The 288,358-nt window shown below is 39.8% G+C and overlaps 7 protein-coding genes and 1 long non-coding RNA gene across 19 annotated transcripts; 4 read left to right on the top strand and 4 right to left on the bottom strand.

Annotated features, from left to right (window-relative positions):
• Positions 1-16,791: 16,791 nt before the first annotated feature.
• LOC119724843 lies at positions 16,792-53,502 on the top strand. The gene is made up of 4 exons (XR_005270679.1): positions 16,792-17,072; positions 33,491-33,711; positions 46,383-46,503; positions 51,608-53,502. It is a non-coding gene; the product is annotated as an uncharacterized LOC119724843 (long non-coding RNA).
• A 9,462-nt stretch (positions 53,503-62,964) lies between these two features.
• Positions 62,965-149,227, bottom strand: LOC119724842 (insulin receptor substrate 1-like). Of its 4 annotated transcripts, none has more exons than XM_038196103.1 (14): positions 149,000-149,227; positions 140,739-141,031; positions 130,996-131,299; positions 129,637-129,776; positions 121,180-121,322; positions 117,843-118,073; positions 101,621-101,728; positions 89,640-89,723; positions 87,363-87,491; positions 85,525-85,653; positions 84,278-84,396; positions 83,381-83,581; positions 81,493-81,693; positions 62,965-66,090 (listed from the first exon to the last, which is right to left on the bottom strand). In XM_038196103.1, the coding sequence occupies exons 2-14, from the start codon at positions 140,817-140,819 to the stop codon at positions 64,775-64,777; spliced, it is 3,186 nt and encodes a 1,061-aa protein (XP_038052031.1). In that variant the 5' UTR covers positions 140,820-141,031; positions 149,000-149,227; the 3' UTR covers positions 62,965-64,774. The 4 variants fall into 4 exon arrangements, with proteins under 4 accessions (XP_038052031.1, XP_038052032.1, XP_038052034.1 ...); XM_038196104.1 differs by having other exon boundaries at positions 62,965-66,087; XM_038196106.1 differs by lacking the exon at positions 83,381-83,581 and having other exon boundaries at positions 149,000-149,226.
• A 3,055-nt stretch (positions 149,228-152,282) lies between these two features.
• On the bottom strand, positions 152,283-155,975 carry LOC119724841. The gene is made up of 2 exons (XM_038196102.1): positions 155,625-155,975; positions 152,283-154,347 (listed from the first exon to the last, which is right to left on the bottom strand). The coding sequence occupies exons 1-2, from the start codon at positions 155,628-155,630 to the stop codon at positions 153,433-153,435; spliced, it is 921 nt and encodes a 306-aa protein (XP_038052030.1). The 5' UTR covers positions 155,631-155,975; the 3' UTR covers positions 152,283-153,432.
• Positions 155,976-157,011: 1,036 nt separating this feature from the next.
• LOC119724840 (quinone reductase-like) lies at positions 157,012-159,296 on the top strand. Its single transcript, XM_038196101.1, has 3 exons — positions 157,012-157,205; positions 157,774-158,010; positions 158,805-159,296. Exons 1-3 carry the CDS (start codon positions 157,079-157,081, stop codon positions 159,035-159,037), a joined length of 597 nt encoding a protein of 198 aa, XP_038052029.1. The 5' UTR covers positions 157,012-157,078; the 3' UTR covers positions 159,038-159,296.
• Positions 159,297-163,335: 4,039 nt separating this feature from the next.
• Positions 163,336-164,656, bottom strand: LOC119724839 (transmembrane protein 60-like). The gene has a single exon (XM_038196099.1). It carries the CDS (start codon positions 164,628-164,630, stop codon positions 164,238-164,240), a length of 393 nt encoding a protein of 130 aa, XP_038052027.1. The 5' UTR covers positions 164,631-164,656; the 3' UTR covers positions 163,336-164,237.
• On the top strand, positions 164,567-181,539 carry LOC119724838 (protein PHTF2-like). Of its 2 annotated transcripts, none has more exons than XM_038196098.1 (18): positions 164,567-164,680; positions 165,885-166,120; positions 167,469-167,531; positions 168,338-168,413; positions 169,511-169,607; positions 169,795-169,906; positions 170,283-170,410; positions 170,541-171,127; positions 171,315-171,547; positions 172,619-172,853; positions 173,541-173,709; positions 173,823-174,012; positions 174,879-175,010; positions 176,497-176,583; positions 177,774-177,929; positions 178,773-178,868; positions 179,834-179,959; positions 180,396-181,539. In XM_038196098.1, the coding sequence occupies exons 2-18, from the start codon at positions 166,004-166,006 to the stop codon at positions 180,417-180,419; spliced, it is 2,628 nt and encodes an 875-aa protein (XP_038052026.1). In that variant the 5' UTR covers positions 164,567-164,680; positions 165,885-166,003; the 3' UTR covers positions 180,420-181,539. The 2 variants fall into 2 exon arrangements, with proteins under 2 accessions (XP_038052026.1, XP_038052025.1); XM_038196097.1 differs by lacking the exon at positions 164,567-164,680 and adding an exon at positions 164,899-165,117.
• Positions 181,540-189,922: 8,383 nt separating this feature from the next.
• LOC119724836 (extracellular sulfatase Sulf-1-like) lies at positions 189,923-270,698 on the bottom strand. Of its 8 annotated transcripts, none has more exons than XM_038196090.1 (18): positions 270,574-270,698; positions 245,054-245,426; positions 223,077-223,558; positions 221,747-221,986; positions 216,151-216,301; positions 214,885-215,055; positions 209,212-209,362; positions 208,808-208,983; positions 208,062-208,178; positions 207,488-207,571; positions 206,992-207,115; positions 205,500-205,728; positions 204,863-205,026; positions 202,705-202,994; positions 201,559-201,776; positions 199,698-199,846; positions 198,279-198,414; positions 189,923-193,809 (listed from the first exon to the last, which is right to left on the bottom strand). In XM_038196090.1, exons 3-18 carry the CDS (start codon positions 223,279-223,281, stop codon positions 191,963-191,965), a joined length of 4,452 nt encoding a protein of 1,483 aa, XP_038052018.1. In that variant the 5' UTR covers positions 223,282-223,558; positions 245,054-245,426; positions 270,574-270,698; the 3' UTR covers positions 189,923-191,962. The 8 variants fall into 8 exon arrangements, with proteins under 8 accessions (XP_038052018.1, XP_038052019.1, XP_038052017.1 ...); XM_038196092.1 differs by lacking the exons at positions 245,054-245,426; positions 270,574-270,698 and adding exons at positions 196,400-196,439; positions 224,313-224,562 and having other exon boundaries at positions 193,582-193,809; XM_038196093.1 differs by lacking the exons at positions 245,054-245,426; positions 270,574-270,698 and adding exons at positions 197,651-197,703; positions 224,313-224,561 and having other exon boundaries at positions 193,659-193,809.
• Positions 270,699-276,441: 5,743 nt separating this feature from the next.
• Positions 276,442-279,089, top strand: LOC119725173. The gene is made up of 2 exons (XM_038196534.1): positions 276,442-276,516; positions 277,264-279,089. Exons 1-2 carry the CDS (start codon positions 276,462-276,464, stop codon positions 279,087-279,089), a joined length of 1,881 nt encoding a protein of 626 aa, XP_038052462.1. The 5' UTR covers positions 276,442-276,461.
• The last annotated feature ends 9,269 nt before the right edge of the window (positions 279,090-288,358 follow it).

Raw genomic sequence — 288,358 nt, 5'->3', positions numbered from 1 at the left:
TTCATGAATGTAAGGGGTTAGCCTTGCATTTTTATCAAAATTGGGCCAAATTTGGACTTTTTCAGAAAATTCATGAATGTAAGGGGTTAGCCTTGCATTTTTAATCAAATTTGAGCAAATTTGACTTTTTGTTGAAATTCATGAATGTAAGGGGTTAGCCTTGCATTTTTATCAAAATTGGGCCAAATTTGGACTTTTTCAGAAAATTCATGAATGTAAGGGGTTAGCCTTGCATTTTTAATCAAATTTGGGCAAATTTGACTTTTTGTTGCAATTCATGAATGTAAGGGGTTAGCCTTGCATTTTTCTCAAATTTGGGCAAATATGACTTTTTGTTGAATTTCATGAATGTAAGGGGTTAGCCTTGCATTTTTAATCAAATTTGGGCAAATTTGACTTTTTGTTGAAATTCATGAATGTAAGGGGTTAGCCTTGCATTTTTCTCAAATTTGGGCAAATATGACTTTTTTCTTGAAATTCATGAATGTAAGGGGTTAGCCTTGCATTTTAATCAAAATTTGGCAAAATTTGACTATTTCTTGAAATTCACAAATGTAAGGGGTTAGCCTTGCATTTTTATCAAAATTGGGCAAAATTTGATTTTTTCATGATATTCACAAATGTAAGGGGTTAGCCTTGCATTTTTATCAAAATTGGGCAAAATTAGATTTTTTCTTGAAATTCATGAATGTAAGGGGTTAGCCTTGCATTTTTATCAAAATTGGGCCAAATTTTGACTTTTTTAGGAAATTCATGAATGTAAGGGGTTAGCCTTGCATTTTTATCAAAATTGGGCCAAATTTGACTTTTTCTTGAAATTCATGAATGTAAGGGGTTAGCCTTGCATTTTTATCAAAATTGGGCCAAATTTGACTTATTCTTGAAATTCACAAATGTAAGGGGTTAGCCTTGCATTTTTATTAAAAATTGGGCCAAATTTGACTTTTTCTTGAAATTCATGAATATAAGGGGTTAGCCTTGCATTGTTATCAAAATTGGGTAAAATCTGACTTTTTCTTGGAATTCATCAATGTAAGGGGTTAGCCTTGCATTTTTATCAAGATTTAGACATAATCTGACTATTCCGAAAAAAACGAAAACTTTAAGGGGTTAGTCTTGCATTTTTATCAAAATTGGGCCAAATTTTGACTTTTTCAGAAAATTCATGAATGTAAGGGGTTAGCCTTGTATTTTAATTCAAATTTGGGCAAATTTGACTTTTTGTTGAATTTCATGAATGTTACGGGTTAGCCTTGCATTTTTATCAAATTTGGGCAAATTTGACTTTTTATTGAAATTCATGAATGTAAGGGGTTAGCCTTGCATTTTTATCAAAATTGGGCAAAATTTGACTTTTTCAGGAAATTCATGAATGTAAGGGGTTAGCCTTGCATTTTTATCAAAATTGGGCAAAATTTGATTTTTTCTTGATATTCACCAATGTAAGGGGTTAGCCTTGCATTTTTATTAAAATTGGGCAAAATTTGCCTTTTTCTTGAAATTCATGAGTGTAAGGGGTTAGCCTTGCATTTTTATCAAAATAGGGCAAAATTTGATTTTTTCTTGATATTCACCAATGTAAGGGGTTAGCCTTGCATTTTTATTAAAATTGGGCAAAATTTGCCTTTTTCTTGAAATTCATGAGTGTAAGGGGTTAGCCTTGCATTTTTATTAAAATTGGGCCAAATTTGGACTTTTTCAGAAAATTCATGAATGTAAGGGGTTAGCCTTGCATTTTTAATCAAATTTGGGCAAATTTGACTTTTTGTTGAAATTCATGAATGTAAGGGGTTAGCCTTGCATTTTTATCAAAATTGGGCAAAATTTGATTTTTTCTTGATATTCACCAATGTAAGGGGTTTGCCTTGTATTTTTATCAAAATTGGGCAAAATTTGACTTTTTCTTGAAATTCATGAGTGTAAGGGGTTAGCCTTGCATTTTTATCAAAATTGGGCCAAATTTTGACTTTTTCAGAAAATTCATGAATGTAAGGGGTTAGCTTTGCATTTTTAATCAAATTTGGGCAAATTTGACTTTTTGTTGAAATTCATGAATGTAAGGGGTTAGCCTTGCATTTTTCTCAAATTTGGGCAAATATGACTTTTTGTTGAATCTCATGAATGTAAGGGGTTAGCCTTGCATTTTTAATCAAATTTGGGCAAATTTGACTTTTTGTTGAAATTCATGAATGTAAGGGGTTAGCCTTGCATTTTTCTCAAATTTGTGCAAATTTGCCTTTTTTCTTGAAATTCATGAATGTAAGGGGTTAGCCTTGCATTTTTATCAAAATTTGGCAAAATTTGACTATTTCTTGAAATTCACAAATGTAAGGGGTTAGCCTTGCATTTTTATCAAAATTGGGCCAAATTTGGACTTTTTCAGAAAATTCATGAATGTAAGGGGTTAGCCTTGCATTTTTAATCAAATTTGGGCAAATTTGACTTTTTGTTGAAATTCATGAATGTAAGGGGTTAGCCTTGCATTTTTCTCAAATTTGGGCAAATATGACTTTTTGTTGAAATTCATGAATGTAGGGGGTTAGCCTTGCATTTTTATCAAAATTGGGCCGAATTTGACTTTTTCTTGAAATTCATGAGTGTAAGGGGTTAGCCTTGCATTTTTATCAAAATTGGGCCAAATTTTGACTTTTTCAGAAAATTCATGAATGTAAGGGGTTAGCTTTGCATTTTTAATCAAATTTGGGCAAATTTGACTTTTTGTTGAAATTCATGAATGTAAGGGGTTAGCCTTGCATTTTTCTCAAATTTGGGCAAATATGACTTTTTGTTGAATTTCATGAATGTAAGGGGTTAGCCTTGCATTTTTAATCAAATTTGGGCAAATTTGACTTTTTGTTGAAATTCATGAATGTAAGGGGTTAGCCTTGCATTTTTCTCAAATTTGGGCAAATATGACTTTTTTCTTGAAATTCATGAATGTAAGGGGTTAGCCTTGCATTTTTATCAAAATTTGGCAAAATTTGACTATTTCTTGAAATTCACAAATGTAAGGGGTTAGCCTTGCATTTTTATCAAAATTGGGCAAAATTTGACTTTTTCATGATATTCACAAATGTAAGGGGTTAGCCTTGCATTTTTATCAAAATTGGGCAAAATTTGATTTTTTTTCTTGAAATTCATGAATGTAAGGGGTTAGCCTTGCATTTTTATCAAAATTGGGCCAAATTTGGACTTTTTCAGAAAATTCATGAATGTAAGGGGTTAGCCTTGCATTTTTAATCAAATTTGGGCAAATTTGACTTTTTGTTGAAATTCATGAATGTAAGGGGTTAGCCTTGCATTTTTCTCAAATTTGGGCAAATATGACTTTTTGTTGAAATTCATGAATGTAGGGGGTTAGCCTTGCATTTTTATCAAAATTGGGCCGAATTTGACTTTTTCTTGAAATTCATGAGTGTAAGGGGTTAGCCTTGCATTTTTAATCAAAATTGGGCCAAATTTGGACTTTTTCAGAAAATTCATGAATGTAAGGGGTTAGCCTTGCATTTTTAATCAAATTTGGGCAAATTTGACTTTTTTTTTAAATTCATGAATGTAAGGGGTAAGCCTTGCATTTTTCTCAAATTTGGGCAAATTTGACTTTTTCTTGAAATTCATGAATGTAAGGGGTTAGCCTTGCATTTTTATCAAAATTGGGCAAAATTTGACTTTTTCATGATATTCACAAATGTAAGGGGTTAGCCTTGCATTTTTATCAAAATTGGGCAAAATTTGACATTTTCTTGAAATTCATTAATGTAAGGGGTTAACCTTGCATTTTTATCAAAATTGGGCCAAATTTGGACTTTTTTAGGAAATTCATGAATGTAAGGGGTTAGCCTTGCATTTTTATCAAAATTTAGCAAAATATGATTTTTTTCTTGATATTCACAAATGTAAGGGGTTAGCCTTGCATTTTTATCAAAATTAAGCAAAATTTGAATTTTCTTGAAATTCATGAATGTAATGGGTTAGCCTTCCATTTTTATCAAAAAATTGCCAAATTTGGACTTTTTCAGGAAATTCATGAATGTAAGGGGTTAGTCTTGCATTTTTCTCAAATTTGGACAAATTTGACTTTTTCTTGAAATTCACAAATGTAAGGGGTTAGCCTTGCATTTTTATCAAATTGGGCCAAATTTGACTTTTTTCTTGAAATTCACAAATGTAAGGGGTTAGCCTTGCATTTTTATCAAAATTGGGCCAAATTTGACTTTTTCTTGAAATTCACAAATGTAAGGGGTTAGCCTTGCATTTTTATCAAATTGGGCCAAATTTGACCTTTTCTTGAAATTCACAAATGTAAGGGGTTAGCCTTGCATTTTTATCAAATTGGGCCAAATTTGACTTTTTTCTTGAAATTCACAAATGTAAGGTGTTAGCCTTGCATTTTTATCAAAATTGGGCAAAATTTGACTTTTTCTTAAAATTCATGAATGTAAGGGGTTAGCCTTGCATTTTTATCAAAAAATTGCCAAATTTGGACTTTTTCAGGAAATTCATGAATGTAAGGTGTTAGCCTTGCATTTTTATCAAAATTGGGCCAAATTTGACTTTTTCTTGAAATTCACAAATGTAAGGGGTTAGCCTTGCATTTTTATCAAATTGGGCCAAATTTGACTTTTTTCTTGAAATTCACAAATGTAAGGGGTTAGCCTTGCATTTTTATCAAAATTGGGCCAAATTTGACTTTTTCTTGAAATTCACAAATGTAAGGGGTTAGCCTTGCATTTTTATCAAATTGGGCCAAATTTGACCTTTTCTTGAAATTCACAAATGTAAGGTGTTAGCCTTGCATTTTTATCAAAATTGGGCCAAATTTGACTTTTTCTTGAAATTCACAAATGTAAGGGGTTAGCCTTGCATTTTTATCAAATTGGGCCAAATTTGACTTTTTTCTTGAAATTCACAAATGTAAGGGGTTAGCCTTGCATTTTTATCAAAATTGGGCCAAATTTGACTTTTTCTTGAAATTCACAAATGTAAGGGGTTAGCCTTGCATTTTTATCAAATTGGGCCAAATTTGACCTTTTCTTGAAATTCACAAATGTAAGGGGTTAGCCTTGCATTTTTATCAAATTGGGCCAAATTTGACTTTTTTCTTGAAATTCACAAATGTAAGGTGTTAGCCTTGCATTTTTATCAAAATTGGGCCAAATTTGACTTTTTCTTAAAATTCATGAATGTAAGGGGTTAGCCTTGCATTTTTATCAAAATTGGGCAAAATTTGACTTTTTCAGGAAATTAATTAATGTAAGGGGTTAGCCTTGCATTTTTATCAAATTTGGGCAAATTTGACTTTTTGGTGAAATTCATGAGTGTAAGGGGTTAGCCTTGCATTTTTATCAAAATTGGGCCAAATTTGACTTTTTCTTGAAATTCATGAATGTAAGGGGTTAGCCTTGCATTTTTATCAAATTTGCGCAAAATTTGACTTTTTGTTGAAATTTAGGAATGTAAGGGGTTAGCCTTGCATTTTTATCAAAATTGGGACAAATTTGACTTTTTCTTGAAATTCATGAATGTAAAGGGTTAGCCCCCAATTTTATCAAAATTGGGCCAAATTTTGACTTTTTCAGGAAATTCATGAATGTAAGGGGTTAGCCTTGCATTTTTATCAAATTTGGGCAGAATTGTTATCAAAATTGGGACAAATTTGACTTATTCTTGAAATTCACAAATGTAAGGGGTTAGCCTTGCATATTTTTACCAAAACTGGGCCAAATTTGACTATTTTTTAAAAATCAAAAATATAAGGGGTTAGCCTTGCATTTTTATCAAAATTTGGCAAAATTTGATTTTTTTTCTTGATATTCACAAATGTAAGGGGTTAGCCGTGCATTTTTATCAAAATTGGGCAAAATTTGATTTTTTCTTGAAATTCATGAATGTAAGGGGTTAGCCCCGAATTTTATCAAAATTGGGCCAAATTTTGACTTTTTCAGGAAATTCATGAATGTAAGGGGTTAGCCTTGCATTTTTATCAAATTTGGGCAAATTTGACTTTTTGTTGAAATTCATGAATTTAAGGGGTTAGCCTTGTATTTTTATAAAAATTGGGCCAAAATTTTCTTAAAAATCACGAATGTAAGGTGTAAGCCTTGCATTTTAATCGAAATTTCGGCGAAAGTTGACATGTTTCTGGAAACTTCAAATTGTAAGGGGTTAGCCTTGTATTTTTGTCAAAATTTGTCAAAATTTGACGTTTTGTAAAAACCGAAAATGCAAGGACTTGCATTTTTATTCAAACTTGGAAATTTGATCTTGTGGGGGAATTTTAAAATGTCAGGCAAATTTACTTTTTTTGGAAAGAAAACAATGTAAGGGGTTAGCCTTTCAAGCTCGAAAATTGAAATTGTGCAATATTTTTTGTAAGAAAGTCGTTAGTGATTATGGAGAAGGAATATTTGACCTGTCTTCTGATGGACAACTCAAGGTCAACCCCTGGCTGTGTAATTAAATTTTGTTCCGAAAATTGCAAAATACGAGTTTCGTTGAAAATATGCATGAGGATCATCTCAGGGTTTACAAAGAACACAAATCGCGAACTTGACCTTATTTGTCCTGCCTGTGTAACGAAATGACATCAAAATTGTTGTGAACAGTCACGGTGAAGAGTAAAGTCCGTCGTGAGCTCATCAGGACGACGTCTTTATCTCCAGTTTCCTTGGCATGAAACGACTGAGAATATTTCCACACCCCCTGGATGGGATGCCAGTCCATCGCATGTTACTCCCCTAATGCCGGTACCCATTACTCCTGGGTGGAGAGAGGCAATTGCGGTGAAGTGGCTTGCCAAAGGACACAACACATGACCAGCAGCTGGATTCGAACCCCTGACCCTTTGATCATGAGTCACGAATCTTAACCACTAGGCCAAACTCCCCCACAGTTTCCGAGAGACCTCATAATAATTTGAAAGATCTTTTGTTTTCTCCAAATCTTCTCAATCGCAAGCAAATAATACTTACACAGTGTGTATCAACAAAAATTGCAAACAAAATACAACGTAATGTCAGACGTAGAGTTTGTAAAAACATGTTTACATGCTACACACTTTTGGCATGAGGCAAGACAAATATCCACACAGAGTCAATTATGATACCCTTGTCCCAGTGCCTAAAACGGAAAACTTGGTCCCATGGTGAACTTTTGAAGACGTTTGATGTCTCATTTTAAGTGGAAAGGCTTATCTTTCAAACCATATTATTTATGTTGGTTACTAATTCTACGTCTGGCATTCCGTTGTATTTTGTTTGCATTTTGTATTCACACTGTACACACCATAGCTTCGAGAGAGCGACAAAAAAATGCATAAAGTCTTGTGCTATTTCTAGATTCAGTACAGACATTATGCTGCAAGAATTTACAACACAATGATACACATTGATGACATTTGCATAATTCCAACTTTCCACATGTATTTTATTTCCAAAGCGAGAACTATGTCCGTTTCCGGACGACATCCACTTTTTTTCCTCCTTCGTCGTCAGCCAACACTTAATGGGCCAGAGACGACTTTCCCTTCCGCTTCAATTATTCGCCATTTCTCAAAAGCGTCATAATTTTCTGCCCCATATTTTCATGATGATAATCGAATTAGCGGGAAGAGGCAGCACTCTAAAAACGGACCGAGGTAGAAAAACAGAGGTTAACGGAATGACCTTGGCTCTGCCGTAGTCCGGCAAGAATTCCTGGGGAGTGATCTTCGTCTATGCGTCTTCCAAATACACGCCATGTTTTTTGTTCTACCAAAATCCAAGAGACGAAGCATGTCATACAAAGATCTGTTTTTCAAAGGGTTTGATTTCTTGATACATTTTCTTGCCTATAAAAGATCCATTTTGGAGGAGCGTGATTTTGTTCCACAACCATAAGCAAACCTCTTTTGCATTCATTGTTACTGCATTAAAATATTTCTTTTAAAAATCAAAGGTGGCTTGTGACTGCAAAGGGCTCAACGTGGTGTCCCAAAAAAAGTTGTGCAAGAAGATATCCTTTAATTTCTCAAAATCTACTTAACATGAGTATTTTATCTTGATGGCTCATGTTGATTATACTTTAGTGAAAATGCCATGGAAATCCGTTCATGCAAACCAGAGAAAACAGAAACCAAACAGATTGTAAAAGGCTATGGGTTTTTCACCCATTCCAATGGGATTTACAAAGTTAGCGATAACACAGTGCATCAGAATTTTCACTCTGATGTAAATTAAATTAACTGTGTAAATCCCATCCCATTGGAATGGGTGAAATTCCGTAGCCTTGTGTGTAATCCGTTAGATATCTGGTTTGCATAAACGGATTTCCATGGCATTTTTTACTGAATAAACAATATAGTATAATTCATATGCTCTATCACGATATCATGTTCTGTAGTTTCTGAGAAATTCAAGGATATCTGTTTGCACAACTTTTTTAAAAACACCCTGTATATTTGTAACTGAATTGAAATCTTAACCTTTCCATAACCAGTAAAATAATTCAGCACACTTTAAAAATGTCAGAAGCCACGGTCGCTGTCAATCTCGATTTGTTACAATTGTAATAAATTTGTGAATGGAAATTAATCCTGTACAGGGTGAGTAAAAAAACGAAACCCAAATGTTGGGACCATTGTTTTAGTGAAGTTCTGCATGTAGCACTTCCAAAATCTGGGATATAAAAGCCCGATTCATTTCATATTTTTTTCTAAGCTGTCTTGTTTTATTTTTCTACTATGCTCCTTTTGAATCAATTTGGCTTGGGGATCTGGAAATGTCGAACTACATGTTTGTCGTCTGTGGTGCCACAACATTTGCAAACATAACAAACAACTGAACAATCGTCACTCCAAAAAATTACATGATCTGCAAAAGTAGACAAATAAAAAACACCTGAACTTCGTCAGTCCGAAAAAAAGATGCATGAATGTGTTTTCAAAGAAACAAGCTCTGAAAATACCGTTTGATTGAAGGAAATTCTCCAGCCCCCAGACGCCGAGGGAGAAAACGAAAGAAAAGAGGAAAAAAGCTGGAGAAAAAAGTTGCAGCAAATCGATTTCTCCACATTGCAACAGTGGTAGCTGTCTGTTGCAAAACATGTCTTGAAGACCGTTTGACATCATGACGCTGTTTAGAAAACCGCTCGATATTGTCAGCAGTGGTTTTGCGCGCCCAGATAAAAAATCTCCATTCTTCGTGAACTTGTAAAGGTCTATCGTCTGCGCACGTCACTAGCACTGTGCCTTTGTGTGCGTGTAGGTTGCGAGTAAAGAAAGCGCGCCAATGTGGCTTGACAGCATGAAAAGATATAAATGTATTGTCTCATCTGGGCCTGACGACAACATATTCTTCGACCTGATTCCGTTTTCCGATTTCATTCAGCATTATTTTCCTGCTGTATTTTGTTGTTTCCTCTTGTTCCGAGCTTTCTGGAAACTCAATATTTTTCAGTCGTGAATAAAAGACTGGTAAATATAACGTCAGATACAAGAAAAAGTATTCCTAGAAATTAAATCCTAAATAGAATACCTGACATTAGCAGCACGATGCATTCATCTTAGATCATTTTAGTAACAAATTTCAAAAGCAAAATTTCAAAGTGAAAAGAGTAATAAAACGTACGGAACTAAATAACATCTACAGTCTACAAGATATTGCATAAAACTAATTCAAAAATTGTCTTTATCAAAACCAGGGACAGAACAAGTAATTTGCGAAAAATTTCAAAATCAAACGTCCTTTTAGGTAGTTAATAATTTAAATATACCACCCAATATATTTTTTAACACAACTTGCCCGTCCTTCTCGGCTTTTTATTTTTTCCTCAATAATTTTTCCTTAATTGAAGATAAAATTGTGGCATACGGCGAAAAACTGTTTGTACCTTGAAATTCATTAAGTCAAGATGGATTTCATCTTCAAAGATTCGAATATTCACAAGACAAATCGCAGAGATCCGTTGACTATTACGCAAGACGGCTTACAGCGGCTGAACAATTTTGTCCATAAATTACGATTTCGACACCAGATTTTGATTACCAAGACAGCGAGGCTTGCAATCTGATGCCCGCTGTCTAATACCTCATTAAAACTCGGCATTGTCTGAAGGATGCTGCTCGCTAAGAGACATGTAATCTTTTGGCGGGGTGTTACGTAATACTTGTGTCATTTCGTGAAAAGTGACACCATCTTGGGACAAGGGATAATCTTGGTTATCTACGTCCTGGCCTTGCGCTTTGATTGATCCATAATAAGTTCTGAGTTAAGCAATCAATCATGTACGTTATTTTGCAAAATATTGAAGTTGGCCCTCGAGGTTTTTAAAACATGAACACGCTACCTTTGTAAAAACAAAAACAAAACAGTTTCAGTTGAAATTATAAAACTGTAAACGATTTACCTTCAAACTCAATGACAATCATAAAACTGTTTTACTTTTATAACAAGGACCTTTTTCATCACAGTAATAACGTGATGCTTTATAGCGCTTCACATCTGAGATCAGTTTTGAGTTGTTTTTGCAGCAGTTTGATATCAGCGCATTCTGGCCTCTTCCTTCCAGGTAACCATACTTACGAGTGGACAGAGGCAATTGAAGTAAACTGTCTTGCCCAAGAACACATGCACCATGTTCCCGGTCGGGGACCGAACCCACGCACCTCGGCACATGAGTCCAACACCGTCTGATTATTGGACCATAGCGCAACAATGAATCAAATGCATGTTTAATGCACTGCATTATCGAGGTTCTGACTAAATCAAAATGTTCTATACGCTACACAAGCGGTGATATTTTACAACTCATAATTGATACCGACAGTTTTTAGAAACAATTTGAAGTAATATCCTCTCACTTTATACATGGTATACTGAAAGGTACCTAAGGTGTACATTTGTGTCATTGTAATCAAGTAAATCAGTAAGCAGCTCACCGGTAACAATTGAACAATGAGAACAGATTTGAAGGTTCACTTGGTGAAGGTAGCAGTAGGATAAAAGTTTACGGTAGCGCTATGTGACAAATCTTTTTGTGAGTTTATGAGGTTCCGAAAAGAACCGGGAAAAACTGAACATTTCGGACAGTATGTTCTACACGTCGTCAGCAGACTAACTCGGTATCCGTCTCATGACGACGGGCAGAGCATATATACCGTCCGAAATGTTCAGTCTCCCAAGGTTCTTTTCAGAATCTCACAAACTCACAATAGAGATTTATCACATGGTGTACAGTAAACCTTATCTTATGACAATGAGAAAGGAATGTCTTTGCCACGGCTTATACAGCTTGTGACTCGACTACTGACGCTTCGTGTTAACATGGATTAACATGTGTTACCATTGTGTTAACATTGTGTTACAATTGCGTTAACCGTGTGTTATCGTTATGTTAACATTGTGTTAACATTTTGTTAACATGTGTTAACATTCATGACTTACAGTTAACAAGGATCTGTGTCAAATTGCATTTCTGCGGGAGCTTCAAATGATGGTTGAAAGAAAGAAAAACGAACAACGTGATAGAGTTTTGCTTTTCGAGCTAAAACAGGTTATAAGGTAAACAGTAGAATGCACCCGAGGCAAAGTACTGCAGGAAGATCCGAGCAAACGCGGGTGTTTTTTCTGACTGGGGCGGAAACATGTCTCTTCCGTCGAATGATCTTGAAACATCGATCTTAATAGTTCTCTGACAAGCAGCTAGCCTCGGGTCAGTCTTCATCAGTCAGCCAGTGATGACATACTCATCTAGACTGAGGTCGCCTGTCGGACGAAGTTGGCCTTGCCCGGCATCCTTAGTTTTTTTTCTTCGGATACGGAATGAAGCTGCCAGTGTGCATCAATCACATTATTGATTCGTGGAAAGGATCATAAATCGGGCGGTCTGCATTCGATCGTGATCAAGTTGTCATTTTGTTGTCAGCCGAATCCTACTGAAATAAACCTTTAAAGGGCCCATTCAATGTATAAGTTTGTTTAATGCAATACGTGAAAATCCACCTTTGCGCCCCATTTAACCTTTTTTTCAATTTTTGTTTTGCCATTTTTAAGGTAAGTTTTGTGCCTTTTTGGTTTTTATGCAAATGAAATTTCCAATTTCATGAGCACAAGTGTGATGTCATTTCAGGCAGAAACCTCAACGGTACCTTTAATTCAGGACAAAAATTACCAGAATTTCTGACCAAAAATATTTGACCCAAAATGAACGCCATGCCATCGTCGGAAAATGCACTCTTTACGAAAGTTTACAGAACGCGGATTTTTTTTCGGTCGATGCGCGTGAATTTTGCATATGTCTGTCCCCGAAAATTGACCACATAAGTCCCCTTAGTTTCCGATTAACCATTATTACCAAATTGAAATTTCCAAAACAAAAGCACACAAATTAAAATTAATATATATACACTGTTAATATATATACAAATTTTGTAAATGGAGGCAAAATACGTGCAGTAATGCTACAGTCAAGTGGTATTTGTGTGTGTGTAGTGGTCGGACGGTATCCAGATGGAGGAAATTTTCCCAAAATTTACCAAAAGTATGGTGTTCCATATGTGCTCTCGGCGTTGCATTTTCGCCAGAGCCTATATTGTTTTTTTTTTTACACGTAGATCAGTGATTCGATCAGTTTTGACCAAGTCCGCCCCACACTGCATTGCGGCATAATGATGTCATACCAAGATGGCTGCATGCATAAAATAGCTCTATAAAGATACCAGCGAAACGCACAAAAGTACTCCAGTTGGATCTGAACCCCCGACCTTCTGCTTTCTAGTGCAAACATCCTCGCGTCTCGCCGTTGTGCTTTTTGCCGTACTCGACTGGCCGATTTCTATTCTGTTTACCAACGGAATCTCTGCTCAATCATCGTTGTTGAGTTAGATGTAAAGGTGTTTGCCTTGCCGCATTATAAAGCAAAACACTCCATCAAATTTAGAGTATATTTGAGCCAGATAAATAAGAATGTATAATACACATCAGCTAAATGGGGTTGAGCTGTTCAAAGTTCGAATTTCACATCAGGCAGCTTTTACAGTTTTCTTCCATGGACATTTCATTAGAATGAAATGCAACGTGAATCAAAAGCACATACAAATTTTCTAGGCACGGTAAAAATTGCGAACTCGTCGGTACTCGTCGGCATAGTTAAAGGTTGGCTAACAGTTTTTCATTGTTACCTTATACTTGCAGAAATGAGATAAATGAGCAAATCTCCATATAAGGAGATTTGTTAGCACAACGCACGCGAGGCAAATACCATAGACACGGCCAGCGAGGTACTTCACAAAACATGAGGTAAAATTGTTGAACAAAATCGTTGGAAATTAGTTGATTTTGTTACTTATTTTGACTTTTTGACCGAAAGGTATTTATAAATGGGGAAAAATATGTGCTTGGCCGGTATTAAACAAGTACGTTTAAAACCGGGTAGTAATGACACTCGCCGATATATATTAGTGACAGTCTTCGATTGATTCAGCTTTGAGATGCATGCAGTGGCGTATCCAGCTTTTGAGTGGGGGGAGGGGGCAACCGCATCGCACATAAATATAAAAAAGGCGGGGGAGGGGTTTGGCTGGTCCCCATTTTCCACATGGGGGTGCTCTTCAATGATCATTATGCATACTGGAAAATATATGCAGATTTTCACGGCGCATTGAAATGGTTTTGGAGCTTGGTTTTCTTTTCTTGTGCTCATCTCAGAGCTCTCTATAACAATTTATTAAAATAGTTAATGAAAACATATGTTTTAAATATCCGCCGGGGGCAAGGTGCCCCCCACCCCGCCCCCCTCTGGACACGCCACTGGATGCATGTCTTCAATGCGCTTTCACGAAAACTGCAACGTTGTTACTTTTGCAAAAGACGATTTCAGAGACTTGACATCATGACGCTCGTCATCCATGATTTCAGGAGTACAAAATATGGAAAACTGTTCAAAATGCTTTAAATTGCAATCATACTGGCAGTTCAAGTTTATAATTTCAAAATCCTCTATCATTTCTCGATTAGGCCTACCCTTTCAAGATAACCCAAGAACAATCCCATGTAGCCATGACTTGTCTTGACTATTCAACAGCAACAAAAGTCTTCTAATACCAGGGATTAAAAAGCTGCTCCGCAAATTAATTTCATTTCAAGCGGGATGAGCGGCCGACAGAAATGGAGGAATAAATAGCAAATTGCAATTTTGGTCCGGCCGAATTAGACCGGGGTTGATGATAAGGAAGTCCAGTCGCGCGATGCAGCTGGCCCAGCGCTGTCCCGTGTGTTGTCTTAGATGGGCCGCAGCCGCATACAGCGGGACCAAAAAGATCCGCTGATATTAAGGGATGATGACATGAAAGATGATCAAGGTCCATTTTTGTTTCTCACTTGGGAATTGGGACTTATTGGAAAACGAGCGGTGATACCCGAAATAGCAATAAAAATGTAAACGGGTGTTTCAAAACGTCGGATTTGTTTCAGCTACGGCATCAGGTTCTAGTTTTGCAGACCCTGCTTTCATAATGGCTGAATATGGGTGTATGGTCTGTTTGACGAACCTCGAATCCTGCGAGGCGAAAAATTAGAGCAAGTTTTTGTGTGTGAAAATAATAAGGCTTATAGATATGATTTTGTCGTCAGAGACAAAATCCGAAGCTAAAATTGAGCCAAAATTTAGATAATGGTTCCTAATATGGTTTTAAAAAAATTGAATACATGCTCAGAAAAAAAACTAGTAAAGATGAGAATAAAGGGGTCGCAATGGTCCTACACATTCTCATAATTATTAATATTTATGGGCTTTACTCTTTGCCAAAAAAATCTTCTTCACCCAAAAATAACCCCCCAAAACAAACGAACAAACAGGGTTAACATATAACCTTGCTTTCACCTTCAACTAAAATGGTTCATTATTCAGTTATTCATAATTATTCACTCTTCATTCTAGACTTTACATGGACACCAAACAATTAATATGAAGTCTTCGCAAAGACAATCTAATTTTAAAATGTTTATAGATTTTATTGGCGGGAAAGTCATCGACTGAATGTGTCCTTGTCTTGGCGGCTATTTATGGCATGACACTGTGTTATGAGGCTGCCGTCTCATTCAAAATTTAAACCATTGTACATCTTAAGTCCTATTTATGGATTATTTAACAATCACGGTACAGTGAGCATATTTAGATGAAATATTCAATATTTAGACGAAATAACATCATTGAAGTTCACATAAAGTTAACACCAATATTCTAAAATAAAAAAGATACCATTAACGATCAGTATTAAACGTAAAACCAAAGCAACATCAACGTGTAACCATGAAGTGGTTAAAATATTTTGAAAATATCTAATAAGAAGTTAATGAGACATTTTACAAAACATGTTCTCTTACCGTTTATTCTTGGACGTCTCCAACCTCCTGTCACGCTGACCGTAATTTCTTAAGATTGAGGGTGGGAGATACGCCCCAGTAATGGTTTGAAAAACGGTAGCATCCCACCAAAACGCACAATCCAAAATAACTCTGTTATCCTTTTGATGCAAAAACAGCACTAAATCCTACAAAACAAAAGAAAGAATAATTTCAAAGCAGCTGCAAAGAAAGACATCCTCAAAATCTCCAGACGAATTCTGAAATGCAAACACAAAATATGAAAAAGAGGCACAAGTGATGAAGAGGTGGCAGAACAGTGTAAAACCTGTTTTTATGTTTTGGAAGCTTCATCACCTAAAAGAAGATGCTTCCTATAGTAGAGGTGTTGCCAAAAAACATGTATCCCAAATTTACTTGTCTCCTCTTTTGCCTTTCGCTTTGCTCTTTGAGTATTGTTGCTCCATATTTTCCTCGTCTAAAACAATTACCGTGCGCTGTCTTTGCACAAACAGTTTTGGGAACCGCAAAACGAGTGGGAATTGCTTTTGTTAACTAAAGAGTTTCCTTCACTATCCTTTGAACTCCCAAATTTCTAAAACTCTTTTTGGGGGAAGGTGGGCACACCACATGCCCTCTCCCTGGCCTTTTAAAACATTTGAAAATCCGTCAAAATACGCCATATATTAATGGAGGGAAACTGTGGTCATACGAAACTTATCTACACCTACTGCAAAGTGGAAAGGTTTCGGTTTAACTGTTGATCAAATCGTAGCACGACCAAAATTTTGAAAGCAATGACGCATCTCTGAAACCACTGATCGCCTCACCTCTGCCCCACACAATTTTATTTCATAATTGAAGCCATAATGTCTTCACCTGTTGTGGGCTGTGTTTTACACAAACATGACAGGTTACTTTTTTAAATTTCCAGAATTGGTTTCGTTTTCTTTTAAAAAAGAAAAAGATATTTGTTTTGGGGCAAATCAATAACAGGTGGGCACGGACAAAAACCCTCCCCCATACCACCCCACAATTCATCGTTCAAGGGGCATTCAAAATATCATTTCTCAAACTCCGTTTGTTCAAAATACTGCTCCCGGTAAAACATTCCTAGAATAAGCTTCCAAGACGTCCGCTATCCGATACCCAGGAACACACACGCGCGCCCGGGCTATTCATCACTGTCCTTTTGTTATTCAAATAAAGTGCGCGTGACTTTTAACCCGAAGTTGGCAAGCAGCCAATGGGAGAGCGCGCACGGGCGTTGAACACGTGATATGCAAACCAAGTGGGTCCGCGAACAGGCTGAATCACGGGTGAGCTCCACTAGCTAACACGTCACAGGCTTCGCACTGTATACGTTCCGTTACGCCACTTTAACGAAACAATCCCATCTTCACTGCCATGCACTAGCATAGCCGATTACTTTGGAGCCAATCTGCTAGAATAATTACATCATTATCATCGACCTCCACGCGCGCGCGCGACAGCCCGCCCGCACAGTCCACCCGAACCTATAAAAAACGACCGTGTCACCACTGATAGGTTAAAAGTGTGTGAGCTTAACGAGAGACGACAGTAACGTCAAATTACAGGACTCACTTCTCGCTCAGGAACCGCGGGGGAAAGCAAGACAGATCGTGCAGCGAATGCTAGAGGAGTGGACACACTGTTACCAATTGATCAGGTAGTTTATCAACGGCGGATCAGCTGTAGTGGTACAAGTTTAGGGTAAGTACGATCTTATCTTTTTTTAGAAAGATGTCCTCAGTGTTATTGATTGTTGTTTGGTAAATTTCGGTTATTTTTTTCAGAGGATTGTAGGCAATTTCACAGACTGTCGGCTGTCCACATAACAGTGTCAGAAATTCGTTTTGGTAAAATAGTCGGTACGATGGTAGCGATTGCCATTGTTTCTGCAATTGAAATTACAGGCATGATGGAGATTACCCAAATTTATTAACTACTCAATAGTATGAAGTAGAACATTATCAACTTGTAAAAAAAAACTTTGATTTTAAGAAAATGTAGATAAATGTCATTATAAGAAATGTAGATGATTGTGCAAGTCTTTCTTCCGTTGAAAGTTTGAAGCTGTTGATCTGTCTTTGTAATGCCGTTCATTTTCGATCAACAAGACATTGGAAATAGGAAAATGAGAATACTTTGGTATTGTGGAAATGGTGCCGTTTCATGTATCCAGACCCATCACTTGCTGAGATTGTATTCTGGGAGTCGGGTGGCGGCTTAAATGTAATAATGTAATCCATATTGTGACACATTATGACATGAGTCATATGGGGTTGGTAACAATCGAGAATTGATACCTAATCGGAAGACACAAACCGCACGTAATCAAGTGCTTCCGGCTTAGTCTAAAATCAGACTTTTGAACTCATATCACGAGAGGAGGGCCACTCATCCCAGACAACTACTCGTGTGATCTCAAGGGCCGACTGCGAGGCAATAAGACCTAATTTTAGGCTCAGTTTCATTCAGACTTCAAATAGACATCTGCCAGACAGCAGGGCATGTTGTCCTCATTTTTCCCAAAGGAGACGGTGCAAAGGTGCCTTCTTGATAGCCAAGATTGTAAATAGTAACTATTTCCAGCAACCGGTGGGGACAAAGATGAAAAGACCGATTTATTAATTGAATTCGACCGCGGCAAAGCCGAGAGGTACCTACCGGAGCTGTGCTCCAAAAGACGGGCGAACATCGCCCCTTGATCCCACCTCGATCGCTGTAGTCGCGGTCTTTCTGTATATACATGCAGCTATCGGAGGGACAAAACAAAAAATCAATTTCGTTTACAGTAAGGCTCTTTTGGCTCGAGGCTGTTTCAGTCTACGATTATTTCAACGCCTGTGCTTTTGAAGACTTAGATCATGAGTGAAATTAGAAGACTGTTTCGGATCGAAGACTGCTCGGCAGGAGTGGTTTTCAACAACAGAGCAGTTGAATGGAAAATTGCATTCACTTGGTTAAAAACATGCTGCTGGTGTTATTGGACATAATTAAATCATCGACAATAACAGACTTGTCTTGACAAAGGCTGAAAAGATCTTCGTAGCATCTGGAAAGATGCGCACTTATGGTGCATGTTAAATCGTCTCTTTCTTATACACTAGGCAGGTAAAAGTAAGCGGTCTTCATAACATGAATAAAGCAATTTAAATGAACAATATCTGCAAGTGCATTCACTTCCAGTGCATGCGGTCAAAAAAGGCCTCAATGGGAATTTAACAAATTATTTGGAAAACACATTCAAATTTTTGTTTTGGTAAAGAAGAGCTACTAAGTATCAAAAACCTTATTTGACATTTTTCGTCGATATTTTTGCATCTGTTTTAGAATATTGGAAATTTTTAGAATTTTTGTTCAGGACCTTGCACTTCATACAGTTCAAGCATAACTCAGTTTTTCGACATTTCGATATGATTAAAAAATGAAATCGGTGATATCGATATCACACCAATATCGAATAATCGAGTAATATCGATGCATCGACGGTGCTTACTCAGTTTCTCTGAAAACGTCAATCTCAAATGAATTTACAGACTTTGTTTGATCGCCTCATCACACTGACATCTTTGCTGCGTTGTGTGCGTGTTATTTATAGGAGTGATGGTTTCATTCAACAATTATGTCTGTGTACGGAATACAAAATGAGATGTGAAAAGTCCAAACATCATCTCGCTTGTCCTGAGCCATTTTAATCATACTGATTATTGAGGTTTGTCTGGTTGAAGTGACATGTCGGATGAAGGCAGAGCCGAGAAGCAATTAGACTTGGGATCAGTCAGATATTAAGGTCAGTAACGTCACTGGCACGTCCACCGGCCGTCCGATAAGGACAACAATTCGGGGAAAAATTAATTGGGCCGGATCGAGTGAACCCGAGCATTGGTAATGTGTTGTTCATCGAAAGGCAAGGGCAACAGCAGTTCAGATCGGGATTGATTGGAGGTAGGAACACAACGTCAATCCAAACAGCTTTCCGATCAGCGGTACTGTACTGTTAATCTCGAACTCGCATTCAAAACAGGTCTACGATTCCAGATTTAGGGGTTAGTTTGAAATTGGTGGTGCTGTACTTTGAAACCTTGAAATCCCATGTTTGCGTGTCTTGTGAGAATGTTGCTCGTTTCAGGTCCTGTTTTCTGTGACCGCCTGTCAATTATTATTTGGCGGATTGTCTAAAGATGGAAACTGCTCCATCGTGTAGCCCTTGGATTTCTTGTTAAAAGAGTGGTAAACTCTACTTTTAAACTTGAAATGTGAATGTTTCTTTGTCTTGTGAGGATTTTGCTTGATTTGGTCCTGTGTTTTTTTTCATGACTACCTTTCAAATATCGGGTTGTATGTTTGGAGAATGGAATTGCTTAATCGTACAGCCGTTATACATTTCATGTTTTAGGGGATAGTTTAAAACTGGTGGTACTGTACTATTAAACAAGAAATGCAGTTTTGCTTGTCTTGTAAAGATCGTGGTTTTTTAGGACCTGTTTTGGGTGACTGACTTTTAAATATTTGACAACTTGTTTGAAGATACAAATCGCTCCTTCGTGTGGCCCACGGATTTCCTATTTTTTGTTATTCACATGTAGTCAGTGTTCAGAATCATGTGGAGGAATTTACAGCCTACTTACGAAACAACCGCCACAGACTGAGAACCATGAAAACGATATGTCTCCCAGCCTCAAAACATTATGTGACAGTCTTAATAACTGCCCGAGGAGTGCTTGTGCTCGAAACAACGCGAACAAAAGCTTGGGCGGTTACAGAGAGATTAAATCGTTCAAATTTCAAGCAATTTGCTTCGAACGAGGTCATCACATGCTATATGATACGCCAAATTATGCCCGAATCAATAAGGTTGTCCGTTCGACCGTCGTGGAAAATCAATCTTTTTTCTCCTTTTTGTTGTTGGAATGAGACATGAAGAGCGGGTCTGCGGTCAAGTCGATCAATCAGTGATGTACAATCGTGGACTGTTGAACTTGAATGCTTCGACCAAAAAGCTTCAAAATTAAGAGATCATGAAATGTGGCATTAGACATGTGCTTGTTGTTTTCATGTTCTGGCTCCATGTGAGCGGATCCTACCGAATGGATTTAAAGGATAATGTTTCACTTTTAGTTTTCACATACATTACGAAGCACAGTATGTGCTCTTTCTGCACTAAGTTTGGCATCTTAACATGCCATTTTTAATAATTGGTTACCGATCAGTATCACAGTTTGTGGTACACCTTATAAAAGGGGTCAAAATTCACTCAGTATGTGCTGTCAACAGTTCAACTCTGCTTAAAGGGGCTCTCACCACTTTATTTGGCTATAGGAATGAGCAACTTGCGAAATATGATTTTTCTTTTTACTCACAAAACACTGCAGTGAGGGGTTTTATCATTGGAAATATTCCTATTGAATTCCTTTGATTAAGGTTTTGTGAAAAGGCAAATTTATCGAAAAGTAGTTCTGGTTACTTATGATTCATTTTGTAGTGTTAGGTCCAAAAAGTGTCCGTTGTTTCGAATAGAATTCGAACTGCTGATTGCATTTGGTTCAGAAACACAGCTATTTTCCAGTTAAATTTTGAAAAGGGCAGACATTGTTTCATAGTAACTTAGCTTCCGCGCGACGTTGATGGCGCTTTTTAGAGGGGTAAAGAACGCCCTCTCCTGGCGAGCAAGAAGAGGGCGAGAGCAAATAGCTAATTAACCCAATATGGCGTCTTTGATCCATGTTATCATTTCTGTATAACCATTTTTACAACATTGTTTCATTGTAATTAGGTTAACACACGACGTTGGTGGCGCTTTTTAATGGGGTAAAGAACGCCCTCTTTTGGCGAGCAAGAAAAGGGCGAGAGCAAATCGCTAATTAACCCAATATGGCGTCTTTGATTCATGTTATAAACTCTGTATAACCATTTTACAGCAACTGCTTCCTGTTCCGGATGCAGTTGTGCAGGAAGAGATCACCGCTTACAAGGGTTGGTTTATTTCGTATTCTATCATGGGGAAAGGCGTATAAATAAATCATCGAGTGAAGCGCCGGCGCGCTATACTATAATGGATGCAATGAGACAATTAAATCTTACCCGCTCGTGCCTATAGCTCCTCTACCCTCCATTTGTCACACAAAAAAGAACGAATTTCGCCCGCAGGTCTATCCAATTTACATCGCTCCACATATCCATTGTGATGTCGTTGCCCATGTCTTACCGAATTAGGGCTGGCTGGGGCTTGAAATGCGCCGTTCGCCACTTAATAAAATCCAATTTTAAAATGTGGTAACTCGAAAACAAGCTCTGCTATTGTAGTTTTTCCTCGAAATATTTGCCACCAAATTGAATATGACGTCACGGTATAACTCCTGGTTATGATATGTGGGTACAGATAATTTTCGATCTACAATGCAATTTCGATCTTCGAATGCGTTTGAGGGAGGAAATGAAGCCATGGACGTTTAGGTAAACTTTGCGAAGTAAGTTTTAAAATTTGGAGTGAAATTATGTTCGTAAAAAAAGCAATTGGTAATCAAAAGTGTCTCCACCTTTGAAAGGCTTTCTTTGTTCAAAGCCTCAGCAAAGAATTTCTGTGTAAACTCTTCAAAACACATAATCTTGAGCTAACGCATGTACGCATGCGCTGAACCCAAAAAGTGTCTTCAATTTCTTGCTCGACCGTGATTATGTTGATGTTCGCGCAGACCACTTTCTGCTGTAGTTCGCTGAAATGGTGCACTCATGACAGAGTAATGGGATCGGCTTCCATTCATTAAATAAGGTGTTAAGGCGGAAATTGGTGACGTCACATTTTCAGTGGGGCGTTCAGCCAATGCCTGCGCACCAAATGTATACATTGTTGTTACTTGACATTCACGGCACTGCCATTCAGTAACAATAAAGATGCACTGATTGTAGACCTTTCTTTTGTTTGTCAACATTAAGCGCCATTTTGTATGAGCTGCCACCAGTGCATTATTAAGCTGTGGTTGGCAAGATATTTTTTCCACAAAATTGCATTTAAACGCCCCCGTTATGTAAGAAAAGGCATTTTTTAAAATTAAGTCTCTGGTAGCGATTGCTGGATATTTTGTATTTTGAACAATCCAAGATAGTTTGGAATCATTAATACCTGTTAATTGTGCCTATGAGAGACATTTCGTAGTCATTAAGTATACTTTAGGGAGACAACGGACATTAGTTAGGGAGACATTTTAATGTCACCCTTATGTCACAGCTCCTATTTAGAGGCAAGATTTTACCGTCGCAAATAGGCTAGATTGATTGCTCTTGGTCCAAAACATTAATATACCGAAATTAGTGGGGTAGGATAAAGGTAAAATTGGGGTTTAGGTGACATTAAAGATGGGGGAAAATATTTGCACAAGTCTATGGGAATGTCTGCCACATGACCACTTTCCCGTAATAAGAATAACTACATGTATTCTTTGCTTTGAAAACGTTTGCCTTACATAGTTTGGCAACCTGCCAACCACGGGTTTACAATGAAAGGTCTATATGGACCTTTTGCGTGGCAGCCATCTTGGTAGGCAATGCATTTGTTTTGCTGGGATATGCACGAGGAAACCCTCTGATGTATTCATTGATACTGAATGAAAATCACAAAAGATGCCTTCTAAGATGGCCGCTACACGCATACGGTCTATAAAGTTAGAAAAATTCCGTTTACAGATATGACCTTCTTGCGTGCATGTCTGTAACCTGTTAGCTGTGTAACTTATTCTGCAATTTCGAAACTTAAAGGGAATATACATCATTTGCTTTTGCTGTAATTTTTAGAAATGGATGGAATTGGGGGGTTGGAAATATATAGCAAATATAGTTACACTGACTTTTTTGAGGTTTTGGGTTCAAAAATGCTATAAAAACCAAGAAAAACAATCATTTTCCTGTAGTCTGGTTCCCTGACTCCATATAAGAAGAAACAGAGCAGTTTACATACATTGGGGAATTGTAAGGTCAGGGAACCAGTCTAGCTGGCTTGTACCCGTTCATAGGTGTGTAATCGATTGCAAACAAGTGCGATGGTCAATTGGGGCCAGTATTTGAAAAAAAGCCAGTTTTTTTCCAACGCTGGTTGGCCGACCAGCGTTGGAAATTGATACAAAAATACCACTTTTCTTGAAAATAACAGTATACCAGGTGCCATGATTTTACAGGATGCTTACACTGTCATTCACTAACAGTCCAGCAAGGTATTTCAAAATGATTTGGTAGTTTTATTTTTTGATGTTTGCAAATGTTGTATTTTCCCTTTAAAAGACAACGACACGAGAAAGGATATCCCAATTGAAACTCACCTGCCAAATCCAGCAAAATTCGGGCACGACTGAATTCGTCTGCTCTTGGCAAGTTGGCCACGCGCTGCGAGGACCCCAATTGGCTGATTAGAAATCGCGCGCGAAACGCCACAGAAAAAAAAAACAATGAATCACCCTGTATAGAAAAAAAGGTGTTGAAATACTCGGCCGAGTGTGTGAAAATAGACGATGGAGTCGTTGCTAATAAGTATCGGTGTCCATAATTTACGTCCCTGGGGAGGAGAATTATGCAAGGCCTTCGTGGCGGGATTCCCGCCAGATATATTTGTGGAGGGACAAAACAAGCAAAACACCCCGGGACTCAAAATGGCGCCTGTGCGAAATTCATCACTGAATAATAATCAATGTGTGGTCACTGAACACTTACGAAGGCCCCCTTGAATGGCGATAGCATTGTGATATAGATATTGTTCAGATAATCCGCCATTGAGCTGTTGTTTTTATAGCCGAATGCTTTCACCATTGGGGGAGGGGACTCCTTAAAATGTACAGTCACTTACCCGGAATGGTCTGTACGGAATGACCCCCAAAAAAGCAGCCCTGAAACATTTGCCTTTTTTCAAAAACGTGATCTGTGAATTGTTATGGTTTGGGTATCAGATTAAAGCTGGGAGCTTTTTCTTTAAAATACTGAACAAATCATGAAAACAGCACAGTTGGGTTGTTGAGAAAATGTTAATTATGTAACGCAACTCCTTTTTTGGTCCATTCCAATGGCATTAACAACAGTTACGGGATTTTAACACTGTACCTATTTGTACATAAAATGCATGTGCGCATTGGGTCCTAATCCCTAAAAACGACGCGGCACATAATATGACAAGAGTACAAATGAATTTAATGATAAAAATGTAAAAAATCACATGAAGAGATATCCTATCATGTTTTTAGTCCTATTTTAAACCTTTTCAGCATCATAAATAAGTCCAAATGTTAAAGATATTGCACAAATGAAAGACGATTGCACAGTGGGCTTACCTAGGACAGCAATCTCTCTTGTAACCAATCGAACACTTTCAAGGAGTCGATGGTTCTGCAATAATCATGTTTTTTTTAAACAAAGAGTTGACATGACTGATGTAATTAAGCGGGCGAAAATCAATTAAAGAAGGCGTGTCCTTGAATAAATTGGAGACATCTAATCGGGTGTTTAGCCTTGGTATAGCCAAAATCAATGAGTGGCAATGTTAAGTACATAACAAGGAAAGCAGCTATGAACATTCAATGTCATTGCAGCGGCAATTTTAAGGTGGCCACATTGTAAGGTGACCATCACGAAAAGGTTGCCAGTTTGGAGGCCATACCAAAGTGGCCTTATTAGAAAGATAGCCATAGGGATTAGGTTTTCGTTTTAGAACAGTGGCCAGCATGACTGAGCGTTGGTGCTCCGTAGTCAAGAAAAAGGTGGCCACAAAATAATTAAGACACAGCCACAAGTGGCCGCAATTTAACTTGGACCAGTGGGCACAATTATGCTATCAGCGTGCAGTCCCTCTGTGGACAGATGGCGACCAAAATGGCCAGCAAAGCAGTAGCACAGCGTGGGAACAGTGATACAATGAAATAAGTGGCAACCGTGGAATTTGTACAATTGCCGAGAGATACCACTTCCATAGTAAGCGACAGCAAACGTCAATACACGCCTTAGAACTGGCTTGTCGTGCCCAGAGCAGCTGTTTTAAACTATCCCTTTGCTTGCCTTTGACAACCTGTTATCTTAATTGTTCTTCGTCCGAGTCATCAATAGGCTGTACAGGATATCACATGTCTAACATTATAACATTCGCATCATGTTCAGAGTGCAGTCACCGCCTTTACCAATTGCTCTCCTTGACTGCCTGTTGAGAAGACATCGTATCAAACTATCGGTTATATGCACTTTCCAAAATGGGGCAATTATGAATGCATCAACTTGTCTTCGATGCCTTATGACTATACATTGCCTCGACTATTAAAGACCCAACACAAAGGCCACGTGATGCTCTTTAATTTCCTGAGGGACCACGCAACCATCAAACGTTCTCTTAATGAGCGCGATCTGTCAATTTGCGGCGCAGTTTGCAAGGTAATATACCTTTACCGTTCAGTGGGCGATTAGCGATGAACGATTGCCGCGATGCAACATCGTGACATCATTCCGAGTAGACAAGTCGGTGTTTATATTTCCGGCCATTCGTCTTGTGACCCCTTTTCGATTCCTTATATTGACCCGCAGTCACGTGACACCTCCTGACGCACGGACATAGTGCGTCATGCATGTGCCTTGCTGCATGTGTGAAAAGTTAGAGGAAAACAAATAGACTTTATTCGAGTCTTACATGTCCAAACTTTTGTGTCAGGCGTCAAGCAAGTCTCGGGTCTTAAAGATGTATTCCCGATTCGGGTCTTAAGTCTTCGACTCCAAGCCTCAATTAGGGTCTGGGAGAGAAATTGTAAATTCCAGTCCTTTTGACCTTCTTTTTAGCTGCTGGCATTTCAAAACATTAAGGCTGGAATCAAGGCTATCCCAAGAGGCGCAAACAAAGATCTCCTGATTGAGACAAACGGTACGAGAGGTCGTAATAAATTCATGCCTAGACGCGTGCTCGAGACACTTTTGAGCACTGATTGGTTCTAAACAACCGAGTCAACCAGTCAATATGCTTTTAGCCGTGAAACAGACTGTCTTTACCAGTCGTTTGATACGGAAATTTCCAAACGATATCCTTAATTGACATTGTTAGTTCCGTTTTTAATATTGCAACATTTTCAAGGCAAACTTATTGTACCTGTATTTTGTGCTACTCGTACCTTAGAGCAAAATAATATGAAAAAGATGTAGGCCTATAGGCATAAATAAAGTAAAACTTAAAATTGAAGAATAACACAAATTACTTCTATGTGTAGGCTAACAGGTGTATTTCTATTATCTCAGCGACTAAAGTAAGTCGAAATTGTATATCTAACACTTCGAAACAAGTACTTATATACGCCGTTCTTTCCCCCTTCAAGCCATGTCGTTGTAACGTGTGTTGATGTATATCCGAAGCAAGCCTCTCACGAGAGTGCGTGCGTTAACGGTGCTTATGCCAAGGCATAAATTGCAAAACCTGAGTGCCGTAACATACCAAAAAAAAAAATCTTCTCAATAAAAGATGAGGCGTTCCCGTTGAGATTTCTAACTCGACATGTTCATTCCAAACGAGAATGACAAATGGTGGCCCCGAGAAACAGTGTGATCGCTGAGCCTGCGGTGATGTTTTGCTAATTAAAGGGCAACTGTCTGTCAGTGGTATATATTCACTTTACCTTCTGCCCGTAGGGACGTCGGTTCGAATCCCAGTTTGTCTCGATTCGGAGGAATGTGCTTTCCCCTTGCGTCTTCCCGATCTGCCTGGAGAAGAAGCTTTCAGAGCTATTAGGCTTTCAGCAGTAACCACTAGGCTGGAAGCTTGAAGCGCACGGCAATTCTTGCATTGAGCGTATCATTAAGAACCAAAGCATTTTTGTGGAATGTCACACAGCAGGTGTCAAACAAAAGAAACTATTCGACCAGGTGGTTCAATCAATCAATCAATCAATAAAGAACATCCGGACTGGCGGAAATGCCATACACAAGTGGTCGCGCAGGTATGCAGCGTGATTACAGTGTTCCTTTCAATCTGTTTCAGTGAAGGACTTGGGTTTTGTTCTACACGGTGATGCGAAAATCCACTTTTGACAGCAATTTCACCTACTTAGTTAACTTATTTCAATCTTGTCTTCACATTGAAGTTAAATATAGCCCTTTAACCATGCATGATGAAAAAAAGATTAGTCGCAGGAATAGTGATAGTATGCTAATTTGAATGAAAGTCACCAAAATGTGTAGTCAACAAAAACAAGAAACCTTGCCAACAACTTTTTTGACTTGGTAACCTTTATTGAGGCTGTCCGATTATTCATTTCAGCGTTAAGATCATCTACTCAAGGAGCTGTAGGCTCTTTATTAAAGACAGGTGATCCAGACTAAGTGGTCTTTTGATGCTGGTTCTGGTTTCAATGACTTAAAGATAGGATCTTGAGTAGCACCCTGGTTCAATCCAGGTTCTCTGGCTACTGTCTGAGTACCGATTTGTGTCCTCTGTGATGAACTCCCGTTGCCTGATCGCCAAGACTGGGACATTGAGTGCTTAAAAACATGCAAAACGAAATCTGGCAAATTTTGCTCCCTCTTTAGCCGGCAAAATTCTCCAACATTTTCATTGGACAAAGAAAAGGTCCTCAGTACTTCACCAGCCAAGTTTGAAGACTCAACTTCATTATTAAGGATAATTTTCTTCAATATTTTGCACATGAGAGGGAAGTCAAATGATTTCAAAATGAGGCTAAAGACTGGACTGGACATGTACAACCCTGGCGCAACTTGTTGAAAAGACTGCCACATCATTCTTTGTCATTATTTTAGTCTTAGTCTGGTTGCTGATTATAGAGAAATGCGTAGAAATCGAGACTAGTATCAGACATCATGCCAGATGTTTCTTTTGGCACAGTTGATTGATGCAGTACTGATGGGTTGTTGGACTGGTTGTTTCAGGTGCCTATTCTATTTTCTTGTATTGTATGTTTTCAATAACTTATATACGTATTGAGAGTCCCAAATTTCCTGACTACTGCTCGCCTATAACTCCTTGTAATACGTTGCATATTGGTCTGTTGGGCTTGTTGAGAAAATATGAAGATGAACATAAAATTGTTATTCTGTGAATATCCAGAGATATTAACTCAACGTTTTGGCGACTATGCTTTGACCATCCACGGGGGAATGATTATGACGTTCCAAACAGACCGACCGAAACGTCGACATAATACCTCCGACTCTCCATTGATCCACATGTCTCTTTTTTATTTAAGAGCGTAGTCACTTTAAATAATGTATCCCCGAACTTGTTACGTATTGTATTTTCTGAGCTCTAGTTACATTCAGCAAAGCCCCAAATTCCTTGTAGCAACCACTTCTCGGGAGCAGCCGACAGACGCCAGAACAATGAAGCCATCCAGATAACATGTTTCCCGGCTTGTATCAGAATGCGAGTAAACGCTTGTAATTCTGAAAGTGATTTATTGGGTTACATCAGTTCGAGAGGCACAAGACGGATTAAGGAGAGGGCGTGGCCTACAATCGCCCCCATGTATAGCGTAGGCGGGACTGGTAAGACTCTCTTGGACTATGGAAGCTGAGTTGACGGTACGCCTACGACGTTAATTGGATCAGCAGAATTGGTTGGTGCTGAGATAGTTTGGACTGATTTCGAGAACCTTTTCAAAGTATATGGAGCACAGTTACCAGTTTCCATGCAGAGGACAGTTTTCGGTGCTCAGTGACGAAGATTAGAGCATTATTGGTTCGAGACATAAAAGTGGATCTCGTCCATTGCCACAATTAAGGAACGTTATACGCTTAGGTTGGGATACTGTCAAAGGCAAAAGACATTGGGGACGTATTTTTAGATTGTAACTGCCGGTTGCAATTAAAGCTTGTACGGGTTTCTGTTGGACAGTTCTCTACGTTTTGGTGTTACGTCGTTGACAGAAATCGTTCGGTGAAGACATGTATGCACAAGTGTTTCAAGAATCTATTTTTTCGGTTCAGAAATTGTACAGGGATTCCACAAATGCATGAGTTTGGTTCCTGAGATGACGTCAGAGCAATGCGCCCTCACTAGTCGGGAAGTAACATGGGCATTTAAAAAAAAAAGTGTATAGGTGATGAAAACATTCCACGAAAAGGATTTATTTTTATTTTCATAGAGTTCAGATGATGGACATTCACACAAAATGTTTCATTAAAAAAAAAAACATATTTCCATGGCCCCTTTAAGACCACAGTGCTGTATTATACAGCTTAACATTGGTGCACAAATGCCTCCGTCTAATTCAATGCGCTAGACATTATTTTCAGACCCAACCAATTATGTCCACGGCATATTTTGGAGACGTCTGGCACAGTCGGCAGCCCCAAGTTATTTGTCCAAGTGATATCGTTTCGGGGAAAGCAAACGAAAACGATGTGCTCATTTTCTCACTTCCAATTTCAATCAACATCGACAGTAAATCTGATCAATCTATGATGTAGCCAGGCCACGAAATTGGTTCCCCAACTCTCAGGGGAAAAAATGCAAATGTCTTCACCAATGTACACGTTTTTAAAATAGGTCACTTAAACTAAGTAAAAATTCAATTCATTGAAAATGGGTTACGTTAACACTGAAGTAGCAAAACAGCTAAAAACAAAAAAAGGTCTTTTTCGTGCAATCCCATTAAATGCAATACATTTTATTGTCGGTTTAGGGAAACAAAAGCGGGAAGGAGCTATACTTTTTAATTCTTTAGTTTGTAGTAATTTGTTTTGTTATGTTTGCTAGGTTTTTTTGGCTGTAAATTTTCGTAGCCAATTTCAGGGGCCAGCAGAGGCTCAAAGCAGTAATTGGGACCCAGTTACTTACAATGCTAGTTATAGGGCCGATCTACCGACCTCTCCAATCACAATGCCCTCAGAGGAAGTTGGCAAGAAAATGAAATTACTAGCGCAGATTTATTAAATTTCAATTTTATATGTTGTCAAGGTCTGACTCAGTTCTCGACGAAAAATTTTGGAAATTAAGAGCGACTTTTTTTTTTGGCAAACGCTACCACTGGATATTGATTTGTCATCGGAACATCTTCAAATAATAACGTTATTTGATTTGGAAACTGCACATTTTAACGTCGGATCTAATTTTCAACATCGCCAAGTACATGCTGCATATTGCAGATTTTTGCATTACCGACATAAGTATGCGGAAAACTGCAGACAAGTAATTGCTATTAACGCAACTTCAACGTTAGCTTTTCACCTTTTCACAAGCTTCAGCCTTAAAATAATGTGGAACCAACTTAACTGTTCAAGGTTTTTCAAAGAGTAAGAACATAAATATCAATACGAACTGATTTAGCGCGAAGAGCGGCGGAATATAAAACAACTTATAGGCAAGGCGACGAGTTTTACTAAGAGTCGTTGGGGAAACAAAAATATCTTTTCACTTCGTGATTGAAAAAAATTGCGATTGTCCGTAAACATCCCCAAACAATGCACACCACACTTCTTAAGACTCGAGTGAAATATTCCAAGGAACTGAAAATTCCGTGCAAATCTTCGGGACTTTCTATGCGGTAATTCGTTTAGCATTTTGCTAAATTTACTTACAGAATCGTCCGGTCGAGGTTGAATCAATAATAAAAAAGCGTTGCCAGGCAACCAATGCACGTCAATTATAATGCATAAAAAAAAATGGGAGTATCCTATTCAACATGATATTCTATTGGTTGAAATTATTTGCAAGTTTTATTAAAAAAAAAAAAAATCCGCAGAGTTAGAGAAACGTATAACTGCTATGTAACTTTCACCCTCCCTTCGAAATTCTACATGATTTGTTTTTAGCTGTGAACTCTTTGGTTACCAGCAGATCACAATCGTTGTCAGTAACTTGTCATTGTTGGCGTCATCCTCCGCCCACTTTGTTTTGCAGAAGTATCAACGTAAATAGCTTCCCGCCATAACAGTTTTCGATCGTCTGCTTTGGGTACATCAGTAAATCGGTGCAGGCTGCGTTTGGAAATAAACTGAATCAAAAGGTCATTTTTTTAATCAAACTGATCAGTAATTCTTCATTCTTTTTAACTAGCAACATTTTTTATCCGAACGAAGTACCCTCAACATAATTATCTCAAGAAAAACGTTTTCCCTGCAACTTTGCTGCACGCCGTCTTGGGAAAAATATAGGGGAAAACGACCGATGGTCCGTTGAAACGAAAGCCGCTGAAAACGGTCCTCCAATGGCGCTACGCCCACACGCTGCCGGCCTGCCGCATTGCCAATAACCCCCCCCCCCCCATCACGATTACAACCATAAGTTATTTTTTTGCTGAACGTTCCACTCTTATTAAAGTTTTCTTAGGCGCTTTTGCTAAGTTGCTGATACTTCAAAACTCCGCAGCAGCAAATCAAAATTGTTATGAATGAAAATATTTCAGATCGATCGCTCGCCTGTGGCTATGCTGCGACACACTCGCCACTCACTCGGAACAGATCGGCATACAGTCACGGTGTAGTGTTAAATTAGGACTCTTTGAAATACAGACTTGTCGTTGCATTGCGCATGCCTAAAAGTTAAAAAAAAAATGAGGAGAGTGACAGGTAACGTGTGAGGGTTGAATCCATACAAGGCAAAAGAGACCACATTTCGTAGGAGTCCATATTTCATATGACACCGGATTTGGCTATATATAAGCCCCGCCCCATTACTTTTGCCGTGCGTGCATTTCTCATGGTAACCGAGTCGACCGAGCTACGGTCACCTGACCAAACGTCGTGATCTGATTGGTCAACAACCTTTGTTGACCTTTGGCCTCCCTCTTACTGACTCCCTCGGATCAAATTTGTAATCATGACCCTTCTTCTGACTCCAAAAAAATCAAAGGAACCCTAAATTTAACCAAACACGGAATAAAAAAATCTTTACTTTCCAAACTTGTTTTCACCTAGGGTGGTACATTTTTCTTACAAGGAGACACTACGCATCTCATTCCATAACAGACATCGACAAGGATTTCACGTCAAGTTTGAAATGAACAGTTTTCTACTTTAATCTGAAGATGTCCCACCTTAAAACTTCCGGCAACCATTAAAACAAACGACCATAAAAATCGTTCCTAAAAAGGATTTTCTTGACAAAACCGTAACGATTTAGCGGGAACGAGCGTTCGTCTGCGCATCGATTGATTCCACATTTCTCTTAAATCTGTCTCACATATACCAACTTTTCAATATTTTGACTGATAGACAGCACGCAAAAAAGAAATCCAAAACAACAACCCAAGGTTAACATCTATAGCTCTTTCCTAAAAAAAAATGTAAATTGACAGTCGACAGTATTTCCGTGACATGTAGGCTTGCACTTCTGTCGATAACTTTCCGCTGTGATGCTGTTATAATTCCCCAGGGGCCAGTTGACAAAATGCCTTCAACGCCCGCGTCTAAAATACCTCTCAGAAATCGATGATGACTCTTTTTCGAAACGCGGCAGACGTTTCTTGAGCAGTTGTTTTTGGTTGCCCTCGGTCGTCGTGTTATATTTAGCTCGTCAGGGAAGCGTGCCCCACGAGAGATACTTTTAGGCTCAACAATTTTTGATACAGCGCTCCGCGGTTTAATATCGACGATGCTCGGGTCGCCTGTAAGTGACACTCGATGTACACGTTGATATGACAGTAATGGCAGTTCCTTTACACCCAATCTTACAATAATATGCAAATATACCTTTTTTTCTACGAGCATTTAGTAGAACGAGCGAGACGGGTGAATACATATGTTTCTCAATACCTATGTTCCCCATTTCATATGTTCCCCAACCCTAACCTAACTCTTACCCTAACCCAAATCCTAACACTAAAAGGACTTTGGGGAATATAGGTATGGGGGAACATAGGTATTAGGGAACATCGGGTAGACCCCAACGAGACACACTGTACTTTATGATCTACTTTTCTTTCTTTCTCTTGTTGATTTCATCTTTTGACTTTAGCTGGAAGTCTCGAAACGAACGACTCCCAAACAAAATAAGATAACTGACCTCTATACCCTAATCTTGGTAAATTTCGTTCCTTTTGAACAATTAATGTAATCGATTCCTGGGGCGACGTTTCTTCAACATTCCTTCCAAACCTCGACAGGACGCCCAGCTTTCTATCTCTACCCAATTATTGACATTTTCTTTTGCTTCTTGTCTTCCATTGCAGTGTATTGTGAGATAAACCGGTGGAAACAATGAATAGTCTTTGTCACGTGATCGTCCTGTCGGCCGCCTTTTGTTTACTCCTGGCGCTAGCGTCCGGGTACCCGCTCCAGGAACCAGGAAACGCGCTGACAGAAGACATGATGGAGCGCCGCAGCGCCGCACAGAGATTCACCGTCGATGAACTCCTAAATTTCCTAAACGAACGGTACCAGGAAACACCAGGTAGGTCCATCAGAACTAAGGGAATGAATGTGTGTTTGGGAGGTATTAAAACTCTGTTTAAGACCGGTCGGAGTCTGGATGGGTAATTATCAGCACTCCAGACTCCAACCGGTCTTAAACAGAGTGTATAATACCGACCAAGCACATGTTTATTCCCATTCATAAATACCTTTTCGGTTAAAAAAAAAATCTTTTCGGTCCAAAAGTCAAAAACTAGACTTTGCCAACCATTTTTGTTAAACAATTTTACTTTACGATTTATGAAACACCCCTTTGACTATAATATGGAGTGTTCCTCTACAACTCCTTACCTTATAAGGAGATTGACGTGCGCGTCGCGCGTACTGCGCGATGTCCCGCAAAACGCAGCTGGGCTGGTGTAGTGTGAATTTCGGACTTTGATAGTCTTATTCACTGGTAACATGCTCATGCCTACGTCAGGAATGTGAACGTTTAATCAATGAAACGTTAAAAGGCACCGGATTTCATGGGAGTCCAAATTTCATGTGACACTGGAAAAGTGTTCAAGACCAGACAGCCATGTCTTTAACATCCTTTGAAGACCGGCCACGTGATGGGCTGTCGACCAATAGGAATGGGTAAACTTTATACAGTAAAGTAAAAAAAAAAAATGCCGGACCTGTGTTAACAGGGAACGGAGTGCCCATCTCTCTTTCTTTAGCGATTGGGCCAGACTCAAATGCTGCTGTGGGGGGATCGCCACACCTCCTCCACAGCGAGTCTGTTACCTTCCCAGCATTGGTACCCATTTAACACCTGGGTTGAGAGAAGTAACAACCTCACGACCATGAATCATGTGCTCCACCACTAAACCGCAAGTGCCTAAACTGTATTAGGTATTTATGAATTTGTTTTGAAAGCCATACGGGATAAGATCATTCCCACGTTACCAATAATTACACTACTCGAAATCCAAAGAAGAATGTTCAAAACCTAACCTGTTGAGGTTTCTGCTCAGTGGACATTAGACACACACTTTGTCAAGTAAAGTTATACGAACTGGAGATCAGAATGAAGTTGAACATTTTGTGTTGATAATTGAGAAGAAAATGCATGAAGCGTTCTCCGGTAATTTTTGCCTTTAGCTCACTTTGGGAGCGCGTGAATTGGTTGCCCCTTGTTGACTATTAATTCAATCTTCTACAAATGTAATTGAAAGTTCCCATTTCTGGCTTTGAAGTTTCCGAAGTGAAAAAAAAAAACCCTAATTTTGACCTCGATTCCCTGAGGTCTCGCCCAATCTGTTTTGATCGTCGGACGGAGAAATGGATCCCTCTTCGCTTTCAGCAAGGTTTGTACAGCGTGAGTGGGAATGTTTTCGTTGAATAATAATGCCGGTTATGTTCGGCCCAAATGATTCAACAATCCCCAGCGGAAGCCGAGTCACAAAAGGGTGGGAAGCCTCCTTTCTGGTGGCCACAGTAAGTCATTCAGTCCTGTAGTCCCGTGAATTTCTCTTTCAATTTTAGCGAGGGATGTCTGATCAAACAGAGCGAACAACTGTATACCGATTGGATTGCTTTTGTCACGCCTACGACAGAGCTAAGGAAGAAAGAAAGCTATTGATTTTCTTGTGGGGAAACTTTTCAGCATTCATTGGATACCTTTGGTATAGGGGATCAATGCCGGCTTTGTGGCTTTGTAGTAGCCTTTGTATCCCTCGAGAGCAGAGGTGCGAATCAAATTACGTTCATTCATACATACACCTCATCGCCACTGAATGCAGTAGTAGTATACTGACCCTGTACACGCAAGTACAATATCTCGCAGGTAGTTCATCACTTATCTTCAGTAGATAGCACGGGTTATGTTATCGCAATGTTGTCAATGGCAGTGTTTGGATCAGAACCGGCACAAGACTAACATGCCCTCGGGCGCCATAAATCGCAATTACCGTTTGCATGGGGAGCATTTCTGAAATTAACAGCTGGAAAAAGATATTCACACTTTGAAGATATAGACAAAAATCATGTTTACATCTTGCGGTGTTTTGTACAAACAAGGGTACTTGTTTGTCAAAAAGTTTCATCGCATGTGGTGAAATTAATCGAATAATTTACGCCATAACAGTCACTTGTAAGAGTATACATGTGGCTAGTGTTGACAAAGAAATACTTGATCTTTCGGCGCTTATCCAGAGAGTTTATCTGCGAACAGAAATTTCTCCAGCAGTTTTCAATTTAGCTCAATAAATGACAATTTAGATGGTGGCATGCGTCAGCTCAGAGGCGTTTTCAGCGCACATTGTTATAGCCCTATAATTTAGCTGCAAGTTTCATCGACATGTGATAGTTTCATTGCTCTTTTGCCCAGTATGAAAAAAAACTGGCTTGCGCAAAACTAGATAAGCTCATTCTAGCTGGATGGATCCAAAGCAAACGACTCTCTTGCCAAAAGATTATAAGGTATATATTCTCCCAAGGGATTACGGTGTAAAAATAATTATCTAGGCCGACCTTGACCCTATTTTACACTCTCCAGGTAGCATGCACAGTCAGCTGTTAAATTCTTACGCGAATAGTGTCAATTATGATCCCATTATCCTTGGACTATAATCCAAAGAGAAGACACCTAAGGTATGTTGGTTTAACTCTATCGACTAAAATTTGCCCCGGGGCGGTCTTGTAAAGTGGCTGTGCTTTTCACCGGTGCCAGCGCACTATTTGAAACACTCAGGGCACAGGCCATCCAGAAGGACATCTACTTTAAAGTAGATTGGTGGCAAAAAGCGGAAAGTGCAAATAACAAAAATAGTGGAAGAAAACTTCACTTCGCTGTTATCCGTGTCTCGCACCCTAAACCAGCGTAGTCCTAAAACATTTATTTCTTAAATTAGGTTGTATTGACTACCATCGTGTGACGTATATGATCTTTTAGAGATTAAACAGGAATAAACTGAAACGCAATCAATGTGAAGCCTGCAATTTATGCCAATTATATATGTTCATAGCTCATTTGCATGCAATTTTGGCTAATTCAGTTTCTGTGAGATTAAATTTTAGATACGACCTTGTCCAATCTGAATTGTCATGTGACCATCTGTATGACATGGCATTTAATTATCCTCACTCGTTAATTTTGTAAATTACAGATGACCAACCAGCTTCCCTTTTTTAATTGAATTTACTCATCGTTTGAAACTTATCAAAGCAAAGAAAGATATCTTGTTTTAAAAGGGGGGAATTCTGACAGACTTCCCCGTATTTTCTCAGTCATCAGACATGTTATTCGAAACAGTCAACCCTTCAGTAACATTTTCCTACTTGTGTCCCACTCGGACAAAAAAAAATCGATATTAGTCTTGACGTTAGCGTTAAAATCCAATCGAAACGTCGAGATTGTGAAAATATTTGTCGTAGGAACGCGCCTACACCATTGCTTGATGGCGAGTGTGATTTCATAATCATTCAGTCGTGGCAGACTGAACAAACTTGTTCGGGGCGTATGACGTCATTTCAGGACAATACAAGTGATCGTGAACATTCCTTAAGCACAAGTGACGATCGCACACACACCCACCCGCTATTTAATGTAATAAAACACATGCGTTCGTCGCGTATTTATAGTAAAGACGGTCACAAACACGGCAGCCGCTAGCACAACACAGCGGGAAAAATGACGACATCGACGGTGTGGGAAGAATTGTTTCCCGCCAATTCTGGGCCCCCTGTTTCCACACACCTGTCCAGCTGAACCACACCTAGTGAGGATCATCATCATTCTAGTCATCACACCGCCCTTATCGTAATAAATAGAGGTGTTATGACACTTTCACAGGTGTCCCAAGCTTTTTTTTACCTCTTGAATATTAAAGAACTAATCAACATTGTCCGTCCATCTCGTCCTAATTCGTACACCTGGGGTCAGTTTCTTGAGGATGGGCCCAATTTCATAGAGCTGCTTAAGCAGAAAATCTGCTTAAGCACGAAAAAAAAGATTGCTTAGTAAAATCAGGTTACCAGCCAAAACTCCATGTGATGGGTACATTGCTTGTGACTGGTATTTAGCTGTTGTTTACTTAGCATAACAATTGCATTGAGTTTTGGCCGGTTGCCTGATTTTATTGAGCAAGACTTTTTTGTGCTTAAGCAAATCTTAAGCTTAAGCAGCTCTATGAAATTGGCCGGCACTGGTAAGCACAGACGATATCTCATCAGCAAAAAACAGTGTACCAGACAATTTGCCAAGTTTTACTATGTTTAACACATGCTTCTCTATCTATACCAATATTTTGCTTTCAACGCTATTAAGCAGCTTAGCCAAGAAATATTCCAAGCGTAGCAAATATTTTCTGAGCAAAAACAGGTTACCAGTCAAACTGTCAGGGGTTTTGTATTGTTAACACTGCTTCTCTTTTGTCTTTTGCTAAGCTGACTGTGTGCTCAACACTATTCCCTGGTTATCAAGTCTATCATTGGGTCTTAATGAGACATGTGCCATAAAAGTGCGACATTCAGAAAACAGATAATTAAAACTGTTTCATGCTTTTTTTTTCTTCAATGAAACTATATTTTACATTAAAGCCTGACTATTTCTCAATCCACTCCTTTTTACCCAATGCCATTTGGGCCCCTAGATCCAGACATACAATCAATTAAGTGAAAGGGTGTAAAGTTTACTGGGGCTGCTCTCACGTGGACATGCTGAATCTGGGTTAACCATTGAATAGGCATTCAATAGGCATTGAAGTTGGTGACATCATACATGCATGGTCCAAGTAAAATTTACACCCTTTCACTTAATTGGTTGTATTTCAGGATCCAGGGACCCAAATGGAATGGGGTAAAAAGGAGTGGATTGAGAAATCGTCACTTAGTCAGGTTTGAATATAATATAAAATTTCATTGAAGAAAAAACGTTAAATAGTTGTAATTATTTGTTTTCTAAATGTTGCACTTTCTTTGGCACACTCTGAATTCTCTTTAAGTAACCTTATTCAAACTATTTGGTGCAAATTCAAACCTTCACGATTGCTTCATTGTGTCCTTTTTTATCTCAAATTGGACAAACAGTTACTCAAAGACAATTTTATCTATAATTGCAAATCAATATTTCACTATTTACAACGGGCGGTAACGACTCAATTTCTGTCAAGGACGGGAAAACAGTGGTACTGGGAAATGAAAGTTGTAACAACAGAAGTTAACAAACAGCAGTTTTGATAAGGCATTCCCGTTACCAGAAAACTGTGTCAAGAACGGGAGAATGTCGTATAATGTATGGAAAATGGTAACCTTCAAAGTTTACCAACAATTCCTTTATAAACTTGCGCTCATTCGACGAATAACACCGCGATTGGGGTATCAAGTGTCTAGCATACTTCAGACCACCGTCCCAAGCAGGCTCCAGGTTTACGTCAACAGTTTTGCCGCTCTTGTTTGTCAAAGTTGTCATTAACCGAAAGCACACATTTCTGGCCCGGCTATAAGTATTGAAGGCTGGGCACTTCAAACATTAGTAACGCACTCTGATTTCTGACGTTCTCTCTTCGCTCAAAACAAAAATTCCAGAACCAAGAATCCAGAGGGAATTAAGAGACTAAATGGAAAGGGAAATTTTGGTAAGAAAAAAAATCTGATCGAAAAAAAAAACCCTAAAGGGGCTAAGGGATGTCAGGAAGCATATGTCTTGACGGTCGATAAACATAAACTACAATCGATTTTTTCTGATGCAAGATCGCTCCGGGCCGGTCACAACGACACGAGTCGTTCCCGCCTTTTTTTCCCTTCTTGTTCTTTCCCGCCGGATTTCAGCACGCGGCCCGACCTTAGCAACCGCCGAGGCGGCTGAAATTAAACGGTTGTGACTGATAAGACAAGTCGTTCTCGGTAGGTGGGCACAACAGTGGATGAATTATTACCGACTTAGCGCAGGTAAAACGCCGCAGAAAATGGATCGGGAGCGTGATTCTTGCTTGGTCTTTTTCCTGCGCTGTTCACGAATATTGTGAAGAAGAAATAAATCTGCTGCTTTTAACATAAGTCTTTCCTAACCCGATTTAATCACACTTAATGTTCTACTTTGTGCACATATTTCGCTTGAGCACATATTTCGCTGGAAGCTAAAATTGCAAATATTGTCTTATATTATGGCATGGTAAACAGAACGGGTCTACACAATATCGTCGGACGTAAGAGCATCTCAAGACTGACATGCTACAATAGATGACTTCGCCTTATTAAAAAAAAATTAATATAAATCGCTTTAGTAAATGAGGTTATTTTGGACCTGTTATTCTGCAAATCCATTAACGCCCTAAATCCATTGACACATAATAAAAATGCTACCGTTCGCAGGCGCGGCACTAAAGGTAGAATGTTACTTTATCAGTAAGTATCAAGTTTGAAAGAATTTAGTTTTTGTTGTTAAATCAGATAGGAACGCAGCGCGAAGAAACATGATTATTTAGTTGTACTATCACGATCTAATTTTTATTTTCTTGTTATTCCTGAAAAGTTCAAGAGCCTATTGCACGCATTGAAATGCCAGATGAATCAAAAATAATTCTGCCATCGAATCTGACATAAATGCGGCTTTAATATAATTGACACAAATCACAGCTGTCAATGCTATACGCATTGGCTACTTTTTATAATTATCACAGTATAAATAATTGGGCGCGACAGACACTTTTTATTCTACAAAAAAAAAAAAACCAAGACATGACGCGAAAATAAATTGATCGAAATATGCCGAGCCATATCCCAATATCCCTTACGATCAAATCAATCAAATTACTCCCCCGTCGTCCAAATTCAAAATAAATATTGCTTTTCACGTTTCGGGGTGCTAAGAACTACAGTATAGCCGGCGGCAGCAGGCGCGGTGTTTGTGTGCTTGCGCGTTCGCGCCATAAAAGGGGTGGGTTACGCGTGCGCGCCTGCAGCACACTTCCAGTCACCTACCCTGTTTTCATTTATCGGAACCGTTTTTGATGCCGATTTTTTTTCCCTTTTTATATTCCTTCCCTGTATCGTAGCTGGCTAAATGAAGGTGTCAGCTGTTCCAACCCCGGGTGTTATTTCGCGCCCAAATTTGAATAATTTCGCTCAAAATGCCTTCACTAGTTCCCGCCAAATTATACCCTTCGCGACTGACAATATAGTATATGATGGTCTTATCTCGTCAAAATTAATTTGGCCATTTTATTGTGTGTCAAATTAGTGGATTTGTTTCCCCTTCACTTGTCAATTTGAAGTCCTTGTTAATTTGTGGAGGGTGTTACGATTTGCATCAGAGTGGAATGATAACCACTTTTACATAGGATCGCAGAATCGATCGCAGTTGGACATAATCGATTCAATGATATGAACTGAAGTTTACATTGGCTTGAAAAGACAATAGAAAAGTAGTCAAAGTTATCACGAAGGCCAGTGCATTCTGGAATGTGGGCAATTATTTGATCTTGTCGAGCCGAATATAGCAACTAATTAAAACCGAACACTTTAATTATTATTGAACCCTAAAAGTCCCGATTCTTCCAATTTTAACATGATTTGTCACTCACCCTGGGGAGTTAGGAATACGAATGTGGTTTCTATATGTAGTCAAGGGATCCAAATAATTGCATGCAGGTTACTTCTGCCAAGTAGATTTTTTTCAGTTTATATTGTCTTGAACGGTAAGACATATTTGTTCTGATTAAGCTTATTTGGCATCGGTTGACTTTTTTTTTTAATAGATATTTCTCTTCATTGGAAGACAGTCGCTGTTCTGGTGATAAAACTATAACCAATCGTACAAAAAAAATAGTTTTTTGTTTGCCAAAAATAGATACTGGTTGATAAGGCCCCTATAATCTAATTTATCTTACAAATGGATGGGAATTTGATACGGAAGTAATTCTTCTTTAATGTAATCAGTAACTTCAGTAGCCGTTCTGATGAGTTCTTAATGACCCCGCTGATCTGTTTTTGAAGGCCGCTCTAATTCGGAATTCCGTTATCCGGATGACATGCTTTTCCAGTTTTTTGACTCGAGGGATTTCTGCTCTCATCCTCGATAACGACGGGCGTGCACCCGCCAGCCTCGATAATAACCTCATTTTCTCATCCAATCTGCGCCAGAATTAATCAGAAGTCTCGAGAGTTGAACTAGGTTTATTAGTCTTTCGTTTTTACTCTGGAGATATGCAGCGCCGCTAGGGTAGCTAATGGCATGATTTGCCTACTTTTGAGAGGAGTTTCAGTCGAGTGTGCAGCGCTCGTGCGAGGAGCGCGTGGAACGTGTGTAATGAGCGTAGCGCGAACAGCGCGTGAATCGCATGCAACGTGTTCATCGTGTTCATCACCTTCATCGCGTGCACGCGTGAACCGCGCGCATCGTGTGCACGCGCGAGTTGCGCGTAAAGCACACGCGGGCGATCGCGAGGGCCTCGCAACTCGCAACAGATGTAACGAGCGTAGCGCGAACTGTGCGTGAATCGCGTGCAACGTGTTCATCGTGTCGTCACCTTCATCGCGTGCATCGCGTGAACCGCGCGCGTAGTGTGCACGCCCGAGTATCGCGTATAGCACACGCGTGCGAGGGATTTACGACAACTATTGCCCTACTATGTGCCCTGCATTACAGTCTAGAAACACCCGCGGATTGCTCGCATAAGCATCTCCGTAAAGGTATCATTAGTGCGGGGTAGGGCTCCGCTCGAGGACCTTTGGACGTGCTCATGGCTGCCTGAATTTGGTCACAGATTAAGGCCACATGTTTAGTAGTTCTACGCGTTTGCCAAAGCTTGCTGTGATAACATTCGAAGGAAAAAACTTCAGATCCAAATACTCTTTAAAATGTCAAACGGTTGCATAGGACATGTAAGTAATTGCAGGAGATTTTAAATTTTAAGTGTATTTATTTTTATAAGTTTCAAAAAAACCTGCCGTTAAAATCATTTTAGTCTCTGGCATTTTTCTTTTACAAAGAATAGTCCGTGAGTGGTTTAAAATATGAACCCATTAGCTGTTCCATCATGTTCTATCACGAAAACGGCCCTGACATGATATCTTCCAAAGTCAGGTAATGTTTTATTTTAACCTCTCTGTAATTAGGCCATGTCTAAAATAGCCATATTTAGCTCACACGATATGTGCCTTAAAAAAGGAGGAGGCCCCTTTTTATTCGATAGTTCTGGATAGTTGTCTGCTAGTTGATGACCACAAAACCTCCTAAAAGTGCTTATTGAACATACGTGAAGCTGTAAGAAGCATCTGAACTTCTGAAATATTAAAACAAACAAAAAATGTCTGAAATAAAATAAAATTTAAAAAATTATGCAGCTTCTAAAAAGGACGCCAGTGGGGACGATCACTGGTATTTTTTTTTTTAACTTGGCCTTACCATGTTGTCAATTATTATGTTGATGGTTTAAAAGGGTATGGAAAAAACCAGAAAGTCACCAACAGATATTGCAGACCACACGAGACTTAGGGTCGTTCCCGGTCATTTCAAACTCATATGACCCGTATGGAAAACGGTGCTGTAATTTTCATACCGAATCCTCCTCTTTGTTCAACGGACAGGATGTTTTCGACTCAAAAGACATGCAAACAACTACAGGACAATGAAGACTTTTGGTAATCAATTTAGCGCGAAAAAGTCGATAATTTTGCATTTGCACCATTGACGATGGTCAACCACCTATTATTACAAAAACGGTGGAGGCGGCGTCTTTCCCGAAGAATTTTTTTTAATAATATAATAAAATATGAATCCACATTGAAAGTACACAGGGTCTGCCATGGCAATTATAAGAAATGGGCAAAAAGGACGATGTTTTTTTCGTCAGTTTTTGTTCTGATGGAGTCTTCACGCTATGCAAATTGACACGTGTGCTGTCTCTGCTGCTTCAAATCCACCGCCGCGTGTCTCATCTTTCCCGCCATAAAGAGATAGAATTGCGCGGCAAAAACAAGTGCCAAGATATGACTCGATATTCCAGTATCCTCAATTTCCATAAAAGTCAAGGAGTATTCTAGCGTATTTTCTGGAATTACCTTTACTTTCTGCGATGCAATTTCATCTGCTTGGGCTCACCAATCTTGTTTGCCTAGGTGTCCTCTTGTAAATTGCCCCACCTATCAGATGTCCGGCCGGAAGGCCCGTTTGAACATTGAGAAGGATATCTATAGAATGTCGGCCGCTTGTGTGATTTCTCTTTGTTTACTCGGAGCAAGACGATACACCAATGTCATCGGCAACCCTTGTGGCGGTTACCAGTTCCAATCAACCGCACGGGCACCAGTTTATTTCTGGAGACCGTGTTGACAAAACAAATGACGCCTAAAGTCCGAGTCTAAAAAGGTACAATACACGTCGACCGCCGCTTGAAATTAAGGAGATGAATAATTGAGGCTGTTGGTTAGATCTTAAAATAAGTGCCGTGGTTTTTATCCAGGGTTAGGGGCCATCATTCGATGGAGAAACATTAACCGCAAGTGCAAAATTGATGAATTTTCCACAAACCGCTTTGGGAAAGGGGGTTATAACAAGAAATAGTTCCCCACATGCACACCTCAGGATGTTTAGCTGCGTGCGTGGTAATATTTATACACCGTGGCGTCTATTAGTTAGGTTGTATTCATGCACACGCTTTATGTTAGGATCGTAGAGTGTAGGCCGAACTGTAATTCACCCCCTGGGGACGAGGTGGTGTTAAGCTGAATAGAATCTAGGATAATATAACACCCACCTTGTCGAGTTTCCTGCTTGCATTGCTGATATCAATTGGGTGTTGGACATTGCGCCTCGGGCGCCTGACTATTTTCATCGTGATGCCCATTGTGAACAGGATTCTCAATCAATTTTGACGTTGGATGATATAGTTTCATAAAATAATACCTATATTAAGAACCAATGTTATCCAGTCTTGAATTTAGTGCAACATGCATAGACCGTCGAGGTTAGATTGCTCTTGCCTTCGTATTTCTAGTTAAAAGAAAATCAAATAAGTGGTTTATCCACCCGAGTTAGGCATACATCGGGCAAACCACCTTCAAGTTGAGAATCCCGAATACGTATATGAATATATACATATCGGAATTAAATAACTACTTATTACATCGCGGATATCGCAGGGTTATAATATTACCTCTTTCTGTTAGCTGAAACTTTACCCTCCTGCACTAGCAAGAATTTCAATCAGCTCTCAAGATTGGCCACTGACCTCCAACAGACATGTAATCATCTGATCTATCATCTGTCAACTTTTCAAGTTATGTCTCCACACGCACCTGGTCTGTCATAAACACCTACGGGAGAACATACTGAGAGTAGTGTAACAGTGCTGCTCATTAGTTATGCATGACGTTTCTGACCCGATGTACTAGTGTGTGGCTTAACCTCCTATGCAAACATTCATTCTGTGCCAAGTTGTTCTTTCAGTCCCAATCAATAATGTGACTGTTTTAACAGTTAAGAGCTCCTAGCCTATAAATAAAGCAAGATTTACTGGCTGTGAATGTTTTTAATGTAACTTGATACAGTTATGCTTTGGCTGTGTTTACCACTTGCCGTGTTTTGTCTGTTGACTGAATTTGGCTAGTCACATGCTTGCTTGAAATTTGATCTGACTGTTGGTGACTAGCCTGTGTAAAAGACATGGCAGGGGAAGAGGATAATTTTTTTTCCACTGCCTGTGACTGTTCAGACAGCTGGAGGGTTATTGTGATCATAATGCTAATTATTAATATTTACTGACTTGTTTTGCAAATGTCGGCGTTGTCATCAGCTTCGGCTACAATTCTTACTCCGGAATCATTTCGAAGCGTTTTTATATTCATACCAAACAGAAATACTCGTAACTTTGGCCTCGCAAGATTTTTATGTTCCCGATGAACATCTTTGAACCATGTGTAGCCGGCGACTCCCCAAGTCAAGAGCCTGAAGCCGGAGCCGCTGACTTGGCCCAGGTTTGGCAAATGGTTGACCTCTTGACCTGAGCGTGTATCACTCTCTTGAACCGACACAGTGGGTTCCTCGAACGAAACAATCAAAAGGGGTGTAATTGAGAATCACTCGGCGCGGCGCGAGATTTTTTTTTTTTTTTTTTGATTACCCAATGAAAATCGGAAATAGAGAGTGACAATCGGCTCGGGCTGTTGCCTCTACGGGCGACTCTCTTGCAAAACACCCCGTCTGATGTTTCATCCACGCGTGATATGAATAGGGGGAGACCTTAATGGCGAACATATTTGAAACTTCTTGGGTTTCAAGATCAGGTTCGCCAAGGGTGTGTTGCCACGAGTAAAGGCGTCTAACAAGGGCTTCTATTAGATTACACTCTCTGCAGCTCTAGGTACTAGTGGTTCGTGGCCAGATATCAAGTTCGATATGAAGGGTTGCGTGTTTTCATACTGGACTGGAAAACACTTATAGATTTTGGTTAACGGTTTCCAGTTTTAGATCAAATGTAGTTTAAAGAGGCATCAAAGTCACACATGTATTGACATGAATGTGGCTTGGATTTAAGGTTGATTTCATGATAGATCGTGTTTCGGAGGGCGCCATTTTGGAATCATTCGATAGTCATGCGAGCTCTTTGCATTGACAAAAGCCTGCAGAGGTGACATCATTTAACCGTTTTGTGATTAGTTTTGGTGACTTTTTAGTAAGATTTTGGTCCCTCATTATCCCACAATTCTTTGCTTCTTCCGCCACAGATAAACGGCAGATGCGGCAAACAGGACTTAGTGCCATTGACAACGTGAAAGGGATGTACTACAATGACAAGATGAACAGAGTGTTGGCCGCCATCCAACGCCACATGAGCAGACGTTAAAGGTACGCATGCGTAGACTTCCCTCCTTCCTTCAAACTCTTGAGGGCGCTTTTGGTATTAACCTTGCCCTCTAAGCAGACGATGAAAATCGGGACAAAATATAAAAAAAAGGAAATGCAAAAATGAATTGTTAAAAAAAAACCCCATGAGTTTCAATTAGAATATCAAATTAGTTTTGAAGATTTTAGAGTAGAATTGATTTTGCTTTGCTTCCTGACACAAAACTGGATGCATCACAGCGCCCTCATGAGGGGAAAATCAAACTCTCCAGCCTTAGTTTTTTTTTTTGGTATGCGATGATTGTTTCCTTAAAATAAAATGTCCAAACATAGGCCCTTTACAAATTCCACCTCTCATGGTATTCTGTTACACCATTTTATTCGAAAAAACAATGAAGTTTCCAAGTTAAAGGATTCAGACCACCAAAAGCGGTAAATAACAGACATCACGCATGGGGGAAAATAAATCAAGTCAAAAACAGTGGAATTAAATCTTACAAACACTTGCTATTACTACTTCAATCGCGCAAATTGCCATCTCAAAACACTGCCAAAATGCACATGAATTCCAAAGCAGGGGCATTGTGGTTAAAGATTAACCATATTTGCCGTCCTTGAGTGCGGTTCCATGACCAGACGACGATTCCTAATTCATTTTGAATCCCAACCGGAAATTCCAGAGAGAATCGGAGTATAATGACAACAAATATGCTCATCACTTGACCTATTGACCTCAGAACCTCGCGAGACTTTACGAGACTTCATACAGAAACCTGGAAACCTGACAATTGATTCGCTTTTGATGAAATACTCGCATAATACAGCACATCACGTAGTGCTTATTCGTACACCTAGAGGATGTATCATGACGTGCAAACACACCTTTATGGCCCTTATTCACGAGTTGGCAATTCTTGTCGAGTTCCCTGAACGTATGTCATTAAGTGTTAACTGTTCAATGGATGGCGCCAGACTATTTATGCGGGCCCAATGCAGCCTTATTTTACTGTCTTTTTTTTTTAAATGTGGCTTTAAACATTAGGGAATTTTTAATTACAAATTTGAAATTATTCATTGAAGCAGACTGGAATTAATTAAGAATTAACTTGCTTTCATTTCTCTTCGCTAATTCAAAAAATTTAGATTTTACCTCACTCTCAATTCAATATGGCCGACTCGTGAATAAGGCCCATTCCCAAATATCATGTGGATGCATTGTTCAAAGTTATAATGATAAAATATTGACAAATAGTTCTCAGAATGCCCCAAAAATAAAGAGGAAACAAGTCAATTTATAAAAAGAAACACTGTGTACCAAGATACGTAATCTATGGTTGGGTCCTATTGTACCTCGTTATACTGCAAAACAGACTTTATTGCTTTGGCAATTATTTACATGTCAAACAGGCATCAAATATGACTGGATATTTGTTGAGGTTATTTTACTTCAAAAGTGAAAAATACTACGAGTCCGCCAAAATTTGTTGAAAAGTTTTTGGGACATACTGTAGAACAGTTGTATCCGTTCGCAGCTTACTTACAAAAAACAAAGTACTTTTACTTTATACACTCTAAAAAGTCCCGGGTCAGAATTGACCCGGAAAAGGGTCATGTGGGGCCTGGCCCTTTTCCTGGTCAAAAAATGACTCTTTTGTGGGTCAAAATTAGACTGTGTGACTCATCTTTCGGGTCATTTTGACCCGGGAAAGTGTCATTTTGACCCGAAAAAGGGTCATTTGTGACCCGGAAAAGGGTCATTTGTGACCCGGAAAAGGGTCAGGCCCCACAAGACCCTTTTCCGGGTCAAATCTGAGCGGGGAGTTTTTAGAGTGTAGGCAGCCATCTTTAGGGTCCAGATTCAAATTAAGGGTACCTGGGAAGGAGAGAGAAAGGATCTTGATTTTGTGGCTGAAATACGATAGGTCTTTTTTGGGGCGTTATTAGCCTATCATCGTTAGCAGCTTTTGTTATCCACTTTTCCCTAGGCAAAGAACATACAGTTGCCTCACTTCTACTTAACTCCTCTGTGAATAATAAACCCATGCATCAAATACACGTTTATACAAAAAATCAAACAGTGATACTTGAGAAGGGTAAAGGACATGATGTGGGTCATTAAGAGCGAAGCAACTGAACTAACAATTGATTTAAAAGCGAACCCGACTCCGCTCCGGCGAGGACATAAGCGGGTTTCTTTGCCCAATCGGCGCGGGGAAGCCGCCGCGCGAAGCCCCACGGTCGGTGTCATTAAGACTCGGTGCTCGCGAAGTTTTGCCTCTTGAGTATAATTCTCAAGAAAAAAAAAACATGTCTTCGTCTGAATAATCTTACTGTTCTACAATGATGAAGAGAACCTGTCTTTTCCCTTGTGTGTGCGGTTTCGGAGCGGCATCGCCGACTTCTTAGATGATTAATTACCATCGGTGCAAGGAGAGCAGTTAATTATTTAAACTGTTGCAATATTATAATCGCATTAATCATGACCGAGTCTCTTAATTCTGACTAAATAATTAATAATGTCATTAAGGATTATGATATACGTGTCCAATCTGGAATAACCTTGTGCAAAAGGAGTTCAGGGCAAATGGAGTTCATTACAGCGAACTTTCATATTAATCTTATATAGGGTGAGTCAGAACAAAAAGGAAACCCAAATGGCAGGACCATTTTGTTAATGAAGTTCTGCATGTATAGCACTATCAAAATCTAGGAAATAAAAGCCCAAATAATAAGCTTTCTTTTAGTACAAGAATCATTCAAATCATTAATGTACTTTTCAAGTTACATGTTTTTAAAAACAGCCACCCGTATTAAAGTTCTGTCCACGGATCGCAACAAAAGGAGCACCTTTCAGCACAATTCAGCAAAACGAAAACAATGTACGTGAATTGTTGTCGTTTTACTGAAAGAACGCTTACTTTTTTGTGATCCGTGGCCAGAACTTTCAAACATGTGATTAAAATTCCATAACTTGAAAAGTACATGGGTGATTTGAATGATTCTTGTACTAAAAGAAAGCTCATGAATTGGGTTTTCATATCCTATATTTTGAAGTGCTACATGCAGAACTAGTTAATATTCAAAACGTTTGTGTCGTAAAATTTTTTGATTCAAATGAACATAAATGTTTGTGAGGGCAACCTAACTGCACAAGAACACTAAGGTAAACGATTTCATTTACAGGGAACTATCAAATAACTTTTATAGTTCTTTTTCAAAACTTTGCGTCAATACTTTTAGCTTCAGAAGATCATAAATGTTTTGGAGGACAGGATTGGCGTAGCTGTACCTTCCTCGCCTTCCACCGCTGTGACCCGGGTTTGAATCCAGCCAGGGCCAATATGTGGATTGGGTTTTTAGGCCCTACCTGATTCCGTGGGTTTTCTTCAGAATATTCCTCTGGGGGCTTTCCTCCCACATCTAAAACTGGAATTTCGTCACATCATCTTCTCTTTACTGGGCCAGACCAGTGGGTTCCATTGGATGGGCTGCCCAGTTAAAATAAGAATAACATTAAATAACATGACATTTCTCTCTGAATTTACTCTAGTGTGATTTTAAGAATTTTTTGTTCTGTCCCAACGCGGGTTTTATATTGGGGTAGGGTTTAAAAGAAAAAACTATCATAAACAAAGTACTTTTTAACACAATAAATGAAAGGCAAAGACACAAAAGTGGTCTGGTAAATTATTGAAGCCTACATTATGAATGTTTAAATTTAATTTGGCTAGGCAGCCTAAAGCACATCAATGCACAATGACCAACACATTTATTTTCCTTTTTAAAAAACCATACACTCCCAGAAGAGTCTAACATCGAAAATTCATGCGAGTGTTCAGCACATACAAATGAGTCTGATGCCGCGTTCAAAAATCCCCGCCGATGTTTTTATGTTAAAAATGGATTAGATATTACGATCAGTATTTCACGCTGCCCTCGTTCCCAGGGGACCGGCAATAAGTCATCCAGCTTACCGCGTCGCATTTGATCTCCCGCTGCATGAATAAAAGATGGGATCGAGGCTGAAACTGGAGCATGCTCCGTAGAGCTGGGTCTTAAGACTCTCTGCCGACCGAGAAATAAGAACTCCCTGTTTCTAAAATCCGATCCCGCGGATTGAAAAAGGATTTTGATATTATAATTTCGGCAAGTCCTGAACTGCATGTTAGTGTAAAAAACAGTCTGGCTGACGCTTTTACAAATGTCCATTCATCACATGAAATGGTAGTTTGACAGCGCGTCCCAAAATACCCGCAACATTTTTTTTTGCGAGGCTCTAGCGTTGCCGCGGAAACACGTACCGACAATAGTTTTATATCATTTTAAAGCTTGGAATCTTAACTTTATTCCTGGTAAATATTAGTTTGATTTAACAGCTTTTTGAAATTACGCGTGTTCAAATAAAGGCATGTCAAAAACTAACTCAACCGATTTTAAGGAACTTCTATCGTGGAAATGCTTCATCATGTTCATGCTGTGACGATCTTGTTGCCTTTTTCCTTTTCTTTTCGTTCCACGTAGACTATACACCTTAAATGAAATCACAATATTGTTCTTTGTTTCAAGTTCAATGCGTTTTTGATATAAATCAACTTGTTTTTTATTTCAACAGTTTGTTGATTCGTTCCAAGACGTAATGTCCCTTTAATACGGCTCTGCCTTAAATCGATCTATTTTTAACAACATTATTTTAAGTTGTATCGATTTCACTTAAATGTTCACCTGCTTTGCCCAAAGTCAAACAAAAAAATATTCGTGTAAGCTGAAACTCCTCAGAACACAAAACCTGAAACTACAACCGAAAGCTTGATAACCTAAACGCACTTCAGAACTCCATTAATTTCAGTAAGCCTCTCTCGTAAAAAAAAAGATCATCAATTTCAAATTTGTAATCCTATATTCATTAGCACATTAGATCACATTACCGGCCGTAAATCTTTTCCCTCACGCGACCATTTACGCTGCAATAAATCATCAGTTCCCTCTCGTCTTTTCTATTATTTCATTAATAGCTTAATGTGCCTCTGATGGTTAAAATGTCTGCCAAAATCCTTTTGGATTATGTTGTCACGATATTTTTGTTTTTCTTCTCATTTCGTTTTTTTAGGGTTCTTGCAAGGGAGCATTGAGTGGTCTCATCAGTTATTTGCGACGTGACGTCACGGACTTGGGAAACACTGGCCGATCAGGAATGGGCGGCAACTCTTTTATTTTACCTTTTGTTTGGCGGGGGGGGGGAGCAACATTAGGGGCATCCTGAAACAATAAACATGTTGTGAAGTTGCATACCGTTCGAGGAAAAATCAGTTACTTGTGTTTAACACGAGCTTGTATATGGAATAACCAAGTGCTCTCTGAGATATATTTAGCGCACTTAACCTACAAAAGACTTAAAACCCCAGGAATTTTTCAATTCAAAGATTTGGAAAGAAAACCTCAATGAGAGAAGATTTTCACTCTAAATTTAGTCTGGAATATATATTTTATGAATGTTGCTTCGATGCTTAGCGGAGGGTATAGCCAGAAATCGGGTGTTATGTTATTTGTTAAAAAACATAAAAACATTGTAATTATTTTCACATGGAGCATAAACATTTTTCAGATAACCTTTTCTTTAGGTGTGATTAATTTATCTTAATAGCAAATAGCGTTTCTTCTGAACACGAAGCGGTATTTAATTTGCTAGTCACATTTTTGTCTTCATTTTTCCACCATGCGAACTGCATCATACATTTCACATGTATTTGTTTTTGCTGTTAGCATGTGTTTCGCACATCCTCATGCAGTGATTCACACCGTATAACTGTTCAACTTTTTATTTTAATATAGCATCTGTATATCTCTGCCACAGTGTCGACATAAAGAATCGCTATACCGAAACGCATATTCGCCTTAACTCATCTTAACTAATAGAAGTAGGCCTACTCCTCAAAATTTTAATGAAATAGTTTAGTTTAATCTTACCAATTAACATTACACATGCAACCTAAAACAAAGCTTAAAACCACCACAAATTATTGTAGTGGCTTCTAAACCAAATATTTGCTCTGTTCCTATGCACAAGCGCACTTCCACTACCAGAAAGCTAACTTATACCCTTAACTCATCCATTTGAAAGGTGACTGCACTATTAAAGTCTCTCATTGCAGTCAGACAACGACCACGGCAATTCTGTCAGAATGACCTTTGATGCAAGGGTATCTGAAAAACCACACGTGCGCACTACTAATGAGCAGCCCGTTCCGCGCGTACGCGTATTCGGGAGCTAAGCCAATCAGACTCTAGGAAAGGCTGTGTAGTCAAGGCCCAAAGCAACCAATGAGTTGTCAGGAGTTTTAAGAGCGCGTTTCCTGTCCTTGTATACATAATTGATACGAGATGAGCTCTTCGGGGTAGGCAAAAGCCTTGAGGACGGGCAATTTGTAAATCCCATTAAGGCAAAATAACTCTCAGTTTACCAAGTAATTGCAATGTTTTAATCACTTAAATTTAATGTACGGTAATTCATCAATGTAATTATCGTAAGATGAGTTGTCAAGCCCATGCCTTTTGGAGAATTCTACCAGGCTGTAAAGTAAAGTACTTCATATAAATTACTCCAAAAGAAACACTGCTAAGTTAACCTTGAAGGTGTATTTTATGCATATCCAAAAAAATAGAGTATTATTATTTAAGTAAAAAGTAAATACCGCTGTTATATCCTGGCTAAGGCTAGTAGAATATATTTTTGTCGATCCGTGCCTTTTCGTAAAGGTACCAATTCGCGTTTTAAAAGAGCTTAAACAATTAGTTATTGCAATGTACATATTTCACAAGTAGTTTTGTTAGAGCCGCGTGTTATCTGCGATAGCACTGTTTCAGGCAGCAGAAAAATAATATTGGGGTTTTTCAAAATGTTGTACAAGTTTCGTTCAGTGTGTAATTATCATGGAACATAATATAGGGGCAATTTTGGGTAAAGAATGGTATACAATAAACCACGAATACAGACTCAGTATAATAAATGGTGAATAGTCTGGTTTGTGAATCGATCTGGTTTCCGTCTCTGTTGCTGTGAACAAAGCTGGCTAGGGCGACGAAATTTCCCTTGTAATAGTTTTTTTTAAGAAATCAATCTCAGAACTCGAGTCCTAAAAAAAACGGAAGAGGTGCGATGTCTTGAAAAAGAGAATTTGTGCTGAATGAACCCGAAGGACCATCCTTTTGTCCTCTGACTGAGTTACTGAGTTACTGTTACAGACGAAGTAATACTGACAGAGTTACTGACAAAGTCAATGAGTTAAAGTTTAAGTTACTGAGTCTGGAGGTTTACTGAGCTACTGACTGACTGAGTCACTGAGTTGAAGTTACTGAGTTGCAGTTACTGAGTTAAAGTTACTAGTTAAGGTTACTGAGTTGCTGACGGAGTAATACCGAGTTAGTGACTGACTGAGTCACTGAGCAAAAGTTACTGAGTTGCTGACGGAGTTACTGACTGACTAACTGAGTCACTGAGTTGAATATAAATTAAGACCTAAACTGAAACTTCCGGGGCCACCTCGCCTGGGCAAACCTGGTCGTGTTTAAAGTCCTGACCATTGTAACACTTGAACTGATAGAGTCCGAGTGCTGCAGATTCGTGGACCTTTATCAGCTTTACTCACCGATTCCGTAATCAAAAGCACAAGTACTGAAATTGAAATGGTCAAATATGATCTCTAGACTTCAAGCGTTTAACTCACAGCTCTTCTCGAACGCACTGTTCTCATAACACGAGTGCAATATATCCGCCAAGGCCATTAGCCTTCCATACGTCAATGGCTTTTTAAAAAGGACTGGCACCAAGTGAACCACTGCCTTCCGAACAGTGCAAAATCATGCGAGACCAGAAGTCGGGCAAGCCATCACTCAACCAACCCACATGTTGTAGAACGGGCAGCAATGTCATTAATGACAAGCCGTTGGCAGCTATGACAAAGACACATTGCCTAAACAAGTAGCTTGGATTATTATTATTAAAAAACAGGCAACTGACGAGCGCTAACCACCCGAGAGATTTATCGAAAATTTGAAGTCGCGAGACTGAGAAACGTGACTGCGGGATCTATAGCGGTCAACGGGCGCGCGCGTGTGTGGGTGGTGGTCTCGCGCTAATTACAACCAAGCGCGTGGTGGGTTTTACGGGGTGCGAAAGCAGCATCGTGGATGAAGGAGACACCAAAACACGAGACACGTAGTCATGAGCGCGCGCCTCATCAATAATGGACGACAAGCGGGGAACGACTGGCTCTGTTCGTGGCGTCATTACGGGTGGGTTTAGGGGAGCAATTAGCGACTTTTTCTCGAGGAGTGGATACGGTGTATGGTTTGTTCACAAGCTCGTGTGATTACAGTTTTTCTTTACGGGCGTTTAATATTCCTCGCATGACTACCTCAGTGCATGGTCGGGAATGATTTTTGATAGGGATCGTCACTTGCTATTAAAACTAACAGCTCAAGCGCTTAAAATACATCACCATAATAAAGACTGCTTATTAATACAGCAGATCATTAATGAAAAGTGGGAGGATTAAGTTCAATTCAAGTCGTCCCAACTCAAATAGGTTTTAACTCAAAAGACAAAATTTCAGATGAAATTTTCGAAATAAAGCTTTGCAGGGCCACGGCCACATTTCACTTCGGGAGTGATTTTTAGGACGTCGTTCAAAATGAAGGCAATTCAACACATTGCATTTTTAACTGTAAACATGATTTGTTTTTGGGGGAGCAACAAAATTAACTTAATACAGCAAACATTATTCACATAAGGTAAGAACCTATATTGACCATGGTTTACCAAAAGTGTTGTCACGTGACATGAGGGGGACGTGGTCTTTTTATAATAACCAGCTTCAATCTACATTCCATACACATGTTAATCCCTTGAAATAAATGTGGGTTTTATTATGTGGATGCTTTGCAACATGGAGAACACATGAGCGATGCTTTGGGTGGAATTATTTTGCTTCCTGCTCAAGCGTGACCCGTGACGTCATAGCTGGTATTAAATATTCATAAAGGTCATCGAATGGATACTGCAGATGTATTGAAGGGTTGTGAAACTGCATCGTAATGTGTTTAATACTAAATCATTGACTGTAAAAAGCTATCAAAGATCTATATACCCGGAACAGCCAGCTGACGCATAATTGCACTGGCTTATTATGGCCAGTCAGGCGTGTAATCACACAGAAATGAATGGGGTTATTTTAGTCAAAATAAATCACAGCCATGCAGAAATAACAGACTTGTATTCGATTCACCAAACATCGAGTCCGAGTCACCTCTCCCGAGTCCGAGTCCCGAGTCATGCAGGTCGAGTCCGAGTCCTAATCACGGGAAATGGGACTCGAGCCGAACTCGAGTCCGAGTCACGAGTCATACAAATCTGAGTAATATTTTTTTTTTAATGTGGGCGACAAACACTTGGATGAAGATACATTCCAAACACAATCAAACACGATGTTAAGAAAAAGAAATCATCTGAAATGCGCTTTTTGTGACTGCACTGGTAAATAAATGTCTGATTTTCAAGAAATCTCACTTGAAATCTGATATTTAGGACATTTGGTCAAGGAACCATGACGGTATGGCGAGCCCAATCTGTCTTTGTTTCATTTTAAAATATTGTGGAAGATTACGTCATGCTTTCTGTAAAAACATCGCAGAGAAACAGTATTGAAAAGTGGAAATGGGTAGCCCAAATACAGTCAAGTCTCGTTAATTCAAACTCGTTCGGACCTAGCCATATTTTTTGTTATATCAGAATTTTGTATTAAGAGGACCATCAGTCCCATTCATCATTGTGCACCTAAATGCACAGTCGGGACCAAGTTTGTTATAACCAGAATTTTGTATTAACAGAGTTCGTACTAAAGAGATTCGACTGTAGTGCATTTAGCCGCGTCCTAATTAAGGTGGCTAGGGCTTTGCGCTTGCGATTACACACGCGCCTATGGAAGCGGCTGAACCACTTCCCATAGACACGTGTGCTACTACGAGCCGGCCGGAGCCAAGTCATTCTGGGTTTCAGACGCAGCCTCTCTCTGGCCATAGTAAAGCACCCTCAATATAGAAATTCACAATCTCCAAAGGTCCCATAGCAAAGCGAGTTTCGAAACTACGGGATAACTGACAGACCACCGAGCCGCAGACCTAATCCGTACCGACTCAGCCTTCCTCCAGCCCCGCCTGAAACACCTGCCGGGCCCGCTACCGAAGATTCTAAGCAGGTGTCAGTCGTACTTTTTTTTCGCTTGGGCACCCCTGTCTAGTTTCACTGCATCTTCTTAATGATAAGAGGCGACACACACAGTAGAGGTCTACGCATGTAAGGAGAATTTACTTCCGAGGTCTGGGTATGTTAGGAGAATTTAATTTTCTTGGTGGGATTAGCAAGACGTTTATCTTTTTACATCAATGTGCATAATTATGTCATTTGTTCACACCATTAATATGCCTTTCGATTAGAAGACAAATTCGGTAAATCCATCAAGCTTTTAAAGCCAACAAAATTGCTTAGTAAGTTTCTGAGCTTAGCAATGTTATTTAACAATGCATATTAGTTTCGCTGGTAACCTGTTTTGGGTAATCAATCATTAACGGGCTTAGCATCTCCATTATGTTGCCGCAGAAGATGACTTCAGAAAACGCACAGCCATTTTGTGTCCATTATTTTGGACACATTGCACTTTCACAACCGTCGGTGTAATCGGGAGCCTCACCGTGGGGACGTCGGCCTCGCTTTTAGCTAAAACGCCGCAACTAAGATGGCTGCCGCTACACCACTCCTGGGCTTTCTGTATTAGTCAAATCCGCATCCTGCGACCAGAATTGGAAGATTTTACTGCGGTGATGTCACGCTCACGCGCATGCTGAACGCCAGGACGCGTTTTTGATATTCCTGTTGGTCCAGTCTCGACTCCATAGGCGCGTGCGCGTTCCTTAAGATCGCGCAAGGCATGATGGGAAACAACATGGCGCTGCAAGATCGTACCCATGGGGAACGAGGTTGCTGTTGGTCGAACTAGCACGGAGTGCGTGCGTCCTTCTTTAGCGCGACTCGCGCGAGTCTGGTGCCACTGCAGAAAATGGCTGCCGCCGGATTTTACTATAGGTACGGTGGGCGTGGACATCCGGGAATTTTGTACATTGGCTTATCTAGCTCCTCGCAAGGGCGGATCCAGAACACAATTTTTGGGGGGGCCAAAAAAATTTTTGGTCCCCCCAAAAAAAGTGGGTCTAAAAAATTACGGGGTGGGGTTCGGGGCCCGTGAGGGCCCCGAAAATTTTTTGGATTCTAGATGCTCTGTGGTGCGATCTGAGGCAATTTCTGACCACTTTAACCAATTTTTTTGAGGAAAAGATGGTGGTGTACTCATTGCCTGCCTTTATTGCGATGTCACATTAAAAAAAAAAAAATTGGTTTCGTTTTGGGGGGGGGCCATGGCCCCCTTTGGCCCCCCCCCCCTGGATCCGCCCTTGGGCCTCCTCGATTTGTTCTTGAAACACAATGGTTATAAGTGCCGAATGGCAACATAAAGCAACCGATAAAAACTCGTCACTCCGCTCCGATCTATTCCAGTTTTCATTTTTACGCTCATTACAAGTGCAATTCAAGATTGCTCTATTGTTAAGACGTTTCCTCTTTTAAAAGAAATATCAAGGTTGTCCTGTATGTACCTTGACAGCAATTATGCGAAAAAGCCTTGGTATGAGCGTCTTTAACAATACATTTAATAACAACACATCGAGGTCTTGAAATTGGAAATATTCACCATTTTTATTTAATTTTCCAACCAGCTTTCAGAAAATCACAAGGACAATGCATAATTTAATATAACGGCTAGCCTTCGCTTTCAGGCTGAGCTTGACCTTGGTCATCAGCCTCATTCAACGACTGGTGTCCATAATTTATATTCAAGCATAATGTGTGGTTATATTCAAGGATGCACTTGCCACATTTTAACATACATATTACATCTCTTCCTGCCGGGAACATTTATTGTTTTAGTTGAACGATCAGCACAGCTTAGCAGCTTGACCAGCAACGCATGAGCTTTGGAGGGCAACATTTTTGAGCGCCAGTTTATGTAAAATCGAAAAATGTTGTTTATTGAAGCACATAGTAGTAACACTTTAATACTCTCATCGAAGTACAGTTAATGCTTTACGTCAATAATATTAGATTCAGGGTGCACGCCTGTAAAAAGGCCAAAAATCCGTCCGCTGAGCTCATGAATAAAACTTATACCCCTCAAAATATTTTATACTAGAGAGTTTTGAGAGCTATAAAATTGAGGAATTGAAGAGATACGGTAATGAACCACTGGCCCGGATTTGGGGCTTCCTATCTGAGCATTTTGGATGCTGCCGGGCTCGAAAGTGGCGCTATTTTTCCATGTTGTGGAGGGATCGTTTTTCAAGTTGGCTAGTTTCCGCAATGGGGAAAATAGGGGTCGTCTTCTTTGGGTGAGAATATGTCGAAAAGTCAATGGTCAACCCATCAAACTAAAATGAAAAGAAAATGAAAGATGACATGTTGATCATCGTTTTCCTGTGCAGCTTGAATACCTGTGAGAGTTCAAAGTATTTCTAAAAGGATTTTGAAGTATGCGCACTTAGCACTAGTGTCTATGGGAATTTTATTCAACTCGTTTTCAAAATGGCGACGAAACACGGCCCTCTATGGCTCAAAAATCTGACATTACAGCGCCCCCATTTGGTGGCCTATTGCACGACAACGACATGAAATTACAAGACGGAACAAGACAAAGTACCCAAAGTGTGAGTTGTTCTTTATTTTATTAATACATACTTCAATGTACTTCAGCAGCATAACATAAACATCATTTTTGTTTCTTTAAAGTATATCTCTGTTTCTCATGTACTTTTATACACAAATTTTGAATATTTCAACAGCAACAACCACGTTGTAACTTGAATACACTTCGCCTAAAAAAGCGCCAAATAGTACAAACTTCTTTTTTTTTTACAAAGTTTAAATGTGGTTTTAATCAATTTTTGTTATCCACTGACTAATAAGTTTCCTTCAACTTGGTAAACGAGTGGGGAAATGGTCGATGCTGAAAACTTCACTTCTGATTCGAACTTTCTAAATTTTAAACTATTTGACACGAATGCACAAAATAATAGAATTTAGAAGGTTAGAGAACTCCACAGTGATTTCGTGAGGCAGTTTTCTTCTTACTTAAAACTTGAGGTACAAAAAAAAAAAAGAAAAAAAAAAACTAGAGGTATTAGTTTTGAGGTACACGAGGTAGGGATATTTCATTAAGTATCGAATCGTTCATTCCGATTTTCAAGTAGATCGAAACTCATTAATCGTTATCATTCATACCGATTGCAGAGGTTTCGTATTATTATCTTCCACGATTATATAATTATTGATAAAAGAAGGAATCGATTATTTTTTTTTCCTTTCACAGAGCAGTACCTCTTTTCGGAGAACAAAACAAAACACCAAAAAGGGTAAATGAGTTTAAAAATTGCAGGTTGCACACTTAAAAACTTACATTTGCTTTTGTGATATCGATACCAAATTTTTGATTTGTTTGTTTTTTTAAATCTAATTGTAGCGTAATAACATGCTACTAATACCAACCGGAAATTCGGTGGATTTTCTTCACCATCACCTTTTCATGTACATTTAAAATTAAGACACTCAATGTAAAAATAATATTCTCGAAAATCAACATAAAATGAGCATAATCAAAATATTCCTAATTTAACCACTCCTACTACAAGAAACTTTCAAATCAAATATCTGCGTATCGAAAAAAGCTTGCGAGAATTTAAAAAAGTCGGACCCAGTGTCATATGAAAATCCGACTCCTATGAAAATTGGATGCATGCGCAATACTACCAATGAGTCCATATTTCATGGAGTCGGATATTCACGCTTCACCGGCTTTAACTTTGACATTTCGAAAACTACAGAAACTATTTTTTTTTTCACTTTTGCGCAGAAAAAAAGTACGTCACTGAAGGAAAGGTCGAGTTATTACCACTTCCATCGAATACTAAAATCAGTTTTGTTAAAATATATTATTATTAGCAGTTTTGTTCAAATGTCCGAAATGGAGTGAATGAACATGGAGTCAAGAACTGATGGCGCATGCGCCAATGCAGGCATAATTACAATGACGTCACCATTAAACAGCTGCGGTGTACTTATTTATACTTAATTATTTTTCAGCGTATTGCGGTTGACAAAAATGTAACAACAAAATACCTCATTCTTAGGAAGCATTTCTAACGGTTATTTTGCTTAGGAAAAAAATCAGCTCGGAAACATCATTGAAGCTAAAAAGTAAAATTCAAATAAAAAAAAAGATCTTAAGTGAAAATATCTTGCTAAGCGGCCGGGAACCAGTCAATGAATTGTTAAACTGCAGGATTTTTGGCTGGTAGCCATTTATTTTTCTAAGCAAATATTTACCGTGCTTAGCGGGATTCTGCGCTTAGAAGGTGAACAATATTTACCGCTTTATCTTTAGGCCTACTCCTGTGAATTGGAGTTATCTACATGTTAAATTTTACTTTTCACGGAAAAAAAAGATTTCAAAGTTCTCTGGAGAAGAAAAACGGCCATAGCTGTAATTAGCAGAAATAAAGGTAACTGTGTAGTTTAGGACACCTCTTACGGTTTACAAGTTCGGTTCATCAATCAAAACCCTGCCCTCTTTCCACAACATTAGGGCAGCTGAAAGTGACATCAACATGGTATCTTAGTGAACTATTGTAGATGATTCCAAACACATCAAGTGACTTTTCCTGCTTGTATCCTAGCCAAATGTTTAAGTACCGAGTCTCAAAACGTGAAAGTGTCTTTTCGTTCTCGTATAGAGGAACGGGGTCCTTAACTACACGATTGCCAAAATAAGGTCCAACTACTCTGAGAAATGCCTCTACCCATATTTTGGTAACTTAACTTAAAAATGCTGCATTTCATTACAACAATTTAACCCCTAGTACTCATGATTGTAGGTACAAAGATACACCACCACAATTAATTATCTTTGCCCTTTTTACATGGCTTGTATGAACGTTAGCCTCGCTATAATAAAATGGTTGTGTTGGTTGAATATTACAAAAAAGTAGTACTGCGTCACGTGTACGGCAAATATTGCATACTTACAGGACTATAGCAGGTAAAATGTGTATTTAAAAAAAGGATACATTTAGAAGAAAAAAAAATTAAAATTACTAGTTCCTATTTTGTTTAATAATAACTTATATACGCTTAAAGAATGATTATTTCTCAACACAATGCAGTTTTCCCTATCTCATGTGGACACCTACATTTATAGATATGGACAGTTAATTGAAAGGGCTGATATGTCAATAAGGTCCAATTGCAGCAAAGTGGATAAAAGGAGATTAACATGCCAGCAATCTCTGTTGGCCAACTCACCTATTGTTCTTTGCCAATTAATATCGAGTCGGAACAACCTAAACTTATGCTCCATTGTTCCAATGATAAGGTAAATGAGTTACATGATCAATGAATCATAGGTTCCAACTAAAAAATGAGTGGCCAAGAACAATAGATATTAAAGTTGGCCAACAGAGAGATTGCTGGCATGTTAATCTCCTTTCATCCACTTTGCTGCAAATACAATTGACCACATTAACCCTAACTCCCCAGCATGATTTACAAGGAGCCATACCCATCCTGGCAAATTCCAACACCATATGGGAAACTGCACACACACATATGTTTCTGGAGGTGTGCCAACCCAATGTAAAAGACTGTCAGTTTAGGGGTACTGTACCCATCCCAACATATTCCAACAAATCACGCTGATGGGGTTTGATGGGTTGAGTTCTGTTAGGGTTAACATATCATCCTTTCAATTAACTGTCTATATATCTATGATGTAGGTGTCCAAATGAGATAGAGAAAACAGCATTGTGTTGAGAAATAATCCTTCTTATAAGCGTATATAAGTTATTATTCAACAAAATAGGAGCTACTATTTTTAATATATTTTTCTCGAAATGGATATTTTTTTTATACACACTGTAGTATAACTGCACAACAGAGTATAGGTACGAGAAGTATTGGTCCAAATACTTCACAGAACATACAGGCAGTGGCGTCACCAGACTTTTCAGTCTGGGGGGGCACAGGGGGGGCACCAGCATTTGGTAGGGGGGGGGTGCCCCCCTCCCCTTTGGAAAATTTTCGCATACGGAGGATGGGCTAGATGCAAAATGGTGCCACATTTGATGCTAAATTCGATCTGAAGATATCTCCAGAAATTGCTATTTTTGAGGTAATGATTTTAACAACGCGCAGAATTTTGCAGAGGATAGGGGGGCACCAGCATTTGATGGGGGGGCACTCGGGGGGGCACTAGGTTTTCCAGGGGGGGCACGTGCCCCCCCTGGCCCCCCCTTGGCGACGCCACTGCATACAGGTACACAAAGTATATGTTATATCTTGGTTCAACAGTGGACTTCAAGAACAGGAGTTAGTGGTGCGAATCTCTCCACTGAATTCACCACACAAGTAAACAAACAAAGTAGATGTAATCAAACAAACAAACCGATTTCCTTTTTTTTTTTGGATAAATTATCTTTACATAAAATTATAGTTAACCGGCCTCTACGCTTGTCTTTTATTTTTGGTTAACTTTGTTTGGAAAAGTACTTGTCAAATACAAAAATACGGACAGAAGAAAACGGTTGCAACATAAAAGATACATGTTATTTTTAAGTATTTAGTCCAACTTTTGTATATACACGTAGTGAGTCTCACACAACTAATCAATGATTTAGTGCAACAATGCCAAAATGGTATGTATTTTTGGCGTTGTGTGATTGTGGCAACTGAGGTTTTGTTGATATGGTTGGCTGTTCAAGCTAAGATTTACCTGCAAGTAAGTAAGAATATACCATCTTTGCTCCGTGATTTAGATACCTTGAAAGTGAAATTGCAGTTTATATAATATTTCACTTGATCTTGGGATCGAATCTCTACGCTGCAAATCTAACATTATGGAGCTCTGTTTCAAATTCAAATTACAGTCAAGTCTTTGGCATTGGGGGAGAACAGCCCAACTGTCATTTTTGTGGTTCTTGGTTCAACCCCTTCCGCTAAACCTACATCTAAGGTGTTATGAGCCACAAACTTTAAAGCCCAACCATGATCAAGTGGGTAGAACAGCCCAACTGTTGTTTCCTTGGTCTGTGGTTCGAACCCCTTTTGCTGCTAGTTGGCTTACACAACCCATGACATGAATCTTAAACCAGTGACTTTACATGACTGCCACTGACCAGGTCGGTAGTTCACATCCCTCCAAAAGGATACTTTGCAAAACAAGGCTTGGAATACTTTACTGATAAAATAAGCTCGAATTGATCGCGGAAGCTGCGGCCAAACTGTAGACCTGCTGTAGCCTATAAGTCATGTTCATGATGTAAAAGTCCGTTCTTATCAGGCACAACTACTCACGTGGTCGTGACTGACAATTGAAAAGGATTCCCATTATTTTGTTGAATGTCAGTTGGTGCATGGAGCGTTTTATAGCATGTCAATTTGTGTGCAGTACAGTGCTAGCCCCAAATGCGAAATGAGGGACCTTGTGACCCAATAGTTCAGGACTGCAATAAATTAAAAGCTCTGGTCAGTGGAGACCTGAAGCAGGTGTTGTTGGGCCTGAGGAATAAGTGATTGATTGCAAAAAAAAATAACATGTCGTGAAGTTTGTTACCAACCAACTAACTAACCAACAGAGAGACATTACTACATGTACTTGTACAACTGCTCAGCCGCAGCTAAAAAAAAGCGACACAAAGAATAAGAATGAGAATAAGTTGAAACAAAAATGATAAAATCAACCTCTCTGGTTAATTTGTTCACAAAAAAGGGCAACATTTAAAACAGAAAAATAAACAAAAACCAATAAGAATACATGTTTAAAATGTTGCTAATTACAAAAATGAAATGGACAAACAGGTTGCCTTTCCGATTTTAAAGGCAAGGTGTCATATTTCAAATAAATCTTTTCTGTGATGAATATGCGAGGTTTCTTTGTTTTGAGAAACCTCTTTCAAAACCAAGGTCATCAAACACAAAATAGTTGGATATTTCTATTTGAAATGACACACTGGGTAAAAAGTACCAAAATAAGACAACAGACCTAAAAAAAAAAAAGGACAATAAAATCTATACAACCAGTAAAACAAGTGAAGGCATAGTTGGGATGATTTCCCTGAAAAGAATTATTTATAACGGTCTGTTTTCTCGTGTCGTGGTTGCGCTGCGCAGACCCTCGGACTTGGTAAAGTCTATGGTGGCGTAGTTTGTGGGTTTGTCCGATTTGTCTTCTTCGGCTGCTCGGCGAGTGAAGGGGGATCGTGCCCTCCGCTCTAAGGTGATGGGGGCGCTGTTCGCGTCTGGTTGACCAATGTCTACGTCGATGTAGTTCAGTTCTCGGTCAGCGAGGGAGGTTTGGCTTGATCGGCAAGAGGAGTGGCGGGAAGGGGGACCAGGGGAGGGCTCGCAACTTTTGTTCCCGGAGGTTAAGGAGCCAGCACTTCCTATTGAAGTCGGAGAGGAGCCTTCGTTGAGGTTGAGATCCTCCATTCCGGTTTTCAAATCGGCCGCCCGGCGCCCTGCTCCATTTCCTGATAAGCTTGGTGACAGTGAGGGCGGTGTTGAGGGGTTTCTGGGTGGTAGCACCACCCGCTGCGGTAACACCGGCGGCGACGTGGGTGAGCGCGGACTGTGTGGCCGGACGCCCAGCCCCGGCTCAACGTTCATATACTCCCCGTCTTCACGTTTCCCAGCGGGAACCCTTGCAGGAATCGGGGGTACGGGCCTCACGGGCAATTCTCCACCAGGTACCCCGCCCTTCGAGAAGTCAACGTTCATGTACTCGCTTCCTCGCGATGCCTCCGCTTTCCTACTCCCCTTCAGTAGACTCTCCACGGCCGACTGACTCTGGCCTTTATCGGAGTCCTTTCTAGTATTCGCGGGTCTTGATGAAGGAACCATAAAGGTGTAATCGCTATCAGGCTGCTTGGGCTTGGGCGACGCCTCTGGTAAACTGACATTTACGTAACTCGATTTTGGATTGTCGTTCTCGTCGATGTTGTCCAAACTAGGGCTGACGTTACCAGGTTTGGCAATCTCAGGTGATTTTGGTTTGCTGTTCTTGGGTTGAAACGCCATAGTCATATAGGTGTCCAGGATCGGTTCCTTCGAGTCAGACATGCTGCGGACAAGAATCTCGCTGGGTTTCATTTTTGCCTCAAAGCTTAAGGGCTTCGTGCTCGACGGTGAAGAGAAACTGCCCCGCGATTTCCCTTCCCGGTGGCTGTTGGCCGTCGGCGCTTTGGGAACGTTCCCAGCAATCCCAGAAGCCTTGGTGGCCGTCCCATCATGCACTGTGCTGTTGCCATGGTGCTTCGGGATGGGCTGCATCATGGTGTAGGCCTGGTCGATGTCAGCTGTCGGCGGTTTCAACCCATCACGGCCCTCTGTCGTGTTGCCTCGTTTCAGGGCCTCGCGACTTCCCGTACTGCCTCGCTTTTGAGCTGCTGCAAAAACGAGAGAAGACTACTCTCAATATATCCACAAACACTTGCCCATCTCAACTGGATACTATTAAGCAGTACTAGTCACCGCATTCTACAATCTTGTGAGAAAATCCTCACAGAGTTACTTCGGTGGGACTCGAACCCACAACCTCTTCTTACTTGCGCAGATGTCTAAACTACACACACTACATCCAGTATCTCCAATATTCACGAGTAGCATTGAACGTCACTTCCATTAACTCCCACAGTATTTGATACCTCACATCGCCACATTGTTTTTTGAATGGGCATCTCACAGTACTGTTAACATATGCACACAACATAACCACACACGGTAACTTCAAGGTAATATACAATACACATCATTTGCAAACATCCGGAAAAAAAACCTACTAAATTATTATGAAATACCATACTTGACTGTAAGGCCAAAAAACAAAAGTCTCCGGTTTCTGGTAGGGAGCTTGCCAAAAAAGTGGTGCGGCGAAGCAGCTTTTTTTTTTTTTTTACCCCTTTTTTTTCTTCTTCAAATGTCGGCTGATGACTGCAAATGGTGCCCGACTAAACTTACTGCAAATATGTGAGAGTCCAGAGAGGTCACATAAAGCTTATTCTCGATCGTAACCCCATCTAAAAACACGTTAAAATTGTGCAGCAGCAGGATTCCAGTCAAACCAGTGAGTTTGGCGGTTTTGAGACATCATCTTTCATTGAAAAAAAAAACTTTTTCATTTTGCCGACGCGCATGGCTACGGCGACGCACGCGCATACCAGAAACCGGAGATTTTTTTTCTGGCCTTAAGTGAATAATAGTCTCAAATCCTACAAAATCCTACACTGTTGAGGAACCTGATGGCACACTCCTTGTACCTACCAAGTTTCAAGTGTATCAAGCCCCATGGAAAGTAATAGTGGCTGGGCTCTACGTTCCTGAATCCTCCAATATCCTCGAGTGCAGGAAAGTAATAGTGGCTGGGCTCAATCTTCCTTAATCCTACAAAATCCTCAAAAATCCTCCAAACCCAACCAGTGGATTTCAAAGGGTCTGAAGGGGTGGGGTTAAAATCATTCTACTCATTGCTCAAAATTCCACTCGGCTGTGCAGTATTACAACAAATTCAGAAATATTAAACTATGTTCCCATGTGATTTCTTTAAGGTATATGGAAAATTGTTTCAAATTATTTGTTTGTAGATATCCCTACTGGTGATTTCAGTAGGATGTATGATGTAGCAATGCAAACGAAGACTCTTTATTTGGTTTTCCCACCGGAAACCCTGAGTCACTGCCACAGCACCGTGCCCACTGTTTGCTCTCTTCACCGTGATCATCCTGGCACACCTGCCAATTTCACCTGTCAAGTATTGACTATTACGAAACTGACCAATCACAAGCCGTATGCTAATTGAAAGAGAACACAATGTTGCACCTGTAGCAATATTGGGTTAGTGTACCTCATTCCCATCACATTCAAACATATGGACACAAAAATGAAATAAAAAGATTACTTAATTTATGCAAGGAATTTGAATTTTCGATTCCCACTACAGCGCGTACCAAAATATACCCGCAACATTTTATTTAGGAGGCTCAAGCGTCGCCGCGGAAACACGTACCGCCATTATTTTTATATCATTTTAAAGCTTGGAATCTTAACTTTATCCCTGGTTATAGTATTGGTTTGACTTTCAAAAGGGTTTTGAAATTATTTGTGTTCAAATAAAGGCATGTCAAAAACAAACTCAACCGATTTCAAGGAAAATCAATCACACGCATTTTTTCTAATGTGGAAATGCTATCATGTTCATGATGTGACAATCTCATTACCTTTAACTTTCTGTGTTTCCTTTTCTATTCGATCCACGTAGGCTATACCTTAAATAAATTCACAATACTGTTCTTCATCTCCAGTTCAATGCATTTTTAATATAAATCAACTGGTGTTTTTTGTTATTTCATCAGCTTGTTGACTCGAGTTTGCATCTGATGTACCGCATCATCGATTTTCCATGAAATCAGTTGAGTTTGTTTTCGATATGACTTTATTGAACACAAATTATTTTACAACCTTTTTCAATATCAAACCAATACTCGCCATGGATAAAGTTAAAATTCAAGCTTTAAATTGGTATTAAAATAATGGCGGTACGCGTTTCCGCGCCGACGCTAGAGCCACGCAACATAAAGTTGCGGGTATTTTGGGACGCACTGTACGTAGGATACCAGTCCATTGTAGGTTACTCCCCAGCTAAGGCTTAAATGCCAGAACCCATTTACATGTATACTCCTGGGTGAAAAGGGGTGAAGTGGCTTGCCTAGGGACACAACATATGGCCACAACGTATAGCCAGCACCTGGATTCGAACCCCTGACTCTCTAACCACTCGGCCACATTCACCATTACTAAATATACCAATTAAAAACGTCCGTCTGTAAAATATTGTAGCTACATACCACTTCCCTATGTTGTTTTTACACAAAACCAAAACTGGTTAATTTATTTTGGAAAGCAAACTCAATTTTGATCTTCTTATATATTTTCTGCCAGCTATCATACACCAAAACACGTCAGCATACCTTGAGATGTCCCATCCCACATGATAATCAGTCTACCCTTCATCTGGCCAATTTCAATCAATTTTCCAAAAAAAAAATTTTTTTTTTTTTAAACCTGACCAGAAAAAGGTAAATTACATCCAGCCGACTCGAGACTTGGTCTACGAGTGCGTCTCACATCTCCCTGACGTGATACTACACGGTACTTCAAACACCCTTGACGAAAATTCTGTGAGATCAAAGAAGCTGTCGCCCAGTCAAACTCTCATATTAATCCCAGCAGGTGTTCCCGGAAACTGCCAATGCTCCTTGTTGTAAATCGTCAACCCTCGTGTTTGAAGCACCGTGTCAACTTTAATTTTTTTTTTTTTAAATTCAGGCAGCTGGCAATGAACAGCTCCCTTCCTGATGTTTGATTTTACATTCAATCTTATTTGGAGAGGTATCTGTACTTTTCTGGCAGAGTGGGAACACATTAGAAAAAGAATGGAAAAATAAGGGGGGGGGGTGGGTTTTTTCCCAGACCTGTTTCATGATCGGATGTGAAAATTGGATTACTGCCAAGTGATGAGGGGAGAAAAATATAGGCCACGGGAAATTATTAATTTGGGTTCACTGGGACGGAAAAACCGGGCTCTTTTCAAGGTCTATGGTGCATGACAAATAAAGGCTTGTTGATTTTTATCTTTCTGTCGCGCAATAGGGCGTCCCTTTTTATTTCTACGGTTGTCATATATTTTTGCCTCTGAAGAAGGGCCAGTCGGTCGAAAAAAAAATTCACAAAATGAAGAAGAAACAAAACTGCAGTTGCACTCATAGAGATGGCTAAATTAAATGATGTCAAGTGCGTATCGTCTGTAGTTTTGTCTACTGCAATGAGTTTATCGTGAGTTGATATCACTGAATAAAATAATAAAACCATATTTGGCAAGAAGTGGTTGACCTACATTATATCTGAACCATGCAGCTCACTGACGTTATGACTGTGGTGTCAGCCATTACATACCAGTAAAGGCATACTATACACACCTAAAATGATGAGTAGAGGCAACATCCTCTCAGTCTCACCTTCTGAAATTTCAGTAACCAGATAAGTTCCAAGTGCGAAACGCCACATGTTTTTAACTATGCGTCAACACCGCGTCAACACCGCGTCAACCCCAAGATTTGTCTAGTGTGAAAAGGCCTCATGTTCTCACATCCGACTGACCCTTTTTTGGGCTCCCGATCCAAGAAAAAAACTTCTTTATTACCGCGGAGTCTGTCCGGATTCCCATTAACAAAAAAAGAAGTCGCAAATGAAAACAAAAATGATGAATCCAAAATTCAAACAATCAGGCTCTGTGATGTTTGAAAAGGTATTGAAACTAAATACCAGATTTTTTAACCCTGTGCCAACCCTGCGACTGTCAACCCTAATAAGACTGATTTCACCCTGCTCCAGACCAGGGTTGAGATTTTCAAACCGCGTTGTAACTTTGCCAGGGTTCAAAACGGTAGTAACAGGCGAACTCAGCTCGGTTTGCACGAAACAGGTGCGAAACGATGCGGGATTGAACGCGGGGTTGAAAAATATAAAAAAACTCAACCCAGGGTTCGCGCCCTTGCAGGGGGTTGAGTTCAACCCAGGTTGAGAGGCTCTAGTGTGAAAAGGCCTATAAAAATACTGCAAGTTAACTTGGGCGATCCCCCTGGCATGCTGGCAGTATTTATACAGTCAGTTAGTAAGCACACTTTTCAGTGTAACTAACCAAAAGCAACAATGACCCCATTTGACCCCTACATGACCTCTGATCTCAAATGTCTCTAGTCATCTTACGTCCCCCTACCCAAAGATTATTGTCACCACATTTGGTTGAGATTGAAATCTGACTTTCATATGACAGCACTAAACAGTTAACCTAACCAAAACGGAACACACGGACACACAGAAGGAATACACTATCGCAAGATCCCACTTTCTTGGCTTAAAAATGCCAGGGGGATAAAAAGGGATGCCCATATATAATGTTCTGGGTTGTGTGAAAACGAGAAAGACGGCGACCACTCTAAGTGAAAATCTGAAATTTGATTTTGAAATTTGAAATTTCACCTTGAAACCCTTTTTGTTTGGGGGGAGGGTTTAATTTGATCGAGTTGTTTACAAATCAGCAAATTAACAACAAGGGGAAAAAGAATTGATTTTTTTCAACCAATATGTGACCTGTTCTGTCAAAATCAGACTTTTCTGGGCATAAGGTCGAAAAATATATTTTTACATATTGTTAACATATGTTCTTTTTCCTTTTAATAGGTGGTTTAATTTTTGAAACCGGTCATTCCTGAGTAGAGTTATGCTATTTTGAAGTTCATTGTGTCGAAAAGTAGAAAACGGAGAAAATGGCCACGAACTTCACAAAACAGTTATTTCTTTAACTGATATACCTTATCAAAATCATCAAAAATAGTATATGTAGAGTTCAAATTAGGGTTTCAATTTTTTTAAATATATTTTAGACATGTTCAGGATTACAAATATGCCAAAATTTGAAAATCGATAAAAATCACCCCCACAGCGTTTTTTGGCCCTATCTCAATTCCAACCTCTGCCCAGAAGCGTCTGCTTTTGACAGAACAGGTCACATATTTGGTCGAAAAAGAACATAACTCGAGTGGGTTTTGCACCAAATTTGAATGCTGTAGTATTGCTCATATCCTCAAGTGTCTAAAAACTAAGGATGTGACTTTGCACTTAATTTTGTAAATGTTTAGCAAAGAACTGTTTAAACATTTGTGCTCATCATGTCTGCAGACCGGCGTGATTGACATGCTAAATCAACAATGGCAGTCATTGGAAAAAGTAAAAACTTAACTACGTGTGCTTCGAATGTAATCAAGTACAGTGTTGAAGTGCTTTTCAAAGGTTTTCTAAAGTAAATAGGTTTGAAAATATCGTTAATATTTATGCTATGTAGGTTTAACTCAAAGGAAGACTGCATGAACGTACATATAGGTCCCTTTTTTATGATTCGGGTTTGGTTTAAACGTTTTTGGAAAATTTGTAAATGAATTTACATGTTTTCGTTTAAATGTGTAAACGTCAAATCCTTACTAAAACCTGCCCAACTGACACGATTTTGTTGCCCCATTTTGTAGCTTTTTTTTTTTTTTGGTCGGTAAAATTTACAGTTCCAATACAAATTTTTCCCCAAAACTATTTTTTTCACATGAAACTAAATATTGTCTTGTCCTTATATCCACAAAAAAAATACTGGTATTTAAGGGCATTGTCTGGCCTCATTTTCACATTTTTCCCAAGTGTGTTTTACAACTGATATCATGTCTTTAAATCAAGATTTTTCCCATAACGTGTTTGTTTTTTGGTACAACAAGCTCAAAATATTATATTGTCTAACATTTCCTCCATTTTCAATGTAATGGCAAGGCAGACACTCTGAGTTAGGAAACAAGAGACCTTCGTTAGAGGTATAATCAAGAGCTTGAATTTACTTCTTTTTTTTTCCTTCTTCTTTCGAGTGCTCTTCAAGCTTGACAACCCTCTCGGCCATTTGCCCTCCAAAATGACAACATTTATCAGGCTCTCAATGTTTCCGGCGAAATCACTGCCTCGGGGGAGCAGGGGACCGGGAGGTGGAAATCCCTGCATCCGGGAGCATCTCTCAGGGGGTTACCGTGGCGACCCGCATCCTAGCCAAGCTAATTAAGATTGCTGCCAATTTCAGGTGCGCAGCTGAGGCTCTGGCATTGGGAGGAGGCGCCGCCTCACGGTTCTTCACCTCTTAGAAGAATATTAATTTGTCCCCCTTTTTTTAGGGGGTGGGGAGGAGGGGGCAGGAGGATTTGGGAGAAAGGGTGTAATTGGGGTCCATCTTAGAGGGGCATTTAGGGGGCCACATTTTCTGGAGGGGGCCTCATTTTCTGTAAGGGTGTTATCATTTTTTTTTGGGGGGGGGGGGGGCGAATAGGAGGGGTATAAGGAGATTACAGCCCCAGGTGGGGGGCATCCCCATGCCCCGCCCCCTAAGTAATACGCCATTGCTGATACATGCACAAGGTCCATCTTACTCAAGTCTGACAATTTGTCACATCTGACAAATTTATTTACAGGTTTTTTTTTTATTTTACTTTTTTTTGTACATTTTTTTTAAAAGTAACGCGGGACCGGTCATGCCAGTTGTGCTTCAACTCCAAATACATTTTATGACTATTCCAAAATCCTGGGTCAAAAACTAATAAAACACTAATAATAATATGGATTGTACATGTACATAATGTGCATAGCGCACATATCAACCAAACAGGTTCTTAATCTGGGGTACACTGTTATTACCCCTGCTAATCGAGCCAATGAAAACATTGCAAAGAACATCTCAGCACTACATGTATGCTGCCATATCGGCGCAATCGGTTAAAATCAAACACATGACCATCTCTGCCAGTTGTCTGCCCTCACAGGTACCCATTTACTCCTGGGTGGGGAGAAGCAATGAGTGACAAAGTGCCTTGCCCAAGGGCACACGCACCATAACCCCAGGCTGGACTCGAACCCACAACCTGCAGAATTACCCACAAGCATGACCAGATCAGGAGTTCAATGCACCAGACAACGAGGCCTAAAGCACTGCGCAAAGGTTAACAAACCCGAAGAAGCAAAGCGAAGCAAAAATCCATGTTTATACACAAACACGTTAACTGTGAGCATTGCTATTACATTTCATTTACAATGTACAAATGCTGCTTTCAAAGCATGTAGAGGAAAGGACTGCGTTATTTGATAGCAAGAGACACGACCTGAACAAAGTTTCAAGTTTTATACAAACAGCCGTCTCTTTCTCAATTTCTCTCAACAACAAAATAGTTTCAATGGAAGAATAAAAAAGAATTCTTCCATCAAGTCATGTTACAACATTCAAAATAGCCCAATGTTTGATATGGGTCAACATATTCCCCCGCCAACTTAAAAAAATGTGGAATAATAAAATTTTAAAAAAAAAAGATGTAGAATAATACAAAAAGGATTTTTGTCCTGTCAAATCAGACACGTGTCTCTGTTACAGTATTAATAATAGCCCACTGTTAAATTTCGGTCAACATGCTCCGCGGACAAAAGTGCCTCCCTAGGGGAAAGTTATGTGATACCGTATCATATTCCAAGTCTTTATTTGAAGAACCAAGACGATTGGCGTTAACACAAGAGTCAGCTTCACACGCGCGCCGCGACGGTTTATACACGTTGCCCACACAGACCACCCCCCTTGGGGGGAAGTGCTGAAAATCCTGAGAAAGATCACGAACGGATTCTGAGGGCGTTGGGGAATTAAAGAAAATTACAACAAAGTTTTGGTGGTAGTAACGTATTCATTTGGAAAAGGAATTGTGTTGTCACGGTTTCTTGTTTCATGGCTCCTCCAATCAGAGTGTTTGAGAGAGAGACTTGGCTCTCCGCCTGTTCTCGTCCATATACTGTTTCAATACCTAGACGTAGAACAAAAAGATATTCCAATAGCTTTTTCCCACGTGCTACATCTCTTTGGCATTCCTTGCTTGGTGCTTGTTTCCCTCCAACCTATGATCTGTCCTGTTTCAAGAGGAATGTTAATTCCTACTTTCAGTTTTCCCGAGTACCTACTCTTTTTTTTTTAACCCTCCTACCATTTAAACAATCACAGACAGTCAAAAAATGTCACTTCCACTTCCCCTGCTATCAGGCCCGTCGCCAAGAGGGGGCCCAGGGGGGCCAGGACCCACTGACGAGCAACTGCCCCCTCCCCCCATCGGCAAAAAACATAAACGTACAAATTATATATAAGTGTGTTTTTTTTCTTGTGGTGTGCCCCCCTAGTTTGTAAAAACAAAAACAAAACACCAATGAACACAATAATTCTTCTGAATTTATGTCAGGTTAATGTTCTGTTTTCTTTCATTAATTTGTGCTCGAATTCATGTTTTCCTTTTAAAAAGCTTCTAATATTCAATCGGAGGGCATTTTGTAGGTTATTTATTTATCAAAATAAGCCAATCAAAAACTCATTTACCACATCGTTCTGATTTCCTGAAATCTAATTGGGTTAATGTATGTGCTTTTAAGATGAAATCAGCTCTTGAGTTTACGACATGTATTCAATGAACGGAAAAACTACAAGGAGAACAAAAAATGCCAAGATTGATTGCTTCACAAGTGGGTTAATAAGACACTTCAAATCCAATTATCGTCGCAACTAAGAAGGACATTATTTTCCACGAACATCACTTCTAAAAATCCAATCCTGCAATATAGATTATCTGCCCGAATGGATAGAGTAATCGGCTAGGATCACGTAGGGTAATTTCACTGATTTATTTACAATGGCTCTGAGCGTGGACTAAAGAGGGCGCTATGCTTATACCAAACAACGAGAACATTAGAAGGACACTGGCTGTCAGTTGTGGATCTGTGGGGATGTCTTACGGGGGTCGCAACACCCCTCTTCCCAATTCAACCGCTGACTATAATGTCATGATGCTTATAAAATGGAGCCAAAAGTGATTAGTGGAAGGCTAAAGTTCCAAAAATTATTCTCAAATTGCCTTAGAATGCAGGAGAAAGCTTCGTAGATTCAAAACTTCCAGAGGCATGCCATCGGACCCCCATAGCAGAGCGTGCCTTTGGAACACTTTCACTAGAAAAACAAAAAACATGACTTTAAAAAACGCCAAACAACAATGGCCCTTAAATTGTGTTGCTCCTTTATATTTACAGTGTTGATGGGGAACTTGGGTACATGCTGATCGTCTGTCCCCCCCCCCCCTCCTCCAACACCCAACCTACCCCCCCCCCCCCCAAAAAAAAGAGTTCTGGCTGTGTTGAAGAAGTCTTGCATGAAAGTCTTGCATGAAATCAATCAAAAATGAGAGCTGAAAAAATGCGATGCCGAAAAATGCGACACTGATGGCACATATGGAACACCATACTCTTGGTCAATTTACAGGGACAGACAGACAGACCAACCAACGACCAAGTGACATGTAGATGCTACTGCCTCAAGCATGCCAGAGCTTAAAAAATTAAACATAAAAAAATATCCATAGTATTTTTCATACACTTCCTGGAAAACAAAATCAAGGGATTTATCGCTCCAACGCTTTGTGTAAACCACAAATTCCTCTGGGCTTTGAGAAAGGAGGCGGACAGTATAACAGGCCAATTTGGGTTGGTTTTTCTTTTAATAGAGACATTATTTATCCTTCATGAAAACAGAGCCATGATTCTAAGAAAACATGAACTCCTGATTCCAAATTGCAATTACTGGAGGCTGACATGGCTTAAAGGGGAAACAACCGAATGTCTTACCGAGAAAAGACAAAAAAACAAAACGGCGGAGTACGAATACGCTTTCATATCGAATACGTTTTCAGTCAACGTACGATATACACGGTGTTTGTGTCAATATACAACACTGTGCTCACGAACAACATGTGGTTTCTTACACGTCCGCAAAAGGCGAACAATTTACGGATGAAATAACAACTAGCACCCAAACAGCTCGACTATTTTGGGTCGCAAAAGTGGACCCCGAAAGGCGTTTTCGCACGCATAATACAGGAATAACACAAAACGCCCAGTGCTTAAAGGATAGTTGTGTGGATGTTTATATCCTTTTAAATGTTCTTCAAGATGAACATCATTTCGTTCAAAGCGCGTTTTGTAGCCCAATTGGGATGTTCCAGGATGCGGTGTCCCTTTAATAATAATAATAATAATAATTTATTCATTTATAAAGCGCAAATTCCAACATGATTTTGTTCAAATGTGCTGTACAGTAAAATATTAATTAAAATACAAGAAAATACACTCTAAAAATGTACCATGACGCGCTATTACACACATTAAAAATAAAAAAGTAACAGCCAAAAAAACCAAAAAAAAAAAAAAAAAACATTAATAAATACATCCCAGCAAAAGTTTCTGTTCCAGTCTATCAATTGAGCGATGGACACAAGTGTCAAAACTGTCATGAGCACTCCCCATCACCACACTGACGCTGTGAATCACCCCAAAATCATTGTTGACATTCTCCGAAGACTCAAACTCCCAAGATGGACATAAAACTGCTGGAAGGAACAACCAAAATAAAGCCCCAAGCACAGACTGAAGCGGAAGATAGCATAAACCACAAAGGTCGTAGAAAATGCCCTACATTTTTGGGAAAACACAGTTTATGAGGGTCGCATACATTCCCGCACCCGCAGATTTCAACCACATAATTCAGATATTACAGGAATTCAAAGAATTAAGCAAACCATAGCATTTCTTTAAAACAAAATGTTGAAAACCAGGACAGTTTATTTCCAGTCACAGAAAGAATGCAGTTCTTCAAAAATGTCAGCCAACTGAAGTACGGTTACCTTTTCTCCAGCTGCAAGTGACTTCTGCGAAATAGTTCAGCATTAATCACTTGCTTATTTTCGATGGCATGTAGGCCTACACAAAAATGTACATGTACAATCATTTTTAACAGCTCCTCAAGTTCAATACTAAGTACTTAATACTACCCCCCATCCCCTCTTCCTTTGCTAACATTGACCTTATGAATTATCTTACAAGCTGTTTGTTACAAAGGTGGATTGCGCTGGGTGGAAATGAAACCATAAGGCGGTTTGTTTTCTGCAAAGAAGGGACAATAATACTAAAAATAATAATAATAATAATAAAATTGTCGCCCCAATGAGGCGTGTTGCCCTAATCGAGACCACACTTGAGAAGTCTGTCGCCCTATCGCAGCAATTCTAAATTTAATAATAACAGCGACATTAATATAGCGCTTTTACGCTGCAATGGGGGTATCAAAGCGCTTTCACATTATTATTTTCCCTGCTTCAATGGGCAAACACACTTCAAACCTAAGCTCCCTGGGAATTTACAGCTAAAGGAAGAAGGAAGAAGGAAGCTAGAAAGAAAAAAGAAGCTTAATCAACCACAATAACCATCTCTGCCCTCACAGGTACCCATTTACTACTGGGTGGAGAGAAGCAATGAGTGTCAAAGTGCCTTGCCCACCCTAGGGCACACGCACCATGACCCCAGCCTGGACTCGAACCCACAACCAGCAGAATTACCCGCAGACCACAAATCCGATGCCCTCAACCACGAGGCCAAAGCACTCCAGGACCAGCTGAAAATGACGCATGGATTCAAAAGATGAGTATTATTTGTGTAAATAGCCTCAAGTTCGATCAACAGAGCTTTCTCATAAATAAAGATAAAGTCTCCAAGTCTTGATAAAAAAAGGCTAACCCAGTTACACCACAAATCCCAGAAAATGAAAGAAATGAAGAAAAAAAAAAATCCAATCAATTACAACACCTGTTCATCAGCACCTGACAACAAAAGCCCCTGACAGATCGAGTATGAAGGAGAAACCCCCAAACACCTCGATCCAATTCTCGGACAGGTCTATTACTGAAAACATGTCATCTTGGGTAATTCCGACGCCAGAGAGCAAAGCAGGGTGTGAGAACCAATCAGAAACAGGAGGTTCGGAGCATCCATCAGGCTGATTGTTCGAGGAAGCGGGCAGCGACTGTGCTGTGAAGTTTCAATCAAAGAACCTAAGCCCGTATACGAGAATGGCATGCATAGGTGAAAGACTACGGCATGCTTGTTTCCAAAACAGCATGCCGTGCCCACACGATGCGTGTCCGAGTACGCATGCACCCATTGTCCACAGAGCCCTATCTCCGGTTTAACGTCTGATATCTAGGCAAGAATGCACCCCTGCACGCATGGGCGTCGCGAGGGGGGGCAAGGGGGGCACTTGCCCCCCCCCCCTGGAAAAGCAACAAACAAAAAAAACACCAAAAAAAAGGTAGAAAAAGAAGAAAAAAAAGAAAAAGAAAAAGAGGCGCGAAGACAAAGTGGTGTAAATTTAATGAGTTGGGGGGGGGGGGATGTCCCTGCCACCCCCCTCTAAAACTGATAAATCGAGAATGTGTTGAGAAATACAAGCCTTTTTTGGCAAAAAAATTTTTGCCTACCTCTAGAAAAAATCCTGGCGACGCCCATGCCTGCACGCCAGCCAATCGGAGTCAACTGTACTAAATCGTGAGGTCATTTTATTCCGAAGTCTGGACTAACTGTTTGATTGGTCGATTCCGATGCAGTGTTTTTGTAATACAACGGCTGGGCATAGATCTTCAAAACCTAGACACGACCGTGACTGGCCGGCTCTGTTATTGCTTGGCGTATCGCGTAACTTATCGTTACAGAGCGTGTGACCACAGACTTTTTTGCTCAATTCACAACGTAAAAAAAAATAAGTGATGTCGTGTCTAGGTTTTATTTACAGATATCCTGACGAGGCCCGATATAGCATTACGTGAATCTCCCATTTGAGCTAGACCCGAGTTTGCCTATGACAAACTCGGGTCGTACCTACCGATTTCAGATTCAGCAGCTTTCAATGCGATCTCTCTAATCTGATCAAGAGTTAACGAGCCGTGAACAGGTGGTGTATGGTGCCTCTGCCTGTGAGCTTACTGACAAAAAATATCTACCAAAGTCTACTAGGTTCTTGTTTATAATGTAAAGTATTTGGAAAAGTGTCAAAAGTTATGATGTGAGCAACTTTGAATCATAAAAATCGATCAAATATATCTCGAGATATCAAATAAGAAACAGTCCGACTTCAGCCATGCTCTTCAAGGTTTCCGTTATTTGACACCACCAGCTCATGGTCACTGGCCCTGGGGAAGTGGGTGCCAGGGTAAGTGTTTATCTTATAATTACTTTACTGATAACAGCTGATAAGAGTCACAGTGAAATCGGTAGGTACAGTTCAGGGGTTTTGGCAAATGGGAGTTTCACGTAATGGAAAGCACCCGCTGAATGGTCAGAATGTCAAGGTCAAGACGCAGTCTTTTTGGCATAATTAATCGCCGAATCAGCTCACTATTACATAGACTAACATGATGCTGGCTGACTAAGAACATACAGCATTTGGAATACAACCCCTGCATGTAGGTACAGGTATCATTTGAAACATATTTCTGTTTTCGTCAAAGGTACATGTAACAGTTTTAAGGTATTGTGACATGCTCCAATATATGCCAACCTTTTCTCGATATGACATTCAGGCATGCAACTGGGAACTTAGGAAAAAACGAGGAAATTGCGAATCAAACAAGACTTTGTACAGTGTTTTTCAATTTGTAATGGCATTCATGAGAAGTGGAAAACGAGGAAATCAGCGGATCCGAGGAAAAGTTTCATGCCTGGACTAATATTAGATTTCACTGATTTCATAGAATTTCTTCAACTTTCAGTCAGTGACAAGCTGAATTTATTTTGTCATTAATCATGTCTTTCCTTTGTTCAATTGCATGCTTTGACGCTTTTCTTGAATTGGTTGCGAAGTAAACAAACTTAAAGCAAAAGAGATTAAAAGACAAATGAAATAAAAATGTATACAATAAAAATGTAAGAACTATGTAGTCTGATGAACAGCAAAACCGGCTCAAGAAAAAAAAAAATACTAACAATCAGACATAGAAAACGCCTATTACAGTCCGTCCATATTATTTCTTTTTCTGGTGCTCGTAATGAGACAGGAAAAAGAAAATCACCGGTACGGTACCGGTACCCCTACATTTAACTGTCCCCCTGCAACCAGCAATTTGAGCTAAACGAGGCAATACATTTCAAGCCATAAATCAACACGATTAATGACACCACTTGTCAGTAAAACCACTTCTGCAATCCGAGTCACAGCGGCAAACAAAGACATACATATTGCATATCTTGAGAACTATGAACACAAGAGGGCGCTATTGGAGTTTCCAGTAAAGAGTATACTGGGACAAAGATGTATGTGATGTGAGCCAACAGAGGGGGCTGTTTCAAAAAGCTGATATGGCAGACTGGCAGTATTTAGTCTGTCAACGTATTTTGATGAGGAATAGATTCGTTACAAGGGAAAATTTTCAATTTTCTGTCACTTACACCTGTGTTTCAGTCAGTTTTAAATTCCATCACATTTTTTTCAATACTTGAAGAATGTGGACAATATTTTATCACTTTCCAAGAAGTTCCTGCCCAGTTTTATTCCGTTATTTTTTTTAAATCTAGGGATGGCAAAATACTCATATATGCTGACGTCACCACATCAACAAAACCCTGATTAAAATTCTAACTTTATTTGGGACCATCAAGCATTACATGAAAATCCCCTCTGACCACAGTAACCAACCACCATCACAAACCACACCCCTGACCACACCCACTGACCACACCCACTGACCACACCCACAGACCAAACCCTCATTTTGACAAATCTTTCCTTCTTCATACAATGTCTTTCACTTCAATCAGCATGCACCAGTCTAATCTCTGCTGAACGCACCAGCTAGCTACGCCCACTGACCACGCCCACCGCACCCCATTAACAACCCACCTTTCCTTGGGCCATCCTGGATCCTTCCTCCTGGCTGGGGACCATCAACTGCACGCTGACACTCGACTTATTTCTATTTTCCACATCAACTAACCACACCCACTGACCACACCCACTAGCCACACCCACCGCCAGGCCCTTATAGCCAAACCCGGCTTTCCCAGTGCAATCATTGTGCATCCTTCATACTCCTGGCTTCAGCATGCAAAGTTACCACACCTACTGACCACACCCACTGACCACACCCACCGACCACACCCACCGACCACACCCACTGACCACACCCCTACCTTTCCTTGGTGCCATCATCATGTATCCTTCATACTCCTGGCATCCAATCAGTATGCAAAGTTACCACACCTACTGACCACACCCACCGACCACACCCACCGACCACACCCACTGACCACACCCCTACCTTTCCTTGGTGCCATCATCATGTACCCTTCATCCTGGCTGGGCGGGACCGTCATCAACCGCCCACTCACGCTGGCAGACCTCTGGGTCAGTTGGGGCGGGGCCTGCGTGGGCGGGGCGTAGCCAGACGACCCCCGTGACCCTGATCGACTCATTGGGGTCATGGACATGTAGGACTGGTCCTCATCGGGAGGCGCTGGAGCTGAAAAGTCGCAGGGCAAAGATTTGAAACATCGGCTTCACCTCAAAGCTAAGGCTTAACTTAATTTGGGCATACAAAATGTCATGGTATTCAAGCCAGAGATAAAATCCGAAGCTCGAAAGGAGCCCTGTTTTCTAAACCCTAGAGAGAGGTAGTGATAAAAAGTTTGAGAACACTATAAATTTATAACTGCAGAAAAAGTACAAAAACATCTTATACTTAAAGAGGTTGTGGAATGCTCGAAGACATTTCCGTCATTTTTTGGGTATATGTAGCCTTAGGTGTGATGAAATAAAAACGACTATTGTTTCTGTCATGAAATGAGTACAATAGGTACTTTTGAGAGCTATTTTTCAGGTCCTTTTTTGACCTGAACGTGCAATTTGTGTAAAAGTCGTTGTTGCGGGCAGCAAACAAAACACAGTAAATCGTGACGTAATAAACAGGCTGCATCGGGAGTCCTGTTTATTACGTCACGATTTACTGTGTTTTGTTTGCTGCCCGCAACGACGACTTTTACACAAATTGCACGTTCGGGTCGAAACAGGCATGACAGGACTTGAAAAAAAGTTCTCAAAAGTACCTTTTGTACTCATTTTATGACAGAAACAATAGTCGTTTTTATTTCATCACACCTTAGGCTACATATACCCGAAAAATGACGGAAATGTCTTCGAGCATTCCACAACCTCTTTAAAAAAAAACATAATTAACCCTCCCTAGTGTCTTTCACTGAGTACCGGACCAAGTCCGCCAAAATCCATCACTGACCCTGCTTCACATAATGCTTCAGGACCAAATCCATTGAAATCCACCACAAGACCACCACTTCTATAGGTGGATTTTGATGGACTTGGTACCTGTGCCTTGCCTACCAAAATCCCCAAAATATGGTAATGGATTTTGATGGATTTCAAAAGGTTAGGGAAACGCATTTTTTTTTTGTCGCGGTGGTAATCAGACTTTCCCAAGATCAAAGTTGTGATTTCAACTTACAAATAACATTCAACTTGTTTTGAAAACAGTTTTTATTTTACGAAAACGTGTATCAACTTAAAGGGAATATACATCATTTGCTTTTGCTGTAATTTTCAGAAATGGATGGAATTGGGGGGTTGGAAATATAAAGCAAATATAGTTACACTGACTTTTTGGAGGTTTTGGGTTCGAAAATGCTATAAAAACCAAGAAAAACGATCATTTTCCTGTAGTCTGGTTCCCTGACTCCATATAAGAAGAAACAGAGCAGTTTACATACATTGGGGAATTGTAAGGTCAGGGAACCAGTCTAGCTGGCTCGTACCCGTTCATAGGTTTGTAATCGATTGCAAACAAGTGCGATGGTCAATTGGGGCCAGTATTTGAAAAAAAGCCAGTTGTTTCCAACGCTGATCGGCCGATCAGCGTTGGAAATTGATACAAAAATACCACTTTTCTTGAAAATGACAGTATACCAGGTGCCATAATTTTACAGGATGCTTTAGACTGTCATTTACCAACATCCTATTAAGGTATTTCGCAAAAACTTGGTAGTTTTATTTTTCGATGTTTGCAAATGTTGTATATTCCCTTTAAGACCAAACTAGATTGCTACACTGTACATTTCATGCAAACGCAACTTGTTTTCTAAATGGCTGAACTACATGAACGGGTTTTAAAACAATGCATACAGAATGACATAACTGACGTGGAAAGTGCAGTGGTGAAGGTGGTGAACAATGCACCCCCGACGGTGGTGACGGTGGTGATTGAGGTGATGGTGGTGAAATGGTGAGGTGAATCGGCTGCAAGAGGGCGTAGACATGTTCTGGGGATGGAGAGCGCCCTTGAGTGTTCATCGTGCGGTGGTGTAAGGGCTGGCGAGTGGGGACAGGTACAGTCAGGACGGCTGTGTGTATTTAAACGGGCAAACGAGGTGGAAACAAAAGACGGGCATGCAAGTGAAACGAGACACACAAACACTCCATCCATAAGATGACACATTTCTATTTTATGAACATGCATATTGAGCATATTTCTAACACTTTCTTGCCGCACAGTCGTACCATTTTTGGGAGGGGGGCAGCACACACCACTAAATGACAGGCACAACTGACCACTAAAACTGACTTGAGGATAAAAGTCCAAGGGCCTGTAATTTTTTTTGGGGGGGGGGCTTTCAAAGTGTACGCTATAGGGCCAAAGGATTACAGCTTCCACAAAGTGAAACATTTGGACTGATATTTGCCACACACAATTAATTTTTTTGTAGTAAGGAACAACTATAATGAGTCTATTGGTCAGTTCAATCATGCTATGATGAATATGGAAGTATATACAATGTATACAGTGTACTAGCCATGCCAACATGCATGCACTAACTATGATGTCTACAAATGTATATCATGCAACATAAAATCAGTGAATGAATATGAAGAAGTTGTTGACAATGTGCTACTTAATCATTCCAATTTCTATACCCTCTACAATTTTTGAACTAAAGGTGAATTTTCAAAGAAGAAATAATAATCTGTTCTTTTAGATATGGCAGGGGAAAAGTGCCCAACAAATATATTGCGCAAAATTGGCAAACCTGCTTTGTTACCTTTCGAGGCACCAGAGGGCGCCATATTCATGTATTCATCGGTGAACTCCACGCTCTCCTCTCTGATTGGTGTACGAGTCGGCGAATCGGGTGTCCGGCTCCGCCCAGATCCCGAAAACCTAGAAACCAATTGGAATTTTGAAGAATTGACAATGCAGACGTATTAGAAAACACGGCAACAAACTACAGCCAAGCGTTGTTTCAAATCAACCCTGCAAAATGCAATTTCAACTTTGAAGAAAGAGGAGACACTCAAGTTCCGGTCTATGCTCAAGATGACTTGCAGTTGTACATGGTGGTGATGGATATTAACAGCTTGAACAAAGACCACTATATGATAATGACATTACACCTATCAGAAAAATGTGTGCTTGCCGGTTTTAAACACTCTGTTTAAGACCGGTTGGAGTCTGCATGCTGATAATTACCCCAGCCAGTAAAAATCAAAACTTTTCGGTCCAGAAGTCAAAACAAGTCAAAATTATAAATTTTCAATGTTTTTGTCCGACAATTTTAATGCATGTTTTTTCAAAACACCCCTCTAGCTATGCTATGGTATGGCCCTCTCGTGAGTAGACGTAAACAAGTCCTTATGTGGAGATTTTTTTTATGCTGAAATTTATTTCGAAAGTTGAAATGAAAGATTTTCTGGTAGTTTTATTAGAAGTTGTACCGGAAGTTGTACCAGAAGTTGTAGCGGAAGTTGTACCAGAAGTTGCACCTGAGGTTTTACTCTTTTTTTTATGCTGGAAGTTATACCGGAAGTTGTACTGAAACATTTTCTGGTAGTTTCATTAGTTATACTGGAAGCTGTACCGGAAGTTGTACCGGAAGTTGTACCGGAAGTTGTACCGGAAGTTGTATTAGCAGTTGTGCCACAACTTCTGATTGTTTACTTGAACATTTACTGGAACATTTTCTGGAAGTTTTCTACGCAGTTTTAACAGAAGTTGTACCAAAAGTCATACCGGAAGTTGTACCAAAAGTTGTAACGGCAGTTGTGCCGGAAGTTGTACCGGCAGTCGTGCCACAACTTCTGGTTGCTTACTGGAACATTTACCGGAACATTTTCTGGAAGTTTTTCAAGAAGTTTTACCACAACTTGTACAGAAGTTTTACCAAAATACTACCAGAAGTCATACCCAAAGTTGTACCGGAAGTTATTCCGGAAATTGTACGGGAAGTTGAACCGGAAGTTGAACCGGAAGTTATACTGGAAGTTGTACTGGAATTTCCCTGGGGCTTACCGTGCCAGGAGGTGGTCACTGGGACTGGTTCCGTAGCCAGGGAACTCATCAGAGAGATTGGGATCTGAGGCATGCAGGGGCTGGGGGTAGGACAGAAAACGATCCTCGCTAACACCAAGGGGACTTTCACTGCGGCAAAATCAAAATAGAAATAGAAGAGACAACAAAATAATCACGACCATCACACACTACTTGAGCAAATAAAAAGAGAAAGAGATCAAGGTGGTAACCATGACAACTGGGAGGAAAGGTTTGGAAGTGGGAAAGTGAAGGAAGAAGGATGAATTTGTGTACCAATTTGAAAGAAATTGTGATACATCAAAACAACAAATATAAACTGGTATCGTGAACTAGCACCAAAGTTTACCAAAGGGCTTTGACACATCTCCCCTTTCCATTTCCCATGCAAATTGTAGGATGGCTTTCCAGGGTCAAGAGCAAAGACTGTAATAGATCTTTATCATGCTGCCACCATTTTAGTCATGTTCCCTGTCACAATATATAATTCAATAACAGTACTCAATGATAATGGGTTTTGTGCAAAAAAGGAACCAGACTATTTTTCCATCCAGCCTCGCTTTGGTTACGTTGATTTGATTGGGAAAAACTCACGATGGCCGCAACATGATAATGGTCTATAACAGCAAGTTTGCAATTGCAAACAATGGACAGAGCATATTATAACACCTCACCCACAGATTCTGTGTCTTGATTGGCCGAGAGCGAGTCACATGACACTTTCTATTTTTGCTATCTTTCCGTGCACGGCCAAAAGTACTATACCCGTAGCAACCAAAGTACTATACCATTAGCAACCAAAGTACCATTTCCACGGCGCGGTATTTGTGTGCAAAATGCATGCTGGTGTGCGCGTTGCGCGCAGCGCGTTTTGTTCCAAAGAGAGCGCGCCACAGAGTTGGGTTCAAACATTTCGCAAAGGGGTAGTTTGGAAGAGAGAAATACATTTTCCACCAATTTTGTATTGAAATTGAAGTTTATTTCAAATGTGTTCAGATTTAAATAATTTAAAATATTATAACCAAGCAGAATCTGTGGGTGAAGTGTTATAAAACAAATATTGAATGCTTTATCTCGTGGTGAAGTAAAACTAGCCTCCCTCGGTGATCCATGGAGCATTCTATTTTCCCGAGGCGAATGGATCACCTCGGGAGGCTAGTTTTACTACACCACTCGAAGCATTCAATATTTGTATACTATCCCACATTAGGGCTGTCCTGAATATAAAAAAATATTCAAATATTTGATCATCCCCTGGAATTTGTCTTTTTTATTTTAAAATGTCTTTGCAATATGTTACTCATGTGACATGTGTGATAATATTGTTGAGGGGAAAGCAATGGTCGTGTCGAAAGTAAAATTCACTGGAGGAAAATGTGAAGAAAAAGTGGGAAAAGCAATAAGACAATGTGATACAACAGCAAAGCAAATATATCCAGCAAAATAAAATCAACAAGAGATAAATATTGACACAAGATACCCATACCATTGTCCATCGCAGAAGGGATCAATCATGTCCATAACTGGAATTTCTTGATTTTCACCATTACTAATTTGGTCCAATTTTTTTACAAAATGTAGTTTTTGTTTTTCTCAAAGTCTCAAAGATAAACTGTTAATGATTAGTTATAGCCTTTTTTTGCTTATTCTGCTGCCATCTTGAATTTTGAATGCCAACTGCTTCAGAGTGAGGTGTTTTGAAATAGGCTGGTACCCAAGGTAGTGAGTTTACTTTATCATCCGTGTGCGTGATTGTGAAGTCGGGGTACCAGACCAAGATGGCGGCAGCAGTTTAGCATGCTGGGTATTTTTTTTTTTACCTCAGAGGACTGTTTGGTATGGGTGGTGAGTTGGATATGGGCTGCACAACACGATGCATGCTGGACGGTCGCAGGCTGCCGGAACCAGTCCGCTGGGGCATGGCAAAGCGCCCTCTGGCTTTGGTGGGACTAGGGGATAAAAGGTTACACGTTTTAATCACTTTCAATCAATTTTCCTTTTGAGGCCTAGTCTTGGCTCAAGGCTGACAGCAAGCATCTACGCAAACAGCCTGAGTTAAGACTACAATCTGAGGAACTGTTGATTAAAGGTCACCGCTGAGATTGAGGAACATCAAATGGCCGCTTCTTTGAAGAACAAAAAAAAATCATTTACATAAAGAGTTAGTCTTGGCTCAAGGTTGACAACAGTTTCTGGTCTGTCGAAACAAATTGGGCATGGCTATTATCTGAGGGACTCGATCACATAAAAAAAAATGGCATTGTTATGTGAACATTTGCTGATAAATGTACAATACACATGATACGTTTCGATTGTTTCATATGAAGTCACAAATCTGCACACACGATAACACCTGAAACTAAACGATAAGTCGAAATGTAAGTATCTAACCAATTTCACAGATTGAGTCTCAATCTGTGATATTGGTTGGTTAGCTGATTTGCAGTGACCTTGGTGGTTGAGTAGCTGGGACATCTGCACCGTCAGTTAGCAGGTCTGTGGTTCAAAACCACACACACCGCTCACAGGATTTTGAGGGTATTCTTTATCACACACGAATGGAGTTACTGATTAAATGTCAATGACCAACAAGACAGTCACTGACAATCACAGACAGTCACTGACAATCACTGACAGTCACTGACAATCACAGACAGTAACTGACAAACAGACAGTCACTGACAATCACAGGCAGTCAATGACAATCACAGACAGTCAATGACAATCACAGACAGTCACTGACAATCACAGACAGTCACTATCAATCACAGCCAGTCACTATCACAGAAGGTCACTGACAATCACAGCCAGTCACTGTCTATCACAGCCAGTCACTGTCACTGACAATCATAGACAGTCAATGACAATCACAGACCGTCACTGACAATCACTGCCAGTCACTGACAATCACAGGCAGTCACTGACAATTACTGACAGTCACTGACAATCAAAGACAGTCACTGACAATCATAGACAGTCAATGACAATCACAGACAGTCACTGACAATCACAGACAGTCAATGACATTATCTGTAGCAAGTCACTGGCCAACACAGGACAGTTATGCCCATTTTGGGGAAAAATATGGTCACTGACAAAATTTTACAAACAGCTCAAATCCACAGACACAAACACCGGTACGGCCAATCAGTGAAAAAAAATAGTCACCAACAGTCACAGCCAACATAAATTGTAAGAACAATCACAAACTGTCACAGAAAAACAGAGGAATTAATCGGCAAAGTTAGTCACTGACAAACAAAGACAATTAATGACAATCACAGACAGTCACATCTGCTTAAAGGGAATATACAACATTTGCTTTTGCTGCAATTTTCAGAAATGGATGGATTGGGGGGGTTAATATTTTATAGCAAAATATTGTCACACTGACTTGTTTGACGTTTTGTGTTCGTAAGATGCTGAAAAAACAGGAAAAACTATCATGTTTTTTAGTATGGTTCCCTGACCTCACTTAAGTATTTGAAAAAAGCCAGTTTTTTTTTTCTCCAATGCTGGTCGGCCGACCAGCGTTAGAAATTGATACAAAAATAGCACTTTTCTTGAAAATGTCAGCACACCAGGTGCCATATTACAGGATGCTTAAGACTGTCATTGGCTTACAGTAAGGTATTTCATAATAATTTGTTAGTTTTGGATGTTTTGGATGTTTGCAAATGTTGTATCATTCCCTTTAAGGAATCATGCCAACCAAACAGCTAAAAAAATAACCACCCCTCCCAAACAAAACAATTCCTCTTGCATATTGCAAGTCACATGACAGCCAACATCAAACTGGTTTATACATTCTAGCAGACACCAAGATGAAACTAAATCACATGCACTAGGATGATGTTAGCTGCTTTTTCCTTGCTATCGAAAGTACCTGAGAAAAAAAAAAAAAAAATTCCACAACATGTTGCACAAGTGACGTGATGTATTAGTCACATGACAGCCCACATCAAACCCATTCATACATCTTAGCAGACACCAAGATCAGAAGATGAAACTAAATCACATGCACTAAGATGAGGTTAGCTGCAATATCTCTCCATCAGCACCAACAGAAGCAGGGTTAGGATTTTTGTGGCCGTTACCTTTCCGGTGTACGCCCGCTGCGAAAATGCGACTCCCCTTCGCTAGCCGTCCGAGGGCGTGTTTTCAAACCGTATTTAAGCAAGCTGCGAGAAAAATCATTTCGGGGAAGAGAGAGGGAATGGAGGAAAAAGTTGAAGTGGAGAAAAACGAGGGGAAAAAAAAATGAGAGCAATGATTACTGAAATTGTTGTTACATGTTACAAGTATGATTTGGGCAGAATACGTTGTTAATGAGAACACTTGCTCAAAAAAATGAAATGTTTAACCCGAGTAGAGGAAACCACGGAAATAAAAGACACAAAACGAGAACAGGTTCTTTGCTTTTAAGATTTTTTTTAAAATGGCAGAAAGAAAATGTTAGTTTGCAGCATGCAGGAGGCAAAAAGGACAGGCTACTTGAAATGTTGCACCAGAACAAACTCAGATTAAAACTTGAGAGGTATGCTAAAACATTTTGTCAGTATAAAAGTTATCACACATGCAATGCAGAAGAGATCTTTGCACACTGTATGGAATTACATCTTTTACTGTGGAAATATTTGCTGCACCTGCAAATCTGCAAAACTCTGCTCATTTAACCCTAACCGCCCCCAATGCTACAAAATACCACTGAGTAGTAACCTGTAGTATTAATTTCTTTCCATACAAGTATGCACAACACATGTAGTATTCTGTGGTATTTGGTACTTGACCCCCAAACAGCCCTTTGGTTAAGGAACAATCACACATGAGCTTCAAACTAGAAATAAAATAAAGCCGGAATATATTCCTTTAAGCAGGGATACTTAATTCCTTTAATTTGACTTTTCCTAGACATGCACTACGCTTTTCCCACAGTACGCATTTAAAAAAAAAATCTATCAACTGAACTGTTTGAACAATTGAATTTTGAATCACATATAAGGGCTGTTTACTTTGGAAGAATTTAATATTCGATTATTCAAACAGCGTTTGACCAAATATTCGAAAATTCAAAGCTCGCCGATCAAGTTTAACACGTGCCAGCTGCCACTACATGCCGCGCCGGTCAAAAGCAAAAGTTAAAGTTTGCGTGCAGTGATCGATATTATGGGCCCCTGGAGTATTTTGTAGTAACTATTTTAGTACTGTCAGATTTTAACCCACTAAAATGACGGGAACAATGAACCGCCGTCGACAAAATAATTACCGTCGCCCCAAAACAGTGGCATCTGCCTAAGTGCCTCAACTTTACAATCGTGTGTGTACCCGTACCTAGTGTTTTTTTAATGAATATTCCAACCGACAAATTTATGATCCAATATTCGCATACTCGGGACAGCCCTTGCACTTGTCAGTTTTTTCCCCAGAGCAAATGTCACAAATTTCAAATTTCTCCAAAAAAACGTCTCTAGCCGAACGAGCCCCGAAATTCAAGCCGCGAATGACATGCAAGTCTCGTACTAGCGTGCATGTATTGGTATTTAAGGCTTCAGCCCTGGGGATACGGTTTCGGTTACAAAAAGCACGCAAAATTGGTTTCATAACTATGGGGGCAAAAAGACTTCAGGAAAACTGACAAATTCCCAGGTAAAATGTCAATGTATGCGTTCAATTTACAAACACAAGTTGGCCCACCGAATCTATAGGGAGCTTTGCAAGTATAAATTACTAAAAACTACTTTGTTTGAACAGATAACTAGAAAAGGTCAGACTTAAATCCTAAATTGACATGTCTATCTGGGTTTTTTTGCCTGAAAAAAAAAAAATCAAAAATACGCAGATAGGACGTTGATGTATTCGTTTAATTATAACAAACCATCCCAAAGGAATTTGAGGGATTTCCAATGTTTGAGTACCAAAGTGCCTTGGTCAGAATTGTGTACTATAACATTTTTTGGCTTTAGTATTTTGTGGTCAAAACAACTTTGCGTTCGTTCAGCAGACAACTCAATAATAAATTTGGCAATGTACGGGAATTCCACAATTCGTCGCCAACGCTGCGGTTCAGTTCCTGGAGGCACTTCTAGCTAATTTTCTGCAAAAATCTAATTTCAAAACGGGATTCCCCCAAGCGTTGAAGCTGAGACGGAAATGGTATTGTTAAATCGCCGGAGACTTCCAATTTTGGTCAAAGGAAATTTCCACGCCGTGAAATTCTACACCCACGGTTTTATTAATATTTTGTTTTGAGTGAATTTTTTCAAAAGGCAAGTGCTTTTTTGAAAGGCTGTAGCGGGTGAAATTTGTTAAATAATATAATAATTCGTTACATTACGGTACGTGTTAAACTACTGGTATGTGTAGTAAACAGGCACTCATCTTCACAGAAAATCAATTTCATTTTACTCGAAATATTTGTTCAATCACTTAAAAATGGATGAAAAAAATCGATTAGACAAAAAAAATGTGCATCATCGTAAAAAGATGCAACAAACTATCCTAATTTTTTGGCAGATTGTCCCAAGTTCTCATTTTCAAAACAAAATTCTCGAGGGGGAAGTTTTTTTAATTTGGTTGTTCGGTCGTAAAAAAAGACCGCTCGAGAGTGTGTGACCTTGCTATTACGATGATGGATGGATTGCCGGAGCACGTTAATAGCCTCTAGTCCTGTCTCCAGTCTAAATTGGATCGGCCGAGATCGTTTATGCGCAGCGAAGCGGGAACGTTGTTTTCCGGGAACGCTGTTTGCGGATGACAAACACAAGAAGATTGTCTGGCTCTGAGGAGAACTAGGTACACATACAACTGTACTTATATTGACCTAGGTCTAGACTCCTGTTCAAATACCCTTGGATTTTGAGGTTTGCAAGGCACCAGGCTTACCGCCAAGAGTGCAATATTGGGCATACAAGGGTGCAATCCAGTATTAAAATTCCCATAGACACCAGTGCTAAATGCCCATACTTCAAAATTCTTTTAAAAATACTCAGAACACTCACAGGTATTTACGCTGTACAGAAAAATGATGATCAACATGTCATCTTTCATTTTCTTTTCATTCTTTGGCAGGTTGACCATGGACTTTTCGAGATATTATCACCCAAAGAAGACAACCCCTTTTTTCTCTAAACCGGAAAAGTAGCCATCTTGAAAAAAGATCCCTCCACAACATGGCAAAATAACGCCCCTTTGGAGCCCAACTGCATCCAAAATGCTCAGAATTAGAAGCCCCAAGCCCTGGCCAGAGGTTCATTGCCATTCGTTTGTATCTCTTCAATTGGTCAATATAGACCTCTCTAACATGTCTAATATGGAATATTTTGAGGGTATAACTTTTATTCATGAGCTCGGCGAATGGGTTTAGGACTATTTACCTGTGTGCACTCACAAGTGGTTGCAAAAGAGGTTGTTGTTCAAATGTATGGATACTGTGTTCCGTTGCGTTCTTAAAGTTGTTAAGCACGAGGGGCCGTATCATAAGTCCGACGCCTCATAGGTCCGACGCCTCATAAGTCCGAAATGTCGGACTTATGAGGCGTCGGACTTATGAGGCATAAAATGTGTTTATTCTGCCTCATAGGTCCGACGCCTCATAAGTCCGATGCCTCATAAGTCCGACAAATTAAACGCCTTGTTTTTCCGTTGTTGGACTAATGAGGCGTCGGACTTATGAGGCGTCGGACTTATGAGGCGTCGGACTAATGAGCGGACCCCAAGCACGAAACCGCCACGTACATGTGCACGTACACCGTGGAGATTATGCAAGTGCAACCCCGATGAAATCCTCTTGGTTTCTATATTGTAAGAATTTGCTCAAAATGAATTTGGGCTTCCGAGACCAAGTTTAGGTAAGGACCATTAGTCGACTAGTGGTCGATTCGCGACGCAACTTACGCCTGCGCACTTACAGCAATTTGCAACGCCTCTCTCAAACGATGGTGAAAACGTCATCCCAAAATTTCAATGTTATAGCTATTTCAAAATCAAAAGTTACCAGAATTTTTGACATTTTGCAGTCGTAAATTTTCTTTTCTTTGGTGATTCGTAGTTGTTTCAGTACAAGACATTAAGCCAATGAGCGAACATTTCTCACAAATGTTTTCAGTAAGCAGATTTTTGGGTTCACAATTTTGAACATAAAACCCCTAAAACCGAACAGTGTCTTCCTGAAATGACATCACAGCAACAGCGCCCTCAGTTGTCCGGAAAAGCATAGAAAATAGTCAAATGTTTACAGAAATACACTTTTCAATAAAATTAGCCAAAAGGGATGTCAAACAGTTTAATACTATAGTCCATCATTTGCAGCCATCCGAAAAGTAACTGGCGTAATTATTGTTGAAAAACATACTTGGTTGAAAGATAGTAAGGGAACTAAACTCCCTGTGAAATTATTCTTTCTGGGAAGCTGTCAATTTGAAGTAATCAACGAAAAAAGGCCTTTCCAACGGTGCGTCTTAAGACGCACGGTAGGAAAATTTAAATTAGTAGTTCGTTTTGTTATTCGGCGAAACACGTGCAAGCATAGGCACGACGCACACGGTTGCTATAATTCGTCAGATCAGTGCGCGACGTCGCGTATAGCTGCAATTCAAAACAATTCAAAACATGATTCAGTAACTTTTGATTTGAAATTGAGATCCTAGAATGCTGTTTTTCTCGGAATATACAGCTGAAGCTGAGCTGAAACTTCATCAGGTTAGTTGTTCAGTATCCTTCATTAGATTTTGAACACTTTCGTTGCTTCAAACGAACAAAATGCACAAATTACAAATGATGGACTATATCTTTAAGAGGAGTAGAAAGTTGCACAATATATGTTCCTCAGAAAAATTCACTTCATGACCCCTTTAATCCACCCTTTTCCAATTTGTGACTTCCATTTAAGATGAGACCCGATAATAATTCTTACGCTGCACTGCTTCCGTTTCTATGCCACAGGGTCGTCTCCTTTAACTGTTCTTTCATGTAAATGTAATAAATGGGTTGTCAAGACTCGGGTAAGCAGGGCATAACCTAAAGATTAAACAAAAGTAATGAAGCCGTTACTGCTTGACGAATGCTGCTATTACCGAAGCAATAATTGGCCAAACGCCGTTACAGGTGAACATATACATCAATATACCTTCTAGAAGTTTGGAGGCAGGTAGGGGTAGGAACATTTGCAATTACCCGCAAACGTCCAACGATTTAACGAGAAAATCCGTCATGTCCTTGCTCAAAATGAAGAGAGAACTGGGATCAAAAGACTTGCCTTGCCTTGCCATTTGGCATACTTTGAGAAATGCAGTTTTGACTATTTAGTTTAATGTTGTAATTACATTTTTACTTACAATGTAAGTACAAATGTAATTACAACATTAAACTAAATAGTCAAAACTGCATTTCTTAAAGTCTTACATATGTTGTACTTACATTTAAATGGGTTTTAAAGGAACAATAGGGCCTGGAATGTGCCCAATTGGGCTACAAAAAGCATTTTGAATGAAATATTAAATATAAAGAGCATTTGAAAGCAGAATATAAATGTCTACACAACCATCCTTTAAAAGTGGGCATTTTTGGGTTGTTCTTGTGAGAACCAATTTCGGGGGTCGCATTTTTGTCCCCGAAAAATCAATTTGTTTAGTGCTAGTTGTGATCCAGTGCTCAGTGGTTCGCATTCTGCGGAAGTGTAAGAAACAACATTTGTGTATCGGTGCTGTTTGTATATGTGACACACACACAACGTGTAGCGTACGTTGAATAGACACAACTCGAAATACGTATGGGTATGCCACAAGATGTCCGTCGCGTCCGATGTAAACAACCAGGGTTTTTTTCTTCCCTCGGGAACGGTAAGACATTAGGTTTGTTTCCTTTCATCCAGACCTTTGAAATTGGATAAGTAAACAATCCAAAACATGATATTTTTTCGGGGATTTCAGGCCTTAACCCTAACTCCCTAGGCCTTTTTGCTAGGATGTAGCCTCAATCCTGCAAAATCCTCCAACTGGCCTCATGGAAAAATAGCATATAGCCTCAATCCTGCAAATTCCTCCGTTATTTCTTGAATATGGTCCATGGAGGGATGACCACTGCCTGAATCCTGCAAAATCCTCCGGCTATGTCTGTCAATAGGCTGAGGCAGAGGCAGTGACATCCTGGAGCAGTGCGGAGGATGTCAAGTATAATCAAGAACTAAATTTATGCACGGCTGAGCATAAACAACACAAGGTCCGGCCCAAGACCTTGACACAGTGCGTACTCCGAAATCAGCAACTCACTTTTGCCATGTAACCTCAATCCTGCAAATTCCTCCAATTTGCAAAAAGGATTTTGGAGGATTCAGGGCGGTTAGGGTTAATGCCCCTTTAAGCTTTCGGTTTGAATTTCTATGGCAAGGCAATATGGGTATATATTCATGAGAAAACAAGGCAAGTTTGGAATTTTTTTTTAAATACAGTAGCCACATGAAATATTTAATTTTGTCATTTCAGATGAATAAATTCAGACAATTAAATATGATACCCTGCAATCTAAAAAAAAAAATGGATTTTTTTTTTTGGTCTCCTAACAAATGTTCAATATGTACATGTATGTTTTGTTCTTACGAAAAATCTTCTGTAATCCGATTTTATGCTTCTGCAACCCTCAGAAAAAGGGATTTCATTTTGCAAACAAATGAACCCGTCCAACGAGAGATGAGTTACATGTATTGTCTGGCAACCAAGAATTCAAATTTGTAAAGAAATAATTGTAATAACTACATGTAAATGCCGCTGGATTCACAAGTGAATAACTTTTATATTGCTGTTAAGAAAAAAGCAATTGAAAAAAAAACAAATCTATATTTCGAGGTGAAACTCGAAAACAGCACGGGGAACACATTTGTAAACAAGTCACTCTGAAATTAATTACAATTACTGCAAACGCATCATGAGGGCTTCATTTTCAATCTTATAATTGACGTTCATTGATTCTACTTTTTGAGTAAAGAATGATATTTGTCTTGATTTCCCGGAGCTCCCCCCCCCCTTCCCCCGGCAAAAAATTAAAGATTAAGGGTTGAAAAGGGAAATTACTGCACCAAAGAAAACTCTCAATGTCAAAAGTCTGGCCATTCAATCGAGCTAGGTTCCTATTTTTTAATTCCTTTTTTTTTTTTGCAGAAGGAAGGGCGATCAGCAGCAAAGCTCCCTGTCAGACATGCGATCGATCACATCGTGCCGAAGTGATTCCATGCGGGGGATTTTCAATGTTTGCTTTCAATCTGTTGTCGTCGGGTTGAAAAAAAAAAACTCCCTGTCCAGTCTCTTTCATTGATCTCACGAAATTGCAGACTTTCAGAATCCATTGCTCCACCTTCCTTGTAAAATGAAAGGCTCACGGTATGAGAGTCCCTGGAATTGTCATTCTAGATTGTTTACGGAAAGTTTGATTTCAAAGTGACGTGAAGATAAAAAAACAAAGAGCACGGATGATGTAAGGCACGATATATATTCACATTTCATCCGATCATTAAAATTAAATGAAAGCTTGCCAGATGGACAGTTTGTATCAAATTGTTTAGCCTTGCCCCTTTCCCATTAAAGTTTGGTCTGGAATTTGCAACTGATATTTCTACTTGGTTGGGAAAAGCCAACATTAAAGGTGTACTAAAGGTGTACATCTTTAATTCATGCTACTGAAAGCGGAGTTAAACGCCGGCCTGATGGGCCACATTGGCTCGGGACAGACTTTACTTTAACTTTACTTTCCTGGGGAACTTCAAAATTAAAATGATTCCAGAAAATATTACAGGCATGACAATCAGCCTTCAGGGGTAACATACATTACTGATGACTGTCTCAACATACATGTACATGTGGATATACCTAATTTCTCATACATAATACTGTCAGGGCATTATGTACAGAAGCTGGGCACGGGTGTCGAGGGGGGGGGGGGGGGGGGGGAGGACACCCCCACCAAGTAATAATTTTTATCAGCGAATATGGCTCAACTAATAGCACCACCTATTGTCTAACAGTGTCCAAGATTTGAACAGCACCCCGCTTTGCGGCGGCAGGGTGACCGTAAAATTAAAAAAAATCAGGCTCCTTCAAAACAGATAGCATGTCAGCAAATTGGTGTTGAAACCCCTCCCCCTTTCCAAATTGTATAGAGTCTGGCGGAGTTCTACCTACTTCGATCCTACAAAATCGTCAAAAACCCTCACAGTTCATTAAGAAGAATCTTTAATTACGGTTGCGCAGCCGTCATTACGCACTTTTGTTTGCAGCTCATACATTTGCTTGTACATGTATACAAGCGCATCCCGGGAACGAGGTCCGCTAATTTCCAAGGTCCTCGCTAACGTCATCGTTAACATTAACGATGCGAGTTACATTAACGAGCAGCTTCTAAAAGAAACCGTACCTTATTAATGAGGAACACTGTACACGGTCGCACGACCCAACGTTAACGATGCGAGTTACATTAACGAGCAGCTTCTACAAGAAACCGTACCTTATTAATGAGGAACACTGTTCAAGGTCGCACGACCCAACATTAACGATGCGAGTTACATTAACAAGCAGCTTCTAAAAGAAACTGTACCTTATTAATGAGGAACACTGTAGAAGGTCGCATGACCCATTAAGACCGGAAAAACAGCGCACACTGCGCATTTTAATGACACGTGTGGGTGAACACTTAAAGTGCCGGTGAAACAGAAAAAGGACCAATTTGAAGAACGGGGTCATAGAAACGGCACAATCACAAACCATACATGGACATATAAAGATGCTTAGTCTCTGCATATTGTATTTTACGAACGGCTCTCAATTAAAAAATAACAACGGCTCACCACGCACGTCCTCAAGTTTTGACCGCAAAAGACTACGGCATCAAAACGTAGATCAATCATCATTCAATTTTCCGTAAGAGGATTTTTGCTCTAAATTACTAATTCCCCGTCTATGCCATTATCCACTTCAAACTATTATCCCCAACATGCCCAAGAGCCATTAAGCTGTAAAAGCCATAATGGTTTACCCAGAAACAAGTTTATATTTATCATGTTTATATCTTCATGGTAATGAAAACAAGGATTCCTCAAAAGCGTCCTAGGAACTGTAGCTCGAAAGCCAGAAAAAAAAACCTGTAAGAAGAAGAAGAATTACAGTTTTAGAGGTGGGAGGAAAACCCCAGAAGACTTTTCCGGGGGGAAACCCACAGAATCAGGCAGGGACTGAAAACCCAATCCACATGTGGTCTGGGTAGGAATGGAACCTGGGCCACGGCAATGGAAGGCGAGGAAAGTAACCATTGCGCCAACCTACATTACACCCAAAGTTGACAGATGCCAAAGTGAATGCACATGTAGTTTTAAAGTAAAACTTGCATTAGCCCCAAAATCAATGATTTAAATTAGATGGTTTGCTCTTTAAGTTCATTTCTCTACTTTAAGTCTTATTTTTATATATTTTGTGCTGAAAATTTTGAAAATTTGCATGGTTTACATAAAAAGTAAAAGAAGACATGCAATTTCATACACCACGTCCCAAAAGACCCGTAACATATTTTTACGATTTACGGGTATTTCGGGACGCGCTGTAGATCTACTTTTTGACCGGGGAAAAAAAAACTTCAGTTAATTTCTGCATGCATCATCAACAAAATGTTCTAAGGCACCAAATATCATGCAAGTACCTACGGACTAATCAGACGATGGCCATTTTCTGCGATGGTATCACTCAGGCTCACGCGAGTCACGCTCAGGTGGTACGTACGCACGCACTATAGACTCTTTCGACCAGTAGTGTTACCAAAATGCATGCGCACCTTGCCTTTAAGAAGAACGCGTGCCCCACGCGTGCGGCACGCGTGGGGTACGCGTGGGGCACGCTTGCGGCACGCATGTGGAGTACGCGCGAGCGTGGCACAACCTCAAAAATGGTGTCTTATTTTGTTCGCAGGATTACACAATAAAGCAGAAATCATTGCTTAATGCTTAGCATATTTCTTTCATGCTGAGCAGGGATGCAAGGGAACCAGTCACTGAGAGACAAAACAAAACTAATAACGTTTCAATCAGGTTAATGTAATTTCATGCTAAGCAAGTTTGAGAGCTCAGTCAGATTTGAGTAATTAATCCTTCAACCATTGACAGTTTCTCCTAGGCCTATGGGCCTTATTCACGAGTGGGCCATTTTTGTCGAGTTCCCTGAATGTATTTCATTAATTGTTAACTGCTGAATGGCATGGCGCCAGACTATTTATGCAGGCACAATGCAGCCTTATTTTATTGTCAATTTTCTTTTTCAAATATGGCTTTAAGCATTAGGGAATGTTTAATTATAAATTTTAAATTATTCATTGAAGCGGACTGGAATTTATTATAAACGAACTTGCTTTCATTTCTCTTCGCAAGTTCCAAAATTTAAGATTTTACCTAACTTTCAATTCAATATGGCCGACTCGTGAATAAGGCCTATTGTTTGATCAGTCACAGACAGTCAAAGTGTCATTCCACTTCCCCTGCCATGCATTAAGGCAAAAAAAAAAAATATTCGGTCTCTGGTCAGACCAAAGTTCCAGAATTGACGCGGCGACGCGGCTTTGTTTTTTTTTTTTGCTTTTTTTTCTTTTTTTCTTCAAGCTTGGATTGTACAGACAAGGTGGGGTACTAGTTTGCTTTTTTGGTGTCCTCATGTACATTGGTGTCCTCCATAATTTGCCTTGGTGATCTTGATCATTTGCCTTGGTGCAATTTCCCATTCCTTGGTGCTCTTTGGTAAAAAAAAGTTGAGGAGGTGCGGCAATAGAGCTGTTGGAGCTACCGCGGAACATTTTGGAAAAAAAAAAGATTGACGCGCATGATTAAAATCCACGCGCACGCTGACCAGAGACCGACTTATTTTTTTTTTTGGCCTAATATACAGACTAGTAAAACGACTGTCAGATCACATTCGCGTTAACTTTCATCAAACAGACAATTTTTTTTAAGAGGTTAACTGGTAGGTACAGCTGGCATATCAATCCCCTCCGGACAAAGCAAGGCTGTATCAAAGAGGGAATTCTTCACTGTTAAAGACAGTCACTGGATTGATTTTGACTGTGGTGATGGCGTAGCTGAAATTGCCAATCAGAGAGGGAAGGTTATTACAAGATCCATCTCCTCCCCCCCAAAAAAAATATCATGACTTCAATTCTGATTTTACTATCGCTAGCCATGCAGTTTCAGAATTTCATCAGTTAAAAATTTAGAAAGCAGATCAGAATGCTGACGGAATAAGTATTGTCATGCACGGTGTCAAGGCCAAGTAAAATAAAAAAGAGTTTCTCATCCCTGCCCACTTCCTTTTTTTTCTCCAGCAGCCTCCTTTTTTCTTTTTCTTTTTTTTTCTGTTCTGAAGTTTTAATGACATTTGCCAGCTTTTTATGAGTTTCCACCAAAGTTGTTGCTAGGTATGCAAGTTCAAAATCTGGTAGAAATTGCGACGGCTCCTTTGGACACAAAAGTAACAGTAAATATATCTTGGAAATTCCGCCATCTTGAAAAAAAAGGGCTGCCTCCTCCTTTTTTTGAAAAGCCAGGACTAGAAAAATTTTTTTTTGTTACTTGGCCTAAAAGGTGACAGTTTGACTGATTGAGGGCGCTCTACATATATCCATGTTTTATCTACTGTGCACTTTTCAATGAATTGTGATTGACGTCAGGTTCGCCTTTGGACTGACTTGTGATGACTTGTGATGACTTGTGATGACTTGTGATCACTTGTGATTACTTGTGATCACTTGCGATCACTTGTGATCACTCTTGATTACTTGTGATCCTTGTGATTCCTTGAGATTATTTGTGATTCCTTAAGATCACTTGTGGTTTCTTTGTGATCACTTGTGATCACTTGTGATTACTTGTGATCACTTGTGATGGTCTGTGACGACTTGTGATGTCTAAATTATAACATCTCTCCAGTCATTGAGCATTTTGCAAGTTTGTCATTTCCAAAGCCAAGCACACTGCGATACGACACAAATTCATTGAAGAGCGCCCTCTATCGGCCAACCCATTGCTTAGTGTTGGTTATTTCGTATCGTCAAACACGGCTACCTGGATCCCCCGATGCGGGCGGTATGGTTTCCCTCCCCCTCGCTCTGAGTCCGGGGGCGGATAACCGATGACAACAACGACGACGTACCAGTTGTCCCCAACGACGCGCTGAACAGAACGGGGGGGAAAAGGGCACGTCAACAACAAATTCATAGTACACATATGTGGCGTTACTCTGGTAACCGGCCAAGCTGGATTTCCTACACCATGGCAACGTAAGTTGATTAAGAATGCAACGCAAACACAATTGTCGCGTTTGGAATCTGTCTTGAATTCAGCAACTCAAGCAGATATATAGAAACGTGGAGTTAAGCTTTAACCATTAACCAAGGTTGCTACAGGCGTGTAAACTTACTTTTACAGTTATGTACATATACATTGTTAAAGGTAGACGGTAGAGAGGACCATTTGCAACTATCCAGATAGTTACTGACCAAATCATTGTTAAAAAGCTTACTTGGTTTAAAGATAGTAATGACACTACACTCCCTGTGAAATTATTCCTTCTGGCATGCTGTCATTTTGAAGAAAACAATCTTAGAAGATCATTTCCAAAGATGTGTCAAGCGACGCATTTCTGGAAATTTCCGTTAGTAGAATGTAGTTGGTTTGTAATTGGGTGAATCCGTGAATGGGTGCGTGCAAGCATTGACACGACGCACATGCCCGTGGTTGTTATTTCTGTTGGTTCAGTGCATGACATTGCGTAGCTGCAATCGGCTGAATGAGAACGTGCCCCGGATACTGATTTCGGGCACAATCCAAAACACGACTCGGCAACTTTTGAATTGACATCGAGATCCCAGAATATTGTTTTCTCACATACATACAGCATTCACTGAGCTAAAAGTTCGCCAGGTTAGTTGATCAGCACCCATCTTTAGATTATGAGCACTTTTGCTACTTCAAACGAAAACAAAATGTATCAATGACAAATGGTCTATCCTACCCTTTAGGGTTTTGTACATTATTTAAATTCCCGATGGGGGGCCACTGAGGACGCTCAAACGCATCGCTAATGACGTCTGACACTCACACGAAAAAGCTATGGGTTGGCAAGCATTCAAAATATAATTAGTAGAGTATACTTTGCGCCATACCCGTGACAACGAGTGCTACGCGCACGCAGTGTGGCCATCCCACTGGGACTCAAAAAAATGGTCAAAAAAAGCGTTGTCTTATGTTTGTGCATGGAATCCACAGGGATGCTAAAAAAAAATGTAATACATTAATTGTATACTTTGTATACAATGTAATTCTTGAAGGTTACATGCAGGTACAGGCTCATACAAATGTAATTGTGGAACGGATACATTGGGGGAAAAAGGGGCACAGAATACATCTATGCTTGGGAGTTTAGTGGGGCAGATAGGGGAAATATTTGGGGGGGATTGTGCCTTTGATGATACAAGTGTTGCATTTGGCACACAGTCAGAATATGTCTTAAGAAAGATACTTGGCTATAGGGCCATCACAGATTTGTCCTTTGAAAAAATGTAGGAAGAATAACAAGCAATTTTCAAAACTTTCAAAATGGCTGCCATTGCTTGTTATTCTACCTATATTTTCTCATGACATATGTGACCTGTTCTGTCAAAATCAGACTTTTCTGGGCATAAGGTTGAAAATGATATTTTTACATATTGTTAACATATGTTCTTTTTCCTTTTAATAGGTGGTTTAATTTTTGAAACCGGTCATTCCTGGGCAGAGTTATGCTATTTTGAAGTTCATTTTGTCGAAAAGTAGAAAACGGAGAAAATGGCCACGAACGTCACAAAACAGTTATTTCTTTAACTGATATACCTTATCAAAATCATCAAAAATAGTATATGTAGAGTTCAAATTAGGGTTTTAAACTTTTATAGTATATTTTAGACATGTTCAGGATTACAAATATGCAAACATTTGAAAATCGATAAAAATCACCCCCACAGGGTTTTTTGGCCCTATCTCAATTTCAACCTCTGCCCAGAAGCGTCTGCTTTTGACAGAACAGGTCACATATGACTGTGGGCCGAATGCCATGCTTGTACCACCAAAGGCACAATCCCATCACCCATCTGCCGTCCAAGTTTAGTAGAATCTGGAAGTCTGTGGATAATGCGCTGAGCCATGCAGTTAAAGTCTACAGAGCAAAGGGATCAGTAGGGATGCAGGCAGGACGGGGATGCTTGTCCGTGTATAACTGGCGGAAAGCAATCCGCACGTTTGGCAAATAAGCCTGCGGTGTTGATCTGTGACTCGCCTGAGTGGAATTAAACAAACAATCCGTCCACGCAGGGCACTACACTTGATGCAACTTTGTCATGTTCGTGTGCCTGCAAGCAGCCTTTTGTTACATCACGCAAGGCAACCGATGTATCGATCTTCACACCCCATGCAATGCATTATAAACGGACAACTGCAACTACGAAAAAAAAAAGACATCCACGAGAGTGTCCATTCTCCCTGCCTTCCGGTAATAAGTACCAAAAAAAATTGGTGACTTATCCAATAAATAAATAGCCATACAGATCATCTGCCTGTATGCCAATGTCTCAGTTTCATAGTCCGTGTATTATTTCCCGGCCTTGAGGCAAAGCACTGATGATCTTGTGAACAGCCTCCGGTCAGCGGAAATTCAAAACTTGTCACGCGGGAAGCGATTAAATTAACGGGCGAATTATATCCGTGTGCGTCGCAAACGCACGTCAGGTCAATGCTCAGTTAAATGCTATGGCACTTAACAACTTTAGGTGCTAAGCACGAAACAGCGGAGAACCGGCCACAAGCAGTACACACTGCATGACGTTTTGGCCGGTAACCTTTAGTTTCTGTGGTTAGCAATTACGTCCCGCCAGTCTGAGAATCCTTCTTGCTTATTACCCCTGTTCGTCAGGCCATGAGACCAGTTTTCTGCAGTAGCTGGAGATCGGCGCATTCTGGTCTCTACCCTCACAGGTACCAACTTTTATAAACTCCTAGGTGGAGAGAGGCAGTGTCTTGCCCAAGAACACGAGCAAAATATAATCTGGTCTCTATCCTCACAGGTACGTTACTGATTTAAACTCCAAGGTGGAGAGAGGCAATTGTAGTTAAGTGTCTTGCCCAAGAACACAAGCAACATATAATCTGGTTTCAACCCTCACTGGTACCGATTTAAACTCCTAGGTGGACAAAGGCAATTGTAATAAAGTGTCTTGCCCAAGAACACAAGCAACATATAATCTGGTCTCTATCCTCACAGGTACCGATTTAAACTCCTAGGTGGAGAGAGGCAATCGTAATAAATCGTCTTGCCCAAGAACACAAGCAACAAATAATCTGGTCTCTACCCTCACATGTACCCATTTAAACTCCTAGGTGGAGAGAGGCAATTGTAGTAAAGTGTCCTGCCCAAGAACACAAGCAACAAATAATCTGGTCTCTATCCTCACAGGTACCGATTTAAACTCTAGGTGGAGAGAGGCAATCGTAGTAAAGTGTCCTGCCCAAGAACACAAGCAACAAGTAATCTGGTCTCTATCCTCACAGGTCCCAATTTCAACCCCTAGTAGAGAGAAACAATTGTAGTAAAGCGTCTTGCCCAAGAACACAAGCACCATATTAATCTGGTCTCTACCCTCACAGGTACCCATCTACTCCTAGTAGAAAGGCAATTGTAGTAAAGCGTCTTGCCCAAGAACACAAGCACCATATAATCTGGTCTCTACCCCTACAGGTCCCGATTTAAATATTTCTGGGTGGAGAGAGGCAAGTATAGAAAAGTGCCTTGCCAAAAACAAAAATAAATTATGCTCCCATGTGGATTTCAACCCATTTATAAATAACGTAGTTGAACACGATAATCATAATGGACTACAGTACTACAACTTAAGAAAAATGATCTTTTTCTAAAGGCTAAAAAAAAAAATCAATTGTGATTCTTATAATCTTTCTCTCAGGATAAGGGAAGAAAAAGTGATTTGGAGCCAATTTCGATTGACAGTTTTATTAACGATGTCCCACAGTGAACTATCAGAGCCTCGAAATCCAATATGTGATGGCATTTTCCAAAGACAATAAACTGAAACGGCTCTCTCCACAACTTGATCATCACGTATGACACCAGAAAATAATCTCCGACAATCCCGCACGAGGCAGCGAAAACGAGGACAACTACATGTATCAATTTGCAATTTTCAGTATTTCTTATAGCTCCACCTGTTCAATTACCATCAAATGATTTGTCTTGTCCAACCCTACCGTGTTTCCCAGGGGAGGGGATTGAAATACAAAAATGTAAGACCTCCAACGGTAAGATGCCTGTTTCAGAAAAACAGCTTTTGTAAATTGAGATGCAATACAATTTTCCATGTATTTATCAGCAGACGTGGGGGTCGATTTACGTTTTCCATTTTCAATGACAGATAAATGTGTGAATCGTGGAGTCCAAGTCATCGGACTCTTAAACTTAAAAAGTGGAGAAGAAAAATTTACAATGTACATGGTCATTAAAATTTGGGTAATTCTATAAATGTGGGATTCAATTTTTCCTATTCCTAATGCATCTGACATTTCTGATTTTTTTTTTTAATTCTGATACACTCCTTAATAAAGCAACATTAATAACACCAGAAGCAATATTTATGAGGTGAAAAAATAATGTACTTTTAAAAAGTTCTGCTTGCAAGTGAGAATTTTAAGAGTTTTCAAAAACTAGCAGCAATTTATCACCGTCGGTCAACTACTGCTAGCGCAACCGTAACTTCACCTGTTGTACACTGGTCCCTCTACCCTGTTTCGTGTCAGTTTTCAGATATTTTTGGGACTGACAATCTACGGTATGCCTGGAAAACGAAGAAAAAGACCAGAAAGTCTGGTCGGCCGTTCGTTGTTTTGCAATCCATCTCGAATTACGGAGTTTGATTGATTGTTTTCTTAGCGAGAGGACAGAATTTTTTTTCGGTCGTGAGATTACGACTCTGTCATAATAGCCTCATGTCTGCAGTAATACGTTGCCAAGCAGAAACGGCAGGATTTACGCAGATGGGGGGAAAACAAAATATCAGAAATCCTTTTTTCCCCGGTGGAACGGCCGGTCGTGAAGAAATTGCAAGTCAGGGCTGCTTGAAAGCCATTTGTTTAATATAAGATTGAGGTAGTGGTTGACCCTCCAAGGACCACATGCAAGAATTAACGAAGGATTTTGCAGGATTGATGAGGCTGTATGCAATTTTGACATGGAGGCAGTTGGAGGATTTTGCAGGATTGAGGTTACATCCTAGCAAAAATGCCAAGGGAGTTAGACTAGTTTAAAGTGAGATTCTAGACACATTAATTGCTTCACATGCCTCATTTGTAGCCCCACTCACGATCGCGTCTTACGCTCGGACCTCGCAACGGTGCGTTACAAACACGGTTTCCCATTGCGCAATGCCTACGCAGGACACCTGCGCGGCCCCGGGGCCCCGACGATCACCTATCACAACCAAACAGGTGAAACCTCGAACGAAGGCATTTAGCCTTCCTCCAACAGGAAATGTGCCGCCGGCAACGTCAAGGATTTTTTCTTTACAAGCCCCGGATTGTTTTGGCGAGAGCAAATTGTTGCACGGAGCTTGAAGTCAATCAAAGTATTCATTACATTATCATTCTCGAGCTCTCGGAAGTTAATAACGTTAATTTCCTTGTAATATAAGCATAGTACCGTATCTGTCAAAGGGTCTTTCTCTGGTTAACCATCGCCACAATTAGAAAAAAAATTATGAAGTATTTTTGGATTGTTACATGTAGGTAATTTATTAAATGTCTGTCTGAGTGATAGTAAGGCTCAACAAAATATCCTGTTCAATTTGCTAATTTGAAAAGTTCATCCCAGTAGAATCTTTCTTAAAGGCACAACGGGAAAAAAAAACTTTGATTCTGATACTAGGTTCTAATTTTCAACCCCGCAACTTTTACAAATTCTATCAACTTCAAAAACATTTGTATCAGGCATCTTTTTATTCTCCTTTTTTGTAAAAAAAATATCTGCAAGTTATGATCTTCACCCTCTACTAACTTTATTTAGCTTGCCTAATTTTAAAGCTGGAAAAAAACTCCATTTTTACTAGAAAATATTTCATTTTTTTGTGCTAGTGAATGCTGTTACCCAAGGGAATAAATAACGTTTGCTTTTGCTGCAACTTTCAGAAATAAATGGATTTGGAGGATTAGTACCGTATGTTATATAGCAAATATTGTTAAAATGACTTGTTTCACGTTTTGGGCTTGTAGATGCTAGAAAAAACGAGAAAACCAATCATGTTCTTGTAGTTTGGTTCCCTGACCCCACTTAAGATGAAACGGAGCAATTTATAGACATTGGGGAATTGTCAGAGAATCAGTCTAGAAGGCTTGTAGCCCTTCACAGGTGTGTAATCAATTGCAAAGAAAATGCGGAATAACTAATTAAGAAAAATGAGGAGCAATTTTTTTAAAAAGCCAGTTTTCTCCAACGCTGGTCGGCCGACCAGCGTTGGAAAACTCCCATTTTTCTTGAAAATGACAGCACACCAGGAGCCACGATTTTACAGGATGCTTTAGACTGTCACTCCCTAACAATCCAGTAAGGTATTTCATGATAATTTGATCATTTCGTTTTGTGATGTATGCAAATGTTGTATCTTCCCTTTAAGGAAATTCTAATAAAAACAAATTGGATAAAGATTGGCATTTTACAACAAATAACATTTTAAGTTTACAGATGTATGTACTTCGACATAAAATTTGACATTTTAAACTCAACAAAAGGTAGTTCAAAATAGTTCAAAATCCAGAGTTTTCTGCTTTAGGCCAAAAAAAAAAAGTCTCCGGTTTCTGGTATGCGCGCGCGTCGCCGTAGCCATGCGCGTCGGCAAAATGAAAAAGTTTTTTTTTCAATACAAGATGATGTTTCAAAACCGCCAAACTCACTGGTTTGACTGGAATTCTGCTGCTGCACAATTTTAACGTGTTTTTAGAAGGGGTTATGATCGAGAATAAGATTTATGTGGCCTCTCTGGACTCCCATATATTTGCACTAAGTTTAGTCGGGCACCATTTGCATTCATCAGCCGACATTTGAAGCCAAAAAAAAAAAAACAGGTAAAAAAAAAAAAAAAAAACCGCGTCGCCGCACCACTTTTGGGGCAAGCTCCATACCAGAAACTAGAGACTTTTTTTTTTGGCCTTAGACAGAAAACCACTGAGACTATGCCTGACTTTTTTCAATTTAGAAAAAAAATATCCACTGTCGTCACCAATGACGCTGGTACAGTCACCAAGGACATGAAATAGACAAAAATAATCGTCTGTCGGGGAGGAAAACAGCCCACGGCAGGCTCAGGAGTGTCCATGAATAAATTACAAGTTACGCTGACGAACGGTTTTGAGACCGGGCGGTCTAATCTAGGCTGCGCGTGTTTGTGTGTCTCCGTTGGGTTTTGGCAATCTTAGAGATAAGACAGGGTATACTGCCCACGTAAGAACGACCCACGTTGGAACACAGCAAAAAAAAACATCCAAAGGCTCGGGGGAGTATCACAACTAAAACGCTGTTCAGGATTCTGAGAGTATTTTTTTATTTTTAGTATTTGTGGCGGTGGGATCATGAATTCAGTTCACGCTCTATTTTGTTGGTTTGTTTATTTACATGTTTTTTTTTATTTCAATATTGAGCAGTTTAGATAAAGGGTTGCAAAGTAGGGTTGTTATAATAAGACAATTTTTTTTCCGAAACTTACATGATTCGTACTATTTACGTACCTGCAAGGACTCGTACATGTACATAAGTGCATTTTTTGTCTTTATCGAAACCTTAGTTTTGGATTACGATGCATTAAAAATACCAGTAGACTTGTTGGAGAAGGGTGGGGCCTCAGATAAGGGGAGGGATGTCAAGACATATCAACAAGAATATTAATATTATTTATCACATTCCATAGTTTAGCTAGGAAATAATTGTTGTCCACAGCTTCACATGAACTATACATCCCATCACTAAGGAAATTTTTTAAAATTTTGCAACTGTAAGTAACTTAGTTAAGTCTGTCATGAGCCAATATGGCCCGTCAGGCCTGCGTTTACATGTATCTCCAGTTTCCTACCGGTAGGCATGAAACGACTGAGAAAATACTATTTCCCCTGGATGGGATTCTAGTCCATCACAGGTTACTCCCCAGCTAATGCTGGTACCCATTCATACTCCTGGGTGCAGAGGGGCAAGTGGGGTGAAGCGGCTTGCCCAAGGACACAACATATGACCAGCAGCTGGATTCGAACCCCTGACCCTCTGATCATGAGATCCTCTTTACCACTAGGCCTTCCTGGAGAATGGTGTGTAGAAGTGCAGAACTCCTACATGAACATGTATAGTAAGCATGAATATTTTTTTTAAAAATCTTTCTCGTGCATGAAAATTAAGCTCAGGGTAGGCAACGCTCTTGCATATTAACAAACCTATCAACTACGGGGTAGGTTTTGGTCATTGTCATAGCACATAATAATTGAAATTTTCACCATTGGAAAGATGGTAAGTAAGATTTGAGGCTTTGCATGGTGGAGATACTAAATAATGAAAGGTTTGCGGAAACACCATGTGCGAATAATTTCTCAACTAAGAGAATGGTTCTGAAAAGAACCAGAGGTATAAACTCGACGTTCCGGTCAGTATGCTCTGACCGTCTTCAGGAGAGTGCCTAAACTCTAAGAAAGTGAATACTTAAGTAGCAAAAGGCGAAGTCAATGAAAAGATGGTGTTTGTTTTAGCTCTGTGTGTTCCTAGGGATGTCTGTCGAAGGGGAAGACAGATGTAAATATTTTATGCATTGTATCTCAAACTCACAATTTCACGGGAATTAAAAAACAAAAAACTCCTCCGGAGGCGACAAATTTACACAAAACAGATATAAAAATAGATTCTCGATCCTTTTTAAAGCCGCCACACCGGATTATGGTTCTGTACTACAGACCTCCGATGAAACGTCTCCTGTTTCGATTTACTGTCAATCAAACTGTCACCAGTCCACATAAATGCTTTTTAATTCACGTTATCTGGCGATACCCGCCGTCGATTTGCATGTGCGTGTCTCGGGCCTCGGAGTAGAAGGGAAATGATCGGTTTACTAAAGTAGCCGCTGCGTCTCGCGAATAGTAAATTTTACCACATCTGCTTCTCCCGGTACTCTGCACACTAATCGTTGATGGCGCAGGAGTTACATTCAATATGTTCAATCTTACGTTCGTGTGTATTTCACACCAAAAAAGTGATGGCATTTTTGTAAACCGACATGTAAAGACTATATTTCCAAGATGTGATATCCTTTGAAAGAAGTGAAAAATGTCCATGATTAAGAAAGTTTCAAGCACAAAAACAGTATAGGCCCCTAACTGTTTCTAAACTTCAATTTTCATTTTTTTTTTGTATTCTTAAGCTGTGTTAAACTACATAAAACCTGTCAAAACTGACTTTTATAAAAAAACTCTTCCTATGTACAGTTCATGTATACATGTACATGTCTGTATACTACATGTATGTATTTGGACCAAAATACATACTGTATGTCATACTCAAAATGCAGTTTTGGGATAAAAAGCTCCAAATCTACAAATGTAGCACACAAAAAAGTCCCTTAAAGGTACCGGTAGCGTCCATCATTTGTAATATTTTGTGCATTATGTTCGTTTGAAGCAGCAAAAGTGCTCAAAATCTAAAGAAGGGTGCTGAACTAAATAACCCGATGGACCTTCGGCTCAGTGAATGCTGTATATTCCGAGAAAACTATACTCTACGGTAGTTTGTTTTCTTCAAAATGACAGCTTGCCAGAAAGAATAATCTAAAAGGGAGTTTATTCCCATTACTATCCTTCAACCAAGTACGCTTTTCAACAATAATTTTGTCAGAACACGTCTCCAAAACACACAAGTAGAAAGCACTCTAATTTAAGGCTGCAGTTAAACAGAATCAAAATTCAAATGAAAACGTTATCTATTTGAAATCGAATGAATGTTACTCTTACATGTACCGGTAATTTCCATGTTCCTAATTTCTGTCGCTGCGGTGAAACTTCACTCGAATAAAGTGATTTCTTTTTCTTCAAGATAAAACCGTATACACTTTTATCTTCTTAAAACATCTTTCGTTTAAGATGTCTTTCTTAAAAACTTGAAAGCACTCAAAAGCTCATGAATCTCTTCCGTAATGAACAAATAACGATCGTGACGAGATTGGAATCGACACATCACTTTCACCTGCATATAGACATGACGGAATTCAACAAATGCACCATCAACATTTGATCAAAGAGCCAAATGAAAAATTCCGACCTTTTCTCATCCGGACGTATACATGTATCAATTCATCAGAATCAGTCACTGCAACAAAAACAACCCTGACTATTTTTTTGTTATCTTCTTCTTTTTCTTTATGATTCCTTTTCTCTCTTCAGAAACTGTTGTTAGCCGACAGCGCTGTTCTTTTATTGAACTTTTTCTCCGGTATCGTCGGCGGCCGAGCGCAAACATCGCCACGGATTACGGCGCTAAGACAAACAGCGCTAAGCAGGAACGCGACACTCGTAATGGATTATCTCAACACCTCAGGCTAAACCGTCCGCACGGCGAGGCGCATTTAGGGGTTGCAATGTAAATATCAGGGAAAACGTTCAAGGGGTTACAGATCTGTTTGCGTCTGGCAAGGACCAATATTGGAATTGACGGTGGAATTTTCATCAAAAAGGCAGTTTTGCGTGTTTCTGCAGCCGGAAAAATGAGACACGATACTGCTCAGAACAAATTAAAATGTACATGTAGCCGATTATTTTTTTTTAAAAGGCACTCTTTAACAGATTTTCAAGAAACTGAGGATTTGATAGAACACAGAACAGTACTAGTAGCACTCTTGTTTTACCATACTCCCGAGGACAATGCTTTGTGTTTCCCTTTTTCCCTGTATTATAACACTCTCCCATAGACTAATCACACGAGCCTACCGGTACTACAGAATTTTTTTAAAAGGCACTCTTTAACAGATTTTCAAGAAACTGAGGATTTGATAGAACACAGAACAGTACTAGAACTCTTGTTTTACCATACTCCCGAGGACAATGCTTTGTGTTTCTCTTTTTCCCTGTAATATAACACTCTCCCATAGACTATTCACACGAGCCTACCGGTACTACAGAGGACCGTTTTGAACAAAAGACCCAGCACCTGAGGACTGAAAGGATTTGTTGTTCTCCCGTTGTGTGTCCGTCCTTGGGGGTTATGTACCATAGAACACATCTAGCACAAACTGGTACATTGGCATACATTTTCCAAAAAAAATAAAGAATCTGTTCACAGGTGAGAGTACATGAGCATTGGTCACACATAGAAAAAGAATTTTAAAAAAATAAGTAATTTTTTAGGAATTATGCCGGTTGTTTTTGCTGCCGTGACTGATTCTGATGAATTGAGGCAGTGAACGAAATTTTTGTCATAAAATTATCATTTTTTTTTTTCATCACACTTTTTTTTTTTAATGACACAAGAAAAACAATGCACTAAAAATCTCTGACACACACACAAACACACCCAGACTTACGTTACATACCTTGTGTGGACATTGCTTTGTTTTCGTGTAGTTAAGAAAACTCGGTACAAAAAATAACTTTACTTAAACTGTGAAAACTCTTTTAACCCAATTTTTTTTCTATGATTCCCTATAGTGTTTCTCTTCATTCTGCTACAGATAAACCTAACCCAAAAATGCCTCTAAACCTGTTTTCCAGAAAGGGCAAAACCTTATGTGGACACGGCTTAGTCCACATAACGTTAACACAACCTGCATTATGTGGACCTCTTTTGTTCACAAGTCCACATAGGGTATGTAACACAAACTCACATTTTCTCTTCATAATTCAATCAACAACCGTTACAGGGCACAAATCCAAATTACAAAACCATGTCAGCATAAAGCTAGCACATTTTCAACTCAGCCCAGCCAAACAAAAACAAAATCCGCCTCAATCCTCGGCCATTCATCACTGAGCACGGCACAGTCAAATAGATGATCACGTTTCCCCCAAGCATTTAAGTTCAGTGACAGCGACGTAAACTGCTCAGTTACAAGTACGCTGCACTTCTTTCATTCTTTTGCCCCACTGGCTGCACTTTTTTTTCCCTGCGGACGAAATACGGACGCTCACACCGGCTGGCTTAAATACCCAGATGGACACAAGATCACAGCCCTCCGAGGCACAAAGGGAAAAAGAATTCCTCGCGGCCGCGGACAAAGAAAAAGACACTGTTGCAACACATTGGGGAAGAAAAAAAAAATTCGATGAAACCCAAAGGGACAACGTTTGGATGAAACTGTTGGAGACGTCGCATCTTTGGGCTGTTGCCTGGAGGGAGGTGAAAGAGCTGCATATGCGAGCTGAATTTGATCAAAATGTTTGGGAATAGACTTTGTGAAATTACAAAAATGACTGACATATTGATGCTGAATGCAAAGAGTCTATATGAACATGTGGTGCGTGTGGCCGGCCTCATAATAAATGCAGTTCAAGCAATGAATGTTTGAACAACTTATTGACAGGAAGACCTGGAATATGCTGGCTTGACAGAATTTGACGGGAAAGTTACCGTAGGAATGGCTGCGGGGGCTGCCTTGTTGTCAAAACCATTCAAACATAAGTTGACTCAAAACAAATTGGGTTCACGCTACAAATGTTTGACAAAGTCAAAACTGGAATTACTGCAATTGAATTTTCCGACTGGAGAGAACTTGGAGACGCCAAGAAATTTTGCTCCATGGCCGCATTTGTTTCAACAAAAGCAATAACTACAGTCCAAACAGACAACATATTGGACAAACTGAAACCGGGAGCCGTTTCATACTCTGGCCTGACAGATGGAAAGAGGGAATAACGGGAAAAGACAGGAATAACAGGAAAAGACAAAAATAACGGCGAGACGAACGTGGACAAACGTACCTCCAGAGAGAAGGGTATGAAAACAAACGCCAGGGCACGGAAAAAAAAACAACCCCGTAATGAGATTCGACACTTTGAGTGCCGACGGGAGCTCCTACACAAAAAAAACAACACCTTGCTGTCAAGCTCATCTCTTGAGGAAAAAAACACGGGAGGATTCAGTCTCCGAAATTCGAGAGCCAACTAAAATAAAAAAATAAGCTAATGAAATCTTTTGAGAAAAAGGATGGCTCAATTTCATAATCATTGCCAGTTTATCGTCATTTTGGCTCCGATTTGGGATGATCATCCTTCTGGAGATTTGGTTACAGTATTTAGTTTAAGGTATCGAGGGATTGAAAATGTATATTTTGAGCTTTGGTGTTCTGAGCATAGCCTGCAAATATGTATATGAACAAAAATACCAACAAAATTTTAAAACTGTCTGTAATGCAGAGTGCTCCATTATCTTCCCTGGTATCGCATCACAGTCGGCGGTGCATTTTTTCCCACTTGGGTGCCACTTAAGTAATTTGCGATCCATCATTTTGAAAGCGAGATTGTCGTAATTCTCTGTACAAAATGTACACCCATTTGGTCCGTCATTGATTGAAAATAAGCAGATGAATTTTTTTATAACAAGAAGTAGTCGGGAAAACAAAACCTAGCAAGTACACAGACAAGCTATCCTAGTTTCGTTAGCAACTGTCAGATAAGATAACTAACGTCTTTTATACTTGGCGGATACTGGCACTATAGAAGTTCCATTATATTGTTCAATACGTAGCAACTGCCATTTCCAATAAAATAAAATCCTGGTTCATTAATTACATACAAAACCCCTGCAATATTTTTATGAAAGGCGTGTCTTATTAGCCATGTATAGTTCTGGTAAGAAACCAAAACAGTGTAACACACGCGGGATTACAACTGCATATATTTAATAGTGGTGTCATATTATAAATGTCCATGTTATGTACGTAGCGTCAGCTCGTAATCCAGACAAGCCAGTCGTAATCTTTTAAAAGCCAACTCAATTCTGGGAAAGCGGGCGGGATTAACAAAAGCAGGGGGGGGATTAACAAAAGCAGGGGGGGATTAGCAAAAGGGGGTCAGGGTGCAATGCATCATGGGAAGTGGAAAGGGGCTGCATGATAATTAGGTACGTACACGCTGCATGCATTCAAAACCGGAGGGGGAAAAAAGAAGAAGAAAAGTAATCAAACTAGAGATCGAGATGAAATGTGTCAGCACACATCTTCAGGGAATGATTACCAACTGTAGCAAGTTTATAGTGTCTAATAAACCTAGGCCCAATTTCATAGCGTTGCTTATGTAACAGCCGATTTTGTGCTTACCGAGCCGCCATCTATTTCATAGAGACCGTAAGCAGTAAGCACAGCAAAAGCACGCTTAGCGCCAGATGAAAACCTTGCTTAATTCAGTGATGTTACAGATTTTAGCACAACCATGCCATGAAATAGTGCTTAAGCAGCAGCATGATTTTAGTAAGCACAACTTGTCTGTGAAATTGGGCCCTGGAGTTGCTACATGTACAGTACAGAAATCTGCTAAGCGCAGAAAATATCTGCTTAGCAAAAACTGGTTATACAAGTCAAAATGCCATGTTTATGTACACTGATTGTGATTGGTACTCATCAATTTATGCTAAGTGATATTTATTTTTGCTTACCAGCTCTGTGAAGCATGACCAGTAGAAACATGTTAAGGAATTAATTAGACATGCAACTAAAAAAGACTCCCCCCCCCAAAAAAAAAATGATGTGCTCTACCGAAATGAGGAATAAGTCTGAAAGAAAGTTTTAAGTTGATTCAGTGAAAAAAATGTTTCTTTTTGTTTCAAATTGACTAGGGAAAAAAGAACTTGTTCTGACAAGCCTTTTGTTGGGCACTTCAGTGAGTGAGCTGCTCTATCAAAATGAGGAATAGTCAAAAAGGCTGTTTCGGCTCATTCTTTTGTGCAAGAAATCTCTTGAGAATTTAATAGAAAAGAACTTGTTCGGACAAGTTTTTTGTTCCGGGTTTCAAGCAAAAGGCATTATGTTGGCAGTATTACCTGCCACACTGTTCCAATATGGACATGGACATGTATGTACATGTACCATACATTGCACAGGTGTCTATACAAATGTACATGTACCGGTACATGTATACATGTATATGTACATGTACGTGTCTGTACAACCAAGGGAGTACAGCTGCTCAACTTAAGGGCGAAGTGATGAAGTTGAAGATAAGAGGTTCCTCAGACTGAAACCCTCAAGAGCACGCTAACCTTTTAAGCATGGGGAAAAAGCTTGTGCAACCTGCTCGCACAAAATGAGGAATAAATATATACATGTACCGGCTCCCGAGTTCTTGATTTACGCCCCACTTAACCCTTTAGTGACTGTACCGCCCCAATCCGCCCTGCCTATTACTTCACGTACCGCCTCAAACCCCAGCACTGTGTGGATTTATGTATTCATCAGTGAAATACAATGTAATACAATGTAATACAATACTACTGGGCTCACAGCATCCAAATCTCTGAACTTGGTTTGGTGACTTGAGCCTCGTTTCGTGGGAGCAGGTTGCAAGTATTGTGTCTAGAATACCCCAAAGGTGCGAAGAGACAATCTGATATTATCACAAGCTTCGACGAGTGTCTTCTTCTAGGGAACGGAGGGGTGAAATAAATGCGTTTGAGAGGTTTCATATAAATTCCTTTGCGACCAATATCCTATTTCAACAAAACTTTCTTGTGTAACTCACAAAATAGTGTAGGATTTCTGATTTTTAACCCTAATTCCCTGGCGTCTTTTACTAGGAACTGGACCAAGTCCATCAAGATCAAAATCCATCAATCACTGTGAGTCCAATACAAAACTGTACATGACATAATGGAATCCACCACTGACGCACTGGTTGACATTCATGGACTTGCTACACATGGCTTTTATCACAATAGCAGTACAGGAGGCTAGGCAAAATCAATCGGATACCCCTAGCCCTGCTTCGGGCCATTAGGCCCAAGTCCATCATACTCCATCAATATTTAGCCACGCCAGGCCTTCTGGACCAAGTCCCCCAAAATCCACCAAAATGGGGGGATGGATTTTGATGGAGTTGGGGTGGTTAGGGTTAAGCTACTTCATTTTTAAAAACATTTGGCAGGACGTTTAAGTCGATCCCATGACTAAAACAAAGAAAAGAAGTTTAGCTAACAAATTAACCCAAACAAGTGTTATTTAAAACAAACTTGTAATAGTTATTTTATTACCTTGTTGGACTGGGTTCTTCTTGTAGGCTCTCCTCGCTTTCGCTGCCGATGCGCGATCGGGCCACGCGAGGGCGGTTCTGGGCGGGCATGCTCTCGCAGCGTGTCCGCCAGGAGGGGCCTAAGGTCGCGACCTGCCGGCGGGTGGAGTTGGGTTTGGTCTCCGAGGTGTTGCCGCTGCTCTGGCTGCGGGGCCGCATTTCCTCTTCTTGCTGGCTGATTGAGCGCATCGCACTATCAGAAGAAGAGGAAGAAGAAGAAGAAAAGAGATAAAACTAGAGATCGTGATGAAATGTGCCAGCACACAACTTCAGACAATGCTTAACATATGTAGCATGTTTACAGTTGATCAGATTCATTAAAGCTCACAAAGTGGATGGTACTGGTAGAAAGAAAATGTGTATAAAGCCCAGGGAGAACAAAAGAAAAAGAAAAAGATAAAAAAGGGGAAAAAATCCTAACAAAAGCAACAGCTGTTCCCAATTGAAATCAGGGGATGGTACTGGTAGAAAGAAAATGTGTCTAAAACCTAGAGAAAAATTTAAAAAAAAAAAGAGGAAGAACAATCCTAACAAAAACAACAGCTGTTTTAAACTGAAATCAGGAACAGATTAAATAAATGATAAAAAAAAGGAATAAAAATCCTTACAAAAACAACAGCTGTTCCCAATTGAAATCAGGGGATGGTACTGGTAGAAAGAAAATGTGTCTAAAACCTAGAGAAAAATTTTTAAAAAAAAAAGAGGAAGAACAATCCTAACAAAAACAATAGCTGTTCCAAACTGAAATCAGGAACAGATTAAATAAATGATAAAAAAAAGGAATAAAAATCCTTACAAAAACAACAGCTGTTCCCAATTGAAATCAGGGGATGGTACTGGTAGAAAGAAAATGTGTCTAAAACCTAGAGAAATTTTTTTTTTAAAAAGAGGAAGAACAATCCTAACAAAAACAATAGCTGTTCCAAACTGAAATCAGGAACAGATTAAATAAATGATAAAAAAAAGGAATAAAAATCCTTACAAAAACAACAGCTGTTCCCAATTGAAATCAGGGGATGGTACTGGTAGAAAGAAAATGTGTCTAAAACCTAGAGAAAATTTTTTTTTAAAAAGAGGAAGAACAATCCTAACAAAAACAATAGCTGTTCCAAAGTGAAATCAGGAACAGATTAAATAGGCTAAATGATAAAAAAAAAAGGAAGAACAATCCCAACAAAAACAATAGCTGTTCCAAATTGAAATCAGGAACAGATGAAATAAATGATAAAAAATTAAGTAAATAAATGACCAGGCTACACAGGATACAAATTAATTTATAAAAAGGTTAAAAGCTTGTAAAACTAGTTAAAAAAATTTAATCACCATATCACATTTGATGACATTTCCAGGAAAAGACATACCGCGTGATGTTACTTACTTTTAGAAGAAAAAAAACAGCGAAAGAATTACTGTTACCGAAAAGCAACAAAGGTCTCCTCAGGAAACTGGGTTTTTCAATCGAGCAAAAAATAAAAGAACTAGGACAGACAATTCCCACTAGAAATCACAAGAAGCTAGGAAAATCTTTGGCAAGGCTGCATTACGTTCTTTATAGATTTGGCCTTTACTGCATGTACATCCACGGGGACTCTGTTTTCAATCACAATAAAAGTAGCGTCAATGCTCACTGAAAGAGCAGTGAAAAGACACAAGCCAGGCTCGCGAAATCGGCTGCCCAACGTCCCCGGACAACCAAAATATTTTGTCCGACAACCAAAAGTTCCAGGTTGTCAGAGCCAGTCTGTCCAGAAGAAAAATATGCCAAAGTTTGATTAACTTATATCCTGAATTTATTGCATAATAATAGCTCGATGGAGAGGTATCGAGCACTGTGAATTGTGATAGAAGACGATTTCATTGGATATATTTTTTTACGTGAAGTTTTTATGTACTTTGTTTTCTGTGAATTTTGAGATGTATGCACAATTTTCGTGTTTTGTTAGAAACAAAAGAAATTGCTCAAAATCTTCAGAAGGGTGCATAAGGCCAAAAAAAAAAAGGCTCCGGTTTCTGGTATGGAGCTTGCCCACAAAGTGGTGCGGCGACGCGGCTTTTTTTTTTTTTTTACCTGATTTTTTTTCTTCAAATGTCGGCTGATGACTTCAAATGGTGCCCGACTAAACTTAGTGCAAATATATGGGAGTCCAGAGAGGCCACATAAAGCTTATTCTCGACCATAACCCAATCTAAAAACACGTTAAAATTGTGCAGCAGCAGGATTCCAGTCAAACCAGTGAGTTTGGCGGTTTTGAGACATCACCTTTCATTGAAAAAAAAACTTTTTCATTTTGCCGACGCGCATGGCTACAGTGACGCGCGCGCATACCAGAAACCGGAGACTTGGTTTTTTTTTGGCCTAACAACTAACTTGTTGAAGTTTCAGCTTAGTGAATGCCACACTAGTACTGGTACATTTTGAGAAACAGAGATGTATGTACAATTTTTGGGGTCTTGTCAGTGGATTTCGTCTCTACCGCACTTAAATAAAAAAAATGTGCCCGCAGGCAAACTTTCTTAAGCCACCTGATTCAGTGACTGTTGTCTTCTGAATGATACCATTTCTGCACCCGATTTCACGAAGCACCGCGACGCGACGCAACTCAAGTTACGACGTGTAACACGTCGCAACTCGCAACGCGTCGTATAATCCATTTCGAGAAACATGCGATGAGTTGAACACGTCGTTACGGCTAAAAACGCGCCATAAGTTACGACATGTCTATGGTCATCGCAAAATAAGTGGCGTCCTTTTCTAAGCCAATTTTATGCCATATACATAACATAAATGAGATTATAATACCGTGGCAATGTGTGTCAAATTGTTAATAGACAATTGCAGTTGAAATTTCAAAGTAGCTATGCAGTCCAATGACAGCTATTTTCTTTAAAATTGCATCACACAGCTGCCATTTTGTTTTACGTTTTAACAAATTTCGAGCGCAGATCCCGCGACTCTTTGCTGAAAATCAGAGGACTATTTACTGTATGCTGACAGTATACATAAACCAGTCATCATAAATTACGATGAATTTCATGAAATCGGGTGCAGGCAGAAAAATTTCACAGGATTCCTATCTTCAATTTGAGCAAGGATGTCCTCGTTAAATCGGTAGGTACGTTTCCGGGTAGTAAATGCAAATGTCCCCACGTGCCTTTAATTGAAATCTTCAGAGTAATTTAGTTCGTGGTTGGGTTACTTGGAAAATGCAAGTGTGAAACGGGTGGAAGTTTAACTTTGCTCTGTGCATTGCTTGAAGTTTTTGAATGGTTTTGAAACGGACGGTGTACGGCCGACTCACTTTAACGAGGCCTCGTGGATGTTCTGCGCTATGACGGTGTCCTCCACCTGCATCCAGATTTCACCGGTACCCGTCACCGACTGTCTCCCGACCTCCATGAAGAAGAAGCAGTCCGAGTGACCGCACCGCCTGATGGCTGAAAGCTGGAGCACGAAACAAAACGGGAAATAAATGTTAAATCAAAAATTTGACTTTCTTAAAATTGTAATACTTGGTTTTGTCTTTCCATCATCCGAAAGCTTGGAAGACAACAAAATTAACGAGCTTACTTGGGTGGGACTCAAACCCACAACCTCCTGCTTACTAGTGCGAGTGTCATAACAAGCCAAGCATGAAACCAAACGGGAAATAAACCCTGACTCTTTTAAAATTGTAATACTTCGTTTTGCCTTTCACCATCATCCGAGAGCTTGTAAGACAACAAAATTAACAAGCTTACTTGGGTGGGACTCGAACCCACAACCTCATGCTTACTAGTGTGAATGTCGTTGAAACCCAACCACCAAGCTCGATAGAAATTGAGAGAATTAACAACTGTGCAGAAACCTAATGCATATTCTTTGCACGTGTACTTTTTTCAAAGTGCTCACCAAAGTATTTACATAAATTATGCGCAATCCTAAAAAACCTGTAAATTTTTTCCAAAGATTTGGATAAGTTAGGGTAAATAAAGCAAAACAAATTTGAAAAGAGTTCTTGTAATTCTTGTACCCTAAACAAGACCCTAAAAAAGTGGAATTCATCCTTGTGGTTTGCAAAGTCTATTGAAAAAAAGGTGTGAAAAATAAATGATAAGTTAGGGTAATATATACATATTGATATGTATCAAAATTGCTCCAACAAAAAAATTAACACATCACAAATTGAGGCTTTCATTTTGTTCACTGTTGCCTCTCAGGATAATTTCTCCATTTTTGTTTCCCCTTTCATTCCACAAAATGACAAAGTGAACTAACAATGATAGAATGCCAATGAGAATAATCAGCAACTTAAAGGGAATGTACATCATTTGCTTTTGCTGTAATTTTCAGAAATGAACTATTTGAGGGGTTAGTATAATAGATCAAATATTGTTACACTGACATGTTTGAAGTTTTGTGTTCGAAAATGCTGGAAAAACAAAGAAAAACAAAAATGTTCAAGTAGTCTGGTTCCTTGACTCCACTAAAGATAAAATGGATCAATTTATAGATGCCGGAAAATTGTAAGGTAAGGGAACCAGTCTAGCTGGCCTGCACCCGTTCATGAACATGTATGTAACCAATAGCAAACAAAATTTGGACCGAAAAAAGTGTAAAGTTGGAGCAGTAGTTGAAAAATAGTTAGGTTTTTCCAACGGTGGTCTGCCGACCACCGTTGGAAATGTATACAAAAATACCATTTTCTTGAAAATGACTTCACACCAGGTGCCATTATTTTACAGGATGCTTTAGACTGTCATTTACCAACATCCTAGTAAGGTATTTCGTAAAAACCTGTTCATTTTCGATGTTTTCAAATGTTGTATATTCCCTTTAACAGCTAATACATGTAAATCAGTATTCGTAGGATAGCTGGTCTACAAGTTTACATTGGATCAGTTACAATTGCCTCTCAATGAAATTAATCTAGAATTCAGCCGATTGCTAGGAACGACGCCGAGTTTCGTACATGTGTGTAATCCAGCACACGCACGTGTCTTCATTTTGCCCTAATACCAGGGTAGAGGTGTAATTTTTCGGATAGGCATTTCCTGTTTTTCTGGACATTCAGAAGCCTCAGGAATATTTCCTCTTTTTTTTTGGCGTGGGATATTTCAGTCCTTACATGTACGCTTTTTTTTTCTTCAATCAAGTATGCTGACGCTCGCGACACCCTTCAGGGAAAAACTGACAACTGATCTAATAAAAAATCTAAAGAAAAAAAAGTCTGATCGTTCGGCTGTCTCAAGAACTATCCGTAAACAGGGTGGATCGGACAAATCAATATTTGCGTGGGGTGAGGGGTCAGTCAACAGACTAGACAGTGATGTACAGAAACCCAGGGGGGAGAAACGCGGCGAGGGTTAATTCAATAACTCCGTTTACTCTCCGTCGACTAAATGACTAAAATAAAAAGCCGTTTCTGAAGCCTGGGTGCGTTTAATTTAATCGTTTTTTCAATTAATTGGGAAAACCTTACAAAGAGGAAAACCAAAAGGATGACATTTTGAGGTGACTATTTTGGTGAGGTTTTTCCTCGTTACCATGCAGGTGCAACGGAGTACCGAAGTGAATACGTCACGCGCACAAAAAAGTGTGTAAGACATTAGCACGTGATTCAGCCGGTGAACCAACACGCGCGCGTACTCCATTCGTTTGCACTACACTTTATGGTTCTAAATGATGTCACACTTCGGTACTCCACATGGTATTGCCAAGGCAACTATAAGACTTTACAAATATTTTTTGTATGTACATGTACGTATGCAAAGGGCATGCTCTATACAGTATGTAGATATGTATTGAGGCATGCAACTTGGAAAACTTGTACAAAAAAAGAGGAAATGCCTAGCTTTACAAGACTTTATACATAAAATGTAGTGTTTTTCAATTTTTAATTAATGGCGTACGTGTGAAGTGAAAAACGAGGAAATCAGCTGATCCGAGGAAAAGTTGCATGCCTGTACATGTATTTAGCCTATAAGCCTCTTCGGAGTTCCAACTGCGCATTCATAACCTGTGACAATGCGCATTATTTGTCTCAAATGGCCTTGACATCATCGCGCCACTGACTTTACAAAAAGGCTGTTTGTGCATTGTGGGTACTGTCAAAGGGCATTTGAGACAAACAATGTGCATTGTCACAGGCTACGAATGCGCGCAGTTGGAACTCCGAAAAGGCTTATTAGAGTAAAGTCAAGCAATATACCATACATAGTACATGTACACTTATCTCCAGTGATGTAAAAAAAAAAATTCAAAGCACAGGAAAGATTTGCTTGGCAAAAATGGTTTACCAGCTAAACTTCTAATGAAATGTACATTGTAATGTACACACCGTATGCGCTGGTTCCCTGCTGTCTTATTTCCTGAGAACATTAATTTGAGAATAGTTTATGAAATTCACCCCCTCCGAGTACCAGCCACAGGAAATACAGATACCGGTAAGCATGCGACTTGACAATATTGGCTGGTAACCCATAGCTCAAATGAAAAATTCCCCCCTCTTTTTTTTAATATTTGTGTACTCAAAAATGCAGCTCTAAATGTATGGTCCAACTACAAACCTCCTATGCAAACATACACTCTGTGCCAAGTACCGTACATGTACATGTACTGTAGCCATTTCAGTCAAAATCGAACAAGTGACAGTTTTCAACAGTTAAAGGGAAGATACAACATTTGCAAACATCACAAAACGAAATGATCAAATTATCATGAAATACCTTACTGGATTGTTAGGGAATGACAGTCTAAAGCATCCTGTAAAATCGTGGCTCCTGGTGTGCTATCATTCTCAAGAAAAATGGTATTTTTCCAACGGTGGTCGGCCGACCAGCGTTGGAAAAAACTGGCTTTTTTCAAAACCTGCTTCTAATTGTTCATAATTAGTTATTCATCGTTTTCTTTGCAATTGATTGCCGACTGTGAAGGGGTACAAGCCTGCTAGACTGATTCTCTGACTTTACAATTCACAAAAGTCTATAAATTGCTCTGTTTCATCTTAAGTGGGGTCGGGGAACCAGACTACAAGAATATGATTGGTTTTCTTAGTTCTTCCAACATCTACAAGCCCAAAACGTGAAACAAGTGATTTTAACAGTATTTGCTATAACATACTAATCCTCCAAACCCATTTATTTCTGAAAATTGCAGCAAAAGCTAATGTTGTACATTCCCTTTAAGAATTCCCAGCCTAATACATGTATAAGATCGACTGGCTGGGACTGTTAAGTAACTTGACACAGCTATGCTTTGACTCCGGGTGAGTGATAAAACAGCTGTGACCACAACTTGCCTGCTTTGTCTGTTGACCCAGTTTGACTAGTCACAGTGCTTGCTTGACATATGATCTGACTGCTGGTGACTAGCCTTTGTTAAAAGTATAGCAGGGGAAGTGGAAGTGAATTTTGACTGTCTGTGACTGTTTAAATAGCAGACGGGTTAATTTACATTTACAAGTAACTCTTGAACACGTTGGGTATGCATGGTATACATGTAAATAGCATATTTCGCTTTCGTCGTCCCGCAACGAACGGCGCAAAGAAAGCATGTAGGTGTGAAAATGTCACACTCGCACTTCGCCGACACCTTGACAGAACTGCTACTTTGCCTAAAAGCGACATCGAGTCCCACGTCGCCGTGAATACACACAAGACCTTGACGACAATTAAAGAATGTTTCCGTGTCTCGTATCACTCTCAAAAAAATAGCTCTAAAAAAAAAAAAAGCATGCTACTCTCCCCACAGAAAAAAGAATTGATTACCCCTTCCCCACCCCCCCCCCCGAAAAAAAAAATGTACAAGCCCCCGGGAAATTACCCTAGAGCAATATGATCGCCTCGCCTGCATCTACCGTGCACTCTGTTACCACGGTAACACTTTCCCAGCCTTGGATACAAGGAAGAACAAAAAAAAGAACACACAGAAAATGACACTTTTTTGTATCTTGAGTATATCCGTGGGGGGAACGGGCATCGAAGTATTAAACTTAAAGTCAGCAGGGAGGCAGCTGTAGTAAACAAAGTAATCATGTCGACCTCATTTTTTTTTAAGTCTTCAATTATTGAGACAAGGCGTAACCATGGCAATTTCATAATAAAGAGACTGAAAAAAATCCTTCGCTCTGGTGACTGCGTTGTTGTGCAATTCAATTTTATTTTAACACCCATTTCTTAAAGACTTTGATTTTAGAGACAAAGGTGTATCCATGGCGATTTCGCATTTTCAACACGGACAAAAGTTTGCCTATGCTACTGACAGTGCTGCTAAATGTAATGCAATTTATTTTTCATCAACCATCGGTGAACATTTTCAATTCGGCTTTAAAGCTACAGTCCATCATTTGTAATTTGTGCATTTTGTTCGTTTGAATCAACAAAAGAGTTCAAAATCTAAAGAAGGATACTGAGCAACTAACCTGATGAAGTTTCAGCTAAGCTTCAGCTGTACATTCCGAGAAAAACAGCATTCTAAGATCTCAATTTCAAATCAAAAGATACTGAATCATGTTTTGAATTCCAGCTATACGCGACGTCGCGCACTGATCCGACGAATTATAACAACCGCGTGCGCGTGTGCGTCGTTCGAATACTTGTGCGCGCTGCGCTGAATAACAAAACAAACTACTAATTTAAATTTTCCTACGGTGCTTCTTAAGAATCACCATTGGAAATGCCTTCTTTCGTTGATAACTTCAAAATGACAGCTTCCCAGAAAGAATAATTTCACAGGGAGTTTAGTCCCCTTACTATCTTTCAGCCAAGTGTGTTTTTCAACAATAATTACGCCAGTTACTTTTCGGATGGCTGCAAATGATGAACTCTAGCTTTAAGTTGCCAATGTGCTCCCCTCCCACACAAACTTTCACGTTACTATTATTTTACTGCAGAAATATCCCGTAAAATAGCCGTAAATTCACAGGGTTTTTTTTAAGTTGTTTTTTTTTAGGGGGGGTGGCAAGTTTTTCTCCTGTGGCACCATGGCTGAAGAGTCAACAGTGACATAAACGTGTCTCCAAATTGGAAACCCAGATTTTCCAAAACCCAGATTTTTCCGAGTCACGTTTCACTCCTACTGGAATCTCTCGCGACATTTAGCGCCTGCCAAAAATGGTTGAAAAAAATGCCATGCAATGCTCTCTCTGATCCTGCAAGTCTGACAACTTAAAATCCGTGCCTTGTAGCCTTCAAAACAAATTCTCTCAAAATCCAAAAATGTTTTCCATTTTTTTTCACCTCGGCTGATGGTGGAGCAGATGTTTTTTCTAGTCCTCAACTGTCTCCAACAATCTAGAAGCGAGCGTGCGGTAAAAAAAAAATCCCGCATGTAGCTTTTCAGTAATGTGTTCAGACGGCGCAACAACAAAAATTATGCAGTAAATTCTAGAACAAACTTCGCCGAGCCTAGGTTCAAAAAAAAAGGCCCACTTTAAAAAAAAAAATAGGTATTCTACGGTACATGCGTCAAGCCCTTGTGAAACAATAAGACAGTTCGTCCAGAAAGGTGAACGACTTGTTGTCTCAACGACTCGAGATCTAAAATGACTTTTAGATATTTGCACCGAATAACACACTTCGAGATCCTCTTACGATTTTTGTTTTTTTTTTCTTTTTGCAGCGTCTTCTCGGGGTAAGATTTCACAATTACCATGGCCCGATCCAGGTAAGTCTTGCTATTCTAGTTTTGTTAGCTTTAATTCCGTGACTTGAATGCCAAGCGCAGATCGAAAACGAAAAACCCCTGCGGATGTTTTTGACTTTTTAGTAACTGTTTAAGGGGAGATGATCGCGGTAGATCATATCATATTAACCTCAAAGACAGGGAGAAAATTTAAGAAACCCCAGCAGGCAAAAAAAAATATGTAGGCTGTAAGACAAGATCTTTCTACTAAAACGTGACCACTTTGTGCACTTTAAGTAACATCAAGCTCGATGTCTAGTTTTTGGGGGTTTTTTTTTCCCTTCGATTGTTTTTTCTGCAGGGAACGATGGCCGATCAGTTACAATCAGGAAACCTTTCACAGACTCGGAGAATCCTTGCAAGCAACAGACAAAAAAAAAAAACGGAGAGTGAACTTTGGCAAACAATTAAAGTGAACAATACAGAAAGCTTCTTTTTTTTCTTGGAACTTTGTAAGATTTGAGGGTGGATGGAGAGCTGAGAACATGGATAGGATAGCTGTGAACTCTTTGATGGGAATGTTTTGGTTCTTGGTTCTTGGTTGGTTCTTCTCCTAAATACTCCACGTGGGAGTTTATACAGGAGGCCAGAAACACCTTCTCTTAGCGACAAGTGTTTACTGGGTTCTTTTACGTGCACTGTACAACACACGGGACCTACGACTTTACGTCCCATCCGAAGGACGAAGCAATAATGGTTAAGTGCCTTGCTTAAAGAGCACAAGTGTCCGCCAGCGGGCTCGAACCCACGTCACTGTTGTCTCTGAAACACCAGAACATGAGTCCGGTGCTCTTAACCGCTAGGCCATGACACTCCATATTCAGTAGACCTACATGTATGTTCTGGGCGGTCCATCACATCGTTATGGGAAAGTTTTTTATTACTAGGCAAATTTGGACTGAGTTGTGGGGACTTACAGTTGCTAAAATGCAATTTACACCGTAACGCTGAAGAGCTCGCCGTACGCTCTTGTATCTTGCTGTATTGATGCATCGATGTGATAGTATTATCGTGCGGACTTTTATGAACAATCTGAACAGCGACTTTCAAGATTTAAATTTTGGGCTTGAGTTTCTTTATCGGGTTCCGGGTACCAATGTTTTTTAATCGGATACCCATTCCCGTGCTTCCCATTAATGCACACCCGTACCGTTGATGCTGTCGTAATCCGGGATGCGACGTGTCTCTGCAACGAAATTTCTTTTTCTCCCTCTTTCTCTCTGAACAGTGGGATCAAATTTGAACTTTCATTCCATCCTAACACTGCAGCTTACTTCTTGTACTATCGTCAGCTTTCAAGACGTGCAAGAATTGGAAGATGACTGAAGACAGACTTGAACTCTATCTTAAAGGTTCAGTCCATCACTTGCAGCTATCCAAAGAGTAACTGACAAAATTATGTTTGAAAAGCATACTTGGTTTAAAGATAGTAATGGCACTAAACTCCCTGTGAAATAATTCTTTCTGGCATGCTGTCATTTTGGAGAAAACAATTAAAGAAGGTCATTTCCATTTAGATGCTTCTTTGGAAATTTTTGTTAGTAGTTCATTTTTAATTCGACAAAGCCGTGAATGTTTGCGCGCAAGTGTTGACACGGCACACACACACGCCCGCTTGCTATAATTCGTCAGTTCAGTGCGTGACATCACGTAGCTGCAATCGGCTGAAAGAGAACGTGTCCCGGACGCAGATTTCGGGCGCAATTCAAAATATGATTCGGCAACTTTTGAATTGAAATCGAGATCCTAGAATATTGCAATGTTTGCTAAAACTTCATAAGGTTAGTTGTTGAGCACCCTTCTTCAGATTTTGAGCACTTTTGTAGTTTCAAACGAAAAAAATGCACAAATGACAAATGATGTACTCTACATTTAAGTTGCCAAGATGGTGGAAAAATCTACAGTATACATTGTTTCCTGTTTTATGTTAATTTGCCTAATTCCAAGGATTTGCCACAGAATCTCACCCTAACTTTTTGGAACACTGGATTTTCCTTTCCAATTTTTTTTCCTCCAAGATAGACCTTTACACGAAGCTTGGATACATGTACGTTCTGCTAGTCACATCTTATTTCTCTTCCAATTCGATACTTACGGAAAATTCTAAGTCCTCGTTTTCACAGTTCATCTTGACGAGGTTGACCGTCGTGGTGGTCAGGCAGAGTCGATAGTTCCCGCTCAGCCCTTTGCTGGAACCAAGTCCCTTGGGTTTCACTGTTACTTGCCAAACGTGTTCTGCATCAGAAAAATATAGGCCTAAATTCAATAAATCACACCCAAAAAAAAGGAAAAATAGAAGTTTAACTCTAACCACCCCAACTCCATTAAAATCCATCCTCCCATTTTGGTGGATTTTGGGGGACTTGGTCCAGAAGGCCTGGCGTGACTAAATATTGATGGAGTATGATGGACTTGGGCCTAATGGCCTGAAGCAGTGCTAGGGGTATCGGATTGATTTTGCCTAGCTTCCTGTACTGCTATTGTGATAAAAGCCATGTGTGGCAAGTCCATGAATGTCAACCAGTGAGTCAGTGGTGGATTCCATTATGTCATGTACAGTTTTGTATTGGATGCACAGTGATTGATGGATTTTGATGGACTTGGTCCAGTTCCTAGTAAAAGAGCTAGGGAGTTAGGGTTGAGGAGAAGATGATATTATATTAAGACATCCCACATTTTCTGAACTTTTTGCACAAACAAAAATGGATCAGGTTGGCACAGTGGTTCTTTCCCCGCCTTCCACCTCTTTGTCCCGGGTTTGATTCCTGCCCTGGTCCACATTGGGTTGGGTTTCAGTCCCTACCTGATTTCGGGGTTTTTCGATATCATTCTACTTGGTTTTCCCCGGAAGTCTTAAACTGTGATTTCTTCATTGTCTTCTCTCTACAGGTTTCTTCAGCATGTTCAGGCTTGCCAGCTACAGTGCCTAGGACACTTTTTGAGGAATCCTTGCTTGGTTTCATTGCCAGAAATTAACCTTAATAACTCCCTAGGCATTTTTGCTAGGATGCAATCTCAATCCTGCAAAATCCTCCAACTGACTCCACGTAAAAATTGCATACAGCCTCAATGCTGCAAAATCCTCCTTTATTTCTTGAATGTGGTCCTTGGAGGGGTGACCACTGCCTCAATCCTGCAAAATCCTCCAGCAATCACTGTCAATATGTTGAGGCAGAGCCAGCGACATCCTGGAGCAGTGCAGAGGATTTCAAGTATAATGTAGGCCTAAATCTATGCATGGCTGAGCATAAACAACACAAGGTCCGGCCCAAGACCTTGACACAGTGCATCCTCCAAAATCAGCCATGTACACATTTGTGTCATACAGCCTCCATCCTGCAAAATCCTCCATTTTGCAAAGAGGATTTGGGAAGGTTAGGATTAATGTTTTAACATTCTTGTATTCTTTTTCTTCTTTTTTTTGAGAAAATTTAAAAAAATCTTGAGTAATTACCGAAAGCGGGCATGGGCATTCCGTCATTCTCCGCCTGCTGCTGAAGCAACAACTCCTGCAGCCACTCATTGAGGGAGTTCTCGTCCTCCGCGACCACGACGAAGCAGTCGTCGCGCGTGTAGAGCGAGAGGGCGTGCTTCTGCTTGCTGTCGGTCTTCTTGTTGATGTTGAAGCACGTCTTGAGGTCGATGGTACGCTTGCAGAGCGCGCCGGCCCGGAATTTCTTCTCCGTGTCGTAGTACTCGAGGCGGGCCGGGCCTGAGCTGCTCTCACAGCGCAGCACAAAGAACTTCTTTCGCATCGTCTGAGAGAAGAAAAAAAAGGTTAAAAAAGTTGATTTGAAAATGCCATCATATTTTAGAATCAACTTCAAATGTTGTATTACGGAGTGCGCCAAAAAAGTGCAACATTCAGAAAACAAATAATTAAAACTGTTTAGTGTTTTTTCCCCTTCAATGAAATTATACATACCGGTACTTGTATGTTTTCCCGGCTATTCCTTTATTGAAATTCGTCCATCAACATCGTTTTAGTGCACTTCAAATGTTTACTTTCATCTTCTGTCATACAATTTCAAATTTAGTCCAAACAAATTCAAACAATGAGCACACATCTTCGACCCGGAGTATTCAATTTCCTCCTGTCTACGCCAAACCTTGTTATTTAATCTGTAATGACGAATATTCTCGACCTGGTGACTAAAGAGGGTGACCAAACTTTATAACTGAATGGTAAATGACTAATTTGGTTTCGTTAAAAGTGTGTGAAATTTTTCGCGGACGAAATTGAATGTTAGAGTTGGTGAATTTGAATGAGAAACTTGTATTAAAATACCAGTAGCCGGGAAAACCTATGTCTGACTTTTTCTCAATCCACTCCTTTTTACCCCATTCCAATTGGGTCCCTAGAATCCAGGGACCCAATTGGAATGGGCATTTCTGGATCTAGTAGATCCAGAAATGCAACCAATTAAGTGAAAGGGTGTAAATTTTGCAATCACACGTGTACAGCCTCAATCCTGCAATATCCTTCGTTACTTTTTGAATGTGGTCCTTGGAGGGGTGACCACTGCCTCAATCCTGCAAAATCCTCTGGCAATCACCGTCAATATGTTGAGGCAGAGCCTGTGACATCCTGGAGCAGTGCAGAGGATTTCAAATATAATCTAGGCCTTAAATTTATGCACGGCTGAGCATAAACAACACAACATCCAGCCTACATGTAAGACCAGTGCATCCTCCAAAATCAGCCACGCATTTCTGCCATAACCTCAATCCTGCAAAATCCTCCATTTTGCAAAGAGGATTTGGGAAGATTTGGGAAGGTTACATGTTCATGTAGGATTAAAGTTCACGATTCCTTAAACACAATCTTCAATTTTAACCATGTTAACGAATGAGTACATTCACATTGCAACCTTTGCATTAAATTTAGAATATAGCCTGTCTCAAAAAAAATGGTACAATCGAAAATGATTTTTTTTTTCAATATTAAATCTCAACATAAGTAAGTCGTTTTGAGCATCACATTAAAGAAAAAAGACCAGGCTTTCCAATACTTTTTGTTTCATCTCATTTGCTTTTGTCAATCCAGAGATAACTCCAGTTTACTGCGGAACACAAAAATCAGGTTTGTGCCACTTTCTGGTTGAGTGAGAACGGTGAAAGAATTAGTGTATTTCATTAAAACATGCAATAAATATTTTTATTTGTTTATTATTTATGAAAAGAAAATATTTATCATTGAACTTACTATGTTGACTATTAAAGCTTGTATCGAGAAAACCAGACTTCCTTTGTGTGCTTTAATCTGTGTTTTGTTTCTTTTGCCAAGTTGCAATCTTTTGTGAGCTTCAAGACAGCATGGCACAGTACTCGAAACAACTCTGCCCATGCATAAAAATGGCACAAAATCGATTTTGGTGTATCGCACTAAATTGATTACAATGTATATCTCTGAATTGACAAAAGCAAATAAGATCAAACAAACACTATTGGAAAGCCCAGTCTTTGTTCTTTAATATTAAGCCAAGTAAGAATGACTTATTCTGAAATTTCATGTTTAACCAATTTTTTTCTGATTGTACCATTTTTTTTGAGACATTTAAAATACAGCCAACTGCCTTTCCCACATTTCCCTCAGAATATCTCGGCCCTACTATCAACAAGTGCATCTCTAATTGGGCGGAAGTTGTTGGATCAAGGTCGGGGCTAAAAATAACCTCTCCGTCCCTAATGCGGAGCTCTGTTCCATCTCCATACCTGCTTTCTACATTGCGTCGCTAATGAGAGAGTATCGCATGCCGGAGAACGTTTTCGTTGTTGTTCATGTTTGCAGGCCGGAGATGGATTCGATCAGATGCAGCGTTCAATTTTTTCTCTCTCTCTTTCATTATTGTGGTTTCATTGTGGTCTCAATGTCTGCGGCCTTGGGAATAAATCATGCATGATGGGGATATTTTTGCTCGTCTTGGTGTGTGGTATTTTGATGGAGTGGGGCTTTTGCATTGATAACATTGTGAGGGAAAAGGATGCTTTTTTTCATCACGTGTGGCTACATCAAAGGCACAAACAACATTGTCATGCATTTTTAGTACTAAAAGGATCACATTTATAACACTTTTCCAATTTGTTCATCTACCCTGAAGTACATGTACGGTACATAAAGTGTACCACAAGTCTGGCATCTCTTGTTTTTTTTATGGGGGCACAGGAGGTCAATTTTGAGGTCATGATTAGGGGTGAAAGGTCAAGTTCTGTCTGTGCACTGGATGTTTTATTTTCAGGCAGTTACAGCCCTAAGGGACCAAAGTTCAAGAAGTTAAGAAACCTCCTAAAAAAGTACACAAGTATTTGAGGGATTAGTGACACAGTTAATTATAGACCCATATCTCTAGTTTTATTTTTCTTTTTCACTTTTTTCCCATAGGTTCTGTACACGTTTCTATTCCACTTGCAAGCCACTTTGGGAACCTTTCGTAAAAATATACATGTACGATCAAGAAATATTTTGGGCAGATATTCATGCTACAGAAATTTATCTAGACAAAGCACTATTTATTTGTTTGTTTACAGCTTTTGTTTGCTTTGTTTGGTTATTTGTGTTAATTTATTTGTTTTTGTTTATTTTGTTTATCAGAATGACCGATGAATTTGTTGCAGCCATATTTAGCCTGAAAGTACATGTATAAAGAATGAAAAAATAGGGGGGGGGGATTAAATATCCAAACTGAAAAGTCTATGACATGACCTTTTTACAAACTTTTGTAGAAATTTTTAGAAATTATTGTCGTTAAAAAAAAGCAATGAAAGAATTTGACTAATTTTATTTCTCTCACAACTAACATCAACACTGAAAAGAAATTCAGCCTGGTTTCATTGATAATTGGTGAAGTTTCAATTTTCCGCACCAATTTGATTTTTACTTCTTTCGCGATGCCCCCCCCCCCCCCCCCCCCCATTCAATTGATGCACTCATGTCACGGGCACACCTTACAAAATCAATTTCTGATTTAATAAAAATTGAATTACACTCTTAAAAAGTTGTATTCATTGCAGAAATTTTGCTTGTTCTTCTTTCCCTGCAATTTAATAAACATTTGTTTAGATCTGCAACGAATATTGTTTGAATGGGCAATCGTCATGACTACTGAGAGCGCCGAGGTGTAAAGTGCTTTTGTCATTGTCTTTAAATCTTTCGATGTACTGTAAGTTTACACAAAATGGTTTGGAGAAGATGTTTTGCAAAAGCGATTTCACAAGGAAAATGCTGAGAGAAATTCATGTGTAAAATGACGCACGAGTCATGACGTAATTGTTAAAATCTGCTGAAAGCTTTATGGGGTGTGCATTTATGGGTAGTACGACAATCAGGTACCCTATTGAAAAAAAAAACACGGTTACCCAGGTACCCGGAATCATAATAATAATAATTCACGATAATCGGTGTGTCAATACAGCAAAATACAAATGTGTACAATGAGCTCTTAGCTTTTATACAAAAGTAAAAATAAAAAAAAATATTAAAGTTATAGTCCATCATTTGTAATTTGTGCATTTTGTTCGTTTGAAGCAACAAAAGTGCTCAAAATCTAAAGAAGGGTACTGAACAACTAACCTGAAAAAGTTTCAGCTCAGCTTCAGCTGTATATTTCACATCGCTTCTCAATTTCACATCAAAATTTGCTAAATCATGTTTTGAAATGCGCCTGAATTCAGCGTCCGAGACACGTTCTCGCTGAGCTTAATGCAGCTACGCGATGTCGCGCACTGATCTGACGAATGATAGCAACCGGGGGTGCGTGTGCGTCGTGCCAATGCTTGGGCACGCTTCGCCGAATAACAAAACGAACTACTAATTTAAATCTTCCTACGGTGCGTCTTAAAAAGCACCGTTGGAAAGGCCTTCTTTCGTTTATTACTTCAAAATGAGAGCTTGCCAGAAAGAATAATTTCACAGGGAGTTTAGTCCCCTTACTATCTTTCAACCAAGTATGTTTTTCAACAATAATTATGCCAGCTACTTTTCGGATAGCTGCAAATGATGGACTATAGCTTTAAGAACGGCTCCATGAGAACAGAAACTGCTTTCAACATGTTCCACAATTTCCAGCATTTGTTTGATTGGTCATGCCTTTTCCAGATATCCGGAAATTAACTTATTAGACCGGCTGATAGTTTTACCACGGGTGCCGTGACCAGTTGAATCTAGTAAGGAAAATGTTGACAGCTCGGACTCCGACACACGTAAATAATATGCGTGTGGTCAAACGCTTTTGGGCTGCAGGCTAATGCTAACATCTGCTTGCCCTGTATTCAATTTACAAATTAAGATCGTGGCAGGTTTTTTTTCGGTTATAAACTTGTTTTCATGACATGATTTCCATCATGCTCACGTCTTAATTGTTTGCTTGAGTTGTGTTTTTGGATTTTTTTGGGGGGGGGGGGAGGTGGAGGATTTTTTAGGGGGGGGGGGTGAGTTTGTTTTTGCATTCAATAGGGGACGTTGAACAATAGAGCATAGGGTCCACAATTCCCAAAGGTCCCCAATTTGGCGATCGTGTACAAAACATATGGGAGGTCTTCCTAAAAAGTTAGTGTACAAACAAAAGAGGGACAATAGGGGGTCCACGATTGCAGGCAAATACACACTTGTGTGTTTTGGGTTCTTTTTTGGGGGGACGGAAGTGTGTGGGGGGGGTCTGTTTGGGTCTTTTGAGGTTGAGGGGGGGGGGGTAATTGTGGTTTTTGGTTTTTTTTTCTCTTTTTTGAGGTTTTTTTTTCCTTTTTGTTTTGTTTTCAGGTTTGGGTTTGTTTCTTTTGGGGCCATTGGGGGTGCAACAGAGGTCTGCTAAGCACAAGAATTTGCTACATTCAGTATTGAATCTCAGCTCAGCTAAAATGAAAACAGATAACTTGCAAAAATATAACTTAAGTGCAGTTCCTGTGCCTTGATCTCAGGAGATTTTTTATTTTTTTTAAATTTATTTATTTATTTGTATTTATTTATTTGTATTGACATGTATTTATTCATTATGTTATTTTTTTTGGGGGGGGGGGGGAGGGCAGAGGAATGCAATGCTTCCTGCTGGAAGTTTCTTCACAACCTTTGCTTCTAGTTGACGCTAAGTGTTTGTCTGGTTTTTATGGGGACGGAAACAATCACTAAGCCAAAGGTTCGGGATGTGTACTTTAGACGACAAGATCCTTTTGTCCGCGCTAAACATTCAACCTGGCGTCAAGCCAATCTGCCATTGTCGAGCCTGTTCAAGTATTTACAATTGCGCACCGCCGCACAATGGTTGTTGTTCCGAAAGCGGAATGCCGCACTGTGCAAAGTCCAAGTGGATGTCGCTTTATTTGAAAAAAAATATATTTGAGTGCTCTTCTGACAAGGATGACTAGTGTGTTTGCCAGATTGCTGTAGTATTTATACTTCTGGCACAAAAAGAAACTTTGTATAATCATCCTTGTTTCAACATTTCTCGGTGAACAAAACAATTGGAAATTTATCTTTTGTCACAGAAACTTTCCGGTTCAAATTTGATACATGTACCTCACTTGTAACACTGTGTAAGAAATAACGAGAGCGCAAGCGCTGAAGCTCCTGAAAATCCCAGAACTAAAAGTTGCACTTGGCGAGATTTTCAATGGGCATTGCAACACACAATTGAATGCGGGGCCTGCATCATTGCATTTAATTGTGTGTTGCAACGCCCACTGAAAATCTCGCCAAGTGCAACTTTTAGTTTTGGGGTATCAGGAGCTTCAGCGCTTGCACTCTCGTTATTTCTTACACAGTGTTTCAAGTGAGGTATCAAAATTGAAACGGAAAGTTTCCTCGACAAAACGTACCGGTATATGTCAGATTTTTTGTTCACCGAGAAATTATGTCCAAACAAGGATGATTATGAAAACTTCTTAAGTAGTAAACTTCTTTTTTGTGCCAGGTGTATGTGTATGTTATTAATCCAAACCCTCCTCAATCCTCCAAAATACTTTTTGCAAAATGGAGGGTTTTGCAGGATTGAGGCTGTGTATGCCAAAGTGTGTGACTGATTTCGAAGGATGCACTGTTTTCAAGGTCTTTGGTTGGACCTTGTGTCATTTATGCTCAGCCGTTCATAAATTTAGGCTATATACTTGAAATCCTCCGCACTGCTCCAGGATGTCACTGGCTCTGCCTCAACATATTGACAGTGATTGCTGGAGGATTTTGCAGGATTGAGGCAGTGGTCACCTGCCAAGGACCAGATTCAAGAAATGGAGGATTTTGGAGGATTGAGCCTGTATGCTTTTTTACATGGAGGCAGTTGGAAGATTTTACAGGATTGAGGTTACATCCTAGCAAAAATGCCTAGGGAGCTAGGGTAAAGAGCATTTTTCCTAAAATTTGTCAAATATTTTTTTTAATTCTCCAAATGACCACATTTCTTTGTTCAGCAGATTATTACAAAAAGTTGTTATTATATTAAAATTAATTCATCTAACATACAATACCAACCCTCTCTTTATCCCCCCCCCCCCCCGGCTTTTCCCCTACAACCCCCCCCCCCCCCCAGCCCTTTACTGAACTGATCCAAAAATAGTCAAACGCACCGAAACTGGTAAACACCACTATCATATTGCAGGGGGGGGGGGGGGGGGCAAATTGCCAGACTATTTAAAGCATGTAATATAACTGTTCCTACAATGGCAATCACGTCGTTGGCGATGTCTACGGCGAAAATGAAGATAAAAGAAAACAGGGACGAGTTTTTTATTTGAAATTGTGCCAAGGGAGATGCAGACGAGAATGTAATGTAAACGATACCCGTCAAAGTAGCGTCATGTATCTCTCACTTGTGTACACAGTGGATGCATTTTCAGTTTGGTTTTTTTTTTTAATTCTAGTTCATTTTTTTTTCTGAGGGCAATCATCAATCATGATTAGGCAAGTCAGAAATAAATGGTTAAAGTTATGTTTTGGTTTTTTTACCGGTAGGGTGCGAGCCATCTTAAATCGTTATATTTCCAGTAGACTTGCATACAAAAATGCGAGGCAATTTTCACGCTTTAAGTAACAGTAGCGTACAACATTTGCAAACATCAAAAACAAAACTTACATATTGTTATGTAATACTTTACTTGACGGTAAGTGTAAATAGTCTCAAGCATCCTTTGAAATCATGGCACCTACTATTGTTTTCAAAAAAAGTGGAATTTTGTATCAATTTCCAATGATGGTCGGCTGACCAACCTGGGGAAAAAAACCCTCAAAAACTGCCCCAAATTTACAAAATTAAGTTAGTCCACATTTTGTTTGCAATGGTTCCCCGACATGACAACCCCCTGACTTCCATGAATTGCTTTGTTCCGTCTAATTTGGGTCAGGGAACCAGACTACAAGAGCAGCATTTTTTTCATGGTTTCTACAGCATCTATGAACACAAAACTTTAAACAGGTCGGTGTAACAATATTCGCTATAAAATACTGACCCCTGAATCTGTCCATTTCTAAAAATTACGGCAAAAACAAATGTTGCACCGACATTGCTTTTCCAATTCAAATGAAACAAATTTGTATGGATACAAATATATTTTCATCAAAATCGCTCACTTTAACCACTTTTATCAAAACTGACAACTTGTACTCAGCGCAAAGTGGTGATTGTAAATTTTGACGTGATTGCAGATTTGCCATCTACATATGTACAAAGTGCGCCCTGTGTTGTGGAAAGCACGCCCCCTACAGTTTGCGCCCAGCAAACTATCACACCTTTTGACTGCCATTTTACCCAGCTGCTACATTTACATCGTTTTCACTCTACGGAAAACACTGCCTGAACTAAAATAGAAAAAGTTTATTGGTTGGTCAGCATTTGCCTAGATGATGTTCTCTGTGAGATTGTTCCAAAGTCCTCGTTGTTAAATGTAATCCCCCACCCCTTTAAAATGGAACTCTACCCCAGTCGGTGTTCGCAATGACTCCCAACGATCATGTCTCCGAGCTGACCGTAACCGGCGACGGTGGAACCCGATGCGGCCGCGAGGCCCCTCAATTGATTTTTAACCGGTGGCTTGCGTCTCGGCCGGTAACCCGCACTGCTGACATGGCCCGGAGGCGGGCATCCGGTGAAACCATTCACGCTTAAAGGAATGCTTGTGTTTCTTTCAAATTGCTGGGTCCATTTGTTGCCTGGATTTTTTTATGTTTTTACTAAATTTTTACAAACTTTTTTTGCAAAACAATTTTATAAAGTATGCTCCTGCCTCCCACAAAAATTGTTCGGGGGCGGGCATACGATGAAACCATTCACGCTTAAACTTACAGGAATGCTGGTGGTTTTTTTATTTTTTTTTTTTTATTTTTAGGTCCATTTGTTGCCTGGATTGTTTATTTTTTACTATTACAAAATTTCTTTGCAAAACAATTGTTTAAGTTTACTCCCACCCCCGCCCCTTTCCTTCAATTACTGTCAACAGCTGTTACAAAAACTTTCATTAACCCTAACTCCCTAAACATTTTTGCTAGGATGCAACCTCAATCCTGCAAAATCCTCCGTTTGCCTCTCTGTAAAAATGGTATGTCAGCCTCAATCCTGCAAAATCCTCCGTTATTTCTTGAAAATGGTCCTTGGAGGGGTGACCACTGCCTCAATCCTGCAAAATCCTCCAGCAATCACTGTCAATATGTTGAGGCAGAGCCAGTGACATCCTGGAGCAGTGCGGAGGATTTCAAGTATAATCTAGGCCTAAATGTATGCACGGCTGAGAACAAACAACACAAGGTCCGGCCAAAGACCTTGACACAGTGCATCCTACAAAATCAGCCACACATTTTTGCCACATAGCCTCAATCCTGCAAAATCCTCCATTTTGTAAAGAGGATTTTGGAGGATTTGGGAAGGTAAGAGTTATATTGCGCGAAGATTTTTCTTTCTAAAACTTTCCAATTACCATTTTAAATGTTTATGAGTGACCTTCCCCATCTCTAAACAAAACAAAAAAAGCCCAAGACTTTTTTTTTTCATTTTGTCCTAAAAAAAATATTTTGGGGGGGTTAATATTTCAGCAATAGACTTCTGCATAGGGCTCCTCCAACACGTAGGGACAGACCCACGTGTTCACACGAGTAGGGCCATGAATAAAAAAAAAAGTGTTTGCAAAACTGAAGAAACCAACTTTCAGAAGGCACATTCTGGATAAGAAAACAAATGAGACTAAGTGAGAGAAAGTCGTTCCAGCTTTGTAATTGCATCTTACCTTAAATTTCTTCAAGTAACCACACTTGACGATGTCCGTCCCGTCTCCGGGCCCGGGGATGTTCTCCTTCTGAGACGACATGGTGGCTACCAGTGGGAACCGTCTAAATGCCGAGTACCAGCCAAATTCCAGTCCCCTGTTTGTATCGCTGGATAACTGTGTCTTCAGGGGGTTGTTTATGCCGCCATATTCGTGTTATGATCTGGGATTGAGAGCGAACGGAGCGCAGATCCAGCTACGGTAGTTGTGACATTCTTGATTGCTTTTTCTGTAGTTTCTTCAGTGTGAGATACCTGTAAAAATATGGACAACATCACAGTAAATTTGTGTTCAACCCACAAGCACCTGCACTGCATTGTAATAATACAACGCCTGAATAAATCCCGGTCATCGGATTGGTAGATCGTTGATCACATGTCATTGAATTATTCGTCCCAATGCACGGCCCGGCCGCACCGCAAAAACTGAAGTTCTATTCCATGGTAAAAAGAAGTGCCATTGCACGGTGACACGATTGGTGGATCTGACCACTCAGATGATGAGGATTTATTCAGGTGTTGTATTAAAAGGGAATAGGCCTATACATCATTTGCTTTTGCTGTAATTTTCAGAAATGGATGGAATTGGGGGGTTGGAAATATATAGCAAATATAGTTACACTGACTTTTTTGAGGTTTTGGGTTCGAAAATGCTATAAAAACCAAGAAAAACAATCATTTTCCTGTAGTCTGGTTCCCTGACTCCACATAAGAAGAAACAGAGCAGTTTACATACATTGGGGAATTGTATGGTCAGGGAACCAGTCTAGCTGGCGTGTACCCGTTCATAGGTGTGTAATCGATTGCAAACAAGTGCGATGGTCAATTGGGGCCAGTGTTTGAAAAAAAGCCAGTTTTTTTTCCAACGCTGGTCGGCCGACCAGCGTTGGAAATTGATACAAAAATACCACTTTTCTTGAAAATGACTTCACACTAGGTGCCATAATTTTACAGGATGCTTTACACTGTCATTCACTAACAGTCCAGCAAGGTATTTCAAAATGATTTGGTAGTTTTATTTTTTGATGTTTGCAAATGTTGTATTTTCCCTTTAACAATTAATGAATGTTTCACATTTGTACTATGGAAAATATAATTTCATGAGGTGGCAGATGGAATGAGCGCAGAACGCACCAGTTAAAAATTGCGTGTGGCGATTGATAGGGAGTGTTTTACAGTAACTATTTTATATACCTGTCAAAGGCTTTAACCTGGTAAAAGGATAGAATCAATGAACCGCTGTCGAGTCGTCAAAAAAGTTACCGTCTTCAAAAAGTGGCACCTGGCAATAAAAGTGCCGCAATTTTACGATAAAATAACCTAAAAGTCATGTATGTACATGAATATTCTTGCATAGTTTCTTGTTTTTGAATATTCAAACCGGCAAAAAGTTATCCGAATATTAGATTGATGATCGAATATTCGAATATTCGGGACAGCCCTTAAAAAAAATGTGCAATATGTAAAAAGGGTGGAGAATGCAACACTATGAAAAGCAACTTGTTATACAATGTAACAAAAATTGTAACAAAGAGTATAAACATGTATACATTTGTATACATACATTTGTATACAAAATTGTACAAAACAACTCCCTATAGATGTAGAAATGTGCACAGTACTGTACAGTTGTACAATTTTCAATATGCACCTGTTTTATTGTGAAAGTAAACATTCCGATCTGCCAGGCTGCGCTTCTAAGAGTGGCTTGAAATTTAAAATGTATCAAAACAAGTTTCTGCAAGCGTTTAGCTAGATCGCAGTCGTTCGGTGGAAAATTGCGGATAGTGAAAGTAAAATTCCACTCTGTCGTCAAAGCAACAGGGAGTGACTGTGTTTCAGAGGAATTTTTTGTTTCAATCAAAACAAAAAAAACGGAGAATTGAGACAAAGAGCAGTAGGGCTGTTCCGAATAAACCGAATATTCGATCATCAACCGAATATTCGATCATCAACCGAATGATTGATCATCAACCAAATATTCGATCATCAACTGAATATTCAATCATCAACCGAATATTCGATCATCAACTGAATATTCGATCATCAACTGAATATGCGATCATCAACCGAATATTCGATCATCAACCGAATATTCAATCATCAACCGAATATTCAATCATCAACTGAATATTTGATCATAAACTGAATATTTGATCATCAACCGAATATGCTATCATCAACCAAATATTTATTTGATCATCAACCAAATATTCAATCATCAACCGAATACTCGATCATCAACTGAATATGCAATCATCAACCGAATATGCGATCAACTGAATATTTGATCATCAACCGAATATTCGATCGTCAACCGAATATTCGATCGTCAACCAAATATTCGATCTTCAACCGAATATTCGATCGTCAACCGAATATTGGATCATCAACCGAATATTCGATTATCAAATAGAATATTCGATCATCAACCGAATATTCGATCATCAACCGAATATTCGATCATCAACCGAATATTCGATCATCAACCGAATATTCGATCATCAACCAAATATTCGATCATCAACTGAATATTCGATTATCAAAATGAATATTCAATCATCAACCGAATATTCGATCATCAACCGAATATTCGATCATCAACCGAATATTCGATCATCAACCGAATATTCGATCATCAACCGAATATTCGATCATCAACCAAATATTCGATCATCAACTGAATATTCGATTATCAAAATGAATATTCAATCATCAACCGAATATTCGATCATCAACCGAATATTCGATCATCAACCGAATATTCGATCATCAACCGAATATTCAAAAAGATTTTTAACCCTAACCTTCCCAAATCCTCCAAAATCCTCTTTGCAAAATGGGGGATTTTGAAGGATTGAGGCTACATTTTTGTACATGTACACAGACAATTCCACAGAACTGAAACAAAATTCAAAAAAATCCAAATGCCACGAATGAAACATGCATATCATTTTGAAGCTTATCATCTGCACTTCATGGAACTATAATTTATTTCTCACAATGTTCAACCGTTCAGCTGTTACTTTTAACTAAAAAAAAATATTTATAAGTAGGGCCTACACAAAAAATTAATTTGTCGGAGTATGTCCGTCACCATGGTGTTTCGCGTTGATGTCTACAACAGCAAAAATGTTGGATGGACAATTTCTTTTTTAGGACAACTACCTGACCGATATGTTTAAATTGATCAGAATAAAATCCAGTCCACTTTGTGGTTACAACTGTATTATTATTACATGTATGCACACTGTTGATACGTCCAAAACGTCTGAAACCGTGGAACGGCCCACATGCGGACATGTGTACACGCAATCTATTTATTCAGCTGGGTTAGCGAAAGCATTAAACTTCAATCAACCAAATACATATATTCCTTACCTTCAAATGGATTGCTCTGATCAATATATCTAACCAATAAAGACTAGAAGCAAAAAAACTAAACCCCAAAGCAAAACAAACAGTTGTCCTGGGCATGCAGTTTTAAATATTACCTTGTGAGTACGCAAGGTACTTAAAGGGGATTAGAGGTACGGCCTGGAATCCCGGAAAATGTCATGTTTTAGATTGTTTTCCTTTCAGCCTGACCTTTGAAGTACCGACCGATAGGATAAGTATTAATCCTTTTTCAAAAGTCTGGTTGAAAGGATTAGTCTTACCGTTCCCGAGAAATGACGAACACAAACCTGGTTGTTTACATCGGACGCAGCAGACATCGGCGGGACCAAGACCGAGACCGGTAGTTTCGAGACCAAGACTGAGACCAGCCCCTTCAAGGCGGACCGAGACCGAGACCGATATGGTCCGAGACCAAGACCAAGACCGCGTAACTGACAATAATCTAAATAAAAAACATAACACATAATTACAGTTGTATGTTGTAACCTTTTTATTCACTAAGATTACAGAAATTGTTTTGACCAGTGGCAGTGTGGAAAAATTGCCAAAAATTGACTCAAGACCAGCCAAAATATTGAGACCAAAGGGGACCGAGACCGAGACCAAGACCGAGACCACAGCTCCCAAGACCGAAGACCGAGACCAGCAAAAAGTGGTCTCGAGACCAGTCTTGAGACCGGTCCGACAACACTGATAATTTGAAGCCGTGTCTATTCAATGTATCGTACACATTGTGTGCGTGTCACATAATACATATAGCACCAATATGAACCACTGTGTGGCAGGATTCACAAAGTTTCTACCGGTACATGTAGCACTCAACAGCTCGATTTTTGAGAGTCAACATTTTGACCCCTGAAATTTGTTTTCTCATCATTCTTGCAAGAATTAAACAAAAACGACCAGTTTTAAAAGGATGGTCGGTGGACGTACATTTTGTACATTTTGTAATACTTCAATTTACACATAAATTTTTCAGGGATTTTAGGCCGTAGGCCTAATGCCCCTTTAAAAGGCAACGTTCTGCTTCATTTAGGTCATTACATTGTAATTACAATGTAAATAAATTCCCAATATGTAAACCTTAAATGCGAGACACATTTTTTTTTGTACTACAGTGAGGTGGACCCTATTTTGATAAAAATGATTTGATAGTTTTTTTTTTATTCTCCCAGAGTGATACCGGGTAATTTTTGCAATTCTCAACTGCAAAATATTTATTTTCCATTTGGCACAGCGAGGTGGAACCTGTTTTTGATAAAAAGGTACTTGGTTTTTTTTTTATTCTCCCAGGAGTGGTGAGACTCTACAAGGCAGCCAAAATGGAAATCATTAATTTGTAGTTCAAGGCCACACAGGATGGGTTTCGCAGACGCTTGCACTGCTGCTACTTGTATGCTGATGGTAAAAAGATCCCGTCTGTAGGCAAATGTGTAAATAAGTGTATTGTGGCTATGTGTACTGTGTGTTGCGACATTTTAGGCCAGGCACAAAAAAAATGGTTTCTCGACATGGACTGCTTCTTTTTATCCCATCCGCCTCCTCGGGTTTTTTTTAATCATAATTTGCAATCTTTTGCAAATATACTGTCAATTTTAGGCCTGGGAGAGAAGTGGATTTTTGTACTCGAGCACTCACGAGTAGTCGAGTACTCACGAGTTGTTTACTAAATTCCCATAAATACAGAAAATACGGCATCAACATTACTGAGAAGAAAATTATTATGAATTTATAAACAGCATGGAAGACATACCACACTCTTCAGCACTGAGATATTCCACCGGGTTGGGGAACAATGTGTGACATATGACCATATTAAGAATGAATGAATGAATGCCTTGCTAGCAGTTGCTCTACGTAATATTTGTTGTTGGGTGTTTCACAACTGCAGAAAGTTTGAAATGATTTCAATGTATTTTGCCAAAAATATGAGCAAAAAATGTCATTTTGGATGTAACATTGACACCGTCTCAGTGTTATGTCCAAATGTGACATTTGTACATTGTACCTTTTTTTTTAAATTTCTGCGAAACATCACCCAAATTCACTTTGCGTACTTCTTACTATACATGCAACACAATAAGAAAAGCTTTTGTTACGGTAGTCAGGTATCAAATGGAGCAGAAATGATAACTTGGTTGTGTGGATGTAACACTGACACGGTGTAAAACCCAATGTCACACTTCCATTGAGTGATTTTTACACCGTTACATCCACACTTGAGGTATTGTTTCTGCTATATTTGAACCCTGACTATACCAAAACAAAAGCTTTTCTTGGTGCTTAGGTGTCCAGTTGTAAATATGCAATGTCAGTTTGGGTAATATTTTACATACATGTACGTGTAAAAAATGGCAAAAAAGAATATTTGGATGTAACATTGACACGGTGTCAATGTTACATCCGAATTAATACGTTTTTGCTCATATTTTTGTCAGAGTACTTTCAAATGATTTCAAACTTTCTCAAGTATTGAAACACCTTAAGACAAATATTATGTTGAGCAATTGTTAAGAATGCATTGATACTTTTAATAATATAACCAAATATATGGATGTAACATGCACTGCTTCCAAACCCGGTGGAATGACCCTAGATGCAAAAGTTAGGCTCATTTTACTTGAAAATTTATTGTTGAGAATGCTAGTGGAACCCCAAGGAAACAGATGGAGGTAGTGATTCCTTTATTACTGGGGGAGGTTACGACAAAAGAAGAGTTTGGCGCAGAGTTGTTACTTTCTTGTAAGTCAGCACTTGTCATAGAAAGTTGCTACTCGTGAGTACCTTCTTCTACTCACGCCAGGACGAGTACTCGAGTAGATGAAAAACCACGAGTAGAATTAGTAGCAAACACTACTCACGAGTAGGCCTACTCAAGTGCTCGGTTACTCGCCCAGCACTACATGTAGTCTTGTCTTTCATATTTGTTTCCAACAAAACTGTAGCTATGTAGAAAGGGTTATGGCTCCTGTGGACACAATTTTCTATGATCAGCAAAAAAATGGCAAAAAAATCCATCTGCAGTCTTGAAAAATCTGCCATCTTAGGAGCAAAAAAAATGGCTACCTCCTTCATTTTTTTTCAAAAAGCCGGGACAAGAATTAAAAAAAAAAATTTACCTGGCATTATTGTCATTTTACATTTGTCCAAATACAAGCACAAATGGTTATTCTATTTTTGCACATTAGTTAGAACTTATAGAAGTCTTTTTAACCTCTAAAAAAATCCGCAGTCATTTCGGACAAACTTTCTCTAAATTCCCCCTCAAATTTACGTATCATGTGGCTCTTAATGCAGAGGAAGCCCAGTACATGGCCCTACACTACATGATCGCCCATTTATTGGGCCAGACGATTTCTAGCAATCATCACGTTCTTGGAAAGTGGGGAGTAATTGCAGAATACCCCGCCACGCGGAAATTACCCCCTTAAAATCAACGAAGTGGCTATCGTTACGGCAGTCATTGTTTAGCGCCCTCTACGATACTTTTTTGATACGCACGCAGGTATATAATTATTTGTTTCCCCACGTTTTAGCGAGCAGTGCGACAGCTCAGTCGATAGAGGGTAGGATTTTGCACCGCGAGGTTGCGGGTTCGCATCTCAGTTTTGCACTCGAATTTTGTTCCTTTTCTAACCTGAGGCTTTGGAGGATTTTTTTTTAAAGGGAAATAAAGTCCGAATTTCATAACGTTCAATTTCACTTTTTTCCTTCTAATTTTATATTTTCTTCTCATGTTTTTATAAAAGTTGCAGTCTACCGTAACGATAGAAAATGGGAAATGCGTTACGGCTGCCGTAACAATAGCCACTGCGTAAAATAAATGGCTACGCAGTCGGAAAATGTTGCAGAAATGTCCAAAGTACATGTAGATGTCGGGAAGTGAATACGCAGATACAATATACGGGGTGGATTTGAGCGGTGGAGGGTCTAAAGAGGGCGCTATTTCCCTGTTATAAGAAATGCGGCCAGCAGGGACAACTTGAATTGAATGGGGAGCAGGGGTAAGGTTAAATAAATCTAAGTCCAAAGTAGGTGCCGGGAAGTGGATACGCGGATACGGCGATACGGGGTGGACTTTATTTTTAGCGGAGGAAAATATTTTTGAGAACGAGGCATCAATATCCATGTTGGAAAATAACGAAGGCAGAGACAACGTGAGTTGAATGGGGAGCAGGGAAAACTGTCCAAGTCCAAAGTCAAAGTACATGTAGGTGCCGGGAAGTGGATACGCGGATACGGGGTGGACTTTAGCGGACACGCACGCGTGTTGTTTTGGTTGAGCATCCAAGCGTGACTCCGTATCCGCGTATCCGGATACAAGGTGGGATAGGTGAGTGGCGGGGTATTCTGCAATTGTGCCGAAATTGGAGTTATTGAGTTATAAAATGTGTAGGCCCCCTAGCATTTAAATTAAAAAAATCAACAATTTTGACTGATTTTTAGGTGTACCATGCAATGATGCATGGAGGAATAACACCATAGGACATTCATCCAAAATTGTAGTACTGTGCAAACATGGCAAATGCGACCAACATTCAACAACCGCAACAAACACATAACAATGCCAAAATAAATATAACTAGTCATCATCATATTGCATAGGTCTCTATTTATAATGTAAATGATAGGCCAAGGCCTACTTAATTTTTGAATGACTTGTCACACATCGTCAGTCAAGCGTTCAATCGAGCCCCGCATTGCGCAAGCAAACACATTTAATCTACTCAACAACCAACGCTTAGCGCTTACGTGAAAAACACATCAATAAAATCATGAAATGGATGAAATTACTGAAAAACAATTTCGGTTCGGAATACTCACCGATAATGGCCGTAAAACAACGCTGGAATTCACCGCAAGCAGCTCGTGTGCTGCTGAAGAATTTGAAGATGACAACTCCTAGCTTTCCTGTCGCGAAAACAGGGGAGTTATGTCAAGACGTCCGGTAAATAATGGGGAATTTTCCGCTAATTTTAAGAGCAGATCGTCCACAGAAGCATGTTCAGCCAGCTGCAGGCAGCTCAGGTTTTACGCGACTTTGCTACTTGGACGGCTCGTTTAAGCGCCCAATTAATGACCGCTATGCTCGTAGGAAATCAAAATCTATCGAAAAACTACGGTCCGCTTTGTAAGTGGGAAATCTACTTTGACGTTCTTTGTAGCACAATTGGGCGCGGAAGCTCCAGCTGTGAACTGTAGGTCAAGGAGGCGTGGCTCAAACGAGACAAACAACTCGCGCCAAAGTGCGCATGCGTGATGCGCGTGTTGACAAGTTAAGTGACACTGCAGGTTGCGCGAAAATAGCACGTGCGCCGACTGTAAAAATGTAAACAAAGTTGTTTACACGCGATGAAATAGGTATTACATTTTTGTAGAAAAAAAACCCCATGTATTCAGTTTTTCAGTTGTTATGTTACAGTTCAAAAATAAATGCAATTAAACCCCATTAAATATTGTTTATTGACTTTTAAAAATTCCTTTAAACGAGACTTCATAAAAAATAAATATACCCTCATACTCCTACTGTTCTACTTAACGCTAAAATGCATGGCACCCTTATTTAAGATTAAAATTGTACCTATGACGATAACAATAATAACTTGTTAAATATTTCTTACAAGTTGCACAATTTGTTTACCTACAATTCGTTAATTGTGCTCATTTTACCAGCATGACCGCTAAAAGGACAGGGCGCCCTCTATTGAAACGTTTCTCGATCTCCACCTTAAAAAAATATATATTATGACAGATGTTGTTTGCACAACCCGTTGTGAGGTCGGTGTTTGTTTTTCCATACTTCGATTAATCTTGCAGTTTGAAACTGATGAATGATTTTACGATTGACGTAACAGCCCCAGAAAAACCAGACAGACCACAGAAAACGTTGTAAATTGTCAAAAGTACGTGTCACCTATCTATATCCGCCAGAAGGTGGCGCTGTCCAACTCAAAGAAGTTTTACTTCGGGGTGCACCTCAGTATAAAAAAAATCCATAGACACTAGTGTTAAATCCCCATACTTAAAAAAATTCTTTTTAAAATACTCAGAACTCTCACAGGTGTTCAGGCTGCACAGAAAAATGGTGATCCACATGCTGTCTTTCATTTTCCTTTTCAATTTTTGGTGGGTTGACAAGTGACTTTTTGGAGAAATTCTCAGCCAAATAAGATCACCCCTAAAACTACTGATATTTTCAGAACTGGAAAAGTAGCCATTTAAAAAAGGATCTCTCCACCACATGGCCTAAAAGCGCCACAAAATGCTCAGAATTCGAAACCTCAAGTCCAGGCCAGAGGTGCAGTGCCATGTGTCTTCAATTCCCCAATTCCATGGCTCTCAGAACTCTCCATAGAATAATTTGAGTGTATAACTTTTATTCATCAGGATTTTTGGCCTATTTACTGGGGTGTACCCTTGATTGGATAACCATACCACTGTGTACTCCAATTCACTGTCTGTGTACAACATCCTGATAATGTGTTTTCGTTTAAGATTGTTGTTTCCGATGTATTAATAGAACAAATCTAGTCCTCGTTTTGTAGCACATTGAGTTTGCAGTATCGTGACATTCAAAAACGATAAGACAAAGACTGCGGTGATTTTAAGTGTAGCCAATGTCAGGAACCGGCCATGTTACTTTCAAAAGTTTAGGCCTATTTAGGCATTACTAGATTACTGGAGTTGTATTTCTCGCTTTTAACACACTACATTGTTTTTGTTTTTAAAAAATCCCATTGTTTAATGATCTCTGTTAACTTTCAAAGCCATTGTGGCATAATATCACGACCAACCAGTGGACGAATTTCAATTGAATGAATCATGAATTTTTTTGAGTTATCGTCCCGCAACAAGTGCGTTTTTTTTTTGTTCAATGAAAGCATTATAATAATATGATCGTAACAATCTAGTGTTTGAAAAGCTAGAAATCCACGTTGACTTCCATTAGGATTGTATTTGTCGCGATTAAAACCCTGTTTTGTTACGGTCATAATAGGTTGATTGTTTGACCTTTTTTATGTAATTAAATCTGTTCATGTTAAACATCATGACAAATGAGTACACGAAAATTCATTTTTATGTAATTACGTGTATTTCTTGAGTTGTTGCCCCAAAACGAGGCCGGTTGTTCTGTATTTTCAAATTGAATATTCAGTGATTTGTCATGATGACTGTGTAATTACATTATGAGATTGAATTTCATGAGAAACCATCAAACAATGAAAAAGAGCACACCCGAAAAAAATAAAGTATTTTAAACGTGAAAAATACAAACCAAATGAACAATGAAAAGTCAAGGTCCATGGGAAAATAATAATACACTCGTTGTTTGAGCAATAACCCGAGCTCACCAGGTCAGGCTATATTAAGTTTTAAGTTCAGCAAGTGATCGGTCTTGATGTCTTACATGAGGAGATTAAATTTCGTGAGATACCGTCAAACAAATTAAAAAAATCTTTCGAGAAAGGGCGTGCTGAATAGAGAAAGACCAATGTGTTGTAATATTTTTTCAATACTTCAGCAGATTTTCCGTAGATTTTGAGTTCAATTTAGGTTTTCTCCGTCTTGACAAAAATTCCGTACGGTGGTGATGACCACTATTTGTGAAGTGCGCCCTCTTTTGAAGGAAAATTTTGTTTGGCTTAAAAAAAATGTCTTAATTATTAGGCCTACTTGGCTACGGCTAAAAATTTAGCAGCATTTTGTGTACAGGTCGTTATAGTACAAAAACGTGGCATTGATAATTGACCAATCAAACTCTTAGTCCAGATTTCGGAATGAAATGACGTCACGCATGCTTAGATATACCAGACGTTCTACCGGAGATGGGCTCCGTGGAGAACGGTTGGTACTCAGACTACGATTTACGTTACTTTCTATTCTCTTATATAACAGTTTAACCTTTCTTTAACTCGTCAGTGTTTTTTTTTTTAACATTCTAGTCGAGGTAAAATTATACCGCACAAAGCGATTGATGTGCAAACTTCTCGTCAACTTCTGTTTTGTCTCATTCGAATCTTTGCTATATAGTCACTTGCGCTGTACTGTACCGATTTGGCTTATTAAAAAAAAAATTGGTCAATAACTGGAAAAATATAAAACTCAGTCCCTCAAAAATTGCCTTCTTTTTATTTGCTGCTACTGCCCATACTTTTCATCTTATTGCAGTATATTTTGCCAAAAACCTCCACTTATTTAATTAAGGTAAATGCCATAAACATTTACATTAAAACCACATGTTGGCCCATGTGTGTATAATCTGCAATCACTGCACACTACATCTCCCAAAACTGCCATTTCTACAACTGTCATTTACAAATAAACTTCATATATTCCCTTACTATTACTTCATTTATTGTACGATAATTATCAATGATCGATATTGCTACAAAGCCATTTGTGAACCTTTAGAATCACTTTATTCTTGAAGTCAGCCCAGTTATTTATCTACCCTAATTGCTTAAAATTATAGGCCAATCTGAGCACGATATCAATTCTATCACGAAGGCCCCCTTCAATGGCGAAAGCATTATAGCTTTGTACACAGTGATCATATCCCCGGATTCGTCTATGCTTTATTGCACTACAAACTCGACGCTTTTTTTTCTACAATGTGTTGCAAATTTAAAGCATTATTTACACTTTTTTTTACATTGGCCCTTTCAAGTTTCTATCAAGGAGAATACAACTCATAAATTAAGAAAAAACTTCGAACCAATTAATTTCCCCGACCAATTTAAAGTAAAATCGGAATATCTCATTATAATATATATATATTAGTGTGCACATTTCATAATTCGACATTTTGAAAAATATAATAAGAATGCAGAAAATAAAGGTTCCCAGATCGACCCGAAACTAAAGTTTTAAACCAAAACATTTGTTTTAAGATAATAACAAAAACAGGTATTCTATTTTTTTAATGATAAACTACACTGTAAAAAGGTTGGGTACACACTGTTGGGCAATGTAACTTACCCAGCATTCCCTCATATTGGGTTGAATTGGGTGAAAACTGTCAAACTATTAGGAAGAATTATCGGATGGCCATTTTGCCCAACTTGTTTACAGTGTACAATGTAGGTGCTTTTATGCACTGCAATTGAGCGAAACGTCGGGTTGTGTTAATAAATCTGGTTCTATCTGCTCAGAACCACAGCTCAATTTGTCTTTAAAATGTTGTATTTTGTAATATTCTTTCTGTAAATTTGGCCAACGAAAAACGCCAAAGACAGTAAACGCCAAGCTCGTTGTTTTTATTCCATGCCGTTGTTGTTGTCGTCCGGAGTGCTAGTGCTAGCGGCGCCATTCCTGCTTCCGTAGCGCTGCTCGCGTTGCAACTCCTCCTCTCGTACAATCGCACGTGGGATGACCAGCACCGGGTCGACGGGAGCCCTCGGCGGCGGGGGCTGCGGCTCGAACGCCGGCGGCTCCGTCTCCAGCAACTGCGCCTCGCGGACCCGGTGCGCCTTGGGGCGGGTGTGCGCGTACAGCTGCTCAACTTCCATCTGCGCTTGTTGCTGCATCATCACGCCCTCCACGTCCCCGTCGGCGTCATCAGCATCAGACACTTCGCTGTCGTCGTCCTTGATGAATTGACCGTCTGGAGTGTCGCTGTCGGTGTCGCTGTCGCTGCCGTACGCGACAGCGTCGATGTACCGCTCCCGCACCAAACCACCAGCCATCATTTCGCTCTCATCCTCGGCACCAGCCATCGGATTGTGGATGATGTTGTAGTCTTCACGGGACGGCTCATACTCGTACTCAAATCTCGGTGCCCTGGGATTACTGATGGACCTGTTGGACTTTGGGTCTGGGAACGACATTCCTGGGGTGATCTTGAGGGGTTTATTCTTATAGACTTGGCGCATGCTCATCTCCACGTCGTACAAACTCTTGGGGAATTTGGGGTTCCGGACAAAATTAGCGGGGGCAGTTCGTCTCCCACCACCCCCACCTCCCCTACCCCCAACGGCCCCAGGACCGGTGCTGTACTTAAGTCCCCCTCCGCTCCCCGCAACACGAAACTCCGCCCCACCCGGACCGCCTCTGGGGCGATAGTCTAGACGGTTGGAAGGGCCATAGCGCCCTCTGTTGGCAGACTGGCGATTGGTCGGTTGTTGAAGAGGGCCTTTGACACGGAAAAGGACCTGGACTGGCGCCTGTCGCCTCTGAAAATTGAGACAAAAGAACGAGAGATGTTTTCCAAAGACGAGGCCTCGGCAGTTTGTCTCTATATGTTGCACTTGGAGGATTTGAATTTGAAATGTTTATTAACTGACTTGTATGACACAAAATGCTTTCATTTTCATTCAATCATTCCTCCAATTATTAGAAAGATATTAAAGGGGCACTGCGTCCTGAAATCCCCGAAAATGTCATGTTTTGGATTGTTTACTTATCCTATTTCAAGCATCTGGTTGAAAGGAAAACAACCTATGTCTTACCGTTCCCGAGAAAAGAAGGGGAAAAAAACGGTTGTTTATCGGACACGACTGAGTACGCATACGTTTTTCCTGTCGTTTTCATTCAATGTACGATACACGTTGTGTGTGTGTCACATAAATAATACAGACAGCACCAAAGCACAAATGTTGTTTCTTAAATGTCTGCAAAGGGCGAACACTTTACGGCCGAAATCACAACTAGCATGAACAGCCCGATTTTGGGGTCGCAAAAGTGGACCCTAAATATTCGTTGACATAACTAGGTTAGGTGTAATTAACACGCGCGAAAATAGCATAAAAACATCCAGTTTTTAAAGGAAGGTTGTGTGGATGTTTATATCTTACTTTTGAATGTTCTTTCCGATTAACATCATTTCGTTCAAAACGCGTTTTGTAACTCAATTTGGCGCCTTCCAGGACGTAGTGTCTCTTTAATGTTTTGAAATATGCAAGTGGAATCATCTGTCTCAAGCAAAAAAATATAAAAAAGTGTTCTGCGTCACAGGCCACCTCTGAAACTGACACAAATTCATTTTCCCTATAGACCGAAGCACAAAAACGTATCAGTAAAAAGAATTGGGGCGCGTATAATATACGGTACGTATTGATGACACTATTATGCTGTGCTAATGAAATATGGATTTTGACGAGTACATGTACAAGAACCAATCAAAATTTCCCACCGATTTCCTGGCGATGTCGACACACACACGCATCAAAAACCACACTCATGTAGTAAAACAAAGATTGACAACTTCACATTCTCACAAACGTACAGCTGTTTTGTTCAAATAAAAATTGGGGAAAAAACAGTTCTCATTTTGACAGATGGTGCTTACTTTTCCTACAATGAAATTTTACCAATACTGGCACACACAATGACTCACAGCGCCAGAACTTTCCGATGACAAAGCATCGTGGAAGCGACCTAACCATGCCAAAACAAGTCCCGGTGACCGCACTGCTTGCGTTAAAAAAAACCTTTTGTAAAATCGTCTTACCTCCATGTTGATCTCCAAGGTTCAATGTCGTCTTACAGCAGAATTTAGACCGACTTGTGCCGTCCCGAAAGTCAGGAAACCGAAATGTTTAAACCACTTTTGTTCCCTCCGCCATTTGTAAAATTTCCTAGACTAAATTCCCGGGAAAGCTGTAGCTGTATGAACTGCTGAACAAATACAGATCTGGCCCATTGAGTGCCGTCGTCTATGACGTACCCCTACATGTCGCAATCTTTTGTAAAGGATATTTTTTTCTCCCATCAAGCAGAAAAAGTTTCCTTTTCAGCAACAAAGCACAGTTGGTTGCATGTCCCGCCACAAATTTGGGTAAGAATTGAAAATCGGTCATGCGTGGCAGGCAAACTAGACGTCCCACGTACAACACGCACCTGGCAAATACCAACGCCAAGGGCACGGCTGGCGAGCAACAATTATTTTTCTCCAACCAGTATGGCCATTATAGTGCATGCATTAGTTGGTAACGGAATGGTTCCCGAACTCGACTCCCCTTAAAAATATATTTCTCCATAGCCATCAAACAGGAATTGAAAAAAGGTGAATTTTGTTTCTTCGATCAGCAGAGGACTTAATTAAACCATGGAGTTATAAAAAGAAAGTTGAGAAGAAAAATTCACTTACGTGGTATGTTCCACGCATGTGTATTTTGGTAAATGACTTAAGTGGGCTGCAGGAAAAAACAATTGCGACCGGGAAATGCAATCCCCCCCCCCCCCTGCTTCACAACAACAGCATTGTCTGTGAAAATAATTTGTTTTCAAAGGAAGAAAAAATGATTTTGCATGGATGGATCTCAGCTTGGGAACAATATACATGTAGTTATGGTACGGTACTGTTGTATATCAGTATAATCAAAACGAATAATTTTGAGGAAAATAATTGTTTCGGGTCCATGTATGGAAAAGCCGGCTGCAATAAAGGCATCGATGAGTTTTGATCTTGGTCACATAGCAAAGTTGTTAGTCTTTTAACAAGGCAATTGATACATGGGCTAGTGTCATCATTTGGACTCCTAGTATCGTTATTTACCTTGACTCTCATCCTCACACGTGACTCAAGCACATTTTTGTAATAAACACGTTTCATTATGTCCTTTCTGTTAGTTTCACTCTCTTCTGCAATTTAACATTTTTGAAATACTTTGCTCTACAACCCGGTAACCATAACACCAAATCCTAAACATCAACTTCTGCTCAATATGTACCCCGCTAGTTGAAATCAATGTCAATATTTGAAGAAAGAAGCCAGTGATTAAAAAAGTTGCAAAGTCACGGTCATATGGCTACATACATAGCGATTAGCACGTATGCGAATGCGCATGCGCGATGCAGCTACACGCGCCCGCTCGCTCGCTCAAATCTGACCTGCGAGCGCGAGACTGTCAGTACGGCGGGTACTGCTGGGAGTGGTAGAAATTACTTCAAATATTTTCCAAAATGGCAAACAAATTGAAGATAGTCCTGTTCCTTGGAACCTGCAGGGAGAACCGCCTGGGCGAACGGGTGGCTAAATTCATGATCAACCAGCTCAAGAAAGATGGCAAACACGACGTAGAATTCATGGGTAAGTGCACGCGGTTTGGCGGGGTGGAGCGTGATTTGGGGACGGGCCGCTGCCGGCGGTTTGCAACGATCGCCGGTAGGGGGTTTGAACAGCACGCGCTCCAACGATGGGACTGGTACGTGGATAAAGCGTACAGCATTCGGTCACTTCGGGAAATTCTTACAATGATATCTCAACGAAGAAGTCCTGGAAAGAATGTAGTATCCAGACGCCACTTCAGCGGTTGTAAGTCTATGGAGAGTCAAGAAATTTGTAAAGTTGTATTTCCTAACAAAATTTGAAATTTGTCATGTCTTTTCAACATTTTTGCAATGACTAACCTTTATTGAGATGATATATGAGGAAAAGCAGTGCCCCACCCCTTTTTTTTAGTTGTCCCCAAATAGTACGTGAGTGCCCCCCCCCCCAATAAGTTATGCCGCGGTACCTGTTCTACTTATTCTTTGACGAAGATAAGTTAAGATTTATCGATATCATTTAACTACATCAGTACATGTAATATGACTACATTATTATTGACAAACTTATCCAGCATGTCACATTATAAATGTCCCTTTTTTCGTTTCAGACGCCGAGGAGTTCAACCTCCCAATCCTGAAGAAAGCCCTGTTCTTTTATAAAGATGAAACGCAGGCTCCGCAGATCTTGCAAGACGCGAAGAAAAAGATCATCGAGGCCGATGGCTACGTGTTCGTCTCGGGGGAATACAATCACTCTATACCGCCTGGCCTCGCCAATATGGTCGACCATTTCCCTACGTCCATTTTCACCTACAAGCCCTCCGCCATTGTATGCTATTCTCCTGGTGAGCCATTTGTACATCTTTGACGAAAAATGTGACACTGATGGAACACCATACTTTTGGTCAACTTTTCAGGGCAGACAGCTACAGCTAGACAAATGTGATGCGATCAAGCTAAATGAGTCGTTTGTCGGGAAAATTGTCATTTTGAGATACAGGCCAAAATAGGGTTACTTTATGTCCCAACTTCCATAGTTATTTAACTAAATATGGTATCAGCATGCGGTATTCACAGCAGTCATGCTGAGATTGTGCTCTTTTCAAATCTGTAATAAAAACTTTTTTTGACCAGGGTCGACAAACGACTCATTTAGCTTGATCGCATCACAAATGGAGAGAAAAAAAATGTGGTATCCCTTAAAGGACATAACAGATGTGAATGGCTTTCCAGATATACAGCTCCCCCTCGATAAACAAATAAAAATAAACAAATTAGCATAGTATTGCCAAAAAAACAAGTTCTCGCCAAAACTTCCAATGTTGCAAAACAAAATTGTTTTGTGGATTTAAAAAAATTCATGTAATTGTTTATTTGTTTGTTTTTGTTAACTTGGTTAGTTGTTTTCTTTACGTTTGTTTGTTGGTTGGTTTTTGTTTTGTTAGTTTGCTTGTTGGTGTTGTTTTGTTTGTTTATAAAATTTCTGTAGCGACATTTAATCCACTTTGCAAAGTATTAAAAAAAATATCTCCTGTGTTTTTCAAAACCTGCACCATCATAAACTGACTGCCGACTGATTCTTCCTTGATTATCTTCCTCTACAAGTAAATGTCTTGTTTGTTTGTTTTTCTTTGGCCAGGTATATACGGAGGAATGCGAGCGGCAATGCAGCTGCGATGTTTCCTTGGCGAGATCGGCTGCCTGCCCGTGTCCAACATCTTCGGCATTCCCAAGTGCCACCAGGCTATCTCGGCCGAGGGCGAAGCGATAGATGACCACATGGAAAAAGGGGCCGCTAAGATCATCGAGCAGCTAGACTGGAACGCAACAGCCATGCGTAACCACCGCCAAGCCGTAGGCGTGCCAAAGTAGATTGCCTTTATCCCATTTGTGCACGGACGTTTGAGGGCGCTATTTGTTCACTAGTTAGAAAGGGGGAGGAACAAATTTGAGCAACTGGACTTGCATGCAAAGGCCATGCCCAATAGGATGTGGCGAATTTCAATAAAAAGTTTGAATTTGAAGTTCTGAATAGGCTAAAAGGTTGTTCTGGCAATACATGCATTTAAGACCTACCACATTGAAAATGTTTTCATCCATAAGGCCAAAAAAAAAAAAATAAGTCGGTCTCTGGTCAGCGCGCACGTCGATTTTAATCATGTGCGTCAATCTTTATTTTTTCAAAATGTTCTGTGGTAGCTCCAACAGCGCCCTCTATTGCCGCACCTCCTCATTTTTTTTTACCAAAGAGCACCAAGGAATGGGAAATTGCACCAAGGCAAATGATCGAAAGTACCAAGGCAAATTATGGAGGACACCAATGTACATGAGGACACCAAAAAAGCAAAATAGTACCCCACCTTGTCTGTACAATCCAAGCTTGAAAGAAAAAAAAAGCAAAAAAAAAAAAGCAAAAAAAAAAAAGCAAAAAAAAAAAAGCCGCGTCGCCGCGTCAATTCCAGATCTTTGGTCTGACCAGAGACCGATTTTTTTTTTTTTTGGCCTAATATTACCTCACATTATCTTGCCTCTATTCAACAAAATTCATAAACAATGTCACGAATTGTTACAAACAAGTTTTGTCAAGTATTTAATGCAGTTTCTTTGTTTTATTTGGACAGTTACTATTTGATACTTACAGTTTTATGGGTGAGTTAGGGGGTTCGTTTTTGGTATTTTTTTGGGGGGGGGGGGGGGACAGACCGACCGACACCCGAGTGACTTGTCGAAGAGCTCTGTTGCCAGAGCTTAAAAAACCACTGTGTGAGTTATTGCAGAGCCTGGTGGTCATCACTTTCAGCTTTAAAGCTGATTTCAGCTTTTTTTGTTTGGGATTTCAGCTTTTTTCCTTCACGTGCTGTGTACAAAAGTATAGGAGATTTCCAAAGTTCAGCTTTTTTTTTTACACCTTTGTCAGCTGTTATCAGCTATTTTTATCAGCGGTCATCATTCACACCCCTGTCTAAAGGGCAACTCCGTAAAGTCCAGTTCTCTGCACTACACAAGGTCGTTAAAGGGAAAATACAACATTTGCAAAAATAAAAAAATAAAACTACCAAATCATTTGGAAATACCTTGCTGGACTGTTAGTGAATGACAGTGTAAAGCATCCTATAAAATCATGGCACCTGGTAAACTGTCATTTTCAAGAAAAGTGGTATTTTTGTATACATCAATTTCCAACGCCGGTCGGCCAACCAGCGTTGGAAAAAACTGTTTTTTTTTTCAAATACTGGCCCCAATTGACCATCGCACTTGTTTGCAATCGATTACACACCTATGAACGGGTACAAGCCAGCTAGACTGGTTCCCTGACCTTACAATTCCCCAATGTATGTAAACTGCTCTGTTTCTTCTTATATGGAGTCAGGGAACCAGACTACAGGAAATTGATTGTTTTTCTTGGTTTTTATAGCATTTTCGAACCCAAAACCTCAAAAAAGTCAGTGTAACTGTATTTGCTATATATTTCCAACCCCCCAATTCCATCCATTTCTGAAAATTACAGCAAAAGCAAATGATGTATTTTCCCTTTAATTGTGGTGGTACCTTAGTTTGGTCTGTAATTGTTTTCTACTCTTTAGATGTCACATCATTAGTGATGTATCACATTCAGTTTTCCAACAGCAGCTCATTAAAGTGTCTGACATGTACACGTCCTAATGTCATTACGGTACCGAGCCCAATCTAATGTATTTTCTGGAACCTCGGAAACCGTAATGAAATTCAGACATACATGTCAGACACTTTAATGAGCTGTCTTGTAATCTTTGATATTAACTTGAAGATAATGGATGAAAACATTTTCCTCGAAACAAGATTTTTGTGCTTACTTATTCAGTATGTACTATGCAACAATATCTGCTCCATCATGATTTTCTTTAATTCAAGGTAATTAATACATTAAGTTAATAACATTAATTAGTCAAACTTGTGAAGAATACTGTCCACAGTTACTTTGTATCGAAAAACAAAAGGAAAACCGAAGAAAAATTGCAGGGAATGAAAGTCGAGTACAAAACCAATAACCAACCAAATGCTGATTCATCATGACTCGGCACTTTTTAATGAAAATTTCAATACGTTTTTTAGTTGGGCAAAGTTTGTTTGTTCAGTGTGGTAGGTCTTAAATATTGACATTCTTTTTAGCCTATTCAGAACTTCAAATTCAAACTTTTTGGAAATTCACTACACCTTACTGTACGCCAAGGCCATGCACAAACCACCGCCAGGCGTAGGCTGTCAGAGTAAATTGCCTGTATCTTGTCTGTGCACAGACGTTTGAGGGCGCCATTTGTTACAAGTTGGAACAGAAATATGGCAAAGGCTATGAGCAATCAGCTGCATTAACAAATATGAAGTAAGATTTAGACTTAGTTTTAGACTAATCTCTAGAGCGTTTTTCCAACTGAGTGAAATTAACATTGTGCGAGTCTGTACGTGGGTGTATTCGTAATTTAACCAATTAAAGCTATAGTCCATCATTTGCAGCCATCCGAAAAGTAACTGGCGTAATTATTGTTGAAAAACAAACTTGGTTGAAAGATAGTGAGGGAACTAAACTCCCTGTGAAATTATTCTTTCTGGGAAGCTGTCATTTTGAAGTAATCAACGAAAGAAGGCATTTCCAACGGTGATTCTTAAGAAGCACCGTAGGAAAATTTAAATTAGTAGTTTGTTTGTTATTCAGCGCAGCACGCACAAGTATTGGAACGATGCACACGCGCGCACGGTTGTTATAATTCGTCGGATCAGTGCGCTACGCCGCGTATAGCTGCAATTACAAAACAATTCAAAACATGATTCAGTAACTTTTGATTTGAAATTGAGATCTTAGAATGCTGTTTTTCTCGGAATGTACAGCTGAAGCTTAGGTTAGTTGCTCATTATCCTTTATTAGATTTTGAACACTTTTGTTGCTTCAAACGAACAAAATGCACTAATTACAAATGATGGACTATAGCTTTAAATTTCATATGTGGTGACGGTGATAGTGATGAACATTTAGTACAGTATATTTTTAACAACAGTCGTATATAATTGTATTTTAAAAAGAAATATGTGTACATGTACTTTATTAGAGTCTGGGTATATTTTTTTGACTTAAAAAGTATTTGTCCAACAGTGCTGTAATGGCTTCAGGAATGGGGACAAAACATTATTCAGGAGAAAGCGCCACCATCGAGATATTTGAACTGATTTTTGTTACTTATTTTAAAGGGAATGTACATCATTGGTTTTTGCTGTAATTTTCAGAAATGAACTATTTGAGGGATTTAAATAATAGATCAAATATTGTTACACTGACATGTTGGAAGTTGTGTGTTCGAAAATGCTGGAAAAACCAAGAAAAACAAAAACGTTCCAGTAGTCTGGTTCCCCGACTCCACTAAAGATAAAATGGGTCAATTTACAGATGCCGGAATATTGTAAGGTAAGGGAACCAGTCTAGCTGGCCTGCACCTGTTCGTGAACATGTAACCAATTGCAAACAAAAATTGGACTGAAAAAAAAAATGGTAAATTTGGAGCAGTAGTGGAAAAATAGTCAGGTTTTTCCAACGATGGTCGGCCGACCACCGTTGGAAATGTATACAAAAATATCATTTTCTTGAAAATGACTTCACACCAGGTGCCATAATTTTACAGGATGCTTTAGACTGTCATGTACCAACATCCTAGTAAGGTATTTCTTAAAAACTTGGTAGTTTTATTTTTCGATGTTTGCAAATGTTGTATATTCCCTTTAAGACTTGTTGATTCTTTCAAAAACTGTTCCAAAATTTTAATCTCATTTTTCATTTCAATTCGGTGTGGAAGATCTTGATTTACATGTGAAAAAATGAATAGAACTGGTGCAAACTGCTTACTGACTGGAATGACCTGAAATATAAAATAGAAAAAGTTTTGAGTTTTTCCGTATAAAAGGCTTAATGATAGGTACATAAGCAAAGGGACACACATGTATGGTGATATGAACATGTTGAATGTTTGAACAATTTTTCATTTTGATGAATAATCAGCCAGAACCTATATTTTTTTTTTTTAATTGTCTCAAAAACTTCCAACCGTTTAATTATTCATATTAAACAATTCATTATGCAAATGAATTATTCAAATTACATTATTCAAATTGTATACGAGATGTAAATTCTGAGATTGTTTCCTTAAGCTTGATGCAATAAAATTAATGTGGTCCAAAAAGTTTGATTGACACTTGTCTAAACTTTACTCCAGACTTTATATTTTTATTTAGGCATTATTTAGTACATGTACATCCAGAACTGACGTTTGTAACACAAAATCTTTTCATTCAAGTAGGGAAAAATTTGATCTGAAGCACGCCCCCCCCCCAAAAAAAAGTTAGTAATGCATCAATAGTTGTCATTTACTCTGAAAACCTTGACAATATCAAACATCGAGAATCTATGGAAACTTTCATTAAATTCATTAACGAAATATAAATTATTGGGTTTTTTTTTTTTAAGAAACGAAATTTTTTTAAGAAACAACTAAAACACTGTGTCAGATATTAACAAGAACAAGGACGGCTCCCAATAAGTAAAAGTCATTGTCAATGTTTCTTGTCTATGGAGACTTTATCCCAGCACTTCTTTCGTCCGTTGTCATGGCAACTGCTCCTCGATGCTTTCATCACATCATTGCCAGGAGAACTTCAGGGCACGGCTCTTCAAAAGTCTAACGTGGCTGTAGAAGAACCCTCGATTGGTGGCTTGTGTAGATCTTCCAAGAATGCACCTGACCCATTCCGTTTGAACTTGTACATGGCTTGAGTAACTCCAAATGTCGAATTCCTGATGAGCTGGAGTTACTCAAGCTAAAGCTCGCATAAGTTTGCTCTTTCTGTACTACTGCACAAGCAGACAAGTGGATAATGTTGATGTCCAACACCATAGTGCTCCGTGAAACACCAGTACATTTACACAAATTTAGAGTAGGGGGGCCTACGCCTGACATTTTTAGCAAGCTTGTGTAGCAGGACATGCGGCATTGCATAATGTCAGTTGTGGTTCCGCTTGATTAACAGTTAGGAGTTGTGGTTTACGTTCCCATCATCTAAGCTTTGAGGTCCAAGGGATGAGCCTTACAGCTGACAAGCCCAGCATCAACCACAGCGGTACAAAGACCCAGTAGTGGGCCATATCAGCCGCGTACTGAAGCCGGACACACAGTAAAATCTTGAAAGTCAGTGCCAGTCCCATCACGCAGATTAACCACACTTTGTTGACCAAGGACAGCGACATGTCGCTCTGGTCGTAGCCGACCCGGCAATGGCTGATGAGTTTGATGACGAGCAAAGCGACCACGACAAAGTCGAACACCCACAGAGGGATGAAGACCAAGAACCAGTTCCACTCCAGCCTCTGGTCCAGGCGAATTGCAGTTAGAATCAAGAAAGCCATTATGCAAACGTACGTGAGAGAGGCTCGTTGCACGAGCGCCATCTTGCTTGATGTTGATGTTGTGCGGATAGATCAGTCCATTTTCTACACGGGTAAGGCAGGTTAAATACGAGGGATCTCTATTTCCTCTAATTGTCCAATAGATAATTTAAAGAATTTTAAGCATCAGCCGACCCATCCAGTTTGAACAAATCAGCTAATGATATGCATTAAGTTTGTAAAATATTTAAAATGTAGTCATAATTCACCGTGAAAGGAACTACTCAATGTTTATTAATACTTGCACACCCCTCTTCTCCATATCAGCCATCCTATAGAAATCTAGGTCACCGGTCGGTACGATGTCATTATTATTCTTCACATTGTGCATTCGCTCAGCTCAGCTGTATTTTTTGTTGGTTCCTGGAAATCGTGAATTTACCATCTTTTCAACACCCACTCGAAACCTGAAGCATACAAGCGGAGTCTTGAACAACTGAGAACGATTAAAGACTTCACTCTCTTATTTTTGCCGGGTGGTTTTGGAACAGTAAGTGATATATTTTGCCTTTGACAATTCCGACCATTGACAATGAACTCGTTGCGCTGAAAATTCGTGTTACATAGGCCATGGAGGAATCCACAATATAGGCCGACATCATTTTGCCCCAAATTCTAGCCCCAATTTCTTCACAAAAAAATGTAGTTTTTTTGTTTTTTGTTGTTGTACTGTTAAATTATGCATGTGTGTTTAATAGAATGCTATGTTTTATGAAATTATGCGCCTATATGTTCCCCTCAGCTCAGTTGACATAATTAATTTTTTTCCAATAATTAGAAAAATGTTTGCTGAAACAATTCTTATGCATGTAGCTAAACATAATTAGTTTACAATTTTTCAAGTAGGCCTTTTCAGTCGAACACCTTCATAACAAGGTCCTTGGGACTTTATGAATTACCTTGTAAACAGGTTTTTGTAAAGTGGAACAAGACAAAGGAAAACAAAGAAAACAAAACTTACTTGAAGCCTACAATTTTGCTTGTTATAGCAGCTTCTTGTAATAATAGTGCTCGTCGTATCAGGATTCGACTGTAGTGTATAACTTTAAAGACACCACCATTTCTTGTTTTCTGAGTAATGTTCTTCTGGCATGCACCATGCTGCCATTTTGAGGGACACTGCAAAAAATGAGCGAAAATAGTAGGCCTACTGATCTCCCCGTACTAAGTCCATCCCCCCCCCCCCCAGCTTAGCACCACACATATATCTACAGCTAAGAAAAACTTTGATTATTTTTCCTTTCGATATTTCCGTAGTGCACAATAGGAACAGCAACAAATTCTGAAGTAAGCAAGGAAAAAAAACCAAAAAGACTTTTCCAAGATGGACACCAGTCGTCCCTGACACAGCGCTTCACTGTTTCCGACACATTGCTATGGTTGTACGAGTCAAAAGGGCAAAGGTCAAGCGTCTCCACAGGTCGTCTAGTCGGCTGTCAGAAATGCTTGGGTTTTCGGGAATCAATGCAGCGATTTCCGGCTTCCAAGAACAGGTATGCATTGAAACCATCGGCGTCATTGGTCCAACAGAGTGCTTGCATAGAGCGCCCTCGTTGTGGATAGGGTTTGTTATTCAAATTCAGTGACAGTTATCCCTAAACTCCTTGGGCCTTTTTGCTAGGATACATCCTTAGTCCTGCAAAATCCTCCAACTGCCTCCTTGTACAAATTGCATACAACCTCAATCCTGCAAAATCATCCGTTATTTCTTGAACTGACCACTGCCTCAATCCTGCAAAATCCTCCAGCAATCACTGTCAATATGTTGAGGCAGAGCCAGTGACATCATGGAGCAGTGCGGAGGATTTCAAGTATAATCTAGGCCTAAATTTTTGCCCAGCTGAGCATAAACAACACAAGGTCCGGCCTGAGACCTTGACACAGTGCATCCTCCAAAATCAGCCACTTATTCGTGCCATAACCTCAACCCTGGAAAATCCTCCATTTTGTAACGAGGATTTTGGAGGATTTGGGAAGGTTAGGATTAAAGGACAAAGTATCTATATATTGGAATGGGGACGGGTTCACAACCATAAAATTGACCACATTTGACACGGGCAGTGGGCAATTTTCCTCGATTTTGCATCGCAAAATGACCATTGTTTTACAAAACTTCACTGCTACATTTTGTGTACAGTAAAGCTGGTCACTCAGAGCACAAAACTCTATTCAGTTGATTCAAAATGGTTATTCAGTGAAAGTTTTTTCATGCATCTGGCCTACACAATGGGCCGGACTTAGCCTATTCATTGGCTTTACAGGGTAATCCTATACAACAGCACTGCCCGACTCTCTTCACCAGCTTAAAACAAAGTCACAAGTCAGACAGTCGAAGAGGACATTAGGTTAGCCATCAGAGACCAGCACAAGGGTGCATTAGGGTGGCATGGGTGGCTTGTGCGTAAAGCGCTCGCCTCTCACCAAGGTGACCACGGTTCGAATCCTGGCCGCGGATCACATGTGAGTAGAGTTGTGCGTTGGTTCTCTCCTGTGCCACGAGGGTTTTTCTCCGGGCCCTCCGGTATTCCTCCCTCCGGAAAAATCAAACACTTTCAATCTCAGGCTGTGCTCCGTGGTCATATATGGGTCGATGTGGCCGGCAGCCATAGGCGCCTTTACGTGCCAGCGGCCTGACCACGTTGTAGCCGCGTCCTTCGCAATTCAGCATACCAGCTGTGAGTAAGGATGATTAGCCTCCCAAATTATTATTATTATTATTATAATGGGTTAATTGTTCTGTCAAAAATGAATTTATAGCCATATTTTTGGAATAAAACTTTGACGTTTGTTTAATTTTGCTCATTTTCAAGTCATTTTCCACACAATTTCTTCACCCCACAGATCGGTGCGTATGACAAAGAACTATGGGAGGAGCATGTTGAAATCAAAGAGCTGAATATCCAGGTATGTTAATCGCTTAGATTGCGTCATGTCTAATTATGCTGACCAGGATCATGCTTACCTGGATTGTGCTTACCAGGATTATGCTTACCAGGATTATGCTTTTAAGACAGGATTATACTTACCAGGATTTTGCTTACCAGGATTATCCTCACCAGGATTATGCTTATCAGGACTGTGCTTACCAGGATTATGCTAACCAGGATCATGCTTATCAGGACTGTGCTTACCGGGATTATGCTAACCAGGATCATGCTTACCAAGATTGTGCTTACATGTATTAGGATTATGCTTACCAGGATTATTCTGCTTGGTTTTAATATTTAAAAATTATTCAAATCTAAATACAGTTAACATGAACTTCGATTTCAATACAAAATTGGTAGAAAATGTATTTCTCTCTTCCAAACCACCCCTTCACAAAACGTTTGAAACCAACTCTGTAGCGCTGGCTAATGGGAACAATACGCGCAACGCTCAACGCACAAACCAGCATGCATTTTCACACAAATAACGCGTCATGGAACAAGGATGATCCTAACTGTTGAATAGTAAATCCCATTCACCATGGGCAAATGGGACTTTTTGAGCCCCGGTGTGAATGGGAGCAATAATAAATGTCACATGATGTGAGTTCCACCAATCAAATGACAAGGATCTGTATGTCACTTATATAATAAGACTTTACCAATTCCAAAAATTACCCTGAGCCTCACATTGTGTCCACCGTATCTCAACAAGGCAATTTTATTCTATGGCACTGACATTTATATCCGCAAATATTTCAAAGATATTATTTCACTTTTCAGGGTCTAGCTGCACACAGTATCCCCTTGCGGACTGGTCGGCTAAAAACTGAACTGATTGACATTGACCTTGTCAGAGGTAAGTCTTCATTTAAAATTGCCCCTAATTATTTACCTTTCTGGTGTGTGGGTCCTTCATTCTCACATAACCATCGTTAACCCTAACCCTCATTCCTCCAAAATCCTCCTGCCGGTTTTGGATGATTTTAGAGGATTGAGGATGAATGGCAAAGATGTATCACTTTTTTGTGGAGGATGCATTACGTCAAGCCAGTAGGCCATATCCTGCATTGGTTATGTTCAGCCATGCATAAATCAGCCCTGTGTTTTTCCTGTAGTTCATCGGCACTGCTTCTAAACGCCATTCGCACTGCCTCAAACCATAGCCAGTAATTGGCAGAGAATTTTGGAGGATTGAGGCAGTGGTCACCCTCCACAGACTAAATACAAGAACTAACGGTTGATTTTGGAGGATTGAGGCTGAATCAAATTTTTTTTTGGTGGCAATTGGAGGAGTTTGCAGGATTGAGGTTGCATCCTAGCCAGAGGGCCCAGGGGGTTAGGGTTAAATAAGTCAGATTTTGCAAAATGTGACTCATTTTAAAGCTATAGTCCATCATTTGCAGCCATCCGAAAAGTAACTGGCGTAATTACTGTTGAAAATCAAACTTGGTTGAAAGATAGTAAGGGAACTAAACTCCCTGTGAAATTATTCTTTCTGGCAAGCTGTCATTTTGAAGTAATCAACGAAAGAAGGCATTTCCAACGGTGATTCTTAAGAAGCACCGTAGGAAAATTTAAATTAGTAGTTCGTTTTGTTATTCAGCGCAGCGCGCACAAGTATTGGAACGACGCACACGCGCGCGGTTGTTATAATTCGTCGGATCAGTGCGCGACACCGCATATAGCTGCAATTCAAAACAATTCAAAACATGATTCAGTAACTTTTGATTTGAAATTGAGATCTTAGAATGCTGCTTTTCTCGGAATGTACAGCTGAAGCTTAGCTGAAACTTCATCAGGTTAGTTGCTCAGTATCCTTCATTAGATTTTGAACACTTTTGTTGCTTCAAACGAACAAAATGCACTAATTACAAATGATGGACTATAGCTTTAAAACATGTCAATCGGATCTGTTCAGCTATTTTTTTCTATTTTCTCTCATTCTCGGGGCAGGTTCGACATTCACTAAAGCCAAACCAGAGCATTCGTTAGGGGCCAGTGCTCGCAAAGGACTAATCAGGGTTGTATTTTTCCCCCTCTACTACCGATGGTAAGTTAACGACAATTCCCTTCATTTATTTCATCTGGGATCCAGATTTATCCCGATCCGTCCAGAAAGTATAAGTTCTTGGCTCCAGTTTGAATGGAATCCCATTGATCACCTTCTAACCAAAAGTCCAACTTTGGCAAAAATAACAATTTATTTTTTTTTTTTTTTGGGCCCTTTTTCCACCTAGGTGGAAGCAACAGCTGTCAAAATGGATGCTGGTGTGTTTGTTGGTGCTGTATGTCCTCCAGTTATTCTCCTGCACTGTATATTTTGCGTATTCGCCAAATGATGGACAACAGGTAGGTTTTTCTAAAGATTTCTATTTTCAAAAAAATATTAAAAATTAAAAATGATTATTCCCCCTTCCAAGAAAAAAACAAATCTCAATTTTATGTTTTGCCAAGTCGAAATAGATTTTGTGAACAGTTGGAGGATCACAGCAGAACTGAGCTATCGCGGTAGAATCGCGGTAGAATCACGTCAACACAGCGTGTCAAATATTGTCCACTTACATGATATACAAATGGACGCGGAAAGTGCAACATCTGAGTCAAACAAAACTTTGTGACAAAAACTCTAACTTCTAAAACTTAGGATTGTCTAAGGGGCGTAGCCAACTCACAAATGGCAAAACTTGGGAGTTCTTTAAACCATTTTTTGTCCCCTTGCTTACAGCCGATTTTTTTCACTGAGGTGTTCACGCCTGTTATCCTGGCCTTAGTGCTGGGCACCGTCTACTCGCTGGTAGTCTGCACCACCGTCAAGAAATCTAGAGCGTTGCGTCGCCGAATGACTAGGCGAAGGTATGGAGGGGACACGCGGAAGTTTTAATGGAAAATTTTATAAAAACTGTGAAATAAATATAATTTTTTTAGATTACAGATTACGGATAGTTGTTTTTTTGGATAACTGATTGTTGTCTGTGCTTTGCAGCCGTCAAGTCAAGACCAAACAGCGTAAAGCCACGTCTGATGAAGGCTCAGGCAACTACTCGAAGAAACGCGGAATGCGACGCAGCCAGTCCCTGCCCTGCACAGCCGACACCTACTTCCAGATGCGCCAGGCGCGCCGCAACATCACGCGCCGTTTTTCGCGGCCGGGGATCGTTGTGGAAGACAGCGCCACGGGGCGCCGGGAGAGCCTGGTTGAAGGCATGGACGAGGCGAGCGTGGAAGACGGCCTTGGGATGTCGGGTACCACTGGCGGGAAACCGGTGAAATACATCCAGTGTATTGAAGGCGACGAGACGACCGGTTTCACGGAAGAAGACTTCACCCTCTTGGGAAAGCCAATAGAAGAGTCCAACATCGCCGGCGAAATTCTCCTACCAGACCAGGACCCGAATGCCGACGCTGCCATCGTTTTCACAACATCACGTTCTGATTCCCTCCTGGCAGCAGAAGAGCCTGAGGTCAAAGGTCAGGGGTCAAGTGAGCCAGCAGAGGAGAGCCAGGGTTACGTGACCCAGAAGCCGGGGGCAGAAGTCGGGACCGTTGAGATCTCAAACGTGTCTCTACTTGGTATGTTGAGCTGAACACAATGAAATGAGAATAACACAAAAAACAACAGAGGTTCATGGCTTTTCTAGACACTTAATACATCAAGGACAAACAGCAGCCTTTATAAGGTGTTGGCAGAATGTTTGAATGTTTAAACGGTGCAAGGAATTTTTTGCTGACTGTATATTGGTATTGATCTCTACCACAGAACGAGCCCAAAAATCCTCGGTCACACACTTCAGCGATGACGTCTCGGACAACCCCCATCATGCCTCGGACAGCGAAGGCCCCACGGAGGACATGGAGGACAGAGGTCGGGAACGCAGCCTGAGAGGTCGCGCCGGGGTCAGGAAAGGTCGGCGCAAGCGGCAGGAGTATGGGAGCTCCAACGATTCCGACATGGACACACGACCAGTCCGACAATGCAAGTCACTAATGGAGGTAGTTCAGAGCTTTTATATTTCACCCCAAAGATAGATCTTTAAAAATGCTATTCCAGTGAAAAAAAGTCAATTTTGAATGATGCATCTAACAAAATAAAATTGGCCTATGATTTATTTTTCATCTCGTTCTCACAGGGCAGACTGGTTCCCTTCTCTCTATCAGAATCAATTTTGTAGAGACAGGGAACCAGTGTACTTGCAGGGCGGAACTGTTGTTGTGCAAAAGCAACCCAAGAGAAAAGTCTTTTTTGCAGACACCAACCATTCAAAATATTGGTTTCTTTGTTAAAATAAAACAAAGCAGTTGAACAAAATTTAGTAGCCCTCCAGCTATTTGAACAGTCACAGACAGTCAAAATTCACTTCTACTTCCCCTGCTACACTTGTAACAAAGGCTAGTCACCAGCAGTCAGATCATATGTCAAGCAAGCACTGTGACTAGTCAAACTGAGTCAACTGACAAAGCAGGCAAGTTGTGGCCACAGCTGTTTTATCACTCAGCGGCAGTCAAAGCATAGCTGTATCAAGGTACTGAAGCAGTCCCATTCAGTCAATCCTGCTTCATGCAGGCTGGGAATTCTTAACTGTTGAAAACAGTCACTTGATTGATTTTGACTGAAAGGGCTACTTGGCACAGAATGTATGTTTGCATAGGAGGATTAAAGAAAGAAAAACATTGACTTTGTTGCGTTGCAGAGCACTGATACTACATGTACATCTTGTATCATTTACACTCTTGGGTTGAGAGAGGCAATTGTAGTAAAGTGTCTTGCTCCTGGACACAAGGACCACAAACCCCTTACAGCTGAAACTCACATACTACCACACATGTCAGACACCATTACCAATGGACCTTGGTGCTCTAAAGCATTGATTGAAATTCATCTCCCCCCCCCACTTTTTTCTAACGGGTGCGGCTGTGTTACCTGTGTCCTCAGGCAAGACACTTTACCACCAATTGCCTCTTCCCACCAAGAAGCGAAATGGGTACCTGTGAGGGCAGAAAATGGAACAAAACCAGGGATCTGTTGAAGTTATCCCCCCCCCCTTTTTTTCCCCTTAACTTCAGGATCCCCATCTAAGAGGCCCGTCCCGGTCCGGCGATTCAGACATGGATGACCCAAGCTGGGGCGAGACTGCGGAAGAGGTGTCCTCTTCAGGAACGTCTAGCGAGTCGAGCGAGAGTGATTCCTCTGACTCGGACAACGAAAAGAACGAGGAGATTCCACACTTTGAAGATCCGTTCAAACTCTTGCCGGCGACTGTTACGAGCACGCCAAGCGCTTGCACTAACACAGAAAAGAGTACGTTTTTAAAAAAAAATCTGGGGTTTTCCCGAAAGAGCGGTTGTTAATTCTGAGTCAGTCATCAGACAATCACTAGTCATTCATAAGACAATCACATGACAATCACAAGACAATCACATGACAATCACAAGACAATCACTAGTCAATCACAAAAAAAACACAAGACAATCGCTAGTCAATCACAAGTCATTCACGAAGAAGCACGAGACATGCACAAGACAATCACAATCACAATTCTATCAAAAGATGAATACAAATCAATTACAAGTCCATCACAAGCAAATCACAAGTCAATCACAAGTCCGTCTTAAGTCCATCACAAGCCAATAACAAGACAATCACAAGTCAATCACAAGTCAAACACAAGTCAATCACAAGTCAATCACAAGTCAATCACAAGTCAATCACAAGTCCATCACAAGTCAATCACAAGTCCATCACAAGCCAATCACAAGCCAATCACAAGCCAATCACAAGTCCATCACAAGCCAAATCACAAGTCAATCACAAGTCAATCACAAGTCCATCACAAGCCAATCACATGCTAATCATAAGCCCATCACAAGTCAATCACAAGTCCATCACAAGCCAATCACAAGCCAATCACAAGCCAGTCACAAGCTATAAAGTGATCTTAAATCTTAATGTCTAAATTTCAATTCAATCTGTTTTCCTTTCTTCAAGTCCGCGTACGCATCTTCGAAGGCAACGAGTGTAAGAAGACCGATCTGAGCGTGCTCGAAATCAGCTGCTACATCAACACCAAGGTTCACAACACACGCAGCAGCTGCGACTACATCCTCATTGGCGCCCTCTGTGCTGCCATCCTGGCCAGCATACCCATCAGTTTCAGGTCAGGGGTCATTGGGCTATACTATAATCTGTAACGAGGAGGGGAGATATTTTAAAATGAGCATTGTTCACCAAAGTGCACAACCCAATAAGAACTTCTGATTTACTTGTCAGATTGCGTGGCGTGTCCTTTCTGGACTTCGATCTATCTTGGCTGACCTATTCCCGGCTCCAGAGGGCAGCAGATTCTTTTCGGCTCAACACGGCCGCCTACATCGTGATAGGACTCTGCAGCATGGAACGCTTCGCGCTTAGTCTCATGTTCTTTTTCCTGTTGTCCGTCGCTGAGAAAACTTATAAACAGGTACATGTAATTTCTTAATACACTGTAGTTTCAAAAATCTACTACATGTAAAAAAATAACGGGTCCTACTTTTGATCCTAAATAACTGTTTACCGAATCAAACCAAAATTTCAGGTCATGTAAACAAGGCATGACACATTTTATGGAGCGAGTTTCATCAGCATTGTGCAAGAGAGTGAAATACTCACTTTCAGAATCTGCCATTTTTGACTTGGCGTCCTCTAATGTCAATACAGCGCTTGAGATGGTGGCGGAAGGCGTGCGTGCTGTGACGGAAAGCTTCGGAAGGAATGCAGGATCACCCCTGATGTCATTGCACACCTCGATTATTTGGCGCAACCCACGATCGAGGAGGTGTGCAATGACATCAGGGGTGATCCTACATTCCTTCAGAAGCTTTCAGCCGCAGCTTTCATGCCACAGCACTTGCTTCCGCCACCGTTTCCAGCGCTGTTTTGACATTCTCAAAGTGAGTATTTTTTTTCCAGTGGCGTTTAAATCTCACCCTGCACTAAGCTGATGAAACTCGGTCCATGAAATTTGTCATGCCTTGTTTACATGATGTGAAATTTTGGTTTAATTCCATTGGTTAACAACAGAGTTATTTAGGATCGGGAGAAGGACAGGTTTTTTTTTACACGTAGCATTATCACTTATAAAAGTGGATATGGACATAGGCATTAGCCTTTCTTGAGATGTGGTGAACACAATACGAGGGCGCTATTCATTGTTTGCAAACTTTCTTGTATTCATCCAAACATACCAGATCCAAATAGCAGCAAATATTTGTCATTTGGTACCAAAAATGCTGTGAATTATTCCTTTTTTTGCCGGTGAATAAAATGTTTCGAGTTTTTTGTTCGTAGCGTTGCCTTTTCGCAAAGTATTTCTCCCACCTTACGTCAACCCGCCGAGCTCGCAAGTCGGGCCTACCCCACTTCCGTCTGGACAAAGTCAGCAACATCAAAGCGTGGCTTTCGCTGAGGTCGTTCCTCAAGGTAGGGGTCCATGCACTTTTGCCGACCAAAATTCTTTTCCAAAATTGTGATGCTTCGGATATAAAAAAAAGACTTGTGACAAATTACTTTACTATTGGTTGTGTTGCAGTCACAAGGTCACAGTTAAAGGGAATGTACAACATTTGCTTTTGCTGCAATTTTCAGAAATAAATGGATTTGAAGGAGAAGTATGTTATAGCAAATATTGTTACACTGACTTGCTTCACGTTTTGGGTTCAGAGATGCTGGAAAATCCAAGAAAACCAACCATATTTTTGTAGTCTGGCTCCCTGACCCCACATAAGATGAAACGCAGCAATTTATAGACTTTGGATGATTGCAAGGTCAGAGAATCAGTCTAGCAGGCTTGTACTCCTTCACAGGTGTGTAATCAATTGCAAAAAAATGCGGAATAACTAAATATGAAAAATTAGCAGCACTTTTTGAAAAAAGTCAGTTTTCTCCAACACTGGTCGGCCGACCAGCGTTGGAAAAATACAAGTTTTCTTGAAAATGTCAGAACACCAGGAGCCACGATTTTACAGGATGCTTTCGACTGTCATTCCCTAACAATCCAGTAAGATATTTCGTGATAATTTGATCATTTCGTTTTTTGATGTTTGCAAATGTTGTATCTTCCCTTTAAAGTTCCATCGAGGACCATTGATTAAGCAGTTTTGTAGTCTAATCCATCACGAGTCTATCACAAGTCCATCATAAGCATTTATGTCCATCTCAAGTAAATCAAAAGTCTGTTAACAAGTGGAGTCACCAGTAACGAGGTGAACAATAACAAAGAAGTTGTAGTTCATTTAGACCTTGTGATTGAGATTTGATTGACTTTTTCTAGACGTGTGAGGACTTGTAATGACTTGTGAGGACTGACAAAACTTGTGAGAACTTGTGATGGACTTGTGAGAACTTGTGAAGACTAGTGAGGACTAAAGATGGTCTTGTGATGATATGTGATGGACTTGTGATGACGTGAGGACTTGTGATGTATTTGTGATGGACTTGTGAATGCTTGTGAGGACTTGTGAGGACTTGTGATGAACTTGTGAGGACTTGCAATTACATGTGAGCACTTGTGATGGACTTGTGAGGACTTTGGAGGATTTGTAAGGACTTGGGATAGACTTGAGGACTCGTGATGGACTTGTGATGACAAACGATGGACTTGTGATGACATGTGAGGACTTGTAGTGACTTGTGAGGACTTGTAGTGACTTGTGAGGACTTCTAATGACCTCTGATGTATTTGTGTAGACTTGTTATGATTTGTGATATATTTGTGAGGATTTGTAATGATTTGTGATGGACTTTTGAGGACTTGTCGCAAATAGATTCAAGACTTTGACTTGCCACTCTGCGCGGGTTTTTTCTACTGCACTGTAATTTTCAAGGATTGCCAGACCAAACACAATGTATATATTTTGAATATTAGGAGCAATATGACCTTTCTGTAATTACTATTATTTTCCATCAGAAACGTGGACCCCAGCGCTCGATTGATGTCATTGTGTCGTCAGCGTTCATGCTGACCCTATGCCTGATGTCTGTGCTGTGCGTTGAGGTAGGTTTATGAAATCTGAAGCAAGCCAAATTCAAGCCAAATGGCAGGACCAATTTTCGAATGAAAGTTTGCCTGTAGCACTTTCAAAATCTAGGTTAAAAAAGCCCAATCAATGAGCTTTCTTTTAGTACAAGAATCATTCAAATCACTCATGTACTTTTCAAGTTATGGCATTTTGAACACAGACACCGTTTAAAGTTCTGTCCACGGATCACAAAGGTAAGTGTTCTTTCAGCAAAAGAAAACAATTCACATGCATCCCTATGAGAATTGTTCTTCGCTATGCTGAAAGAACACTTCCTTTTTTTGCGATCCGTGGACAGAACTGTAAAACGGTGTTTGTGTTCAAAATTCCGTAACTTGAAAAGTACATGAGTGATCTGAATGATTCTTGTACTAAAAGAAAGCTCAACAACTGGGCTTTCATATCCTAGATTTTGAAAGTGCTGCAGGCAAAACTTCATTAAAAAATGGTCCGTCTATTTGGGATGCATTTTTTTTTACTCACCCTGTAGAGAGTCGGGCAGTGCTATTGTATAGGATTACCACATAACACCAATAAATGGGCTAAATCTGGCCCAGTGATTAGCCATTCTAAATCAGTTCAATACAACTTTGGGTGGAGTTTTACCCGTCTAGACTGCATTACTCGTGTAGAAACTGTGTTGGATTCTCGCTAGCGAGAAACGGATTCCAGAAATCTCTGCCTTGGATCCAGGTCTAATGCGGAGTTTTTAGACAGTTGGAAAGGACGGTTATTCTTAAAGGCCCATTGGAACATTTGCAATTACTCGGAAACGTACTGACCGAATTAATGAGAAAATCCTTGCTCAAATTGTAGATAGGACTGGTACCAAATCTGTGAAATTATTCCGCCTGAAATGGTATCATTCGAAAGAAACCAATCTTTGAAGGTGGTTTCAGAAAATGTGCCCGATGGCACACTTTTTTGTTTGCATGCATTCACAACGAAATCCATTTACAAGAGCCCGAAAATTGTGCACACATTTTCTCCGTTTCCTCAAAATGTATGGTATCCACTTAGCTGAAAGTTCAACAAGTTATTTGTTATGCGCCCTTCTTAAAATTTTGAGCAATTTTGTTGATTCAAATGAAAACAAAAATGATGCATTCAAAGCAAATGATCTTACGTACTTTCAATGTTTGTTTGTTATTTTGGCGTCATACAGATGCTTCAGAAAGAGTTCAAGTTCCTGTCCCACCTCTTCAACTGGGAGCTGATTGCCTGGACGTTCTGCATGTGTCCGTTCCTACTTAGGTTCATGACGCTGGGCTCCAACATCAACCAAAAGTTCCGCAACACGTCTGTGCTATTAACTGAACAGGTATGTGCAATGTCAGGGGCGGGGCTTGGACTTCTAAAAAGGGGAGGAGAGAATTTGTAAATTTGATGAAAGCTTGTTATCCCCCTAGCTTTTAAGCCAAGAAAGGGGGACCTTGCGATAGTGTATTCCTTCTGTGTGTACGTGTGTTCCATTTGGGTTTATAGGTTTAACTGTTTAGTGCTGTCATATGAAAAGTCAGACTTTAATCTCAACCAAACTTGGTGACAATAATCTTTGGGTAGAGGGACTTCAGATGACTTGGAACATTTGAGGTCAAAGGTCATCCAGGGGTCAAATGAGGTCATTGTTGTTTTTGGTTAGGTACTAAACTGAAAATTGCTGTCATGAAAAGTTTAAGTAGACTTCACTCTCAACCAAACTTGGTGACAATAATCTTTGGGTAGGGGGACTTCAGATTACTTGAGACATTTGAGGTCAAAGGTCATCCAGGGGTCAAATGAGGTCATTGTTGATTTTGGCTAGGTACAATACTGAAAATTGCTGTCATGAAAAGTTTAAGTAGACTTCACTCCCAACCAAACTTGGTGACAATAATCTTTGGGTACGGGGACGTCAGATAACTTGAGACATTTGAGGTCAAAGGTCATCTAGGGGTCAAATGAGGTCATTGTTGATTTTGGCTAGGTCAACTGAAAAGTGTGCTTACCAACTGACTGTATAAAAACTACCAGCATGCCAGGGGGGTTCAAGTTTTACTTGCAGTATTTTTCAAATTAGCAAATATGAAACATTCCAAATACTTTTACTGTACACCTGTTTGACATTTTACATCGCAAGAGCAAATGTTTTGTGTTTATTGTTCATATCTTTGTTTTCCTTTAGATTAATCTCTATTTGCACATGGAGAAAAAGCCACACAAGAAGGATGATCTGATGCTGGTGAACAACGTACTTAAACTTGCCTCTAAACTCCTTAAGGTAAAATCTTAAAAAAATTAAATTAAAAATTCAGCCCAGACCAAAATTGTATTCAATTTTTTTCCATCCTGTCCACAGCCTGAACTTAAAAACCAATACCGTATTTTTTTTTCTGTGTGGCCTGCATTGCAAAACGTTTTATTTCGAAATCACGGCAGATTCCATCCAGAAATGACTATCTGCTTGACGGTCGGGGGTAACGATATCTGAATCATTCTCAGTTCTTATATTTGGGAGTGAAGGTTGTGTGGCCTAGTGGTTCAGGATTTGTGATCATAGGTCAGGGTTTCGAATACAGCCGCTGGTGATGTGCTGTGTCCTTGGGCAAGCCATTTTACTCTCATGTTACTCCAGGAATGACTTTGAGCTTGATAATCGGGGGTAGCAATACTTGGAGGGCTTTGAAAAAAAAATGGGGGGGGGAGGGGAGTGATTTTCAGTTGGAGAAAAACCTTGTTATTAGATTTGTGATTTGTGACTGAAGGGTCTGGGGTTCAAATCTATATGCTGGCCATGTGATGCGTCCTTGGGCAAGCCACTTTACTCTCACGTGACTCCAGGATTGACCTTAAGCTTGACAGTACGGGGTAGCCACACCAGGTGTTTGTACAGAAGCTAACAGATAAAGACACAGTCGGGGTAAGGATACTTGCGAGGCTTTGAATTCTGTTGGGCTCTTTAGAGTCAGAGAAAAGCCTTGTGATCAGATTTATGATTTGTGATTGAAGGGTCAGGGGTTTGAATCTGTCTGCTAGCCATGTGATGTGTCCTTGGGCAAGCCACTTTACCCCAATTTGCCTCTTTTCACCCTGTAGTGTAAGTGGCATTAGCTTAGGAATAACCTGCGACGAACTGGCATTTCATTCGAAGGAACAGAAATATTCACAATCTCTTCTGAGTAGTTTGGAAGCTGAGGTTTCAATAATAGATGAATGACCCTCTGAACTTTGACCTCTGACCTACAGGAAATCGAGACTCCCTTCAAGATTGCCGGCATGGCTATGAACCCGGTTCTCTACAACATCACAAGAGTTGTGGTCTTGTCGGCTTTCTCTGGCGTCCTCACCGAGCTGCTGGGGTTCAAGTTGAAGGTGAGTGAGAATCCCCTAAAACCTTGTACTTGAGACTGAATTGTGATTTGACTTCTGATCGACCCAGGATGGACTTGTGCTTGACTTGTGATTGACTTAGGATCGACTTGTGATTGACTTGTGATTGACTTGTGATTGACCTGTGATTGACTTGTGATCGACTTGTGATTGACTTGCGATTGTTTTGTGATTGACTCATGATTGGACTGTGATCGACTTGTGATTGACTTGCCATTGACTTGTGATTGACTTGTGATTGACTTATGATTGACTTGTGATCGACTTGTGATCGATTTGTGATTGTCTCATGATTGACTTGTGCTCGACTTGTGATTGACTTTTGATTGACTTGCCATTGATTTGTGATTGACTTGCCATTGACTTGCGATTGGGTTGTGATCGACTTGTGACTTTATTTTTCGGTCCCTCTTTTCAGCTTTGGAAGATCAAGGCCACATGAGGGAAATATTCTCAGAAGGGTAGCCACGTTCATTTATGGCAGCCATATGCATATCAGTATATCCAATCAAAGGGGCAGACATTTGTGTCAAGTAAAACAAATCAATCAAAGCTGAACTCTGATTGGCTGACACAATTGTTAATATCCAATGGAATGTATTCATGAGTTTCCACCTGGTTTGTTCCTGAAGATAAATCAAAAATGTCGACACCTGTCAAAAATATGTAAATTCTATTTAATAAATATAATATATAACCAAAATATTCAGCATTTGTTATAATTGTTGTGTCGACTTAGAAGCCTGCCAAAGAAATTATAAAAATTCTTGACAGTTGCGGTGAATGTGTAAGTGATTTTTGTTGGTTGGTAGATATGACCAATCAAATTGCATCATTGGAACAGCTTTATGTAATGAGGTTTCCTATTGGTTGACCTCAAGATGTGTTGTTATGGATTGACCAATCACAGGTTGTGACATTGAGTCTCAAAAAAATTGCATTGAAACAACAGCCTCAATTGGTTGGCTAGGGTTGCCAAGAGTCCGTGATGTTCCATTAACCAATCACAAAGACCGTCTCTTAGACTGACAACAGCATTTTACTAAGTAAGTTTCTAATTGGTTGGGAGCTGGTTTTCGCAACTGATTTAAAGAGTAAATGTATATTAACATTTAGCAATGATTATTGAAAGTCTGATTTCATTGTTACCTAAAATGAACAAAATCCCAAAGATATTTGCGATGTTTGTAATACATTGTATGTTGTATTGCCGTGGCTGTATTATTATTTTTTAACTTTTAAGCAACGTTCTTTTGCAGAACATTGGTAATGTTATTGTTTTGTAAAATGCAATGAATTTGTGTCGGAGTAAATATCTAAATTTGTGGTGCTTTTTAGCAAATTGTCAAGACAGGTGTTTGTTTTCTCCGTCTTACATGTATTTATATGAAAATACTCTTAGTATTATTGTTTTGAAGGAATGTTTGCACATAACTTTTTTTGACGTGACATTGTTATTTAAATGAGTTTGTTGTTATATTTAGCACTGTTTTCTAGTGCTCAAAGGCAAAAAAAAATTAAAATTTTGAGATTCTTACCCAAACAAATTCATCAAAGTGCTAGTATTTAATTTGAATTCTCTCCCCTAATGAACAAAGATAAAGATGTAAGGGGTTAGCCTTGCAGTTTTATCAAAATTGAGCAAAATTTGCCTTTTTTTGGAAAATCAAGAATGTAAGGGGTTAGCCTTGCATTTTTATCAAAATTGGGCAAAATTTGACTTTTTCTGAAAAATTAAAAATGTAAGGGGTTAGCCTTGCATTTTGATCAAAATTGAGCAAAATTTGCCTTTTTTTGGAAAATCAAAAATGTAAGGGGGTTAGCCTTGCATTTTTACCAAAATTGGGCAAAATTTTGCTTTTTGTGGAAATTCACAAATGTAAGGGGTTAGCCTTGCATTTTTATCAAAATTGGACAAAATTTGACTTTTTCTGAAAAATTAAAAATGTAAGGGGTTAGCCTTGCATTTCTATCAAAATTGAGCAAAATTTGCTTTTTTTTGGAAAATCAAGAATGTATTTATCAAATTCACAAATGTAAGGGGTTAGCCTTGCATTTTTATCAAAATTGGACAAAAATTGACTTTTCATGAAAAATTAAAAATGTAAGGGGTTAGCCTTGCATTTTTATCAAAACTGGGCAAAATTTGACTTCTTCTGAAAAATTAAAAATGTAAGGGGTTAGACTTGCATTTTTATCAAAATTGGGCAAAATTTGACTTTTTCTGATAAATTAAAAATGTAAGGGGTTAGCCTTGCATTTTGATCAAAATTGAGCAAAATTTGCCTTTTTTTGGAAAATCAAAAATGTAAGGGGTTAGCCTTGCATTTTTACCAAAATTGGGCAAAATTTGGCTTTTTGTGGAAATTCACAAATGTAAGGGGTTAGCCTTGCATTTTTATCAAAATTGGACAAAATTTGACTTTTTCTGAAAAATTAAAAATGTAAGGGGTTAGCCTTGCATTTCTATCAAAATTGAGCAAAATTTGTTTTTTTTTTGGAAAATCAAGAATGTAAGGGGTTAGCCTTGCATTTTCATCAAAATTGGGCAAAATTTTGCTTTTAAAGGAAATTCACAAATGTAAGGGGTTAGCCTTGCATTTTTATCAAAATTGGACAAAATTTGACTTTTCATGAAAAATAAAAAATGTAAGGGGTTAGCCTTGCATTTTTATCAAAATTGGACAAAATTTGACTTCTTCTGAAAAATTAAAAATGTAAGGGGTTAGCCTTGCATTTTTATCAAAATTGGGCAAAATTTGACTTTTTCTGAAAAATAAAAAATGTAAGGGGTTAGCCTTGCATTTTTATCAAAATTGGGCAAAATTTGACTTTTTGTGGAAATTCACAAATGTAAGGGGTTAGCCTTGCATTTTTATCAAAATTGGGCAAAATTTGACTTTTTGTGGAAATTCACAAATGTAAGGGGTTAGCCTTGCATTTTTATCAAAATTGGGCAAAATTTGACTTTTTCTGAAAAATCAAAAATGTAAGGGGTTAGCCTTGCGTTTTTATCAAAATTGGGCAAAATTTGACTTTTTCTGAAAAATTAAAAATGTAAGGGGTTAGCCTTGCATTTCTATCAAAATTGAGCAAAATTTGGTTTTTTTTTGGAAAATCAAGAATGTAAGGGGTTAGCCTTGCATTTTCATCAAAATTGGGCAAAATTTTGTCTTTAAAGGAAATTCACAAATAAAAGGGGTTAGCCTTGCATTTTTATCAAAATTGGACAAAATTTGACTTCTTCTGAAAAATTAAAAATGTAAGGGGTTAGCCTTGCATTTTTATCAAAATTGGGCAAAATTTGACTTTTTCTGAAAAATAAACAATGTAAGGGGTTAGCCTTGCATTTTTATCAAAATTGGGCAAAATTTGACTTTTTGTGGAAATTCACAAATGTAAGGGGTTAGCCTTGCATTTTTATCAAAATTGGGCAAAATTTGACTTTTTCTGAAAAATCAAAAATGTAAGGGGTTAGCCTTGCGTTTTTATCAAAATTGGGCAAAATTTGACTTTTTCTGAAAAATTAAAAATGTAAGGGGTTAGCCTTGCATTTCTATCAAAATTGAGCAAAATTTGGTTTTTTTTTGGAAAATCAAGAATGTAAGGGGTTAGCCTTGCATTTTCATCAAAATTGGGCAAAATTTTGCTTTTAAAGGAAATTCACAAATAAAAGGGGTTAGCCTTGCATTTTTATCAAAATTGGACAAAATTGGACTTTTCATGAAAAATCAAAAATGTAAGGGGTTAGCCTTGCATTTTTATCAAAATTGGGCAAAATTTGACTTATGGTGGAAATTCACGAATGTAAGGGGTTAGCCTTGCATTTTTATCAAAATTGGGCAAAATTTGACTTTTTCTGAAAAATTAAAAATGTAAGGGGTTAGCCTTGCATTTTTATCAAAATTGGACAAAATTTGACTTTTTCTGAAAAATCAAAAATGTAAGGGGTTAGCCTTGCGTTTTTATCAAAATTGGACAAAATTTGACTTTTTCTGAAAAATTAAAAATGTAAGGGGTTAGCCTTGCATTTTCATCAAAATTGGGCAAAATTTGACTTTTTCTGAAAAATTAAAAATGTAAGGGGTTAGCCTTGCATTTCTATCAAAATTGAGCAAAATTTGCTTTTTTTTGGAAAATCAAAAATGTAAGGGGTTAGCCTTGCATTTTCATCAAAATTGGGCAAAATTTTGCTTTTAAAGGAAATTCACAAATGTAAGGGGTTAGCCTTGCATTTTTATCAAAATTGGACAAAATTTGACTTTTTCTGAAAAATTAAAAATGTAAGGGGTTAGCCTTGCATTTTCATCAAAATTGGGCAAAATTTGACTTTTTCTGAAAAATTAAAAATGTAAGGGGTTAGCCTTGCATTTTTATCAAAATTGGGCAAAATTTGACTTTTTCTGAACAATTAAAAATGTAAGGGGTTAGCCTTGCATTTTTATCAAAATTGGACAAAAATTGACTTTTCATGAAAAATCAAAAATGTAAGGGGTTAGCCTTGCATTTTTATCAAAATTGGGCAAAATTTGACTTTTTCTGAAAAATTAAAAATGTAAGGGGTTAGCCTTGCATTTTCATCAAAATTGGGCAAAATTTGACTTTTTCTGAAAAATTAAAAATGTAAGGGGTTAGCCTTGCATTTTCATCAAAATTGGGCAAAATTTGACTTTTTCTGAAAAATTAAAAATGTAAGGGGTTAGCCTTGCATTTCTATCAAAATTGAGCAAAATTTGCTTTTTTTTGGAAAATCAAAAATGTAAGGGGTTAGCCTTGCATTTTCATCAAAATTGGGCAAAATTTTGCTTTTAAAGGAAATTCACAAATGTAAGGGGTTAGCCTTGCATTTTTATCAAAATTGGACAAAATTTGACTTTTCATGAAAAATCAAAAATGTAAGAGGTTAGCCTTGCGTTTTTATCAAAATTGGGCAAAATTTGACTTTTTCTGAAAAATCAAAAATGTAAGGGGTTAGCCTTGCATTTTTATCAAAATTGGGCAAAATTTGACTTTTTCTGAAAAATTAAAAATGTAAGGGGTTAGCCTTGCATTTTCATCAAAATTGGGCAAAATTTGACTTTTTCTGAAAAATTAAAAATGTAAGGGGTTAGCCTTGCATTTTTATCAAAATTGGACAAAATTTGACTTTTTGTGGAAATTCACAAATGTAAGGGGTTAGCCTTGCATTTTTATCAAAATTGAGCAAAATTTGCCTTTTTTTGGAAAATCAAGAATGTTAGGGGTTAGCATTGCATTTTCATCAAAATTGGGCAAAATTTTGCTTTTTGTGGAAATTCACAAATGTAAGGGGTTAGCCTTGCATTTTTATCAAAATTGGACAAAATTTGACTTTTCATGAAAAATCAAAAATGTAAGGGGTTAGCCTTGCATTTTTATCAAAATTGGGCAAAATTTGACTTTTTCTGAAAAATTAATAATGTAAGGGGTTAGCCTTGCATTTTTATCAAAATTGAGCAAAATTTGATCTTTTCTGAAAAATCACAAATGTAAGGGGTTAGCCTTGCATTTTTATCAAAATTGAGCAAAATTTGCCTTTTTCTGAAAAATCAAGAATGTAAGGGGTTAGCCTTGCATTTTCATCAAAATTGGGCAAAATTTGACTTTTTGTGGAAATTCACAAATGTAAGGGGTTAGCCTTGCATTTTTATCAAAATTGGACAAAATTTGACTTTTTCTGAAAAATCAAAAATGTAAGGGGTTAGCCTTGCATTTTCATCAAAATTGGGCAAAATTTGACTTTTTGTGGAAATTCACAAATGTAAGGGGTTAGCCTTGCATTTTTATCAAAATTGGACAAAATTGGACTTTTCATGAAAAATCAAAAATGTAAGGGGTTAGCCTTGCATTTTTATCAAAATTGGGCAAAATTTGACTTTTTCTGAAAAATTAATAATGTAAGGGGTTAGCCTTGCATTTTTATCAAAATTGGGTAAAATTTGACTTTTTCTGAAAAATTAAAAATGTAAGGGGTTAGCCTTGCATTTTTATCAAAATTGAGCAAAATTTGCCTTTTTTTGGAAAATCAAGAATGTTAGGGGTTAGCCTTGCATTTTCATCAAAATTGGGCAAAATTTTGCTTTTTGTGGAAATTCACAAATGTAAGGGGTTAGCCTTGCATTTTTATCAAAATTGGACAAAATTTGACTTTTCATGAAAAATCAAAAATGTAAGGGGTTAGCCTTGCATTTCTATCAAAATTGAGCAAAATTTGCTTTTTTTTGGAAAATCAAAAATGTAAGGGGTTAGCCTTGCATTTTCATCAAAATTGGGCAAAATTTTGCTTTTAAAGGAAATTCACAAATGTAAGGGGTTAGCCTTGCATTTTTATCAAAATTGGACAAAATTTGACTTTTTCTGAAAAATTAAAAATGTAAGGGGTTAGCCTTGCATTTTCATCAAAATTGGGCAAAATTTGACTTTTTCTGAAAAATTAAAAATGTAAGGGGTTAGCCTTGCATTTTTATCAAAATTGGGCAAAATTTGCCTTTTTTTGGAAAATTAAAAATGTAAGGGGTTAACCTTGCATTTTGATCACAATTGAGCAAAATTTGCCTTTTTGGGGGAAATCAAGAATGTAAGGGGTTAACCTTGCATTTTGATAAAAATTGGGCAAAAGTTTGCTTTTAATGGAAATTCACAAATGTAAGCCTTTAGCCTTGCATTTTTTAATTTTGCCCAATTTTGATAAAAATTGGGCAAAATTCGCCCTTTTTTTGGAAAATCAAGAATGCAAGGGGTTAGCCTTGCATTTTTATCACATTGTTTTTTTGATCTAAATGGCTTATAGAAACATTCTTGAAAGAAGCACTCCCAAAACACCATGTCTAGCGAACACTACAAAAATAGCTTTTTTTGTGTTTATTCTTACAAAAACAAAAGGCAATTTAGTCATGCTGAACAAAACAATTATAATAATGCTACCAAAAAAAGTGTGGAAGGTAAATTTATTGCATGATACATTTATTGACACACTATAAACTTTTTTTTTAAAATTCGGGACACACTCCGATTAAACAAAGAGGCAAAACTGCTTCCTTATCTTGTCCAAAATGATTATTTGTTTGCAAGACTTAATCATTTTGGCGTTACCACTTACTCTCGTAGTAAACATAAACAGGCGAAGGTTTGAAACAAAAATGGTTACATTACGAGCATCTGAACATCACTATTTGGTCAGAAAATTAGCAAACAGTCAAATAATTTAACTGATTACATTATTTATAAATACATGTAGTTTTTAAAAAAATTGATTTTTCATTTACACAAACTTAAACAAAATCCACAATTTCAGAGTATAAGTATTAATCTTCTTGCTTCTGGGTAGTGTTTAATGGGAGTGTGTCACGTTCTTGGCAGCGATTCATTTGTCGCAGGCTTTATCCACGCTTAATCTATAGTTCGAGCCTGCATTGAACACGATCATTTTTAACTGTTCGCATTTTTTGCCATCGGCTCCTTTTGTTTGTTGACCAATCCTAGCAAAGTAACACTGAACACACTACATTAGTCCCCCTTCAATGGCGAAAGCATTGTGCTAGCTATTGTTCAAATAATCCGCCACGCAGGGCGATTGCTTTTGTACAATAGCTCGCACAATGGTTTCTCTATTGAGGGGAGCCTCCATGGCGTGCCGAGATTAGTCTATTCGCGGTGCTAGTGTCATTTCGATTGAGCCAAAATGTCAACTTCAATCCTAACAGAACTCAACCCATCAAACCCCAACGGCATGTTTTGTTGGAATCTATCAGGATGGGTACAGTACCCCTAAACTGACAGTCTTTTACATTGGGTTGGCACACCTTCAGAATCAAAGTCAGAAATGTGTGTGAGCAGTTTCCCATATGGTGTTGGAATTTGCCAGGATTGGTATGGTTCCTAGCAAATCAGGCTAGAATGTTACTTTTTAGGGTTAATTGTCTTGAGAAAATAAAATAATGAGATCAGAGCGACGAGCATTTCCCCCCAAGTTGTTGCTGATACTTTGTCAGATAAAAAGTACATGTATGTTAAAACACGCTGGCTGTTTCCTGAAACAGATAACCGACAGTTAAAAATGAACGTGTTCGTGAACAAAAACACAATCTAAATTTGTTTAATTTATACAGACTGAATGCATTTCCTACACAAAATTTTACGACAGTTTGTACGTTTATCACAATGCAAAAATACCTACTTATCAAAAAACAAAAATTATCTTGTATTGCTTTATATAAAATATAGTAAGCTCATTAAACAGACAAGTAAATCACATAAATCTCAGGAAATGTAATGTAGGTCCTTGGCAGGGGATTTGTGCATGGTAATTGGTAACTATGGCAACTAGTGTCGTTTCAATAACCATGGAAACGACACTGGTTTCCATGGTAAAACCCTGAGCCTTACTAACCCTAATCATACTGCTGAAATTAGTACGGTTGACGGTTCCACTGGAAAACCACGCCGCAGAGTGCAAAATTTGACTAAGAAAAAAATTCAACCGCACAAGTTCGCTTGAGAGCCCTCAAACTAAACTCTCCATTAGAAAAAAAATAACTGTTATGAGCTTAGCACTTTTTTGTGCTGTATACATGAAGCCATCCTCCCTACAATTTTAACCCCGCCCCCAAAGTGGGTGGACGCGACCTCCCACATTTGCACACACTTTCACATTGAAGCTATTTACATGTATCTGTGAACGAAATCGTTGAGTTCTTCGAACTGTTAACATAATTAAGTTGACAAAAAGCAATAACACCCCCTACCCACTATCGGCCTTCTTAGAGGAGACCTCTTTCGAACAGCTCAAGAAATTACAAAAGTAGTCGACACAAAATTAAGTGTATTCTTTTCGAAATATAAGATGTAGTAATATCTCTTTGGCTTTCGTTCTGAGAAGCGCAGAAAATCTTTGGTGCAAATCCAAAATTGTTGTTACTGCTGTTCACCAACAACCTTTTTTTTAAATATTTGCCAATATTTGTCACACTTTCCCTAAAAAGCAACATATATTTAATTATGAAAACTTTGCTTTTAATTTTTTTTTTTTTTTTTTAACATCTACAACATAATTTGTTAATTTACAATTGTTGCTCAAGAGAAATATATCGTTTTGCTAAAAATCACAAGAAAACACAAGACAAAAAAAGGAAGATGTCTACCAGTTGGCATGACAACCAGCAGCCATGGTAACACATATTAAGCAGAATAAACACAAATACAAACATTTACAGCAAATCAGGCGTTACTTTATACCCTGTGAATTTTTTTGTTGTACTTTCTTACAATAAAATGTCGCATGCTAGCTTTGCCCAACTCGTTATTTTTATGTAAAAAAAAAACGTACATATAATCTGAATTAGGCATTTACTTCTGATCAAATGACCTCAGCAAGCAAATCAAATTACACATTCAGAACATGTGACCAGGTGAGTTTTTTTTGTTTAGCCCCCCCCCCCCAATCTATGTGATTGACCATAGCAAAAGCCATGGTCTTTAACATTTGAGCAGATTCGCTGATTAATTATGCAAGACAACCGCATCTTGACTTCTAGATTTTGACCAATCAGCGGGCGCTTTCTATATCGGGCCTTCGGTCATTCACCGTTGTCGCGTCACATACATGGATACAAAAAAAATACCCTAGACACCGCAACAAAGGCTCTGGTCACGCGCTATTATGTTATGCGATACGCGCCCGGCTGTTGTATTTCAAAACACTGCATTCAAATTGACCAATCACACGTTAAGTCCTGATTTGGGATTAAAATGACATCACAATGTAGTAAAGTCGACTTTGATTGGCTGAGGCGCGGGATCGCATAAATCTGCATGCTTTGACATATCAGACGTTATACAGGAGACCTGGCTCCGTAGATTATGGGTGATACCCAGACTACCCCCCCCCCCCCCCAAAAAGAAAAATTCAATATCTCGTTACAATTGGTGTTTACATTTGTATTTACAAATGCCACTCTTCCCTTAGCAATTTACCGAATGTAAAATCGTAGAAACAAAAAACAGCAAATTGCTCAGTACGAAATGTATATAATTGTCATTCTATAAATTTGGGGTCCACTTTTTTCCTGTGCCAGTTACATCTGACATCTATGATTGTATAATTCTGATGCACTCCTTAATGCAGTCGTCCTCCAAGAGTGATTATGAATAGCAAACTACCTACCAAACAATTAAAAAATCATTTGAAGTCATTCTCAATGATACTTGAATAGCAAATTTCAAAGTTCAGCTGTAACGAGGACTGGAAAATGGTCAAGCTTCGGACCCTAAATTTAAAGAATAAACCACATGCCTCAGATCACATTTACATTTCAACCATTCAAAATTACAAATATTCGAATAATTATACACGTACTTCTACACTAATACAAAATTGTCATAATTTAAAGTGTTCTTTTCTTTCCATTTCATAAATCAAGAAATATTAGCTACATAAATACAAAATGATCATTACAGAACCAGAAGTATAACGAAATTCCCAAATAAAAAAAATAAAAAAAGTGAAATGTTAAACTTGAGGCAAGAAAATGGTGCAATTTTTCAGGATCCTGCTACTTTTATAGAAACGTGGACATTTATGCTTTTGCTGTTTGTTTGATCCAGAATTAGGAACACAAACCAGCTCGAAAACAATTCATTTTTTTTAAAAATACCTAAATTTCTTGCTCACAAACCAAATTCAATTGATTGAACATACTGTTTACGAATAAGTATTTGCACAAATACAGTTAAAAATATTTCTTCCGGACAAAAAAATGGAAAATTCTGACAGGATTGGTTATTTGTGTTGCCTCAATCTACTGAGACCATTATTTCAAAGTTGCTCAGCTGGAAAAAATCCTTAAGCAAAATTCAACGGAGGACCAGTCAAAAACTATGTACATGGCATGGCTGATTGGCTGGTTACCTGTTTCTGCTAAGCAAATAATTTCTCTGCTAAGAAGATTTGAGGTCTAATTTTGACTTACAATCTTGCGTGTTCAATTCATTTTTTTTGTTTAAAGATGAGCTAGAAACAAACTAATGCAATGTGAAAATTCATTCACCCATGGTCTCTGCAAAGAGCGCCCTCTTTAGTTCAGGCGCAAAGCCATTAACAGTTCCTGCGGCATGTTTTTATACCTAGCCCACTATATACAAACAGCGTGACGCATGCACACAGCTAATCCAACACGTTGTCAAAGCTATCACTGTGGCCCCCTGCAATGGCGACAGCACTGTGCTAGCTATTGTTCAGCTAATCCATCACGGGGCAGTTGCTTTGTACAATAGTGGTTTCTCCATTGGAGGGGGCGTCATGTACAGTAATCGTGTGCCTGGCTTCGCTTGTGCCCAAAACAGCTTCGGTACGGAAACGTTAAAAAAAATTCATATTAGCGGTCGGAAACTACTGTATTAATTATTCTGACGTAAATGTTTAAGTTCATTTTAAAATAGTTGCAGCATTGCCATAATTTCAAAATACTGGTATGTCTAGCGCAGTGAAGCATGGATACATGTACATGCAAGCACAGAGCGTTCATTACATGCTGAATGACCGTTGACACGCAAGGGTCACAGTTCAAACACAGGTCAACACAGGAGGGCGCTGTTTCCATCATGTGACTGCTGTCTGTATGCCTTCGAAACTATTTCACTTAATTGCAAATGCACATTATATGTAAGTTATGAAAACAGTTCAAATTCTTTGGCATATTCACACTACAAAATTGAAGGAGGCACAACAGAAAGAAGTTGTAAAATTCACTTGCAAAGTCCAAACACATTATTGGCCGCAAATTCAAATTACAAATACTTGATGCAAATTAGGTCTTAACTTTTGACAATGCATTTTGTTTTGCATATTAACAGCAAGCCTTAGTATTAAAAAGGTTTCATTTAGTTTGGTCTTTTATTTTTTGAGGGACACCATATTTCAAACTTTTCATATTTCTTTTCAAAGTATTTGACCGATGATGAGCGGTTCGATCACTGCTCATCCAGAATCTCCAGAAACTTTGCACCGGTATCGTCATCAACTACAAAACTGACCGTTTTATCCTTGTTCTTTGGCGGATTTGACTCCTGTTTGTTTTGACTGAGGTTATCCATGAGATTAGACCCATCGTGCTCTTCCAATATTTCAACGTCCGACAACGCACGCTTCTTTCGCTCAGACGGCTCTTCGTTAGCTGCTAATGATGTGACAGCGTATTTGGTTTCTGAAGCGCCCTCTAGTGTCTTGCCATGCAGTTCCCTTCCTGTGGGAGTGGTTTCCAAGAAGTTTGGACGACCGACTTGACGACTTGTTGCCGGTGACCCTGAGCCTTCGCTGTTGCTCGAGGGCGTGCTTCGTTGCGTCACTGTTGAAATGAAACTTACGCTGGTCGCTTCGGACAAGCCAGAACCTTGCGTTGCTCCAGAGCCTTCTAGCTCACCGTGAAATGACGAGGGAGTTGTATCGAGTGGAAGGGAAGACGCGGAGGCACGAGTCGGATGCATCTTATTAAACTGAGTCGGACGTTTCAGCTCGGCTGCAGTTGGCAACTGTGGAGGACCAGTGATGTCTGTTGACGATACTTCTGTGTGCTGCTCATCATGTTGTTTGAAGTTCTTGTTGGGTTCTACGGCATTCCGATGCGATCTTGTCTTCGTCGAGTCCTCTGAATTAGATCTTCGATGAAAATTGCTGAATGTGAACGCTGCACTTTTTTTCTCCTGACTTTGTGGTTCTTCGTTGAAATCCTCATCTACGACAGGAATCAGAGTGGTGCCAATGTAGGCAACGCTGGCTTGTGGAGCTTCAGGACTTCCTGTCGTTTTCTCTTCCAACAATTCAACAATTGTTGGATTGTCGTTCCCAGATCCTTCAAAGTTGAGTTCAAATGTCCCCGCAAGAGTTTCAGTCATCGAGGCCAAAGTACTTGTAGGCATTTCTTCTAACAAGGGGTCTTGTGTTCTAACGACAAACGATTCTTTAGTTATTGGAACTTGAGATGTTGGAATTGTTACCGTATCTCTGGAAAATAATTCGCTGGTTGTGGGAAGATCGGTCCCGGAGCCTTCAAACTCCATTTCAGGATTCTCTTCAGAAGTCACGGATGTTTGTGCACTTGTGAGAATTCCGTTCAAAGAGGTGGTGACTGATGGTTCTTTCGTTGTTACAGGGGTGCTTAAAAATGTATCGCTACGTGTCGGAACGTCAGAACTTAGTATTGTTTCTCTAGTCGATGAGTTGTCGGGTGTTGGAATTTCGGAGCCAGAGCCTTCAAATTGTGATTCAAGTTTCTCTGCTGAAGTTGTGATCACTGAAGTTGTGATCACGGAAGCTGTACTAGTGGACTTTTCATTTGGGGTTTCTAAAGTTGTAATGACGGAAAGTTTATCTGTTGCCAGTTGGGTACTTAAATTTGCAACACTGGATGTGGTTTCGGAAATTTGGGACATTCTTTCTGTTAGGTGTTCAGTTGTGGTAAGCTCGGTTCCAGATCCTTCATATTCCGTTCCAAGTTCCCTTTCTGGAGTTGTAGTAACTGAGGCCAGTGTGCTCAATGGTTTGGTTGAAGTTTTCCGTGCCGAGGTGAGCTGTGTTGTTTCGACTGATAACCCTTCCGTTGTGAGAGGGACTGGGGGTTGGGTTTCCAGTGAGGTCACAGAAGGGTCAAAGGTCACAGTGGGGTCAAGGGTCACAGTGGGAGTGGTTTGCAGGGGTGTGCTAATTGTTGCTGCTGCGTTGGTTAGCTGGTCAGAAGTTTCCGGGGTCGGTGTTACGGTTGATTCGGTTCGGGTGTCGCCGTGGCGATTTTTTCCGCTTGTTGAATTTTTTCCAGAGGTGGCTGCAGAGGAAAACCGATGTGAAACTTTAACAAAAATGTTAATTCAAAAGTTGAACAATGAAATTGTGTGGAGTGGGGTTTGAACCTGTGACCTCCGGATTGCCGTTCCGTTGCTCTACCAACTGAGCTCTCAAGCCCTATGTTGGTGGTTCCTCGTTTTGTCAATGTCTTTGCGATATTAACAAAATAATTCAAGCGTCCTTGAAGAAAGACATTGACAAAATGGGGAACCCCAAACGTAGGGCTGGATAGCTCAGTTGGTAGAGCACCTGAACGGCAATCAGGAGGTTGCAGGTTCAAACCCGCTCCAGTGAAAATTACAGTTTTAAATTTTCTTTTTCACTAAAAGCAAAAGGCAGCAAATAACAAAGCGAGAAGCTGGTGAACCACTCCTTTGCTTACATCAATTTTCATTGCTACAAGTGAAATAGTTTCTCTCAACTAAAAACTGCAGGGCAATGCCGCCCAAGAGGGTTTGACTAAGTGTTATCAAACACTAGAGGACGCTCTTTAACATGGATGGAACCACTAGCAAACGTGTCGGGATAAGAGTGTTCCTCACAAGTTGCAACTAGCAAAAACTGACGTAAGCAAAGAACTGCATGTATCTACTTGGTGTAAATGCTACAGAGGATATGAGTCGGGAAAAAAATGGGGAAAATTAATAAAACACACGGCATGAAAGAGCTACAAGCGTCTACAATTAAAAAGCAAATTGGAAAACGCGAACCCAAATAATTATAAGCATGATTAACAGATCGGTGTTTTCACTGTGCACTTTTATAACGACTGTGTAACGTTAAGCAAAAGCATACAATATACAGTTAGCTGGTACATACTTAACTCATTAGCACCTGTATTACATTGTATTACATTGTATTACATTGTATTACATTGTATTACATTGTGTTTATTCACTCAAAAAACAATACAAACACAGAGTGCTCAGGAGGTTTCGGGCGCAGTCTTGGCCCAAGACGTCAGTGATAGATAGTGATGGTTGCATTTTTGTAGAGCGCCCTTGCACAATTGTTGGTTTTTGGGGGTTTTTTTTACTTTCTCTCACTAACATCTTGGAAAACTTGCAGCAATGGGGGCGTGGCCATATAATGTAAATCAGACTGTTGGTGTAAATGTTAATATCTTTGCACAAAACGGCGGCTTCCCATTTGATACCGGTAGACACGCGTGGAGGTATGACTACATTGCAGATCTACTTAGCGATGCTTGATCACCACACGTTGCGCGCCTGTTTACAACCGTTGCGCGAAGATAAACTTTCCAAAAAAGGTTTAGCATTCATCGCCGAACGTTCAATTATTGCACGCGTCTGACTTTAAACCATTTCGCGATTGCTTCCTTAGAAAAGCCTAACTAGGTAGAAAATTGAAAAAAGTTAAACGTTAAACATTACACGGCTACAAGTTTCCCAAGATGTTAGTGCGAGCAGGCGCGTTGGTTTAATCAAACGGTTAGATATGCACAATAGATATATGTAGTTATGTAAAATAACTTGAGAATGCAACATTTTCCAGGTGGTAAGTTGAGGTTTGCCTTGAGGTTTTATGAGCTTTGCCTTGAGGTTTTATGAGGTTTTGCCTTGAGGTTTTAGGAGGTTTGCCTTGAGGTTTTATTCGGTTTGCCTTGAGGGTTCATGAGGTTTGCCTTGAGGTTTTATGAGGTTTGCCTTGAGGTTGTATGAGTTTTGCCTTGAGGTTTTATGAGGTTTGCCTTGAGGTTTTATGGGGTTTGCCTTGAGGTTTTATGAGGTTTGCCTTGGGATTTTATGAGGTTTGCCTTGAGGTTTTAAGAGGTTTGCCTTGAGGTTTTATGAGGTTTGCCTCGAGGTTTTATGAGGTTCTACTGGGTACATCAGGGTGCAACCTCGCGTTATTTTTCATTCTTCCATACAAACCAATCTGGGCATGCTACCCATTCTATCATGGAGCCCCCTTCAATGGCGAAAGCATTGTGCTAGCTATTGTTCAGATAATCCGTCAAGAGGCAGTCACTTTGTACAATAGCATGCACAATTGTTTCGCCATTGAAGGGGGCCTTGTGAGTGTACAGTGGTCATGCATGTGCAGGGATTTGTCTAATGATGGGCAATATTTTCTCCTTACAGCTCCGTGAAATTGGCGGGTGTGTCTGCTGCCACCTAGGGGTTATTAGTGGGCATGCACGGCAGGGGAAAAGAGCTTCATGACAAGGAAATGAAATGTTACAATTAAATGTAAATTAAAATGTTGTTAGAATTAAGTGTAAATGTTATGAAACTAAAATTATCAAATTTAGAAGAAAAAAGCAGAGCATTAGTGGAAATCGGCAGAAATGAGAACAACAATGGAAAGATTTGAAAAGCACAGCAAAGAAAAAAAATTGAGAGCAGGCCGTACACATTTTTGTATTTTTTTTTTTTTTTTCAGATAAGGAAAATCTCCAGAGGTTTTAGCATGCACAGCAACCAATTTATCAGAAAATCTTATTTTAGAAAAGCTAAAAAAAAAATAATAGAATAAGAAAAAAAATAAAAGGATTTTTTTTGGCATTCGGTATGAAAAAACATTATACGAAAAAAATCAACTTGTACCTTTTAGTTTTTGGGATTTTGTCGTGTCTTCCTGCAGAGCCTAAAGTAAGGAAGGTCGGAGTCGGGGAGGAGAAACAGACAGACAGACAAACAAACAGACAAATGCAAAAAGACAAAATGGTGGTAATGGTGAGTTAAGAATGAATTCATGAAAGGTGCAATCATATGGAAAAAAAAGAAACAAAGACGAAAAGCGAGTTCATGAAGTATGGAAAGTATGATAAATGAAATAACGAGAACAAATATTGGGAGATTGTTTGAAAATGTGAAAGGTTCAAACGTAAAGAAAAATCCAGAAATTATAAAATGGTTACGAGTTCAAGAAAATGAATTTCAGAATAATTCGTTCAAGAGGCAGGCGAAAGGAAAGACCAGACAAAAAGAACAACACATAATCAAAGCAAGCAGGATTGCAAAAAAATGGAACAGGTCAAACATGGAAAATGAGAGTTTGTTTTTTCAAAACCAAAAGAATATTGCAGATGAGATGATTGTGAAATGATTGAATTGGCACAACACACATGTCAAAAAGTGGTAAAGAAAGGAGAATCAATAGAATAAGGGGGACAGTCCAGAAAAGGGAAAAAAGACGAAAGGAAAAAGAACAGAGAAAGGGAAAGAAAATGAGAACTTTTTAAAAACTAACAAACTATGTTGTATTGAGAGGCATGCAAAACAGTTAAGGCTACAAAAAATAGCTTGTTAATATTGTTCTGTGCATACATTGAGAGTTTATTCAGGGGAATGGGAAAATTATTCTATATGTACATTTTTGCGTGGGAATTTTTTTACGGGGAATGTCAGATTTTGGTGAGTATTAGCACTTTTTTAGTACAAACAGAATCTAAAAACAAGCTACGTTTTCAGCCTCAAAATACTCAAGCCCAGGAAAAAGTCATTGAATTTTTGAAGGGTGTTCCTTTTTTTTTCTGCTCGGGTCCATGTAAAGACCCTTAATTTGTTTTTACCATTCCTTTGTTTTTGGGGTGGTGTTAAACATGTTTCGCTAGGAACATGTTTCACGTTCGTAACGTACAGTAAAACTGACCAATCAAAATTCTTGTTTGTTTTGAATGAATTGAACACCCAGAGTAAGCAAGGTAATGATTGGTTGAGTAATACTCCAATGAGTGGCTGATCAGCGGTCATGTGACTGAGTGTGCTTCCATTGGTTGGATGGCTGGTTTGGAAATAAAAAATCTAACCAATCCCTGGGCTTGGTTTTGGATCGCATGACTGCTACAAACTTACGGTGCAAATATTGTGTGACATCAAAATGACCTAAAATCATGTGCGATCAACTGCTGGCAAGAGAAACGAAAAAACATAAAAAACGTTGTTCTTCGTTTTAGTAAATATGAACATGCAAAACACACGACTCAAAGAAATCAAATGAGTTATGGATACAACACTCTCAAACAATGACAAAAATCATAAAAATTTAACAAAACACACTGCTTAAATTTTAAGATTCAATTCTCGTTTTTTCTACTTCTTGGCTGAACATTGGTGCAACACTTAAAACTGCTTCAAAGTAAGTCCTATAAAAAAGAAAACTCAATTTTAAAATGGTTGATAAGGTTCTAACAAACTGTACTATCATCAATTTTGATTGCATAAAAGTCCTGTTTGAAATTGTCCCGATAGTTTTCTGACTGACTGAGCGTCAATGGTGAGCCGGGCAGTGCTGTTGTATAGGATTACCCGTAACACTAATGAATGGGCTAAATCCGGCCCATTGTTTAGACAGATGCATGAAAAGACTTCCAGTGAATAACCATTCTTGAATCAATTGAATATAATTCTGTGTTCTCTGGGCCAGCTTTTCTTGTCTTTGTTGACTTAGCTCAATAATTGGGATCCTGATTGACAGCTATACCTGGTTTCCCGTGATGGCTTGTCGCAGGATTAAGCGCCGTGCAATTACTAGCTCCGCTGCAAAATCGGAAATTTGCCAGTTCGTCTCTCATGAACCTCCGATAGTCATCTGTGATGTTGTAGATCGCGTTGACTTTCTGTGAGTGGAACAAAGAGAAGAAAAAAAAGAATTTCACATTGTTGTTTTTTAGGTAGTTGAAAATCTACAACAAACGTGCGACTCAATTTATCCAGACCTTCCAAACATTTTGCCGAATGCACCACAAGGAGACACATCATGTGCAGAAAGTCCGCAAACAATGTGTCACTTTGTGGTGCGGCAAAACCACGATATTCGTAACTTCGTTGTACAATGATTACATTGACCTAAAAAAAGTTGTGCAAGCAGACGTCTTTTAATTTCTCAAAAATTATCCAACACCAGCATTTTATATTGATGGAGTTTAATTGTTTGTACTTTTGTGTATAATCACAGCGAAAATTTGCTGAAAATCCATTAATGCAAACCAGAGATTCAACAGATTATAAATGGCAACGTGTTTTTCATAGGTTCCAATGTGATTTACACATTTAACGAAAAGACCCATTGCAGAGTGCCGGTTGAGCGAGTTCCAATGCAATGTATAATTCCCATTGGAATGGTTGAAAACACATATCTTTTATAATCTGTTACAGCTCTGGTTTGCATGAATGGAATTCCATAACATTTTCACTGATTATACTCAAGGGTATAATTAACTCATTCAGTGCCAAACTCGTACATGTACGAGGTATATTTGTTAGTACGAAAGCGCCAACCTCGTACATGTACGAGGTAATGTTTGTACTTAAAATCGCCAAACCTCGTACATGTACAAGGTAGAGTAAGCATGTTATCAAAAGGGGGCGCTCTCACTCTTTCTAATGGTACCATTTTCATGCATGTACGACCTGTATTTATTTTTTTATTCGAGTTCTTGCGAGAGGGCGCAACACTGACACTCGTATTTTCTGCAAAAAGTGCGGAATTCCCCTGTGCGCAGGATAGTGTTTCAGGGTGTATCACTATGTACGTGACTTCTTTTGACTTTCCAATATACCAAGGATGTACCAGAGAGCAAACACAACAAATTTAGTGCGTAAAACGTATTTACTTTTTTTTTTATAGAATTTTGAACAATTACCCAAAAAAGCTCGAAGTTGGGCACTTTAGGGTTAAACTTTTCAAATTTCGCGGGCACTGAAAGAGTTAAAATGCTCCATCAAAATAGCGTACTCATGTTAGGTGCTTTTTGAGAAATTTAACGATATCTGCTTGCCCAACTTGTTGGGGGTCACCCTGTATACCTTATAAATGAGACGTTTTGGCAAAAGAAATGTTACAATTGTATTTAACGAAAGGCCAAAGCACATGCCAGGAAATGTTATTTTTTTGACAAACCTGGTATGGATCGTGGTCCGGCCTCATGTCGAAGTACTCCAGGAATTTGGTGACATATTCACAGTACAGGAAGTTATGGGTCTCGTTCAGAAAGCGTAGACATTGGTAGGTGTTATTGACTGCGTTCAGGCACATACACATGTGACCCACTGCAGATGGGGAAAGACACGGCATTCAAAATTCACTCACAAGTTAATCATAAGTCAATCACAAGTCCATCACAAGAAAATCACAATTCAATCACACAAAAAATCACACGTCTATCACAAGTCAATCACAAGTTCATCACAAATTAATCATAGGAAAGTCACAAGACAATCATAAGAAAATCACAAGTCAATCACAAGAAAATCACAAGTCAATCATAAGTCAATCACAAGAATCACAAGTCAATCCCATGTCAATCATCAGTCAATCACAAGAATCGCAAGTCAATCACAAGTTAGTAATAAGTCAATTACAAGTCGATCATCAGTCCATCACAAGTCAATCACAAGTTAGTCATAAGTCAATTATGAGTCAATCATAAGTCCATCCCAAGTTAGTCAAAAGTAAATGAAGAGTTTATAGGCTCCGTGCGCCAACAAAAGAGGGTTTCCTTTTAACTAGCAACAACATCCCGTAGGCAGGACACATACATTTCGCTGGTTGACACGTGCGCACCGTTCCTTGTGTGTGACGCAGGTACACCAGGGGTGCGTTTTGGCGGTCTTAACCAAGAATTGGTTCGGTTGTTTCTCTTTGGTTAATTGGTTTGGGAATTTGAGTACTACATCATCCTGCGTAGTTCTTACTAAATTAATATTACCAAAGAAATTCGATGACAAGAAACAACCGAACCAATTCTTGGTTACGACCGCCAAAACGCACCCCAGGGGACTTGTACTATGCACGCAGTGGCTGCGCTTCGCAGCAAAATATTGCAGTCAGGCAAGATGGCGTCGTTCGGTCACCCCAAACTGTACTTTCTTTGCCGGTGAGGGTGTACTTGTGAACGGAGCGGATAGCAAGTCAAACACATGTCTATCAAAAGTCCATCACAAATCAATCAGAAATCAATCACAAGTCTATCAACCTATCATAAGTCAATCATAGTTCTTCACAAAGTACAGCGTGTGTCAATAAAAACGCAGGATTAGAAACAAAAATATTAAGAATATAAACCACCCCTATTCAGCATAATGTTAACCCTCTTTTCAAAGTACCTTTCCTTCTCTTCACTATGCTTTTTATCCCATCTCATTTGGACAATCCTGTCCAGAGATAGAGTACATTGAAGAAGGGTTATAAATTCCAAACTGGTCTGATTTGTGCAATCACACATACCTAATGAAAGGTTTGAATTCAGTACAGGTGAAAGTATTTGTGGATCACAAAGAAGGACATGTGTGACAGGATTAGGCTTACATAATCCTTTAGTCCACAATCAATGTAATTAGTCAATAATTCATGATGCTTTGAAACAATGATAGTCCAGTTATTAAATTTAAGTGATACTTATCATCAGTTTTTTCAAAGAAAGTTTTGTTCTGGTTTAATTGTCTTCAATGCATACCTGCATTGTACATAACTGGTCGTTGTGTTAAGGTCATTGAATCAGACCAACCCGCTTCAGAAGGGCTTCACAAAACTTGTCATAACTTTTGAACCAAAAGTCCAAATTCCACCAAACAAAAATCTTGTCAAAGATGAAATTATGGACAATCAAATCCTTATCAAATTAGGCACACCAGTAGCATAATTTTCTCAGAAAAAAATCGCTTTGAATCCTGCGTTTTTATTGACGCACGCTGTAGTCACAACTTGAACACAACTTGATCACAAGTAAGGACTTTTCCAGTCAGTTCTGTCTGGGACTCACGTGTCCAATATGGCGGCACCCTCCAATGATCGTTATCCTGGGAGGTGCACTTCATGCCCTGCACGCTGCACATCTGTTTGAACTGGAGCTTCCGTTGTCTGCGCGACAAGCCGTCAATACCGCCCTCGAGGAGAACATTCTCATCAGCATTCTCGCCGAAAACTGGAACGCTCCTGGTGTATCGAGACGCAGTCGATGGGTCCTTATCCTCATAATCCCTGATTGTATGAAATCAAAATAACGAAATTGAAACTTGGCAAGTTTGGTTTTTGAGTCAAGGATGAAACCGAGGATTGTTCAAAAGTGCACAGCTCGGAAGCTGGAAGAAACACAGAGAAAGAGAGGACGATTTTAAGTTTTAGAGGTGGGAGGAAAACCAAAAAAATACATTCCAGGGCAACCCACGAAATCAGGTAGGGAATGAAAACCCAATCCACAATTTTACCCAAGCAGGATTTGAAAGCAACACACAGCACTGGAGGGTAAGGACAGTGCCCCTGCGTTAACCTGATGTAAGTTCCAAACAACTTCATTTTTTAAAATAAATACTTTAAAACTTCACACCTTTTTAAAGGGAATATACAACATTTGCAAACATCGAAAAATAAAAGTACCAAGTTTTTACGAAATACCTTACTAGGATGTTGGTAAATGATAGTCTCAAGCATTTTGTAAAATAATGGCACCTGGTGTGAAGTCATTTTCAAGAAAATTGTATTTTTGTATACATTTCCAACGGTGGTCGGCCGACCAGCGTTGGAAAAACCTAACTATTTTTCAACTACTGCTCCAAATTAACCATTTTTTTCAGTCCAAACTTTGTTTGCTATTGGCTACATGTTTCATGAATAGGTGCAGGCCAGCTAGACTGGTTCCCGTGCCTTACAATTTTCCATCATCTATGAATTGATCCATTTTACCTTTTGTGGAGTCAGGGAACCAGACTACTTAAACATTTTTGTTTTTCTTGGTTTTTCGAACCTTTTCGAACACAAAACTTCAAAAATGTCAGTGTAACAATATTTGATCTATATATACTAACCCCTCAAATAGTTCATTTCTGAAAATTACAGCAAAAACCAATGATGTACATTCCCTTTAACTTCCTTGTCATAATTTTTTGAGGGATTCCGATTTCAGACCTACCCTTTGTTCTCGACATAGACATCTCCAAGTCTCTCCAGCTCCCTGGCCGCCTCCTCCGACAGGTCCCCTTCGATGTTGTCGCACCTGCAGACCTTCCCCGGCTTCCCCTGTTTCTCCGAGGGTATCTGCGGAAGAGGCACCTCTTCCTCGGGTTTTACGAGGTCGTACGGGTTGGTGTCCTTCAGGAATTCCTTGATCTCGATCAGGTCATTGAGGTGCTTGCGGAGGAGCCGTACCCGGGCCGCGATCATCTTGCGGTGGTTGACCCAGGCTTTGCGGGACTCAAAAATCTGAAGAACATAATCGAACCTCATTGACCTCAGACCATACTTTGTGAGGATATGACTACCGTAATTTTCGGAATATAAGCCGCGCGGCGTATAAGCCGCAGCATGCAAAAATCTGCAAATTAAGATTTTAGGTCGGCGTATAAGCCGCATCGGCGTATAAGCCGCACCAACCGCAGCAGTTCAATTTTGTAAGGCCTCCAAATTTTAGTCAAAATGCTCTGAACCAGTTCCATTTGCACTACGAAAGCTATAAAAGGGCCACAACTGTTATGTCAAATCAGTTACAGTCAATTACTCTTACAAACAAATATGGAAATTGATGATGAGAAATAAAAAACGGGAATTGCTGCCGGCTGGCTCGTCAGTGAGCCTGTGCCGGCGAATGACATTATTTTCCCCCAGCACTTGAGAGAGTATGCAACCCACCATGTGTTGTCTGACTGGAGCGCTACAAATCCTGCTTTGTGGCAACAGACACTGAGTTGTTTTGTCCTAAAGGATAAACAAGTCCGTTTTTACAGCAAAACTTATCAAATTGTTGTGATTACTAATGAGTAGTAATGTCAAAACTTCAAGTTTGGATCGTAACTTTCTTCGAAAACAGTCAACACGATGCCGAGATTTTTATGGACGAATCCATTAATTTCGTAGGGGTGGTTTCACCCCTGTTTTGAGTTTTACATCGTTTCTTGAATACATTTCAAGAAAAAAAATTATATTGTGACGTTGAACAACTGATTATCAAATAAAGATATGTTTCAAACTCCATAAAAAGTATTAGTTGTCTTTTTCCTTTTTTTAAACTGGGGAAATATCGGTAATTATTGTTCCCAAGAAAGTGCACCCGTTTATTACCACAAATGGTGTGGTCCATGGAGAATCCATGCAACATAGGCAGCACACGGCCGGTTGTCGATGTCCAAGGGACAGCTTTCACTAGCCGTACTTTTTACCGCTCGATATCTTTTTGTGGGACGTGCTTTCGGTTTGTTAATGACTTTCTTAATTGATAATTATTTCAACAACACATCTCTTCTTGTACCAGTACATTAAATACACATGTAAATGTCATTTTTATTCTTCAAGTCTCGGCGTATAAGCCGCCCTGTGTATAAGCCGCAGTAAACATTTTCATGGGCAAATTCAACGTATAAGCCGCGGCTTATATTCCGAAAATTACGGTAAACCTCATGAGGCTACGATCATCTTATAGGATATGAAATACTTCAATACTTTGCGGGACTCAAAAATCTGCAAAAAATAATCGAACCTCATTGACGTCAGACCATACTTTGTGAGGATATGACTAAACCTCATGAGGCTACGATCATCTTATAGGATATGGAATACCTCAATACTTTGCGGGACTCAAAAATCTGAAGAAAATAATCGAACCTCATTGACGTCAGACCATACTTTGTGAGGATATGACTAAACCTCATGAGGCTACGATCATCTTATAGGATATAAAATACTTCAATACTTTACGGGACTCAAAAATCTGAAGAAAATAATCGAACCTCATTGACGTCAGACCATACTTTGTGAGGATATGACTAAACCTCATGAGGCTACGATCATCTTATAGGATATAAAATACTTCAATACTTTGCGGGACTCAAAAATCTGAAGAAAATAATCTAAGAAGTAACTCGAGGTTTTACCCTGATCTTACCACAATTCCTGTTAATTAAACCTCGTAAAACCTCGAGGTTTACCTCAAGTTACCGCCTGTTTAATTTGGCATTCTCCCATAAATCAGAGTTTAACCCCAAGTACCCAGTAAAACCCTGTTAAACCTTGCAAAACCTCGTGGTAAACCTCATATTACCGCCCGTTCAATTTTGCATTCTCCTCTAAGCCCATACCTCGTTAGCACATATGACCGTGTCATTCTTGAAGACCTCACACTTTGGATCAATCAGCACATTGTCCTCGTCTGGTTCGTCTAGGTTTTCCAGAGTAAACACGGCCCGGTCTTCGTTGGGTGCAAAGTCCCGTTTGTTCCGAATGAAGCGGAACGGAGGATTGGCTGTCAAAAATAACAAATTATTTTTACAAAATAAAAAAAATTGAAAAATACAAAAAAAAAATTATAAAATGTTCATAAACCAAATTGTCTTGAAGAGTAACAAAATATCAGAACATGTGACAAAAATTGTGGACGAGTAATGTGTCCTCTCTCACCTACGTGATGGAGAGGCAAAAGGGGTGAAGTGGCTTGCCCAAGGACACAACATATGGCAAGTAGCTGGATTAAACCCCTGACCCTCTGATGAGTCACGAACCCTCAGCATCTTTTCCAAAATCCCCCTGCTTGCTCCCCTAGATGGAGAGAGTCCAGTGAGGTAAAGCAGCTTGCCCAAAGACACAATATGTAGCCAGAAGCTGGATTGGAACCCCTGACCCTCTGATCGCAAACCCTAACCACTAGGCAACTTTTCCCTGCGAGTTAGGGTCTAGGAACCCTCCCCCAACACACACACAAACAGGGCCACATCTTACCCTCCTGGACGTGATCTTTGATGAAATCCCTCTGTTGACGTTTCTCCTGTCTTGTCAGAGCCGACTGTCCGATGGGACGTTCCCTCAGCCTAAACCGCCGGCCGTCAGTGTAAGATTCCTGCTCCGGGTCCAGATACGGCCTCATGCAGCGACAGCGGATCTTTGGGGGGTGCCTGCACTTCCTAATCTTGAGCTCACCCGTGACTTCGTCCAGGGCACACTCTTTGTCCTGCACAGCAACGAAAAGAAATTTACCAAATAAGCCACATGGAAAATAGATTGTGAATTCATTAACCGATTCGGTGGATACAGAAAGCTTCTAGCTGTTTTAGAAGATATCTCCATTTCAAGTGAACGTTGTCGTCGAGCCCATCACAAGTCATCCAGCCCCAAGTCAAATTGCAAGCTTTTCAAATTAACTGTGACGAAGGCATTCCTTTGGTTGAAGTTTATCTCCGGATAGTTGTGAACGGACTTGTGAATTGACTTGTGATCTACTTGTGACTGGACTTACGATGGACTTGTGATGAACTCAACGACAACACGGCTTCAATATTTGTCTTTGTCATGTTTCCCTTTTATACAAGCCCATTAAGCTCAAATCCACTCCTGGTTGAAGACGAAACAATACTGCGAGTAGAACTGGCGTGATCCCCCTGGCATCCTGTATACATGTACATGTACAGGCAGTTAGTAAGGACAATTTTCAGTGACGGCCTTGATTGTCCACCCGGCAGGTACCAGCTCCCAGTTTAATGGGGAGTTTGGGTTGAATGGAGCGTTTGGGTGAGACACCGCACTAACATATGCGAGAGCCATTAGTAATACTGAGCTGAGCTCTCCAGAGACCTCCTAAATATCCATATTGGAAAGGATTCGTTTGACGTAGGCCTTCTCTCCACAGACCTGCTTTTAAATTTGGTTCAGATTGATGACTAAACTTAGTTTGGGTTGAATGGAGAGTTTGGGTGAGACACCAGACTAACATGCGAGAGCCATTAGTAATACTGAGCTGAGCTCTCCAGAGACCTCCTAAATATCCATATTGGAGAGGATTCTTTTGTCGTAGGCCAATTCTCTCCACAGACCACCTTTCAAATTTGGTTGAGATTGATGACTAAACTTATAGTGAACTGATCACAGACACGGACACCCATGTTTGTTTATGGTGTAAATCAAGTTTTTCCTTTGATCCTCTTCCATTTTCCTTTGTTTGTGCTCTAACTTTTGCGCAACAGCTCTCATTGGTTTTGTACACGTTTCCTAATCGAAGTCGTCCTCAATTCGGTTCCTGTCGATTCATCGATGATGTTGCACGTGTGTGTCCTCGATTTACACCATAAACAAACGCGGACATACAGACACACAGAAGGAATACATGATCACAATATTCCCCTGTCCCTGTCCAGCGGGATAACAAATTGTGAACAAGGAGGCGAAACAAAAAAGATAGTGCTTTCTCAAATCTGATTGGTTAACGCCATCGCCTCACCTGGAATGGTTCACATGGCGTCTGGAGCTCGGGCAGCTCACACTGTTGCCGTAGGCGATCTCCTTTCTTCCCTCGCGCTTGGAACTGTCGCTTCTGCAGACGGGCCAAGTCTTCCGGGGAACGCCTGCATAACATAGAAAATCAAAATGGCAGTTAAAACTATAGAGGGCGCTGTTACCTAGCAACAAGGCCTTTTTCCAAAAGGAAACTTGCACACTGCTAAGCCATGTGTCATGTTCTTTTTTTTCATATGGGAATCAATGCGTTTCTAATACTAAAGGCAAGTTTTATTTCGACAATCCGAAGTAGGCTGGTGCCTTCATTATCTGTTTACAACTGGAGTGCAGGAACCAGACTAGCAGTGACAGTTCCTTTCTCACTGGTTTCCGTGTGCCATTATTACATGTTGAGAATCACCGAATACCAGGGAACACTTGTGAACTATTGTGCAAAACAACAAAGTCCCAAAAGTCTCAAGAATGAGTTCTAAACTTACGTTTTCTCGACTAGGAAGCTGGACCGCCAGGGTTCGGCTCCGATGTAACGATATCGGCGTTTCTTGCCCCTTCTTGTCCTGTAACTGAAAGGTTTTAAGATGGAGAAATTAGAGTGTTAAATCATCGGAAAGAGAGAAATGCTTTGGTCAGTGTCATCAAAATGTGGCATTCCTTGGTTATTGTTCATCTGCTTACATTTGTGACCTGATTTCGAACTACATTGTAACTTGATTTTCTTGCAATTTACTTGTGACAGACTGACTACAACTGTCATTTTGACCTTTTCACAAAGGTAGAAAATACTGCAAGTAAAACTTGTGCGATCCCCGAATGGAGAGTTTGCCTCGTAAATATCCATATTGGAAAGGATTTTTCTGACGTCAGCCTTCTCTCCACAGAACACCTTTCAAGTTTTCAACTTCTTGGTTATGTACAATACTTGTGCATTATATTGAGAGCAAGAACTATTACATGTATGGCCAATTGCTCCTGAAGAATAACGGTGTTCTACTGAACAAGTAAATTTAAAATTATTATTGACTACTTGCAAGTTTTAGTACTTCACCAACTTACTCATGTGGATTAAAAAGCTTCAGCAGCGACACCCCGTCCATGGTGGGAGGAATGCCCACCCCTGCAATGTCCAGAATGGTGGGTGCCAGGTCAATGTTCAGCACTATGTTCGGAACTCTACATTCGCCAAAGCGGGGAGATACATAAAGCAAAACCTGGGGGGTCAAGGTACAATTTATATCTGTTGAACAATGTGAGGCCTACGACTAAAAAAAACGGGAAACAGATTTAATTCATTTGCAATTTTTACATTCGCTGCATCAACTTACATGTATGTAGACCAAAACTAGCTCAACAAAAACAATCAAGTTTTACCAAATTGTCCTTTTGCATTATTTTCTCACCAATCCTTTTTGAGTAGGTACCAGATTTTGGATGATCTGCATGGCTACGATTAAATTGTAAAGATTAAGTTCCAAAGGTCAAGTTCCACAGGTCAAGTTCCAAAGGTCGAGTTCCAAAAATCAAGTTCTAAAGGTCAAACTCTAAAGGTCAAGTTCTGAAGGTTAAGTTCTAAAGATTAAGTTCTACGGATTAAGTTCCAAATAAGTTCCAACGATCGAGTTTTAAAAGTCAGATTCTAAAGGTCAAGTTCTACAGGTTAAGTTTTTAAGGTCAAGTCCAAAAGGTCAAGTCCCAAAGCTTAGGTCCTAAAGTGCAAGTTCCACTGTTCAAGTACCAGGGTTAAGTACAAATATTCAAGTTCCAAAGTTTAAGTTCCAAACAATAAGTTCCAAAGATCTTACTCGACACCCGTTGGGACTCGGGGACCCCTCATGTAGAATGGAACTCGGAGATCAAAGTCGTAAGGCAGGGACTTTCCTTTGGGTAGGGCGTACTGGCCCAAGTGGTAACCGTGATCCGATGTGAAGATGATGTAAGTGTTGTCTATTTCTCCCATCTCACTCAGCTCTGTGCAAAGCTGGAAAAGAGAAAACGAAATCTTGTGATAGGGTTGTGCGTGACCCAAACGAGGGCGGTATAACATTGACGTTTAAACTGGTAATCTGTGAAATGCAGTGGCAGTGATTTGCAGTACATATTTCTGAGCACTAAATATATACATGTAGATAAACCTACGGTACAACCAATCGAGGGTGATGCTATTAACAATAAATTGTTTGGAATGGAGGCCTGTCCTTTAACAAACCTTGGCGATGGCGTCGTCCACGGACACCAACGTGATGAGCCGTTTGCGTTGTAGGAGGTCGGTGAACGCCATCTCCCGTTCCGTCATGGGGTTCGGATAACGCAGCAGCCAGTGCTTGTCATTGTTGTTTGTGTAATTCCAAGTCTCCGTCCTAAACAAAAACAAAAACAAGGAAAAATAAAATTGGGACCAATTACATTATGAATCAATCCTTTCTCCTTGAGCATTTTTTTCCACCATCCTCCAAAATCCTCCACTTTGCAGGAACCCAATGGCACACTCTTTGTACCTACAAAGTTTTAAGTGGCATCAAGCCCCATGTAAAGTAACAGTGGCTGGGCTCTACCTTCCTTAATCCTACAAAATCCTCCGCTGTGCAGGAACCCAATGGCACACTCTTTGTACCTACCAAGTTTCAAGGAGCATCAAGCACACCATGTAAAGTAATAGTGGCTGGGGTCTAACCCTCAATCCTACAAAATCCTCCACTGTGTAGGAACCCTACCCATGCATTCTAAATATAATTAGTGTACTTTCTTTTTCAAGATTATTTTCTCATCCAAAGATGTTTAAAAAAATTTTTTTTTGATATGTTGTCAGTGTTTAGGTTGTTGTCAATGTATCGACTCGTAGTTGTTTTGCGCATTTGTTTAAAGCTATAGTCCATCATTTGTAATTAGTGCATTTTGTTCGTTTGAAGCAACAAAAGTGTTCAAAATCTAATGAAGGATACTGAGCAACTAACCTAATGAAGTTTCAGCTAAGCTTCAGCTGTACATTCCGAGAAAAGCAGCATTCTAAGATCTCAATTTCAAATCAAAAGTTACTGAATCATGTTTTGAATTGTTTTGAATTGCAGCTATACGCGGCGTCGCGCACTGATCCGACGAATTATAACAACCGCGCGCGCGTGTGCGTCGTTCCAATACTTGTGCGCGCTGCGCTGAATAACAAAACAAACTACTAATTTAAATTTTCCTACGGTGCTTCTTAAGAATCACCGTTGGAAATGCCTTCTTTCGTTGATTACTTCAAAATGACAGCTTCCCAGAAAGAATTATTTCACAGGGAGTTTAGTTCCCTTACTATCTTTCAACCAAGTTTGTTTTTCAACAGTAATTACGCCAGTTACTTTTCGGATGGCTGCAAATCATGGACTATAGCTTTAAGGTGTTTTTAGTTCAAGGGTATATGCAATGTTTAGTTGTGTATACCGGTTATATGGGCTGTTTCTTTTGGAACTGAGACATATAAATATGTAGAAGACAAACTACATTTGCCAAAGTATGGTCAACCTTAGCAGGCAAATTTGAGTGATATATCTCAGTCTATTTTCACTGGTCCCTTAAGACCACACTTTCACATACAACTTGACTATGGCTCTCCCAAACTAAATCTTTCCACTCGACTAAGTTTTTTTTTTCAGGAGTTGTTAGAGTAAAACCATCAGGAAACCATCTTGGGGAAAGATTATCTCGTCCAAGGGAATGAAAAATACATAGAATAACACTGAGTCATAAAAGACATGACAGAAGTGGGACGAACTGATGAAAGACCACACCGAAAATAAACCCTGGCCGGCCCGGGGGTTGAGTGAAATTTGAACCAATTTCGAGAAATTCAACTCCAGAAATTCTGGATTGAAACAGAAACCGGCGTGACTCACAAGAGTTTTGCTGTTGCGCTTCTCACCTGTCAATAAATATTTAAAATCCTGATGAGAATTAAGAAGGGGAGGACAAGGGGACGAGTTTTGTCTTTAGTTTAAAGCAGGAGCACGAAAATAAACTCTGCACAGTGGGAGATGGGATGAACTGTTTATCTTGCAAGTCTTGCCGAGGTGTTGCCTTTCCGCGATGAGTCACTGAAGGTAAACACAGATGATTAAAGTAGGAGGAATGACCAAACAGAACGGCTTCCAAGATGGACACTTGGGATTTGAATATGATATCAAGTTCTCCGAGTTACGAGGGGTAGTGGTTTTGAAGCTTTCGCCACTTGGGATCATCTCTTTATTGTGTTTGCACCTCCGAAACCCATCGGACTTTGTGGGTGTTGATGATTTCAGACGTGGTGCTTACAATCAAGGACCTTATTCCATGCTGCATCAGCACATGATTTTCCGCTCATCTCAATTTCGATGAGTCAAACCTCATGGGAATTGTCTCAAATTTTGAGTTAAGCAGAGTTTTGAGTTATCCAATGGATTTTCTATTCAACAACAATTGACGGGAATAATTTTTTACTTTGAGTTAGAAGGGTTGTTGAGTTAACAGTTTTGACTTAGCGAGATTTCACTGTTTAAGTTTGAACTTTAAACAATTTGGAGTAACTTGGCGCAAAAGTTTGACTGTTGTCTCCAGAGTCCAGTTAATGAACAATTTAGACGCATCGTTGGAAAGGCCTTCTTTCATTGATTTTTTCAAAATGACAGCTTGCCAGAAAGAACAATTTCACAGGGAGTTTAGTTCCCTTACTATCTTTCAACCAAGTATGCTTTTCAACAATAATTACGTCAGTTACTTTTTTGATAGCTGCAAATGATGGACTGTAGCTTTAAGTAGTGTTCGCGCCTGGAGTAATTCTGAACGGTGGTAAAGCTTTTCATTCCAGAAATGCGACACGTTCTTTTTGACCAGCTTAAAAATGAGAGCACACTGCACTCTATAGTAGGAGTTCATTCAAGTACATTAAATAACCATTCAGTCGGCAATTCCCAGAGTATTTCTAACTCCAGGGATCCAACGCCCGCCATGAGACCCGAAGTTCCTAACGAGGCCTGACAGTGAGCACCGCACAGTGGGTTATCAAAGACTGGTCTGGGTTACAGGCTACCAGCAGGGGATGAATGTGACCCGGCTAATGTTGAACCATTCATCTATTTAGCCTGGATCCCATTACATTTCCAGACTTATGAAAATACCCGTAACCAGTTGGCGTATTGAATTTCACGCCCGGGTTGAATTTCTGGCATCCATTTAACTGTCTGGCAGCATTTGAGAAAATAGCATTCAATGAATTTTGCAATTACCGGTACATGTACATGTACAGTAAGCACTGTCGATATACCGGTATCGACTATTACTTGATTAGTTGATATTATTTTGATATTGATATCGCCGATAGCAAATTTTTAATCATATCACAATATTGAAATCTTGGATACTGAGGAATCGTATCGAAAATATCAAAAATCGCATCAGATTATCGTCTAAATAAATCTCCCGTTTGTGCTTTACTTTGTGTTTATTGTTTGCTGTATAATGAACTAAAACTTGGCGACAACTTGTGCTGGTGACTTCAAACATTGCGAAATGCCAAGCGGTGTCGCTTTGTGCTCTGCGTTCGCTAGAATTCGCGGTCTCCCCCAATGTAATATTATTTCAAAAATGCCTTTTCTGGACAAGCTCTCAGTGCTGAGATTTGGTTTTTTTTTAAGTTTGAGCAATATGCTACAGAAAAAGCCGTGGAAAATTGGGACTTAAAAGATTTTTTTTTTTTTAAATCAAAGTGTCATCTTTGTGGTCTTTAACTTTTACATAGGATAATTGATATATCGAATATTCTCAATATTTGATTTCCGATATATCGATTATTGAAAATTCTGATATTGACAGTGCTTAATGTACTGGTGCACATTATACAAAAAAAAACACTTTTTAAGTGCACAAACTATTTGTAAACTTTTTTGTTAATTTTTTTTTGAATGATTGTGTGTGTATTAAACATATAAGTGAACAATTAATTTGCCTTTTTTGTTGTTGTAAATCAACAGTTGTTTTTTCTGCATTTTTGTTAATTAATCACATTTAAATTTATTTTTACATGACATTTTAGGAACATATTGTGGGCGAAAATATTTTTAACTTTTACTTTTCCTGAAGCTAAAAAGTGCCGAAGAATAACAATCTGGAGACATACATGTAGGCAGAAATTGTCACAGCCAATTTAAAAAAACAAACTCACATTTCTACAAATAAATTTGCAAACTTAAAAAAAAAGTCAAGTATTGTCTAGACAGCTTTTGGTACACAAATTTTTGTGATTGGAAAATAGCTGACAGTTAACTAGAAAAAAAATTGTAGCTTTTTTTCACAACAGGTATTCCTGCATTGTCCGCAGAAAAAAAATTATGACCTCTCAAAAAAAATGAAATTGTATTCCATCCCAGAGCAAAACAAATAATAAATCTCACGGAAACTCAATCTGACAATTCACAGGTGTGTGGCACAAAACTAAACAAGCTCTTCGAAAACTTTCAGCACCGTCATCAATCAAAACAAACGGAGAATGTCAACCATTCTGCTTCCCCCCAAGAAAAAAAAAATAGAAAAAGTCTCCACTTCCAAACAATAACTACAAAAACTTTGACTGGAATGTCACACAGGGTTCAAAGTGTCGGAGAGACAACTGTTATAAATCTGTTCGCACCTCGTGAAGTCACGACTAATATTTACAAAGGAAGTTGTTCTGTCAGCTACAAGTGCCATACAAATGGTTCCCTGCCTGAATCAATCACTGTAACTCATAGATAGGTTACCGGTGATTTGTGTGGGGACTATGTACTTGGATGTTTTATGTACCGGTACGTGACTAGCGAACTGAGCTAGGACCATGGGAAATTGTCGTACAGTATATTTTCCCTTTTTTTTTTAACCAGTACAATCTTCGAGTCCATTTCTTGGGGTGGGGGGGGGGGGAGTGGTGGGAAGAACTCTTTCCAAAAAGTGATTTCTTTCATGGAAGTATGACTTCGAATAAGTAGGATTCTTTTGCAGAAAGTGAAATGACATTGCAAGTGTTTGATTTGACTTGTGTCTTGACTTGCGACTGACTTGTGACTGACTTGTGACAGACTTGTGATAGACTTGTGATTGCCTTGTGACTGACTTGTGACTGACTCGTGACTGACTTGTGACCGACTTGTGACTGACTTGTGCATGACTTGTGACTGACTTGCGACTGACTTGTGATTGACTTGTGATTGCCTTGTGACTGACTTGTGACCGACTCGTGACTAACTCGTGCCGGACTTGTGACTGACTTGTGATTGACTTGTGATTGACTTGTGATTGACTTGTGATTGACTTGTGACCGAATAGTTACCGACTTGTGACCAACTTATTACCGACTTGTGACCGTCTTGTGACTGACTTGTGACTGACGTGTGACTGGCATGTGACCGACTTGTAACCGACTTGTGACTGACTTGTGACTGACCTGTGACTGACTTGTGATTGACTTGTAACCGACTTGTGACTGACTTGTGGCTGAGTTGTAACCGACTTGTGACAGACTTGTAACCGACTTGTGACTGACTTGTAACCGACTTGTGACTAACTTGTGGCTGAGTTGTAACCGACTTGTGACTGACTTGTGACCGACTTGTGACCGACTTGTAACCGACTTGTGACTGACTTGTGACCAACTTGTGACCGACTTGTGACCAACTTGTGACCTACAAGACAAGACTGGTCTTTTGACTACTGATGGCCTTGTGACTGACTTGTGACTGTCGCTCGTTTGATTTGTGAATAACTTGTGAAACACTAGCAAATTTGACCTGTGATTAACTTAACTTCAAGTCTGGCATTATGGGTGCAAAACACACAACTCATTCAAAAAAAAGCTCTCTGAAATAATATCAGTAGACAAAGGCCAACCATCTCTCACCTGTGGAGACGATTGCCCTCAAACAAGCCCTGGTACTGTGGGGCTCCGTCCTCCGGCCCGTGGGGTGCTGGGAAGGACAACACCATGGCAACCGGGTTGTCTGGATACGTCCTCTTGGACATCCTAAAGAATGCTACGCTGTCATTAGCAATCAGGTCGGGAAGGTAGTCCCTAATCAAGACAAGACAAAAAAAACATTTGACATTTTTCCCCATTAGTTTTTAAAAGACACAGTCGAGTATTTACACACAATGTATGTGAAGCTTTAGTCATAAAGATAAAAACTTGGCTAACAGCAACGGCCTGCAAATTCTACAAAGATACGAAAAAATTGACCTGAGCCAGGAACAGCCTAATTCTCCATTTAAACTATACAGCCATCTTGGTCTGGTTCCCTGAAGCCCCAACATCAGACAATGTACATTGTATTCTCCAGCCCCTCATCAGAGGTCTGGTTCCCTGAAGCCCCAACATCAGACAATGCATTCTCCAACCCCTCATCAGAATAGTCATTTACCTACAAGAGCCCAAGTGCAGAGTGAAACATTGCACAGGTTTGCTTTTACATTATATTACATTGTATCACATTGTATTACATTGTATTACATTGCACTACAGGGTGAGTAAAAAAACACGAAACCCAAATGTTGGGACTATTGTTTTAGTGAAGTTAGCATGCATGTAGCACTTTCAAAATCTAGAATATAAAAAAACAATTCATAAGCTTTCTTTTAGTACAAGAATCATTCACATCACTTACAAAATATGTACTTTTCAGGTTACGGAATTTTAAACACAACCACCGTTTTAAAGTTCTGTCCACGAGAACACAAAAAAGGTGTGCGTTGTTTCTGCAAAACGAAAACAATTCACACACACCCTAATGTGATCTGTTTTCGTTTTGCTGAAAGAACACTGAACCGTTTTGTGATCCGTGGACAGAAATTTAAAACGGAGGTTGTGTTTAAAATTCTGTAACTTGAAAAGTAATTGAGTGATTTGAATGATTCTTGCACTAAAAGAAAGCTTATGAATTGGGCTTTCATATCCTAGATTTTGAAAGTGCTACATGCAGAACTTCACTAAAACAATGGTCCCGACATTTGGGTTTCGTTTTTTTTTACTCACCTTGTACATTGTATGACACTGTATTACATTGTACAAAATGTATTACATTGTGTTACATTGTATTACATTGTATTACATTGTATTACATTGTATGACACTGTATTACATTGTATTAATTTCCTGATGCATTATACTGACCTGTAATAGTTGAATCCATGTTCATACAGTTGTCCATTGCGACTTAACGTGTAGTTATAGTACTTGGAGTTCTGTAGCAGCCCGACCCATTCTGTCCAGCCGGGCGGCACATACGTGCCGTTGTAATTGTTTAAGTATTTACCAAAATACCCTGCAAAAACAGAAAGAAAACAAAAGACAATTCAATAAATAAAACAAATATACGGTTACAATTACTGGGTATTGCCCTTCACCGACGTATTTTTATAAACAATGTAAACATGGTGTTGTCTGAGTGATTGTGAGAAATAAATTTACAAGCTTACACGGGTGGGACTCGAACCCATGACCTCCTGCTTACTAGTGCAGACGTCGCACCACTCGACCACCGAGCTTGCCAGGGTAGGCTGGCTGGTTCGAATCTGATATAGCAGCGGGCACAGCAACCAAACCAAGAAAGAAATTGACTGGAGTGGAATTCGAACCAGCAACATTTGGAACAAGTACAGGGCTCTAGCAACTGAGCTAGACCTCTGCTTCTACTAAAAGACCAACATTGTTGAAGACTGGCATTTCACAGTCACACTTAACGAAATATAGGGTGAGTAAAAAAAAAAAAGCGGAACCCAAACCCCCAATATTATATTTCATATTAAAAAAAATATGTAGCACCAAAAATGATAATGACTGGAAGCCATTTTCACAAGCTTCTTCTAGGTGAAAAAAATTACTGAAATTGCTCAATCCGTTGAAAGAATATCACCATTTAAACACAATAACCCTAAAACCTCTTTTGTCCAAAAATACGATTTCAAGAATCATCATCACAATGGTCTTCAAACATCACCAGCGTTAAAACCTCAGTTTAAAAGTTAAAAATATTCAACAAAGTCATTTTGCAGGCCCGTCCTTTAAAAAAAAGGGTATTTTTCAAATCATATTGTTTGCCTAACCAAGGTTGTTAATAAAGATATTGTGTACTACACTTGTTGACAGTTGTTGAAACAAGTATTCTGTGTCATTTTCTTTGTTGTTCCAAACAGTCAGAATACACAACAAATTCCTTGGACCAAAGAGGTTTTAGGGTCATTGCGTTTAAATGGTAATATTCTTTGAACGGATTGAGCAATTTCAGTTATTTTTTCATCTAAAGGTAGCTTATGAAATTGGCTTTCCAATCATTATTATTTTTGGTGCTACATATTTTTTTTAAATATAAATACATTTTTGGGGGTTTTGTTCTGCTTTTTTTACTCACCCTGTAGTATTAGGCGCAACTCACGTCGACCCAAATGGACTTTAGTTTCAGACAGGCGAACTTTAATGTTTTAATTTTCCATTGACTAGACTCAGGAGTTCTGAACAACTCCAACAGACCATCTTTCTACACGTGTACATGTGGTTATACTACTTACTGTTTCCAACACTGAACTTTTCATGAACTTGATTCAAATCTTTCGAATATTTTCGTTCGATACGACTCTGGGACGCAAGACTGAGGCGAGTGTAAGGCATTCGTTGGTTAGCTGATGGAGGAATAAAAAAGCTTCTACCCACCCCCCTTACCCCCACCCACAAACCCCCACCCCGAAACAAAACCATGAGACCAATATATTTCTCCCAGCAGGCGACTCAAGCATTGTTTACGAAGCGAAGCGTAGAGGAAGACGACCCGAACCGACCAATAAAAACAATCAGCCAAGTCTTCAATCCTCACCTCAATATATATCAAGATCCGAGATTAAAACAAAACAACCCTCTCTTCAACCCCCCCCCCCCCACAACAAACTAGAAGTGTGTTGGAAAGTCATCACCCTATCCTCAGAAGTGGCACAAGATGAGTTGCGCACTACCAAGGTTCTCCAAACAAACACCGTCTGTCCCTGAGATGGGCGGTGGCACAAAGCCAACTTCTCAATTTCTTTCCCGAAAGCAGATCTGAACCAATTGGAAAAGCAGATCCCGTTTCTTGGAATTTTTTTTTATCAAGCTTGGATTTCAAAACCTTCCTTTTCAAGGCCTATTCTTCCAGACTACGAAGTCACAGACTAAGCTTGAAATAAACTGGAGTTGGAAAGTTATGACTGAACAGGTTTTGAAATGTCGTATTCATAAACGAAATCGGTCAACTTAAAAGGAGAGACTTTGTTCCAGCTATTTGTCAAAAGTACTTGAAAAATCTCACAATTTGCAGATTTTCAGAGCCTTCGACTTCGTGTTCAAAATCACAAGCGAAGAACAATCGTTTGGCGAACCGATGGCAAATTTTGAGTGCTCCATCAGATTTAAATTGAGGTGTTTTCTGAAGGTTGACTTCGGGGAGGGGGGGGGGGGGTAGACCAGCCAAGATTCCAATTAACTGGATAAATGACGAGTAGGCAATAACACCCCAGCATGCAACATTCCCCCCTCGGTACTCTGCCCTTGGTGATAACAAGGCAGGCTTTTGAGGTTGGGAACCAGCCAAGGTGGAATTTTTATTCCTCCCTCCGAGCGACGCACGTGCCTTCCATACTGCAAATACATGAATGACCTTTGCATGAACTGCAATAAGGACACGCACGGCCAGCCATCAAAAGAGTTCTCTGAATCAATAAAAGATGTTTTCAAAAACCAAAATAGTAAAGCTGACATTTATCTGTTTTTCCTTTGTACCATCTAAAATCCCTTTCCTTTCACCGGAAGTGTGACAAATTGTGCAGTAGGTACAATACTTCATACAATTGTACAATTGACATCAGTCCAATTTTCATACAACTCCAAAATATTATTAAAGTCACAACTTTTCATACAGCTGATATTGAGCCATTTGCAAAAGCCTGAGAGACCACTTAAAAATTACTACAGGAAGAAAACGAAATCTGTGACTGTAGCACAAAATTAAATATGGCTGAATGCACATTGTTTGGAGCTGTAATTTCACTGTAATCTTTTTTCAACTCACAAGTTTTTTTTGGCGGCAACTTTATTCTGATTTTTGAGACAGCCAATCCACACACAAAAATGGAACAGATCAGTTTTCCAAAATTTGACGTGTGACACGAACATGTAGCCAACACTTGCTCTCCAATCCAAATGAATCTAAAATGTCTCCATATTTGGCCTAACATCTGTTAACCATAACCTTCCCAAATCCTCCCAAAATCCTCTTTGCATAATGGAGGATTTTGCAGGATTGAGGCTACATGACAAAAATGTTTGGCTGATTTTGGAGGATGCACTGTGTCAAGGTCTTTAATAGGCCGGACCTTGTGTTGTTTATGCTCAGCCGTGCCTAAATTTAGGCCTAGATTATACTTGAAATCCTCTGCACTGCTCCAGGATGTCACTGGCTCTCCCTCAACATATTGACAGTGATTGCTGGAGGATTTTGCAGGATTGAGGCAGTGGTCACCCCTCCAAGGACCACATTCAAGAAATAACGGAGGATTTTAGAGGATTGAAGCTGTCTGTAATTTCTACATGGAGGCAGTTGGAGGATTCTGCAGGATCGAGGTTGCATCCTAGCAAAAATGCCTAGAGAGTTAGGCTTAATATTCAACCATTGACTATGTACGGCAAGTGGTATTTAAACCACACAAGACAGTTCAACAATCAAACCTACAAAACTATCACAAATCTCCTAGAATAAAACTCAAAGACTGCGTCACCTTTTTCCCACACGGAAATGTTATTAACTCCCTACACGAGGCGAAACAATCGCATTTCCCTTTTCCATTTTGCGGTCAATTAAAACGCGTCCGCCTGCCAACCTCCGGGAAATTGGATGTTGTTTTTTTGACGTGTGTGCCAACTGGATGTTTCGAGGGGGAAAAAAAATCATCAGTCAGGGGCAGAAAAATGTTTCTTAACTTGATGCTAAGAACAGCCACAAAATGTCACTGAAATGTCACGTTCTGCAACTTGGACCCCCGCTGTTTTCGACCAAATGCAGAGTTTTAAAGGTTCGGAGGAATGTTCCATGCACTCATAAAAATAAAATGTATCGACTTGTGACGTGATTAGCAACACTCCATATGCCTTGAGATTTTCAACAAAGTAAGCACCATCGATATATCGATATTACCCGATTATTCGATATTATTTTGATATCGATATCGCCAATAGTTATTATATAATCACATCTGCAATGTAACTATCAAATTTTCAATATTCAGGAATGCATTATCAGATTATTGTCAAAATAAATCTTCCCTTTGTGCTTTTACATGGTGTTTAACATTTGCTGTATAATGAAATAAAAGTCAGCGGCAACTTGAGCTTGTGACTCAAAATAAAAACATCGGGAAATGCTAATTGCGGTCTCCCCAATGTAAAACCTAAAAAGAAAACGCCCGCCCGTTCTGGACAAACTGTCAGTGCAAAGATTTGTTTTAAAAAGTCTGAGCAACATGCTCCAGAGAAAGCGTGGAAAATTGGGACTTCAGATTTTTTTTTTTATTCAAAGTGTCATCTTTAATGTCTTTAACTTTTACGTGGTAAATTTTTTCTTAATCAAAGTGTCGCCTTTAATGTCTAACTTTTACATTGTATAATCGATCTATATTGAAATTCTCAATGTCGGATTTCCGATATATCGATTACTGAAAATTCCCAGAGCCTTCATAAAAACTTTTTTTTCTGTTTTTCCTTTTTTTCTGGTTTTCTTCAAAGTTTGTACAGAAACTGGGTTATCAAATATCCATTTAAAAGGCATTCTCAGAAATGATTCTGGTGGTTTTTCACCACATGCCACATCCTGTTTATTGGTAGCTAACAGCATCCATATTGCAAAGCGTCTTTTCAGCTGGGACATTGACCAAACATGTACAGTCACTGTAAACTACATTAAATTTGCATTATCCCTAACCTTAATTCAATATTTAAAGGGAAGATACAACATTTGCAAACATCAAAAAACAAAATGAATGAGTTATCATTGTTAGGGAATGACAGTCTAAAGCTTCCTGTAATTTCATGGCACCTTGTGTGCTGTCATTTTAAAGGAAAGTGGTATTTTGGTATCAATTTCCAACGCTGGTCGGCCGACCAGCGTTGAAGAAAACTGGCTTTTTTTCAAAACTCGCTCCTTGTTTTTCATATTTAATTATTCCGCATTGGCTTTGCAATTGATTACACACCTGTGAGGGGGTACATGCCTGCTAAACTGATTCTCTGACCTTACAATTCCCCAAAGTCAATAAATTGCTCCGTTTCATCTTAAGTGGGGTCGGGGAACCAGACTACAAGAACATGATTGGTTTTCTTTGTTTTTCCAGCATCTAGGAACCCAAAAACATGAAACAAGCCAATGTAACAATATTTGCTATAACATACTACTCGTCCAAATCCATTTATTTCTGAAAATTACAGCAAAAGCAAATGTTGTACATTCCCTTTAACAATCCAACTGGACTATTTTTGAAAGATTTGGCAGGGTTTTTATTTTATTTGAACTGGGAAATCAACTTTGACAATGCAACGATGTATAACATGTGTTTTGAAATCAAATCTACTGTTGTAAGTGTAGAATTTTGAAATTTGTTCATAAAGTTTGCTAACTAGTGTGTGAATTTATTTAGCATACAATCGCTGTTTCGATTCTCCCGGTACCCATGCCCCAAATCGGTAACCTCACCTGTTCTATAATCCACGCTCCTCAGATATGCAGCGAAGGAGCGTCTCTCGGGCCCGTTCCGCCAGTCCGCGGACCCGCAGTCCTCCGTGTTGGAGTAGACGTGGTGATTGTGCACGTACTGGCCCGTCAGGATGCTGCTGCGCGAGGGACAACAGATAGGCGTCGTGACGAACGCGTTGATGAAATTCGCCCCGTTGTCGCCTAGGACTGTCCGGGTTTTGTTCATTGCACTCATGGAACCTTCAAAAAGAGAAAACGAAATTAAAAATTTGAAAAAAGCCGCCTACTTTCCGATTGATCCCCATTTGCTATTTATTTCCCAGGTTTGCGGCATTGCTAATGTTGCTAGCATCGTGACTTTGGGCGTGATCCCTGGCTACATGGCATTTACAGGTTTATGGCTTCTGACTAACGCCCCTTGAACAGGGACACGGACAATAGGGCTGGATAGCTCAGTTGGTAGACCACTGGAATGACAATCTGGAGTTTGGAGGTACAAACCCCACTTCAGTCAATTTTTTTTTGTTCAACCTTATACATGTAATTAAAGGGAATATACATCATTTGCTTTTGCTGTAATTTTCAGAAATGGATGGAATTGGGGGGTTGGAAATATATAGCAAATGTAGTTACATGTACACTGACTTTTTTGAGGTTTTGGGTTCGAAAATGCTATAAAAACCAAGAAAAACAATCATTTTCCTGTAGTCTGGTTCCCTGACTCCATTTAAGAAGAAACAGAGCAGTTTACATACATTGGGGAATTGTAAGGTCAGGGAACCAGTCCAGCTGGCTTGTACCCGTTCATAGGTGTGTAATCGATTGCAAACAAGTGCGATGGTCAATTGGGGCCAGTATTTGAAAAAAATCCAGTTTTTGATACAAAAATACCACTTTTCTTGAAAATGACAGTATACCAGGTGCCATGATTTTACAGGATGCTTTACACTGTCATTCACTAACAGTCCAGCAAGGTATTTCAAAATGATTTGGTAGTTTTATTTTTTGATGTTTGCAAATGTTGTATTTTCCCTTTAAGTCTGAGGAGTGTTGAACATAAATTTTTTAAATGTATTATTGTCTTGAATTTAAAAAAAAAATTCTTCCATGGTTCTAGGACATTTTACTTCTACTTTCATACAGTTTGAATCCTGTTTGAATAAACAATTTCTGTTGATGTTGTTTATCTCTGTTTATAGCTCCTTTAAATGCATGTATTCTGGAAACTACAGACTGACTCGCTCCTTTAAATGCATGTATTCTGGAAACTACACACTGAATCCCCCCCCAAAAAACTACAACTTTTTTTTTTAAAATTTGTGAAACTCACCTAATAGTAAATCTTGATCATCCGTTAAGATGAGTACTATATTTGGCTTTCTGCTTTTCCAGTATCTGGGGCGAGGCTGGGGTTGTGACCTCGGTGACCCTTGACCTCTGCGGCCAGTCCTTCCAGCTCCGACACAGTTTGTGAGCCATAATAGTAACGTCACGTACAGTAAAATGTAAAGTGTGGGTCTGTGTTTGTGAAGCATGTTGTCGAGAGTTTTTGCCCTGCAGGCGGGAGCACGAACGATGGGGTGTCGGTCGGTCGGAGTTTCTGGCTGCCTGCAACCAAGGTGAAGGTTGGTCAGTGCGGCACGCACATGGAGACCGGTGACGTCATATGCTCTACTGCAATGTCAACCTACAGGATACCAGCATGGGGCGGTTCAGCTGGAGCGAGACTATGACGATCGGAGCACAAGTATTCCAAGTTGGCGACAGTCCTACTGTTGTTGGCCAAGTCGATTTAAAGTCTCATTTATGGTCCTGTAATACAAAGGGGAAAAAAAGAGGCGTTCAATTTGTTTCTGAAATTCACAGCCATTTTTTTATGAGATTCATTCACAAAAAAAGTTGAAACCACTTTTCCAACAGCGGAATGAACTGAGGGTAAATTCAAGAAAGATTAACTTAATTCTTGTACCATGGAGCAAGGATAAACAAAAGATGTGATAAAAATCTAACAGTTTTAAGTTTTATAAAAATTATTTTTAAAAACCTGCTTAGGAGAAAAATAGATTAAGATCTCTGAAAACGGATACACAAACATCACTTCAATGGTAAAAATGTACATGATTTTTACAACGTCATCTGATCGACATCATGTACATGTCCGTACATTCATGACTGTCAACAATTTTTTGTAGAAAAAAAAATTGTGCAGTAACTTCCTAAAATACAATACAATTCATGTTTACACAATGGGAAAGAATGTTGCAACCTGACGCTGCTTTTTTCGTCATATATCATCTCAATGAAGGTCAGTCATTGCAAAAATGACAATAAGACATGAATCTGGGACTGAGAAATATTTCCAATTTTGTTAGGAAATACTTCGAAAATTGTCTTGACTCTCCATAGACTTTGTACACAGCCGCTGAAGTAGCATCAGGTTGCAACATTCTTTCCACACAGTGTAGCATACATCACAGCAATCACATATCAACGGCCCAACATCACCAAATCAACCGTCATCACTAATCCCTCCGAATCAAAAATCTACAATCAGAATCTGACCTACCAATGCTCCGTCTAGACACGAGTCCACAAAAGCGGCCACACTGCCCCGATAAACTCAACTTCTGGTCACCAGTAATCGCGAACAGGTAATACACATGTACCTTGGTCATCTAGCCAACTTTATGCCCTACCACCACCAACTTGAGGAATGTCTGTCTGTGAGTGTGTGGTTAGATGTGCTAGCGATGGCTGTACAATACCAGCACAGCTGTGTGGGCCTATTATCTCCAACCCACCAGTTGTCCATCAAGTAAACAAACAGTGACTGGCTTATGAAGGTGTGTGTTGAAAATAAACCCACACAATGCAGCATCAAACAATGTGCACAGGCCATTTCCTGTCTGGACCACAACTTCATGAATATGCATGATGAAACCTCATGAATGAGCTGATAAGGCTGGGGGATATTTATTGCTTGGGCTTAAGTTGCCTGAATATGCAAGACTAAAAGCTCAGGGATGAGGTGATGAGGCCACTTATTGGTTGGACCATGGAGGCAGGAAACTCCAAAGTTGGACCATGGGTTCTTGCTCTATGGTTGGACTAAGTAGGTACAATGTATCTCATGAATATTGATGATAAACTTCTTGGCAAGAGGTTTGAAGTTCTTGCATACCTGTTTGGACCACAACTTCATGAATATGCATTGGTGAAACATCAAGAATGACATGATTTGAAAGAGGGCCATTTATTGGTTGGACTTCAGTAGCTCATGAATATTTGTGAACAACTTTTGAGCACATGCAATTTCCTGTCTGGACCATACTCATGAATATGCATGACTAAAACCTCAAGAATGACTCTTTGTCCTTTAGTGGTTGGACTTAAGCACCTCATGAATATTGATGAGCACTTTGGGTTGTGGATTAAGCTTCAGGTCATTACAAGTTCTTTTGATGGATAAACTGTGAGATTTTTTAAAAGGTACTCTGGGGTGTTTAAAGGGGAATGTAAGAAGTTTATCTTGGTTTTAATCCTCATTGATTTTTCTCAGTGATTAGCTAGACAGATGTACATGCATCATCCCTTTAATGTACATGTAACTCCACACTGTGCACATGTTTTCGCTACACTGGTCATTTTTGGTAACCATTTTTGGCTATTTCACAAACTATGGGGGCGTTTGTTGTCGTTCAATTTTGTTCATTTTCCCATCTTTCTCATATTGTAGTTCTTCACTTCGAATCTGTATGGTCCATGAACGAGAAAATTGTGAAAGAAATATTTTTTATCGTTCAACTCCTACGCAGATTTTGTCACTGCTTGTCAAAATTGTCACGAAATGAAGAAAACAGATGTAATATTCTGTGTTGTATACGTATCACGTACACAGTACACAATCATGACTGAATCATAACATACTTTTAAATCATTTTCTACATGTGTATTGAAAACGAATTAAGTGTATTAAAGGCAATAAACAACATTTGCAAACATCAAAAAAACAAAAGTACCAAATTATTATGAAATACCTTACTGGACTCTTAGTGAATGATAGCATCCCGTGAAATCACGATACCAGGTATGCTGCCATTTCAAAGAAAAGTGGAATTTTTCAATTTCCAACGATGGTCGGCTGACCTTGTTGGAAAAAACTGACTTTTTTGGTTAATATTGCGCCCACTTGACCAATGTACATGTAGTTAGGCCACATTTTGTTTGCAATCGGTTACACATCCATGAACAGCTACCGGTACAAGCCTTTTACTCTGATTCCCTGACCTGACAATCTCTAAACTGTTCCATTTCGTCTGAAGTAGGGTCGGGAAACCAGACTACGAGGACAGCATTTTCTTCTTGGTTTCCCAGCATTTATGAACACATAAATATAATATAAACGGGCCAGTGTATCAACATTTGCTATAAACAACTAACTCCCATATCCATCCATTTCTGGAAATTACAGCAAAAGCAAATGTTGTAATATTCGGCAACATTAGTTCTGCTTCCGATTACATGGCATTTGAAAATAGGGTAGGTAGGTAGGGAATTTTTTTTTTGGCAATTGTGTGTGTGTATGATCATATGGAGGCGTCTGCGTGTTGTCACGGCTAAAAGGTAGTAATTGAGGGTTTTGGGTGTTTTTTTCTCATTTTTTCCATAACAAAAATTAGGGTAGAGCCTGTCAGAATAGGGTAGGTAGGGAAACCGGAAGCAGAACTATTTTAATTTTTTTTGGCCTTACTAAACTCTACTACAAAATAATAACTGTTATTCCTAAAAAGAGATACTCTATTTTACCCTTAAAAGTCCTTCACATTTTGCTTATTATTCACACTTCCCAGTACAGAGAGATTGCAATTTTTCAAATCCATATTTTTGAGTATTAAACCCAAACAAAGAAAACAAACACAGATTAAATGCTTGCAAAATAAACACACCAGCTTTAATCCTTACAATAACGAAAACACAGCGTATATAAAAACCCCGGAATTTTTATCCCTGTTCTAAAACTAATCTGATTTTTTTTTTGGCCTGCCGTCGAAAAAAAGACATTTAGAAATTCGCCCGGAGGGTGTTTTTTCAAGCAGGGATTGAATTTGAGACGGGAAGTGAGGTGATTTAAGGATTTTTCCGGGCAATTATGATCAGATTTGGTTAAATTCTACCTGTCGAACCCCCGACAGCGGGATTTTTTTTTGGGGGCCCGGAGTGCGTGAACACCTGGTCAGTGTTCATAAAGTGCAACGGGTTTACGATTTCCGTAGCAGCCTGGGGTGGACGGACTGATCAAAATCGCCTTGGACCAAATTGATTACAGAGTCGAGGTACAAGTGTGGATAAAAATGCCCAATACTTTCAAATTTGCTTCGTTGGCTGTAGTATTTAAAGGGAATGTACATCATTGGCTTTTGCTGTAATTTTCAGAAACGAACTATTTGAGAGGTTAGTATAATAGATTAAATATTGTTACACTGACATTTTTGAAGTTTGGTGTTCGAAAAGGTTGGAAAAACCAAGAAAAACAAAAATGTTCAAGTAGTATGGTTCCCTGACTCCACAAAAGATAAAATGGATCAATTTATAGATGATGGAAAATTGTAAGGTACATGTAAGGGAACCAGTCTAGCTGGCCTGCACCCGTTCATGAACATGTAACCAATAACAAACAAAATTTGGACTGAAAAAAATGGTAAATTTGGAGCAGTAGTTGAAAAATAGTTAGGTTTTTCCAATGCTGGTCGGCCGACCACCGTTGGAAATGTTTACAAAAATACCATTTTCTTGAAAATGACTTCACACCAGGTGCCATAATTTTACAAGATGCTTGAGACTGTCATTTAACAACATCCTAGTAAGGTATTTCGTAAAAACTTGGTAGTTTTATTTTTCGATGTTTGCAAATGTTGTTTATTCCCTTTAAAAGTACCGGAATCTAAACCGTCCTGCTGTCTGTACAGCCACAGACAGTCACAAAAAATATCAATCCTCTTCCCTGCCATGTCTTTTGTACAGGCTAGTCACCAGCAGTCAGATTGTATTTCTAGCAAGCACTGTGACTAGTCAAATTCAGCCAACAGACAAAAGCAGGCTAGTGGTAGGCACAGTTGTCTTATCCATCACCTACAGTCAAAGCACAGCTGTTACCAAGTTACATAAACAGTCACAGCCAGTCAATCTTGCTTTATGTAGGCTGGGAGCACTCAACCGCTAAAAATGGTCACTTGGCTGATTCTGACTGAAAGGACAACTTTGCGCAGAATGTATGTTTGCATCGGAGGGCTAACTAACTAAAAATCTTAAAATAATTAACCAAATCTTTTGCTACAATCAAGTGACATCATAGCCTTCTACTGCATTTTGTCGGATTTGGCATTTACAAAATTCTTTCTTGTGGTTAACATGAACAGTTGTATTGAATTTACAGTCTATACAGGAAATCTCTACAACCACAGCAAATAAAAAAAAAATTAACAATGACTACCAATTTCCTAACACAATTTGGAAAGTTACCTGTCAATTTTCCAATTTCCAGAGGCAGCCGCGACCGGAAATTGTTCAAATTTGGACCAGTGTACCCCACCTAACCCTATCCGCAAACTTGGGGGACTAAAAAAAAAGTTTTGGAGAAAGTTGGATAATTTGGGTAGAAGAAACAAATTGTTAGGGTTTTTTTGAAGAAGAGAATAAGAAAAGTCAGCATCTTGGAAAATAAGTTTTGTGGTAAATTTTGAAGGCAAAAATAGTTTTGTTTGTAACAATTCAGTTACTAACAAGCCCGGAAGCCAATTTTCTATTTATAATTAATGTAGTGGTTTGATTTTCAGATTTTGATCAGTACCGGTAAGTAGGCCTACATGTACTGTACATGTAATCTCGGTGAACAACTGTCTGCATGTGAGAATGCACAAAGTAGCCTGGAGGAAGAGACTAACCTGTTGGGAACATGGTGCTTGTGCCGTTGGGCAAGACACTTTACTTCAATTACTTCTCTCCACCCAGGAGTATTTAAATGGGTACCTGTGACTGTGAGGGTAGAGACCAAATTGCGCCGATCACGGCTGCAGAAAAGTGGTCTGATTGCAAGGATTTCAAGCATAATCCAGGCCTATATTTATGCATGGCTGAGCAAAAACAACACAAGGTCCGGCCCAATTAAGACCTTGACAAAGTGCATCCTACAACAAAATGCACTTTTGCCATGTAACCTCAATCCTCCAAATTCCTCCACATTGGCAAAGAGGATTGTGAAGGATTCAGGGCGGTTAGGGTTAACATTACTTAATTGTCTTTCCAGCGCTGTGTTAATCCTTGAGCAAATATTCCCTTCCTGTATGACCTAACCATTAATCCATGACTCATTTTCCCTTTATCCTTGAAAGCCTGGATGAAGATGTCTTTCCCTTCCTCCACTAATCCCCCTTGTTCCTGCTCATCCCTTTAATTCATTACCAGTGAGTTTAAGCAGGTGTTGAAAGCACTGTCCTTCAATCATAATCCTCATGCAATGGATGATGTGGTAGAAACAGAATGTTAAGCATGTGACTGTATGTCTGCCTCCTTGAAAGTTACAAAGTGCGAGGCGACGGTCAAGTAGATGGGCTCTTGAAGAAAATTGCTGCCGTGCGACTAGTGCTTGTGCCATGCTTGCGAAAAGACATTTCAGCTTTTTGTGCACATCTTAGTATGTAAGATGAAAATTAAATGGTCTTTGAGATGAATTTTCTTAAATTGTAAACGGTCTTTGAGATGAATTTTCTTAAATTGAAGGGAGTACAACATTTGATTTTGCTGTAATTTTCAGAATTGGATGGATTTGAAGGGTTAGTACCGGTACAGGGTGAGTAAAAAAACCGAAACCCAAATGTCAGGACCATTGTTTTAGTGAATTAAGTTCTAAATGTACATGTAGCACTTTCAAAATCTAGGATATGAAAGCTCAATTCATAAGCCTCCTTTAGTACAAGAATCATTTAAATCACTCATGTGCTTTTCAAGTAACGGACTTTTAAACACAACCACTGTTTTAAAGTTCTGTCCATGGATCTCAAAACAGGAAGTGTTCTTTCAGCAAAACGAAAACAAATCACAAAGGGATGTGTGTGAATTGTTTTCGTAATGCTGAAAGAACGCACACCTTTTTTTGTGATCCGTGGACAGAACCTTTAAATGGTGGTTGTGTTTAAAATTCCGTAACTTGAAAAGTACAAGAGTGATTTGAATGATTCTTGTACTAAAAGAAAGCTTACGAATTGGGCTTTCATATCCTAGATTTTGAAAGTGCTACACCATGTACATGCAGAACTTCAATAAAACAATAGTCCCGACATTTGGGTTTGGTTTTTTTGGACTCACCCTGTAATTTTCAGAAATGGATGGATTCTGGGGTCAGTACCATTTTATAGCAAATATTGTTACACAGACTTGTTTGAAGTTTTGTGTTCCTAGCTGCTGGAAAACCAAGAAAACCTCTGGTTCCCTGACTGTTCTTAAGATGAAACGAAGCAATTTATAGACGTCGGGGAATTGTAAGGTCAGGAAACCAGTCTATATCAGTGTGTAATCAGTTGCAAACAAAATGCAGACTAAATATGGTAAATTGGGGGCAGTATTTGAAAAAAAAGCCAGTTTTTCCAACGTTGGTCGGCTGATCAGCCACTTGAAAAAGGCAAAACGAAAACAAGAAATAAGGTTAAACGAGACACAAAGATGCATTTTCAATAATTGCTTAAAAAAAATTACATTGCATCAGGCCTTGAAGTGAGCTAACTTTGCGCCATGCGATGTTAAAGGGAATGTACAACATCTGCTTTTGCTGCAATTTTCAGAAATAAATGAATTAGAGGATTAGCATGTTATAGCAAATATTGCCACACTGACTTGTCCCACGTTTTGGGTTCGTAGATGCTGGAAAAACCAATCATATTCTTGTAGTCTGGTTCCCTGACCCCACTTAAGATGAACGGAGCAATTTATAGACTTTGGGGAATTGTAATATCAGAGAATCAGTCTAGCAGGCTTGTAGTCTTCACAGGTGTGTAATCAATTGCAAAGAAAATGCGGACGAACTAAATATGAAAAATTAGGAGCACTTTTTGAAAAAAAGCCTGTTTTCTCCAACGCTGGTCGGCCGACCAGCATTGGAAAAATACAGTTATTCTTGAAAATGTCAGCACACCAGGAGCCACAACTTTACAGGATGCTTTAGACTGTCAATCCCTAACAATTCAGTAAGATATTTCGTGATAATTTGATCATTTCGTTTTTTGATGTTTGCAAATGTTGTATCTTCCCTTTAAACCAGTGCACACACATAACATGTCCTGCCTACGGAGCTCACGTGCAGTTCACACACGGAGTACATCAATGATCTTGATACAGCATCAAGTGTGCGCACGTGGAGGTCCCACTAATGGCGGAAACATACATGTACCAGCTTTGTGCAAAACACCAATGGTTTCACAATTGGCCTATAATGTAAACATTCCGTGACTAGACTGGTACTCCAATCACGTGCCCTGCCCTTCACCATAATCAACAGCCAATTAATGGTAATTGAAGCGCGGGTGCCAGACGGACATGTGTAGCAATGTTAAATTCATCACAACCAGCCGTTTGGAATGTAAACTCATGTACCAAATACTTGACTACCATCACAGCTGTGCATATTTTTTAGAGTCGTCAAAATTTTGAAAACAGCCTTGCGATAGATAAATCATATTTTTGTATTCCTTCGTGGGCACCGGAACACCAAACAGGGATCAAGTCATTCGCAGGACATAAACTTGTCGACGGTGATACACGCGGACACACTCCGGTGTAAATTACGATTTGAAGACTTTGATAGTTTGTCCATGCAATTTCTTATCTCCAGTCAGGAGATATGAACACGTCAGGAATTTGTGTTTTATGACGATGATATCAGATTGTCAACTTCAGAAAACCGCTCCTAGAAATTCCATAGGATTCAATGCATCATTATATACATGTACCGTACATGTATCTGTGTTCAAAATACAGTGTAAAAGTTATTTCTTTCAAATATTATTCTGCCAAATTAATTTTGTGGGGTATGTATATACCCAAATGTTCTCAGGAATCGAAGATCAAAATAATGTGTCTCCTCTCCTAAGGGTACCTCTCCCCCATTTCTAAACACTAAACAGCCTAACTAAACTTAAAATTCCAATTTCAATGAAAAAATTGCCAGATTTGATTAGCCCCCACTTCCAAAAGTAAATTTAAGCCCCGCCCCTCCTCAACCCATGCCCTTACCACACAAACTAATTATCTTTGTCTGCGCCACAACCCTTACGGATGCATGAACCTGCAAATAAACTCCCTTAGACACTAGTGCTAAATGCCCATACTTCAAAATTCTTTTAAAAATACTAAAAACTCTCACCTTTATTCAAGCTACACAGAAAAATGATAATCAACATGTCATCTTTCGTTTTCTTTTCAATTTTTGGTGGGTTGACCATTGACTTTTCGAGATATTTTCGCCCAAAGAAGACGACCCCTATTTTCCCCAAAGCGGAAAAGTAGCCATCTTGAAAAACGATCCCTCCACAACATGGCAAAATAGCGCCACTTTCGAGCCCAATAGCATCCAAAATGCTCAGAATTGGAAGCCCCAAGTCCAGGCCAGAGGTTCATTACCATATCTCTTCAATTTCCCAATTTTACGGCGCTCAGAACTCTCTAATATAGAATATTTTGAGGGTATAACTTTTATTCATGAGCTTGGCGGATCGATTTACCGGTGTGCACCCTTACACTTTTAGACAATGAACAGTATTTTGCATCTTGACATATGAACTTTGAACTTTGACCAAGCGAGCCATTCGTGCATTCTTTGGGGAATAGTGGTTGAATTTCTCACAGGTCATTCAACTCAACTCTTCGACCCAGCCCCCCAAAAAATACAAAGAGACCAACACTCTGTGGTTTATGACAGGAAAAGGAAGGTCATCAAAAGTTGAAAACTTGACAAGGAATTTCTTTATTTTAATTTCTTAGAATTTATTTAGACAGTACACACATGTCCTTACCGAACTAATAAATTTATTATCGCTCCAAATGTTTGTGTATATTTTCTGGAGTAGTTCAATACTGGATATCCTAGGCCATCAATCTTGCAACTGGTCAAAAGTTTGTATAAACACGGTTCTCGACGTTTTTTTTATGAGAGTTAGAAATTTATTTATAGCATCCACGAAGGCTGAAAAATAAAGACTGAAATGACATTAATTTGTCGTCTCAGTTCTAAAAGGTACTTTTGGAAAATTCATGCAAAAGGTCCTTATGCTAAAAAAAAAAAAACAGCATCAAATAACAAACTAAAGAGTAAAGAGTAAAAGATTGCAAAATCTAAGCATCTTGTTGGAAAACAAATATGTAACAAACAAAAATAGTTGTTTTGATCTGAAATAATTTACTTTTTTCAAGCTCAAAATCTGGCCTCAGGGTGTCCGCAAGAAATCGTTGGACTGCTTTAAGGACCATTTAGCGCTGAACTAATGAATTGTTTGACATTTTTTTCTTTGTTCTTTTCCTGTCCAACGATTTTGGAAGAAACTGAAAAAAGTTAAGTTCAAAAAAATGGACTGGTACATAAAATATCCAATTACAAAAATGTACTTCTTTATAATAATTAGGGAGAAAGTCAGTGTTGTTTTAAGGCTTCACTGGTAGTGCACTGGTACATTTTTCCTGTCAGAGGTTCAAATCTCGCTGTAGAAGATTATCTTTTTCAATAAAAAAAAAAATAGATTTCAAATGACCCTTTACTTTTTCATTCGGGATTTTTTCTATTTTTCAATCTTGAGAGACAAAAAAAACCAAGTGCTGTTAATTTCTGACTAGATTGACTTGAAATACAAAATGTAAAAGTTACAGGGACTGAGGTTTCGTTCCTGGCCGAATTGTTCTGGAAGGCAAAAATGACCTCCAAAAAAAAATTTGTGCGCATGCATCTTGTGCTTGCTATGAACATGCACACGTATAGCCCCATAAATGTGGCCAATACTGGACTATCTCTGTAAATAAAGGCCACACTTGGAACATGTACCTGTACGGTACCTGAAAATGTAGAACTTTGCAACGTGGCAACCCGGACAAAAAAAGACCCCCCAGGTGGCACAGCTCGTTGGCTCCGTGAGCTGCCACTGCACTCGCGTGATCTTTTTTCGTGTCCGGGTTGCCACGTGCCCCTTGACTCAAGTCTATGACTGATAGCATAAATAATCCAGCACGCGCGTGATCGTTTCAATGTTGGAATTTACATGTAGATACGCAAACGTGTGCAAACGAACCTGGAAATTACACGAAAAATAGACGTCTGAGAAAGGCAGGACTTCTTTTCCTTCGTTATAAAGAGGGCGAGTCTGCTTCCAAAACGTAAATAACCTACAAACAAAGTCTAAATGTAAAATTCAAAATTTGACAAAGTTCTACATTTTTGGGCACATGTTCCAAGTGTGGCCTTTATTTACGGAGGTAGTCCAGTAAATTGGCCACATTTAATTTGGCTAGTACATGTATACAGCACAAATGTAAAATCTATGGAGAAGATACTAGTACAAGCATGGAGCTATATAGCTCCATGGTACAAGGCATGACTGTATACATTGTATTACAATGTATTCACCTTAATAAGTTAAGCGCATAAGGGGTTTTTTTTCATTACTTCGCCCTTACCTTAATACTCCCAAAGAGTTCTTTGTATAAGATATCTATTCTTGTCAAACACTGCACCAATGATTCACCCCAAGACGCCCCACTTAACAACCCATTGAAGAATGGAACCTCTACAGACTGAGGTACTGAGGACTTTTTTATGGGGTAGTTATTTATAAGGTCTCTTGGTCTTTTGAAAGGGGGTGTGAAGGGACTGAGAGTTTGGAGAGGAACCGGAGATAATCTGGGACTCTTCTCATGGGATTAGGATTAAGCCATGATACTAAGTGTTTGCTTTGTCCTCTATAGGGATTAGGGATCTTCTTTGAAGGAAAATGGAGGGGGGTTGTGTGACCTGAATTGTGGTCAGTAACCCTGATTATTGTGGGGGTTTTCAAGTCTGTGCTTGTCTGATAGATGCACTGGAACTAGAGTATGAAATATTTATTTCTTTTCCTTTACCCTAACTCCCTAGGCCTTTTGCTAGGATGCAGCCTCAATCCTGCAAAATCCTCCAATTGGCCTCATGGAAATTTATATAGCATATAGCCTCAATCCTGCAAATTCCTCCATTATTTCTTGAATATGGCCCGTGGAGGGGTGACCACTGCCTGAATCCTGCAAAATCCTGCGGCAGTGACTGTCAATATGTTGAGGCTTGGCCAGTGACATCCTGGAGTAGTACAGAGGATAAAGGCCTATATATGCAAGGCTGAGCAAAAACAACACAAGGTCTGGCCCAAGACCTTGACAAATTTCATCCTACGAAATCAGTAACACACTTTTGCCATGTATAACCTCAATCCTCCAAATTCATCCATTTTGGCAAAGAGGATTTTGAAGGTGCAGGGCAGCTAGGGTTAAAGAGAGACAACTACTTTAGTAGGGGAAAACAGGACATAATTAGTCCCTGTATACCGCAAACCATGGAGCTATAATACACATACATGTAGCTCCATGCCCAAACCGTCAATGTAATACATGTACAATGTACATTTTGTAACTCGCAACAGTTGTTACAAAGAGGATCCTCTATCCAGACTTGGCCTGTCCAACAATGGAGCACAGCTAATCTTCCTCCTGTCTTCCAAACAACCTGCACCACCCACAAGATTAACAAAAATCTGGAGGTCGCGGAGACAAAAAGGGGGGTAAAACGGCTTTGTCATCGTAGGATTTAAAGTCTTAGCGACTCACGCACAAAGCTAGTCAGATTTTTTTGTCCCGTCGGAGAAATATTCGCTACTTTCTGCAACTGTTCCTGTCAGTCTTGTCGATTTTTTTCCCCCATCAAAAAAAAAATTTGAAAAAAAGAAAGAAGGCAATGCTGATCTTTGGTCGGTGTGGATTTTAGCTGGGGCTATTTTTTCTATTCTACAAAGCTTTTTTTGTGTCTGTATCAAGCTTAGAGAAATATTTTTCTAATTTTTTTCTTCCAGAATGTTTGGTGTGTCTTTGTATGGCTGCTCTGTGGTTGTACCACGGTTGTGGGTGCAGTGCACTAATTCAAGTGAGAATTTCTACACGGGCTCATTAGCATAAAAAGTGCTCCCACAATTTCTTTTGAAAACAGAGACCGTTTGGCTTTTAAAACAGTGGTATTGTGTGTATATAGCCAAGGATCAACTCCCTTGTTTTAGGGCTTCCATGTAAGGGCAGGCTTGATAAAATTACGGTACAAAAATGGGTCTTATTTGCGTGAAAAAGTGGAAGGATGCCACTTGTAAAATGGCTACATGCAGGCTCGGGAACTATCACTTTTCGGGAGGTGATTTTGTTTGGGTGTGAAAATTTAAAAATGTAATTGGCTAGTCTACCCAAAACTGAAAAGAAATGAAAGGATGAAAGACAAGACAATCATTAAATTATTGTTTGAGAAGAAACCCCAGTGATGTCGGCTTGCATGTTATTTTGGCCAATAAACTTTGTTGATTTTACACGGTTTTCAATGGGGCTTGAATTGGCGCAGTGCACCCTTGTGCACAATGGTTTTCAAAATTGTGTCAGTTTAGCCAACTTGCGTGCCTAGCAAACATGCAAACTTTCAGCAGTTGTCACATGTAACAGTGCAAAACACAGTCAATCCCCAGAGAACAACCGACTCGGAATAACTACATTTCGTCACTTTGCTTTGGTAACAATGAATGTTGCACAGCTGTTGCTTAGACCCCGGTTGTCAACACCATAAATTTGGAGACAGGAAGGTTTGAATTACTGTAAAACAAGACAAGGATAGACTTCTATTTAAAGCTGGTCCAGAGTGCACAAAATTCTATTCAATCGATTCCGAATGGCTATTCACTGGAAGTCGTTTCGTGCATCTAGACACAGCAGGATGGATTTAGCCCAATGACCTCCTGCTATTTAAACAGTCACAGACAGTCAACATGCATGTCCATCCACTTCCCCTGCTATACTTGCAACTGAGGCCAAGTTCGCGCAAGGACTATAGTTGACCAATGATTAACTAACGTTTGCCCGAACTCTGTCTAGTCGACGGTGGTTGACAACGCTAGTCGACTATTTGGAACCAGCCTACTGGGGTTGGTTGCTTCGCTGGTAACCAGTAGCCGCGCGCATTCCTTATGCTAGCAGAGAGCCAGGATCCAGAAGTTTTGCGATGATATTTTGACCAGCATTTGACTACAGACGTTCGCACGTTGCTATCAGTGCGCAGGCGTAAGGTACGTCACAAATCAACCACTAGTCGACTAATGGTCCTTGCCCGAACTTGGCCACAGGCTAGTCACCAGCAGTCAGATCATGTCAAGCAAGCACTATGACTAGTCAAACTCAGTCAACAGATCATGAACAGACAAAGCAGGCAAGTTGTGGGCACAGCTGGCTTATCAATCACCCACAGTCAAAGCAAAGCTGTATTGAGTTACATAACAGCCACAGCCAGTCAATCCTGCTTTATGTACCAGTAAGGAGGGAGTTCTTAACTGTTGAAAACAGTCACTTGATTGATTTTGACTAAAAGGACTACTTGGGGCACAGCTGGCTTATCAATCACCCGCAGTCAAAGCAAAGCTGTATCGAGTTACAGAACAGCCACAGCCAGTCAATCCTGCTTTATGTACCGGTAGGCTGGGAGTTCGGTCTGTTGAAAACAGTCACTTGATTGATTTTGACTGAAAGGACTACTTGGGGCACAGCTGGCTTATCAATCACCCACAGTCAAAGCATCCGTACCAGTAGCTGTACCGTGTCTGTGTAACATGAACAGTCACAGCCAGTCAATCCTGCTTTATGAAGGCTGGGAATTGATTGTGACTGAAACTGAAAGGACTACTTGGCACAGAATGTATGTTTGCATAGGAGGGTTAATTGGTTATGGGGTAATCCTATGATAGCACTGTCCAGCTCACGAGTGACAGTTTAGTCAGTCGGGGAGTCAGTCAGTCAGACAGGTAGAAAAAGGACGCTAGACCGGTCCTCTAAGGCCAGCAACCATCTTTTTAAAATGTGAAACTTCAGTCAGCATTTGCTCGCTGGTTGTAACCCTCTTAGGGAACACATGTGTAAGGATGTCAAGTACATTGCTAGACCTTTCTGACGTTTTGGGTCAGCATTTGTATGCACGTCAGCGGTGATGTCGGCTTGTTTGGGGCTCTCGGCAAAGTTGGTGCAAACCCTGGGGGGTTGCCAGGAGCACACTGGGCATGTCGCGGGGTCGTTACGGGATTGTTCCTCTTGCAGTCTTGGGAAACTACCTGGCAGCTGCAATTTATTTTTTTCACCGAAGGGGAGGTTCAATGTGTCAAGCTTGGTTTGTCTACAGTTTGAGTCCACCGACTTGAATTTGGAGTACCATACCGGTAGGAGTAAACTAAAAAGAAACTGATTGTGAATTACCAGGGCAACCAGACGCATGAACTTTGACCCCAGAACTTTGACCCATGAACTTTGACCTACGACGGAGTTTGTTAGGGTCAATATATACGAAGACAAGAAACACTATGGGAAAGTACAAATGTACATATGTATACATACAATGTTTACTTCATCTTTGTTTTTTGCCAAATGTTAAAAATTACTTCAAAATTTTGTCCTTGCAATGAAAAAAAAAATCACGAAAAATGCCATTAGTCATCGATGGATCACACTAGACACGACAGTTCGATGACAGTCTGGTCGGTATTTTGAGCTTTTGAAACCATTTGCATCCACGGCCAGCGTTAATTAGTTAAGTCCCTAACTTAAACTGGCTGAACTCTTTGAAACAGGACACCAATCCAAACCGGACTCTTCGTCAAAACTGAAACCACCGGAGACTGTGATTTTTTTTTTTTAAACCCTCGGGAAAAAAAACAGCCACATTTCTCATCATCACACTAATAGTTTCTGACACTTACATTTATAACTCTTCGGATGACATGAGTACAGGAAGTACATAATCCCAATGTGGAGACTATTGATTGATCACAACTTTTTTTTTTTTGGTGGAAATATGAAGCAGGTTTCACAGTCAGTGCGTCATCATTTCATTGCTTGTCAGTCAAGTGAGTGGTTATCACAGACGCATTGCTGCGTCATCACGGAGAGTCGGTCTGTCAATTCTATCGAGATGGCAAGATTTAGGACAGCACAGATTTGTTTGAATGTGTTACATGTACATGTACTCAATGTTCACAATTTTCTGAAAAGATCTTGAAATTATTATAAATACTAATAACTATGCAATCTTTTATAGAAAAAGCTCCTTTGTACGAAGCCTGATGTAAAGCATTATTAAGGTCCCTAATCCTCCCAAATCCTCTTTTGCAAAATGGAGGATTTTGCAGGATTGAGGCTATATTTTGTGGCTGATTTTGCAGGATGCACTGTGTTAAGGTCTTGGGCCAGACCTTGTGTTGTTTATGTTCAGCATGGATGCATACATCTACCTGGTACATTTAGGCCTGGATTATGCTTGAAATCCTCCGCACTGCTCCAGGATGTCACTGGCTCTGCCTCAACATACTGGCAGTGCTTGCTGGAGGATTTTGCAGGATGGTCACCCCTCCAAGGACCACACATTCAAGAAATAATGGATGATTTTGAAGGATTGAAGCTGTGTGCAATTATTACATGGAGGCAGTTGGAGGATTTTGCAGGATTGAGGTTGCATCCTAGAGCCTGGGGAGTTAGGCTTAATTATGGAAATTCTTAAAAACAGGAATGTTAGTTTGAAAACATTGAAAGATCTTACTTACGGAGAGTTTCTTTTTATTTAGTTTCCAGTTTTTAGTTTTCATCAGCGAGTTGTCACCAGTTTCTAACAGCAAGAGGTCGTGGGGGGGGGGGGGGAGGGGGACGAGGGAAATGAGTAAAAGTGCTTATCAGATAATTCCAATTTTCATGGACGTCTTCTCAGGAAGTATGTCGTATCAGTGCCGGTCATGGGAATCGCGAGGGCTCTCCTACTGTTTGAAAACAGAGGGTTATCATACACTACACATGCATGCTGTTAAACGCACGTTTGGCAACTGCAAGCAAGCGTGAAACAAAACAGTCACGCATTTGTCAACACTTGTACAAACGACCCCCCCCCCCCCTCCCTCCCTAAAAACAAAATCGTACCTAGAACATTCAAGTACAGGATCTGTTATGTTACAGAAGCTCAAACTGTTTGTGAGAAGTTCGACAACTTCCAATAACACCAAAGGCCTTATCAAATAAACTTGCCCAGCTGGGGAAAAACAGAACATTCTTCAAAAGAAAATATTTGGAAACCCTAGCTGGTGGTTCCAACAGTGTATGATTTCACTCGATTCCAATCTCAAAATCAAGTCAAATTTTTATGCTCCACACATTTTTACTGATTATTACATCAAACAAATGTGTTTTTGCTGTACAAATGATAAAAAAGCAAAGCGATTTGCTAATCTTTTTATGCGAGCTACCGGTATGAACATTTTCCCAGCTGGGCCATCAGCCTGGGGGTTTGGTCAGTATCAAATCAGGGCATAAATGATTATAGTGCGCATGCGCAAGGTACATGTATACCGCCCCTAGAGTGGTAACAAGCATTTTGATGGACATTTTGAATAAAAATGGAGATAACACCCAAAAAGCTGCCACCGCTGCAATGCTATCACATATTTTCCAACTCTGGAGGTGTATACCTTGCCCAAAATCGCTAGATGACCATTATTCCCCTCATTTGATACCAGTGGCCAAAATTTTGGTTGAGGCTGATGGCCTAGGCCTAAGCCACATTTGGTCTCGTAGCTTCAAGTGACCAAAATTTGAACAAACAATTCTCAGAAACAACTTATTGGTAACCGAATGCGATCCATCCGTTTCATGTAATACATCAAGACAAAAAATCTATCCAAGAGTCAAGAATGCTACCGGTATTTAACTGCAGAATTAATGTGTTTCCTTTTGGGGTCCACTGCAATCAATTACCGGGACTTTTCCAGGAAAATTTGTTTGGGGTGAGGTGATACTTTCTGGGGGTATTATATGTAAATTATCTAATCCTGGTCTTTTAATGGGGTGAGAATGAAAGCCCACTTGTGGTTTTAGGCAGTAATGGCCTTGCAATGTGAGGAGTGATAGAGGCAAACAGACTGCAATGATGCCTTTACCAGGAAGTTAAAAGATTTATAGGATCAATTGTTCTTTGTGCATTTTTTTTTTTGTCTGAAGCAACAAAATTGCTCAAACATTTGTTTTGCTGTAATTTTCAGAAATGGACGGATTTGGGGGTTAGTGTTTTAAAGCAAATATTGTTACATGTACACTGACTTGTTTGAAGGTTTCTGTTCGTACATGCTGGAAAAACCAAGAAAAACAATCATGTTCTTGTAAAGTCTGGTTCCCTGACCGGGCCCATTTAAGATAAAACGGAGCAATTTATAGATGTCGGGCCAGTGAAAGGTCAGGGAACCAGTATAGCTGGCTTGTACCCGATCATAGGTATTGCAAACAAAATGTGGACTACCGGTAGCTACCGGTACATGTAAATATGGTAAATTGGGAGCAATATTTGAAAAAAACTCAGTATTGGAAATTGATACAAAAATACCACTTTTCTTGAAAATGTCAGTACAAAAAAGCCAGTTTTTTTCCAATGCTGGTTAGCCGACCTGACCAGCATTGGAAATTGAAACAAAAATTCCACTTTTCTTGAAAATGTCAGCACACCAGGTGCCATGATTTTACAGGATGCTTTCACTAACATTCACTAACATTTCATGATAATTTGGTAGTTTTGTTTTTTGATGTTTGCAAATGTTGTAGCGGTACATTCCCTTTAAGAAGGGTGCATAACAAAACCTGTTGAGGTCTAAGTAGCTCATGAGAAAAACAGAAAACAGATTTTGGGTCTGACTCGTACCATGATACACTGTAACTGGATCTATTGCTAATGCACGTAAAAAACAAATACACGCAAAAAAGCGGGCCCACAGGCACACTTTTTTTAAACCACCTGCGCGATTGTATTCTACCGAACGATACCATTTTATTTTATTCAAAAATAAAATTTGTGGATTGTACCGGTATTTAAGCTTAAGTCTGTACTTCAACAATGTACGTACCGGTACCTACCGGTACATGTACACGTATAGATGTAGGTAATATGTGTGCCACACTTCAAAAGAATGTCTGATCATTAGATTTAGGTGTTATTTTTCCCATAAGTTTTGAAAAGGGGCCCCCTAAAAACCCTCTCTTTTTCAAGTCCCGTTTATTTTCACCTGAATGGCAGCTTGGTCCGCAGAACCACGGAAAGAAAAACTTTGTTTTTTTTCTTCCGCAAGTTCTGTAACTCTATCTTTCGGTAAGCAGTAAAGTCAATATTATTCATCAGTGGTTTTCTTCACCATCCCGATGACTGGTCCGATTTTTTTAGATTGACATTTCTGACGTGTTTTCTTAGCCCAGATTCCGACAAATGTGTCGACGCGGAGTATTTATTGAAGGGAAAAAAAGAGCTTCGTATTCGTCAGAGTTTATTTGTGTTTGTTCTGGCTTGCTTGAATGCGTGTGCGGTTTTAATTATAAGCATTGTAAAAATTAGTGCAATGAAAAATGTAGGCCTATGTAATTTTGAAGGGCAGGAATTTGTAAAATCTTGTTGTTGACAGATATTGGACGGTGCAAGCAGTTTGGCTACTTAAATTAAAACCCTGGCCCATTTGTTTGATCAGTCACAGACAGTCAAAACTTCAATCCTGTTCCCCTGCCATGTCTTTTACACAGGCTAGTCACCAACAGTCAGATCATATTTCTTGTAGGCACTGCGACTAGTCCAATTCAGTCAACAGACAAAAGCAGGCAAGAAGTAGGCACAGCTGGCTTATCAATCACCTACAGTCAAAGCATAGCTGTATCAAGTCACATTTATAAACAGTCACAGCCAGTCAATCCTGCTCTATGTACATGTAGGCTGGGAGCTCTTAACTGTTGAAAACAGTCACTTTAGGCCTATTGATTTTGACTGAAAGGACAACTTGGCGCAGAATCTACTACATGTATGTTTGCAAAGGAGGGTTTTAAACAGCAACAAAACTGTAATTTCATCGTGCTTTTTATATTTTTTTCTATAATTTACATTTTCTATGTTAAATGTTGCCCTTAACTCTAACTCATTTTTGCTAGGATGCAACCTCAATCCTGCAAAATCCTCCAACTGCCTCCATGTCAAAATTGCATACAGCCTCAATCCTCCTGCAAAATCCTCCATTTTGCGGAGAGGATTTTGGAGGATTTAGGAAAGTTAGGGTTAAAGACCTGTACATTTTTGTTACAAAAATTGTATACCGCCCATAAACCAGACACCAACTTTGACAGTTCGGCAGTAATAACAAATATAGGCCTACAGTTTCAGTTCTGAGACAATTTTGTTGAGTACAAAACTTTGAGCAAAGCAGCTGAATTCTTTCCTAAAAATCACAAAAATACATGCAAGCCCTGTACCTCTGAACTCCCACGGACACAAACTTGAAGCCACCAGACAAAAGAAATACCAGCTGTCGGAAATAATTACCGTCCTCAAAAACATCGGACCGATATAGTCACGATATAGTCACGAACGAACATTCCCAGTCGATGTACTCTTGTGAAGCACGGAGAGTGCACCCTGCAAAGCAGTCGCCTTAACTAGCTCGAATTCCTGACCTTAAATACCCTTCAAATTTGGCACAAATGAAGAAAAATTATGCTGCCAAGGCCGAACAAGTTTGGCATATGTTGCTGTCTAGTCATATCTTTCCCACAGAGAAGGGAAAAAAACAGCAACACATGTGTACAGGGCAACAAGGAAATTGTGTTCAAATGCCTGGCAATGATTTGAATTGGATCACATTTCTAAGGAAACAAATCATTTTAATGTGGTAATGGTTGGGCGAGTTTGATCCAACATCGGACTGAACGTAATCCCTAGTCTGGCTCCCAGACCAAAAGATTCTGACTACTCCTGATAAATCTTAGGTAAGGTGGCCGCTAGCACTGCGCGCACTAGTATAATACGTCAAAAGTTTCGGAAAAAAGAAGAAATGCTTCCTTTTTCCGAAAATGACCGAAGTTTGCCGAAAGTATTTCGTCGATATCTCAGATAGAGCCCAGGTATTTATGGGTACAAAATAAGTTTTATTTTTTATTGAAAATTTAAAAACTAAGTTGATAATTAATATTCATAAATCGCATCAAGAAACTTAAAATTCAATGACGATTTTGTGCATCAATTATGCACTAGGATCTTATGAGGAGGGGCGAGCTTTGCTGCGTATTTCAATCTGGCGATGGTTACCGGGATTTTCCAAAACTCGGCATAGTCTCCATTTTGGCTTCGCCTGCTAAGATGATATTTGGGTCCCTAACTTTTAAGATAACAGGCCAACATTCATCAATGTTTTCTTAGAGAAATATCAAACTATAGGCCTATGACATATGAAGCAGGTAATGTTTTTGAAAAATTTGATCGGAACATCAAAAGCTATAAGAGATTAAGCGAATTCGGAACTAGGCAGAGCTTTGAAAAAGGGCCGTCAATGTCGTCATGTTTATTTTTAGCCATGGAGGTTGCCTGACCTACAATTTAGACATCTGATGGGCGTCGGGTGAAATTGTCAGGTCAGGGAACCAGACTACGTAATCCCAAAAGTGGTCAATTGCTGTGGGACTTTCTTAATTCACAGTAAGCAGTGAGCAAGATCCTTTTTGTTTTAACTGTTAAAAAAAACCCAGAAGTCGAAGCGTCTCATGTTTCTACTTTCTAAAAATGGTTTAACAATGGTTTGAATATCAAGTTTGCTAAATTTGTTATTAAAAACACAATTTTTGCCTGAACGACACAAAGCAACAGGCACTATTTTTTTATTATAAAAAATTACCTTCAAGGAGGGGCTTCAATCATGAATTTTTTGAAGCTCTAAAAGTACATGGAACCGATTTTGGAAAATTCATCTGCATACTTTTTTAGAATTACTTATAAATTTAAGAATCTTGGGGGAATTTTAAGGGAATTGTTTTTAAAAACTTTGTTTAATTTTTAGACACTAATTACTAAAGAATTCAATTTTACAGAAGGGGTGGGTATGCAGGGCTAGACGGTGTTTTTAGGGGGGTTAACCTAAACTTTCTCTGGCCATGGCTAAAACCAAAACAAAAGTGAAGAAAACTTACCAGTCTGTAGGCAAGAACCCCTACTGTGCGAGACCGTGCAGCCAAGCAGACTACCAGCAGGCACCAGACCGACGTGACAGTAAGAACGTTAATCAAGACACATTATCCCCGCCGGCAGTAGTAAATCTCTCCCTTGCCTGGCTAGGTGTCGTTGAACCAAGAGAGCTCTAATTAACGCATCCTTGTGATTGACAGCTTTGTTGTCTCCTTTCGTATCATCATTATTGATTTTTTTTTCCGCCGGCGATGGTGATGCTACACGCACTCGAGTTTCTGCGGGTTATTCAAGGTTTTAAGATTTCCCGCTCCGGGTGAAAGGAAGATTTTTCTTTGCTTTGAGAACTGGCCTGGGGGAATGTCTGGCATCCGTCTCCTGTGAAGATGAGAAGAAGATTAAATTTGAGATTGAGATTAATCGGGGAAAATTTCTAACCAGTTCTTTGCAAAAGCTTCTGGTGAAACTTTATAAAGTAAGGTGAAAAAAATAATAATTGTACGTTTTCAAGAATGCGATTGAAAATTGATTCACGTCATTGTGGCGGACAAAATCGGAGATTTCAAAATCTGATTATCCTAATTTTTTTCACACCGAATAACGGTTATCCCATTCACCGGAAGTTCCCTTTCAGTTCACAGTCATGCCAGCAAAAAACTGACTGAGGTGCCACATGGAATGCCCTCCCAATGACTGGGTATAGTTTGCAGGATTTAGTGACCACTGGGCCTTTGACAAAAACACTCCAGAGCTGTTATGTTGGGAAAAATTGGGTGGAAACTCTCTGATCGGGCGAATAGCCCAGCTATTCCTGAACCAAGACGACCGCTATAGCAAGTGAATGCAGTTACAATCAGAGACCATAGAACAAATTGGGGGATGTTCCAGAATTTTCCAGTTGTTTTCTTTAGCTTTTGCCACAAAAAATGGAAGGCCTAATTTTTTTAAACTAATTTGCTTCTGAATATCCAGTCTCCAAAATCTAAACCAAATAATGGCATTCAAACTGAATGTCATAAAAATCCAGATTTTAATCCCACCACTAATTCGCTCTTCCTCAATCCTACAAAATCCGAAGAAATTCACAAAAAAATGGAAGGTTTAATTTTTTTTCAGGTTGCTTTCGAATGTCCGGTTTCCAAAATCTAAACCAAATAATGGCATTCAAAACAAATTTTTAAAAATCCAGATTTTAACAACACCACTGATTCGCTCTTCCTCAATCCTACAAAATCCTAAGAAAATCACAAAAAAATGGAAGGTTTAATCTTTTTCAGGTTGCTTTCGAATATCCGGTTTCCAAGATCTTAACCAAGTAGTGGAGTTCTAAAAAAAACTCTGTGGATTTTTATCCTACCCCTAATTCGCTCTTCCTCAATCCTACAAAATCTTAAGAAATTCACTGCTGTGTGTAAAACAATACAGACTCTTTAGCCTTTCACACTAACATTCTGAATTGAATGAAGATAGTGTTAAAAGCCATACAGATTTCAACAGAGTACAAATCTTGCTCACAAACCTCACTCTACTACTAGCACACAGTTCCCGACTCAAACACAATCCACCAACCGCTCTCTCAAATGCCCACTTGTCTGCCCAGCAACTGAAGAACAACTTGAACCTTTTACACTACCAAGGTCGAGATCGGCACTTCACTCAATGGCCTGCCAGTTGCCTGACTGAGACAGGTTCCACAAAAGCAGGCACACCGGGAGACGTAAATGCACTTTTTGATGTGTATCCAAGGACTTGTTACTGTCTGTGTGGCTGTTTTGCGTCCTTGAAAATGTCTGGTTAACATTTACACACGCATTGTAGACATGTATGCTGCATTGTGGGGTTCCCACAGTACATGTGTACATAGACCTTCCTCCATGTACTGAGGATTGTGCAAAATGTGCAGTGATAAGCAGGACTTCACAGTGATAAGGAAAGCGTCTGATTGGTCAGGAGAGATGACAACATGGCCATAGTTGTTTCTGATTGGCTGGTGGATGTAGAGTGGAAGTTTCCTTGTGATAAGGAAGATGTTTGATTGGTTTGGAGAGATGATATCATGGCCATGACTGTTTCTGATTTGATAGTGGATGTGAAGTGAAGTAGCCTGTCATAAGGAAGGTGTTTGATTGGTCAGAAGTGATGACATCACGGCTATGGCTATTTCTGATTGGATGGTGGAAGTAGAGTGAAGTACAAATGTAGCCTTGTAATAAGGAAGGTGTTTAATTGATTCGTCAGAAGAGATGACATCACAGCCATAGTTGTTTCTGATTGATTGGTGGGTGTAGAGTGGATGTATTCCTTGTCATGACAAAGGCATTTGATTGGTCAGGAGATATGACATCATAGGCATGGCTGTTTCTGATTGGATGGTGGATGTACATGTACAGTGAAGTAGCATTGTCATAAGGAAAGAATTGATTGGTCAGGAAGGATGACATCACGGCCATGGCTGCTTCTGATTGGTAGGTACAAAATGTACAATAGATAGAGAGGAAGTACAGTTGGATCCTTGTCCTAAGAAAGGCATTTGATTGGTCAGGAGAGATGACATCATAGCCATGGCTGCTTCTGATTGGCTGGTGGATGTAGAATGGAACTTTCCTTATCATAAGGCATTTGATTGGTCAGAAGAAATGACATCATAGCCAGGGCCTTTCCGATTGGATGCTGCATGAAAAGTGGAAGTATCCCTGTTTTCATGGAAGTTTAAAATACAAGTTGTAGTTTTACGGGTTAGACCTCAAAGTTTGTACTTCAAATTTGGCAGGAAATTCCATAAAACAGAAATTGGACATGTAACATGAATTCAGCATGAAAACAGTTAGAGGAAATAAGAAATTCGAAGCAGTAAAAAATGTTAGTTGTAGATTTGTAAATTTCATGAAATCATTTCTGAATAATAACCTTTCTGTTTCTGTTTCCATTTTTTAATTCATAATGTCCTAAATTACTGTTGAAATTAATGCAATTAAAGTATTATATTCATTTTTTAGTCTTTCTGCAGCTTGTAAGGGAACAAGTGCATTGGGTGCTAACACGCCATACTGCAAATGACGCATAATTTACCAAAATGAGAAAAAAAATCACCTGGAAGGGTAAATGTATGCACTTTCTCCGACCAAAAATATTAAGAAAAGTAAAATCTAAAAGCAGGTAATTTCATCAGCAGGGGGAGACTGTGGCTTGGAGCGTTATGAGAATCCTACACAATGGGCAAAAACCAATACGTCTGGCATGCATAAGTTCACCTCAAGCAAACTGTGAATCACGCTGGTTCGGAAATAAAACGCCAAATTAAACTCTCCTGTCGTCCAAGTCACATATATTCTTCTATTTTTTTCTTGAGAATGCATCAATCAACCTATATTTCTTTTTTGGTTTTTGTCTTGTGGTCTGGGGCAAATTTTTTTTACACTTAAATAATTTCTGCTCAGGGAAAATATTGCATCACAGTCACGTCCCTATCAGATTTTGTGGAGGAACATTCGTCTGGTTCTCAATATACGTGTATGTGATGCGATCAAGCTAAATGAGTCGTTTGTCGACCCTGGTCAAAAACATTTTTATTACAGATTTGGAAAGAGCACAATCTCAGCATGACTGCTGTGAAAACCGCATGCTGATACCATCTTTAGTTCAAAAATTATGGAAGTCGGAACACCAAGAGATGTGATGAAGTGATGTGATGAAGTGGCCCTATTTTGGCCTGTACATGATCTCCAAATGAAAACTCCCGACAAACAACTCATGTACCGGTAGCTTGATTGCATCACATACATGTATTTCCTATATATATGCAAGATGTTTCATGACATTTTTCACCCATTTCTTCACTAATCGCAAACCAAGAATTGACGTCAACCACAGCAGAAACATCGTAATTCAGTGCTTTAAGTGGAAAAATGTGTATTTCTTGTCTTATTCCCATGAAATATAAACCTTAACAAGACAGCAATTCAAAAATTAGAATAAATCTGGCCTTTTTTCCAAGAGCATCCCATCAACACTAACAATTATCTAGATTTTAGTGAGAATTTGAAAAAAGGCAGACCACATTTAACCCTCCAACGCAAACATAGATTCTGTGCCAAGTTATCCTTTCAGTCAAAATCAATCAAGTGACTGTTTTCAACAGTTAAGAGCTCCCAGCCCACATAAAGCAGGATTGACTGGCTGTGACTGTTTGTAACTTGATACAGCTAGGCTTTGACTGTAGGTGACTGATAAGCCAGCTGTGCCTACCACTTGCCTGCTTTTGTCTGTTGACTGCATTTGACTAGTCATAGTGCTTCATTGTATGAAATATGATCTGACTGTTGGTTACTAGCCTGTGTAAAAGGCATTGCAGGGGAAAGGATTGAATTTTTGACTGTCTGTGACTGTTCAGACATAGGGTTAATGCATATTTGTCTGAACTGGTTGACTACATGTATGTGATCATTTTCTTTAAATTTTAGTACAATGTGTGACATATAAAACTGAGCATTCAAATGCCAAACCAAGGCATTCAAATTTCAACCATGGTGTTCAACTTCAAAACACAGCTCGCCCAGAAGGTAGACAGACACCCTCCGGCAAAAAAAAAAAAAAAACATGACCAGAACTGGACTGGGCCCAAGAAACACTCATTTCTTGTCTCGTTGAGAGAGAGATTCCAGATGCTTGGGGATGACCCCACCTTCTCCCTAGGCCCCGCCCCTCAAACAGTTCCTTCCTTAACAACCCGACAGGGGGAAGGTGCTCCATCAACAGCGAAAAAAAAGAGTCTGTCGTTCCGAATGTTTCTGGTTTGAAGTTGATTGTTCCCAGTCCCCGCATTGTTCTTTCCACGTGTTGCCCTTCGTAAATCTGTCTGCCGGTTGGCGGGCGATTTTCATTTTATTCTTCTGGACAGTTGCGAATGTTGAATGAATGATTGTTAGTCCTGTTTTCCAATTCCAATGGGGAAAGAGCGCTCCATCAATGAGGACAAAGGCTGACTTTTATAGTTCCTCTTTTCAACTGTTTCCGGTTTGAAGCATATTGTTAGCACATTGTCTTTAGAACCATGTCACTCTCTTGACCCTAACTCCCTAGGCATTTTTGCTAGGATGCAACCTCCAACTGCCTCCATGTAAAATTGCATTCAGCCTCAATCCTTCGAGGTCGTCCCTTATTTCTTGAGAGGGGTTCTTGGAGGGGTGACCACTGCCTCAATCCTGCAAAATCCTCCAGCAATCACTGTCAATATGTTGAGGCAGAGCCTGTGACGTCCTGGAACAGCGCGGAGGATTTCTAGAATAATTTTATGCCCAGCTGAGCATAAACAACACAAGGTCCGGCCCAAGACCTTGACACAGTGCATCCTCCAAAATCAGCCACACATTTTTTTGCCACATACATGTAGCCTCAATTCTGCAAAATCCTCGATTTTGCAAAGAGGATTTTAGAGGATTTGGGAAGGTTAGAATTAATTCTGTCCAACAGTGAGACTGAAGCTTACTTGGGTAGGACTCGAACCCACGACCTCCTGCTTACTAGTGCAGATGTCTGGTTATTTTTTTTGCGAGTCAGATATGTTTAAAAAAAAAACCAGAAGTCTTCAGATGGGATTGGGACCCACAACCTCATGCTTGATAGTGCTGAAGTCCTACCCACTCCAAAACCAGGGCTTGTGGAGGTCAGCGCTTTTATAATCTGGGTCAAGTTTATCAGTGGACATCTGACTTTAAGAATAACCTGTTGAAATTTTGCTGAGGCATCATCGTAAGTCCACATTCTTACCGCAAAACTTCCTGTGACAACTGCGGTAATGACGAGAGAAATTCGCCAGCCACTAGAGCCTCCGAGATCTCGCGCTGAAGAAAAACCTGGACGATTTTATTACAGTGCTAATGCAATACATCCCGAGTATGATGGATCTTCAAAGCTCCCATTAGAACAAAAAAAGCTTGACTTGGATAAAAAAAAAAACTTGAATAGGAAAGGAGAACAAAGTGGTGGGGATTAAGCAATTGTCAGACTTGGGAGGAAAAAATATCCCCTTGAGGAAGATGCAATCACTGAACGAGCGAGGCTTTGTTCGAGGCAATTATGGACGTCGCAGTATGATTGGCCGCCGGCCAGCGTAAGCTAGACAGCCTGGGGGGCATCTTGACAAACGGCGGAGAGCGATCAATTCCTATCCAAACAGTTTTTCATCAGTTCGGAGCTCCTGTTGGAGAGCGCGGGATGGGATACAGTCTCAAGAAATTTGGAATTTCCTTTTTCTCGTATCTGGTCGCCGACTCTTAACCGCAGTTTTGAGGATCGTTAATTTGGGCGATTTCCTGTAATGAGCCAATGGAGGTTATGAAGAGGTCATTAAACTGAACCTCAAATACGTTGCCGCTGTTCAATGAACTAAAAAACGAACTGTCATCTTTTTATTCCTAGTAATATTTAACATGAGAAAATGACAAATATGTATTTAACATATTTGTCATGAGAAGCGACAACCACAGATGGACCCTGAAAGTACCGGATTGGACGCCATTATTATTGAAGAGGCGAAGAGGAAGACAGCCTAAGAGATGGCGAGATGAAATCTCTGATTTCATAGGGAAGAAATGGAAACAACTGGCAAGGGACCAAAAAGCATGGAAAGTTAGTGGAGAGGCCTTCATCCAGCAGTGGATTGAATTAGGCTAATGATGATGATGATTTAACAGATGTTTATGAACACGACATTTACGGTACTCGTGTGGTGAAATCTTATAAAGTCTACACAAAATACAATGCATACATATGAAATGGTCTCTATCAATGTCATGTAGAGATAGTACTGTGTAGATATTGCGCACCTAGAAGGGGTGGGGCTTGAGCCCCCCCCCCCAATCCCCTCGACAAATAAGATAAAGAAAACAAGTACCAAGTGGTACAACGGCCGGGTAACTTGTGAAGACGGTTATACGGCACCATCCGTGCACCCGTGCCGTACCAGTACCTCTCGAGTACAGAACACGAAAAAAATATGGGGCATGATCTAATATGCAAAAAATATGTAAAATAGACGCATGCCCGCAACAGTGTTTGCAAAACCGGTCTTCGAATGCAAAGCTGTAATACTTGAGTTGTATGAATACAATGCACGGCGAGTAAAGTGTCCACCAACCAACCAACCAAGCAACCAACCCACCAACATACCGGTAAGCAGCTCAAGCCCACGTCATGTTTCACACCACCGTGGGAAAAATGTAGCAAAGAAAGAGCACTAATATTACCACTTTAATTTCAATAATTAATAACATAACTTGTAGGTAATCAAAATGTTGAAAATGAGAGCTCAAGCACAGATAGGCCTACAGAACACGTACATGATGTTAGTGACAGCATTGTTTCTTTTAAAAATTACATTGAATTCAGGCAAATCCTAATATGAAAATACCAAGCAGGGTACAGAGACTTGGAACCACCTGTACCTGTATGTTCTTTGCCAACTTGTCACCAGTGCAGGGGAAGCAGGCCGTGGGGGAGGGAGGAGGTTGCTTCCCCACGGCCCCACCTCAGAAACCACCTGCAAAATGTACTCCTGGAGTTGGGACCAATTGACAGATTCTATTTCCACGGAAGGAGACCGCAACACACAACACATGCGCCTTGATCTGATGAATGAAATCCAGTTCATAGGAGGCCTTGTTCGATGTACCAGTATGTTTACAATATACAGGGTGAGTTCAAAAAAGCGGAACCCAAACCCAATGTAGCACCAATACTGATGACTGGAAAGCCAATTTCATAAGCTACTTTTAGATGAATAAATTACTGTAATTGCTCAATCCGTTCAAAGAATATAATGACTGGAAAGACAATTTCATAAGCTACTTTAAGATGAATAAATTACTGCAACTGCTCAATCCGTTGAAAGAATATCACCATTTAAACACAATGACCCTAAAACCTGTCTCGTCCAATAAAAGCGATTCATTGTGTGTTTTGACTGTTTGGAACAACGAAGAAAATGACACAGAATACTTGTTCCAACAACTGTCACCAACTGCAGTACACAATAACTTTATTAACAACCCTGGTTTGTCAAACAATATGATTTATAAAATCTACTTTTTTTTAAAGGACGGGCCTTCAAAGGGATTTTCTGTTGAATATTTTTAACGTTTAAACTGAGATTTCATCGCTGGTGATGTTTGAAGACAATTGCGACGATGATTCTTGATATCGCATTTTCTTTTGGACAAGACAGGTTTTAGGGTCATTGTGTTTAAATGGTGATATTTTCTGAACGGATTGACCAATTTCAGTCATTTTTTTATTTAAAAGTACCTTAAGAAATTGGCTTTCCAGTCATTAATATTTTTGGTGCTACATTTTTTTAAAATATGAAATATAACTTTTTGGGTTTGGGTTCCGCTTTTTTTTACTAACCCTGTATTTTTACTGAATAGGACCTTGCATATAATTATTAACCACATGCAAACGTGTACATTCTTTGCATAGTTGTCCTTTCAGTCAAAATCAGTCAAGTGACTGTTTTCAACAGTTACGAGCTCCCAGTCTACATGTACATAAAGCAGGATTGACTGGCCGTGACTGTTTAAATGTAACTTGATACAGCGATGCTTTGACAGTACATGTAGGTGATTGATAAGCCAGCTGTGCCTACCACTTGCCCGCTTTTGTCTGCTGACTAAATCTGACTAGTCACAGTGCTTGCTTGAAATATGACTGTTGGTGACTAGCCTGTGTTTGAAATGCATGGCAGAGGAAGAGGATTGATTTTTTGACTGTCTGTGACTGTTCAAACAGCAGGACGGTTAAGCTACGGAGAAGAGAGTCAGACAAATGACTTGCATTTTGTGGTTTCCTATCCGAGTGTCAAGGGTTCAAATCCAGCTGCGGGACCCATCAGGGATATGTCCCTAGGCAAGCCACTTAACCCGCACCGCATCCATTTTTATCCTCCCTCTACCCAAGATACTGAACACCGATAAAAAATGAAACTGAAAGTTAATGGCAGGAAAATATTAAGCCTCGGGTTACAGACTTGATCCTGGGAATGTTGAGAGATTTTTTGGATGTTTTCCGAGTCCCTGCCTCGCGGGCTATCTTTGAGAGAAATCCTTCCTACCACTTAAGAGGGAAGCGTTGACAGCTTGTTCCCCCCCTCCCCTCGGAGGAAGTCGGGCATCCTAGGTCGGAGAGATTATGGACTCGCAATCTCCGAACTCGTTTGGAAAAAATAGGATAAGCGGTGAAAATTGTGAGTGGCCTCTTGGCAAGAGGTTGTGAGTCATTCTGGGTGACAATGGGGGTGTGGATTGGGAGGATTAGAGAATCGTAGGCAATGTCTTTGTTTAGTTGTGAATGGCACGTCAAACTGTATTTCAACACTCCTCCACAATAAAACGTCTTTCTAAGAAAAGGAATTTCAAAGCAAATGTTGCCTTTATAATAAAACAATTTGTAAACAATTTTCAGATTTTTAAAATTTTTTTAAAAGTTTTATACTTTTTTACAAATAGGGATACGACCCAACATTCAATATCAGGTTTTGCCCTTCACCGATGTATAAACACTGTATACTCAGTGTGCTACCTCCCGAGTGTTAGTGAGAAAAAAAATCACTCAGGTGGGACTCGAACCCACGACCTCCTGCTTTCCAGTGTAGATGTCTTACCACTCGACCACCGAGCTTGCGGGATTGGTTGGCTGGTTCGAATCGGATGTAGCAGTGGGTACCGCAATGAAACTATTCATACAGATGGAATTTGCAACGCAACATGTTTAACATTTGTCAGTAAAATACAAATTGTCTTTATTGTTAAATTCAGGGCCTCCCATTTTGAAACAAATTTCAACCATTTTAAGACATGTCATACTTAAGCAAATCAAAATCAGCTCATTCAAAAATTGATCATCAAAATTGTTTTATAGTCTTTTATAGAACTCAAACAGCCTGTCATTTCCACTATAGTCTTTGCATTTTTAGAAAAACAAATTCCAAAAAATATACAGTGAGAAGGCAACAAAAATCTAAATTTTAGGACTTTCAGGATCTTTAGGACTGGCACGAAACCGAGGGGGATGGAAAAAATTCAGAAAATGCAACTTTGCAACAAAAAATAATCCGACTTGTGATTCCTTTCTGTCAGCACACCTGTTATTTACACAGCTGAAACTTTGCGTGTTACAGTCGCCAAAATCTTCCACTTACAAATGTTTCTTTTTTTTCTTTCTTTCAACAATTCTCTGGGCCGAAAAGGGCATAGGTACAACCTACATGTAGGCGAGCTAGGGTAAACACAAATTTTCCGGTTGTTTGCTTTCCGTTGTTATTCAGACATGGTACAGGTCTGGAAGACTGGTTTGAAATCCTTGAAATGAGAACATAAAATTGGATTGATGAATTTCTTCTTAAGTGGGCAATGACACGGCTCATTAAACGCAGTTACTGGTCGACTGGAGTTTGTTTTGTGAAGGGGGATGGTCCGATTTGCCGAAAAATAAACACCAGATTGTTTGGGCGGGAATGGAGGGTACATAAGTTCATTTAGTTTAAGGAGTGATTTATGTCGCCATTTTTTTTTTTTTTTTAAGGGACATTTTTTTTTTTTAAGCGTTATATTATCAAAGGAAAACGGCGTTTTTGGAATACTTTTGAATAATGCAACACGCTTTTAATTTTATCGTGTCTGGCGTTCTTTGTCTGTCATGAATGCCGGATGATACTGGCATAACAATCGTGGTACGTTGAGCGGTACTTGGTATTCACCGGTTCTCAATGCACATTTTGGTTTCATTCAAATGACACTGTTATTACAAGTATAATGTATAATGTATGTTGAAGGACGCTAATTTCATCTGCAATCATCCGGAAATGACATTATTGTTGAAAAAACCTTGCTCAATGTAAACATATAGGCCCCTATAGAGAAATGTAATGTATAAACGCAGAACGTACGTGTACAATGTTGTACAGTACCAACCACCCAAACACAATATTAGTAAAAGACAAAACAAAACAAACGAACAACAAAAAATCTTGCTCAATGTAAACAAAGAGCAATCTTTCCTTGCTTTATGATGTAAACAAGAAGGCAAACACAAAACACCTGTGGAATTATCAAATTACGCAATTCTGAAAAAGGTATGTTTGAATAAATTCACACTGATAAAAATAACTGTTCTATGGCAGATTTGGCAGTGATGTGAAATCACTGTTGAACGCATAACTTACCAATAACTAACCTGCATCTAAGAAACTGTCTCAAGACTTCAGCCAAGTTTGGGAACGGTTGATGAAGATAATTCAAGCAGAAAGATTCCCTGTTTTTAATAGTTACGTGTACATACCAGAACTGTACATTTTATTTGGCAGACTGCAAATTGTCTGGAGTGAAACGTACCGGTACCGGGGTACATGTAGTCAGCCAGACAACACGCCTACAAATCTCAAGCCTGCGTTCCGAACTGAACCATTCCTAGCGAGCACAGGTATGTCCAGGAGCAACGAAAACTGCTAACACCAAGGTGTGAAAGCCCCACAAAGCTCAAGGAAATAACAACACTCCCAAATCTGGCCCTGGGCCAAAGCATAGGCTCAGGTAAAGGACGGACAAAAAAAGAAAAGAAAGATTGTCAGATACTGCCGACAGGAAAGAAAAGCAAATAAACACGAATGAGCAAATAATTGGTTTGGGACTGGTGGGGTTAACTGGGTTTAAAACGCTTCGCTAGACTGGCTTTGCCGACTTCAAGAACTACTTTTAATTCACGCCACAGGACTAAAAACAAGACTGGGTAAAGTCTAGTAAAGCTGGTCCCCGAGTGCACAAATTTTGTGCAGTTGATTCATAGTGACTATTCACTGGAGGTCTTTTCGTTGCATCCGTGCCTGCAATTGGCGATTATAGGCTCCGAGCGCCAACGAAAGAGGGTGCCCTTTTACCTAGCAACGACATCCCATGGGCAGGCATTTAGCTGGTTGACGCGCACCGTTCCTTGTGTGTGACGTACACGTGTACACCAGGGGATCTGTACTATGTACATGCAGTGGTAGGCTACATGGTACGGCCGCACGTCGCGGCAAAATTGCAGTCAGGCAAGATGGCGTCGGTTGGTCACCCCCAACTGTGCTTCCTTTGCCAGTGAGGGGTACTTGTGAACCGAGCGGATAGCACATTCATTGGTGTTACTGGGTAATCCTATATGATAGCACTGCCCGGCTCACAAGTGGCAATCATTCAGTGAGTCAGTCAGTCAAGTACATAGATGCTGCCCTCTGGGGCCAGCCAAAACCGTGTTCAATGAGATGTGACAGGGCAAATTTGTACAATGCAAAGACTAATTCAAGTCTAGTCATTTTCACTTCGAACTCAAAGTTGAAGTCGACCACCAAGCTACCCTACACATTCGGTCAGATCCTTAACAGTCTTTCGCTCAACATAAGCCTCCCAAATTGTTGACAAGCGGTCGACGGGGCACGGGGTTCCAGACACAATGGAGCAAGCCACCAGGGGGATCTCCGAGTGTCAAAAACCCCTCAAGCAAACAGAGGGGGAAAAAAATCGCGGAGAACTAAAACAGCGAGGGGTGGAAAACGGCCGGCCAGGAAATGTAAGACCTAAGCCCCTAATGATTGCTGGGAAGTTGTCGGTATCCCGAGGGGGGAAAGGGGTCCAGAGTAAGGAAAGAAAAGGCCGAAGCGATGGGGGGCTGAAGACATAGGGTGAAGGAAAGTGCACGCTAGGGACTCGGGCAACAAACTCACATGGTGGCACATGTAGTTTGTAAGCCTTTTGTCCAAATTCAAGATCAAAATCTTTGACGTTATTAATTCGTCTGCTGAGGGGAAAGTGGCGGAGAACCAGTCATCAGTAAAGCACAGCATGGGGTATTTTGGTTGGTTACCAATTTTTCTGTTAATTTTGAGCCTTACCCTTTCTATGCTACATGTACAATGTACATTGTATGCAGTTTTTGTACACTTATCCCCAAAGTCTACATGTTAGAAATTTGAAACAAAAACCTAACCTTCCCAAATCCGCCAATATCCTCCTTGCAAAATGGAGGATTTTGCAGGATTGAGGCTTTAAGGCGAAAGGGTGTGCCTGATATCGAAGGATGCGCTGTGTCAGGTTCGTAGGCCAGACCTTGTGTTGTTTATGCTCAGCCAGGCCCGTGCATAAATTTAGGCCTACTCACATTGCACTTGAAATCTTCCGCACTGCTCCAGGATGTCACTGGCAGTCTGCCTCAACATATTGACAGTGATTGCTGGAGGATTTTGCAGGATTGAGGCAGTGGTCACCCCTCCAAGGACCACATTCAAGAAATAACAGACGATTTTGCAGGATTGAGGCCGTATGCAATTTTTACATGGAGGAAGTTGGAGGATTTTGCAGGATTGAGGTTGCATCCTAGCAAAAATGCCTAGGGAGTTAGGGTTTGTTATAATATTGTAACCCCAGCTCAAAGTGAATTGTCGTACATGTACCGGTACCTGTATCAAAACTTTAAAGGGAATATACATCATTTGCTTTTGCTGTAATTTTCAGAAATGGATGGAATTGGGGGGTTTGGAAATATAAAGCAAATATAGTTACACTGACTTTTTGGAGGTTTTGGGTTCGAAAATGCTATAAAAACCAAGAAAAACGATCATTTTCCTGTAGTCTGGTTCCCTGACTCCATATAAGAAGAAACAGAGCAGTTTACATACATTTGGGAATTGTAAGGTCAGGGAACCAGTCTAGCTGGCTCGTACCCGCTCATAGGTTTGTAATCGATTGCAAACAAGTGCAATGGTCAATTGGGGCCAGTATTTGAAAAAAAAGCCAGTTGTTTCCAACGCTGATCGGCCGATCAGCGTTGGAAATTGATACAAAAATACCACTTTTTTTGAAAATGACAGTATACCAGGTGCCATAATTTTACAGGATGCTTTAGACTGTCATTTACCAACATCCTATTAAGGTATTTCGCAAAAACTTGGTAGTTTTATTTTTCGATGTTTGCAAATGTTGTATATTCCCTTTAAAACTGGCATTGTTTTACATTGTTTATTTTCTCTGCAGACAGACAGCTCAATCAGATTAAAACTTTGATTTTTGCCACGGAGGACCAACGGATATCCCACACAAACTTCAACCAATGGGATTATCTCTTCAGATCAATAAATCCTCCTGTCAATCAATGGAGATTAATTGATCAATCGATCGTGTCTACGAGACCTCCCGCGGAGACAAGACACCTCATCCGGGTGTGTCATTCTTCGCGGTTGCGAGCCGTGAAATTGAGTAATCCAGCGAAAGTGTAAAGCCACAACTCAAATGACAGAATAATTGTACGTCACTAACAGACGACTTTCAGACAATCGGTTCCAGACATTGCTATCACTCTGTTTAAGAACGAGAGTTTAAACAAACTGCTTCTGTTAAATCTAAAGAGAACACTAACTTCATAAAGTGCAAGGGGTAGCCTATTTTTAAATTGGGCATTCCAAACCAAGTGTCAAAGCCAGATTCAAATGATTGCACTACCAGACGACTTGCAGACATTGCATTCATTCCGTTCCGGAAAGCGAGTTTTAAAACTGGTTCATGAATGCGGTACAGTGAAACGCCGCTATAGCGAACATCGCAGGATCCACAGATATTTTTCGTAATAGCGATCGTTCGGTATAGCGATTTTAAGCTGCTGGTGCTCCGGTACTCACTTTTCAATAAATAGCGCCCTTCAAAACTTCACCTTGCAAACCTTGGCTACTGAAAGACAACTTTGAACACGTGCCAACTATTGAATTATGTAATGACACAGTTTTTGAGCTGACTACCGTAGGCCTACCTACAGCACTGGGTGGCTTTTCCTTTCTATTCCTTGGGGAAATAATAGCCACTTGTCACTTATGTTGACAATTTCAACATCATTTGCTTTTGCTGTAATTTTCAGAAATGGATGGAATTGGGGGGTTGGAAATAAATAGCAAATATAGTTACACTGACTTTTTTGAGGTTTTGGGTTCAAAAATGCTGTAAAAACCAAGAAAAACAATCATTTTCCTGTAGTCTGGTTCCCTGACTCCATTTAAGAAGAAACAGAGCAGTTACACATATTGGGGAATTGTAAGGTCAGGGAACCAGTCTAGCTGGCTTGTACCCGTTCATACATGTAGGTGTGTAATCGATTGCAAACAAGTGCGATGGTCAACTGGGGCCAGTATTTGAAAAAAAAGCCAGTTTTTTCCAACGCTGATCAGCCGATCAGCGTTGGAAATTGATACAAAAATACCACTTTTCTTCAAAATGACAGTATACCAGGTGCCATGATTTTACAGGATGCTTTACACTGTCATTCACTAACAGTCCAGCAAGGTATTTCAAAATGATTTGGTAGTTTTATTTTTTGATGTTTGCAAATGTTGTATTTTCCCTTTCAGTACATTTTGTACAGAAAAATTGGGAGCCAAGCACGATGTTCGGTATAGCCAAATGTTCGTTATAGCAGTGTTCAGTATCTAGCAGTGTTCCACTGTGTGTGCACATGCCAAGTTCAATGAAAAAACATCACTTCATCACAAGGATTTTTCACTTGCCTTTGATAATGGACAGCCTGGTCTGCCATTGGTACCCCCCCCCCCCCCCCCCCGACAATCCTGGCTATCCCTCTACCAAAACGAAGACATGGGTTGTGCATGCGGCATTTCATTGGTTACCGCTTATCAGAGACAGGGAGCCAGTGTCAGTCAAAACTTTTATCTCCACGGTGTGGCATAACTTTGCACAAATATTGCGCGATAGTTATCTCAGCAAAACAAATTCCGATCTCCAGTGCCCTTTACTTTAGAAGTTCAGCCTTTTTTGTGCGGCATGACATTTTCTGCGTAATCCAGCATACGACATTTGTTTCTCGGTTTGCTACGAAGGTTGGTTTGGAGTAGTACACTTTAGTCTCACAATGGAGTTCTGAACACCTGTTGTTTGCAATGGGGGGGGGGGATTGGTCGGGCTGGCATAGGTACATGTAGGTCAACAGAGGTAGTGATGTGAGAAGAATGCAGGTAAAGACAGCGTTATCTGTCCGGCTGGATGATAACATCAGGCTTTGGAATGTGATTGTTGGCATACCTGAATAGCAATCAGTCGCTGAATCTGAAACAGACCGGGCTGTCTTAACAACAAATTCAATTTGCTTCTCCAGATAAATTTTTATCAGCATTTTCAATTTCAACAAAAAAGTATTTTATCTGCAACACAGTAACACTTATCGCTAAGAGAAGGGGTTTGCCCCGGTGTCTCTGGCCTCCTAGTTATACTCCCTTAAAGGGAATGTACATCATTGGCTTTTGCTGTAATTTTTAGAAATGAACTATTTGAGGGGTTAGTATAATAGATCAAATATTGTTACACTAACTTGTTTGAAGTTTTGTGTTCGAAAATGCTGGAAAATCCAAGAAAAACAAAAATGTTTAAGCAGTCTGGTTCCCTGACTCCACTCAAGATGAAATAGATCAATATTTGTAGATGCCGGAAAATTGTAAGGTAAGGGAACCAGTCTAGCCTACCTGCACCCATTCATAAACATGCAACCAATAGCAAACAAAATTTGGACTGAAAAAATGGTAAATTTGGATCAGAAGTTGAAAAATAGTCAGGGTTTTCCAACGGTGGTCGGCCGACCACCGTTGGAAATTTATACAAAAATACTATTTTCTTGAAAATTACTTCACACTAAGTGCCATAATTTTACAGGATGCTTTCTACTGTCATATATCAACATCCTAGTAAAGTATTTCGTAAAATCTTGGTACAGTTAGTTTTATTTTTCGATGTTTGCAAATCCCTTTAAGGAAGTCCTTAGGAGAAGAACCAACCAAGTACCAAGTACCAAAATTGCTGAAAAGGCGATCCTCAGAGATTAGTTTCTTGCGATTCTCTATTGATTCAGGATTTTGTGAATTTTTTACTTTTCTCTGTTTGCTGAAGGGGTTGTTTTAGGACTAAGTTAGAATAAGTTTGCCCCCAAAAAACTCCTCCTAGACCGGGTATGAGGGTCACTTGTAGTTTATTCACAGCGACACACTTTGTTCACCCGACTTTAAATAAACTCAGAGAAATTCCATAGGGTTCTCACCGAAAACAGTGAACCCTCTTTTTGTCCCAATTCAGTCCATTTTCTTTTCCCCTGGAGATTTTTCTTCCCCAAATGTGGACTTTTCCCGGCTTGTTTGTCTCTGCCTTGTTATTTCAGTCCGAACGTTGGGACCCAACCCTCGGATTCTGACAGATTTGTGACTATCGGAACTCTGACATTTCAACTCCCGAAAAAAAATGACCATTATTTACCTTACTTAAAACCAGTCTCAAAGATTGGGGGAAAAAAGCTGGGTTAACTTCTAAAACTTCATCATGAAAAGCACAGCAAAGTAAATTTGACAAAAGAACCCTCTTTTTTTTTTAGACGTGAAAGGATTTTTTTCTGAGTTGGGAACTGCAGGTGAATGTCGTATTTGTTAGGATCATTCAGCGGGTATTCACACAAAACAAACGCTGTCGGACCTCCGTGTTTATTCAGGGGGAAAAACACTTGTCAAAAGGGGCTTTTGTCTGGCTAAGTACACATTTATCCTTCAATTTGAACCAGTGCTTGTGAACCCGTTAATTCGGTTTGCAGCGTGTGAAAGATCGCCACACCTCTGTACTACGGTGCTGGGAATCGTTTAAACTTTACATATCAGTGCCTATGATCGTTTATTTATAGAAAACTGCTTGATTGTATTATGTTCATTTCATAAACATTTCTTGATTTATTAAATTTTGTATTGCGTTAAAATTTTCGTGTAAAAAAACAAAAACGTTTGCCACCTCAATCCAGCAAAATCATCCATTACTTCTTGAATGTGGTCCTTGGAGGGGTGACTGACCACTGCCTCAATCCTGCAAAATCCTCCAGCAATCACTGTAAATTATGTTGAGGCAGTGACATCCTGGAGCAGTATGGAGGATTTGATGTATAATCTAGGCTGAAGTTTGCGCCCGGCCGAGCATATAAACAACACAAGGACCGGCCCAAGACCTTGATGACACAGGGCATCCTTTAAAAAAATCAGCCACACATTGATGCCACATAGCAAAATCCTCCATTTTGCAAAGAGAATTTTGGAGGGTTTGAGAAGTTATAACAGAATGTAATGTAGTAATGGTATTCCATATTTTATTCCATAAACCAAAAATAATGTGCGCATATCATCCAGAATCCTGTGTCAATAACCATAACATTTAAACATTCATTACACGCGATAATGTGATAAAGATAACGTCCGGACTCCGCCTAATCGCACTATTTATTCTATCCGTCATGTTAGCGATTATCTCCTTATTACAATGTAATGATGCGTTACGACTGTAAAAAGCAAACAGTCATTATCGTTTAGGCATTGTAATTCGGACCAAAGGCGTTGATAAAATGTGACCAAAGTTCCATTAATGTATTTTGGGGGCTGTAAAAATGCCACTTTTTTTGTTATTAATTGCTGGTTTATATTTGCAATGCTGACGGAGAAATGTGTGGACACCTCTTAAAGGGAACATCATTTGCTTTTGCTGTAATTTTCAGAAAGGGATGGATTTGTGGGGTTGGTAATACTGCAAATTACACTGACTTCACATCAGTAATGCAATTCCAGTAGGCCTATATTTGTTGCGCCATGGAACCATGTTCAGAGTGTTTTTTAGCGTGTGTTCTTTGCTAGCACTTTTTTTCCCACAATGGTAAAATAACTTTCACCAAATATGTCCAAAATTAATAGTCTACATAATATCATTTTGCACTCGTTTAGATAACTGCTACCGCGTATATTATTTAACAATTTGTTATTTTGGGTCCTGATCACTCTGGCTTGCCCTGTATGTATGTACACAAAGCTCCCTAATGACATCCAGATTGGGCTACCCGTAGTAGGCAATCTGGCCTAAAAAGATACAATCTGACGACCCCAAAAAAATGATCTCAATCAGTCAACTTCTTATTACCAGCCACTGCATTCCTAACTCCAAACTGAGTGAAATGTATGACCTCTCCTCACTCCCCCTCCCCCCCCCTCCCCCCCCCCCCCCCCCCCCCCCCTCACCTCAAACAAAATTACTAGATTCAACTTATCTGCTGTCTACGTAAACTGTCAGAGCGATTACAAACCATCAAGTAGAGCCGGGGTCTGCCAATGGTCAAAAGTTCACAGCCAGGAATGTACAAGGAATTCTCAACCTCCGTCCCAAGGGAGCAATTGGTTTGATAGTGACAAATTCAACCTCTGGCTATTCTCGATTTAAAGTAATTGTTTTTTTTCAGTTTACTTTGTAAGATGTGCACATGTACCAGTGGCAGTGGAATGGTCAACCTCTTTCACAGGGGGCTAATTGTTTCTCAAGGGAAAACTGATGCAAAGGACATACTTGGGTTCAAGGTTTGAAGCTACAAGTAGGGTAATGAGTTTTACTACGAAAACATTTTATTAAGTTCTCAAAAACACAAACGGACAAATGTGGAACACGGGCCATTTTAACAACACGCAAAATGTTTCCTCGACAAGAGGCACATGTGACTTCAAACACACGTCAAACACAGCATGTTACTGTTAAAATCTTTGTTGACAAAAAGGTGACCAAAATGAAAAAGTTTAGTAAAAAACAAAACAAAAATCTCAAAATAGTTTCCATTTGGACAGTAGAATTTACACAAGATTCTTGAAATCAAATCCCCTCCCCTTAACCCCTTGAGCACTTTTACTAGAAAGTATCCTGAATCCGTCAAAATCCACCAATTTTGTCGTGCAAATAAATGTTGGTGTGCTGAGTCCATCAGAATCCACTAGTGAGTCCATCAGAATCCACCAACTAGTGCCGGTACACACCTCGTACACACCAAAAATATAGCCAAGGAGTTATAACTGTTGAGATCCTGAATCCATCAGAGTCCCCTAACTGCTCAATATGGAGGTATCCCGAATCCATCAAAATCCTGCAGTACCGCTAGGCTAACTGTCCTGAATCCATCAATATCCCCCAACTCTTGCAAATATGGTAGTATCCTGAATCCGCCGAAATCCTCCAAAACAGGGGTGTGGATTTTGATGGATTCAGGTACGTTAGTGTTAAAACAAACAAAGTATAAACAGCAAAACGGGATTGACACAACCCTTTCAACTTTGCCAGCAAGGTTAAAAAAAATTGAAGTATTTTCTCAAATGGGAAAATATCCATAGTTTGTTTCTATCAACATTTCCTTGGGACTGTTCCAACTCAAGCACGAACTAAAATAAAACTCAATCATGTCACATTTTGAAAAATTGCCAGCACCTACGCAAACATGTTTTGCTACAAACGTTGCGCAAGCCATCCGTGACTGACGTGAAATGCAGCCGGCTGGGAACGGCAAGCCAACAAAGCCAGACTTTTAACTCACAAACGGGCCAATTTTGTAACGCAAACTGCTTTTGAAGTATCAGCCAGACAAAAAGTTCACGACCGTTTAACTTTCTTTTTTTGTTAACTCTATCCTTCTCAGTTCAGTTTCTTTCTGAAAAAAAAAAGCCAAAGAAAAACTAAATGCACGCAACAAGAACCTCGCCCAGGCTACAATATACTGTTTCTTCAGGGCTTTTTTTTTTTTTTTTTTTTTTTGACGGAACAAATTGTCCTTATTCAGCAGGGGCCCCGACGACAGACTGACAGTGGAAACGTGGCCGTTGGGGTTTACTTTATTGCACCATCAGGTCACAAAGGGAAAGGAACAACAGGGGTGCCGGGCTGAACTTGTAAACAAGTTTGGGGGACAGTGAACTAAAATCAGGACCGGTGCTTTGCATATGGGCGTACATGTAGAGTCTGTAGGCCCAGACAAAAGTTACTGACGTGATGCATGACACGTTAAGGTCTGTTTGCGTTCAATGCCGCCTTTAATTAAAGGGAATATACATGTACAACATTTGCAAACATTGAAAAATAAAACTACCAAGTTTTTACGAAATACCTTACTAGGATGTTGGTAAATGACAGTCTCAAGCATCTTGTAAAATTATGGCACCTGGTGTGAAGTCATTTTCAAGAAAATGGGTTTTTTGTATACATTTCCAACGGTGGTCGGCCGACCAGCGTTGGAAAAAACCTCACTATTTTTCAACTACATGTACTGCTCCAAATTTACCATTTTTTTCAGTCCAAATGTTGTTTGCTATTGGTTACATGTTCATGAACGGGTGCAGGCCAGCTAGACTGGTTCCCTTGCCTTACAATTTCCATCATCTATAAATTGATCCATTTTATCTTTTGTGGAGTCAGGGAACCAGACTACTTGAAAAGTTTTTTTTTTTCTTGGTTTTTCCAACCTTTTCGAACACAAAACTTAAAAAATGTCAGTGTAACAATATTTGATCTATTATACTAATCTCTCAAATAGTTCATTTCTGAAATATACAGCAAAAGCCAATGATGTACATTCCCTTTAAACTTCAAAATTGTTATTTCTGTTTGAACGAGGAAACTTAAACATTGAGAACGTTATATTTTCAGTATTACACGTAACTAGTAAGCACTGGATTCGCAATAAATGTGCAACATACAATGTAGGCCCTAATTACTACAGAACAGAACATTTCAAACGAAAATCAAAATCTGGACTGGTGGTTAGCATGTGGGCGTACAGGTCAGGTATAAATTATGGAGTCTGAAGGCCCAGACATAAAATTTTACTGACGCGATGCATGACACGTTAAGGTCTGTTTGCGTTCAATGCCGATACTTCAAAATTGTTATTTCTGTTGGAACGAGGAACCTTCATAACACAATGAGAGCATTCAGTATTACATTTAAGTACAGGACTCGCAATAAATGCAAACTTGTAGGCTACAGGTCAATTATTAACAGAACATTTCAAACTTAGGATCCTAAGCTTACACATGTTGCTCTATAAATTACTGCCGCATTTCCCATAGAAACAGCATTTACATGATGTAGTGTAGAGTCATACTGGAACCTGGAGTGCTCTGAAACGTGCAAAACTAAAATCAGGCCAACTTTACTCGCTCATTAGCCAGCAAATTTCTCCAAAAACTCCACTGGGCAAAGACAAGGTCCTCAGTATTTCACCAACCAAGTTTGCAGACTCAATTCAATTTGTAAAGGAGACTTTTCTTCAATATTTTGCACATGAGAGGGAAGTCAAGTGATTTCAAAAATGGGGCTAAATACTAGACTGGTACATGTCCAACCATGGTCCAACTGTTCGAAAAGACTGACCTCTTCATTCAGGTCATTAGTCTGGTGGCTGACTATGGAGAAATGTGTAGTAAATAGAGACTAGTTCCCGGTGGTACAGTACTGCGAGTCACAAATTTTCGGACTAGTGTGGACCGTCTACTGTTTGGAAGAAAAAAAATCACAGACATAAGGGATTTTCATTTCATCCGCATCTGAGTCACTGAGTCAGAGAACAGAGATTAGCAGATTGCGACAGGAATGTCGAGTATATTTTTGTAGGAACTGTGAGAGATTTGCAGGTTGCACTTGCACGAAACTTTCTGGGGTAATGTGCATGCAGACCTACAAAATATTGGGCTATTAAACCCTGCTGCTATTTTGTAAGCAGTCACAGACAGTCAAAATTCACTTCCACTTCCCCTGCTATACTTTTAACAAAGGCTAGTCACCAGCAGTCGGATCATATGTCAAGCAAGCACTGCGACTAGTCAAACTGGGTCAACAGACAAAGCAGGCAAGTTGTGATCACAGCTGTTTTATCACTCACCTGGAGTCAAAGCATAGCTATATCAAGTTACTTAAACATTCCCAGCCAGTCAATCCTGCTTTATGTACCCCTAGGCTGGGAATTCTTAACTGTTGAAAACAGTCAATTGTTTGACTTTGACTGAAAAGTGAAAGGACTACGGTACTTCGCATAGGAGGGTAAATGCAGGGAGTGGGAAAACTGCAAAAAAATCTTGATTCCGATATAAATAAGCCTGGTTTGACGTTTTGCATCTTTGCGGGCCCTGTTCCAAAATCAGATTTTGTACAAATTTCTTTTTCAGGCAAATCGACTTAACCTTCAAATGCAAACATTTTTCTTGTTATTCTGTGAATATGGCACAATAATTCACAATTCCAACACATTCAAACTGAAAAAAATTGTCTGTAATATGCTTCAACCATTGTATTGACGCATGTCAATACAATCCTGAACTGTCCTGAACATGTTTACAATGGGCATTAGTTAAATTTATGCCCTCTCTATGTTTTTGCTGTTGCTAATTTTACTGAGTCAACCATTCGTGTCAGCTTTTCAACAATGGTCCAACTTTACTTTCCTTTTAACAGAAAAACTTCAGTCATGAATCGGAAAGAAAACTTAAATCATTAATCTGGCCCAAAATTTGGTCGTTGTTGAGGCGAATTCAAAACGTAAGAACATGTTTACATTCATATCCTGAAAGTAGACTAATGTCTCACAATGTACCAGTGTGCAGTACATTAAACATGTTAAAAGAATAAAAAAGTCCCGACAAAGTCTATAAAGCGAGATCGGTTTCTGTGGTCAGACAAAATACCAGGAAATAAGGCGGCAAGTGTAGTATTGCTAGTATTAAGGGAAAAATCGTTGGCGGCAACACATTTATTTTGATTACTTTGTGACAAAAAACAGCTGTTTTGTCACTCCACACTTCCGGTAGAGGGCATGTATTTTCCTTCAACAATGTAGAGGGTAGCATGTGGTGTACATTACTTTCAATAATTTTGTAACCAAGCTTGGACTTTCTTTCTTCTACATGTATACTGTACGTTCTAGACTTATTCAATTTTCTGAACAAAATCTTCAGCATTGATCAGGAACAAAGAGCAACAATAACTTGAAGTGGAATAAGATTTTACCCAAGAAATGTCATGTTTGAAAACAAATATCATATCTGAATTCACATCTTCACCACGAAAAAAAGTCGATTTAGAAATCATCCAAAAATCTTGGTCGTGCCAATTCGGTGTCAACAAAGCGTCAACAAGCATCAATATGCGTCAACAAACATGATCAGCGTCAACAAATTGTCAACAAAGTGACAACAAGCTCAAAATGCACATTTAAGCTTAAAAAAAGCTAGCATCGTATTCAACAAACTCTCACATGTCAAGAAATTGGGGGAATTCAGGCCTTCAATCCCACATAACAGAATTTTTATGGCGACAAAATGATGAAATTGGAATTGCCATGCACTGATTCAAGACAAAGTAGCACTGAACATGCTGAAGGTAACGAAAAAGCTTAATTTCTCTCTAAAGAATGTTGCATCCTGACGCCAATTTTTTCTTCATCAAAGCCTATAATTTAACAACATATTATCTCACTAAAGGTCAGTCATTGCAAAATGTTGAAAAGACATGAATCTGGGAGTGGACTGAGAAACATTTCCAGGCACAATTGCAGAATACCCCGCCACTCGATCTATGCACCTCGTAGCCGGCTACGGAGTCACGGTCGATTGCCCTCAATAAACCTTCTCAGCGCAACTTGTAATTGTATAACTATGCGTCATGCTCCACTGCACTCCCACTCCGTATCCGCGTAGCCGCCAACAGGGTAGTTGGTTTGGACTTACAATTTTTTCAGCAACTCCCATTCCTTTTGTGTTGCTTCGTTCTCAAGCATATCAAGGGGACTCCCACTCCGTATCCGCGTAGCCGCCAACAGGGTGGTTGGTTTGGACTTGGAATTTTTTCAGCAACTCCCATTCCTTTTGTGTTGCTTCGTTCTCAAATAATGGACCCCCACTCAGTATCCGCGTAGCTGGCGATGGAATTGAATTGTTTCTTTTCCAGTGATTCTAACCGCGTAGCCAGAGATTTTAGGGTTGTATTTCCGAGTGGCGGGGTATTTTGCAATTACTCCCATTTCCAATTTGTTAGGAAAAATACTGATATAGGCCTAGGCCTAGTCCGATACCTAAAAAAATTCGAAGTGGCTATCGTTACGGCAGCCGTTGTTTAGCGCCCTCTATGATACTTTTGTGATACGCACGAGGTATATAAATTATAATTATTTGTTTCCCCACGTTTAACTTTTAGCGAGCAGTGTGACAGCTCAGTCGATAGTCATAGAGGGTAGGATTTTGCACCGCGAGGTTGCGGGTTCGCATCCCACTTCCCAGTTTTGCACTCGAATTTTTTTCCTTTTCTAACCTGAGGCTTTGGAGGATTTTTTTTAAAAGGGAAATAAAGTACGAATTTCATAACGTTCAAATTCACTTTTTTTCCTTCTAATTTTATATTTTCTTCTCATCTTTTTATAAAAGTTGCAGTAGTACCGTAACGATAGAAAATGGGAAATGCGTTACGGCTGCCGTAACGATAGCCACTGCGAAAAATTTGTCTTGACTCTCCATAGACTTTGTGCACAACCATGACAACCGCTGGCATGATTGCAGAATACCCCGCCACTCAATCTAGATACTACAGGATGCAACATTCTTCCGACCAAGGGAAATAGACAACAATATGAAAGTTTTTACCTTAAAAAATCGACATCAAACTTCAGCACACACTCAACGTCCGTCGTCCAGAGCTCGCGAAATGAACTAAACCGAACGCCAACAAACACCACACACAAGCCACACGTGCTAAACAAAGTGTGTGAATGACAAGATTGTAACACATGGTGGCGCTGTTTAACAACTGTTGGCCGCAAAATATTACACATGGTGCAGGTGTCATGAAAATCCGACTCCCATGAAAATCGGACCCCTTTTCCCTATTATTGGTCAATCCCTCGTACTTACGCATGCGCAATACTACCAATGAGTCCACATTTTATGGAGTCGGATATTCACGCTACACCTGTCCGACCAAGTAAATAAATTCCCATAAACACCAGTGATAAATATTAAATTCCCATATTTCAAAATTCTTTCAAAATACTCAGAACTCTCACAGGTATTCAGGCTGCACAGAAAAATGACGATCAACATGTCGTCTTTCAATTTCCTTTCAATTTATTGGTGGGTTGACCGATGACTTTTTGGAGAAATTCTCACCCAAAGAAGACCACCCCTAAAAACGAATGATATTTCCCAAACTGGAAAAGCAGCCATTTCGAAAAGATCGATCCCTCCACAATGATGGCTAAATAGCGCCACCTTTGGACCCGATCCGATTGCATCCAAATGCTCAGAATTGGAAGCCACGTATCCCCCATCATAAAAAAACCCTGATAAAACACCTGATAATAAAAAAAACTCGCTTACAACAAGATAGGGTTTCCCGGACATTTTAAAACTTGTTTCATTTAAATTCATCAAAACGGTTAACTTCAATTTCGTCTCGAGAAGACTGGAACGCGCAAAGCTTTGCAATTCATTGTAGCCTTTGCAAAGGCTACAATGAACTTCGTTGGTCATTCCAAACGATCAATGGTCAATCAATTTCAACATTTGTCCATTCGATGTCGTCAAAATTTCAATGGAATTCGTCTCACTTGATGACCATCTACATAATGTAAGGAGAAATTCGTCTTTGTTCAGTCGATGTCAAGAAATGTTGATCAAATTCATCATCTTTAAAGGGAATATACAACATTTGCAAACATCAACAAATAAAACTACCAAGTTTTTACGAAAAACCTTACTAGGATGTTGGTTAATGACAGTCTAAAGCATCCTGTAAAATTATGGCACCTGGTGTGAAGTCATTTTCAAGAAAATGGTATTTTTGTATAAATTTCCAACAGTGGTCGGCCGACCAACGTTGGAAAAACCCAACTATTTTTCAACTACTGCTCCAAATTTACCATTTTTTTTTCAGTCAAAATTTTGTTTGCTATTGGTTACATGCTCATGAACGGGTGCAGGCTAGCTAGACTGGTTCCCTTACCTTACAATTTTTCCGGCATCTATAAATTGATCCATTTCATCTTTAGTGGAGTCAGGGAACCAGACTACTTGAACATTTTGTTTTTCTTGGCTTTTCCAGCATTTTCGAACACAAAACTTCAAACATGTCAGTGTAACAATATTTGATCTAATATACTAACCCCTCAAATAGTTCATGAAAATTACAACAAAAGCCAATGATGTACATTCCCTTTAAATTAAAGAAGAACTGAATTGACAGTTTTGGGAAGATGTGAAAATATGACTGCTCTGCTTTACAATACCACATTTATATAGGCCTACTTATTTCTTGCATGAAATGAAAAGTATGAATTTTCTTTTGCCTGTGTGTACCTCATTTCTTTCAGTTGTTGACGCATAAAATTGTCAAAGAACTAAATGGATACATAAATAAGTATTGAAAAAGATATTTATATATTTGCATAAAGATTATTACATTAAAAATGCTTATTAAAGTACAGACCTACGTTAAATAAGGAGATACCAAATAGACATACTAAAAATAAAGCAATTATGTTTAAAGTAGAAATGAACAGATGAAAACCTAAAAAATACCGAAGATAGCGTACAATCATGAGACGAATTTGAATGAAATGCATACAACGGTGATTGCAAAATGACGAAAATGATTCATCTATCGTACGTTCGGCAATTGCAGACGACGAAATTGAATTGTCTTTCACCGTAAGGATAAGGTATGAAATTGTTTGAACAAAGTGCGAAAATGAGCGAACACAGACGAAATTGAACATGGGTATGCATGCAAGATCATGAATGTTCAAGACGAAATTGAATAAACCGTTTATGAATTTGAATGAAAACAAGGTTTAAAATGTGCGGGAAAACCTAGAGTACGAAATATTTATGTGTATCCGAAGATAAATATCGAATTCTTTATTTGATGTTGGAAAATTCTTACCAGATTTCATGAATTATTTGAACTGAGATAAGTTGACACAAGATAGGAAAATAATTACTCTCGCAAATGTACGAGACCGAAAAAAAAATCGAGCAATCGCTCTAATGACTACCTCACGTCAGAAGAAACCGGACACGTACGACCATTATCCCGGTGTCTACTCATTAGGCGAACAAAAGAATTTCTAAAAGAAGCCTTTTCTTTTTTTTGGATTCATTTATGAGATATTTTAATTAAGGTCACATCCGCGTGCATGTGCAGTTTGAAGTCTCCATCACGATCGGCCTCAGAATAATTATATCAAAGAAATTGATCATAACAAAGATTTTGGGACTAACGAGAAGCCTCATTAAGGAATGAAGAGATTCAGTCTGGCTTCCTTCGTTAAGGATCTCAACCAGTCATGGCCGGTGGCCTCCGGCGGGCGGGTGGAACAGTTGCACAGGCTTCAAATGCTGTGTCGTGCTCTGACGGAGCCAGCTTTATCTTCGGCAGCCGACAAGAAAATTCTGGAAACTATTTTGAGGAACGCACTGCGGCAACTGCGACCTGAGACTTGGACAACTTATGCTGATGTTTTCTGACTCACTGTAGCCTATACTTCTCAGATCTGACGCGTCAAATCCTGGACTAAAAAGATTTCTCGAAGATGAGCTATCCCTTGTGAAGTTTCCTTGACGAGACAATGCCGTAACCGCGAGCAGATGATTTTTATCCTTCGTTGTTTTCAATTCCATCTGTTTTTGTCACCCATATCAGGACGAAGCCATCCGCGACGACGACACTCGTATCAGATTCTAACTGTCTACGATTCTTCATCATTGTGTTTATTCTCTTCAGTTCGTCATCATTTTGACAAGGCTTTCCAAACATCTTGAAGCAGAACTAAGAGCCAGAGTATTGTCTCGATGGTGGACATTTACTTCTAACTTCTTGTTAGTCACGTTGTCTTCGAGTTTCTTCGGCTGTGGAGCTTGTTTATCTTTCATTGTGGCGGTCGTTTGCTTTTGGGTGGCGATCTGACATGTAACTTCATGCACTGTCCTTTTGGTGAAATACATGTATTCTCAAAGGCTGCCCGATTTTGTTCTGCCACTATAGGCATACTGTATCTTGACGAAAGTCATATTACTGTACATCACCATAGGTACAATTTCTTCGCTAATATTGGACCGGTCTATATTTTCAAAACGGCAAATAAGTGAGTTCCGTGGTCTTATTTCATAAGCTTGAGCTGACGTGAACATGTCATTCAGTGCAGCTACACACTTTTAGACATACCTCATTGGTTGTTGAAAGTCACATTGCAGTGTAGTTTTTGTTTTTGAAATATTGGACCGGTCAATACTTGTTATATTGGACCGGTCAATATAAGCACAATGTCGTTTGTGCTTGCGGTAAAGTCTATTGCCCTCGGGGTGATGATAGTTCTGTCCATAGTTGGTAATATGGGCGTCTGCTGGGTAACCTACAACACACGGAATACAGAGCCTATTACAGGTGAGTGATATAATGGTATATAAAAAAAAAAACTAAAAAGTGACAGGGTAATATTATACACCAAAGTTTCAACAAACATTTTAAAATATTAGGAGGCAATATTTTGATTACTAAATGTATATTGTGCATGCACTACTTGTTTCGAGCTTTATGTGTTGCTCTCTTCTTGCGTTTGGTAACTAACGTCCGAAGTGATTATTCATTGTATTCTTACAGTGGTATATTTCCCATATTGCCCGTGTTGTATGAAATTGTGTTAACTTTGTGCTTATGGTAATATTTCTAACTGTCAGTGCAGTTTGTTTTTCTAATTCCTCTTGTTTTGGGGTGTTGGCCGAAGATGTAACAGCCGTTGCAGTTATGTTGGTATTTTCAATGTTTCGCCAATCGTCACATCATCAAACTAACATTTATTGAAATTTGAATATTGTTGCTGATGACTTTGTGCTACACGAGTATAAAATCAGAAATTTGCGGTTCGAATCCCAAACTGATGAGAAAGGTACACACTGTATGAATAAAACCCAATATTAAAATACTGTTAAAGGGAATGTACATCATTGGCTTTTGTTGCAATTTTCAAAAATGAACTATTTGAGGGGTTTGTATAATAGATCAAATATTGTTACACTGACATTTTTGAAGTTTTGTGTTCGAAAATGCTGGAAAAGCAAAGAAAAAAGAAAATGTTCAAGTAGTCTGGTTCCCTGACTCCACTGAATATAAAATGGATCAATTTACAGATGCCGGAAACTTGTAAGGTAATGGAACCAGTCTAGCCGGCCTGCAACCGTTCATGAACATGTAACCAATAGCAAACAAAATTTGGACTGAAAGAAAAATGGTTAATTTGGAGCAGTAGTTGAAAAATAGTTAGGTTTTTCCAACGGTGGTCGGCCGACCACCGTTGGAAATTTTTGACAAAAATACCATTTCCTTGAAAATGACTTCACACCAGGTGCCATAATTTTACATGATGCTTTAGACTGTCATTAACCAACATCCTAGTAAGATATTTCGTAAAAAATTGGTAGTTTTATTTGTTGATGTTTGCAAATGATGTATATTCCCTTTAAACATTACCAACTACAATTTTTGCTCTTCGCTTCAAGCAATGCTGATGATGAACATGGCAGCTACGGACCTCCTTAGGGGCGTCATCGACATGCCCTTTGCGTTCATCACTTTGGTGTCTGGGGACGCTGACGACTGGCTGTTAGGGGACACCGTATGCCAAATGACAGCTTTTGTGAGCCAGACGCTGTGTTTAGCCTCCACTCTGTCCGTGGCTTGCGTGTCCATCGACAGGTGAGTTAGTCTCCATCTCATCTCCATATGATCTCCATTGGTTAAGTCAGCAAAATATCCTGCCGGATACATCAACGCTAACTTGCGCACTGCGTGTGGAAATAGACTACTGGTAGATATTATTATTATAGATTACTGATATGTCCCTTGAATTCAGCTAGAGTTGCGCTGTTCACAGCAGCCGAGGAGAGTGAGTTCCAGTGTTTAAAAGTTGACACAAAGAATGAATCTTTGAAGGCCCTGCTGGTGTCCCCGCTGGTAGGAATTGTGGCGTAAAGCAAGCAGTCATCTGCAAAAAGCCTGGTCTGGGAGGTGATGTTGTTTGGCAGGTCGTTGATGTATAATAAAAACAAAAGTGGACCAATGACAATGTGGTCTTTACTCAAGTTCTAATTTCAGAAGCCCGATGAAGAAACATAAGGCCAGTTCAAATGTTCAGTTTTAGAGTTGACGGTAGGGAGTAGACGGAAAGAGTTTTTGAGCTTGAATTGAAGGAAGCCCTCAAGCTGGTCGTTGATATATCTATACAGGAGTCAAGCCTGATCCTGGTTGGTAGGGTGCGAAAGCTTGAGGCTGACTATGCTCCGTCAGCCCCTGACCGGTGGCACACCTCGACTGATTGGTTGATGTGGGTGGCTCAACGTCCTATAGCTCGGAGACTGATGATGATGAGTTATAGAGGTCGCACACAGAATGCATCTCAAACGTTCATCAACATTTCAAGTTCCCTAACTTTTCGTTTTAAAGGTACTGTACCATTGTGTACGCCTTCGACTACCAAACGATGATGACGCAGCGACGGGCGGGAGTAATGCTGGTCTTGACTTGGCTCGCGGCAGGTAAGGAGATCTTACAGTCGTCTGAACAGCTTGTGACTTGACTTGCACTTGACTTGTGTTGACTTGTGATGACTTGTGAACGACGTGTGAACGACTTCTGATATACTTGTGATGAGCTGTGATGAGTTATGTTTGGCGTTTGATGGAGTTGTGATGAACCTGATGAGTTGAATGTTGAGATTCGATTTACAAGTGATTGACTTGTGATGAACGTGATGAATTGTAAACGACTTCTGGTATACTTGTGATGAGTTGTGATGAGTTGTGATTGGCGTTTGATTGACTTGTGATGAACGTGATGAGATAAATGTTGAGTTTTGAAAGACTTGTGATTGACTTGTGATTGACATGTGATGAGTGACTATTGACTTGTGATGACTAGTGATGAGATTAGTTATGGTGACTTACGTTGGCATAAACACTTCCGATGACTTGTTGTGACTTGTAACAACTCATGATTGACTTGTGATTAAATTTGATGGCTTGTGATGACTTGCGATATGACTTGTGATGACTCGTGATGAGATTAGTAACGATGAACTTATGATGACATAAAAACTTCCGTTGACTCGTGATGACCTGTAACGACTCGTGATTGAATTGTGATCAACTTTGGTGACTTGTGATGACTTGCAACGACTCGTGGTGATTGTGAATGACTTGAGATTTGCGTGTACTGACTTGTGATCACTTATGATGACTTGTTATGACGTCATGGTCAATGTTCTTGACTACTTCCTCTTTCAGCCATCATCTCTCTCTTGCCGGTATTTGGCGTGGGACTGTACCGCTTCCTCCCAGCCACACACCACTGCACCTCAGACTGGACCCAATCCCCTGCCTACTCCCTCTCCGTCCTCACGGCTGGATTCTTACTCCCTCTCGTCATCACTTCCGTCTGCAACTTCCGCATCTTCCGAGCAGCCAGGTCCCAGTCCAGGCGCGTTGACGAGCTGTCCTCGCGCGGAGTCGACGGGACGGGAGGCGGTGATTCGTCCAGGCAGCGCGTACCACGTCAAGTGTGGCGCCCGCCGCGTCACCGCGCCCACGCGGCCAAGATCATTCTGGTAGTCTTCGGCACCTTCTTCTGCTGCTGGACGGTCTACGTTGCCGCACACATCTCGAACGTCATCCGCTACGAGCACGAGGCTGTGGTCAGCTGGTCCGAGAAAAGAGCGCCCTCTAAAGATCCCTACGACCAAAACTGCTGGTGGATCACCTTGGCGACCTTTGTGGCTTTCGCAAATGCTGTAATCAGTCCGTACGTCTACACGTTGTTGAATCGCAGGATGCGCAAGACGTTGCGTAAACTCCTCATCCGGCTGTGCTGCCCAGCAGGCAGGGTTGACTACCGCAGATCCACTATCGTGTTTGCTACAAATGTCAACAGCAGCTGGCGCTCTACCCGGCAGAGGGCTTTGTTTGGCACACGCCTGCAGAGCGAGGAGTTCCACACCAGCGAGATGGCACAGAGAGGATCTCTCTCCAGATCCATTAGGGGATACACGGGGTCTTTCGTCAGCGTACCCTCCCACTCCACCAACCCTACAGATTCCAACTACAACGCCATGTGTTCCGCTACCTCATCCTCAACACCTCCTGCCAGAAGAAGAGGCCCCGCACCTCGACTAACCTACAATCTGGAGAACAGAACACAGGAACTACCTCCCGTGAAACAAGGAGCTACCTTACCACCTCTTTGGTGCCGCGCAGAGATGACCTTCCGAGGAACTGCTGATGATTTAAGAGACAACCAACATAACCGCACAGGGAGGTACTCATCACAGTCGACCTCGGAGGCCGAGGATGATGGCACCTCAACCTCACACCAGCCGTGGGTCATCCAGGAGGGAGATGATGGGTGTACACCAGAGTGTATTTGGCCCAGAGGTACCGGACGTCTTCTCACCCCTCTGGGCTCTTCCTCTTCCAAACAGACCCAAGCGCCAGCATTTAGACTACCCGATTACCACCTCCTGGGTGCTAATCTGACCCCAACCCATAAGAAATCCCTCCGAGCTAACCCGAGGGAAAAAGCAAACTTTGAGACAGCGAGTGTTCTGCAAGTCCGTCCGAGTCCTACCAAGCAGAGGACGGGGAAAGTGTCACGGAAAGATAAAGCGAAGGACAACAAAACCCAAGCCAGAGAAGAGTCGATCTGCATGAAGACACTTACCCACATTGAGAAAAGGGGCGAGCATAAGGTCCGGTTTAAAGTTCCCGCCAAAAGGAGAAACCACGCCTTTCCAGATGAGCATGCGCGGAAGACCGAGAAGGGTCACCGACGTGCAGGCAGGCGGCGACGCTCTACCTCCAGCGACTCGTCCGGGGCGGGGTCTGCCTCATCTCAGGATATGATGACGTCATCAGTGGACCACGCTGCGCCCGCTACGCCCTCTACGACCGTGGTGCAGGAAGAGACTGAGCAGAAGCCGGCAGTGACTCTTCCAAGGATCGCGTGGTGCAGACCGCTGTCTGGGTCCCTGACGAAAGGTGACGATCAGCGAAGCGGAACGAAAAAGAAGAAAACAGCACCGACTCCACCCAGGGTGCCAAGACCTTCAAACTCGTGAACTTTTCCCCGGCCCCTTTTTTATTATCTCGATAAAATATATCAATAAAATAAAAACGTGTTCCCGTATACCTTTTAATTTAAAATAAACAGATACAGTCGAACCCTGATAAGAACAACTCTGTTAATGCAAGATCCTGCTTATAACCAGCAAATCTTTAGGTCCCTAGTCTTTGTTGTTCTTCGTTTTCCTTTGTTTCCCATTATGCATTACTGTTTATATACAAGTACCTTGTATAAACAGTTCGGTAATTCGTAAAGTCCCAAGGACCTTGTTATAAAGGTGTTTGACTGTATACACCGAATTTATGTAAAAAAATTCTGTTCAATGTTTGTCTTTACTTACGATTTAGCAAGATTTAGCAAATCGGGTGGCATAAATTTAAAAAAAAAATCTTTGATTGAGTATTTGACATCGACACGAAGAAAGCTGCCCGTTTATCAATGGACCTTCAAGTTATACACTCTGCAATGTCAAGTCACAAAATGATTGTATCTCTGTACAATGTGCTTTGCTGTTTGGTAGGCCTACTTCATTTATTGTTGATATAAAAGTGATATTTGTAGACAGTTATCATGTTGCGGCCATCTTGATTTTTCCCCATTCAAATCAACGTAACCAAACCGAGGCTGGAAGGAAAAATAGTCTGGTTCTCTTTTGCACACACAAAAAAAACATTCAGTACAGTTATTGGATACAGGAAACATGCCTGAAATACAAACATGTAATGGCATCATGATCAAGGTCGTGCTTCTAACTTTTGAGACGCTTGGCGGCATAGTTTTTAAATAAAGTAAAAATCGAAGCTCATTACCACCAAAATTCCAATTCATGGCCAGGCTTGCTTTGGCTATTTTCCAATAAGCTGGTTTCAAAGAAAGAGGCGAAATTCAGTTCTACTGACGTCACGCATATCACGATATACTTTGCCAACATTACACGGATTTCCATGCTATATACGGAAGATTCACTGCTAGTTAAACCCCATTTTCGAAGTCCGAAGCAATGGGGTCATGGAACCAGACTATCCTTCTCGATAGACCTTTCTATCGCCGGTAGACCTTTCTATCCTTACATCTGCACGCTCATGATGGTGCATCTATAATGGCGCACGCACCGTGTCTTATTGGCATAAAAGACACCGGAGGGGCCTTGCACTCTCTTGGCAAACGAGACGACAAAACTGACTCTCAGGGTTGCAACTTTAAACCAGCTGTTCCCATGCGATGATACCACTATTGGGGTTGCCAAACTATGGAAGGCCCAACACTGCAAAAGTGAAACACATTATTAACAATTGCAAAAGTGCTATTTGATTGTTTAAAATACAAAATCATCAACAACCTTAACAAAACACTTACAACTTGCCTTTTTCTAATTGGGAAAATGTTGCCAACCACGGCTTCAATTTGTATGCACTAGCGGCAGCCCATAAGGAGCTCAATATTAAACAACAGAAGGCACCACTCATTGATCTTCATAATTATACGCAGACATGGAGATCAATGGTCCTACTACACCAAAATACGTGCTTATGGGTGCAACAGTGCAACAAAAATTCCCAAAGACACTAGTGTCCCATTTTCTACACTAGTATTGGGTCTACGGACTTCAAACTTGTTGGACGTTGTAGCCTGACTATAGCTCTCCGTACATATAAAAAACAATCAGGTATTTTTTATAACGGAGTATTTGGTCTACGGACTTCAAACTTGTGGGACGTTGGAGAAAATGGGACATAAGCAAGAATATTTTGCCTCAGTTTGTTTCTGTGTGTAAATTGCCATAGAGTAGGCTGTCAGCGGGCTTCACTCCGTGGTTTGTTTACATGCTATATCTCGTCTTGACGGTATCTTGTTATAAAAAATACCTGATTGTTTTTTATATGTACGGAGAGCTATAGTCAGGCTACAACGTCCAACAAGTTTGAAGTCCGTAGACCCAATACTTGTTATAAAAAATCCCATTTTCTCCACTAGTATTGGGTCTACGGACTTCAAACTTGTGGGACGTTGTAGCCTGACTAACTAGCTCTCCATACATGTCAAAAAAATCAGGAATTTTGTATAACAAGATACCGTCAAGGCGAGATATAGCATGTAAACAAACCACGGAGTGAAGCCCGCTGACAGTCTACTCTATGGCAATTTACACACAGAAACAAACTGAGGCAAAATATTCTTGCTTATGTCCCATTTTCTCCACTAGTATTGGGTCTACGGACTTCAAACTTGTGGGACGTTGTAGCCTGACTAACTAGCTCTCCATACATGTCAAAAAAAATCAGGAATTTTGTATAACAAGATACCGTCAAGGCGAGATATAGCATGTAAACAAACCACGGAGTGAAGCCCGCTGACAGCATACTCTATGGCAATTTACGCACAGAGACAAACTCGGGCAAAATATTCTTGCTTAGGCCACAAAAAAAAGTCTCCGGTTTCTGGTATGGAGCTTGTCCCAAAAGTGGTGCGGCGACGCGGCTTTTTTTTTTTTTTTACCTGTTTTTTTTTTTTTTTTGCTTCAAATGTCGGCTGATGACTGCAAATGGTGCCCGACTAAACTTTGTGCAAATATATGGGAGTCCAGAGACGCCACATAAAGCTTATTCTCGATCATAACCCCATCTAAAAACACGTTAAACTTGTGCAGCAGCAGAATTCCAGTCAAACCAGTGAGTTTGGCGGTTTTGAGACATCATCTTGTATTGAAAAAAAAACTTTTTCATTTTGTCGACGCGCATAGCTGCGGCGACGCGCGCGCATACCAGAAACCGGAGACTTTTTTTTTTGGTCTTATGTCCCATTTTCTCCACTAGTATTGGGTCTACGGACTTCAAACTTGTTGGACGTTGTAGCCTGACTAACTAGCTCTCTATACATGTCAAAAAAATCAGGAATATTTCATAACAAGATACTGTCAAGACGAGATATAGCATAAAAACAAACCACGGAGTGAAGCCCGCTGACAGCCTACTCTATGGCAGTTTACGCACAGACACAAACTCGGGCAAAATATTCTTGTATATGTCCCATTTTCTCCACGAGTATTTGGTCTACGGACTTCAAACTTGTGGGACGTTGTAGCCTGACTAACTAGCTCTCCATACATGTCAAAAAAATCAGGAATTTTGTATAACAAGATACCGTAAAGGCGAGATATAGCATGTAAATAAACCACGGAGTGAAGCCCGCTGACAGCCTACTCTATGGCAATTTACGCACAGAGACAAACTCGGGCAAAATATTCTTGCTTATGTCCCATTTTCTCCACTAGTATTTGGTCTACGGACTTCAAACTTGAGGGACGTTGTAGCCTGACTAACTAGCTCTCCATACATGTCAAAAAAATCAGGAATTTTTTATGACAAGATACCGTCAAGGCGAGATATAGCATGTAAACAAACCACGGAGTGAAGCCCGCTGACAGCCTATTCTATGGCAATTTACGCACAGAGACAAACTCGGGCAAAACATTCTTGCTTATGTACCATTTTCTCGACGAGTATTTGGTCTACGGACTTCAAACTTGTTGGACGTTGTAGCCTGACTAACTAACGCTCCATACATGTCAAAAAAAACCAGGAATTTGTTATAACAAGATACCGTCAAGGCGAGATATAGCATGTAAACAAACCACGGAGTGAAGCCCGCTGACAGCCTACTCTATGGCAATTTACACACAGAAACAAACTGAGGCAAAAGATTCTTGCTTATGTCCCATTTTCTCCACTAGTATTGGGTCTACGGACTTCAAACTTGTGGGACGTTGTAGCCTGACTAACTAGCTCTCTATACATGTCAAAAAAATCAGGAATTTTTTATCACAAGATACCGTCAAGGCGAGATATATCATGTAAACAAACCACGGAGTGAAGCCTGCTGACAGCCTACTCTATGGCAATTTACACACAGAAACAAACTTGGGCAAAATATTCTTGCTTATGTCCCATTTTCCCCACGAGTATTTGGTCTACGGACTTCAAACTTGTGGGACGTTGTAGCCTGACTAACTAGCTCTCCATACATGTCAAAAAAACAGGAATTTGTTATAACAAGATTCCGTCAAGGCGAGATATAGCATGTAAACAAACCACGGAGTGAAGCCCGCTGACAGCCTACTCTATGGCAATTTACACACAGAAACAAACTTGGGCAAAATATTCTTGCTTATGTCCCATTTTCCCCACGAGTATTTGGTCTACGGACTTCAAACTTGTTGGACGTTGTAGCCTGACTAACTAGCTCTCCATACATGTCAAACAAATCAGGAATATTTCATAACAAGATACCGTCAAGACGAGATATAGCATAAAAACAAACCACGGAGTGAAACCCGCTGACAGCCTACTCTATGGCAGTTTACGCACAGACACAGACTCGGGCAAAATATTCTTGTGTCTGTCCCATTTTCTCGACGAGTATTTGGTCTACGGACTTCAAACTTGTGGGACGTTGTAGCCTGACTAACTAGCTCTCCATACATGTCAAAAAAAACAGGAATTTGTTATAACAAGATACCGTCAAGGCGAGATATAGCATGTGAACAAACCTCGGAGTGAAGCCCGCTGACAGCCTACTCTATGGCAATTTACACACAGAAACAAACTGAGGCAAAATATTCTTGCTTATGTCCCATTTTCTCCAGGAGTATTGGGTCTACGGACTTCAAACTTGTTGGACGTTGTAGCCTGACTAACTAGCTCTCCATACATGTCAAAAAAATCAGGAGTTTTTCATAACAAGATACTGTCAAGACGAGATATAGCATAAAACAAACCACGGAGTGAAGCCCGCTGACGGCCTACTCTATGGCAATTTACACACAGAAACAAACTCGGGCAAAATATTCTTGCTTATGTACCATTTTCTCCACGAGTATTTGGTCTACGGACTTCAAACTTGTGGGACGTTGTAGCCTGACTAACTAGCTCTCCATACATGTCAAAAAAATCAGGAATTTTGTATAACAAGATACCGTCAAGGCGAGATATAGCATGTAAACAAACCACGGAGTGAAGCCCGCTGACAGCGTACTCTATGGCAATTTACGCACAGAGACAAACTCGGGAAAAATGTTCTTGCTTATGTCCCATTTTCTCCACTAGTATTTGGTCTACGGACTTCAAACTTGTGGGACGTTGTGGCCTGACTAACTAGCTCTCCATACATGTCAAAAAAATCAGGAATTTTTTATAACAAGATACCGTCAAGACGAGATATATCATAAAACAAATCACGGAGGGAAGCCCGCTGACAGCCTACTCTATGGCAATTTACACACAGAAACAAACTCGGGCAAAACATTCTTGCTTATGTACCATTTTCAAACTTGTTGGACGTTGTAGCTTGACTAACTAGCTCTCTATACATGTCAAAAAAATCAGTAATATTTCATAACAAGATACTGTCAAGACGAGATATATCATAAAACAAACCACGGAGTGAAACCCGCTGACAGCCTACTCTATGGCAGTTTACGCACAGAGACAGACTCGGGCAAAATATTTTTGTATCTGTCCCATTTTCTCGACGAGTATTGGGTCTACGGACTTCAAACTTGTAGGACGTTGTAGCCTGACTAACTAGCTCTCCATACATGTCCAAAAAACAGGAATTTGTTATAACAAGATACCGTCAAGGCGAGATATAGCATGTAAACAAACCATGGAGTGAAGCCCGCTGACAGCCTACTCTATGGCAATTTACAAACAGAAACAAACTGAGGCAAAATATTGTTGCTTATGTCCCATTTTCTCCACTAGTATTGGGTCTACGGACTTCAAACTTGTTGGACGTTGTAGCCTGACTAACTAGCTCTCCATACATGTCAAAAAAATCAGGAGTTTTTCATAACAAGATACCGTCAAGACGAGATATAGCATGTAAACAAACCACGGAGTGAAGCCCGCTGACAGCCTACTCTATGGCAATTTACACACAGAAACAAACTTGGGCAAAATATTCTTGCTTATGTCCCATTTTCCCCACGAGTATTTGGTCTACGGACTTCAAACTTGTGGGACGTTGTAGCCTGACTAACTAGCTCTCCATACATGTCAAAAAAACAGGAATTTGTTATAACAAGATACCGTCAAGGCGAGATATAGCATGTAAACAAACCACGGAGTGAAGCCCGCTGACAGCCTACTCTATGGCAATTTACACACAGAAACAAACTTGGGCAAAATATTCTTGCTTATGTCCCATTTTCCCCACGAGTATTTGGTCTACGGACTTCAAACTTGTTGGACGTTGTAGCCTGACTAACTAGCTCTCCATACATGTCAAACAAATCAGGAATATTTCATAACAAGATACCGTCAAGACGAGATATAGCATAAAAACAAACCACGGAGTGAAACCCGCTGACAGCCTACTCTATGGCAGTTTACGCACAGACACAGACTCGGGCAAAATATTCTTGTATCTGTCCCATTTTCTCGACGAGTATTTGGTCTACGGACTTCAAACTTGTGGGACGTTGTAGCCTGACTAACTAGCTCTCCATACATGTCAAAAAAAACAGGAATTTGTTATAACAAGATACCGTCAAGGCGAGATATAGCATGTGAACAAACCACGGAGTGAAGCCCGCTGACAGCCTACTCTATGGCAATTTACACACAGAAACAAACTGAGGCAAAATCTTCTTGCTTATGTCCCATTTTCTCCACTAGTATTGGGTCTACGGACTTCAAACTTGCTGGACGTTGTAGCCTGACTAACTAGCTATCCATACATGTCAAAAAAATCAGGAGTTTTTCATAACAAGATACCGTCAAGACGAGATATAGCATGTAAACAAACCACGGAGTGAAGCCCGCTGACAGCCTACTCTATGGCAATTTACGCACAGAGACAAACTCGGGCAAAACATTCTTGCTTATGTACCATTTTCTCCACGAGTATTGGGTCTACGGACTTCAAACTTGTTGGACGTTGTAGCCTGACTAACTAGCTCTCCATATATGTCAAAAAAATCAAGAATATTTCATAACAAGATACTGTCAAGACGAGATATAGCATAAAAACAAACCACGGAGTGAAACCCGCTGACAGTCTACTCTTTGGAAGTTTACGCACAGACACAGACTCTGGCAAAATATTCTTATATCTGTCCCATTTTCTCGACGAGTATTTGGTCTACGGACTTCAAACTTGTGGGACGTTGTAGCCTGACTAACTAGCTCTCCATACATGTCAAAAAAAACCCAGGAATTTGTTATAACAAGATACCGTCAAGGCGAGATATATCAGAAAAACAAACCACGGAGTGAAGCCCGCTGACAGCCTACTCTATGGCAATTTACGCACAGAGACAAACTCGGGAAAAAAATTCTTGCTTATGTCCCATTTTCTCCACTAGTATTTGGTCTACGGACTTCAAACTAGTGGGACGTTGTAGCCTGGCTAACTAGCTCTCCATACATGTCAAAAAAACCCAGGAAATTGTTATAACAAGATACCGTCAAGGCGAGATATAGCATGTAAACAAACCACGGAGGGAAGCCCGCTGACAGCCTACTCTATGGCAATTTACACACAGAAACAAACTGAGGCAAAATATTCTTGCTTATGTCCCATTTTCTCCACTAGTATTGGGTCTACGGACTTCAAACTTGATGGACGTTGTAGCCTGACTAACTAGCTCTCCATACATGTCAAAAAAATCAGGAGTTTTTCCTAACAAGATACTGTCAAGACGAGATATAGCATAAAACAAACCACGGAGTGAAGCCCGCTGACGGCCTACTCTATGGCAATTTACACACAGAAACAAACTCGGGCAAAATATTCTTGCTTATGTACCATTTTCTCCACGAGTATTTGGTCTACGGACTTCAAACTTGTGGGACGTTGTAGCCTGACTAACTAGCTCTCCATACATGTCAAAAAAATCAGGAATTTTGTATAACAAGATACCGTCAAGGCGAGATATAGCATGTAAACAAACCACGGAGTGAAGCCCGCTGACAGCCTACTCTATGGCAATTTACAAACAGAAACAAACTGAGGCAAAATATTGTTGCTTATGTCCCATTTTCTCCACTAGTATTGGGTCTACGGACTTCAAACTTGTTGGACGTTGTAGCCTGACTAACTAGCTCTCCATACATGTCAAAGAAATCAGGAGTTTTTCATATCAAGATACCGTCAAGACGAGATATAGCATGTAAACTAACCACGGAGTGAAGCCCGCTGACAGCCTACTCTATGGCAATTTACGCACAGAGACAAACTCGGGCAAAACATTCTTGCTTATGTACCATTTTCTCCACTAGTATTGGGTCTACGGACTTCAAACTTGTTGGACGTTGTAGCCTGACTAACTAGCTCTTTATACATGTCAAAAAAAATCAGGAATATTTCATAACAAGATACAGTCAAGACGAGATATAGCATAAAAACAAACCACGGAGTGAAACCCGCTGACAGTCTACTCTATGGCAGTTTACGCACAGACACAGACTCTTGCAAAATATTCTTGTATCTGTCCCATTTTCTCGACGAGTATTTGGTCTACGGACTTCAAACTTGTTGGACGTTGTAGCCTGACTAACTAGCTCTCCATACATGTCAAAAAAACCCAGGAATTTGTTATAACAAGATACCGTCAAGGCGAGATATAGCACGTAAACAAACCACGGAGTGAACCCCTCTGACAGCCTACTCTATGGCAATTTACACACAGAAACAAACTGAGGCAAAAGATTCTTGCTTATGTCCCATTTTCTCCACTAGTATTGGGTCTACGGACTTCAAACTTGTGGGACGTTGTAGCCTGACTAACTAGCTCTCCATACATGTCAAAAAAAATCAGCAATTTTTCATAACAAGATACCGTCAAGACGAGATATAGCATGTAAACAAACCACGGAGTGAAGCCTGCTGACAGCCTACTCTATGGCAATTTACACACAGAAACAAACTTGGGCAAAATATTCTTGCTTATGTCCCATTTTCCCCACGAGTATTTGGTCTACGGACTTCAAACTTGTTGGACGTTGTAGCCTGACTAACTAGCTCTCCATACATGTCAAACAAATCAGGAATATTTCATAACAAGATACTGTCAAGACGAGATATAGCATAAAAACAAACCACGGAGTGAAGCCCGCTGACAGCCTACTCTATGGCAATTTACGCACAGAGACAAACTCGGGCAAAATATTCTTGCTTATGTCCCATTTTCTCCACGAGTATTTGGTCTACGGACTTCAAACTTGTGGGACGTTGTAGCCTGACTAACTAGCTCTCCATACATGT

This window comes from Patiria miniata, unplaced genomic scaffold (assembly GCF_015706575.1).
Source record: "Patiria miniata isolate m_02_andy unplaced genomic scaffold, ASM1570657v1 HiC_scaffold_18, whole genome shotgun sequence".
NCBI lineage: Eukaryota > Metazoa > Echinodermata > Asteroidea > Valvatida > Asterinidae > Patiria > Patiria miniata.
This window is presented reverse-complemented; position numbering and strand designations above follow the sequence as displayed.

Bases quoted from the DNA above. Each gene is read 5' to 3' on its own strand.
- LOC119724842 (XM_038196103.1), bottom strand. From the start codon at position 140,819: ATGTCGTCTCAGAAGGAGAACATCCCCGGGCCCGGAGACGGGACGGAC. The intron at 101,729-117,842 runs GTAATAAAATAA...CGTTCTGTTCAG, and splicing joins GAAGAACCCAGTCCAACAAG to CGCGTCGTTGGGGACAACTG. The intron at 66,091-81,492 runs GTAGGGGTGTGG...TCGTTTTTGCAG, and splicing joins GATGATGGCACCAAGGAAAG to CAGCTCAAAAGCGAGGCAGT.
- LOC119724840 (XM_038196101.1), top strand. From the start codon at position 157,079: ATGGCAAACAAATTGAAGATAGTCCTGTTCCTTGGAACCTGCAGGGAG. The intron at 157,206-157,773 runs GTAAGTGCACGC...TTTTCGTTTCAG, and splicing joins ACACGACGTAGAATTCATGG to ACGCCGAGGAGTTCAACCTC. The intron at 158,011-158,804 runs GTGAGCCATTTG...TTCTTTGGCCAG, and splicing joins CATTGTATGCTATTCTCCTG to GTATATACGGAGGAATGCGA.
- LOC119724839 (XM_038196099.1), bottom strand. From the start codon at position 164,630: ATGGCGCTCGTGCAACGAGCCTCTCTCACGTACGTTTGCATAATGGCT.
- LOC119724838 (XM_038196098.1), top strand. From the start codon at position 166,004: ATGGTTGTACGAGTCAAAAGGGCAAAGGTCAAGCGTCTCCACAGGTCG. The intron at 169,907-170,282 runs GTAGGTTTTTCT...CCTTGCTTACAG, and splicing joins CGCCAAATGATGGACAACAG to CCGATTTTTTTCACTGAGGT. The intron at 170,411-170,540 runs GTATGGAGGGGA...TGTGCTTTGCAG, and splicing joins CGCCGAATGACTAGGCGAAG to CCGTCAAGTCAAGACCAAAC.
- LOC119724836 (XM_038196090.1), bottom strand. From the start codon at position 223,281: ATGCTTCACAAACACAGACCCACACTTTACATTTTACTGTACGTGACG. The intron at 201,777-202,704 runs GTAGGTCTGAAA...TCATACAATCAG, and splicing joins GTCTATGTCGAGAACAAAGG to GGATTATGAGGATAAGGACC. The intron at 199,847-201,558 runs GTGAGTCCCAGA...CCCCATCTGCAG, and splicing joins GGTGCCGCCATATTGGACAC to TGGGTCACATGTGTATGTGC.
- LOC119725173 (XM_038196534.1), top strand. From the start codon at position 276,462: ATGATGACGCAGCGACGGGCGGGAGTAATGCTGGTCTTGACTTGGCTC. The intron at 276,517-277,263 runs GTAAGGAGATCT...TTCCTCTTTCAG, and splicing joins CTTGACTTGGCTCGCGGCAG to CCATCATCTCTCTCTTGCCG.